The following is a 222,626-nucleotide window of genomic DNA, read 5'->3' on the forward strand; positions in this document are numbered from 1 at the left end:
CCCCCCCCATCCTCACCTCAGCCGCCGTGTGCCACCCCAAGCCCCTGCTCGCCCTCCCTATGCCACGTGCAGGGGACGCTGCTGGAGGCAGGGAGGCCCCCTCAGGGCGCTTATCCCTGTGATTCTAGTGCCATTTCCTCCTCCTACCCCGCCCCCCGGATCCCTGCTGCCTCCTCCCCTCAGAAACACCACAGGGCACAGCCCCCAACTGAATCTGCTGCCCTGCCCATTAACCAATGGCTGGGCAGTGCTCCCCAACAGCCGGTGCCCGTCTCCCTGACACCCGCTTACCACCCAAAGGCGCCTCCTTGCCACCATTCAGTCACCCAAAGGTGCCCCCCACTGCCAGTGCCATCCCCCTGCTTCCCACCTGCCGCCGCCCAACGGTTACTCCCAACTGCCATCACCTTCTCCCATCCAGTGAACTGCTCCCCTCCTAGTCACTCAACAGTTCCTCACGGATGCAGTCTGTCAGCCTCCAGCTCTTACGCCACCATTACCCCCAAAGGTCACTTTCCAACTGCTATACTCAGCTTCCCACCAGCCAGCCCTGGGCGTAGGGAGCTTCTGGTTTTAACTCTCAGTCTCTCCTGTTGCTCCAGAGCATGAATCTAAGCTCCCAGTTTGATGCATGAGTACCAGAACTAATGCGAAAGACATAACGCTCCATTATGAGTTCCAAAAAAAGGACATCAGGGATGATCCTGAGCCCTTAAAACTGGAAAGCTGGTAGCGTATACTGTGCAACATCACAGATTCCCCGGGGCAACAACCTCAACAGAGGGACAATCCTAGGAAAATCTGGGCAGGTGACAACCCTGGACTCCAAACCTAACTCCCCGGTTTCTCAATGAAAATGAGGGAAGGACAGGATGGGCAGCCAGTGGGCTTGAAGAGAAGAAACAGCTGTAAGCATGGAGATGAGAGGAGAAGAAATATAAAAAAAGACGAGAGGAGAGGATGCACCGTGGCCATGAACAGTGGGGGTCATGATGGACCTGGCCTACACCTGCCATCCAGCCTCAGGTAGGAGATTAACAGTAAAAGTCAGAAATGAGGGAGAACGGGAAAAGTGCAGGCAATATTTCCAGACATTCTTTTCTTAGACAACACCCATCACTCTTCTCCCTATTCCCAGCATCAATGAGACTTGCAGGGCCAGTCCCTCAGCTGAGGTAAACTGGCATAGTTCCACTGAAGTCAAGAGAGCAATACAGCTGCTGAGGATCCACCCGATTATTCGCAAACTCAGCATATTCTACATGTTCCCCTTTTGTCAGGGTTCTTGGGCTTGCCGTCTCCCTGACTCCTTGCTAGTCTTTTTGGGTGCACTTTCTCCGGGTCTCAGGGCTAGACTCAACTCCTCTTTCAGGTTTCACAGTTCTCCCACCCTCACACTGGGCCTTGAATGCAGTCCATTGGTACTAACCTGGATTATCTCAGCATATTCGATTTATGCTTAGCACCTACAGCACGCTTGTTGTCAGGAGCAATGACCAATGATATCCAAAGACCACAAACAGCCTTTTTGAAGCAACAAGTTGTTTATTTTAGACTAAATGCATTTCAGAGGAAAGATCTTAAAATTACGAACACACTCTATGCGTGTCTAGTTTATCTAAGATGTAAAGCTGTTTACAAACATCCCAAGACCTCTGGGAACTAAGTGACAGTCTGTTCCCTCAACTCACAAACCAATTCACTCTGTCTGCTGTAGGGATAAGATCTCTACATCTCAGTCGTTTGATCACCCTCACTTCCCACCGTCAAGGTCACTCTCTAACTATTTATAGTGTTTTGCTGTCTTAGCATGAGCTACACAAGTCATGTAACTTCAACGGAAGCAAGATGTTGGATCTCAAAACTAATAGCTTTCCTTATTGTTTTTCAAGTGTGTACTGGGATGTTCTTATCTAGGAGCCATTGTCTTCATTGCAATGGCCCCCAGTGACTTAAAGCAGTGCGGGCATAATAAACATCTAGGGTCCTTTGTTTTTAGTTTTTACCATATTTCTCTGAAAAATTCCCCTTCCTGAGCCTCTAACACAAGCCTATCTGCTTTCTTTGCTATATTATGGGTACCAGGCATCTCTTCTTCCTCCTCTTCTGCCCTTTGTGGTGGTTTTTTTTTTTTTTGTTAATTTTTATTTTCACCCTTTTTAAAATTTTGGAATAAAAAATGATAAAATCCCCAAGAACATTTTAACAAAATAAAAACTGAAATCTAAAGACATCCCCGGTAACCCAATATAATTACACAGGCTTTCTCAATGACTAGGGAGCGTACAGTATGAATAAGATTACTGGTAGAGGAAAGCGCAAGTCATCACATGGTGTGCTGACTGAGCTGCATGTGCATGGCCAGAGGAATGGTGGCATTTAGGCTAAGTATTATGGTCTGTATGGTCTCCCTTGGACAGCCAAAGAAATTATTGCATGCAAATTAGAAGTAAACTAAGTGTGGTGATTGGTTGAGTTACTTCTGCTGTAAGGATGGTCATGTGATTCTTGTCGTGGCATATACCTTGATGTTGCATGAGTGTAATTCCTAAGTCAGAATGGTAGAGAATTTAATAATAGGATGGCAACAAGCCACAAATCCCAGGGATGATCAAACTTTGTGACAGTCTAAACAAAAAGATTTCTCACTCATGTATATAGCTGTTTCCATCATTTCACAATGACTGATCAGACTCTCTAGTCTTCAGAATGACACAATCAGAATGACATAGAATTTTATTATATAGATTACATAGCAGCTCTATGCCTGATGCATCATTTTCATCCCGTTCCACCATTTCAACATGAGTGAGCTAAAAAGGGAAATACCTCCGTGTTCCTTCTTATTAGGGTTTTGTTGTCCCCATTAGGGCATAAGCAGCCTCTACCCCTGCTCACATATGCACGTTTTTATTAACATTGTTTCAGTTAGGGATGTAGAATCACATTTAATGAGTTAAACTAGTTGAACACTAGGTTTAACCAGTTAACTCTTTAAATGTGCCAGGCTGCATTTTTTTCCAGTTGTAGCAGCCACACACTAAATTTTGTTGGTGTTGATTGTGCTGAATCATGCAAGCAATCACATACTTTGGAACAATCCAGGAAATTGTACAACCTCTTCAGTAGCAGCCCTCGAAAGTGGGAGATTCTGGAGGAGCACCTTCCTGTTTCCCCTCAAAGCATGTCAACAATGAGATGGTCAGCCCGAACTGATGGCATAAAATCAGTCCTTGGTTTTAAGTGAGCTTGAATCTCTTACCCTCACAGCACAAGCTTGCCGTGAGCTTCAATTAATTCAGAAGCATGTGTCCAAATTTGAAAGCATTTTAATGTCGTCCATGTGGATGAAGCTGCTAAAAATGATCCATGAAACTTATCTTGTAATTGAAGCATGCTATGCTACATTAGATGTTTTGAGGGGTTTAATATTGAATTACTTTGTTAAAGATATTCAAAATATTTGTAATCAGTGGGATGCAATCCTTTCTGAATCTAAATCAGTAGCACTAGATCCTGATATTTCATCCGAGTTTTCCACCAATCACTGTTTAACATCTCAATCTGATGCAGAAAGGCACTATCGAGTCAATTTTTTGTTAATATTGATTCCATCAAATCTGGTCTTTCATGTCAATTTGAGTTACTGCAACAAATGTGTACACTTTTGGGAGTTCAGAAAACTAAGTGATGAAGATGTCTATTCAGCAGCTGACCAGTTTCAACAACGGTACAACAACCAATTTTCAGGAGATCTCTATGATGATATCTTCCTGAAACATGTACATTCTACCAACTTTAAATCAGACTACAAGCCAAAAGAATCACTTCAAGAAATACTTGATCTTGGCCTGTCAACTGTATTTCTTAATATCACAACTGTATTATGTATTTTTGTCAGACTCCTTGCATCGGTGGCTTTAGGTGAATGCACATTCAATGTTTTAAAGCAAGTAAAGAACTATCACCATTCTGCAATGGGACAAGAGAGTTTGACTGTTTGCGATGCTTAACGTTAACAGTGATATTGCACATAAATTAGATATTTCTTCAATTACACAAGAGTTTGCACACAACAAAGCCAGAAAAGCATTCCTCAAATTAAGAGTTCTGCTTGCAGTGGAAACTCACAATTACAGTTAAATTTTTAATATACCTGCTATTGATATAATTACTTAATTGTTAATAAATACATGTCAAGTATTCATTTTAATATATTCTTTTGGTTTTAGTATGACTCTGTGGTGAGAAGTTAGAGACATTGAGGGCCTGGAGCTAGGAATGGGCTGAGGCCTCTAAACTTCTCTGAGAGAGCCCGCCAGTGACTTTGCTGGAGCCAAAGACCATATGCAATTACTTGTTTACAGATTCCATCCCCTCCCGTGCCCTTTTGCAAGATTATGGGTATGTCTAAAAGCTCTGCAAACATAAGCCAGCCCCAACTATCTAGGGTTACCATATTTGAACTTTCAAAAAAGAGGACACCCCTGAGAGGGAGTGTATCTGTATCAATATTTACCAATTCACCCTGTATTAATGTGTTATATATAATACATAATACAACATGAGTTGGTGGATACTAATACAGATACACTTCCTCTCAGGGTGTCCTCTTTTTTGAACACTTAAATATGGTAACCCTAATTTGCTATCTGTAGTCAAGCTAGCTCGGTAGTTTAGGCCATACACAGATTTTGCTCTGTGGACCCATCCTTAGCCTCTCTTCAGTTCAATTAATTAACATAGAACCCTTCTGCCAGGTGTTGCTGGCAGCAAAAAGAGCTAGGTTCCCTTTTTCTCGTGGTTCTTTCTAAAGACTTACACTGTTGAAGCCCTCCCACAGAAACCTGGGAAACTTATATACCATGCAGGGTGTCTAACTAGACAACATTTCGCCACTCACAAGCACTGTGTCCAGGGGTTTCCTTGAAAAAGGCAGCAATGAATAAATTAGTGAAGTAACACTTCAACCTCACTTTTCTTCTTGCAGTTGTGAGCTGCCAATGCATTCTAGCATCTTCCCTCACCTAATTTCCTGTCCTGGGTCAGTGTATTGTAGGATCCTGGCAGGTCAGTGCTGCTCTGTCACCTGACCCATCCAAAATTATTTCAGCTTCGATTTCTGGGTAGAGAGACCTGCATGTGAATCTCTTTCCCTTAGGTAAGCTGCTGCACTCTGCATGCCTCTGCAGTTCTGCCCCATCCTTCATCCCAAACCCATCTTTACTCAACATTGTCTACTGAAGTGAACGTACACCCTTGAGCTGCCACAAAAGCCATCAAAGAACTATTTAAAGATCTGGCAGGGATCGAAATTGCAATAGGATAGTACTTGTAAGAAATTTTAAGTTACTTTCATTCCTGTTATTGCCTCAAAACTCTCTCCATTTCTCTCTTTAAAAAATAATCAGTTATGTCTGGGTAGGGTAACCAAATTGCCCTATGGCAAATATGGGACATCAGCCTCTGGTGATGTGGGACTGCTGTCCTATGTCAGGGCTCCTCGATGATATGGGCTGCTGCAGCCTCCCAATGGGGGAAGCAGGAGATGTGAGCTTTGCAGCCTCTCAGCAGAGGGGAAAAGAGAATGGGACAGCTGCCCCATGGAGAAGCTTCCCCACAGCAGAAGCTGCGTCTCCAAGGCATGGGATGCCAGGGAACAGGGCAGCTACCCTATGGCAGAGCTCACTGAAAGCAGCAGCTGCTGCCCCAAGGCACAGAGTGCCCGGGAACAGGACAGCTGCCCCGTAAAATACAGGACAATTTGCCCATTTTGTGAAAAAAGTCAAGGTGCCTGTGATACAGCTTAAATAAGGGACTGTCCCAGTAAAATGGGATGGATGGTCACCCTGTGTCTGGGAGCCTTTACCACCAGAGAGACAACTGCAGCCTCTACTTAGCCTTGTCCAAGTTCTCATATGCCTGAATGCAGCCCACTCTCTAGTGTATAGTCCTGGGGCCTTCTGGCTGAGTGATCCTGTCTTGCACTAGTCTGCATGTGTGCCCAGACATGGGGTAGGTCTACACTATAGCTGGGAGCATGTTTCCCAGTCTGGGTAGACAGATGTATTACCACTGTTCGAGCTAACATGCTCACAGAGTCGTCCAATTCGAATCCGTCTTTCCTCTTCCTTTTTTGAGGTAAACAAAGTGTAATGCTGCTGTCTAAAGTCTGTGGCTTACACATGGTTTAGTCTCAGCCGTCCCCAGTTGCAGGACTACATGACCATTCCATGGACTGAGCTTGTTTTCTCTTGGCTCTCCCACAATCTCAATTCACAAATCAACTTTACATTTACCTCACTTTGCATGTGAATTTTAGCACACTTTATAAATCAAAAGCAGATCATTTGAGGTGGAGCTGTCTCTCAGGGATCCCTTGATCAAGTGACCCTAAATTTACATCAGAAGTTCCATTCCAGGCTCTCCACTGGCATAGCAACTAGCGAGTCAATTTGCATCCACATGGGGATTTCAGATACTTTGAAAGTACAAACTTAATCATTTTAGGGAGGTTGTATTTTGGGAACCCTTTAACTGAATTTCTCCAAATTCATACCCCAATATCTACTTTAGACCCTCAACCAGCACGGAAATTTTCTAGCCAATCCAGCCATGTACGTGCATTTTAGAGCACTGTAAAAATTCAAAGGAAGTGGTTTTGGGGAAGTGAAATCTCAAGAACCCACTGCTCTAATTATACAAATTTGTTCCACTAAATTCTTCCCAGTTCCCTGATTGTCAGACCCACTGTTATAGGCATTTACTAATATTGCCAGGCAACATTAGTAATACCCCAGGAGAATAAGGTGCAGACTTACTTAGTGCTCCCAAGTCTCCATTAACTGCAGGGATGGACAGAGAAGGGTATATCTCTGATGGGGATGAGGTGCCAATTTCTCAATCTTCCTTGAGCTCTAGGATGGCTTCTCTCCCACTTTATATCAGGGATGGCTGCTGACTGACTGCAGAATAGGCCATTTCCATCTTCCATATACATCTTCTTTTTTCCTGGTTTGGCAGTTTCTATTCCCCTGCCTTACCCTCCACTGAATGCTGCCAGAATTTCATGACTAAAAAGGAAGTAGAAAACTCCCCACTTACCATTTGCCCCTGCTTTCAGGGAAATTAAGAGACTAACTAAGATCCAGTAACAGATATCACCTCTCCCACTTTGTCTATCTGATATTCTAGGACCAACATGTCTGCAGCACTTTGTAATTTGTTTAGCTTCAACTTCTAACCACTGAATCTTGCTCTGCCTTTGTCTGCTCAGTTGAGGGGCCCATTGTCACATTTTTATTCCCTGTGTTATGATCAAGTCACCCCTTACTAACAGAATTTAATCTGAATGTAGGATTCAAAGCCATTAATTTACCTGTCTCAAGACTGGCTCCAGAAAGGCTTCTTTTAATTAACTTAGTTAAATATTTCTTCAGAGTGCTTAATCAAGATCACTCACCATTGCCCATTTATCAATTGTTTATGTTATCCATGATCATCCAAGAACAACCCCTCCCTTTGTAAACAAAATTATTTTCCCCCTATATAAAGTGTTTCATCATCTGTGAGAACTTCCATGTGAGAACTGGAAGAGCTATAAAGCCCAGACAGCAAAAGCTGGAAAATGATTTGATGGTTTGGTTGTTCAAAGAGATTGGAATGCTGGTGGAACTGTTCAGATTTTACAGTTTTGTCTTTAACCATAAAACATGAAGGCGAATCTGAGCTGCTCCATATCCTGCAGTGCCTCACAAAATTTATTGAAGTATTGAACTAACAAAGCAACACCATCAGTACAAAGTCTGTGAACCAAAGATCACCAATTTCCAGGCCTATGGATCTGACCAAATGCTGCATTATGGACTCCATTGCCTTACAAAAGAGTGCACAGCCAAAACGCTCCATGCCTGACGCCAGATATTGATTTAAAAGGTGCTGACCTCTGGTTCTCCAGATGAACACAGGCAGCAGTTCCATTCTTCAGCTCTCCGATCAGGTCCAGCATCATGGCAGGGACACTTAGACTTTTTAAGGCCTTCCATATCATGTCACGCTTTTCTGAATCAAGTACAGTGTTAAGATCAACATGCACTACGTGCAGGGGTTTCCTCAACGTGTAGTGTATCTCTGACTGCAAGTGAAGGGCCAAAATGATGTCTAATGTGGATCTGGCTGCAAATTTAGCTAAGCCCTTTGTCTTCCTCTTAGCTGATATGGACAATGATGGGTCACCATTTTCTTTATAACAACCTTTGAAGGAGGTGCTGAAGGTAGCAGGAATGAAAAAGTCCAGGACAACCCCTTACCACCACAAAGTGACCCTCAGCCAGAATGATTTAACCAAACTTTATTGGATATGCTGGGGACGCTGCGCCCAGAGCAGAAGACATCCTGGAGTCAATATGTTGCCTTTTGGTGCATGCCTACAATGCCACAAAGAACGATACTACCGGAGCCACCCCGTATTTGCTGATGTTTGGACAAGAACCCAGACTACCCAAAGACCTATGCTTTGGGGTGTCAGAGGATGGAGAAACCTATGAGACACATCTGCAGTATGTTTCCCAACTAAGGGAAAAACTGCAGGATGCCTACCATTTGGCTACAGCAGCTGCTCACAAGAACACAGATCATAACACCGGTATGATGCAAGAGTGCGCCTGCAGGAGCTCCAACCTGGGGACAGAGTTCTGCTGCAAAATCTAGGCGTTGCTGGCAAACACAAGATTGCTGATAAATGGAAGGCAACACTCTACCTGGTGGTGGAAAGACATAGGGACCTGCCTATCTACAAGATTAAAACCCAGGGTGGGTCAGGGCCAATGAAGACAGTATATAGAAACCTCCTACTACCCATGGGAGAATTGGTTAGTGCCCCTTCTGAAATGCACTATGACACAAGACCAGGGCAAAAAGAAAGTTCAAGGCCACATCCGCTACCCAACACAGGCAGTGGGCACTGTGAAGCTAATCTACCCTTACCCAGCATCTCTGAGAATGACTCTGAAGAGGATGAGGCCCCCATGGATCACCGTAGAATGGGAAAGAGTCCCCGGATCCTATCAAAGGAACATGGGGAAAGTTCAACATCTTCAGCGCTAAATCCCGAGGCAGAAGTGTTTAGGCCTGTGGCTAGAAACCCTCCTCCCACAGCAAAACTAGCCTGGGATGATGAAATTGTCCCGCTTGCAGACCTCAATTAGCAGGCAGAGATGTTTTTGCCCAGGACATCCCTGTGTATGAGCAAGACATACAAGGGCCTATGCCAGTACAAAGGGAATCTTTGGGAGGGCCCCCCTTGCTCCTGTCCTCAGAGGAGGCTCCCACAGCCCCTGTTATGCCTATGCTCAATAGGTGAGATAGAGTTATAAAGCCCGTAAACAGACTAACTTACGAGGCACCAGGAGTGGTTGGGGAGGATGTAATACACCTGGCGCACAGGCTTGTGGAAGCCATAGTGGGTTTTCTCAGCGCCTTAGGAGGGAATTCACATGGATGGTGTAATCAGAAGTGTGATTTGCTGGGACAACAAATTCTTGGCGGGGGAAAGATGTAAGGAATGTGCCAGCAGGAACTCAATGCTGCTGAAGGCTGGGAGGAATGTGTCTCCCAGAGATCATTTGCATGAGAATGCAAAGGTGTGTGTATGTGATACCTTGCAAACAAAGACTGATGGGTAGCAAGGAAGCAATAAGATTTTGTCTATTGTAAACACATTGTTGTAAAATCACAATTTATGCTAACGCTCAGTATAACAATTGTGAAATCTCTCCAATGCCCCAAGTCATTGTGGGGGACAGGGCAATTGATATAACTGCATAACACATAGATTACACAGGGCTCCCTGGTTTAAAGCATTATAAAGGAGACGGGGAGGCATATGGGTTGAACCAGCTAGCTGAGTGCCTTGGCCCTGCCTATGCCTTGGCCATATGGTCAAACCATAAGCCTGGTTTGACTAGCCCTCCCTACCTGTTAAAAGATAGAGCTGGATACTAGTGTTTTTATGAGACTCCGCTTTGGTGTATACCAAGAGCTGAAATCACAGGGTTGCAGCTGAGGCCACCAAGAGGTGAAACCACAGGGTTTTGCCTCAGGCCAGACCCACAGCAGTGGACAGAGCGACCAGTGGGTGGCCAGCAGGAGGAGCAGCGGACGGACAGCGCAACCGGCGGGTGGGCAGTAGGAGGAGCAGCAGATGGATGGACGGACAGCGTGATTGGAGGGAGGCCAGTAGGAGGAGCAGTCAACGGACTGCGCGACCGGTGGGCAGGCTGCCGGAAGGAGGAGCAGCAGATGGCATGACCAGTGGGCAGCCGGTGGGAGGAGCAGCGGACAGATGGACGGCGTGACAGGCGGACAGCTGGTAGGAGCAAGCAGAACGCCAGACCGGCGCAAAGGTGACATTGTGTCAGGTTCCATGAGGGAATGCATCAGTGTGAGGTGTCAGTGCCCGCATGGACTGGACCAAGTTGTAAGTAGGGCATTTGAATTGGGCAGTGCGGAGAAAGTTGGGTGTGTGGACTGGCTGCTTACAGTATTGGACTGGTAAGCCTGAGAGGCCAAGGACATTGCTCAATGCATTTGAGCTGGGACAGTTGCTTGAGAACTGGTTATGAACTCTGGGTGTGGTAATTTTCCCAAGCTTATGCTAATTGACTTTTCTGCCTCTTTTATTAAAAGTCCTTTTCTACACTTAGACTCTGTGGTGCGAGTGGGGAAGCATTGCCTCTCCGAGGTGCCCAGGGGTGTGTGATGTCCCAGGCCACTGGGTGGGGGCTTGAGCCGGTTCTGTATGAGATGGATGAAAAAGAACCCCTAGATGTTGAACCCAACCCTGGTTGCTGCCAACTCCTTCCGGCAGAAGGGTTACACTTGGTAAAGGTCTTGTAGATGTTTGTCTCTGTCTGACAGATCGGAGCAAAAACAATTGTACCTTAATGCCTGGCTGTGGATTGTGTAGTGTGCTCTGTATGGAAGCTGGAGGCGTGTAGATAGGCATAGTGGTCCATGGGTTTTCGGTATAGGGTCGTCTGCACACTAGTGTCCAGGAAGTGGATCTCTTGTGTGGAGAATATGCAGTTTGGTCATGTAGCCTTTCACTCAAGAATATTTGACCCCTGAATGTGTATATCCTATTTTAATGCATGGGTCATCATTGTCTGTGAAGTTAGAAATATAAAGTGTGAATCTGTTTGTAATTCTAAATACGCTACTGAGGACCATTAGTGATACCTTAGGAACTTAATGGCTAGGTGATCAAGTCAACGACCTGTGAATGATTTTGTTTTTCCTCTAAACCCAACTGTGACCAGGCCGTGACCCATTTTGGACTTGGTACTTTTCCACTCAAAGTGAGAAACATTGGGACTGAATACAAAGAATTCCCATCATGGGCAACAGGATGTAAAGGGTGGAACCAAACAACAGGGCAATCAACAGAGGCCAGGAGAGCCCCCCAGTTACCGCCTGCCTGCTGAAGACATCTAAGACCGACCAGGGGAAGGATCATGCCCAGGCTAGGAGGTTGCCCAGCTTGTAAAAGAGATAATTAGAACAACTGTTAGGGGAAGAATTTGCATGTAACAAATTTCTTAATGTATCACAGTGAAGTGGCATGTTTTGCTTATTTTGGCTTAGTAACTTGCTTTGAGCGGTCTGTTTTCACTTGCAGTCAGTGAAATCCTTCTTTGAAACACTTTTGTTTCTTATCAAGAGCAGTGTAAATAGTTGGTACATGATGGAGGAAGGGAGCAACCATCATGCATCTTTCTCTTTCATTGATAAAGAGGGTGAACTTTTAAGCTTTTTCTGTGTAAAAGTTCTAGACAGAGTCGAACAGATTTATTCGGTGTTTTCATCCCTTTTGGGGGTTGCATACATGGGTTCTGCCAATGACCTTATAGCTGAGCCCTCATAGAGCTAAGCTGGTTCAGTGTCTGTGTTGCTCTGCTGCAGGGGCTGTTATCCCAACACTTTGCCTTGACTAGGGTAGATCAAAGCTTCTGGACCATCAAGACAGGGTGGTGAGGAGCCCCAGAGGGCAGAAAGGCAGGGATCAGTGGCTTGATCAGCATAGCGGGTAACAGCCCCAAGGGGATGCCTTCAGTGTTCCCTGTAAGCTGAATGCTTGAGCAGCTGCTCAGAAGAAATTCAGGTACCACTCAGCTGATTAACAGAGTGCCCACAGCATGTGTTTCTATTGGTGGTGCACATAACAAACTGTATTCCATACAAGAATGGCAGAAGCTAAAGGGAACACTGGACCCCTGTGATCTAACCAGGTCCAGAATCCTCTAGAAAGGAAGCTGGAGAAAAGAATAAATTGGCTGGGCTACCTAGAAGGAAAGTAAGCATATTAGCCAGATGCTCCTGCAGGGGAAATAAAAAAGCTCTTAGATAAACAGTTTGCTGTGATCCAGAACCAAGCCAAATAACTTCCAAGCAACAACAATAAATCATAAAACCATGAAGACATCCGGCAACTAGGATCTTCGCAGGCAGTGGGCGGGATCTAAATGTCTTCCCTTGAAACTTATGATAGACACTTCCCTGGAAAATGTAAGGCCTGATTCTCAGTGATACTCAGAGTATGTCTGCACTGAAAGCACAAGGTGTGGTTGGTGCTTGTATAGAAGTATTGCAGTTGGTTTTGCTCTACCTGCTTGTACTATTTTGTTTTAGTCATCTCACATGCCATACCACAGAAATACTAATCCTGGAACTGTTCCCTGCAACAAACCCTTTTGCCAACTCTGTCCACATATTTACTGTGGAGACACCATCACTGAACCTAACTATGTCAGTTACATGATCAGGGGCTCATATTCCTGTACCTCCACTAATATTATATATGCCATCATGTGCCAGAAATGGCCCTCTGCCATGTATATTGGACAGACTAGACAATCACTTCACCAAAGAATGAATGGACATATATCAGACATTAAGAATCTGAATACACATAAACCCGTCAGTGAGCATCTCAGTGGAGCAGGCCATACCATTAAAGACCTAGAAATCTGCATTCTAGAGCAAAGAGACTTTAACACCAGATTACAAAGGAAGACATCTGAACTGGAGTTTATTCTCAAGTTTGACACTTTACACCTAGGTCTTAAAGATAGCAATTACCTTATGCTTTACAAAGATAGCTTCCCCATCTTTGATATTCATAGCCATCCCAGGTAAGTCACTTAACAGACACTTGCAGTAAGTAATTTTCTTCCCCCCTTCCCCACCCTTCGCCCCCAACTTCTGTCCTATGTAGCTGATTTGTCAGTTTTCAATTCATTTTTTCTATATTTCTGTTAAATTCTCATTGTGTCAGTTTACTTTAATCAGAATTCCAGATCTGAAGAAGTGGGTCTGTCCCTCGAAAACTCATGACCTAATAAATAATGTTGTTAGTCTTTGAAGCACTACGTCACTGCTTTTTTGTTTCATGCTCAGCAGGTTATCTTTGTTTCCATTTGTCTATTGTTCCTGTTGATTTTCAAATCATTAAAGATCTGCCAGTTTGCCTTGTCTGCCCTCCTTTGTCCCATAGGTACACTTCCCATTGGGCCATACCTACCAAGTCTGAGAGTTCGTTAGAATTTGCTTTGTTGAAGCCCATGGTCTTTAATCTGCTGCTTTCACTTCTTCCTCCTTTCCTTAGACTTATGCAGTCCATAATTTTGTGGTCATTTTCACCCAAGTTCATCATCATCATCATCATCAATAACTGTGGGATCAGTGCCTGTTGGTGTCTGATGCCTCTCTCGCTATCCCTTTCCATCGTTCCCTGTCCAGTGTGAAGTGGCTTAGTTTCTGAAGACTAGCTCCACACAAATCTACTATGTCATCTCTCCATTCTCTGTGGGATCTGCCTTTCCTATTGGAACCGTCCATTACGCCGAATACCAGGGTCTTGATTTTTTGTTCATCGTTCATTCTGCAAATATGCCCAGATAATTGTAGCTTCCATTTTATAACCTTCTGCAGCAGGTTCTCTTTTGACTGTATCTTCCTATATAATTCCTTGTTGCTGACCTTCTGCATCCATCCTATTCTCAGAATCTTTCTATAACAACCCCTTTCGAATGCCAATATTCTTTTTGAATCTTTCATTGTCACCTGTCTCACATCCATAGAACATGCTATTGAATATGCATGTTTTCAAGACGCTCAGCTTCATTCCTAAGCTAATCGCTTTTCCAGATCTTATCCATTGCCTTCAAACTTGCTCTTGCTTTCGCTATTGTAGTTGCTATTTCCTTCTTACATTCAAGTTACCTTCCATTATCAGATTCTCAACCCATTCCTTCTTAGTGAGAATAAAGTAGACTTCCTCCAACTTCTGAAACTAAAAGTTGTCCCCTGCACAGTTTTTGTACTTCTATATTGTTTTTTCACCAGATATATTTGTATTTCATGTCCCCTATTGCAACCAGTTCCTATGTTTTAGATTCTTCTGTTAGTTGTTCTAAAAATACCTCATCCACTTCCTCTTGGTTAATAACATCTATTGTGTCAACTACAGAAAACGCATCATACTGCTCAAGCCTTTTAACCCAAAGCCCAACCCTGCCCAACCTCCAACTCTTATTTAATGACTTCTGGTGAACAGAATTTTAGAAGAAGTCTGTGGGCACCAGGCCGTCACAGTCTGTTCTGCTCTGGGGAAATTCTGTTTCAGGAAAATACTGATAAAGACTTATCTTTTAGATAGCATATCAGTGTTTTTCATGAAAGCTATTCCCTGCTCGTATCTTATTACCAAAACTGTGCAAAAATGTAAACAATTTTGAGCAATATTCCATTCCTCCTGATCTGGCTGGTTTGACATTGAAATCTTGTATATTTCAGTATAAAAACTGATCCTTGGACAAACTAAATTTGGAACACTTTGAGTTTTTTTTTTTACTCCAAAATTAGATTTGTTCGCTTTTGAAATTATTCCTTTTGATGAATCAGAAAAATGGAGACATTTTACAGGGTTTTTAAAAATAAAATTGGGCTTTCAGGAAGATTAAAACTATTCATAGGTTGTTGGCTTGATCAGTGAGCCATTAAGTTCCTAATGTATACATAAGGGCCCTCATTAACATATTTAGAATTACAACCAGATTAATATTTCATATTTGTAACTTCACATGCAAAAATGATACATGCACAAAAATAGGATATACCAGTTCAGCAGATTGTAACTTTAACATTGACATGTTACGTGATGCATTTTGCATAAAGTTTCTTCTACATTTTCATAAAGCATAGTGGGGGACCTGTGACAGATCAGTCTTAGTATCCCCATTTTAGAGGTGTGGAAACTAAGCCACAGTGTGGCAAAGTGATTTGTGCAAGGGGACTCAGTAAACCAGTGACAGAACTGGGAATAGAAGCCAACTCTCTGGAGTCCCATACTGCTGCTCTAGCCACTACGCAAAACTGCCTCCCTCAGTAGGGTCCATGTTATAAAAAGTGGTCTCTGATTCTTAGCACTTCTCTTTTGGCCATCAGTAACTAGTGATGTTTGGTCTCCAGCTCAGACAGTGTCACTTTTTATATCCATTCCCATTGTAATTGGCTTATCCACAGGTCTCACACTCTGGCTTTCATTCACCCAGCTCTGACACTGAGTGAGTCTGTTTCTCAACAGCCTCCCACAGTGGGGTTGGGTTGTGCCATGTGATGGGACTCATACCTGTTAAGCAGCATTCAAGCAGAGAGACTGACAGAAATAGAAAGCATTGGACGGGGTTAGGGTAAGATGACCTGTAAAAAGTAAACATCATGAGTCAGGAGCAGATATCCTGTTGACTTTTTTTTTTTAAAGTGCCTTGGATTCTGGCTGCAAATAAACACTCAATCATTTTTGTGACTTCTCTACGGACAAGCTATACAGCTGTGATTGCATGCCTAATGCTACACCAATGTAACTCCTCTTGTAGAAAATTCTGAGTTGCAATTGCCCACTCAAAGAGACATACCTGTGCTAGAGCTTTCAGATAGCGTGCTGAAAATAGAATGTAGCGGGACTATGCAAACAGCCAGAGGGGCTCACCACCCTGACTGTATATATTTGAGATGTTAGCTGTGTACCCAATGCACTTAGCCCTTCTCACTGCTTGCACTGTCACAGCTACTCTGTTTTTATATGCTCAATCAGCACTAACACAGGTATGGCTCCTTGAGCTGGAATGCTCCACCTCAGATCCTGAGTGAGTGTATCCACAAGGGCATTATATCAGCATAGCTGTAGTTGTACAATCCTACCCACAGAGCTCTACTAGTACATTTCCTCATGTAGACAAACCTGACTTCTTCTATGTTTTAGAAGAGTGGGGTTTTATTTCAAATATCATTTGTTACATTTGGCTTTACAGATCCGTCTGGAAAGGGTGAATAGAGAAGGGGAGGGAAAAGAAGAGAAGGAGAGACAGTGAGAGGGGCCTCAGCAGAATGAGGGTAAGGCATGGGTGGAACCACAGCCTGGGGAGTGTGCCTCCCCAAGAAGCAGCTTCATCCACTGTCCACTGATTTAGACGAGGAAAGAGCTCCTGCAGCATGCTGATCTCAAACATTGGGGCTTGCTGTGTGGAAATAACTCCAGGCCAGCTCCTCTCTATCTCTTGAGAGCCTGAAAGAGATGCTGAGCCAGCATGTGTTTCTCTGCTGGTACCAGAACTTGTAGACTCAGCACAGTACCTACAAAGATCCTATTACTTCACTTTTACACTGTGACACCTTAGGAAAGTTTAGACCTGAATATAAATACCCACTGATACAAGATTTAGGTTGCTCCTTCCCTGGTGAACATCATCTCTGTTCCAAAGGCATTTTAGTGCTCACACCGTGGTGCTATGTGTCACCCTTAACACAGAGACCTTAAGCTCTCTCTTTCCATGGTATCCACCTTGTGTGGCACAGGCATTTTTCAGCATTCACCTGAAGCACCTGTTTCAAACAGCACATGCAGCAGGTAAATGGTTAAACCTGACTGCTTTGTAGAAAGCTTCCTATTTAAGGCTATGTCTACACTGTGAGGTTTCTCAGTGTTCTAACATCAGAATAAGTTATTCCTGAAAAGAGCGTCTGCATTGCAAGAGCATTTAGAAATGGAGTGTTCCCACTAGAGAGCCCGTTTTCAAAACGAGAGCAATGATGGGATGCCTCCCTGGGGGCCAATTAAATCATAATTACCTCTGTTCAGTAGATACTGGGTCAATTTCAAAATTGAAAGTGCAAGGGGGTCACCAAAAATCGTTTATTTTTGTGGAATTACTATTTCATGTTAAATGCCCTGTTACTGCAGAATAACAAGCTTTGCAGTGTGGACACAACGGATTTGTTTTTTTCCAGAAAAAAAGGAGTTTAGTTTAGTTAGGTTTAGTTCTGGGCCAAATATTGGTCCCAAACGAAATCCATGGGAAGAATACTGACTCCAGCTGAGTACATTTCATGGTGTGTGTGGTAGTTGCTAATGGCTGAACTGGGGCCTAATATTTAAGTGTCAGACAAATGGAGGATTGTCCCCTGGAAACACAGCACTCTGCCTGCAAAGGAATTGTCCAGAGAATGAGCTCCCAAAGAGGTTGAAACAGACAAATACCACCACACTGGTTGGCCACTTATTTCTCCCCATCCCTTACTGAAATAATACTTCCTTTTCCGCCCACTTTTGTTTCTTTCTGGAAGGCCTTCAGAACCCGAAAACCAGGACCTGAAATAGACCCTGACATTCCTGTGCATTACGCAATCTCCTTCCCTTTTAATCTACAGGGTAATTTTAGCCTCTCCTTCCCCCGTTCCACTATGTCTGACCACAACGACAGGTGGTGAGAGGTGCTCCCAGGGCTGGGATCTCATCTCCTGGGCCTGCTTGGGCTGGCTGACTGTTTCCATTTTAACCTCTTGGCTAGCTTCCTTCCAAGTGCCCTATTTCAACCCCTCCCTCCTTCCTATGCATTTACTGCAGGAAATGCATGGGGACTGAGGCTGGTGGGGGGAGACAAACACACAAAAAGATTAGGCCACATGGTGGAAAGAGACTGGGATTTTAGCACTCTGACCTGTTCCAACCCTCTCCTGCCACGTGGTCACGGCAGAAAAACGGAGTTGAACAGGAACCAGCTCCCTTCCTGCTCTGTCATCTTCTAGCCTTCTGTCCTGCTAACTTTCTAATTGCACAAAAAAAACCCTGCCCAGCCCCTTCTCTGAGCTCCCACCCCCAGCTCATTCCATCCCGCCTTGCTCTTTCACTCACTCTCTCTGACCCTCCCTCACTTTCACTGGGCTAGGGCAGGAGTTTGGATCTTGGCAGTGGTTATTGTGGCTCACAGGAAGTAGCTGCCAGGTCCCTATGGCCCCTTGGCACCTGGGTGGCCAGGGAGGCTCTGCACGGGGTCCTCCCATATGCAGTCACTGCCCCCACATGGTTCCTGGCCAATGGGAACTGTGGAGGTGGCACTCAGGGAGGGGGCAGCATGCAGAACCTCCCTGGCTACTCCTGTACCTGGAGGCTGCAGGGACCTGTTGGAGTAAGGAAAGCTAGGGAGGCTGCCTTAGCCCCAGGGCCCCTTTGTGCCACTGACCATACTTTTAATGGCCCAGCTGGCAATGCTGACCAAAGCCGCCTGGGTGTCGGCACTGGGTTTCTAATCTGCTGAGAGGATGCTACCCCCAGCTCTGCCCTGGGCCTGCCCCCACTCCACTCTTTCCCCCATGCCTGCCCTGCTCCTTCCCACCCCCGTTCTGCCCTCACCCTGCCCCTTCTGCACTCAGTTATGTCGCTTCCCCCAAGTGCTCCATCCCTTTTCTCCTTTCCCCTCCCGCAGCGCCTCCTGACTCAGGGAACATCTGATGGTAGGGCCTGATGGCTGGCAGGAGGTGTTGCGGTGGAGGGGAAGGTTCTGGACAGGGCCTGCTGGGGAATGTTCATTTTTTTCAACCATGGGTGCACCAGCCCCACAGCACTCCCAGGTCAGCGCCTGTGCTCCAGGGTCCCTTTGTGACCAGGCATTTCAGTTGCAAACCAGATATCTGGCCGCCTTACTGTCTGGGGATCAGCACGCCGAGTAGTCTGCTGCCTCCTCCTGTAGTCCTAGCCTCGCTTTCCTCTTCCCAGCTTAGCCAAGGAATATTCCACCCCTTGCTGAGTTATCAGTCTCCCTTCAAAGGGTACCCAGCAGACCCCACACAAGAGGTTGCAGCTAATGCACCACTCCTGCAGTGCTTGTAGGGGAACCCAGAACCACACTCTACAACAGGTCGAGTCCAGGGACCCTCAACCCAACAGCTCAGGGTTTATCCCTACTCAACCTTCTCTAGACTGCTTCCCACACTGCTTGTTACAAGCTCTGCTGTCTCCACTCTTGTCAGAGGGTGTAACAGGAAGGCAGGGCCTTGCCCCACCTGTGTTGTCACTTCCCTGGCTTTATGGAAGCCCCTCCCTTGTCCTGCCAGTTGACTTTCATCCCAGTTACACTTCATTGTGTCCTAGCCAGTGTGCCCTGCAAGCTGAGTGTTCGGGCAGCTGCTGAGAGGAGATGCTGCCTAGCTTGCCAGAGTGCTTACAGCCTCCGAGAGCTGACAGCATGTTTTTCTACTGGTGGTGCACACCCACAAATGCCTCAGTGCACATAACAGTATTTATTCTGCACATGAATGGAAAAATAATTAGTGGAAGTATGAGTCCTAGCTCCCCTCCAGGTGCATCTTAAGGTTAGCTGGCCTCCCTTGACCCCTCCAAGGCTACTGTGGGGTGAATGGCCTATCACAAAACCCTTTGGGGGATATTTGGGCAGGCAGAATCTCAGACCTTTGGATACATGAGCCATCTATTGGCACTGCTGCAGCTGCTACTGAATCTGCTATTAACTGTAGGCTCCTTTGGGCAGGGAGCAGAGGAGTGATCCTGGGAGCAAAGACCAAGAAAGAGGACATGGGGGAACTGAGGGTTAGTTGGGAGAAGGGGAAAGGAGGAATGGGGAGGGGTTTCTCTAATCCTTCCTGCAGGAATGATCTTGCTGTACACATTCCAAAAAGAAGCCCCGACCAAAAACCCCAGCCTTACTACAATACATACATTCCACAGCCTGCTGCAAGGATGGTGAAATGTTCTGGAAGGTCTAGCCTGGGGTTTGAGAGAGGAGCTCAGAGAATTGTTGATTTTTTGATCAAAGGGCTGGACTGAGAAAAAAAAAATCTGGATCCCAACCCCCCCATGGAAAAAAAAAACAAAGTTAAAAACCCTGAAACTCAATGAAATTTGGGTGGATATTGACACTTTTCACCTTTTTTTTGTTTGGAGCAAGTTCTTAAAAAGAAACGAAGAGGAATTTCAGCATGAAACATTTGCTTCTAAATGAAAAGTTGAAACCTTTTGTTTCCAAATAGCCAGGTCTTTTGGGAGAAAAAAAATCTTTTTTTTTTCCAGCTAGAACAATGAGCTAAATTTGGACCACACTTGCAAATAATTTCAGTGCCCTGGAAAATGCTGTGTTTTTGGTTAGTTTTTTGGGTTTTTGTGAGCTTACTATTTACCCCAAAAATTCACCCAGCTCTAGAAGTAAGTCAAAAAGGTCTGGGTTGTATTCTTGGCTGTCCCACCTATGAGGCCCGAACCAAATCACAGTGCCACCCGGTGCCTCAGTTTCCCTAGCTGTAAAATGGCAATAATAATACAACATACCAGGCATGTTGTGAGAATGACTGTAAAGAGCAATATGAATACTCAGTAGGGCTATGTCTATACAGCAATTGCTATTACAGGATATAAATGTATCCTGAAATAGCAATGCCGCAGCTTGTGCCCGCCTTGAAATAGCGCTACCATTTTGAGTGCTGTATTTCAGTGCCGGTACCCCTTGTAGTACGAGGGGTAATGGAACTTTTGGAATAAGGAATTTCAAAACAATTTACACCAGAGGTACCCAATTTTTTTGGCCATGGAACCCTTTTAAACTTGAAAGAATTTTGTAGAACCCCATTCCCAAATTCTACCCTGCCAGCCCCACAAACCCAACCGCCATCTCCAGGCCTTACCTGCCTCAGCCCTCAGCCTCCAAATCCACCCCGCATCCCCCAGCTTTACCTCCATCCTGCAAACCCACCCCCTCATCCCCAGGCTTAACCCCTGTCAGCCCCAAACCTGCCCCCCAACATCCCCAGGATTTATCCACCTCAGCCCCAAACCAGCCCCCAAGACTAACCTATCCATGGCGCTGGTGTGGAGGTGTTCTGCTGGTGGGGGTGAGCCGAGCCATGCCCACCAGAGGGGTGTGGCTGTTCGTGTAGCTGGGCATGTGAGGGGCTCTTTGCAGCTCCTTGCCCTGTCACCGCTGAAAAAATGGAACTAAATTCAGTTGGTTTAACAGCTGGATCTCTCCTGCTGGTGGTTAAACTAATTAAATTTAGTTCTACAGTTCCAGCAGCAACAGGGCAAGGAGGAATGTTCTTGCTGAACCCTTATTTTCACTTTGTGGAACCCTGGGGTTTTGCAGAACACCATTTGGGAAACACTGATTTACGCAATTTGCGTAGCAGAGATAGTATAAATTATTTTAAAAAAATTTGCTATGTCAACGTGGCCTGGGAGTCCTCCCTCTTGGTGCATGTGATATATTCTGATTAAACTATGGCCATATAGATCACTGCTGCAACCACTGTTACGTATTCACAAAAAATCTCATACAAAGTGTGCCAAAGGAAATGTCTATGGAAAGCTAATGGTTTTGCTTTTTGTATGCATGTATCATTTTTGCTTTTGTAGTTAAGAGCATTGGTTCTCTGCTTGTAATGTAGTTCAAACATTTGCTTTTAGGAAATACCAGCAGGAGGTTTGGCCAATGTATTGAGAAGGGACGATTAAAGTTGAATCATGTACTTGGCTGACAGTGAGCCAGAGAAAACGCCAATACACATCTAACAAGCCTTCCTGAGAACGTTCAGATTCACCTGCGGGCAATGGCTTCTACCTGTGAAGGACAGAGGCACACATGTGTAACTCACATGTCTCTGTGTGGTTCAGTGTCCCATGCTGTGGTACCTAGACCATGTCACAGAGAAAGAATGAGCATCATCTACAATTGGTGCTGAGCAATTGCTAGCTTTTGGCTCGAACTGTAGAGGCACCTCCACTAAGCTCCAGAGGTTCTAGGTTTGAGTCTGCGTATGGGTAGTTACGGGGGGGGGGCTCGTCCCAGAATTCAACTGTGTCTCTGGAGTGTGGGACATGCTGCTTCAGCTAGGGGAAGTGTGTAACCCACATGTCTGTGTCTGGTTCTGTGTTCCAGGTGGTGGCAACTAGACCACATCACAGAGAAAGAACGACTTCTGTTTACCCAGTGCAGTGAGATGGAAATTTCTCTTTTGACTAGTTTGGCGTGCCTTATAGCAGAGGAACCCCAGTCTTTGTGGCTGCTGGTTTCTAAGCCTTTTGCCCTCAGTCAGTACTCTCAGTACTGTCCCACCAGAGCTCACCTGCTTACAGTGGGTCACAGTGGATTAGAGGTGGAGAAAGCAACAGCTGATAGCTATGCAATATAGAAGAAACAGTCATAACAAGATAAGGAGGTCGATTCTACATTGTACTCCAAGACAACCTCCCACCAAAGCAACCCAGGATGGTTTTATTTTTAGATTCAAAGACAGAAGGAATCATAATGACCATCAGAAGTGAAAAAAGTATCCCAAAAGGTACTTGTAAAAGTACCCAAAAGTACATGCACTGGGGGGTGTACTTCTGTACAAGTCACTGGTGGTGTCCCTCTGGAGAACTACTTGAGTAAAAGTACACGTTCTCGTGCACACACATACGTAATGTCTAGATTGTACTTAAGTATCAGAAGTGAAAGCAGCTGCACCTTTACTCAAGTAACTTTCTGGGTACTTTTTCTACCTCTGATGACCATCCAGTTTGGCCTTTTGCGTAACACTGGCCATAGGAGTTATTAATTCCTTGCTTTGCTACAGGTTCATGGAGCAGGATCCTCAAACCAAAACATCTTGGAGAAGGTAGGATCTGTGCCTTTTTAAGTCAAGGCAAATTCACCATATGCTTTGGCATTCTGACAGTCCATTCCTTCCCTCTCCATCCTCACTCACATGTCCTGCCTCAAGGCGACAGATGGCAGCTCCCTCTGAAGGCTGCTGCTGATGTCAGAAGCTGGGATGCAGACATAGTGAGCATGTGATGAAGCTATCACAGCACAGTGACAGCAGCAGGAGCACAGGAGAGGAATAACTCACTGCAGCAATTGAGTGGTTATTGTGCGGGAGAGGCAGAAAGCAGCCCCTCAGAGATTCTGGTAGGAGTCGGGGCCATCCTTAGGCATATGCAGCATACATGGCTGTGTAGAGCACCCCAAACTTTGGGGCATCAAAGTTCAGGTGTCACTACTCAGTCGTGTGCTGATGTGCCTACGGATGGTCCCAACCGCCATCAGCTGATTGCTGACCCTCTCTGGCACAGCCCCTCCCTCTGACTGCTTTCTCAGCCATCAGCAGCAGGGCTGTCTTTTCCCCGCCCTCTCCCACAGCCCACATACTCCTATCAGCCAGTCAGCTGTTCAGCCGAGGGCTCCCTCCTGCCACACTGGAGGCAGAGAGGAGTCCTCAGGCTCTGTAGCTCTGTGCTGAGCGCAGGAAGTCACCGCAGATGCTGCACAGTGGCTTGAGGAAGGAGGGAAATCTCAAGCACTGGCAGGAGTTGCCAGCAGGGAGGGGAAGGGACAGGGTGAGGGAAGCTCTGAGTGTATTATGGTGCCTCAGAGACCCACTCATAGGCCAGGACCCCATTGCACCAGGCACCGTACATTTTCATTGCTACTAGGTGTATTATGGCACTTCACAGCCGCACTCATAGTCCAGGAGGCCATTGCGCCAGGCACAGCAGGTAGGGTTTTTTGCTATTGGGTATCTAATGCCAGCACTTAGGACCCCCAGTGATGAGCCAGCACTCCATTGTGCCAGGTGCTGTGCAAACAGAGCTAAAAGACAGTCCCTGTCCCCAAAGAGCTGATCATCTAAGACAAGAGACACCTGGTGCACACAGACAAACAGACAGATGGGAGTACAAAGAAACAGACAATAGTAGTCAGCGATATGTAATTCTGCCCAACCCCTATAACACATAGGGTAAGTCTGCACTGCCGCTTTACTGTGCTGCAACATTTGGGCTCAGGGGTGTGAAAAACACCCTCCAAAGTGCTGCCAGTTCCAGCACAGTAAAGCACCTGTGTAAACAGGTTCCCAGCACTGGGAATGGCACTCCCAGTGCACTTAGCTACTCCCCTCTGGGAGATGGTTTATCTGGCGTATTGGGAGAGCTCTCTTCTGGCACTGCTGCTGGGCCATGCTTTCTCTTTTAAACACTGCTGCAGCTGCACTTGAATTTTAGCAGTATTGACAAAGCCATAGTATGGCTCAGAGCTGGCACAGAGACCTGTGGCTTGGGAGATCTGGGGTCTATGCCTGGCTGACCAGCTGGGTGACCTCAGACAGGCTCCTGGGGTGCTCTCTGCCTCAGTTTCCCCATCTGTAACATTGAGCCTCCTTGGTAAAGTGTGGTGAGAGCTGCTGTTGCTAAGTTGAGCATTATCTGGTTTTCACACACAAAACCCATCCCAGCACAGAAATGGTCCATTTGGACCAGACTTGCTTTCATCCAGGAGGGTGCTTTGCCCAGGCCTGTTTCCAGAGTGTCTTGCTGTGAAGCAAACAGCCCTGCCAGAGCCATATTTACCCATACGCAGACTATTCCGTTGCATAGGGCACCCAAAAATGTGGGCCACCACTGGGTCTTAATGCCCATGCACCTGCCTCTTCCTATCCCTGCTCTGGGGCTCTGCTTCCTCAAGGGAGAATTTAGTTAACTTACAAGTGAAAAAGCCTGCCAGGGCTGTTAGCAGACCATGGCACCTGTGAAAGAGCCACTCCACAGGCAACGAAGCAGACATTTGCCAAGCCCAGGTACAGCCTGTCAGTTTCTGAATCTACTGTGTGAGTTTTCTGGACCTTAGTTGAACATTAGTTTTAAAAATATGTCATCAGTGTGTTGCTGAAGATTATAAAATTAGAGCTCTAAAAAATCACCACCCCTCTGGGCTGCCATTGGGCATAGGGTCACCAGTTCAACAGTACTGTATACGGCCCCAGAGGCCCTGAAGGCGGCCATGAGCACTGCCGCCAGGCAGCCAGAAGGGAAGCCAGGCACAGGTCTGAAAGTTGCTGTTTCCATGGCAGTAATGTTCTCTGCATCTGCAGTCAGGCACAGCACTTCTGATGTCTCACAGATCACATGTCTGCATGTGGATTTTCTCTCTTCTGGGGTGGGTGTCCAAGGGACAGACTCATAGCCGAGTCTGGACCAGCCTAGAAGTTTCTCTGTGTCCCCTTGTCCCAGAGGGACCTGTTTGTGCTCAGTCCTCCTTCGATCAGCAGCCCAGCTCTGGTGAGCATGTTTCAGCAGGCAAGCAGGCTCAGGTGGGGCTGTTGGTATCGTGCTGGAGCCTGGGCTGAGCAGAGGAGCCTTATGCAACCTCGGGATTAGCATGAGCCTGATCCCCCATTGCCTTGCTCCATGTGTGGTCACTCACAGCTGTGCTGCCATGTACAACCCACTTTGCACCAGTGTAGATGAGACAGTCCTCAAAAGTGGAGGGGGAAGGGGAAACCAACATGCTCCCCACCACAGTCATCTCTGGCAGAGGTTTGCCAAATTTGTCCTGAGCTTCTCCAACTCCCCCAGTGGAACCTGCTCCCTTGCTCACCTACCTACAGAACATTTTTCCTCCTCACTAACATAGATCTCCCCTGCTGCACGCTGAGCTGATTCCTTCCATTGGGGATTGCATCCACAGAAAGATGACACAAGGCAATGGGGAGCCAGGCTTGTGCTATGAGGGGTGGTGAGAGGAGGCTATGAGGAGCATTACAGTGAGGTGTGAGGGGGCACTAACAGATATGACTGGCTGTAACATGGCACCTCGGAGCCAGTCTCATCCCCAGGGGAGGGACGTAAGGATCAACATTGGCATTTTTATAAACCAAGGGGCAAATTGAGGCACAGAGCAAGGCCAAGACTTCCTCCAGTCACCCAGGGAACCGCTAACAGAGCTCAGCATTGAACCTGGAGCTCCAGGCTCTAAGGCTTATGCAAAATCCTCCTTCTCCTAGACTTGCAAGGTGCAAAGAAACTGTTATATAGGTAGGCAGGTGTGACACATCCCAGAAGTTGGGAGGGGAGCTCCCCCTACACCAGCCCTGAAAAGGTTAAGGTAACTAGCAGGGCTAATTCACCACATGGGCTGCACCTGGAAGAGAGCCAGGTGGAACAGGTGGGGATCTCTATACAGCTGAGAACAGCCACAGCTGGCAGGAGGGACGATGGCTGGCAGTTATAGGGAATAGCAAGGAGCTAAAGGAAGGAAGTACCTCTAGGGAGCAGCAGAAGCTCAGATGGGTGGTGATTCATAAGGGGCCTGAGGACAGGGAAGCAGCAGGTGGGTCTGAAAGTATCTAGACCACAGCTGTGAAGCACAGGGTCCCTGGGCTGGAGCAGAGCACAGAGCCAGAGTCTACGCTAAGTGTGGCAAAATCCCTTCTTCCCCTTGCTAGCCTCTGCACGTCTCCCCTGTTGGTGGAATGAGCCTCAGGTACTTCACCCTGTCTGCCACCTCCAGCCTTCCCTCGAGAAGAGGTTTACACTTCTCCCATTCCCCCAGGGTAAGGAGCCCAGCCTCTACTCCAGAAACTCCTCATACTCCTGCTGCCTGGGTGGGGATGAGGGGGGGATATATCAGCTGCTCCTGGCTGGGCCAAGGTGGCCCTATCTCAGCCAATCCTGATCTGTCTGAGATAACTCCTTTTCAGATGCTCCTGCTTGACCTGCAGGAAATTGATTGCTTAGTTAATAGGGGAGTGGATATTTTAGCCTGATGGGGCTGCTTTCTCCCACTCCATTACAGCTCCATGTGACAAAGTCCAGCCAGGGGGAAGTGGCACAGCAGAGGAACAGCTAGTCCTGAGGAGCACTGACCTATCCTGGGAAAGGAAGAAGGCAAGTCAGCTGGCTGGAGAGTTGAGTCACAATGGAGCCTACTATGTGTCCCAAGAGTCACTACAGGTCGAGTAACAGCAGCACAAGGGGTGTCTGACAGGCAGTGAGCGAATCTCCAGCTGACCCACCTGGATACATGCCAGGGGTGAGTTGTGAAACCTGTTACAGGAGTACCTAGAGCTGTGAGGCGCTTTGCTCCCCACCAGCCCTTAGCATGAGGAGCCCTGGCCTGGTGCCTGACAGAGTTCTGCTTCCTGACTGGATGGGCCTCACAAACATAGCTCTCTTGGTCTACCCTGGCTCTGCTGTCCTTCTGCAAGCTAGCAATAGGTGTACTGAAACCTCAGAGCCGCTCCCAGGAACAGCCTGCCCCTGTGTCGTTGGACGTGCAGTGTTCCAAGGTCACAAACAAACAGCCCCATATGACTTAGCTGTTACATCCTGTATCTAGGGAGGGGAGGTAACATAGGCGAGGTGAGGCAAGGCTGGCTGGTTGGGGCTCTAGCACAGCTGCATAGCAGGGCTGAGGCTGTGCTCCCTAGTAGGATGAGGATACTAAAGAGTTAGGGGGTGTTCGAGGGCTGGCGGCAGTTACCTGGTGGGGGGCAGCTGCTCACATGGAGGCTGGCTTGGCTCCATGGTGGGGGGAAAGGTGGTGGAAGGGATGGGGCTGGGTCTTGTCTGTCTTAGCTGGGCATTCACCCACCTCTCATGCCTGGATCACAGCACCACTCAACTCCCTCCCGCTCAGGTATGGTTCTAGTGAAATAGCCCTGATGGAGATCCTAGCATTGGCCCCTGTCAGAAGACAGGTGGACCGTTTCTCCAGCCATTTCTATGTGCTAGGGAGATGATGGGAAGTTGAGGGAGTGCTCTCTGGAGGCTGGTGGGCATTCTGCAAGGTGATGGGATGTTGCACAGCACTGCAGTAGGGTCTTCGAAGAGGACAAGTGAAGGCTATATGCAGTGGTGCACACACCAGAGGGGAGCAACTCAGAAATGCAAAGGGACGCTACCTGGGTGTGATAAGGAGTGATTTAAAGGCAGAAGGAAGCAGCTTTTTATGGGGCTGAGGTAGGTGACCTTATACAGAGGTGAAGGGGAGTGCTACATGGAGATGGCAGAACATATGATACGGGGGCAGGAGGGGCTGAAAAAGCAGCAGAAGTTTGTACTGGTGGAGGATCCCTTGCAGGAGGAACAGCACTAGCTCAGGAGAGGACCGTGCTGGCACAGGGCAGTGGCCGTATTTCAGGCTTATTCATTCATGCGCTAAGACCCAAGAATGCGGGATGGGTTGGCTGAGAAGTGAAGGGACAGTGCCAAACAGCTGGCAGCCATGGGCAAGGGATGGCTGATGACACATCAGACTTTCCTCAGTCTCTTTTCCTCTGTGGTTTTTGTCCCCTGCCATGTGTTTGGTTGTTTTTGTGCTGCCCTTTGCCTGTCTGCTTTATTTGTAGCTCATGGTCTCTCCAGATCCTCTTGTAGCGCTTCCCACTTCTTCCTCTGTACAGTGGGGAGCACAGGGAAAATGGATTGGGGAGGAGAAAGGGAGTGTGTGTCAGGGGGAGGGTCCTATGTGACTAGCATGGTTACATCTGGGGCACCTAGGTTCTGAGCCAGCTGTGTGCCAAGCCCCCAGCCCCAAGGCAACTGCCCTCTTTGCCCCACCTGCCTGTCAGCAGGCCTGCCCATGGGGATGTCACTTGTGCATCCTGGCACTCATGATTTCAGCAGGTTATGAGCAGAACCACCCAGCTCCAGGCCTGTCCCCCCAGTGGAGGGCCCTGTAAATCCAGGAGCTGCAGGTCTGATGCCATCCTGCAAGCCACAAACATTAAAGATCACACATCTGGCCTAAAAAAATTGAGTGGCTTAAAAATAACGACAAAGTCCTGGGTGTGTGGCTTTTAAAAGCCTTCTGGGCTAGGTCACGATCACGTCATATCTAAAACTTTTCTGCCACCACAATTGCTGGAAACATACTTGCTTTCAAGATGACACTGGGATGCTCCTGAAATTCCATGGGTCTGGGTTCCATAGAGTTAAGGAAAAGTACAATAACATCACAAGAGCTGGCAATGCTGCAGATATCTGAAGAGGAGGGTTTGGCCCTCTCTTCTAGGCAATCCTGCTGTCTTTGTGTGTCAACCACCTTTCTTCTCTGTGCTAAACCAAAGGTATAAAACTGTGTCCACAAGACAGGACATTAAAGCCGCCGTGTGAACCCAGGCAAGCTGCAGAAGATGTACCATAAGCAGGGATGCACAACCTCTGCTCTCTGCTCTTTAACTTACCCAAGGCTGGATTTCTGTTCTCTCTGTCTGTCATGTTTCTCCCACTCTCTGATGCCTGCTCCTGCAGTTGATCTCTGCAGCCCAGGGGAATTCAGGGTGGCTGTAGGATAAGAACATAGGACTGGCTGTACAGCTCAGACCAAAGGTCCATCTAGCCCGGTATCCTGTCCTCCGAAAGTGACCAATGGCAGCTACTCCAGATGAATTAACAAAACAGGTAACCATCAAGTGATCCATCCTATTGCCCGTTCCCAAAACAGAGGCTAGAAACACCATCCCTGCTTATCCTACTTATACATCTAGCTCTCTTTTTGAGCCCTAGCATAGTCTTGGCCTTCAAGGATGGATTCTCAGTGGATGGACCTGATCCAGTTGCTCTCAGGATCAGACTTTTCTCCTAATCACTGCATCAAGGCATCAGGAAATGGACCAGGAACCAGCTCCAGAACTGCTGCATCTCATGGTGGTGGTGGGGGAGGGGGGCAGGTTGTGCATGCACACAGCACTGGAGCAGTGCTCTCGCAACAGCTGGGACCAGACCCATTCTGGGAAAAGGCAAGACTTCACTTACGAAAAGTCTTTTTGATTTGTTTTCCACCTCTCTGTGGCGATGGGAAGAGAAGATCCCAGTGTCAGTTGGCCCAAAATGCTGCTGTAGATTCTCTGGGTCTTGGCCCTGTTGGATTTTTCAAATACCCTCAGAGATGGGATTCTTCCAACCTGTTATACGTCTCATTGGCTTAGCCCATCCTACTGACTGGAAGCCATCCTCCTAGAACCTCTCCAGTTCTTAATTGTTTCTTGTTCCAAGACTGCCCCACCTCTCCTCTGGGCTTCAGTGGTGTGCCTCAGGTTCCCCACAACCAGGAGAGTCCCTTCAGCCTGCTGGGGTGGGTGCTGGTGATGTGGCTGGGCCCTTCACCCATGCCACCCAACTAACTTAACTCCTTCCAGGGAATCGTCATCCAAATGATTCCCCTGCCCCCCTTGGGCTGCTCTTCATCTTGATTTTTAGGCTCCAAGCTCAGTCCCTCCTGCACTGCCATTCTAGGAGTGATGCATGGAAAGGGCTCTCTTCCCCCATCTGCTTCCCACTGCCTCTCCCAGAGGCCTTCCTAGCCCTCTCTTTACTGACAGCCTTTTTTTAACAGGGAACACCTGCCCCCTTCTCGGTTACATCTGAGGTGTGACCAGGCCCAACTGGCCCTAGCCTTTAAAAGAGCAGATCACCCAGTTATACCTCCTAGTTGGCCAAGCTGTACCACCCTGAACAGTTTTGGGGAGGGGTGGTGTTCCATGGATGGGAGCAGTTGTGCCTAGTGGTCAGAGTCAGACTCAGGCTGCAGGAGTACAGGGTCAACTTGGGAGTCAGGGGTCAGGAGCAGGCATAAGCAAAGCAAGAACAAGCTGGAGCAAGGCTAGCCCAGATGTGGGCGTCTGTTCCAAGCCAGCCAGGCAGGGCTGCTCAGGTGATCTGGCCGATCACCATTTTCAGCTGCGGGTAGCTAGGGGGTCCCAGTCCACTCACAGACTGTCCATCCTGTCACAGGACATTGGACTGGCAGGCACCTCCTAGATCCCAGCATCCTGTCCCCTCCTACCACAGGTCATCCTTTTGGAGAATCCCACTCAGAAAACAGTCAGCTAGCACAGGGGGTTTGCCCCCATGCCTTGAATACTTGTTGACTCTAATATTTCTCAATTGTCCTCATGTCTCTGTCTCATGGTGGCCTGGCCAACCTAGACAAACGTGTGTTAAACCCCTGATTGTTTCCACATTGTCCCCAAGGGCATCCAAATTTCTGCTCTTCCACACCTGGGTCAGGCTTAAGAGCCTGGTCTCCCAACTCTGACAGTGGCCAGCACCACCAGCTTCAGAGGAAGGGGAGCCTGGTGTTGGCAGGGGTGGAATAACCTACTTCCCTTGTGAGGTTTCCTCCTGAGCCCTTTAAACTGGGAGACCAGTTGAAGCTCTGAAGCATGAGATGTATTGCTCCCAAACTGGAGCATAGGGTGTACTGTGGAACTGGGACTTAGCCTGAGTTCTAATTCTGTCTTGGCTGCTGGATGGTGTTGGACAAGTCCTGGCCCTGGGCTGTTCCTCAGTTTTGCCATCTGAAAAGTGGGATTAATGAGGCTGGCCTCCTCTGTAAAGCTCTGGGAGAAAACGGAGTTGGGGGTGAGTATTTTCATTGGGTGCTTCTGGGAGGCTTGGGGGTGGGGGGATAGAGAGGGGAGTGATCTCTCTGGCCTCAGCCCAGTGCTGCTCACTTTCAGCATGGCTGATGCTCTTTTTTCAGAGCTGGTCTTGAGCAAGCTCTGTATAGAAGCTCAGATCCTCATGTGCAGGTACCTAGTGCCACTGATGCCAAAGGGAATTGGGGACCTAGTTGCCATGAGTGCTGGGATGGGGGTTTATCTGCTCCCTAGTCAGGTGATACAAGCTACAGGCTCCTGTCCCTGGAGCAATTGTGGTGTTCTTGTCAATCTAACCTCCTGTTATCTTGTACTTGTTGCAGGCACTAGCTGTCTCTTTCTCTGAGCATCCCACCACTCTGCTGTCTTGGGGAAGGGAGGACTGGCCCAGGCCTGGAGGCAGCAGCAATGTCCAAAAGATGCCAGGATTGTATTTTACTCTTTCAAGGGAATTCCTTCTCCACATCCGTATGATCCGGGGCTCTTCTCTATGGCTGGTGTGAGGTTGTCCTGAATTTCTCCGCCTCCCCCACTACAAATCTGTTATGTGTCCCCTCCCGATGACCTGGGATCCCCAGGTGATGCCCTCAGAGGGCTGGGAAAAGTCAGTTCCTCCTGCCTATACAAGGGGAAGGGCTGTTGGTTTTGCACAAGAAAGGCTGGACTTTACCATTGCTTGTTAGTTCAAAAAATCCGAGCGCCTGCCAAACTGATGCACGCCTCTCACTTTGCACTGGCCCTGGGAAGGCCGGACTTGGCCACCGAGGGCAGTGGCTGCAGCCTTTGCCCACATTTGTACCGTCTTTCAGCTCTGCTCCCAGCAGAGGGGCCCCTTAACGAGACAGCAGCTGTCTGACTCAGCAATCGGCTTCCTCATTAGCAGGGCTCAGCCTGGGACTGTCTTTGCCCTGACAATGGGACGGGTGATTAGAGAACAGCCTGGCAAGTGGTTCTGGGACTGCCCAAGACCAGAACTGGGCCTTGTGACTGCAAAGCCACAGGATGAGGGGAGAGGTGCTTCTGCCTCACAGTAGAGCCTCTGGAGAGGAGGCCTCAGTTCAAACTTCTGGTGTGTATGTCCCTGACATCCAACAGAGCTACCAGCAGCATTCCCTCTAATTATTCCATCCCTGTGCGGAATAACTTTAATGTGCACCAAGGCCTGTGCAGATGTGCATCACCAGTACCACCATATGTGGCTGGCTGTGGGCACCCAGCTAATCAGCTGGGCAGGACTGAATCCCTCCTGGGCAGCTGCCCAAGCACTCTGCTTGCAGGGAGCTCTGGCTAGTGGTCTAATGGCACTGTCCCTGTCTCTGCAATGCAACTGACCCAGGGATTTAGCTCAGGGTGGAGGTGTGAATAACAGAGCTTAGCACTGATGGGTCTCCTGACTCCCTTGGCTCTGGGCTCTAGTTACCCTGGCCAAGGCTGGCAGCAGCGGGAAGGCAGAGTGCTTGGAAGAGCACTAACAACCACTGTTCTCATGATAATTACCCAGCAATTACTGGCTCAGCCTCTCGCCAGCGGCAGGGGAATTTTCTGTGCAAGATACAGCAAGAAAGAGGCATCTTAATGATGCTGCAGAGTTGTGGCACGCCAGCAGTAACCCTCCCTTCCTGCCATCAGCATGTGCTCCTGGCATCCACCCCGACTAAGGCTCTGACGTCACCAACTGCTCTGGTCCCTGGTGGGCAACCACATCAGTCCCTGCTCTGCCTTTCAAACCCCGGTTCAAGCTCTTGGGAGGGTCATTTGGCTGGTGCAGAGTTATTCAAGCAAATCAGCTGAGGGTGGTCAGCACCTCATGGGGTTGGGGGTGGGGTACCCTCTGCTGTTCCTGTGGGGTGGGGAGTAGGAGAACCCCTGCTGGGGTCCTATGGCCAAAGGGTGATATTGGTAGTCCAGAGAGGTGGGTGTAAGGCAGGCACTGGGTGAATCAGATGATGCCCACATGGCACAGATTTGCTGGGACAATACTGGTATAACTCCTCAGAGGCAGACTTGAACCTGGACTTCTGGAGCTTAGCACAGGAGCCTCTACAGTTGGGACTAAAAGCCACTGACTTCTCAGCTAAGGCTACAAAGAGATTCCCACTTTCTTGGGGTAAGTGTATAGGGGCAACCACATGGAACAGTCAGCAACACCCAGGCTGTGTCTACACTAGCCCCAAACTTCGAAATGGCCATTTACATGGCCATTTCGAAGTTTACTAATGAAGCGCTGAAATACATATTCAGTGCCTCATTAGCATGCGGGCGGCCGCAGCACTTCAAAATTGACGTGGCTCGCTGCCGCGCAGCTCATCCACTCCTTTTCGAAAGGACCCCGGCTACTTCGAAGTTCCCTTATTCCCATCTGCTCACAGGAATAAGGGGACTTTGAAATTGACACGGCTCACCGCCGCACGGCTCGTCCCAATGGAGCTCCTTTTCGAAAGGACCCCACCTACTTCGAAGTGCTGCGGTCGCCTGCATGCTAATGAGGCGCTGAATATGTATTTCAGCGCTTCATGAGTAAACTTCGAAATGGCCATTCGAAGTTTGGGGCTAGTGTAGATGTAGCCCTAGTGTGTTATACTGGTACCTGTGTGGGTGGTGGTGGGGGGGACCCAGTGGCATTATGGGAGTCACCTGCCCTTCTCCAAATAATCTAGGCTAAGACCTTTTATCCCAATACCTGGGGGTGGCTATAGAAGAGTTAGTGGTTGATAGCAGCTGCCCTCAATTGCCATGGTAAACGCAGCCTCCTTTCAGCAGCAAAGAGAGAGATCCTTTCCAATGGCTCCCAGCTGGTAGCAAACCAGAGAGAGAAACTTTCCGTGCTGGAAAGGCTTGGCCAGGAGACAGCAGGGGAGCGGGCTAATGGAGACAGCTCTTTGGCCTGAGGTAGCATGCAGAGATTTCTTCATGAAGACACAGGGTCAGAGCATTCCACCCACCTCAGTAGGACCCTGCAGTGGAGCAGCTCAAGGCACATTCTGCAGCCAACTTGCCCAGAAAGGACAGGAGCCAAACTGAATCCCAGACTAAGGCCGAGAGGCATGATTGGGCGTGCTCTGAGACAGACAGCTGGACTCCAAGCCAGCCGGCACCATCTAATCTGATCTCCTAGGCCCCAGCACTTCTTCTCCCTCCCCCGCCCACCAATTCCCCAGGATTTAATGCCTGTTTGAACTGGAGCAGGTCCTGATATATAACTCCACAGTAACAGAGAGTAAGCCGTGCTAGTCTATACACTATCAAAACAAAAAGCAGTCAAGTAGCACTTTAAAGACTAGCAAAATAGTTTATTAGGTGAGCTTTCGTGGGACAGACCCACTTCTTCAGACCATAGCCAGACCAGAACAGACTCAATATTTAAGAGACAGAGAACCAAAAACAGTAAGCAAGGAGGACAAATCAGAAAAAGATAATCAAGGTGAGCAAATCAGAGAGTGGAGGGGTGGGGAAGATCAAGAATTAGACGACTCAGTCTAATTCTTGATCTTCCCCACCCCTCCACTCTCTGATTTGCTCACCTTGATTATCTTTTTCTGATTTGTCCTCCTTGCTTACTGTTTTTGGTTCTCTGTGTCTTAAATATTGAGTCGGATATAGTCTGAAGAAATGGGTCTGTCCCACGAAAGCTCACCTAATAAACTATTTTGCTAGTCTTTAAAGCGCTACTTGACTGCTTTTTGTTTTGATAACTCCCAGGCCAGCTGAGGGCTCCGATGCTACACCACCCAAGTGGGTGTCTGAGAAGAGGAGCAACATTTCCTGAACCATCTCAGTGACTTTGGTGCCTCAGGGTCAGAGGTACAGGGATACTTCAGGGCTTGGCTGTGTTTTCAGATCGCCCACACAGATTAGTCACCTAACTCCTGTGGGAAGAAGAGAGAGATTCCAAACTGGCCAAGGCATGTTTGGAAATACTTCCAAGCACCTCGCTGCAGCCAGAGTCCCATTTTTCAAAGTGATTTAGGCACTTGGGCCAAGCTATTTAAGCCCCTCAATCCCATTGAACTCAGTCACTCTTAGTTCCTGTGAGGTTTTTGGGGATAGCAGGCAGCATTCCTTCTAAATTTTTTCCATGCATGGGCAGAATACATCTTGTTATGTGCACTGAGGCACATGCTGATGTGCACCACTGAGAGAAACACAGGCTGCTGGCTCTGGGTGCTCTGCTAATCAGCTGGGCAGCACCCGATTCTCTTCTGGGCGGCTGCGCAAGTGCTCAGCTTACAGGGAACACTGGTAACAGGGTTGTGAGGTACTACACTACTACTGGCCCTGAGTGTGCATAGCTCTGGCCTGGGCTTTGAATCAGCCAATGCTGCCTGTGGCTGATACTGGCCCCACGCATATATGACACAGGGCACTGCTAAATTTGGAGCATCACTAGTATCCCAAAACTAGCGGTGCCCTACACGGCTGGGTGTGCCCACAGGCAGCGAGGGCTTTCAGTATAGACGTACAGTGTCTTTCATAATGTTACGTAGGTATTGCAGTGATTTGTGGTGACCAGTGAGCTGCAGGGCTTTCAACAGAGACCGTCTGTGCCACTTGTTGGCTACCCCTTCTAGAGTGGTCAGCCCTGGGGGAGCTGTACAACTCTCTTCTGCCCTCTGCCAGTCAGCACCAAGAGTTGTCTGAGTGATGGGGGGCTACATACATTTGAGGTTGTGGACCTCAGGAATCCAAGTCTCATTGCAAGTCCAAAGGCAACGCTCCTAAGTCACTGCAGTGTTTGGGATGGCTGGGTGCCTTTTTAAGGGCTTTGTCAACATTTTTGTTGTTGGTGGTGTGAAAACCCATCTTTTTTTCCAGGAAAATACTCCTTGCATCTACGTTGCAAAGCTTGTTACTCTGGAATAGCTGGGCATGTTATTCGAAATTTTAACTCCTCCACCAAAACAAATGAATTTCACCGACTCCCCGCTTTCAATTTTGAAATTGACTGTGTTTACATAAGAATGGCCACACTGGGTCAGACCAAAGGTCCATCTAGCCCCGTGTCCTGTCTGCCAAATAGATGCCTCAGGGGCAGTGAACTAAACAGGTAACGGTTTCTCTTCTGCCATCCATTGCCAGCTTCTGACAAAGAGAGGTCAGCGACACCATTCCTTACCCATCCTGGCTAATAGCCATTAATGGACCTAACCTCTATTACGACTTACTTGGTCCCCAGGGAGGCATCCCATCATTGCTCTCATTTTGAAATTGGGCTCACTGGCGTGAATGCTCCGTTTTGAAATGCTCTGACCATGTGAATGCTCTTTTCAGAAATCACTTCAATATTCTACTGCTGCAATAAATTATTTCTGGTAGGCCTTGCTGTATAGATATAGCCTCTGTCTACAGCACAGGGCTTGTCCAGAAAATTTTCTGCTCCCCAGCAAAAAAAACTTAAGTGTAGACAAGCCCCTAGAGATAACGTGACCACATTGCCCTATGGCAAATACGGGACACTAGCCTCCAGGGATCGGGGGGTGCTGCTGTCCCGTACCCAGTCTCCTCAGCAATGGGGGATGCTGCCTCACAGTGAGGCACCAGGAACAGGGGCTCTGCAGCCTCCCAAGCTGGGGAGCCGAGGATGGGGGCTCCACATCCTTCTGGTGGGGGATGCCAAGAATAGGGGTTCTGCAGCCTCCTGGCAGGGGGAACAGGGCAGCTGCCCTGTGGAGAAGCTTCCCTGGCAGCAGAGGCTGCCACCCTAAGACACCGGAGGCCAGGGAACAGTCACATATTTTGCAGGGCTCCTATTTGTCCATTTTCTTAAAGTAAGGACGCCTGTGACACAGCTTAAATAAGGGACTGTCCTGGTGAAAACAGGATGGATGGTCACTGTACCTAGAGCTGTTCTAGCTCAACCAGAAGTTAAGGAGCAGATGTGCTAGTCACTGGGTGGAGTCTCTGGCCCAGGCTGTGTGGATTAGATTTACATAAAGGTCCCTTCTGGCCTTGAGATTGATGTATATCCATTTGCTTTCCCTAGTGGGGGCCCCACCCTGCCAGGCCCTCCACCCCCACCATCCTCCAGGTAAGAATGTTCCTACAAGTGCCCCAGAAATGCTGCAGAGGGTGAGCGGTGCTGGGTGTGGCTTCTTAACACACGTTGCTTCCACCACAGCCTCTCTAACTGCTGCTGCCCTGGCTTGGGAGCAGCCGTGGTGTGCTTTATAGATTTGTTCTCCCCAGCCAGTCCAGGGCTCTGGGTTCTGCCGGCAGCTATTGATTCAGCTGCTATTTTTCTCAAGCTAGACTTACACTCTCTTTTTACACTTGCCTTGATATCAAATCCTGGCAAATGGGTTGCCTACCGTCTGGCCCTGGCTTTCCATAGCATGTGAGTGCAGCCTTCAGCTAAAGGTGTAGCTCTGGGTGTGAGCCAGTCTGGTTCAGAGGGTGGTGACACACCTGCTCTCGTCCCCATCTGGGACCATATGCAAAGCCTTAAAGGGAAGCTAGTTCGTTTGCAGGGCTGGTCAGCCAGCTGCAGATGTGAAGGGGGCTGGGGACAGACTTCACCCTGGCAGTGTGGCCATGGGGCTCGGCTCCAGGCCCTTTCAAAAGTGGGGAGGCCTTGGGCAGAAGGGGTGGGACCTGGGGCTGCCCAGACTGCACCACACCTCCCTCCCCCAGCACTTGGCACAACCTGGATCATGCCATGCTGGGCTTTGGGGGTGATTTTTAAAGGACCCTGGTCTCCAGCTGTCACGGCTACTGCAGTAGCAGCAGCCTGGGCCCTGGGATATCTGCCCAGCAGCCCTGTCAGCAGCCGTGGGCATGGAGGGTCAAGCCACCCAGCTGAAGGCTTTTTCTCAGCACTTTGGCATTTGCTGCCAGGTTTATTCCTAACGCCCAGTTTGATCTGCATTATTAGTGTGGCTTGTTCCATCCCTGGTGAAAACTGCCTAGATTGAAGGAAGGGGAGACGTTCTGACAACAGCCCCAGGCCAGGCTGGTTTCTCCAATCCTTTCATACAGTGATCCTCACCCATTTTCAACTGGCCAGTTACTGTTCTACTGGAAGGTGCCCAGGGCTGCCCCCCGGGGGCCTTTTCCCATCAGACCTGCATTGCAAAGCACCCTTCTGCAGGCTAACTGGGGGGAGCAATTAAGCCCCTTTTATGTGAGAAACAAGAGAAACCCCTGCCCAAGGCCCTGAGCTGCAAGCAAGGTCAGAGCCAGACTTAACCAAAGGTGAATAAGAGGGGATTTCTTGCGGCTAAAGGGTTGTTTGGTAAGCAGAGTACGAGAGAAGAGAGAGCCAGCAGGGAGCAAGAGAGGTAGACGTGAGTATAGCCAAGAGGGAGCAGGCAGAGAAGGTTTCTTGGGCACAGGACTGCTTGGACATGCGGGCATGGAAATACCAAGCCACCAAACAAGCAGTGTTGGTTCTTATGGCATGGAGGAAAATGGTGACTGGTAACAGGATTGCTCCAAAGAACATAGGGGGCTGTCTCATCAGTTTCTCCTTTGATGGAGGCCTAGCCTGGCAAGGCCCTGACAACAAGCTCACTTTTTGGTCTGCTAGGATACCATTAAACCCTCTGCTGGGTTCTCAGAATGGGTCATCTTGCAGCAGAAGCCTGCAGACAGCAACTTATCCATAGATCACCCCAGAGTGCCACCAACAGAGCCATTAGCTGGGCAGTGCAGGAGTGCTATGTCTATAGCAGAAGCTCTCATCTGGTCCGGCTGTGGCCGGAGTGCCAGATTCCTTCCTCTTCAAGCCCAGCCTCTCCCAGAAGTGGCTGCAAACTGACAGCCCCCTCCTGTCCCAGCAGAAAGGGCTGTAGGAAATGGCCCACTGGCAACCAAGTGCTGGTAGCCACTCCAGTCCTAGCTGCCCCACCACTGGAACAGTAATGCGTAGTGGAGAAAGCACTAGCCTGGCACTCAAGAAACCTGACTTCTGTTTCTGGCTCTGCTGCTGGGTGAGCTTGGGGAAAAGTTGCTTTCCTGCTTGTAGCCAGACACTGCTCTGTGCCTCAGTTTCCTTTGCTCTAAAATGGGGTTAATGATATTACCTCACTCCCTTTGTAAAGCACCTGGATTTCTATGTTGGAAAACAGCCTGGGATTACTCTGTGAGTGTGGGTGGCAGACTTTCACAATGAATATCATTAACTACCATCCTACCACATACCTGAGAAGAAATATTATCTGTCAGGCCAGTGCCTGCTTTTAGTAACTGTCCCCTGGCCTCCTGGAATTTCTCCAAAGGGAGAATCCAATTGCTGTGCCCCTGACTGACATTTGAAATGCAGCCACTGTGGAGAGGCAGGGTGAAAGAGGTCAGCTTCACACATCCCTGAGCACAGACCCGCCCCACCCCCCACCGGCTTGCCAGGGCAGGGTCAGGAACCTATTACACTGGTAACAGAGAGGAAGCCATGCTAGTCTATACACTATCAAAACAAAAAGCAGTCAAGTAGCACTTTAAAGACTAGCAAAATAGTTTATTAGGTGAGCTTTTGTGGGACAGACCCACTTCTTCCGACTGGGGCCACTATGCCCAAGGGCATCCTGGGGGAGGGAAGATGATCTTATTTTATTTATTTATTTATTTATTTGTAGGCTCTTCAGCAATGCACTGATGTATTTTAAAGCTAAGTTCTTGTTGACGCTCATGGGAAATTCAGAAACTGACATGCTGTACCTGGGGTTGGCAAATGGCGTTCAGTGGCTTCATTACTACCCCAAAGGCTCTTTCCCAGGGTTCTGCTAATAGCCCTGGCAGGTCTTTTCACTTGTAAGAGAGCCTAGTCTATGCTACCTGGTAGGTCTCCCTCAGCAAGGACAGCCAGGTAAGTCAATCGTGGATAAGTCGATTCCAGCTACTCAGTTGCCCTAGCTGAAATTACGTATCTACAATCGACGTTACAGTCTAGCGTAGACCTGGCCTCAGTTCACTCGATCCTTTCCAGAGGATCCAGAGCCACAGAACAGAGATGGGCGGGTGGCCATTAAGACCCAGGGCTGCTCCAAATTTTCCTACACCCTATGCAGTTGAAACAAAAAGCAGTCAAGTAGCACTTTCAAAACTAGCAAAATGGTTTATTAGGTGAGCTTTCGTGGGACAGACCCACTGCTTCAGACCAGAGCCAGACCAGAACAGACTCAATATTTAAGGCACAGAGAACCAAAAGCAGGAAGCAAGGAGGACAAATCAGAAAAAGATAATCAAGGTGAGCAAATCAGAGAGTGGAGGGGTGGGGGGGAAGGTCAAGAATTAGATTGAGCCAAGTATGCAGACGAGCCCCTATAATGTAGTTGCTTATTCTGCCTATAGGTAAGGCCAGCCCTGCATGAGGCCAGTGCATTGTGTGTGGGCTGGGTCCACAAGGGACTGAAAGAAAATGTATTCTGCAGGATGCCACCTCCTGAAACCATCAAGTGCCCTTGCCTGATCTCTACCCAGTCCCAGAGAGAACAGGCCAGGTATTACAGACCTAGTGAAGGGAAGCTTCAGCTGGGGGCAGGACTCCTGGGTTCTGTTGCTGCCTACGGGGGGGTTAGTTGTTTATGGTCCAAGAAGGTAAGTCCTGCCATCCCATGCATCCAGGTGTAATGCCAGCGGCATGGAGACTGCTGACAAGGGAGAGTGATGTCACTGCTCTACAGCCTTGGCTGAGGTTGAGGTGGCTTTTAGCTCACATGGTAGAGCATAGGGCTTTAGCCCTTCAGGTCACAGGTTCAATCCTTCCTGCTGACAAAAGCAGCATGTGTCAGCATTACAGGTAGGGGCTCATCCAGGAAGAACTGCTGGAAGGTCTCACAAGCTCAGGATGTGCTTCTTGTCCAGGCTGAGGTTAGAAGTCAGAGCCCTTTCCCATAAGTGGACAATTATTTGCTCTTTCTTGCGTGGGTCTGAGGTATGTAACCCCAGAAGCAGCATCAACTGAGAGAGAAGTTGCTACCTTGAGAGGCTTTTGGCTCAAACTGTAGCAGTGCTGCATTAAGCCCAGAGGTCCTGGGTTTGATGAGTCTGCCTGTGGGCAGTTACACAGGGAAGCAACCGAAGGTGTCATTGGGAGAGAAGAGGGGGCTGGGCAGTCTGATGGGAGGGGAAAGGGTTTGGGCCTTACTAGACCATTTGTTCCTTTAAGAATCCTGGGTGAGAGCCTGTAGGGTGGGTGAGGCAGGGTTCCTGAGATGGGGTTTGGGGTTATTCCACCCAGCTGGGAAAGCTTGAGACTGATTAGTGTGTGTGTGGTGGGGGGGACTCAGCTAGGTCACAGCCCCAGCAAGCAGAGTTGTGAAGCCCCTCAAACATGGGGAGGGTCTGGAGGGCAGGGCAGGAAGTACACTCCCAAGAGGGGGGATGGTGGCACCTAAATGGCTGGGGCCTGTGGGTAGTGGAATCCTCATGAACCCACTCGACCTATTACCAAGGGGAGCATTTTGTCAAAGACCTTGGCTGCGGCTACGTGAGGGACCATCTCCTCATGCTAGGGGTGATGTGGGGTAGCAGCTGTTCCTAATGCATCTACCACTAATGGAGGCTACAGCTCCACTAACTCCGGAAGATCGACTGCTCAGGTTCCATCTTCCGGGGGGCTGTTTTGCACATGCGCGAAACTGCACGTTCTGGGGTCAATGTTGATGGGTTGACCCGCAAGCTTTAAGGAATGTTGATGGGTTGCCGAGAAGACAGCCACCAAAGTCAACGGCTGCAAAGTCAATTTTTGGTACACTGTTGGTGTACCAAAAATCACATAGCAGTCATCAGCCTTCCGGGTAAGAGTAGATGTAGCCTCAGTCTGTGGCCTTCCGCCAGCCTCTTCCTCCCTCATGAAAGGGTAATGGAAATACTCACCTGGCTCGTGGTTGTGCCATGTGATTAGCATGTGAAGTACGCACAGCCTCAGAGCTAGGAGAGCCACATGGCGGGAGGAGTGGGGGAGGGGAGTCATACTGGCCTTTGCAAGTTCATGTGCTTAGTGAAAAACACCTCCAGCAAAACTATTTGGAAACTTTATTTTTATCAAATAAGACACAAAGAGATACACAGTAACTGGACCGTTCAGGTTCTTGAATACTCAGGCATTTGAATGCCTCAAAGGGTCAGAAATATAAAAGCTGCTAGATCTCTGGTTCCCAACTTTATCACCAGCGAGGACCACCAATCAGCCCCCCCCAAGCCGTTCACGGGCCCCAGTCACCCCCCAAACTCTTTGCAGACCCCCCAGTCACCCTCCCACCCCAGTTCGCAAACTCCCATCAAAGCCAGTTCTGGCTGCTATGTATCCTTCGTTACATGAAAAAGGAAACCAGCCCACAGATTTTCAGACTGCCATTAATAACATTGGAAGACGTTTCATTTTAAAGTAATAATTGATTGTAACTTTGCAATTTATTTAAAACTTTCAAGATCATTTTTATTTTATTTTTATTTTTTTTCACAGACCCCCCCGACCCCCTGCAATATCCTCCTGGATCCCCAGGAGTCTGCAGATCCCAGGTTGGGAACCACTAGTCTACATCTTAACTTGAAAGTGCTGTTTGTAAGCTAATGCTGAAGGCTGCTTGGGTAAGGGTGTCTGAATTCCTACAACATGGTGTCCAATAGATTCACCACTCGCCACATGTGGTGAATAGGGCCCTGTGTTGTGGTGAAATCGGCTCTCCAGCTGCGTGTGACTCTTGGAGTCTTTAACTGTGGCTCCTCCTGTGAGCTGCACGTGCCATCTGCCTGCTCTGTGCACACGCCCCACCACTTGGTGGGCGATGTGTGGTGGTCCCGGCAGCGGCTCCAGCAAGTTGCTGACATTTGAATTAGAATGAGGGGCTGGGGTTTCCTGGATCGGGGGAGGGAGGGCATTTATTTGTGGGGGCTGGGAGTGCCTGGCTCTGGGGAAGAGCACTCAGTTAGAGCAGGGGGGCTGGGAGTGCCTGGCTCTGGGGAAGAGCACTCAGTTAGAGCAGGGGGGCTGGGGGTGCCTGGCTCTGGGGAAGAGCACTCAGTTAGAGCAGGGGGGCTGGGGGTGCCTGGCTCTGGGGAAGGGGGAGGGCATTTATTTGGTGGGCCTGGAAGTGCCTGGCTCTCGGAGAGAGCATTCAGTTAGAGTGGAGGATGCTGGGACGGCCTGGCTCTGGGCGAGAGGGAGGGCATTTATTTAAAGGGGGGAGGTATGTGACTAATACAGAAAGACAACCGTGACAAGTGTGGCGATCTTTGAATTCCTATTGGACGCTGCTGTCCTAGAGCCCTGCAAATTGGTGGGTATCCACAGGTATCCACGTCCAGATATGGAGCATACAAGCTTTGTATCCATGCAGGGCTCTGTGAATTTCTTCTCCATGCTGCCCAGGCTGTGGTTAGAAGGCAGAGCCCTTTCCCACAAGCTGAGAATTAGTTATTATCTCTCTTGTGTGGGTCATGGCTCAGCCGATTGTATGATACAATTCTTTACCAATAAGAAAGGGAATTCTCACTTGCAGCCACTGATGATCCACGCAAGACAACTTTCCACATTTCACGAGTACATGGAAAAGCCTGGAAAGGGTAAAGCCTTCAGCACAGACTCCACTTATGCTAACAAGTGGGGAAATCCACCTTCCCAAGAGACAGTAGTTAAGTTCACTGATCTAAAGCTGCCTATAAGGCAGGGATTCCCAATCTATGGGTCAGGACCCAAACATGGGTCATGATTAGATTTGTTTAGGGTCTCCAGCAGCTGGGAGCTGCATCTGGCTCTTAAGGAAGCCATTTGCAGCTCCTTACCGCTGCTACATCCAGCAGCTCTCTATCAACAGAGAAGCATTCATGCATTACAAAGATAGCTTCTCCACCTTTGATATTCCTAGCCATCCCAGGCAAACCACTTAACAGCCTCTTAAAGTAAGTAATTTTCACCCCTCCCTTCCCCTCTTGCTTCTTTTTGCCCCTATGTAGCTGATTTGTCAGGTTTTTTTTTGTATCTTCCCCCAGCTTCAGAGTGTAACCCTCCCAACCCATGTGTGACTCCCCCAAGTGTGACCCTTGCAGCCCCCCCAGCCCCTGAGTGTGACTCCCCCTCAGCCCCTCCAGCCTCTGTGTGTAGTGTGTAAGCTGGGGGAGTGGGGGGGGAGCAGTTTGGGGATGAGGGTGTTTCCTCCACCACAACTCAGATCACCTATAACAACATAATAAACCATAATAAATGTAGTGTTATTTTATTATTAATAATGTATTTTCCCCTTTTCTATGAAGTAACTTCTGTGAATATATAAACAGGAGGGAGCACAATTTTATATTTTTGCCTCAGATGCAGAATTAGCTAATTACAGCCCTGCTCCCAGCCCCCTGCCTCCACTGTTTTTGAATTGCTTTGGGTCACCAAGTCTTCCTGAATTGTCAGAATGGATCCCTGTATGGAAAAAGTTGGGAACCGCTGCTGAAAGGGGACTTGATGGCTTTAACTACTCAAGGGCAGTGTTCCATGTAAGCTGAGTGCTTGTGCAGGCACCCAAGAGAGATTCAAATGCTGCCCAGTTGATTAGCAGAGCGCCCACAGCCGGCAATGTGTGTTTCTGTTGGTGGTGCACATGTCACAGTGCATGCAACAATTTTATTCTGCCCATGGATGGAAAAACTTAGAGGGAATGCTGCTCAGGAGTGTGATTTCTTTTCACACTCCAATCAATTTTGGTAAACCAACCTAATTCAACCGTGGAACACTGTGCTAGCAGAGAGCACCCAGGAGTCTAGAATCTTTGTTCTGAACACCCTGGAGGCTACGCTCCATCCCAGAGCCAGAATCCACCTTGATGCCCCAGCCCCCTGCATACACCACTCAGGTCAGGTCTCTACTGTGAGCACAGGCTGTGATTGTCACTCTGTTCATTGTACCCAAATTAGCTGAAGCACTGGAGCAGGGAGAGGCTGAACAAGCTCACCCAGAACCCCATGCTGAAGCACAGTCCATCAGCACAGTTTAACTGCACCAGTACCCCAATTGTCTAGATTCAAGATAGCTAAAGTGTACCCATTTGAGCTGCAATCGCACTCTGGGATTGCAGCATGGACTCCTGCTGCTGTCTCTGAGCCAGAGAACCCAGGAGCTGCTCAGCCCCCAGCTCCTCCCACACACCTGCTCCATTCTCCTTTCCTCCTCTGACTCATTCACAGCTCTGCTGTTATTTCACTGGCCCATTGCATCAGCTCAGTGAGGAAGTGGTAATGTAGGGCCCTGCGCTGAAATGGAACTGTGAGCTGTGTCGGCCACCACAGACTGACTGAAAAACAGCCAGACAGGTTGCGTCAGCAGCTGCCACATCTCGAGTGGAGATGCCATGTCTCCGGTTGGAGCTGAGAGCAAGATTTGCAGCCGCACCCAGAACACCTCCTCCCTGCGACTGAACAGGGCAGGTTTTCAGAGAGTTTACAGCCCGGCGGCAGGACCATAAGCTCATGTGACTCAACATACTCTAGACCTCAGGTCAGGGAAGTGCCTCCACTTACCCCTGAGTTGAGCCACATGCTTCCTGATGCGCTGAAGCATCTTCTAAGAAAGTAGCTGGCTTGGCTTTGGAAGCAACCCATGGTGAACTCTCCACTTCCCAAGGCAGCTTGTTCTGGTGGTGGTCAATCATCCATTGCATTGGAATTTGTCAGGATTCACCTTCCAGCCACCTGTTTCTGCTCTGTCTTTCTCAACTGAACTAAAGAGCCCTTTATCCCCTGAAAAAACAACAAGTCTAGTAGCACCTTACAGACTAACAGATTTTTTGGAGCATAAGCTTTTGTGGGCAAAGACCTGCTGCTTCAGGATCCATTTACTCCCTAGTGTTTTCTCCTGGTAAAGTGAAATATAGGTGGTAAGCAAGCCACCTCCCATACACTAGAACCCCGAGATATGCACATTCCACTTGTCTGAATCTTGGGTTAATGCGACTCTGAGTGGCAGGAAGTTGGGGCCTGGCTCTGGGCTGCCTGCCACTCCGGGGAGGTGGGAAACTGACCAGTTGGGCAGCCCAGAGCCAGGCTCTCCCCTGCCTGCCACTCACAGGAGACAGGAGACTGACCAGCTCTGCTGCACTAGTCAGTTTCTTGGCTCTTCTGAGTTATGTGAAATTTGACTTATGCAAGGTTGCACATGAGCGCAATCTGCGTAAGTCAGGGGTCTACTGTATCTTTTTCAATAAGCTGAGCAGGCACTGGACTGTAAGCCAGTCACTCAAAGCCATTTTCCAGCCCTCAGTTCTATTTTGGGGCTCTTCTCTGTGCTACCTCGATTCTTGCAATGCCCATTAGTGCTGGAACTGGGGAGAAGGGCTGCAGGACCCCTGGGCTGAAGTGGTTTCCATTATACACAGGATTCACAGCTTGGTTCAGTGGCTCTTAGCACCCCCATTATACAAATTGTTCCCATCCCCACTAGCAACACCCTGTTTAAAATGTGGCCACCACAAGCAGTAGGCCAGCCTCAGCCTCCCCAACACTGTACCCAGAAGGAAAATCACCTCCCCACTCCTACTCATTTCCCCTCTTCCCTGTGTGTACATCCTGCAGTTCCCCCTTTTTGCAGGAGTGTCTCATTGAGTGTCCCTGTTCAGTTGTGTGTCCTCCATGATCCTGGAATCACTTCTGGGGTCCCTGCTTCCTGGGATAAGGTTCTCCCATTCTGTGTCTTGTAGAGGAATTTACAGTGAAATTGCAAGGGTGTGATTGTTATCCTGCTATTTAAAAAAACCCAAAATCTTAGGGACAAAACCAGGCCAGTTGAGAGCAAGTCCTTCCTGCTCTGCAGAGCCCTGTGAATGCAACAGGTGATCTGGCATGCCTGTGTCATAGCCTGCATGGGGTGCGCTGGTGTATACATACAATCCTTTGCTTCATGATCATCCTGTGCTTTCCCCTGTTTGTTTCATCCCACAAACCAGGAGAGCAGCCATGAGGCAAGTGAATCCAGGACAAGGGGAGAGTAAAGCAGCTCTGCCAGAATATCCAGGCCTCAGGGCTGCCCAGAAAGACCTGTCCCCAGCTGGTTAGAGCCAGGTTGGTTCCAGGACATTAAAGCAATCCAAGCCGGCTGAAGCAGTGAGGTCTTGTCCCTAAGGACTCCCTCTGGTGGCTGAAAATCCAGGCCTAGCAGACAGCATTCAGCACTTCGAGCCAGCCCGTATCTCTCCAGAGCATTGGTGTCTTGGGCTCAGTCCCAGAACCCCAGCACCTACAAGGAGGTAAGAACAAGCAGGTGCATGGCCATGCTCGAGGCCCATCGCCTGTTTGAGAAGCTTGTATCAGTGGGGGAGCCAACATCAGTCTGTACCAGCAAAAACAATAAGTCCTGTGGCACCTTATAGACCAACAGTTTTATTGGAGCATAATCATCCATGGGGAAAGACTCACTTCATCAGATGCATCAGCTTGTGGCAGTTCCTGCCTTAGCCTCTGGACAGCTCAGTGGTTTGTGCATTGGCCTGCTTAACCCAGGGTTGTGAACTCAATCCTTTAGGAGGCCATTTAGGGAACTGGGGCAAACAGATTAAAAAAGGGAGGGTGCTTGGCCTTGCCAAGAGGGCAGGGGACTGGACTTGATGACCTCCTGAGGTCCCTTCCAGCTCCATGAGATGTATCTCTGTTTCCTAGTTTGGCATGTAAAGAGGAGGTGAAATTAGTACCAGCCTGGGGGTTAATTTCTCCTCACAAATTCCAAGGGACCACTGCTACCACCTAGTCTGAACCCCCTAAGTAGCCCAGGCTAAAGGACAGCCCTGATAGAGCTAACACAGAACATCCAGCCCTGGGGAATTGTGCCCCTAGTTAGTTACTCTGTTACACGTGTGCTTCCCTTTCAACATGAATTAATCTAGCTCAGGGGCTCCACAGTCCCTGCACCGCAACCCCTCTGGAGAGTTGTCCCTTTGCTTACAATGGTGTCATTTGTATCTGCAGCCGCATGGGAGGACCACATGGCCCAGGTCAACGGAGTGCTGGACTGACTATCAAAGCAGAGTAAGCCAGACAAAGTCGTCTGGACTGCGCATGGTCAGGGGGCTCTCTGAGGTTAGGGCCCCACTGCTGATAAACCCAGACTTTGATAAGCCCTTTATGGCATTTGCTATGACTCGGTCACTTAACTGCCAGATGCTCCATCCTGGGGGTGCAGCATTTCCTCTCATTTTTACATCCGTAGGTGGAATAAATTTTGTTTTGTGCACCAAGGCATGTGCAGAGGTGCACAACCAATAGAAACACACGCTGCTGGGTGGGGGTGCTCTGCTATTCAGCTTTTTGGCACCTGAATTTCTCCTGGGTGGCTGCCCAAGTGCTGGGCTCTGGTTGCATCTCACACTTGCAACACTACCTTTAACATCCAGGTTTGGATCATGTTAGACCTGTCTCTGCTGCACGGAGGAGCCTGCGATCGTCCATTCCTTCCCCGCACTGGTAACCGTGGACTGGAAGCAGGTCACCCCTTTGGGTAGCTAAACAGATAGAGCTTTCTGTCCCAGATCTCTATTCACATTTCACCATATGCAGTACATACATGCAGCTCGCTCTTTGTTTCCCAAGCGATATAGGTTGCTCTGTCCTCTTCCTCCTTAACTATTCCAATTTGTGTGCCATTTGCAAACTTCATCTGTATTGATTTTGTGTTTCCTCTCCAGTCATCAATCAAACAGGTTACCAACCCTCTCCCTGCCTAGATAACATACCCCTCAGCAGCTGCTCGAGGTAGGGTATTACAGCCGCAGTTAGGGAGAGGAAGTGATGCCTTGTGGATAGAGCATCAGACTAGGACACGGGAGAGCTGGATTCTGTTCTTAGCTCTGCCACTGGCTTTGGGTCAAGTCCCGCTCCATGCCTGAATTTCCCCTCTGTAGGGGATAGGTGATACAGTCCTTGTTTGGCACAGCCCTCGCACAACTCCTCACACAATGGGTAGTGACAGAGCCTTTATTGTGGAACAAGAGCAGGGTGACCAGCTGTTACTGAGAGGGAGCAACAAGTATCCTCTGGGGCGCTGGGCCCAAGGAATCCATAATCTGCTAACCTTGCGTGGTTCTCATTGAGATGAAGCACTGTAACATTCAGTAACAGAGAGGATGTGGCCAGAGAATGAAGCTTGCTAAAAAGAATCAAGCCTCCTGCAGGGAAGAAACAATAGTTCCCTGCATTCCTGACTGCTTCACAAGAGCCTGTGTTCTCCAGGAAAACAGCAGGAGGGGAAAGCCCTAGGAGGGCACAAAGCTAAGGAGACAACAGCTCCTGATGGAAAATGACACCAGTGGCCTCTCTCATGACACCCCAGGCAAATTCCTCCAAGCTCTTGAGAAAGCTGCTTAAAGCAATCAGCCCCAATCTGTGACAACATCCCTGCAGCATCTGAAGGTCACACAGGAGTTCCCAAGCAGACATGGAGCCACTTAGTTTTTTGAATTATGTATTACAGCTAAAATATTTCAGTCCTGAAATGACAGCTGTGCATCACGGCTTCTGTTCTCATTTAGGGGATGAGCTTCCCAGCCAGACATCTCCCATGATACACAGCCTCCCTTCAAAGGAAGAGCCGGATGCCTCTTGGGAGTAGTAGTCCAATCAGAGCAATCAGCCTATGGGGAGAACAGATGCATATGGTAACAGAACTACAAATCCCATGATGCACCACAGCAGTTTCAGAATTGAAAGCATCTGGCCAACAAGTATTTCAGGGAGAAGGGTGGCCGAGATTTTTCCGTGCAAAATGCAGACAAAACTATTTGTCCATGGGGGGAAGACCTCCCCTCTCCCCCATCCCCCACCAGCTCTGGTGACAGTCTGTGCTGTTGAACTGTCTGAAGCTGCTGGGGACTGACCTCACTGAGAGCACAGTGTACAGCAGCACTCAACAAGAGTTTCCAACATCCACCTCAGAGCCTTATGGAATCATAGAACTGAAAGGAACTTCCAGAGGCCACTAATTCCAGTCCACGTCATGACCAAGCACTGTAGTTCATCCCTGGCAGGAGTTTGTATAACCTGCTCTTAAACACCTTCATTGATGGAGATTCCACAACCTCCTCAGGTACTTTATTCCAGTGCCACTCCAAAAGCTAGGAAGTTTTTCCCCCCATGAGATCCAACCTAAACCTCCCTTGCTGCAGTTTAAGCCCACTGCTTCTTGTCCTATCCTCAGACGTTAAGGAGAACACTTTTTCTCTCTCCTCCTTGTAACAACCTTTCAGGTACTTGAAAACGCTGATGTCCCCTCTCAGTCTTCTCTCTTCCTGATGAAACATACCCAGTTCTTTCCCTTCTTCCCCCCTCATAGGTCATGTTTTCTACACCTTTCATCCTTTTTGTTGCTCTTCTCTGGACCTTCTCCACATTGCTCTTGAAATGTGCCCAGAACTGGAGAAAATACTCCACTTCAGGCCTAAATCAGCACAGAGTTGAACAGAATTACTACTTGTCTTGCTTATGATACTCCTCTTAATACATCCTGGAAGGTTGTTCATGGTTTTGGTAACAGCACCGCACCGTTGACTCTTCTTTAGCTTGTGGTCCACTGTGACCCCTCGATCCCTTTCTATACTGCTCCTTCCTAGGCAGTCACTTTCCATTCTGTATGTGTGACACTGATTGGGAGCTGGATAGCCCTGTGGTTTGAACATTAGCCTGCTCTACCCAGGGCTGTGAGCTCAGTCCTTGAGGAGGCCATTTAAGGATCTGGGGCAAATATATATTTTAAAAAAGGATGGTGCTTGATCCTGCCAAGAGGGCAGGGGACTGGACTCGATGACCTCCTGAGGTCCCTTCCAGCTCTACGAGATGTGGATCTTCCTAAGTGGAGCACAAATTTACCTCCAGGAATCTCACCTCTGTTCCCTCCCTCCTGCTTCCCACAGGCCCTTCCGACACCACCATACAGGAAGGAGTGTTTCACAGAAGGTTTATTTCAATACATCACTGGCCATACAGCATGGCTGCCACTCACCAATGGGTGACACGGATTTATGGTCCCACGTCTACTGCCGACTCGGCACAACACACAGACTTGAATGGCGTGAGAAGACAGCACACCGATTATATAAAGGAAAGACACAGAAGTTAGGGAACTGTTGGATCCAGGGCCTAATGGCATTGTTCTTTTTTTTTTTTTTTTTTTTAAAGCCACAGTCACTCTCTGCCATTAGACTGACCAACCGGCCCACCACAGGATGGTGGCTGCTGCATTTGAGTGTGGGGAAAGCAGGACTGAAATTTTCAGCTTTTGGGTCTGATCCATTGGCGAGGCTGTCCCCTCCCCCACTGGTGAGTGGCGAACTTCACTCAGGGACAGTCACTGATTCAGAGATTGGGTGTACGGAGGGTCCAAGGGGCTGGATGGAGCTGATTGGATCCAGTTCAGTCATTCCAAGGACTGCAGCATAAGCAGCTGCTTCAGGACTTTAGTTTGGCTCGTCTCACGGATCTCGCCGGCTAGGAACATCTCGTCCACCACGGTGTAAACCTGCCAGAAGAACAGACCGCCCATGAACCAGAGGCACTACAGGACAGATTCAGGCATGTCTCCTGAGGACCGCCTCAGCCATTGGGAGCCCTGCAGGATACAGGCAGCCCAGGATGGAACACCTGGCTTTTTCCATTAAGTGGCCCCGAAAAGCATTTCTAAGGGAAATGCTGGGACCAGCTCTGACATTCTTTGCCCTGGGAGGGGAAAAAAAAAAGACTGGTGCACACGCTCCCCCAGAGCAAAGGAGCTCTGTGTGTTACCCTGGTACAGCGGGGCCCTTGCCTTACTGAGGGGCTGGCACGTGGTCCATAGCCATTGAATAGGGACCACATGGATACTGGAATGTCCCAGGGCTGCATGAAATCTGTCCCCTTGCACTGGAAGAGTCCCCCATGCCCAGGGCTGTTTCTCGAACACGTGTTTTGAATGTTTAAACCTCCCTCCCTGCACTGAGGAGAGTGGGAGGTCATGCTCAGAGCAGGAAGAGCCCACAGATTTCAAGACCAGAACAGCCCATTATGATCACTTCGCCTGACACCCCTGCTGTATAACTCAGGTCACAAAAGAGCCCCAAAATTCCTTGAGCAGCTCATTAGACAAATAATCCCATCTTGATTTTAAAATCAGTGATGGAGAACAACCAGGACCCTTGGTCACATGGTTAATTATGCTCTGTGACAGATCCCCACCAAAAGGGCTGGGTTATCTTTCCTAATGACTGAGCAATCAACTTGACAGCCTTAAACAAGCTTTCTCCTGGGCAGGAACCCTTCGTTTAAGCCTCTCCTCTCTTCCCCCCAACAGAAAAAAAAATGAAGTCCCAAAATGGAGACCTGTACCAGGTTAGATGGTCACATGTCCTTCTAGAGCAACCACCTCCCAGACCTACCGGGCAAATAAAACAAGCCATCAGGTTGATGGCTTGGTCACTAGGGAAGATAACCCTGCCCTTTGGAGTATTCCAGGATCTCCAATAATGACTATTATTAGCACCTTTATTATTAGCACTATTATTAGCACAACGACCAGACATGCACATAATATTTCCAATTTCACATAGAAGAATGATATCTACAAGAACAGGATTTACAGACCCAGCCAATTATACCATTGAAAACAATAGGTTACAAGAGGTATTTTGTCCCAAGCAATCCTCAGGTATCCCTGAGGGGTAGCACTGTTAGTCTGTAGCTTAACAGGAAAAAAAACAAGCAGTCCTGTAGCACCTTAAAGGCTAACAATTTTATTCATTAGTTAATGAGCTTTTGTGGGTAAGACCCACGAAAGCTCATTAAAGTAAACCCGCGATTTAACAGACTAATGGGGGGGAAGGGCATCCCATAAACCCAAAAAGTCCATTAAATACAAGGGTTTACTGCCCTCCCAGGCTCTCGCAGCCCCATTCCGCGCCCCTCCCCCCCGCAAAAGAAGCCCCTGGCTCACTGGAGCCCATTGCTATGGCTGGAGCTGCTGGCATTCACTGCTGCAACTGGACTGTCCCCGCTGCACGGCTGGAGCTGCCTGGTGCAGAACCTCTGATACGTGCTCCTCCCACCAGGGTGGGGCGTGAATGCAAGTGGTTTGCCCACATACGTGTCCCACCTCTGGTGGGAAGGGTACATGGCGGCTCCAGCAGCAGTCCAGGCTGCGGTGGAGGGTTCAGTGGCTGGAAGCGGCAGCCCCAGTAAATCACCCGTCACTGGGGGGAGAAAGGGGAGGATTTAGGATTTTACAGGCGCTGATTAAGCAGACTTTGGGAACAACGAGGGGCTGGGGGGCATCTGTTGTTCCCAAAGTCCACTACATTGGGGTCCATGAAAATCGAGCATTTACTGTAACTGATCAATACAATTGTTACTCTGTAAGGTGCGACAGGACTGCTTGAGTTACCCCTAGGATATGCATATTTATATCCATAATCCCTTTTCTATAAAGCCAGGGGGAGGGTCTGTCACACTCTCCTTTAGTAAAAGCTGGCACCCGATTTCCAGTCTGAAGTTGTTTAGCTTCAGCTTCCAGCCACTGGACAGCGTTAGGCCCCTCCCTTCTAGCCTGAGGAGTCTGTTATTCAGCATTTGTTCTCAGTGCAGATGGAGGGGGACTGAGTCACTGCCTAAGCATCCCTTTGTTAAGCTATGTAGAACTCCCCAAATCTATCGCAAGGCGTAATTTCCAATTCTTTAATCATTCCCCTGGTACGTCTCTGAATGCTCCGCAATTACCCTCTGTGACCTGTGGACATGAGAACGGGACACAGGATGTCAGCAGTGGTCACGCCAAATACAGAGGGGATAAAACTCCTTGCAGCATAATGCTTCTACGATTCTCTCCACTCCAATGTGCGAGTCCCCTTTGGATGTGCACTAGGGACATGCTGGGCTTTTTGGCTACTGCATTGCACTGGGAGCTCATGTTCAGCGGATTACCCATACCCAAGCCTTTTTCAGAGTTCCTGCTTCCCAGGATGGGGTCCCCCAGCCCACTGGTGTGGCCGACAGAAGAACGTGCTAAGCAGCAAACGGCAGAGCAGCTCATCCCGGGTGCCCCCTCTGGGCTGAGCTCACCTTGTAGAAGTTGAAGACCAGATCAAGTTCACAGACGTTGTGGAAATATTCATTCAACACCTGGGCCAAGACAAAGAAGAGGTGGGTGTCAGCGACCCAGATGAGGAAGGAGCCAGGCCCCCTCACAGACAGAGATGCTAAAGCCACAAGGGACTATTGAGATTGTCTGGGCTGATCCCCTGCATGGCACCACCCCCAGAATCCCACCTGGGACCCTGCCTGAGCTACATGGGTGGTTGAAAAAGACACACTCAGATTGATTTACAACTCCAACTGAGGGACAAGCCACTTGGACTCTGGGTCAGTTGTTCCAGGGGTATCAACTTTCCCTCTAGTTTCAGCTTCCAGCCATTGCAGTGGCTCAGACCATACCCAAGGCGGGACATGCCCTGGCTCAGAATCATAGAATGCTAGCACTGGAAGGGACCTTGAGAGGTCATTGTGTCCAGCCCCCTGCCCTCATGGTAGGACCAAGAACTGCCTAGACCATCCCCGATAAACACTTATCTAACCTGTTCTTAAATATCTCCAGAGATGGAGATTCCACAACCTCCCTAGGCAATTTATTCCAGTGTTTGACCACCCTGACAGTTAGGAACTTTTTCCTAATGTCCGACCTAAACCTCCCTTGCTGCAGTTTAAGCCCATTGCTTCTTGTTCTATCTTCAGAGGCCAAGAAGAACAAGTTTTCTCCCTCCTCCTTATGACAATCTTTTAGATACCTGAAAACTGCTATCATGTCTCCCCTTAATCTTCTTTTTCCAAACTAAACAAGCCCAATTCTTCCAGCCTTTCTTAAGTCATGTTCTCTAGACATTTGATCATTCTTGTTGCTCTTTTCTGGACCCCTTCCAATTTCTCCACATCTTTCTTGAAATGCAGCGCCCGGAACTGGACACAATACTCCAACTGGGGCCTAACCAGTGCAGAGTAGAGCAGAAGAATGACTTCTCATGTCTTGTTCACAAACACAGAAGGGTCACCAAAGGAGCTCCCTTGCAGCCAGTGGAGTCTGCAATAACTGCCTTTAATTCAGCACGTGCATCGTGCTAGCCCCTTTAATGCAAAGAACGCCCAGTTCACTTGGAGGACCAGGGGTCATCTTTACAGCCCGGCCCAGCCCAGATCAGAGGGGCAGGAACTGCTCACTGTCCTACCAGCACAGAGGGGCTGCTGAAAGCCAATCACACTCCCTTTAGGGCAATGGTCCCTCTGAGGATTCGGCACAAGGGACCAGGCCCAGAGCCAGCTCCATGGAGTGGCACTGAGGGAAGGGCAGCGGCCGCAGGCAGCGCTCACCTCCACGAAGTTGTGGATGGCCTCCAGGTAGGCCAGGTTGTTGTCGTTCACATCCACACAGATGCAGAAGTACAGCCCCGCGTAGCGTCGGTAGATGATCTTAAAATTCCGGAACTAGGAGGGCGGGGGGAGAGAGAGAGAGAAGGAGCTGACAAGTGTTCTGCCCACAGAGGTGCACCCGGGTCAGACAACTCCTGCTTCCGTTACCTGCCTTGAGTAGCAGAGAGCTGCCAGTCTCCGATGGATCAGCTGTACGACAATAGTCAAACCTATGGGATAATCCCTCGCTCTAATCTAGAGCTCCCCACCCACTGACCTCCGAGTGCTTTCCGAAGAACGGGCAGGGTTAGTTCTGTTTTGCACACGGGGAAACGGAGGCAACAGCTTGCTCAAAGTCCCCCAGCAGGCGAGGGCACTGCCAGGAACTGACTCCAAGCTCTCCTGAGTTGGTAGAGTCCTGGACTCTACCCACTAGGCCACACTGCCTCCAGATCCATCCCATCAGCTCAGTGCAAGCCCGCTGCCCACCGGGCCAACTGGAGTGACTCCAATGAGATGAGGCATTGGTGGCTTGCGACTGGAGGATAGACGCCTGGAGAAGCGCGAAACCTCATGCAACTGGCTGGGTTAGCCTCAAACAGAGAAGCTGGCTCCCCACTCCAGAGGGCAAACGGACCGAGCAGCCGACAGCAGGTTCCTGGCCGCTGTGATCCACCATCCTTACACTGGATAACAAGTACACTGCATTGAGAGTTGCCTCAATGACCACCTGCAGGCTGCAGCCCCAGCAGGACCCAGCAGCCAAGGAGGCTCAGGCATGGAGATCCCCAAGGCCAGGGCCAGCATAAAGTGAAGGGTTATAGCAGAGAGGGCACGATACCCCTGCTTTAGACTGGGGCAGAGCCGGGCACCCTACCTCCACAAAGTTGGTGTGCTTGGCATCCCGCACTGTGACCACGGCATGCACCTCCTCAATAAGCTTCTGCTTCTCGTCGTCATCGAACTGCATGTACCACTTGGCCAGGCGTGTCTTGCCAGCCCGGTTCTGGATGAGGATGAAGCGAATCTGCAGGGAGAGCAGGTGGAGTTACGGGCAGCCCACTCAGCCCTCTCTCCCCAGTGCTGGAGACTGCAGCCCTAACACAGGGGTGACCCCCCCCACCCAGCTCTTGGGATGGTGCCCCTCTTCCTCACCCCAGCAGCTGGCGCCTCCAACACAGGGACCTTTTAGCTCATCGCACACTTCTTGGCTTTCAGCGTAGACTCTCTTTGCCCTGCGCTGACTGGTCATTTGCTCCAACCCCCTCTCTCTGCCCCATTCCCGCCCCCAAGCACCAGTTCCTCTTTGCATTTCTCCGATCCCCTCCTAACTCATCCCACCCGACCAAAGTCACTGCACCAACATGCCCTTCGCCGCCCTCTTACCCCATCCCAGCTCCATACAGTCTACTTCAGTTGCCGGTTCTTTGGGGCAGGGGCTGGCTGCTACCATCCGTAGAGCGCCTTGCATGCCTCATCTCAGCTGGTTTTTAAGCATGTCATCAATATGACTGCTCAGCAGCAGCCGCCGCCAATGCTGCCTTCTGCCAGGCAGAACCTGGGGGCTGTTGCTTTACAGAGACGGAGCCACTGCCCCTCTGCAGCAGAGCTCAGAAGGGTTTGTCTGAGGGTGCCAAGGCCCCAGGCAGGGCGTCCCCTCTAGAGCCAGAGCAGATGTCCCACGTGATGTTAGTCTCCACCCATCACATGGAGCTGCGGTAAGTCCCAGCCCTTCTACCCTTGTTATTCTACATGCCTCATAGACCCCCTTCTGGGCTCTTTCCTAAAGGGCATCATCTCCCCACCCCTGGAAATTGTCTCAGCAATGGTCAAAGATCACTAGCGCTTGCTTCTCATGGCCAGACCGTTCCAGTGAACGGCAAGAGTGAGAATCGGGTGCGGGTGAGCAGGACACATCTCTCCCTCCCCAGGGTTTCTCTCGGAGAACAGAGCTGCAGAACTGCCTCAGAACATGGCACCCTCCATGGGCGTCTCCCCCTACAGGTCCCGTCCTTCCATCTGCTGACCTCCTGGGGCCGTGCAAACAGACACAATGTGCCTCTGATGCACCTCCCCAACCCCATGCCTTCTGCCAGGCTGTGTGCGCAACAGATAAGGGGGGTGTTAACGCAGGGATGCCCACGGGCGGAGAAGCCACTGGTGCAGATTGTCTATTCCCCTGCTGGGCCCAGCCTCCGTCCTCCATTCAATCCACCAGCCTCTGTCTCATGTCCTGGCCACAAGCTGGGCAGACAGGGATTCATTCCCCTTCCTCTTCGGGAGGCCCCTTCCCATTGCCAGGATCCCCCTCCCCTCTGCCTCAGTGAGGTCCCATGTCCCAACCAGAGATATCACGGCTTACAAAGCTGCTCTGGGGTGTCTCTGCACCAGGGACCCTATCCTGGGAAGCCAGGGGCTCAGAATCTCGGGGAGGCTGTGCTAAGGGCGGTGGTTTACGATCAGGGAACACAAGCTCCAAAAGTTACTGTTGCCAAGAGTGAATGTGATCCCAGGACTCAGCAACAGGGGAATCACAAGCAGGAGCAGAGTGATTTTATTTCCGTGTTTGGCCACTTCTGGGATCCTGGCTCCAATTCCGCTGCACGCAATGCAAAGAGAAAGTTGATCAATTGACGAGGAGTGCGACAAGAACCATCAGAGGGTTAGGAAAGCTGCCTCGTCAGGACAAACCCCAGGGGCTCCATTTATTTAACTTAGAGAGAATGTAGTGGATGGACTTAGTCACTATCTGTCAGTACTGACAGGGAACTCTTCAGCTGAGCAGAGAGAGGGGAAGGCTAAATACGACCCAGTGGCTGGGAGCTGAAGCTAGATAAATTCAGACTGGAAATAAGGTGTCTCTTCTTAACACAGAGAGGAATTAACCTTGGGAACAACTCACTGTGTGCTGGGGGAGTCGGTTTTTCCAGCTTGGACCGGGTTTAAATCAGGTTTTTGGGTGCCTGATGGCAAGATCTGCTCTGGGGCCGTTCTTCCGCCGGTGTTATCCAGGGGATCAGACCAGAGGATCATACAAGTCCCGGGTGGCCTTGGAATCTGTCACTGAGCAGTGGGGTCAGGAGGGTCCTGGCAGTAACTTCCTCCTCTGAAAGGAGCTGCCTCAGTACACTGCAGGGCCCGTGCAAACAGCCCAAGAGGTCTTGCATTCTGCTGAGCCAGGAGAAAGGGCTTGCTCAGAGGAAATTCAGACAGGCAGCTGGCACGGCTCCAGCACAGAGCCAGCCCGTTGCAGGAGTCCAGTGGGGAAATCCTGTTCATTTCCAGTCTATTGCCAGATGATAGCATTACAGACACATGCCTGCATTTTAAGCTCATTTTTCCTTATACAGTAAACCCTCGAGTTACCAGGGGTGGGGAGGGAGGGGGGTTGCTTTCTTGCACTCCCCACGTAACTCAAATTTTTGTGCAAGTCGAGGGCAAACAGGAACCATGGGACAGTCTGGCTCTCCCCGCTGCTTGCAGGACCTGGGAAACTGACCAGCCATGGTTCCCAGCTCCCTGCCACTCCGGGGACCAGGAAACTGCTCCTGTCAGGGGCAGCAGCCAAGAGTCAGGCTGCCACCGCTGCAGGAGCAGTTTCCCCACGTTAACCCAAGACAAGTGCAACTTGGTATCTCAAGGGTTTACTGTATTTCACAGGGCTCCAGCACCCGAAGATCTCCAATCACTTCGCACACTGCAACTAACCCTCATGCCTCTAGCTGCACATTAGCCACTGTCCCCATTAGACAATTAGCAGAGGGAAGGAGTGGGGACTTGACCCGGGGGTGAGGGGGTCACAATCAGTCAGTGGGGGAGAGATGGATTTCCACCCCTGAGAAGTCCTGTCTCCACCTGTGTCCCATGTCCAGGACTCCGCAGGAAGAGAAGGCCAAGCAGAAGTTTCAGAGCATGGGCAAGTTCCTGCAGCACCCGAGTTATGTATCTGAAAGTTGGAAAGATCTCACGAAGCGGCAATCGCTGAATGGCTTTTCCAAGCTTGATCTTCCCGCCCAGCTGGTCCGACTCTGCCCACAGTCAGGCCACACCATTACACCTGGATTCATCTACTCTGCTTTGCCTATGCAGGCAGGCCCTGCTGTCACTGCCAGCCACTTGCTGCTCAGCTCTGCACTGAGACACTGACCCCAAGTGCTTGCTCTAGGTTTGGATCCCTCGCTCCAAGTCCCCCTCCCACCACACACACACAGCCCAGCAAAACCTTATAGTAGCCATGCTGGTCCATCCTCTGCATCGTGGTGATCAGAGCCGTCCTTACCCATCCAGTGGGTCTTCATGTTCACCCACCCACCTCTTCTGTCCCTGTTCTATGGCTCTGCTTCCTCCAGAGAGGATCTAGTGAACTTACAAGTGAAAAATCCAACCAGAGCTATTAGCAAAACCTGTGAAAGAGCCATTCCAGTGTCAACAAAGCCACTGAATGGGCATTTGCCAACTCCAGGTACAGACTGTCAACTTCTGAATTTATTGTGCAAGTCGACAGGACCAGAGTTTAAAGTCTGCTTTAAAAATATTTCATTAGAGTGTTGCTGAAGATTATAAAATCTCAGGTCTAAAAAATTCATTCCTCCCTGCCATGGGTACCAATTTCACAGTACTGTGTAGGGCCCCATTTCTCCCAAGGACGACCCTGCCAGCAATCACTGACCAAGCTGAGTAGATTGCTAGCAATGTCATTTGGTGTCCCCTAGTTCTTATGTTATGGGAACAAGTAAATAAAAAAAAAATTTCCTTATTCACTTATTCCTAGCTCAGTCACAGCCAATGCTTGCTCAAGAATTTAAAAGCTAGTAAGTTACTTACTAAGGAAGTCACAGGCAAATGACAGGCAGCCATCACTGTGCTTGAATTTCTTTATAAAACTTTAAAAAAAAAAAAAAAAAAAAAAAAAAAGATGAACTGGCAGGGCTCAAGAGACAGACTGAATCTGCAAGCAAATGGCCTGGGAAATCAAATGGGTCTTTTCCAGCTCTAGTTTCTGTAGTTCAATTATACACAGACACAAGCACAGACCCCAGTCTCCAGGGTCGAGCCCATATGTGCTGGTGATTTTGCGACCATCCTATTGTGATGGTGACAGCTTTGGCTCATTCAGCCAGCTCAACTGGAATCACTGGGTTAGGCATGGAAGTGTCTAGATATTGTTAAGAATTCCCTGTGCCACCTAAACTAACCCAGGATAAGTCAGATGGGGACACTCAAGCATTCAGAAATAGGGCTGTTGATCTGATGGTCATGTCAGCCCAAAATCATCAATGTTCCCTGTAAACTGAGCACTTGGGCAGCTGCCCAGGAGAGATTCAAATGTCACCCAGCTGAGCACCCACCATATCTACAGCTGGCAATATGAGTTTCTTTTCATGGTGCACATCTGCACATGCCTTGGTAGACATAACAAAATTTATTTCACCCATGGATAGGAAGAATTAGCAGGCACATTGAAAGCCATGATCATCTAAAATCTCCCCACTTGTCACAATGCCACACCACATAGCCCCTGAGAAATTCATAAAGACAACTAGGCCTCAAAGCCTCCTGCTCCCGTCCCTTAAAGCAAAGAAAAATCTCTGTGACCAGCTGCTCATAGACAAGAGGACACATGAATAAACACCTACTCCATCCAACGCCAAAGATGGCTGCATGTCAGTGGTGGCTGCACAATACCTGTATGCAGCCCATAGAGCAGTAAGAGCTCTGTCAGAATCACAACCCTACAAAAACACCCCAGCTTTCTTCTGTTACCCCTATTTCCAGTCCCTTTGCCTACCAAATGTCTTCCCACAAATCCCTCTCTCCACAGGCACCTGGGTGCTCCCCACTTTCCCACAAGTGGGGGAGCTTATACCCCAATGGTGTGTCCCTTTCCCCTCCCAGGACAGGGAGGCTCACCCACATCCCTCTGTTACAGGTGCCTTTCCCCACTCTGAGGGTAGACTCACAGAATCATATGACTAGAACAGAACATGTGAGGTCCCCCAGTTCAGCCCCCTGCACGTCCGGCAGGGCAAAGCATTATCGTTTAGAGCTGGAGACCCTGACCCATATTCCTCCCCTAGAGGGCCCCAATTTTTCCCCTCTCCTCAGGAACGAGGACCCACCTTCCATCCAATGGTGCCCCCAGGGATAAAGAACCAGACCCACATTCCCCCCCAGGGGTGACCCTCCCCCACAGGAATAAGGAACCAGACCCACAACCCCCCACAAGGTCTCCCAATGGTACCCCAGGGATAAGCAACCAAACCCACAGCCCAGCCCCCATAGAGGCCCGCAATGATACCCCACCACTCACCATGATAATCACGTCCCCACCTGGCCCCCTAGACCTTTTTCCCCCTTCGCTTTTTCACCCCCGCCTCTCTCAACGGATATCCGGCATCTCCCTGCCGCGCGGCCTGCTGGGAGCCGTAGTTCCGAGCTGCTCGGGTCCCTTCCCGGCAGGCCGTGCGACCGCGGCAGTGCACACTGGGGATTGTGGTTCTTCCCCAGGGTAGGGTGGTGTCATTCCCGACGGATCCGCCAGGGGGAGCCCGAGCTCCGCGGCGCCTTGTGTGGGCAGCGGACTGGAACCGGGGAGTCGCCTGGCGGCCTCGGGCGGGGGTCTGGACGCGGAGCCGGCAGAGGTGCCTACGTTAGCCTGCGCGTGGGAGAGGCCTAGTAGGCCCGAGTCTGGCTCACAGCCCCCAGAGCCCCAGGGGATATGGACGCAGGGGCGCCTGATTCCTACTCTCACGGAATGCGGGGGCAGTTCCCAAACTGTCTCCCCCCCACCTGGGGCACAAGTGTCCCCCCTGCCTGGACCCCCACTTGGGGGCCCTGCTCTGGTCCCTCCACGGGATGGGGGAGCAGGTTCCACTGGTTCCTCCCACCTGTGGCAGGGGGCAATGAATACCCCACATTGTCCTGCACTTGGGCAAGGGGACAGAGGGGAGGTGAGCCCCTGCCTAAGCCTGGCCCTGCCCCCCATCCCCAGCGCAAGATGATGGGAAGGCAGCTCTGGCCCCTTCCTTTGGCATTCTGATCGGAGGGGGAGTGGGGGGGCAAGTGGGAGGCTGATTTCCTGCCTCACCCGGCAGTGGGTAGGAGGTCCGCACCCCACAGCTGCCAGTGGTTGACTCTGGGCTGTGACCACACATGGAGGGCGCAAAACTGGGAACAGAACATTAGCTACACAGTTGTAGGATGGACATGGTCTCTTCCCAAAGAGCTTTTTGGTGAGCCTTAAACTTAAGAGACCTGAGTTCAAGGGCTTGTTCTTCTACTGGCTTCTTGCATGACCTCAGGCAAGTCACCTAGTTCAGCGATGGGCAACCTAAGTTAGTGAATGGGCTGCATGAGTTGTTCTCCTTCATCTCCGTCAGATGCAAGATTGGTGTAACCATGAGAGTTTCCCAGGAAATGGTAGTTTGCTAACTGCACTGTCATACTCTAGAATTTGTGAGGTGTGCCAGTTGTGCTGGAGGTGTGCTTTGACTGGCTGCTGAGGGAGTGGATGGCTCTCACAGTCAGTGTTAAATCATAGAATCATAGAATGCTAGGACTGGAAGGGACCTTGAGAGGTCATCGAGTCCAGCCCCCTGCCTCAATGGCAGGACCAAGTATTGTCTAAACCATCCCTGATAGACATTTATCTAACCTGGTCTTAAATATCTCCGGCGTTCACTTCATGTCACATGCCCTGGCTTAAAGCGTGTATCACTTGAGTAATACTGGGAAGGAAAAAAACACGTGGAATGAAAACCAGGGAAATCTGACAACTCTGTATGTAAGTAGCGGTGAACAAAATCTTCTGTGGGCCACAGAGATCCCTGATGGGCTGTGTGAGAGCAGCAGGTTGCCTACCACTGACCTTGTCTCTCCTGGCCTCAATTTCTGCCCTTACTAGAGGGATAAATTCAGCAGAGACTATGAGGAACCCAGATACTATGAGGAAGAGGGACCAGCTAAATAGCTTAGATTAAACTTGTGGTATGGGCCCAGACAGATCAAGTTGACAAGCAGTTTGGGGGCTTGTATTCTCTAATACTACATTTCCATGTTGGAATCATGTTGAGGGTTAAACTGCGAGCCTCCTGCTCTGAAAGCCTAGGCCTCTGCCATTTGCGCTAACGGAGGTCCTCCATGAGCTATCAGCAGTTGAGCAGGCCCTGTTGTATCCAGTAGGTGACAGTGGTGTACATGCTGTCACCCTGACCCTGGGACTAGCATGTGATGCAGCAGCCCAGAATGCTGTCCTGGGGAGAGAAAGAGCCTATGAGCTATGGAGCTGGAGCTATGGAGGGAACTTAAAAGCCACCCAAACGGGCCAGTTGGAAAAAAGGCTGTTAGAGATGGAGAAGTTCTACCTTAAGTGCAGGGGACTGGACTGGAAGATCTCTGGAGGTCCCTTGCACTCACACCATTCTATAAGAATCTAAGAGGTGAGCCAGTGGATGAACTGGAGTCTGGGTAGGAGGTGAGGTGATATAAGAACTAGAGCACAAAAGTAGTGGACAAGGAAGTCAGAAGGAGGAGAGCAGGAACCTAGGAAAAGCTTCAGGTCCAGAGAAACAGGAGAAGAAAAAATCAAACCTGGGAATGTGAGCAGACGCTGCTAGAGAAGGGAAGTAAGTAGAGGGAAATAAAATCTACAGATGTACCAGCAAGTGCACAGACATGAAATATAATTGGTAAAAAAGGGACTTGATCAAAGATCTGTGTTAGATGAAAACAGATCCTGCAAACTAAACAAGGCACCCACTTGCAAAGGATGAACAGTTCAAAGGTGCCTAACAGACAAGTGAGGACCAACTAAGTGCAGAGACCCTGTTTGAGGATAAACTTGGTCAAAACTGGTACTGCTGTAAGCACATTGAATCAAAAAAGCACTGCACACTGAAGAAAGCCAAGAACTGAACTTACAGCCCAGAAGAGGAAAAACTGATTCTTCTCTGAAGTGACACAGGATATTGTTAAGTAATCCCTTTTGTTCTTGGTAATAGCTGTGCATTTGGTATTAAGGAATAAGGAAGAGTGGCCTGTGCAAACCTGCAAAGGTTCACATGTTGGTAATCTCTAGTTTATTATTGTAAGTCCTAAGAACATGGAAGTAGTCTGTGCTATTTATGTTCTTGATACAAGTTGGGTTTGCCCTTACAAACTGCTAAAACCAAGTTTAAACAGACTCCCTTTTGTATTGGTTTGCCTCTGTCTCTCCTGCTAAGAAGCAAAACCTCGGTTCTCCATGCCATCAGTCCCTGGGCTGCTCTCTGGACGCTGGGAGATTCTACTGCAATGCTCCAGCATTGCCTGGTGGAGATCCTGTCCTGTCTAGTTTGCCTTTGCCACCAGCCTCTCGGCTGCCCTTATTGACAGCTCTTTCCTTCCTCCCCGTTTCTTTGTGAGGACAGAGGGGAAAATGCCTTGTGCTCAGATTCCCCTTTGGCATTGAGTGCTGCTGTGTGCGCATGCCTTGGCCCATTTCCTGAGCACAGGGCTTCAGGGTGCCAGATCTTGCAAAATGCACGTTTGGGTCCTGGCTTATGTGTCTTCCAGACAGCCCATCTCACAGACTGAGGAGCAGTTATCTACCAGGACTACATCATTCCTGCCACTGAAAGTGAATCCGTCTGCTGTAAAGACTCCTGTCGGCCATTGCTTTACTTTGGCCATTCCATGTGCAATCTCATTCATGCCTCATCAGTAGATCCCCTTCCTGGTTAATCCTTAGGCCAGCCTCAAGCCCCACACATGATGTGTCCTTGTAACGCCAACAGACCCAGGCTGTTAGCACCATGGATAGAACCTGTGAGCATAGGGTCTAAAGCCCTGCACTCTACTGCATGAGCTAAAGGCCAGCTGGCTCTCAGCCAAGGCTGTAGAGCAGAGACTTCACTCACTTCAGATGAGGTCTCAGTACCTCTGAGTACTACATCATGATGTCAGCTCTTCTATCTTCTGCGGTGACTACTTGGTCCCCTCTAAACAAGCCCACTCTTTTATACCCAGCTCAGCTGGTAGTTGGGGTAATTTCCTATGTCACCTATGTCTTGGCCAACCCCTGCAGGATCAGTTATTTCGCTGTCTGTAGCCCCCATCCCTGTTCAGTGTTTGCTTGCCTTGACTGGAGGCCCCCATCAGAGACGTGGGAGCAAGCAGGTAGGCTCCCTCTCCTGTTCCCCAGAACTGTTCTGGTTAAACTCTGGAAGGTCTGCCCTGCTCAGTGTCTTTGCTGGCAGGACTGACCCTGCTTGGCAGGGCTTGTTTTGTAAAAAGAAAACAAAAAAATGTGGAGCCAGTATGGCTCTTCACCTCTCACCTCCACGCCCTACCAGGTTCCCACAGCTGGGGCTGCTGGAGGGATGGTGGGGGAGCTCCCAGCCCCCCTCTGCCACAGGATGTGGGAGCTTTGCCTCCCAGCCCCACAGCAGCCTCCTGGATATGCTCTGCTGCAGGGCTTGGGAGCTCCAGGTTGCAGTGGGGGGCCATGGCTCCATCTCTCTCTCATTTCTAACCTGCCGTAAGGGGGAGCAGCAGGGGCACAGAAGAGGGAGTGGGGGGCAGGGTGCTGGGGGGAAGAGGCGGCGCAGGGATGGGGCCTCAGGACGGGGTGATAGAAGGGTGGTGCGAGGGCTGGGGGAGGGGAGGGAGGCATGGTGTGCTGCTCCCGCCCCTTGCAAAATCCTTCAGCTCCCATTGACTGTTTTCTGGTTTCTGGCCAATAAGAGCTGAGAGATTTTGCTGGGGGTGGGGTGTGGGAGTGTTGCGCAAAGCCTCCCCTCCCCCCACCTCTGTGTCTGGAGCAAAGAGCCACATGAAGCAGCAGCAGTTTTCAACTATCTGGGCCTCCCCCGCACCCCAGTCCCTTACCCCAGATCACAACCTCCTCCTTCACCCAACTTCCCTCCCAGACCCCACACCTCTTCCATTAACATAATGGAAAAGTGCAGCCCTTGACCACTTTCCAAATTCTTGGAGTGCCTCCCCCGCCCCGTAGAAGATGATTGCCCATCCCCAGCTTAGTGCACAGCCTGCAGGTTGAGGCAATTTGGGGGGAAGCGCCAAGTTTGCGACACCTGCGAAGGCTGAGAGGTGAGCTAGGCGCTGCCTTGGTGGGCCCTGCCAGGGACCAAGGTGGGAGCTCAGCACCCGCCAGCCACAGGTGTTTGGCTGCTGGGGGAGGGGATTGCGGGAGGGCAGAGTGTAACCTGCAGGCAGGGCGGGAAGAGCTAGCCTGAGGGTGGGGCTTTGGGAGAGGAGGGGAGGGGCAAAATGGGGTGAGGAAAGGGCAGAGCAAGGGCTGGGTCTTGGAGAGGAGGCGGAGTGGGGGCTGGGGTAGGCGCAGAGTGGGGGGTGAAGCACCTTGTGAAAAGAAAAACCTCAGTGCCCATGGCTGTGTGCACACCCAGCAGGTGACAGGAGATGTCTTGGGAACTTCCTGCACAGGGATTTTGGATGCCTGGGGTGCTTACATGTTGGATGTGGGGCGACACCTAACTAGCGCTGTGAATATAGCCCCTGCTGGGTGATTCTTTGGCCTGTTCGGGCTCTGTAAAGACAATACTTTAGAAAGTTTACTCCAAAGATAAACACCAGCTCTGTTTGCAGCTGCCCCTGGGCTGTGGGGCTTCAGATCATAGACACATAGAACACTGGAACTGGAAGGGACCTCAAGAGGCCATTGAGTCCAGTCCCCTGCCCTCTTGACAGGTCCAAGCACTGTTAGACCATCCCCACCAGGTGTCTATCTCACCTGCTCTTCAATATCTCCAGTGATGGAGATCCCACAACCTCCCTAGGTCATTTATTCCAGTGTTTAACCACCCTGACAGTTAGGAATTTTTTCATGTCCAACCTAAACCTCCCTTCCTGTAGTTTAAGCCCCTGAGGGAGGTGGGACAGGTACATTAACTCTTGGGCAGCAAATATCCCTCTCTCAGTTCCTTCTTCCCCCTCTCATCCCTCCAAGCATCGCATCCTCCTCCAACCAGGCTGTCTTGTTTCTGGCCCTGGGTGCAGGCAATAGCTCCTAATTGTTTGTTTATAGTGTCCCTGCGTAGCTGTAGTATTCAGCATGGAGGTGTCTAGGATAAAGGTCTGTTTCCTAGAGCTGGCTGAGAGCTGTTTCCTGTACAGACTTGTATTGTTCATGTGCAGAGGGATTAAGACAACGAAAGGATTGACTAGCTCTCAAGTCTGGTTGTGAATGGCCCATGGGTATGTAATATATGTAATTGGGGATAGACATCTCCTAGAGCTGGAGGGGACCTCAGGAGGTCATCTAGTCCAGTCCCCTGGCCTCTCTGCAGGACCAAGCACCACCCCTGGCATCTATTTGCCCCGATCCCTAAACAGTCTCCTCAAGGATTGAACTCACAACCCTGATTTAGCAGGCCAACGCTCAAACCACTGAGTTAGCTCTCCCCCTTGTAGTGCTACATGTGCAAAAAGGGGGGTGTTCTAGAACAAGCTAAACTACAGGCTGAACCTCTCTAATCCAGAACTTTCTCATCCAGCAGCATCTGTAATCCGGCATGATTTTAGTTACCCGGATGACGACTTAGCATGGGTGCGGCCAAGTTTCCTGCAGTCCAATGACGTTTGTTTCCAGCCATCAGCCCTGGCTCTCAGTGTTCTGTGTTGTTATTTAGCTGTAATTTACTCCTAAACGTCTTCTAAGACAGGGGGAGCAAACTCTTTACATTGGGCTCCGCTTTTTGGCCCGGCAGTTTGCAGTCTCCCATGCCCAATCTGTGTAATGTCAACCAAACCAATGGAAATTTCTGTTATGTTCGTTTGAAAAGAGCCTCTTTTGTCACGTATAAGAATATAAGTCTGTCGAATGTAAAAGCTTTGCGAATCGGTGTATAAATGTGAATACACAGACATAACAACAGGAACGTATTTCAACATTTTAAATGAGATGGATGAGCCTGGGGCCCAGCAGCTGATCATGCTGTGCCCAAACTCCCTCCCAGAGCCTTAAGGAGGTGGGCAGCAGGGAGTCTAAATGGGGGAGGGACGTGAGCTCTGGGCATTCTGGGCACCGTCAGCATTTTGGCAAATCTGCTGCCCTTAGTGATAACCTGTTTCCTCCAGGCTGCATGGCTCCCAGTGTGCAGCAGCTGATAAGCAGCTGAGGATCAAGGCTGAGGTGGGGAGAAATTCCTCTCCCCCGCCTCCAGGCCCTACCCAGCCCAGACCAGCTGTGGACCTGCTGTGGCTGGGGTAGAGGCTCCCCTCGACCCCAGACCAGCTGGGTCCCTGAGAAAGGCCTGTCTCCCCATTGCAGCCCCAGGGCAGCCTGCTCCCCAACCCCCTTATCTCTGGCCCCACCCTAGAGCCCACGCTCCCAGCTGGCGCCCTCACCCTCACGCCATGGCCCAGCCCTCTACCCCAGCCCTGAGCCCCCTCCCACACCCTGAACCCCTCAGCCCCACTCTCACCATGTGAATTTTGTTATAGCGCCAATGTGGAGGTGATGTGCATGTACGTAACAAAATTCACTTGCACGTGGATGAGAAAAATTAGCCGGAATGCAGGCGTGACCCTGAGCTGCCCACATGGCCTGGGCTGCGCAGCTGATTTCCAGGGCTGGCTTGAGCAGAGCTAGTGCAGGTCTCTTCACCTGAGCTAGGAATTGTATCTCCCAGCTGCTGTGCAGACATACCTCATAAGCCTGGATTTCCCCTCCTTTATTCACTGTCCTGGTTCTCTTCTGACCCCCTTCCTGTTCTGATTAGACTTCGTGGACTGTTTTTGGTTGCCAAATCCACATTCGGAGCCTGGCCTAAGTAACTGCCCTGTAGTTCTGTGTGTTCTCCCACATGCTCTGTCCCCGACCTCCTGAGATTCCCTGATTGTTTCCAAACTTCCCCCCTACCTGCTCTGGAATGAGCCCAGGGCCATTTCCCTGGTCTCCAGGGTAATTATGTCATTATCTGGGTGTTTTTCAGCAGCATGTTCTGTTCCCAGCAAAATGAAACTGTGCTGGTCTAGTGGGTTATATAATTAGGATGCCTGTTCTTTATATTAAGAAGCTACGTGAATAATCACAATACAGTTACCGAGGGCGTGCTCAGCCGGAAGGTTTGCAGCCCCTGTTGGAATGCCCAAAGCTGGGAGGCCTGGGACCGGACACTTGGCTTCTCCTCCCTCACCCCCGTTTTCCACCACAGCAGGATTGTAAGTCCTGGATGCACAGCTGCTGCTGAACAACCTGCTACTCTACACTGACAACCCAGGCAGGGACTTTACCTGTGTGTGACAGCGGTGCAGCTCTGCATTTCTCTACCTCTTTCATCCAAAATATTCCAGACTTGGCCTCTGGTCTCCCCTACAACCTCCTCAGCAGGTTTAACCAGGAGAGTAGGAAATATACTCAAAGCACTAGAGCATTGGGGCCAACTCTGTGGGTGATCCGGGGCTGCAGCACCCACGGAAAAGAAACAGCGGGTGCCCAGCACCCACCAACCAGCTGCTCACTGGGCCCAGCTGCTCAGCAGTGGGTGGGAGACGCTAGGAGAAGGGGGCAGAGGGTCTGTAGGAAGAGGCAGGATGGGGGCCAGGCCTCTGGCAAGGCGATGTAGTGGGGGTGGAAGAGGTGCAGCAAGGGTGGGCACTGTGCCTTGGGGGGTGGAGTGAGGGGGTGGAGCACCCACCCAGAAAGAAGAAAGTTGGCATCTGTGCACCGGAGTCTTATCTATATTAGAATGCTTAGTGAGAGCCTTGATGGGAATTCTTTCTAAAATAACTCCACCATAGACTGGGTGTATAGGAACAGATGTTATTTCCCACAGACAGACGGAGGCTTCTGCTGCTCCGGAAGAAAGAGGGAGACCCCCTTAAAGCAAGGGGGTCAGGTTTATATAATTCTAGTGGTGCCCAGAAGGGACCTAGGTCATCCCTGCCCCTGCATCTGCCTACGTTTCTGGGAGGGAGTTTGGGTGTAGGAGAGGGCCTGAGGTGTGGGCTGGAGGCAGGACTTGATGTGCAGAAGGGGCTGCAAGCTCAGGAAGGGTGTTCGGGTGGGTGTGGGTAGTAGGGAGAGGTGGGGGCTCTGGGCTGGAGCAGGGAGTGCAGGGCATGGGGCTGGGGGTGGGGAGTTTGGGGTGCAGCAGTCTGGCAGCCCCAGGGCTGGGGCTCAGAGAGGAACATTCTCCCCAGAAGTTTTGGTGGGATGACTTCTCACATGTACCCAATGGCCCTCCCTGTTCTTTGTCACCTAGACAACCGGGTGACACCTTTCTGCCCCCCAGGAAACACAACAAAGGTGAGAGGAGGGGCCTGGCTGGTTTGAATTGGAACTGGGCAGTTGAGAAGTGGTCAGTCTCCTCTGGCTGGAGGGGGAGGAAGGAGGCCCAGGGATCCGACTCGGGGACCCCTCTGGGCCCCCTCTCCCCATGATGGATTATAATGACAGCTTCTGGTTTCTGTGCTGACAAGTCCCTGTCACCTCATAACCTCCCTGCTGAATGAGCGTCACCTCCGACTGCGAATGGGGACAGGGCCTGCAGGGGCGCATGGGGGTGGCAGGTGGGGTTGGGGGAGAGACGCAGCCCTGGACATTGGCGGATCTCAGCCCCTGAGCCCGGACTATTTCTGTAGCCTTAGCACCACGGGCCCATAAAACTCACTGCCCTGGTCAAAAGAGCTATAAAATGAACACCTCCCAGCCAACTGTGCCCAGCTGCCTTCCTTCCAGGGATCTACCTTCAGTATTCTCTCCCAAAGCCTATGGTTATAACTCAAATCATTGTTACTCCTAATGCACACAAACAAGCATTAGGGCATTGTAGCTTTCCCCAGGGCCTGCTCTTTCCAGAGCCTGTCTCCGGGAAGGCCGTTTCTTCTCAACTTGAACGTCTTCTACCTGGAGGGTCAGGCTTGGAATAGCCGCTTGACCGATTTCTCCCCAGCCAAGCCCATCTCTCAGATGGGCGTAGGATCCCTGCTCTAGAAGAGGCAATGCTGTGTGGCTGGCTGCACTTCTGGAAAGCTGGCCATTTCTGCCACAGTCATGTGGACTGTGGTGGGTATCTAGCAGCTCCCATTACAACTGATCAGGGGGCAGCAGTGTTAATCTGTATCTGCAAAAACAATGAGAAGTCACTGGACCTTCCTTGGAATCTTCACTACATCCATCTGGCGAAGCGGGTCTTTGTCCAAGAAAGCTTATGCACCAAAAAATGTGTTAGCCTATAACGTGCCACAGGACTTCTCATTGTCATTACAACTGAGGCAAAGATCACACTTGTTTTCCTTAAAGCAGAGCAAGAGAGACTTTTCCTTTCTGGAACCCAGCCAGTGCTACCCAACCTGAGGTCTACCAACTTTTCTTCTCCCAGCCTAGAGGTGTGGTTAAGGCCTATGAGAGAGCTAGCAGACTAAATACCTTAGAACCATGGTGTCCTACACACTTGACACATGGGGGTTACTTGGCCAGTTGAGTGTGGCTAGTTGGCTTGAACAATAACTAGATTTTCAGGATAATGTGGCTAGTTCAGAAGTGGTTGGACACCATGGCCTTAGAACCTAACAGCTGCGGTATTGAGCGGATCCTGGTCCATCTTGACAATGGCCCGTGCAGGGCTGCTAATGAGCAGGGGATTTGTTGGCTCTGTATTTAAAAGGGGCCTTTATATCACTGCCGGAGCTACACATAGCGTTGTCCAGGTGGCACTCAGGGCTGGATGGAGCAGTTGTGGTATGGTCCAGACGGCACTGAGGCTGCTTCTTCTAGCTCTGCCCCTTTTGCCTGAGGTCTCGCCCCTTCCCTGTTCCTGTTCCAATTTCCAGGGTTTCAGGGGGGCATATGGGACAATAATTATGGAGTGATCCGCTCTTGGCTTCTTGGCAGTCAAAGGTTTTTGGGTCCCCTGGAGTGTGTGTTTGCGTCTCTGACTATCTGGGCTAATAGCCGTTGATGAATCTATTCTCCAGGACCTGCTCCAGTTCTTTTTTTAAACCCGGTTGTACTCTTGGCCAACCCAACATCCTGTGGCCGTGTCTGAGTTCCACAGGTAAGTGGTACTTTGTGAAAGAAGGGCAGCCTGCTGTTTATATGAAACAGGTGGCCTGTTAATTTCTTTGGATACTTCCTGGTTTTTGTGTTGTGGGAAAGGGGAAATATCACCTCTCTGTCCGCTTTAGCCACACTACTCATGAGTTTATAAACCTCCATCATTCCTCCCCCATGCCCTGTTAGTCAACTCTTTTCAGAGGCAGTCAGCCCTAATTTTTATAGCCCCTCCTCCTAGGATCAGGCTTTGGAAAACCTTTGACTATTTGGGCCCAAGCAAGGGAACAATCCAAAGGCAGCATAACCTAGTGGACAGGGTATTTTTAATTAGCACTGTTACACATCTCATAGAGCTGGAAGGGACCTTGAGAGGCCATCAAGTCCAGTCACCTGCCCTGGTGCTAGGACCTATCACCATCTGCTCAGAGATTTTTTTTTTAACTCTAACCTGCCCCGGAACCTTGAAAGGTCCCCTCATGAACTGAGCTCCCAAACCCAGGCTTACACGGCCAATGCTCTAACCCCTGAGCTATCCCTCCTCACCCCATATCATGCTCCCATCTCAGTAGCTCTGTTTTTTATCTTCAGCATCTGAGGAAGTGAGCTGTAGCTCACTGTTGTGGGGTGACTGCTCCATTCCTACAGGGAAGGGGTTAAACCCAGCCCTGGCACAGACCCGAGGCAGAGGAGCCAGCAGCTGGGGCAATGAGCAGCCAGTTAGGGTACCGCTGGGGTGGTATAAATAGGCACTTCGGGAGAGGAGGAAGAGAGATGATTTTTGCTCCAGTAGTGAAGCAGGAGGTTCCTGGCTGCCAGGGAGTCTAGAGGGGCTCCCTGACACAGGGTAGAGCTGGGGAGTTCTGGCCAGCTGAGCCTGAGACAAGGCCTGGGGGTACTAGAGCTGCTGGGAGACAGCCTTACCAACGATGAGTGGCCACTTCAGACTGCAGTTTGCCCCTGAGGTAAGGGGCTAGATGAGGACTGGCAGTAGGTCACTCAGGCAAGGTAGCTGTAAGGGTTTGGGATTCCCAGGGAGATGGGGCATTGGAGCAGGGCAGAAGCCTGACAGGAGGGCCCCATGGTCTGGGAGGGAAGGAATCCTGATAAAAGTGGTGAACAGAAGACAGGTAACAGCAGCAAGACACCGTCCAGAAGAGGGCGCTCCAGAGACTGGAGAGCGAATTTCCAAGTGACCAGCAGGAAGTGCCATGGTGGTGAGTCCCACGCCCAGTTACACGCATGGTAGCTTACGCCCTCACCCCAGTAAATTTGTTAGTCTATAATGTGCCTGCAGACTATTTGTTTTTGCTGAAGCATATTAACACAGTTACCCACTGAGGTCTACTTTACATTAATCCCATGGTATGCACGATTTCAATTTGCACTTAACTTGCATTAATGCGAGTTGAGTGCAAATCGAAAGTGCTCCAGCCCCTCAGCTGGGGGAGCCTGGCGGGCAGAGAGCTGCTGTGGCGTGGTTCTCCCAGCTGGGAGAAACGGTGCCACTGCCTGTGTCTGCCTGCCGGGCTCCTCCAGTTGGGAGAGTCGGAGTGGCAGACAGCTGCCACAGTGCGGTTTCCCCCAGCTGGGGGAGCTGGGGAAAAGCTGCTCCTGGCAGCTGCATGGCTGGTCAGTTTCCTGGGTCCCACAAGCTGCCTGTTTCTTGCTCCCTGCCACTCTGGGAAGCTGGTGGGCAGGTCAGTTTCCTGGCTCCCAGAGCAGTGGGGTGTGGGAACCAGGCTACTGCCTGGTTCCCATCTCCCCTGACTAGTGCAAAATTTGAGTTGCACAGGGGCTGTGTTCCTCGGGGGGTCTATTTTACCTCCTTTTCTTGTCCCATCCATTGTCTGTCTTATCGGTTTAGATCCTAAATTCTCTGAAGTAGGGACTGTCTCTCACTGTGGTCTGATTTTGTCTGCGTATAACTATGTCTCTTAAGGATGTGTTTATTTTGTTTTAAATTTTGTTATGGACTGGGCATAACTGCTGCTGTTCATTCACGCTGAATGTAAAGAAATACCTGAAAGAATAAGTCTCTGGTCCCAAAACACAGGCAAGTGTCTTCATTAAAAAAAAAAAAAAAAAAAAAAAGCAAATACAAGGCTGCCTAGAAAGGCAGGTGGAGGTACTTGCTCGATATAGTTTTGTTGCCTGAGCCCTCACCTGGTGCTGTGTCCACTAGGTCACACTGCTGCCATATGTCCAGGGTTCTGTGCTCTGTATTTTTTCCCATGTAAAACCTTCCCTGGTGCTAAATCTGAATAAACAAGTCCTGTGGCACCTTATAGACTAAGAGGTAATTTGGAGCATAAGCTTTTGTGGGCAAAGACCCCCTTCATCGACGAAGTGGGTCTTTGTCCACGAAAGCTTATGCTCCAAATCATCTGTTAGTCTATCAGGTGCCACAGGACTTCTTGTTGTTTTTGAAGATGCAGACTCTCGGCTACTTGTGTGATACTAAACCTGAATCACATGCACCTTCACTGAGCAGTGATTCTTTTCTCACGAGGGTGGGAGCTGTGAGCATGGGGGGCAGTTCTCTCACTGGGCTGACAAGACTTAACCCCATCCTACTGATGCAAACAAGTCTCATTCCGGCCAGGGCAGGGCCTGGCTCCTGAATGCATTAGCAATTTCATCTTGTAGGTTTCCATTGCCACAGGGCCTTGACAAGAGCATCCAATTCTGGATGGAGCCTGTGGCACCAGCAGTGCAGAAAATGATCCTTTGACCAGCCAGAGAGAGACACCCTGGGGGAAGCTCTCAGGCTGTCTTCTAGGAGCGCACTGGAGATCTCGTGATTGGGCAGTAAATGGGGATGTTTTTGCTCAAGTTGTCCTGCAGAAAATGGCTTTTATTGAAGGCCCAAATGAGCCTGTGGGGAGGAAATAGAAAACAATTCACTGGTTTCAGGGACAGTGTTAGGAGTTCTCAGCCACACAGATTCTCCTGGGATTTGCCCAGGATCACCATTGGTGTTGCTCCCTGGAAGCTGAGCACTTGCGCAGCTGCCCAGGAGAGATTCAGGGGTTGCCCAGCTGGTTAGCAGAACACCCACAGATGGCAGCTTGTTTCTATTGGTGATACACATCTGTACACGCCTGGGTGCATAGAACAAAATTGCAAGGGGTGTGCCTAAGGCACAGGGTGTGGGCACAGGGAAGGGGAAGGGTCTAGTGTGGGGCTGAGTGGTTTGCAGGGGGTTTGCATGGACCCTGAGGGTACGTGGGGGTCGCACAAGGAGGAGGAGGGGGGTGTGAGTTGCTTGGGGGATGTGGAGTTATGGGTGTAAGTGTGGGGTGTGCACAAGGGAAAGGGAAGGGACAGGACTTGCATGGACTGTGCATAGGTAGTAGGGAGCATATGTGGGGCGTGCATGGTAATGGGGGAAGAGAGCATGGAACCTATAGGGAGGATGCATGGGGCATAATGCTGACACAAGGACATACATGTTTGTGTGCACCGGTGGGGAGTAAGAGGACATATGTGGGCACAAGCACAAGGACAGAGGTGGGGTTGGGGCACATGGATAGACAGAGGCAACGTGCGGGGGGAGCACAGTGGGTCCCATGCACTCCCCATTGTTGGTCCCCCATGACTCAACGCCAGCATCACGCCACTTTCTGTGAGTGCGGGGACATCTCAGCCTCTCCCCTAGAGCGGCACAGCCTGAGAGCAGCGCCAGCTTCCTAACTCATGTTGCTCTCCTCTGAAGCGATGTGGCGCTCTTGCAGGAAAAGGTGGGTGGGGATGGAGCGGGGTGGGGATGGGGAAAAATTGGGACATGAGTGAAGCAGGAGGGATGTAGGTGGGGTGTGCAAGAAGGGGGTGGGGCAAGAGGTGAGAGGGCATGGGTGGGGTGTGGGAAGGGAGTGGGGCAGGGACACGAGGCTGGTGTCCCTCCAGTATCCCAGAATATGGAAATATCACGTGCAAGCTCATTGTTAGGACAATTATGAGTTTTGAATTCTGGGTAGTGACTGTATTATATTTGTATCATAGCAGCACATAGAGCCCTGGCGCCATGCTCTGTCAGGGGCTTGCCTCTCCCCCACATGCGGCAGAGGGTCTCATGGGGGCTCCATCCCTGCCCCAGGCCCCCCCTGCAAATGGGGGTCCAGACCCAGAGCAAGCTGCTGGTGGCATGGGGAGAGAGGCAGGGCTGAGCCACTGAAAATAATCACTGAACATCAGATTGCGTGCCACTCTTGCCAGCCCCTGCTCTGCATCATTCACAAACATCTATCACATCTCCCCTTCATCGTCTCGTTTCTCAGCAAAATAGTCCCAGGCTTTTCCATCTCTTCTCCTATGGAAGCTGTTCCGTGCACCTTCGTATTTTATATCGTCCTCTGCACCTTTTCAAATTCTAATACCGCTGTTTTGAGATGGGGTGAGCAGGGAGCATTCAAGGTGTGGATGTCGCCTGGTTTTATACAGAGGCGTCATCCTATTTTCTGTTTTATAATATACCGCTTTCTGGCTGGTTTCTAACGTTCTGTTGGCTGTAGCACATGGAGCAGATGTTTTCGGAGAACTGTTGGCGATGACTCCAAGATCTCTTTCTTGAGTGGTAACAGGTTATTCAGACCCCATCATTTTGTACGTGAAGTTGGAATGTTGTTTTCTGTGGGGGTGTATGCTGTGGCCTGCCCTCACACGCTCATGTGGGCAGCCCAGGGTTAGGGAGGCATGCATGGGCTGTGGGGGGAGCATGCATGGGGTATGCACAGGGAGTGTGGGCAGGCATGGAGCGTGGGAGCATGCCTGAAATGTGCACAGGGGCTGGGAGCACGCAGAGGGATGGGGGTAAACATGGGAGGCAAGTGTGGAGTACGCATGGAGGTGGGGGAATGTGTGGGAATCAGGGGAGTTGGGGGACAGGTGTGGGGGGTCCAGGGGCCTGGCACTGAGGTGGAATCACACATCAGAGTATGTGCATGGGAGTAGGCAGGAGAGTAGTGGACACATGGGAGGGTGCATAAGGGACACACGTGAGGGCCCGAGTGGGGCTGCAGGGGTGTGCATGGGACTAGCACAAAGGTGGGTGGGGCACACACAGAGGCATATAGGAGGGCAGATGCGTGTGCACAAGGGTAGGTGGGGGCATGCATGAGGGGCAAGCAGAGTAGGGCTAGAGCGGCAGGCACGTGGATGGGTGGGGCACGTGTGGGGGCATGCAGCGGGCTGCAGCACCATGCACGAGGGACTCGCCCAGGGATAGGTGGCTGGGCTGGAGCGGCGTGCACACAGGTGGGGCCGTGCACGAGGGACGCGTGGGGAGCAAGGAGGACGTACACGAGGGACGCGCGTGGGGGGTCTGGAGCAGCGTGCACGAGGGTAGGCGGGGCACACGGGAGGGGCGTGCACGAGGGGCGGCGCAGCCCGCTCGCTCCCGCCGGCACGGAGCCTCCCGGCCCCGCCCCCCTCATGTCGCGCGCACGTCTACGCGCGCTCTCCCGCCCCCTCGGCGCAGCCCCGCCCCCTGCCGCCCTCCCGCCCGCGCGCGCTCCCGCGGCCCTCGGCGGCGGAGTCTGAGGGGAGGAGGAAGGACCGCGGCAGCCGCCGCCATTACAGGCCGAGCCCGCCCCGAGAGGGACTCGCCCCCTCCCCCGCCAGCCCAGCCCGGCCCCGCCGCCGCCCGGGGGGCGAACATGGCGCCGGCGCCGCCGCCCCCTCCGCCCCGCCCCGCCGCCCCGGGCCGGACCCGCCGCCGCCAGGGTAGGTATCGCCCCCCCTCCCCCCCGCCGGGCCCCTCCCCCTGCGCCGCCGGGAACAATGGGGCCGGGCCCCACCCCCAGCTTGGGGTGTGGGGGCCCCAATGTTGGCGTGTGGGGGGGAGTGGACACTTATCCCGGTGTGTGGGGTGACTCCCTATAGCCTGGTCGGGGGGGAGTTTGGGACCCCAATCCTGGTGTGGGGGGGGGAGCAGACCCCTATCCTGGCACGTGGAGGCCAGGAGGTGGAGAGATTCCCCATAGTCCGGTGTGGGGGGGGCGGCGTGTGGGTCCCCAATTCTGGTGTGTGTGTGGGGGGGGCGCAGACCCCTGTGCTGGCAAGAGGGGGGCGGGGTGCTGAGGGACTCCCCGTAGCCTGGTGAGCTTGTGAGACGGGGGAAGGATGGAGTCCCGCCCCCCCACAGCCCGGGCATGTGGGGCTGTACTGGGAGCCCACACCCACCTTGGCATTTGGAGGGGGTGAGGGATAGCGAGTGACCGCCCTGTACTGTGGTTTGGGGGATGTGGGGAGAGAACAGGGCAGCAGGTTGAGGAGCGAGGCCTTTTTCTCTGCCCCGCCATGGCCGAGAGAAGGTGGAGGACAGGGAATTGCCCTTTCCAACGTGTGGGGCCTGAGTGGGGAGGATGGGACAGGACTGTTTCTATCCCTCAGGCCCTGGAAGAGAGTGGGGTGTGTTGGAGGGGGTTTCCCTCACTCCTCTGATCATAGGGGTAGGCAGGTCTGGAAGTGCTCTCTCTCCCCCCCCCCCCCCCCGGCTGTCTGGTAGCCTTGTGTGTGTGTGGGGGGGGGGGGGCAGGGCATGAGGAGCCACCTCCTTCAGCCACTGCTCCCTGCTGACAGAGTGAGAAACATATGCTTAGGCCAAATGCCCTGAAGCCACCCAGTGCCATCAGATATCCTTCCTCCCAGGTCAGGGGTGTCCGCTGTGTTTGCCACTCGCCACATGTGGCGAATAGAACCCTGCGTTGTGGCGAATATGAGGAGTGGCCAGCCTGTGGCTTTCGAGCTGCGTGCAGCTCTTCTTGAGAGCTGCAGATGGGGAGTGCCGCCTGCCCAACTCGCTCATGTGCCCTACCACTTGGTGAGGGAAGTGCCTGGTGGCAGCAGCAGTAACCCTGGCGGCGGCTCCAGTGGCAGATCTGGTGGCTCTGCTGAGTCGCTGCATTGAATTAGAATGTAGGGGCCTGACTCTGAGGGAGGGCATTCACTTGGGGGGGGGCTGGGGTGCCTGGCTCTGAGGGTGGAGGAGGGCATTTATTTAGAGTGGGGAGAAGGCTTAGAGTGCGAATAATGTGGCAGATATGGAAAGACGATAACCACGTGTCTTTGCATTCCTGTTGGATGGGCACTGCTGTCCTCGGTGGCTGTTGTATCAGTCTCCGTCCTCCTGCATGTGGGTCTGCTCCCATCCATTTTCTTCTGTCAGTGGACAGCCCTACTTTGTGCCACAGGGAGGATGAGGAAGTATCTGTTTGCTGCTAGGGAATATTGTTTACTGTTCATGGGATTTTCTGCTATAATCCCTTACTTCACTTCTCCCATGTCTAAATGTGATCTGCTCCATCTTCAGTGCCAAGAGATTTCAAGGTATGCCCGCTTCCTTAGTCCTGAGGTACAGTGCTGCAGATTTTAGGTCTCACCCTCTCTATCCTCTTTGCTTTATGCTCCTTAAGGGAGGGGTCCAGAATAAATTGGTGGGAGACCACTTGTCCACACAAAAAGAGACTCTGCAACCCTATGCAGATGGAGAACTCTTGATTCCCCAGATAGTGGTATCACTGTTTTTTTGACTGGTACTATCATGACTCATTCTTCCCTGGTTTGCCAAGAGTTCCCCCTTTCTGTTCATATGTCTCCTCTCTAGTTCATCATAGAGCTTGGCTACCTGGGAGCTTCCTCGGTACAGAATAAATTCTGTAGTGGTTTAGCATGCTCAGTTAAGTGCCAAGTGATGGATGCCAATTTATCATCCCTTCTGCTCTACTAGCCACTGCTCACCATAGAACAAGGGCTTGATCCAGTCCTGTGCCAAAATTTGAGGTTTGGGGGTTCTGGCTGTGTCTGAGTTTATAGCATGCACAGGTAATTGGGAAGCCGTAGGCATTGGCTGGTAAAGTAGGGCAGGTGTCCCAAAGGGATTGGAAACTGTAGCTTTAAATCGTTCTCTACCTTAAAATAGAATAAATTGGCTTTCTTGGAGGGTCCTGTCTTTTTACCCATCCATTAAGTGCAGATATATATCTACATTTTAGTATAGTCTCTGAGGGCATCAAGCTGCATGTGTTTATAATGTTGCCCATAATCAGTTAGTACGGTCCAATCCTGTTCACATTTAAGTCAACTGTTACTGACTTCTGTGGCAGCAAGATCAGACCACAGCTCTCAGGGGTCAGTTGTGTGAAGACACTGATCAGCCTTTGTTTTATCGTCTCTTATATATAAAATATGAAATCCTGCACGTGTGTTTAATCCTGTTTATATACAAGTCACCAAACAACAATATTCTTATGTGATGTAAATCAAAATAACTTCAGTGATCAGTAGGACAGTCATGAGTTTTTAATTGTAAATGGTGTTGAGGAATGTTTAGTAAAGCTTGTGAGACAGAAAACACAGTTTATCTGAATTTTTAGCCAGTCAGTTATAATCAGGAAGTTAATTTGATCTGCAGTTTCTGAAAGATCTTCAGTTTCATTTACACTCTGCAGGAAAAATTGTGCAGCATTTTTGTTCCAGGAATTCAGGTTTGTTCTCTTAAAGTATAACTTTGTGAGGTCTGAAAATATTTTTAAGCATGGCTTTCCAGAGCGTGGCAGTAAATATTTTCTTAGCATGGTGAACCAGAGGTTTGGACCTGGTATTTTTAATAACCATCATTCACATTCCTACTGGAAGAAAATATTTGTGTATGTTCTTGGGCTTTACATACTAGAATGAGCAGACAGATTTATTAGGATCTGTTTTATTTTTTCCCTACTTGCTTGAGGTGATAGCTGATTTTGTAAAGACTGGAGGGATGAGCAGATCTCCATGCTGTAAGTTGACACTGAAGGAAGGAATTCAAAGCCAATAATATATTTATATCCACTTTTGTTCATGTATTGATGGCTTCAAGAATCTGTGGCTCTTTGTTTTCCGCGGTGGTGTGTTTTCTGCATTCTCATCAGTTGAACCCCTTTAGTAAAGGTATAGCTGTGTTGGTGAGGCCATTCTTGTTCAAGGAGTGGGTGATGAGGGTGTGTTCCTAGTTATTATTTCTGTGAAAGGAACTGGGTATTACCTCTTTGGAAGGTAGCAATCGCCATGTTGATGATATCTGGTTTCCTGACATGTAAAGCTGTTCACTGTCACATTCCAATATAGAGTTACTTTTATTTTTTTCCAGTGTTGCTGGGACCTCACTTTATATCACCTAAAGTACTCTAATCCCAAAGATGTTGGATCAGTTAACGAACACTACTGAATGAAAAGTTCTTGTTTTTAATCCATGTTTGGTTGTACTGTCATTATTTGTGTTCAACATGTGATATATAATACAGAAGTGCCCTTTTCCTTTTTTCAGTCATTCAAATGGAAATTATTTCATATTTTAGGAGGAATCCAAACAATGTTTTTGCCTTTGTATTTGACTATGTATTTTTTAAAGCTTAACTTTTCACGCTGAATCATTGTTGACCCAGTGCTCCAGTAGCAAAGGTCTGAATGAAAGGCTTGAGTTACTGCAATTTGTTTTTGTCAGTATTCCTGAAAACACACAGCCCTGTTTTTTAATTATTTTTTATGGTCATTCTGGAGTTTTAGAGGGTTATTATGGAAGAAATCTTTTAGTTCTCTTGTTCTTCTGTAATCTTAACAGTTACGTATGTCGTGATTACAGTGGAAGGTGGGATTATTATCAACATTATTCTCTTGAGCTGTGAATTAACTAAATTATTGTTTAAAATACTGTGCTCTTCCCATCCTGTTTTATACACGTGATACTTTTTGTTAAACTTGGATTCCTGTTCTCTAAATTATCAAGAAATGTCAAAACTACAACTGGCCCTGTTTCCCTAGGATTTTAAAGTGTATCTATCACATTTTGAAAACACAGCTTTTTTTCTTATGTATGTCTGGCCTTGGAGACTGCATTTGTCTTGTTGGGTGCACTCCATTATAGGAACTTTAGTATTATTCTCTTCCCCCCCCACCACCGAAGGAGGAAGGTGTGTGGGAAGCTCAATACAAATGGAGATAATTTTTGGCAGCTAGAAGACATGTTGGACTTCTGGTTGTCTTAGCAGCAAGTTGAACTGAATTTTGTATACATAGCCACTATACCAAAATACAAGTTGCTATATTGATGCAGTCTCTATTTGGACTCTTCTGCAAAGTGAGTTTAGCGTATTCAGCAAGCATGGTGTCTCTGCAATGAAGAAAAGAATATGTCCTATCATAAGCTCATACTCTGCTTTCTAAAATACTTCAACTTTTTTCTGCTATGATTGGTGGCCTGGTTACCTACAGCAGACCCCTGGTTTTGCATGGACTTGACTTATGCATTTATATATTAACGTGAGTCGAGTCCAGGGGGACCCTACTTTCTTGCACCCTGCCTTGCTGCTTACCCCCACGCTGCCAGCCTTCTCAGAGGTTCCTTAGGAGGTAGCTCCTGCCTTGTGGCTGCCCCATACTGCAACACTGGGGGTGGAGAGGGCCAAGTCGTGCTGGGGGTGGAGCTGCCCAGGGCCAAGCCGTGCCGTGGCTGGGTGGTGGCAGGGGCGCCATGGCTGCTCCACGTGGCCAGCGGCTGGAGTAGGAGGCCCCGCTGGCCACCCTCAGGGGGAGCAGGAGCTGCTGGCTGAAGCAGAGGCTCCAGCTGTCCGCTTCCCCCCAGCCAGGGGAATTTCCCCCCACCCCATTTACGGGAAATTTGATTTAGATGGTGGTTGCCCAGGACGACTCAACCTCTGTGTAAATTGAGGCTTTTTTGTATTATAATTTTTTAACGGCTTGTAGTAATATTTAAAAAAAATCTGAGAGCTTCCAAAATCTTTTTCTTTAAACAAACAGTAAACATTTATAGTCGCTTGACAGTGTTCGTTTAAATATGAAGGACTGTTTCTCCCTTTGGGACAATCGCAGTCATCTTCCAGAATCAGATTTTAGAGATGCTGTACAGTCCACAACATACATTAATTTGCAAAGTACATACAAGGATATAGTATAAGTGATGCATAAATTGACCATGACCAAAAGCAATATGTTTCTTTGAATATAAAAGCAGCATGTTGGAATTATGTTGATTTTTACATATAGTTGAAATGAACCTCAAAGGAAAACCTTTAAAATCCCAGTTTTTCTTTCTCCATGGGAAGTTCAATGATGTACAGTTTCATAATCTGTTGGAACCTCTGCATGTGTTGACACATGGCAGCTGTGAGAGTGATCACACTTCACAGGAATAAAATGAGAAAAATCATTACCCTTAATTGCCATAGGCAATTAAAAAGACCTTTTTTTGGTAATAAATTGTTTACAAATAAAAGTGGGTAATATGTTATATATGCAATTATTAGACATCTGACAGTGATTCTTAGATCTGGATTTTTAGACAAATAGGGGCTTTTATATCTAGATAGTGATTTTATAGGGGATAGGATACCTAAATGGACTTAAAATAATTGGCATTTTAATCTAGCCAGCTAGAGCTTGGAGTGGATGCTTTCTTAGGCTGTAGGTGGACTGCTGGCTGATGCTGCTATTGTGATGTAATTTTTAATGGCCTGGATTCATTGATTTATTTCTTTAGCCTGCTGACTGATGTGAGATTCAAGCACTGATTAGTCAGTAAAAGAATGCAAATGAACCCATTAGATAAAAGTTAAAAAAAAAAAAAATGTGAGGACTAGCTTTGGGTCTGCAAAATTGGCATTTGCCCAGTGAACAGTCATTGAATACAAATGCTTGGAAGCTGGTGGGTTTAGCTCCAGTGGCCAGTGAATTTGAGGGTTGCATGTCTGAGGTTAGTGCCTTTGTCTTGTTTATGCCCAGATCAGCTTAGCTTTCAATGTAACTTGGTGGTGTTTACCTTTGTCATATGTAATATTTTGGAGTTTTATACAGTGCTGTCATCTGGGTTCTAGTTCAAGGTCTGGTTTCTTGTAGCATTTGATACTGTGGAATGAGGAAAATGCTGTAATAAGTATACTCAGAATAATGTACGTTACTTCTACTTTGATTCTTGTGGATGTTTTTCTTTTTAAAAATTTATTTTCTCATGATCTGGATTATTCAAAATTTTGCTCTTTTCTTGAGTCCATTGGAATCTGTTGAAAATAAACAAAAATCTGTTTTATTTTTGCCTACCACTATTCTGAGTACATGTTATCAAATATGATTGTGGACCTCTATTGCTCTTGGTTACGCTATCACAGTTACTTTTTTATTCCCTGAAGTGCAGTGTAAGGCAATCTGTGCCTAAAGATTTGTAAGATTAAGACCATAATCCTGTCAAATGGCCTTACTCAGATATTTTGGTTAAGTACTTTTTTAACCATCAGGATCATCCATATTCTCAGTGAAACCATGATTTTTCTTTTCCTTTTCCTTTATTGCTGCTGTCTCTTGGCTCTGCAGCTCTGCTTCTGTCTTTTTAGAGATAGCTGGGCAGGACCCTTCCCCTCCCCTCACCCATCAGTGCTGCTCAGTTGGCTGGAGGGGTCACACAGCTTAATAATGTTGTCCATATTCCTTTCTCTCCCCTCCCAGGGGCAGTCTGCTGTCTGTGAAGTGCTTCCAGTGTTTCTCTCTGACACAGCAGTGCAGAGCTCTTTTATTTGGTCTTTGAGCCAGCCTCACTTATTTCTGACCATTATTTGTCACTTCTTTGCTGCTCCGCTCCTCCACTTGATGACAAATCTTCCGAGTGTTTTCCTACATAGTTTTTTAAATACCCTTTGGAATCCTCATCTGATTAGAATGAAATTTTAATAACAGTTTTGTCTATCTGATATTAGTACATTGGAATTTGTTCATTGTAGTTGTGCCCTAATTTTAGTTATTTGTTAAAGGGTGTGGGAAGTGTAGTGACAGGAGACTGGAAGGAGTAAGGCTGTAATAGGAACTGTTCACTGAAGGTCTAACACCCTGAAATATTGCTCTTCATGCTGCTAGATTTATCTAGTTTTTATTATTTGTGTGGGGGGGGGGTGGAGGGAAGTATAGTTTTACATTTCTGTTTGGAAACCGAAGCCCTGCCATCACATTCCTCGAGTGGCTGTATTTGACTGCAGTCTGACATTTTATTCTTTATTAGAGAATTTTACTCTTTCCTACTAAATGAATTGGATGGGCACTGTGCATTCAGCAACTTGTTCCTTGGATCCCTGCTCTGTTAAACTCATTAAAGATTTTCACATTTAATTGGTACCTGGTACTCTCATTCTTCTACTTTTATCTTGCCTTTAAAAAGATTGTTACGCTTTGAAGAAATTTTCCTTGCTGACTGGGATTTCTAATTTTAGGATGGTGTCACCCAGGCTTTTCTTAGCTAATCAGTCACTGGTCCATTTGTCTTAATTCCTTTGATATCCAGTGTGATCTCTAAGTTGGCCTACAGTGGTAAAGCTGCATTGGTCCATAGTTAATGCTCTTACATGGCTGTGGTTTCAGGGTAGGCTGTAGTAATGAAGCTGCATTCCTCCCTTCAGCTAATGCTCTTATGTGCATTGGTAATGGGTCTGTATCTGTCATTTCTTTTGGATATTTCAGAAGCCTTTGATATGGATCTTTGACAGCGACACTGTTTTAGCTTGCCTTAAACCCTGTGAACTGCTTACTGGGGATGTTTTACTATGGCTTAAATGTATAGGAGTTAACAGGTAGTCTGGTAGCAGGCAGGTATAAAGCTGCAGCTCCCATCATCTTGTTAAAATAGTAGACTGTATTAAACAGGATATTAGGGTACAGGAAAACCCAGGATGGATTGATTTAAATCTCTCATTTAGATCAAGATTTAACTCACCAAAACATTGTTTTAAACCAACAAAAAAGCTAAGACTCACTCTGCTTGAGTGCACTTAATTTTGGAGTAAGCCCCATTGAACTCACTAGTACTTCTGTTTTTTGAGAAAACAAGTATAGAATGGGGTTCCCTTAGAAAATCTGAACTATGCTGGAATAAAATAGGGAATAGATTTATGGCATCACCATTATGGTCTGTGACTACGATGTTGCAAAAGAAAGGGCATGTATTATGTAATATGAAATAAGAAAATGAAAGTGGCGATTGGCAACTCTAAATTTTGTACTGCAGCTTTCCCTGTTGTATACTTAAGTGATGAATTGTAAATCTAGTTAATTTAACAAGACATAAGGATTCGCTAAGCTAAACTTTTTTCCCAGCAGCGTCCAACTTGGGAGTTCACTTGTTAAATCACTTATATTGAAAGGCATAGAGAATGTATTGAAGAAGGAGAATACATTACAAAGTGAATTATTTAAGTTACTAACCAGTTTATCCACTCAGCCAAATCCACATCTTCACATAATTGTCTCCCAATAAGCAGCTTTGTTTCATTCTTGCAGCTAGGCCCTGCATCATCATCTTGCTCTGTTTGCACTTGACACTTTTTTCTTTTTTATCTAGGGAAATAATTTCTTCAAAAAATTCCCTAATAGCCATGAATTTTTCTGTGGCGAAAGTGTGGGGGAACGTAGGAAGCTGTGTGGTGAATATCTTCTCTTTTTCTTTCCAGTCCACTCCACAGTTCCTTTCTATGCTGCCTTCATCCTTTCCCATGTATTGTCTTTGTCTTTAAGACAATGTTTAAGCTAACTCCTCTGCCGTGCTTTCGCCAAAGTCCACCATCACACATGGGCATAGAACAACAACAGTTCTATCCAGCTTGTGTGTGTCTTTGGCCATGTTACTTTTTAGTCAGCTGAAAAACTGAAATTGAAAACCCAAAACTTTCAAGAAAAAGAACTAGTAGTTAGGCTGGACAGACTAGAGCCTTAATTTATTTTTATGAGACCATAAGGGTATGTGTAACATGTTTGTGATGAGATTTAATTGTAACTGTTATTTTTAAATGAGAAATTTAGTATTTTATTGATTTATTTAAAAAAAGATGTAAATAAAATCCAATTAAAATGAAATCTAACTTTTTGATAATTTTTAAAATATCATTGACTTTTTTTAAGTAGCTAGGGAGAACTTATAAAATACTCTTCTGCCCAAGTGTTGGGAAAACCTGGAATTTGTTCACCTTTGTTGTTTTATTTCTAACTATGCTCAATATATTCAGTGTTTAATTGTCTTCTTACAGGTAACTGCTGTGTGCTTCTGCATTCTCTTTATTTCTGTGTATTTGTCTGTAACTCTTGCCTGTATTTCTGTTTAAATGTTGCTGTGCATTTAGTTTAAAATTTTGGTTCTGCTAATGCTATGTTGGTTTCCTATTGTCAGAGATGCACAGGTATGTAAAATTGGTCATGGTTTTTCAGGGTCTTGCCGTTAGTTTTGGAAATACTGCTTCTTACTGACTTCTTAGATGATAACATTTTGCTGTCTTAGTCTCTTACAAGATTCCTGTTCTCCTTACACCTCTGTCCTGCTTTGTATTTTGAGCATACCTTTGTACTGGAGACAGAATATAGTCTGTCATCCATTGAAACTGCAACCCAGACACATTCACTGGTGTATCTTTCATTATTATCAGGCTTCCTCAGCATCTCATGAAAAGCTGTAAATGGTCTAAAGTTTGGAATGCTATATACATTTCTGCTCCAGATAGGTCAGGGTACATGTTTGAACTAAAATAGCTCATTTTTAAGACTTGTTGCTTTGCCATACTGATCATGTTAATTTGTGTCTTCAGACTTTCTTTGCTAGCATGGGGAAACAGATTTCTTGGGTCCCAGACTCTTCCTCTGCCCTGAGATGCACAGAACAGTGACTGCTATTAGTTAATTTTTTTTATCATCTAGCTGAGGCATGATCTTGAACTTTTACTTTAGTCAGGGAGACAGCAGAGTGCTCTTCCCCACCCCCTTCTATAGGGCCTGATTAACGGAAATAATTCCCATTCACTTCACCAGGATTTGGATGAGGCTGTAAACTGTTAAAAAACACAGCCTAATTCTCCTTCCTGTATTCGGAGCTTTTGTTAAAATCCGGAGTGTTCCACTTGGTGAGAAATTGCAGAATAGAGTTGGGATGCTACTATTGCATCTGAAATGTTAGTGTTCTACAACTATAATCATGTCATGGTAAACAGTAATTTTTTCAATAGGTATAGTTACAGGAAGGTATTTGTTAAATTAATATTCAAGTAGTGCCCTGTAGGTCGGGGTCTCAAACTCCAAAAAAATCATTTTGCTAAGCTTTAAAGTGTTACATTTCTGTTGCTTTGCTCAATTTACCTTAGGACCAGTGCCAGTCCTTAGGTCTTGCTAGTGGGCCAGCATGCCCTTCTCTCTGGCAGGACTCAGGGTGAGGCAGGGGTCTCTGCATGTTCTCTCCCCATCCCCCCCTCTGCCCCTGCATCTGCTGGCTCGCATGCTGCCCCACTTGTTGCCCCAGGTAATTTAACACACACATCACTTGGTGTCCCTGGCACCACCATCACTGGTAGCACAGCAGGGTCAGAGTGGCTTCTGGCTACTAGCTCTGCACCACTGCTGGTATGTCCCTGTGGCCCAGGTGAGCTGCATGCAGAGCTCTCATCTGTTGTTCAGTGTGGCTGCCCCAGGCTCTGCACTTTGTGGGGGCCCTGTGACAGCAACCACAACTGTCCTATGGACAGGATGATCCCCCATACTCAGGTTAGCCTGCAGGGCCTTGGGCAAGCTGGGTTGGCAGCAGGGGTTGGGGACATCCCTTTGCCCCTCCTGCACTCACTGTGGCACTGGAGCCATGAGGAAATGGAGCTATGCAGTAGCCTGCTCTGCTTTGCCATCATCTCCCAAGCCAGCCTGTGCCGGAGCTGGGGTACTCTGATTCACTACAGCGTCAGGAAGGGGAGCAACCAGTTTGGCCTGGGAGACAGTGGCAGAGCAGAGGCTGCTGTGTTGCTTTGCATCCCTGCAGTCGCAGTGAGTGTGAGGGGGGGCTGTGAAACACCCCCACTGCCACCCCATGTCAGACCCACCCACTGGTAATCCCCTAGCCAGCGTCCCTTCGGGGAGAGGGCTTGAGGGAAGGGGTGTGATGGAAGGGGACAGAACAAGGCTGGACTTGGGGGAAGAGTACGGATCCCCGGTTGCAGGGACTCGCATGGTAGCAACCATGCGCGGGTTGGATTGTGAAATTGGTCTGGCTGCACATGGCCCCTAGGCTGTGATTTTGAGACCCCTGCTGTAGGCATTCTGATCTTACTGTGCTGTAAAAGATGCTAACTGTTCGCTCCCACAAAGTTACAAGATAACTTAATACGAAGAGAGCTTTCAAAAGCTAATTAGTTGGCAGTATTTGTTAAATTAACCTCTTTCCCACTCTGTTTTTGACTTATGCTTATGTGTGTGTATGTATGCAACTATAAACAGAACATATGCATTCTGACCCACAGCAGTGTCCCATGACAAGCTCATGTTCTTGATAACTTTCCTCTAACCCAGATGCTAAGCTGAAGACATCAGGATACTAATGTACACAGACTCTCTGCTTCGATGTAAATAGCTTGTCGATTGCCTGCATTTCTTGGAGCCATAGTTTTGAATTCCATCGGGACTGACTTATCCATATTAAATTCCATTTAGCTTCCTATATGTGTTGTAGGTTTTTTCTGTGTGAAACCTGAAGAGCTAAGGTCCCGTCAGTGCTTGTGGACCTTGAGGAGTCTATTGTGCTTTTTTTGTAAAAGATGAGGGCTGCCTCTCTTTTCTTCCTACACTTCCAAGTGTTGCTTTGTGTATTGTGCCTCTCTTTGCTGCTGCTCAACACCACAAGGTGACTGTTGCATTGTTGCTCATATATTTTTAAAGTAGTTTAAGATCTGTCAGGCTGAAAGGTGCTGTGGTGGGGTTTCCCAGAGATTTACAGAGTGGCGCATAATTTTAATACCAATTTTTTCTTTTCATTTACAGCCGAGCAGGCCACTTCCCTTTTGATTCAGGTTCACTTACTATCTCTGGCAAATTCAGCAGTTGTTGACCAAAAAAATTATAAATGTGATTAAAGCATTTTTAGTTTATAAATGAGATTTAGAATTCAAAATGTGGAAGAGGTGGCAGCATCAGCAGACTGTCAACTCTTCAAAGGCCACCAATGGTCTGCGTACCATAATTCAGAAACCCTTTTCTTGACCTTCACATGGGATTGGTATGTCAGGACAGGCGTTCTGTGGGCCTTGATTGGAGCAGAATAAACAGCTCAATGAGGTGCAAGGCAAAATGCATCTGATCGAATAAAGCTGCTTTTGGGGCTGGGGAACACCTAATAGTGAGATACAGAACTAAAGTTTGCCTCTCCTCTGAGGCGTGGTTGGGGAACCTCCAGCCTGTTACTTAATTTCATTTGGCTCACGGTAAGTGTCTGTGCCATGGGCAGCCAGAAACCCTGGTATGTCCCTTCAGCCCCTAGGTGTATGTGTGATCAAGGAAGTTCTATGTGCTGCCCTGCCCCTTCCCCAAGTGCCAAGTTTGCGGCGTCTCTTTGGTCAGGAGCCAGGGCCAGTAGGAACTGAGGGTGCAGCACCTGGGGGCACAGGCAGTACATATCATGCAGAGTTGTTTGGCCCCTCTGCCAGGGGCCAGACATGGCATCTGCTTTGGAAGCAGTGTGGGGCCAGGTAGAGAGCCTTCCTAAGGCCTGTTATGCCATCGAGAGCTGCTTCAGGTAAGTGCCGCCCAGCCAGAACCTGCATCCCAAATACCCTAACCCACATTGGAACCCCCTTTTGCAACGTAGCTGCTTTCCAGATCCCGCCCCAAACCCTCTATCCCAACTAGGAACCCACTCTCGTACCCCATATTCCTCCCAGAACCCCATCCTGCCAACCCCTCTGTCCCAGGTTGGAACACACTCCCTCTCACTCTCCCAGATCCTGAATTGCAACCCCAACCCCCTTTGTATGATCTGAGTCTGCTCCTGCACTCAAACCCCTTCACCCCAACTCAGAACCCCCTCCTGCAGCCAAAAGCCTGTGCACCGATCCAGGTTGGCCATATTCTGGGTGGGATTCTCAGGTTGCATGGAGCCATAAGGAATGCAGTAGTAATTTTGTGGAGCGAGTCGGACCACTTTCTCCTCAATGTGGAAAGAAAATCTCACTGCTGCAGTGACAGAAAAAATTATTACCACTACCTTTCCCTGAAAACTTTTGGCTCCTCCAATTTCAAAAGTTTTTTAGAAAGTATCCAGACGTGTCCGTGTAAAAACATAGTGAGACAGCTTAATTCCCCCCCTTACTCTTTTGGTAAACTTCAGCACTGAAACCCCTCTCCCACTCTACTCCTCATTCTTATAGCAGTTTATTATTTAAGTATTTTATTTATACTTAGGAATAGTAGGAAGGCAGAAAGCTTGTGCAGCGGGTCCAAAAACGTAGTTTGATATGGATACCAGGCATGCCTGTCAAGTAGCCTGTGCTCTTGTCTTAATGGAGGTGAGGAGCTTGCATATCTTGCACCATTAAAGCAGTAAAGTCATGTCCTGTGGAGTTTTGCTGGATGATATATTGCTTTGTAAACCCTTGCTGCCTCCACCCTTACCCATGTCAACTTTGGCTGGCAAGGAATTACATGATTTCACAGAGATGATCACCCATATATAGGATGGGTAAAAGCTGAAAGCAGGCGGAGAAATACAAGAATTTGATCCATTCACATGAAGACAGCATGAAATTATTACAGTCATTGGTGTCACAGTGTGTGATTCTGAATGCTTCCCTTTCTGGATGGTGTAAAAGCATATAGAACACCTGGGATCTCTATAATGATTTAAAGATCTGCTTTGAATGAGTGGACACTTCCACCAAAACTAGAAGACATAGTGGCCTGACCAGTATTAAAGAAAACGTTGGTTAGTGCTAAAACCTTCACAAACTATTGTCCAGAAGCTGTTCTCCCTTTTCTAACCAAGATAAATAAGATGCTGTAAGTGTCCTGAGTAGCTAGCTGTCAGGCTTCAGGCAGGTCACTAATGAGCAAGCATTTGTTTTGGTTAATGACTGTTTTCTATTCATAGTTAGGTGAAGTTCATTCATACTTGTATTGCTGGGACACTGTTCTGTTGAATATTACAGCTCACCACCTGATGTTGCTTGATACATGTGTCCTGTCTCCCAAGGTGCTGCATAGAAGAGTGAATAAAAAGGTTGATGTGAAAGGAATAATTCAAAATCAAGTTTTCTGTTCTTGGTTTGGGAAAACCTTTAGAACCCCACACTGCTCGTTCTTACACAAATTGTTCCATTTCTGTATAAAGCTGAGCTGGTGAAATACCCTAGGCTGAAGTGCGAGCGATTCACATCAAAACTAGTCTCTGACTCTTACTCAGATCGTCCTGACTCCGAGCTTTGTGAATGACTGACCCACATCTTTTCAGGAGGAAGAGCAGCTTGCTAAAGCTGACCCCGCACCAGATAGATTACGCTGGTCGGAAGCGGGAGTCCCTTTGAAGAACTAACCGCATAATATCCATCATTATAGATGCCCTCTGAGGATATGTCTACCCTGCAGAAAAACCCCAGTGACAGTGAGTTTGTGCCTTCAGCTGTCTTGGGTTTGTGCTGTGAGACTAAAAAATAGTATAGATGTTCCTGCTAAGGGCTGCGTTCCTGCTTCACCGGGTTTCACAGTCTGTGTTTCAGCTGGGACTGTAATGTCTTCACTGCTATTTTTGGCTCTGTAGTGAGAGTCTGTCAGCTGCTCTAGTGACTTGTACTCAGTACTGCAGGAGAGTGGGTTTCAGTGTGGATATGCCCTAAATCATGCTCGAGCCATGGGATCATTTAGGATTCTTGAATATAACTGAATGGTCCAATATTAATAGAAGCAAAAAAATCCCACTTCCATTTCTGACCGCTGAGAAGATTGCACTGAATCACACATTGAGCTGGACAGTGGTTCATGCAAACTCTCCAGGGTTGATTGTTACAACTTGTATCTAGAAATGAAGTTTTATACTTTTAGAGCTTTTTGCAAATAAGTTCAAGACAGTGACCCTCCTACCATGATGTGTTTACAAGTTTCTGTAAACAGTATCTTATCCTGGGACAATATATTGTCCCCGGGAGGGATAGCTTAGTGGTTTGAGCATTGGGCTGCTTAAACCCACAGTTGTGAGTTCAATCCTTAAAGAGGCCATTCAGGGATTGGGGCAAATAGATGTCAGGGGTGGTGCTTGGTCCCCCCAAGGGGGCAGGGGACTGGACTAGATGACCTCCTGAGGTCCTTTTCAGTTCTAGGAGATGTGTATCTCCAATATTTCTTTTCTTTTGGTCCTGCCGTTGGGGCAGGGGGCTGGACTCGATGGCCTCTCGAGGTCCCTTCCAGTCCTAGTATTCTGTGATTATGTGATTGTGAAGTCTTTCTCCTAATATTCAGAGTTCTCCGTGGTCCAAGGTACTTGGGAGATCTCTCTTCCCTCCATAAGAAGACCCACAAGAATGACATGCCGCTGCAGCAATGAAACTGTCAATCAATAGGGAGAGCTTGAGGTTATGAAGGGAGATGATTTTCAGAGGGGTCGTACTTGTGTTGTGTAGCTTTTGCAGTTGATAAGAATGAGCACAGAACTGGCCACTCAGACATAAATGCAATATTTGTTTCCAGTTTTCCATCCTTTTTCTCATACATACACAGCCATTCGTGCCAACCTACACAAGCAGAAAAACGCTAGACAAAACCTATAAACTAATCAAGCTACTTTTGCTTTTGGATAGAGCATTTGCCTTGTAAACCCAGGCTTGTGAGTTCAGTCCTTGAGGGGGCATTTAGGCTACGTCTACACGTGAAGCCAACATCGAAATAGGCTATTTCGATGAATAACGGTCTACACGTCCTCCAGGGCTGGCAACGTCGATGTTCAACTTCGACGTTGCGCGGCACCACATTGAAATAGGCGCTGCGAGGGTACGTCTACACGCCAAAGTAGCACACATCGAAATAAGGGTGCCAGGCACAGCTGCAGACAGGGTCACAGGGCGGACTCAACAGCAAGCCGCTCCCTTAAAGGGCCCCTCCCAGACACAGTTGCACGAAACAACACAAGATACACAGAGCCGACAACTGGTTGCAGACCCTGTGCCTGCAGCATGGATCCCCAGCTGCCGCAGAAGCAGCCAGAAGCCCTGGGCTAAGGGCTGCTGCCCACGGTGACCATAGAGCCCTGCAGGGGCTGGAGAGAGAGCATCTCTCAACCCCCCAGCTGATGGCCGCCATGGAGGACCCAGCAATTTCGACGTTGCGGGACGCGGATCGTCTACACGGTCCCTACTTCGACGTTGAACGTTGAAGTAGGGCGCTATTCTGATCCCCTCATGAGGTTAGCGACTTCGACGTCTCGCCGCCTAACGTCGAAGTTAACTTCGAAATAGCGCCCGACACGTGTAGCCGTGACGGGCGCTATTTCGAAGTTAGTGCCGCTATTTCGAAGTAGCGTGCACGTGTAGACACAGCTTTAGAGGGACTTGGATAGACTTTAAAAGAAAAATGACAGGGATGGTGATAGGTCCTGCTGTGAGTTGTCCCTTCCAGTTCTATGAGATATGTATATCTCCATGTTTGCTTTCATTATTTCTGTACCTAGCTCTTAAGGAGGTGCCTAGGTGCTGTAGAGATGGGGTTTGCTAGTGACTGTCGTTCATACAGTGTAAATGTCTAAACTTTTGTGAATCATGCTGTCGTCTTGACCCATATCTCGTGGCCTAGGATTTCTGAAAGTGTTTTTTTTTAACCCTTTGTTTTCAGATTTGTTACATCATAACTCTGGTACTCCGTGTTCTTGTTTTAGGACAGTAAATGTAATGTATGAGAGGCCTTTTAACAATTTATTTTTTCAGTGCTGAGATACAAGGTTTTAAAGTACCAAAGTCCTATGGGGGCTGAGCCCCATTGATTTTCAACTGGATTTAAGCTTTTTAGTGTGTAAGTCACTTTTGAAAATGTTACTCCTAATCCTTTTTCTCTTCTGCTGATCCCTTTTTGTGGTCATTCTCTGGGCCTGTTTAGTTTCTCTTGAATTCTTTTTGGAACATGTGACTGTAACTGAACACAGTGTGCAATTCAAGGCAGGACCATTAATTTATATAGTGAAGTTATATCTTAAATATTCTGCATTTCTTAACAGAACTGTTTTGTTTTTAGCCATTTAGACTATATTGTGTCCCATTCCCTTCTCCATCCTTTAGCCTTAAGGAAATTGTGATACTCTTAAGATGTAACCCTGACAGCTAAATACAAACTTCATTCTGAAAAATTGGCACATGTAATGCTCAAAAGTTGATTTGAGTTAGTTTTTTTTAGATGTTAGCAACCCTATAAGTAAGTGTAAAAATTAAAAATTAAGTACAAACCCCGAACAAAACATCAATGTAACAGCCAAAAGAAGGGTGTCTAGTGCTTTTTTGTACAAAAATGGAAAGGACAATATTGTTCAAAAAGGACTGTCCTTCCATAAATATTAAAAACATTTTATGAAAAAGAAATGCAAAACAAATAAAGTATGAAAAAAATTTTAAATTTTGTGGTTTTATAAATTTATTTTTACAGAAAAGTACTGGAAAATAAAAACATTTGCAAGTTTTGTTTAAATGGGAAGAGTGTTTTTGCATCTCTGTTTCGGCACGAGTCATATAACAGTACTATTATGTGTGTTATAAATATCAATATACCTTCAATCTAAATACTATTATTAGAGTACCTTAGTATTTTGATACATATGTAATATCTTACTTAATATTTTAGAAGGAAGAATATCGCTAGTGTTGAGGTTTTTTCACAGAATGCCTTTTCACGTTGCACAGAACACAGTTTGGGAAACACTGACTGAGATATTTGTTGTCTTTGCTGATAAAAGCTTTTGAAGTTTCTTGTTGTATGAAAGAAAGGTCTAGCCACTTGTCATTGCTCAGTTCCTGTTCATGCTGGCAGAGCTGATAGCAGATCTTTTCTGTATCTCAGTTATCACATTTATGGCTGTCTGTTCAGTGGCTAAAAACTGGTCATTTTCTGTGTGATTATAATTGCAGGGGTCAAAAGAAATCAATTTGACCAGTAGACTTACCTGTCTTCATGAGGAATGTCTTTGTTCAGTAAACACACTGATGGGGGTGAAGCTTCCAGATTGAAAGATTTGATGAGAGCCTGTTCCCTCTCCCCACTCTTTTAGAGAGATTTAATGACCCAGCTGGGAGAGGAGTCCAAGCCCTTGGATATTGTCCAAGTTTTCCACTGTCTGAGTTGAGAGATATTACATGGGTACTCAGAAATGCCTGACATAGCTAGCTAGTAGCAGAATACCTCAAATTATTTGCTAGTGCTGTGACTTTTAAATGTTAGGGCTTGATTCTGTCACTCTTACTGTTTGTTGTTATGCCGTTAGTCCTGTTTATAATCACTGGGACTACTTGCAGCTAGATACTACTCAGAATGAGTAAAAGTGGCAGAATCAGCCCTTCATTTTAAGTGTCCAGCTTGTTTGCTAGTAAGTTTTGAATTAGAAATCAGGGCTGCTATCATCAGTGGCAAGCAACATTTTGAATTATTTTATTCAAAAGTCTAAAGAGTCGGAGTCTGTGTTGTGCAGCTTGATGTTAATTGGCATCCAGTAGATGCAGACCCTTCAATAATAAAGTCATTTCTGAAGAGCATGTAGTGGCTGAAAATTTGGGACAGTCTTGTTTGGTAGTGCGTGTAGTTTTGATCATGTATGTTTAAAATATAATTGATGGTAATTCAACTGTGATTGAAAACACAAATCTAGCATTCTGTTGCCAGACTAAATACTGGAACACAGAAAAGCTTGAGCCATGTGTACATTTTAAGGTGTTTCTCATTGGAAGGTCTTTTTTGGAGTTTTAAGAGGAAGGCTTGATAGTTAAATATAGCTAGTTCACTTACTGACAGGCAGGATTTCTTATTTTTCTTCCCCTTTCCCACTCGTTTTCGCAGCTCTGGAATGTGGACAGGTGACTTCCAAAGTTCTGATAATAATTTATAATGGTGCAGCTTGCATGACTTATCAGGGTTTAACCTTTCTTTTTTTTTTTTTTTTTTTTAAAAGACTCTCTCGATGTACTATAATAGAAAACAAGATGTGAAGTTTCCCTGTTTTCAAAGCGCTAAATCAAGGTGACTTAACTGGTTCAAAAGGAGAATCACGGTGAATTATTCTGCAGTTATTAGTGCTATGTTAATTTTAGGGTTCTTTTCATTTAAAATGATAACTTTGTTTAGAGGCAGCTAAGTTTTTAGTTAATTTTTATCTTTTATACACATTTAAAACTATTAACTGAGTAGATGTTGCGTGAAGTTCTATCTGATATTGATGAAGGCCCATAGCTTTGGTCTGTAAAAATTTATACTCTGCAAAGTATTCTAGCCTTATATGGGCCAAAGTACGTGGGATGGACGTAAGTCAGCTTAGATGATATGTTAGGTCTCATTACCTTTTTAATTCTTTAATCCTCATAATTGCCAAAAATGAAATGAAGGTTTGTTCTTTCAATCTGATAATGAAATCTGTCAGTAGATACTAAGAATGTGAAGGACTCTTCTTAAATTTCAGCTACATGTGCACCACAATAGCATAGGTTTTAATGTGCAAGTTCAAAACTACACTAGCATGCTTAAAGGCCTGTTTTTATGTTTGTTTCATGTGATTTAGAATGGGCGCAAAGGTTGAAAAGTACATGGCAGGTCTTGGCCATAGTTGTGCCCACATATATAAAGATAAACTAAGGGTATTGTAAAATAGCAAGAGTGGTTTTTCTGGTCTGGATTAGTGCATTTTAGCCTTCTTGAGTTGAGGCCACTGTAGAGGAGCGTCCCATGGTCTGTAGAAATACTATAGCTAGGCATCTTTCTTTGGAGACTCTTTTGCTGTATAGGAAATAGCCTATTACTGTCTTGGTGTGTGGGTGTTGGACGAGAAATTGTTATCAATACAGTCATTTTTAGACTGCTGTTTAATTTTGTTCTGTCAGGAGTATTCCTTTTGTGCAGAATTGCCAGTGCTTGTGTGCTTTTACTTAAAATTAGTTAACTCTTGCTTCACTTTTGTCACTTTTTCCACTTCACATCTCCCGCAGTCTTTTAATAAAATTGGAACTAATCACATGATCAGAGCCAGTGCTCCCTGTAAGCCAAGCGCTTGGGCAGCCATCCAAGAGAGATTCAGGTGCTGCCCAGCTGATTGGCAGTATTCACAGCTGGGTGGTAAAAATTAGGGGAACATTTGTCAGAGCTGCAGTTTTGGGTCCAGCAAAAGCTGGGAATGCTGTGGACAAAGCATGGCTATGATTTTTAGAAAAGAAACAGAGATAGCTGTGCTAGTCTATATAGTATCAAAACAAAAAAGCAGTCCTCTAGTACTTTAAAGACTAACAAAATAATTTATTAGGTGATGAGCTTTCGTGGGACAAACCCACTTCTTCAGATCATAGCCATACGAGAACAGACTCAATATTTAAGGCACTGAGAACCAAAGATAGTAATCAAAGTTGACAAATCAGAAAAATATTATCAAGGTGAGCAAAATCAGAGAGCAGAAGGGGTGGGGAGTCAAGAATTAGATAAAGCCAGGTATGCAAAAGAGCCCCTATAATGAGCTAGCTAAATTATTTTGTTAGTCTTTAAAGTGCTACTGGATTGCTTTTGTGTTTTGGGAAAAGAAAGTGTGCCTTCTTTCAGTCTTTAGCTGTACTGCTAGTGCCTGAGTTGTGCTCTGTAGGAGTCAAGTGAAGCCTAATGCAGTCTTTGGCTCCTGTAAACTGCAGTTACAGTCTGTTCTCCATCTTAGTCTGGCTAAAATAATAAAAAAGTGGTAAGTAAGCTCCAGCAACTAACCTCTTGACTTACGAGGACCAGAAGTATCAAGCTTCAGGCAGCTTTAGTGGTGGAGCTTGACAACCACGATGAATAAGATGGTAAACCTTAGTGATCGTACCACATTCTGTCTACTGTGGATCAGAAGGAATGCCTGCTTTCTGAGTGAACTTGCTGGGATGGATGGAGCAGTAGTCAGCTGGCTTCAGTCATTCCTTCCAGAGCAATACCAAAGAATGGTGGTGGGCAGCTGTTTCTTGTTTTGAAGGTCCATTATGTGTGGAGTCATGCAGGATTGATCCTGGGTCACTTCCGTGCCCCCCAGGCTCATATTCATGGGAGCCTCTGGGAGATGTGGTTAATGTCAAGGGCTCTAATGCACTGTATGTGGGTGACACACAGCTGTGCATCTCCTTTTAGCAGATGCACTATGCACTTTTATTGCTCAGCTGCTGGCAGAAGGTGGAACTTTTATTGATTGCCATGAATCAAGCAGCTGGGCGGTGTCCTAGCTACAAATCCAAGAGGCAAGAAGAATTACCTTCTCTTCCTCCTTCAAGAATCTCTCGGGGAACAGAGATCTGTGAATTATTTAGGAACGCTGGGAACAGTCAGAAGTTAAGGCTAGAAGGGACCACAAACTCATCTAATTTGACCTATGGTATGTCACAGGCCCTCAGCACCAGTCAACAACTAAAATTAGACCAAAGTAGTTGGAGCCTTTAGGAGAGCAAACTGTTATGTGCTACTGTCAGCCAGTGGGAAGGACCAAGGCACACCACTATCAAATTTTTTCTTCCCATGCTAGAGTATAATGAGCAAGAGCTGAGGAAGTTGACCAGGCTCTTGACTGACTGCACTGTTGCTTGTGGAGGGGGTTGAATGGTTATAGGAAGGGACTTCTGTTGGGAGCTGACTCCTTTATCTGGGGGGCTCCATCATTAGCCCTTCACTTGTTCCTTCTCTACAGGTTGAACCGCTCTTCTCCAGCACCCTTGGGACCTGATTGATGCTGGTCAAGAGAATTTGCTGAATGACAGTGGGAGGGTGGGTCAATATTGTCTAGCACATTACCAACACTTCCACTGCTGCTCTTAGAAGACATTTAGGGGTAAATTAGAGCTAAATGACAGCACAGAACATTGAGAACCAGGACTGCTGGCTGTAAACAAATGTTATGGGACCACAGGAAACTTGGCCATACCCATTATAAGCGGTTGTCCGGCAAACTAAAATCGTGATGGCTTATGGAGTTTGCCAGAGGGAGGAGGGCAAGATTAGAGAGGTTTGGCCTGTATTGTCTGAAAAGGAGCCATCAGTGGGAAAAGCAGGAGAAATGTATTGCTCCCAGCTTGGGGCTGCTTCAAGTAATCAACCCTCCCCCCCGGCCCCCATGGTTTTTCTGCACGAGGGTTGAGAATGAGTTGCGTAATCACTTCTTCAGGCTTGGGGGCTCATCCATTAGGGGCCAGGGCCTGCCTTCTGCTTCTCTTGAGAAGGGTTCCTTGAGGGAGTAACCAAACACTGATTTGCTACATGTCTGTTTGTGGTGCCCAGGTAAACAAGAATGACCCTTGCCTTGCCTGCAATCAAAAACTGAGGAGTATGTGTGCAAAATGGTTGGTTGGTTTTGTTTTAAATTCCTGCTTTGCTACCAAAAACCCTGTGTTTTAATTGTGGTTTCAGGGTAGCATGTGGGGGAAGTTGGTAGGCTTTAATTGAGTAGAAGGCTGGCTACTGAGGTTTTTCAGATGCTGTGTTCTCCAAATATTTCAGTGATTTCCCTGCCCCCCCCACCCCTTCTTTTGCCCACATTTAGTCCGGTGCCTGGATTAGAGCCTTAGCTCTTCTTTCAGCTAAAGCTACTGTCTCTAAATGGGCTTCTCTTTGTAAAATTGAAAGCGTCCTAAGAATCTTTCATGAAGGAATGTATGCATGACAGACAGATATGTTCCATAAACTGCCAGTGCTGTAATGAGCTGTTACATTCCACTGGGTTGCTAATCTGCACAAAAAAAATGTGCCTAGTAGATGAGATAGCAACAGTTCTTTAAACTGTAACTACATTAGACTTTATTTCCTTCCCATTCCCCAAAATGCCAGAAATCACCAGTGCCTTGTTTACACAAGTTTTCCCACACTTGCAATAATTTCTTTTCTTATATACAAAGAGTCTATTAGGTACAAAACCTGGAGGATTGTATCTCTGGTGAAAGGGCAATCTTGACTTGAGTGAAGATTACAGATTTACATCGGTTGAGAATCCAGGTCCAAAAGTTTACACCTCAACATTGCGACCATTTTATAAATATCTTGACATTCATAATATGTGTATTTTAAATGAGATGTGTTCTGTATTAATGACAGCTGTTGAGAGTTCTGTGAGGAGGTGTGTATTGTATAACTACATAAAAGGTTAAAACTCTATGAGGAAGTTCAGAGAACAGAAAACAGAGAAACAAATAGACAAAAGCCTGCAGTATTAGTGTTGTCTTTTGAATTTCCTGGCTTTTGTAGGTTTGAATCACAATCTGGAGATTCTTTTGAATGCAGTGTATTGTTAGTAAAGTTAGTCAATGAGCAGGTTGTTAGGTGCTCTTATCCGCTATGAATAGAAACTGGCCGATGGGACAGGCAGTTGTTGCTCTGTTCCTTAGTGACTTTTATTTGCAAAATCAGGTGCGTAGGCTTTGTAAGGTTTTCATAGCTTTTGTGAAACTGTTTAATTGATCATATTGTTTATACCGTGGCTGATCTATCAGTACACACCCCCATGATGTGTGTGAGATTGCTTTAGTCTTGTGCCTTCCGTGTTCTGAGAAGCTGAAGGATGAGTGCCTCCAGCACATCAAAAGCCTGCTGGGGTTGATGGAGACTAAGGTTGTTAATTTCAGCGTTTTATAATACTACCACGTTTCCCCCCAAAATGCCCAGACCTCAGGTATGTGTTGGGGTTGACTTGCTTTATCGCTTCTTCTGTGAAAGTGAGATTATAGGGAGAGGGGTTAGAAATGCCATTTCTCTCTTTTGAGTCTATTGTTAATTTTTAAATATTTTTCCTTTTAAATTTCACTGGACTGAACTATGTGAATTTCATTTCCTGCCTCATGTTCCTCATGAGGAGCATCTTGTCATCTAAATGCTACCCATAAATTGCTTTTTATTATAAATCAAAAGGAAATAGTAATGATTAGCTTTCAACTCATTTTTGGTGGCAGAAAACGAAAGTTGTCCTCTGAACACTCACTTATTGCCTGCCCTTTAGCTGGGATCCTGTGGAAGGGGAAATCAGAAACCTGCATTCACTCCCCTCCATATCCATTCATCTTTGTGCCAGAGGAGGTAGTATCACTTGAAAATGGGAATAAATGCATGTTGTCAGGCTATTCTGTAAGCCTCAAGGAACTTCCTCTTCAGAGTGAGGTGCTAGGGATTTTGTATTTATTTTAAAAAGCTCTCTAGACTTTATATCACAAACTCAAATGTGGGTAGACAGTACATCTGAAACAATACATTTGAAAATAATTTCCTCATCTGTCAAGACCAATGTTCCCTCTAACTTTTTCCATCCATGTGCAGAATAAATGTTTTATGTGCACTGAGGCAAGTGTTAATGTGCACCACTGAGAGAAACACAAACCCTGGTTGTGAATACTCTGCTAATCATCTGAGCAGCATATGAATTTCTCCTGAGCTGCTGCACAAGTGCACAGTTTACAGAGATGATGTGTTCAGGGTTCTCTTGATATAGTTGTTGACATCTTTAGCACAGAGTAATAGACCTAACATCCTGATCTGTTTTATGTAGTGTTACTGATATCAGCTCCTGCTAAACTTCTGAATGCAGATTTTTGGTAAGTAAAAGTCAAGTTGATATCTATATAGATATATAGATGTGTTATATATCTACAGTTGTAAGTCTACATTTGTATGTTCATAATCTAAGATCTTAAATAGCATTTGCTTTGATGTCACCTCCCTGGCACTGTAACTATAACACAAATACTAACACAGAACTAGGGCTTCCATGGCTAGAAAGATTGTCAGTCATTCTTGGACCTTTTAAAATAAACGTTTTATGCAATCGCAACGAAGGGTCCTGTGGCACCTTATGGACTAACAAAAGTTTTGAGCATGAGCTTTCGTGAGCACAGACTCACTTCATCAGATGCTGTTAGTCCATAAGGTGCCACAGGACCCTTCGTTGCTATTACAAATCCAGACTAACACGGCTACCCCTCCGATACTTTTTATGCAATCGTGATTCTGAAATATGTTTTTAATTAGTGTATTAAAAAGCTAATGATCAAAGAATATGAAACTGATTTTATTTGGGGGAGGGAGGGAGGGAGAAGGTAGAGGGAACTTAAGAGGAATTTGTCATATTTTTGACCTCCTTTGTAACAAATCTGTCATGATTTCTAAACCCATGTCTTTTTTTAAAAAAATGAGTTATATTATTTAGTGTTTTGCCTATTTGAAATTACTCTTTAGCATCAGAACTTTTTATCACTGTAAGAAGTGTTTGTCCTCCACCTGTTTATTTTTGTAAAATCAGCAGTGTTAAATTTAAGGACGTACTTAAGAAGCCACCATTGGAATTTGCTTTCACTCTCAGAATAACTTGCTTTTGGAACTGTTAATTTTATAAGCAGCCTCTAAGCCTCTGAATGCCTAAGAAGTGAGATTCCTCAGTGAAAAATTAGGGCTTAACTATAAGGCAGGGATGACAGAACTTTTGGGTTGGGGGGCCTACCCAGATAGATAAATTCATCTAGGGCCTACCAAGTCACTGAGTGTGGCCTCCAAGTGAGAAGGAGGGAAGAGAGCCTCACGTGTTGGTCTGGATTGGAAGTACGGGTTTGGGCAGGAGTTAGAGTGCCGGAGCAGGGTGGGATGTGGGGTTTGGATAGGAGCTGTAGGGAGTGCAGGAGCGGGGTGAGGGTGTGGGGCCTGTGTGGAAGTAACAGGGTTTGAGCCTACAAATGAGAGCAGGGAAAGAGTTTTCCTGCGCTGCCAAGTCCCCAGCAACGAGTGAGCATGGCAGTTCACAGAGCTTCTTCCCCACTATCAGGCAGAGCCCATGTGTCACATCCAGCCTGTTGCTTGTCTTGATCTGGCTTGCGAGGCTTAGAGCCAGTGTTCCCTCTAATCTCTTCCTTCCATGCATGGATTTTTTTACCATCCATGTGCACCAAGGCATGTGTCCCCCTTCGCCCCAGTGGGGAGCTAGTGCTAGCACTCCAGCCGTGCGGGAAAGCAACGAGGCTTGTAGACTTGCTGTGTCACTGGAGCACCTATCAGCTTGCCCTGCTGCAGGGTGAGGGAGAGTCCAGATCCTCGTGAGCTGCATCAAGGCAAGCCACAGGCCATCAGTTCCCCGTCTCTGTTTTAGGGCAAGACAAAGGTGAATAGCAGAATTCTATTCTGGCTTCTGTAGGTTTGCTCTATTTAAGAGTGAGTTAATTCAGGATAAATGATGAACGAATCCTCATAGTTGCTCTTCTTTTTTCTCTTAAGACTTAGTATATTCCTCCCTTTATTCATTTCAGATTTAAAACATGCCACTTTGCCAAATAGCTTACAAAACTGATCCTTATGTACAATCCTCAAATTCGTGTTGCTCATGTTTTTTTGTGGGGCACTTAGGCTGTGCAGGCCTATAAGAGTACCACAGTGATCTTTACTGGGGTGAGGAGTCAGTGAAGGGGCGCTGCATAGCACATGGGATTTCTGGGCCTGCATGCTCTGTGCCTAAGAATAGTCCCATATGTTGGATGAGATTAAACATTTCAAATCCAGGTGGTTAACAGCTTAAACTGATCTTTCCAAAGATATTAATGACCCATTTCAGAGAGTTTCTACGCTCTGACCATCAGTGTTCTAATTTTGGCATCCGTGGGTGGAATAAATTTTTATGTACACTGAGGCATGTGCAGATGCACATCACAAATAGACATAGCTGCTGCCCACTCGGGGTGGCTTTGGGTGCTCTGCTAATCAGCTGGACGGCACGTGAAACTCTTTTGGGTGGCCACCTGAGTGCTCAGCTCACACAGAATGCTGCTGGCCATTGTGATGCAGGGAGAAAACTTACAACTCTGTGGGGAAATTCTTCCACTTTGATGCACCTATAGGATGTTCAACATCAGCATAGCATCGTCCTTTTGTGTCTTTCTTTAGAGCGGGGGGGGTGGGGTGGGAACCTTTCTTTCTATGAGTGCCACTGACCCTCAAGGGTCGGGGCCAGAAAAAGTCAATCATGGCCCACACTCAGCCTGGTGGAATGAAGGATACAACAGCTCAGGGTTTCCCCCTGCACCAGGATGGGCTGGTGCTTACGGCTATAACCCTTCAAAGGAGCACCGAAAGCTTTGGGTGGGGCCAAAGATGAGGAGTTAAGGGTGCAGGAGGGGCTCTGGGATGGCGCAGAGGGCAAGAGGAGATGACAGTTCCAGGTAAGGGCGTGGACTCTGGGGTGAGGATGAGGGGTCTGAGTGCAGGAGAGGGCTCTGGGCTGAGTCAGGAGTTGGGTAGGGATGCAGGGACTGGGAGGGAGTTATGAATCAGGACAGGGATCCAGCTTGGGGCAGGGGGTTTGGGTGGGGGTTATGGGGTCTGGGAAGGAGTTGGGGTGTGGAATTTAAGAGGGGGTGGGGTTTTCTGACCCTGAGACGGGGTTAAGGGCACATGCTTCGTCTGGGCGGTGCTTACCAGAAGTGTCTTCTGGTCAGTGACACAGTGGAGTTAAAGCCAGGCTTTACGCTGGTCCAGAAAGCAGCTGTTATGGCTAGCCCTGAGGCATGTCCAGCCTGAGGGGCCAGGCGACTATGCGTAGGGTGTGCAGCCTGTGTCCACGGGCTCCGCCCCTCAGCTCCTATTATTCACATTTCTTGGCCAGTGGGAGCTGTGGAGTTGATGCTGGGGTGGGGGCAGCACTGTGAGGTTTTCTGATTGCCGCTTTGCTTTGCAGCCACAGGGACATACTGAGGCTTCTGGTCTGTGGTGTAGAGATTTCCTATGATCCTGATGAAATGAAGTGGCAGGCTGGAGATTTTCCCACTCCTCCTCTAGGTTCATTTGGGCTAAGTCTACACTAGAAGCATCTGTCTACAGAAGTTATTGTTGGAAGAGATGTTCTGACAAAATTTCTGTCAGCAGGTCCTGTCCACACATAAAAGCAAATCAATCTTTTGATCCGCTTTGTCAACGCAAGGGCCCCCTGGAGTGTCTACGCATGCATTTGGTATGTAGATACTCCAAGTTTTATCTACAAAACCCCAGTATAGAGGCGCCTCTTGGAGTTTCCTTTATGAATTCAGATTTTCTATAGCATATTATTGTGCGCATTACAGCTGGCATATAACTTGTCATTCCTGATTCTAAAGACAGTTCCCAAAATTGAATTATTTTGTGACAATTTTAGAGAGAACTGTTAGTGAAGGTATTTTTATATTAGTTTTGCATAAATACGCTACTCTATGTAACGTCATTTAGGATATAAGATTATAGAATCCAGTCATATTATGACTGTGTTAAGAGCATCACTGAGGGTCTCCTAACATAAAAATTAATATGTAGTAAAGTTCTAGGCACAGGCCAGTAAAATCTCAATTGTCCAGTAAATGGGGCAAACAGTCAATCCGATCTGGATATACGAAATGAAGTTATTTGCTGCTTCCACGCCCTTACAATGCTGAGTGTGTCTACTGACTGACACATCTGATTTTGGCTGTTATAGAGATCAGAGGACTCCCCAGACCAGTTGTTTACTGTTCAGTATAACTTGGTTTGCTGGTGTGACCTGCCTCTTTGCTAAATTCTTCCTTTGGCTTAGCCCCATGTTACCTTTTGAGGGGTGTATGCACAAAATTGGCTAAATGACGTCTTCCTGGAGAGATGGACTTACCGGTTATACACACTCTCCAATCTGTATACTTAGGATTTTTAAGATCAGATGAGCAGATTCCAAGAGGGAGTGACACATGATATAACAATTTTAAGAAGTTACCCTTTTTGGCTATCAATGTATGTGTTTTATGAAAATACAAATTTGGACAATGGCTTAAGATGCAAACTATCCTTGCGGAAGTTGGCATATCTTTCTTCCCTATATTCTTTAGTAATTAGCTTGTATTTTGAAATTTGTAAACACTGGCCAAATCGTAACATTTTAGCAAAATGAAATATAAATACATTAAATAATAAGCCTGCCATTTTTAAAAGTCAGACAATTCAGAACTTAACACTCAAGAAATTTAAGGGGAGAATGTAGACTTTAAATCTCATCCATTTAAAACAAAGCTAAACTTAGTTTCAGATAATTTGTGACTCATGTTACTTTGACTTAGCTGAATCACATATGGTAATATTTTTATATTTTTGTGTTTATTAGTGTGTAGCTTCTGATGAAGGTTTTTCAAAAGTGTCTTGTGTCTTTGAGTGGTGTCTCAGTCTTCTAGTGCTCAGCTTAATACTCTAAAGTCAGAGTGGGCAAATCCTGACTCATGGGCCGGATCTGGTCTGCCAACATTAGTCCCTGGTGGACCCCCACCTTTATATTTACCTGTTCCTCTGAAGGTGTTGGCCAATTGCCGCTCTCATTGGCCACTGACTGCCATTCTCAGCCAATTTGAGTGGCAGGAAACAGTGTTCCAGTCGGTACCACTTCTTGCCTCTCCCATTGGCTATGATCGGTGATCTGCAGCCACCAAGAGCTGCGATCTCCTGATACCTCCAGAGGCTCGCGTAAATATAGCAGCAGTGGCCCACCAGGAAATAACTGTGGCAGGCTTCTGCTTTTTTGTTTTCTACCCCTGCTCTAAAAGGACCTTGTTTTTCACAGGATATGCTCAACACTTTGTGAAAATCAGGGCCTGCATGAGATATCTGAAAGCAGTAGTCACTCTTGTTATTGTTTGACCTAGTTTCTACCAAAAGATCAATAAAAAATGCAATCACTGTTAGGAAAGGGGCCTAATGTTGTTAGACAAACTTTTGTAATGCCCCTTGTCCTGTGTCATTTGCAGAGGTATTGGAATGACATTTCCGAGATTTCAGCAGTAACTTTAACATCTTATATATCCTCCTAGCCCCAAAGTTAGAGACTCTAGGGAGGGACAGGGAAACCAGTTGATGCCCAGATAGGTCTTGTTTACACTTCCCTGCACCATTGATCAACTTCAGCTACACGAATAGCATAGCTGAAGTCGACATACCTACCTCAGTGCCTTGTGTGTGGTATGGTCAGTTGGGGTGGAGAGGTTCTCTCCCATCAACGCCGGCTACTAATTTTTCACGGAATACTAATGTTGACAGGAGTGAGCTCGGGGACTGATTTATTGTGTCTACAGTAGACACGATAAATTGATGGCTAGTGGATTGATTGCTGCTCTATTGATCCACTTTGTAGTGGCAACAAGGCCATAGACTCAAACTTACTGGAATTGTTCTCTTTGCAGATAAATTTACATGTTTGTTTATTTCTTTGTCCCTTCTCTCATGAACCAGGGCTCAACATGAAGTTGCATGAGGTTATCTAAAGGTATATTTTTAAACTGATTTAGTTATCCTTGTGTGGATGCTTTTTTTATATGGGTTTTCACACATGTAAGCTAAAGCAGTTTAAAACAGTGTTCACACAGGTTAAAAACAAACATTTAGGTAAACTAGTAACAGAGAGGAAGCCATGCTAGTCTATACGCTATCGAAACAAAAAACAGTCAAGTAGCACTTTAAAGACTAGCAAAATGGTTTATTAGGTGAGCTTTCGTGGGACAGACCCACTTCTTCAGACCATAGCCAGACCAGAACAGACTCAATATTTAAGGCACAGAGAACCAAAAACAGTAAGCAAGGAGGACAAATCAGAAAAAGATAATCAAGGTGAGCAAATCTTGACCTTCCCCCCCCCACCCCTCCACTCTCTGATTTGCTCACTTGATTATCTTTTTCTGATTTGTCCTCCTTGCTTACTGTTTTTGGTTCTCTGTGCCTTAAATATTGAGTCTGTTCTGGTCTGGCTATGGTCTGAAGAAGTGGGTCTGTCCCATGAAAGCTCACCTAATAAACCATTTTGCTAGTCTTTAAAGTGCTACTTGACTGCTTTTTATTTAAGTAAACTGTCATACTTTGCCTATAAACAAGACTTGTGATCTTTGTTAGGCAACTGCCTGAGCCAGATTTGTTCTCTGCTGGAATTTGACATTTTCAGACACGTTTATGGGTGGAAATATCAGAAAATTTGCGAGGATTGAGAAATAAGCAGGAATAGCAGCTAAGCCCCTAGACAGCCTTTTTACATGCAGGTATTCTCATGAATAGATAAGAGGAAGGTCCCTTTCCTAACTGAAAGCAACATTGAACTGATTTTTTTCCTGAAGCGGTAATATGCTGAGTTTTACAGGATGTATCAACAGTTCTTTAAATTTAACGTTATGTAGCTGTTAAAAATAAAAAGTTGAACAGAAGAGAAGCTTGGCAGAATAGCTTACATTGCCGGGATCACCATTGTGCCATTTCGCCTGGGAAATATCGCCTTGAAGAGTGAAGTATGGTGCTATCATGTATTGAGATATTCATCCCTCAAACATGTCTGGTCTTTGAGGTGATAAAGGTACTAAGCAGAAAATTTGCAGATTTGAACTCCCAGGATGCTGTCATTGCTCCTGGTACGACCACGTTGTACATTCATTGCTTTTGTGGCTTTTAGATGATTTAGTCTGGTGCTCAGCTAATTTTAACCACCTTTTTTTCAGCAAATTGAATGCGCTTAAGGTCAAATGTTAAGACTGCCTTCTCCAAACTCAAATGTACAGTACCATTCCCAGATTTACAGCCACCTTTGTCTGTCGCGTAATTCAGTCCAATTGAAGAACTTGTAAAACTGCGTTATCCAGACATCAAAGCAAAGAAGATATTTTATATTGGCTGCATATTCAAAGCCCCTGCTGTTTGGCAACAGACACAGGGTTACTGTGACACCCAAAAATGTTACCAGTATATCATTTAAGTTTTCTGTCTTATTTTTAAAAAACTTACCATACTGTCATTCTGTTTGTTTTTTTAAACCACCTGCCTGCTTCTCACTCTTTCCATTTAAACATACCACCATGTTGTTAAATGGTGTAATTGGATTATTCCTTCCTTAGGTATTAATTTAAGAGGACTTCCATATTTTAAAGTGTGTATCTTGGTTGAGTGCACAGAAATTATATGCTGTGATGGAGTGGGGGGAGTGCAAATGCGAGACTCAGGCTGGATGTGAGAGACGAGCAGAACAGCTCCCAGTGGCTAAGGATGACCCTGGGGCTACGTCTGGCAGGTAACACCTCTGCCCTGAACAAAGAGGAGGGAGTAGCTGAGCTGGTTTTTTGAATCGGGGGCGGCAGTTAGAGGCTAGGGGAAGAGAGAGGGAAGGCAGCCAGCCTGAGGAGGGGGGAAGCTACACCCCAGAGGGGCACCCCTCGGAGTCTTTGCCCCAGGACGGGTTGGAAGGACTGTCTCTGACTGCTGTACTGATGCTTCTGTGAGAAACTGGGCATCTGTTGCCTAATAAACCTCCTGTTGTACCTGCTGAGTGAGAGTCACTCCTGCTAGTGGACGGGGTGCAGTGCAGGGGGACCCTGAACCCCATCACATATGCCTTTAAATGAGGTTTGCTTAGATCTTTTCAGTCTCTAAACTGCAATGATCCTGTAGGCCTCTCTGTCTATAGGACTTTTACTGGGAGGGTCCTTTGTGCTGTAACCTGCCTATAGAGACTACAACTCCCATGATGCCTTGGGAAGAAAAAAGGAAGGAAACTGGCTTTTTGCTTAGCAGAGGGAGAAGATGATCTTGTTTTGGAGAGTTAGGGCTGCTATGGCAGGCATGCTATGGCCTATGATTGTACAGAGCACTTTAGGGCACGTGTGGAGCTTTTTCCCAGTCCAGGAACTGTTTTTGGAAGCTAGAGCCTGCTGATGAGAGGCCCTTCAGAGAAGGGACTATAATTACCTATGCATATTGAAGTGCTACAAGGACCAGCTCAAGTGTCAGGGTGGCTGTTCTGCTTGTTGCTTTGCCTGGACCAACACACACAATCTCCACTGAACTGTCTGCAATTCGGTCGACTACCTGCTAGCGTGCCAGCGCAAGCATCTGCAACTCAGGTAGCTGAAGAGTATATACTCTGGAGTGGGGTAACTGATGGCAGTGTACATGCCAGTTAGATAAGTTTCATTTATTTCTGTGTACATTAATTGATTCTATTCAAGTTTACTCTGTAACCTTGTTTTCTTAAGTTGTTAGGTAAAGGTGTGTGTTAATTCTGATTTGACTCATTAGATATTTGCTACTTAGAGTAGCTGTTTGGGAGTTAAGCCCACATCGTAATTGGAATAAGTATTCCTGGAGGTTCCCAAAGCACACAGTTAAGTGTGTACAGGGGCCAGCCAGGTAGAGGCAATGCCATTTTCTATACTTTTAGAAATAAGGGACTGGTGGAAAGGGGATTCCCAACTAGCCAACATCACCAGTCAGGATCTCAAACCTATCAAGTGCACAGGCACACAAATGAGAGTTGCCTGCTCCTGAGTAACCCAATGAGGAAGGAAGTGGGATTACAATCCTATTAGATTGGATATGTTCCATAGCAAGTGCAGGAGATAATCTTCCTAGTAGAGGACTTGTCACATATTAAACTAGTATCATACTGGATCTTAGCTAGAAGGAAAACAGAAGACTTCACTTTCTGCTGCTTTAGGAAATGTTTTTAGTATGTTAATCAGGAATATATGTGCAATCTTTCATCATCTTTCCACTCCCTTTTCTTGGGAGTGAATGGGCTTTCCCCTGTGCTTTAGAACTGACTCTTATTTCTCAGCTTCAAGTCAGGCTGACTTAATTTTCCTGCTGAGTACTTGCTCCCAGGCTTCCTAGGGTGGGCTGCTGCCTTCCCTAGCGGTCATCCCAAGTCCCTTGGCAGACTATAACTTCTAGCTGACTGTATGGCATGGTTGACTTGTGGTTTGTGCCCATGCACCGTGAGTTATGGTAGTTATAACAATGGCTGGGCAACTTGTGTCTGTCATGGCTAGCATGTGGTTTGAAAACACAGAAGTTAAGTCTTGTGTCCTTGCCTGAGGCCTAGGATGGCACTTGTCATCTTGTGATCAGTCTGTCACAGCTTTTTGAAGTGGAGCAGGGCCCTCATCTGTGTCTGTGTAGCTGGTTTGGGTGGTCTTTCCTCCTTGCTGCTGGTATGATGTCTTTTATGCTTGTATTTGTGCTTGTTCTCTAGGCATTCAAATCCCAGGTGAGGCAAGAAGGAAGGCTGTCTAGTGCACTGTTACAAACTTGGTTAGATACATGGTAAGAGCAGATGCAATAATACAATTGTGATAACAAAACTGCTGCTTGAACACAAACTGAACTGTAACTTGTTAGTGGCTGAGGTGAACTGCTCCTAGCTGGTTACCAAAATCTTGGCTGTAGTTGTACCATGGGCAGACTGTCTTTCCCAGCCCTAATGCTCTTACACATCCAAACAGTGGGACTTCTGGGAGTTGGCAAATGAATATGAAAATGAGGATCATAAGATTTGAGACACTGCTTTGGTAAAAATATTTTAAGGAACAGTTTACAGCTAGTTGCCGTTTGTGATTAAGTGCCATGTGTTAAACTGTACCAACAGCTTCTTGCTGGAGTTCAGTTGTATATGTACAATAATTTCAGAGCTGTATTACTGATTATTCTTTCTCTCTTTCCTAGGGGGAAATGCAGTCTATCCAATTATGAAAATCAGTGAGAACTGAGCTGCTGCTGGTGCACACAGTATGGGAACAGCCAACTTCATTGCCCTGGCAGTCCACTTGGATTGATAACTGTCATCCCTCCTCCGACAAGCTTTGAAATTCCATGGGGTACTGGAAACACTAATCCTCTCGGAAGCAGTTGACTGTGGCAGGATGTGTGGATGATGATGATGGCAAGAAAGCAAGATGTTCGCATTCCCACCTACAACATTAGCGTGGTGGGATTGTCTGGAACAGAGAAGGAGAAGGGACAGTGTGGTATTGGCAAGTCCTGCCTCTGCAATCGGTTTGTGCGGCCTAGTGCAGATGACTTTCATTTGGATCACACTTCAGTTCTCAGCACCAGTGACTTTGGAGGAAGGGTTGTCAATAATGATCACTTTCTTTACTGGGGGGAGGTTGTGCGTTCCCTGGAGGATTGTGTGGAGTGTAAAATGCATATTGTGGAACAGACTGAATTTATTGATGACCAGACTTTTCAGCCACACCGCAGCACGGCCCTGCAGCCCTATATCAAAAGGGCTGCTGCAACCAAACTTGCATCAGCTGAAAAGCTCATGTACTTTTGCACTGATCAGCTTGGGCTGGAGCAGGACTTTGAACAAAAACAAATGCCAGATGGAAAGCTGCTGATTGATGGCTTTCTTCTTTGCATCGATGTTAGCAGAGGTATGAACAGGAACTTTGATGATCAACTTAAGTTTGTTTCAAATCTTTACAATCAACTAGCAAAAACAAAAAAACCCATTGTGGTGGTCCTGACAAAGTGTGATGAAGGAGTGGAGCGGTACATTAGAGATGCACATACTTTTGCCTTAAGCAAAAAGAACCTCCAGGTTGTGGAGACATCTGCTAGATGCAATGTGAACGTAGACCTGGCTTTCAGCACTTTAGTGCAGCTGATTGATAAAAGTAGGGGGAAGACTAAAATTATCCCCTACTTTGAAGCTTTGAAACAGCAGAGCCAACAGATAGCGGCTTCAAAAGATAAGTATGAATGGCTGGTTAGCCGCATTGTCAAAAACCACAATGAAACATGGTTGAATGTCAGCCGAAAGATGCAGTCCTCTCCAGAATATCAGGACTATGTGTATGTGGAAGGAACACAGAAAGCCAAGAAGCTGTTCCAACAACACGTCCATCGTCTCAAACAGGAGCATATAGAGCGCAGAAGAAAGATGTATCTTGCTGCTCTTCCTCTAGCATTTGATGCTCTTATTCCCAACCTGGACGAAATAGATCACTTGAGCTGCATAAAAGTAGAGAAGTTATTGGAGACTAAGCCAGATTTCTTAAAATGGTTTGTTGTTCTTGAAGAGACCCCTTGGGATGCTACTAGCCATATAGACAACATGGAAAATGAATGCATTCCTTTTGACCTGATGGAGACTCTGCCTGCAGAGCAGGTTTATGAAGCTCACTTAGAAAAGCTTAGGAATGAGAGGAAAAGAGTAGAAATGAGAAGGGCTTTCAAAGAAAATCTGGAGACGTCTCCTTTCATAACACCTGGGAAACCATGGGAAGAAGCTCGTAGTTTTATTATGAATGAGGAATTTTACATGTGGCTGGAGGAATCTGTGTATATGGATATCTACAGCAAACACCAAAAACAGATTATAGAAAAGGCAAAGGAGGAGTTTCAGGAACTGCTTCTGGAATATTCAGAATTGTTTTATGAGCTGGAACTTGATGCTAAACCTAGCAAAGAGAAAATGGGTGTTATTCAAGAGGTTTTAGGTGAAGAGCAAAGATTTAAAGCTTTGCAAAAGCTGCAAGCTGAGCGAGATGCCCTTATTTTGAAGCACATTCATTTTGTGTATCACCCAACAAAGGAAACTTGTCCTAGCTGCCCAGTTTGTATAGACTCTAAAATCGAGCATTTGATCAGTTCCAGGTTTATAAGATCATCTGAGCGCAATCAGAAAAACTTGCTTTCAGATTCCAATATAGATAGGATAAATCTGGTTATTCTTGGCAAAGATGGCCTAGCACGTGAACTAGCAAATGAGATTCGAGCTCTGTGTACAAATGATGATAAGTATGTGATAGATGGTAAAATGTATGAACTTTCCTTGAGACCAATTGAGGGTAATGTCCGACTTCCCGTTAATTCTTTTCAGACACCAACGTTTCAGCCACATGGTTGTCTCTGCCTTTACAATTCAAAGGAATCTCTATCTTATGTTGTGGAAAGTATTGAGAAGAGTAGAGAGTCAACCCTTGGCAGAAGGGACAATCATTTGGTTCATCTTCCTCTAACACTAATACTGGTTAACAAGAGAGGGGACACTAGTGGAGAAACACTACATAGTTTGATACAGCAAGGTCAACAGATTGCCAGTAAACTACAGTGTGTCTTTCTTGACCCTGCTTCAGCTGGCATTGGATATGGCCGTAACATTAATGAAAAGCAAATCAGTCAAGTTTTGAAAGGCTTACTGGACTCAAAGCGTAATTTAAATCTTGTAAGTTCAACATCTAGCATCAAAGATTTAGCAGATGTTGACCTTCGAATTGTGATGTGTTTGTTGTGTGGAGATCCTTTTAATGCAGATGACATCCTTCTACCTATCCTTCAGTCCCAAACCTGCAGACCTTCTCAGTGTGGCAGTAGTAACTCAGTTCTACTTGAATTACCAATAGGGCCACACAAAAGACGAATAGAACTGTCCATCCTTTCATACCATTCCTCATTCAGCATTAGGAAAAGCCGGTTAGTGCATGGGTACATTGTGTTTTTTTCAGCGAAACGTAAGGCATCCTTGGCTATGTTACGTGCCTTTCTTTGTGAAGTGCAGGATATTATCCCTATTCAAATTGTGGCGCTCACAGATGGCTCAATAGACATTCTAGACAATGACTTAAGTCGAGAACAGCTGACCGAGGGACAGGAGATTGCCCAAGAAATTGATGGAAAGTTTACGACTATACCTTGTTGCCAGCCTCAACACAAACTTGAGATCTTTCACTCATTTTTTAAAGATGTGGTGGAGAAAAAAAATATAATTGAAGCCACTCATATGTATGATAATGCTGCTGAAGCATGCAGCACGACAGAAGAAGTGTTTAATTCACCTCGGGCTGGCTCACCTCTTTGTAATTCAAACCTTCAGGATTCAGAAGAAGACACTGAGCCACCATCTTACAGCCCATTTAGAGAGGACACATCCATGCCTGCTTTATCCAAAGACCATTCTAAACTTTCAATGGAGCTGGAGGGGAATGATGGTCTGTCTGTCTTTTCTGTTATGAGCACTTTTGAAAGCAAGCTGAACAACAAAGTACCTCCTCCAGTGAAACCAAAGCCCCCTGTACACTTTGACATTACAAAGGGGGATCTGTCTTATTTGGAACAAGGGCATAGAGATGGACAGAGGAAGTCAGTGTCATCTAGTAGTTGGCTGCCTACAGATGGTTTTGACCCTTCTGATTATGCAGAACCTATAGATGCTGTGGTCAAACCAAGGAATGAGGAGGAAAATATATACTCTGTGCCTCATGATAGCACCCAAGGCAAAATCATCACCATTCGTAATATTAACAAAACTCAGTCTAATGGCAGTGGTAATGGTTCAGACAGTGAAATGGACACAAGTTCTCTGGAACGTGGTCGAAAAGTGTCTATTGTTAGTAAACCTGTGTTGTATCGGACAAGATGTGCAAGACTGGGGAGATTTGCCAGTTACCGAACCAGTTTCGGTGTAGGAAGCGATGACGAGTTGGGACCCATTAGGAAGAAAGAAGATGATCAGACTTCCCAAGGATATAAGGGGGATAATGCTGTAATTCCGTATGAAAGTGCAGATGGAGAAGATCCAAGGAGAAGAAACATTTTACGAAGCTTGAGAAGGACAACAAAGGTAAGATGCTGTTTTCTGACTTTAGAGTTTATGGGACATGCAGGTATGTGGTGAAAATATATTTTAATTGTAGAAGTCTGCCGCTCCCCTGCCCCCTTCCAGGAAGAAAGCATACACTTTCTAAGAACAGAATAGTTGGGCAGTGATTGATTCAAGTGGCATCAACCTCACAGATCCAGCAACCTAATTAGCATGCACATTAAAAAGGGGGCTCATCATGACTCTTACAGTAATTTATATACTTTGTATATTTTAAATCGCCCTTACATATGCTCGTAATCTTCTAATTTCTGGTTAGTCCTCTGCAGTGTGAGGAATGCTGGTAGTAGGTGAGAGTGAAAAACGGAGGGTGAGCAAGGAAGGAAGATGATAGGAAATAGTTCACCACCAATGAGCATCTCTCCTTGATCCTTGTATTGCACCAAAGTAAAAATGTTGTTCCTAATAAGTATGATTTTCTTCAGTCAGTTTCTTTCTGAATATTCTTTGGTTACTTGCCTTAAAGTGAATGATGTTACAATTTGATGTGATTGGAGGAAGAAATTAATGGTAAGACTGATGCTGTGCCAAAGAACCTAAGTGTTTGTTTTACTGTAGCAAAAGTGGTTGTTTAACATTGCTCATGCTTCCTCTGTACAGGTCTTGTGCACAGTCCTCTCCAGAATCTTTGAGAGCAGTGTTACGTAGAATCATTTTTCACCTTAACCCGCGCCCCACTTAGTTTTGTTCCCATCTAGGTTTCTGAGGACGTAGAAGGGCGAGTGGCCTTAGCTGTCTAGTAGTTTACACTTGTCCACTGAAAAGAGTGAGCTCAGAGCATATTGTTTCCTTGTTGCTTCTCTTACCTTGTGTGGGGTTTTGAAGGTTGCAGAGTTTTTTTAGGTGAATAATAGACTAGTCTGAAGATGTAAAGGTTTAAAATATTACTCCTTTGACAACACCCCACCACCCCGAACTCATGCATCTGATGAAGTGGGTCTTTACCCATGAAAGCTTACGCTTCAAAATATCTCTTAGTCTATAAGGTGCCACAGGACTTCTTGTTGTCCCTAGCCTGTTTGTCAGGGCTGGATATGGGCGGTGAGTGGGATCACTTGATGATTGCCTGTTCTGTTCATTTCCCTCTGGCACACCTGACATTGGCCGCTGTTAAAAGACAGGACACTGGGTTAGATGGGTCTTTGTTCTGACCCAGTATGGCTGCGCTTATGAGCCCAAATTAGAAGAACCTTGTTAGCAGCTTTTACAGACTTACTTTAACTTAGTCATACAAAATTTAGAAATATAAATTTAAATTCTAACTCTCTTCTCTGTACGTTTTGTCTCCTGTACCTGAAAGTATCTTTATCCATGGATATAAAATGAAAGTCATGCTAGAACATCAGCTTTTGAGTTTTTTACACAAAAGCGACCTAACAGTTTTATTCTTTGTTAAAGATCACTGACAAGCTGAACATATATAGTAATGAGACGCTGACACGAAACTATTATATTTTGATACATTGCCAACAATTTTATGCAAATACATCAGTATTAATATAGTATGCCACAGTTAGCTAGCTGCACCTGTGTCCCCCTCGGTATTCTTTCAGTGAACCCTCATAGGTGTCAAGTCTCATGCCTTTATAGGAAATGCGTCTTGCCCACAAAAGCTCATTACCTAATAAATTTGTTAGTCTTTGAAGTGCTACAGTACTGCTTGTTGTTTGTGAAGGTATAGGTGAGCATGGCTACCCCGGGACTATCCCAGAGTGAAATTCTGCAATGCTTCTATCCTTAGATTGGGCCCTTGGCTATAGTATCCTGTGTATCCAGCATTCTTACTCAGTAGGTCTGACTGAATTTTGGGTAACCTGTGGTTCTTGACTTTAGGTGTCTGTGATGAATGGCATGCAATGATCAGACAGCCTTTATAGTCCCAAAGTATTGTTGATTTTAACATTAGGACCAGGCATTTAGACACAAAGGATTTTAAAATAGTCTGTGTGTCTGTCAAGCTTATATCTGTTCCCTGACAACAACTCTTAGACTTCCTAACCTCTTCAAACATACTAATTGGGAGTCATCACAGCCTGGTTCCCCTGCACCTGCCTCCTAAGAGAATTCCTTTTTGAACCTGACAGAGTTCTTTTGATCTCCTGTGTTCTCAGGCCCCTTCCTCTCCTGATTCATACCCGTTTTGTAGGTTAACTAGAAGGAAGCAAAATCTTCAAAGATAATTGTGCTGGCATTATTCCGTTATCACCCTCAAGTGGTTGTGAAGAGCTGTCTTATCTTGAGCCATTCTTTCCCATCCCGCTTGTTTTCTCATGCAGTCTGCCTGTTGCACTAAATCATTATACTTACACATTTAAAAAAAAAGTAGTAACCAGTAAATTTAGTAATAAATTATTATGGTGCAGCTCACAATTTAGCACAAAGGACACTGTAAGCTAAAATCAAGAAGGAGCCCCTGTACGGCTAAATCTCAAACAGGAGAATAAACAAATGCAGAGGAAGATAAAAAGTCTTGAACCCAGAGAGATACTGGAACTGAAGGTATTAGATTAGGCAAATAAATGCTATAGCAAGTGTTTTTCAGCATTCTTTTTTTTGGGTGGGGGGACTTAAGGTGCAGCCCTTTAATCAGGTTTACTCTTTTCAGGGCGTCTCCCCATTGAGAGCCTGACAGTCACAATGTTTGCTGCCAAACTCCTTGGGCACCAAATGCCATCTTGTTTCCACAAACTGTCATGTTTTTGGCCGTCAGTATTTCTCCCCCATATACACATAGGATGTTGGAGTGTTGAGTAGTTAGTGAAGTTCTCTGTTGCTCCATGTCTTTGATTTTTGTTGTGCTGTATGCCTTAGACAAATTAGCAGGAAGTTGAGAGGCTGGAAAACCAGTATTTCAAAATCCTTTAATCTACCAGTGGTATTTATCATTACAGCAACCTGGTTGCACAGCTATTCAGTTAAAACCAGTTTGCTTAATTACTTTATTGAATTAGACAGTAAACAGGAGCTCTTGCTGGTGGGTTTCTTGTTGTGGTCCTGTGATTACATATGAAATTGACATTTTAAAACTATCTTATTCAAAAGGATCTCGAAGTGGGGTTTTTGGGAGTTCCTAAGTGACTTAGGAGAACAAGACCTAGTTCATTATTGAAAAACCAAAATATTTTCTCAGTAGAACAGAAAGAATTGAAATGGAAGAGTGCCATATAGTCTTCTGAGTCCACCTTATTTCAGCCCTGGTGTGGAGGGTGTTCTGTACTCACCTTTTGTGTCTGAAACTGTCTCACGGTGGCAGAGGTTTCTACACCGATGCCTGACTACTAGGAATTCTTTCTACTAAAAATTCAGCTGAGACCCACAGACATCTTTTGCTAATTTCTGGAAGGTGTATTGCATGCAAATCAGGAACCTATGAGGTAAATAGTGCCATAATGAGGGGATTTTTTTGTTAGAGGTCCTTGTTGATACTTCATAGTTAAGGTGGAGTTCCAATTTGGGCTTAAAGTAGGGATTCAGCAGTTGTGATTTGTAAGTAAAATGCATTATCTTCGCCAAGCTAGCAGCACTAACTGTTGAGCACTCTGAATTTTCTGTGAATTTACAAGTAAATCCATTGATTAATTTTGAGCTACAGTTAGAGTCCATTAAGAAATTTCACATCTGTAAATCATCTTTGTGTCAAATGATCTTAATGAAATAACACTTCAGACTTTCCATGTAGTTAAAATTAATTGAAATAATGGACATAGACTATATTTGAAGAAATTGTAATTAAGTTATGAACAATTGTATCTGCTATGATACAAATTACAGATGGGTCCAGATAGTGAGATCATTGTGGTGTTAGATTGCATAACCAATTGCCACACTTCCTCCGGCCACTGATTTTCCTCCAGCAGTTCTATTGCATATAACTCCTCATTAGTTTAAGGTTCAGTGTTTCTCTAGTCAAGAGTTCTCATCAGTTAACTGTGGTCCAACCAGCACAGTTTTTTTTAAGGGTCCATGATTGCATATTAGCCAGAGCCCTCAGAGTTAGGTGTTCCCCATGCAATCTATTCTTAACCCTACTGTGTTCAGGAAGTACTGATGAACTGAGGCAGGAATGAAGGGGAAGCTCTTAAGACAGACATTTTAGGATTTAGGGAAGGGGTGCTCCTTTTAATCCCTTACACAGTTCTCTGACTCTGCAACACAGTCTTTTAAACCAAAAGAGGACTTTGCAGTTTGAGAGAGATTCGGCAATACACTTTGGCTACTTTCTGTTATCCAAAGCTGCTGTTAAACCCATATCTGCTGAATGTTGAACTCTGGCTAGAAATGCCTATATTGTCAGTGTAAAAAGCCCAGAACTTGAATAGAGCAGAAAGTGGATGACTCTTCTGGAGTCTGGCATACCTTAGGGTATTGTCAATAAAAATTTTCCAGACCTAAACGTACTCATTCTGAGAGCATTGCCAGTGACCATGCAGTGATTAGAGCTTTAATCAGACTTCAGCTGATCGTCTCATATCTTTGAGGAAAATGAAATAGAAGACTGGTCCAGATCCTGGTATTACGCCATAAATCAGGAGGCCCCAGAATACTAAAGTATAGAAATGCTTGTAAATTCACAGTGGAGTACCTTTTGAGGGCATGTATGTGGAGAAGGGGGAAGAATACAAAAGTAGAGACCATGTAATTAAAAATGCTGATTTGAGATTGTGTATAACTGGTGAAAATCCACAGTGTATCTAAAAGAGTTGGTATTCCCATGGCCCACGTCAAGAGGTTAAAGGAATTGGTATAAGAATAGAAGATTTAGCAGTACAGCACTATGTGCAGAATGCTAATTGGGGAAAGGGCAGGAAATTCTCTGACTTCTCAGCTAATTTGCTAGATTAGCTGGTTGCTATGAAGCTGTGAAATTTACATAGCAGGTAATGGTTTCTCTGCAGCCATAAATGAAATCTCATCTTAAGTTCATTTTTAATACCATGGTAGTCATATGTTTATGTGTTTGTCATAATTTTATTTAATTCCTTCTGTGCTATTTTGAAATCAGCCTTTTGTCTGCTGTTTCCACTTCAAAATTAAATGTTTATTTTGTGACAGTTTCAGTTAGTACACATGTTCATGCTTAGGAGGAGAAAGCTGCTGTAAGTCTCTCTTCTGTCCATATCAGTGTGTTTTAAAGACAATTTATCAGAGGAGCTGTGCAGTTGTTTTCTATAAACACTGTAAGCTAGGCAAACTGTCCTCCCAGTATTTCTCTGGAAGTCCAAATGCATATCATTTTTAGCCTTGCTTATATGGTCTCGCCAGTAGTGTCTTGTATTTATGTCCGTTGTTCTTCTCTGAGTGGCAAAAGTACAATATATTGTACTTGTCTGTGATGTTTCTCGTTCTGTAAGGATAGAAAATATGGAATGAGTCCTGAAGTAAGAGAATTCACGGAGAATTTTCATGTTTTCTTTTGGAGGTTTGTGTTTGAATGTCATATAAACAGTGGCTGGTGAACACTTGAATTTCCCTGGCCTTCAAAAGGTGGTGGGTAAATTTTGACAGGCAAGTTGAATAATATGAAATTTGAATCTTTTGTTATCTTACAGAATGGAATTTTGTTTTAAGGAACTATACTGGTTTGCAGTGTAAACACCCTCTCTCACACACTGGACTACAGTTTAGTTTCTGTAATACAGATTTATTGAGAAGGCTGTTCAGTGATTGTGTAAGGTCAGTGCTGCTCCTTACTCAGCAGCTTTCCACAAATTTTGCCAACTTGGGCTTTAAAGATTGTTCCTTACAATGAACAGTAATAGCTACTACATGGAAGGGTGTTCTTGTTTTCATCCTTAAACTCTTGTTTTCTTAAACAGTGTTGCTACAGCTTTGCTGAACATTGATGATTTCATACGTTCAGCAGCTGTCCCTTGGCAAGCAGGGTAGGTTACCTACAGCCCCCAACTCAAACCACTACAATGCATCATTAAAGGCCTACGACCTATCCTAAATCATGGTGCCACGCTCCAGAAAGCTCTAGGTGACAGGCCTGTTCTTTCCTATAGACAATCTCCCATCCTTATGAGGATTCTCACTAGCAACCACAGGCTATACCACAGTGGCCGTGTCTACACTAGCCCCAAACTTCGAAATGGCCATGCAAATGACCATTTCGAAGTTTACTAATGAAGTGCTGAAATGCATATTCAGCACTTCATTAGCATGTGGGCGGCTGCGGCCCTTTGAAATTGACATGGCTCGCTGCCGCGTGGCTCGTCCCAACAGGGCTCCTTTTCGAAAGGACCCTGCCTACTTCGAAGTCCCCTTATTCCCATCTGCTCATGGGAATAAGGGGACTTCAAAGTAGGCGGGGTCCTTTCGAAAAGGAGCCCTGTTGGGATGAGCCACGCAGCGGAGAGCCATGTCAATTTCGAAGCACCGTGGCTGCCCGCATGCTAATGAAGTGCTGAATATGCATTTCAGCGCTTCATTAGTAAACTTCGAAATGGCCATTTGCATGGCCATTTTGAAGTATGGGGCTAGTGTAGACATAGCCAATAGTAGTAATCCTGGAACTTTTCCTTGCAACAAGCCCCACTGCCAACTTTGTCCACCTGCACATTCTTGAGATACCATCACTGGATGTAACCACGTTACTTACAGAATCACAGGCACATTCTCCTGTTCCTCAACTTACATATTTGCCATCATGTGCTGACGATGCCCACACACCATGTATATAGGACAGACGGCAAACACTCTTCGACAAAGACTGAATGGACATAGAACAGATATAAAAAAACCTCCAAATACACAAACCGGTCACCCAGCACTTTAATGGAGTGGGCCATTCTCTTAAAGACCTGAAAGTTTGTGTTCTATTGAAAAGGGACTTTAAAAACCATCTACAGAGGGAATGCTCGGAACTAACGTTCATGTTCAAATTCAGCATATCAACGTGTGGTTTGAACAGGGACAGCAATTACCTGACTCATCATAAGGACTGTTACATACTTGGATGTTTTATCTAACTCCTAACTTCCCCACCCCACAGCCACCCCTCCGCCCCTTGCTATCCCTGTGCTCTTCTGATTTGTCAACCTTGAAAACAATTTTTGGATCTCTGTGCTTTATATAGTGAGTCTGTTCTGGTAAGGCTATGATCTGAAGAAGTGGGTCTGTCCCATGAAAGTTCATCACCTAATTATTTTGTTAAAGTGCTACATGACTGCTTTTTTGTTTTGATAGGATAGGTTATGCTTCTTTTCATTGGAGCACTGTTCCTGAAAGAACACAGGAGGGCTGTGAATTGGTAGAGAAGACTTGTACAATCTGAAGAGTTATCTTGAAGTGGAGAGTTTTTTGCAGTTTTTAAAATTTTTTGTAATGTGTGCTTCCTTTGAGTTATAAAAAATTCTCTTGGAAAATCTGTAATTTGCAGATTAGTAATAAAATAAAACCTATTGGTAGAAGACTGTATTCTCTGTTCTGTGCCCCTCAATGGCATGGAAACACTGGAAACCAGAGTTTTAATTAAAAAAGAGAAGAACCTCATCAGTTCTTGATGTATAAGTATGGCCCTCTGACATTCTCGGTCCATTTCCGTCAGTTTCACAGTCAGAGGATTTTAAAAATCTGAAATGTCTTGATTCTGTAATTTTAGGAGTCCTGACCCAAAAAAGCATTGTGGGGACATTGAAAGGTTAGTGTGTGTGGGCAGATGTTGAAAGTACTGCTACTCTTACTTCTACACTGCTGCTGGTAGAGTGTCTGCCTCCAAAGCTGGGCCATGGGAGAACAGGTGCTGCTGGCTGGTAGCCCATCTCAGAAGGCAGAGCCGCAGCCAGCACCAGCATGGAAGTAAGAGTGGCATGTTATGGTATTGTCAGTCTTGCTTCTGTGCTGCCCTGAGGGCTGGGTGTCTGGCCAATAGCCACTGATCTCCAGCCATGTAGCTCTGAAGGCAGTGCAGAAGTAAGGTGGCAACACTCTTTCCTGCTCCCCCCAGACCCTTCCCAAAAAGCTTGTGACCCTTCTGCAGGTCCCTTTTGGATCAGGGCACACTTTCAGAGAAGTGCTGTTCTCCTTATGAAATCTGTATAGTAAAGGGTAAAAGTCCAGATTTCATGTCTTGTGATGCATTTTCCATGTCTATGAATTTGGTAGTCCCTGCCCATAAGATGACTGTGTAACTTAGGGTAGAAAAAAAATTTTAAATGTGCAAGACATGCAGATAATGAGAGCTCCTTTCGTAGACCTGCTTACCTGTGCGTTGATTTAAGGAACATGTTTTAGTAATTTAAGTGCAGAACTCTGTGCTTAAAAATTGTTCAATGAGTGCTGTAAAAATTGATCGTAAGATGGAAATACGAAGTTTTTTTACCGGAGGACTGCAGGTCAGAGGAGGTCTCCAAAACACATTACTTATGGAAAATCTGGATGAAAAAATGTTTTGGGCTTGGCTATTTCAGAGCCAGCAGAGGGAGCACAAGTTAATTGTCAACCATAATTACTAGATCTTGATGTTGATGAACAAACAATTAAGTAAATTGAAAGGCTTTGTTAATTTCAAGGTCTATTGGAAACACATGGAGAGAACCTCAAATATTTGCCAAATAGAAAAAAGCAAAATTAATAATTTTGTAACAGTGAGAAATTATCTTCCAGGCTTCTCAGAGGGAATAAATAATGGAGTAAAATACTTGTTCTAGTGCCCCCTTTTTAGTAATTCACTGATACAACTTCTAAGCTTAAAGCTCCAGTGGCATATTACTCTGAGGAACTCCTGACCTGGCTTCAGTCAGTGATTTGATTCTTTGAGTCAAAATAAAAAATAACTTCAACTCATCAGTCTGTTGAACTCATTCTTTGTCAGATAAGGGCTGTGTCCTGTCACTAGTATTCCTGAGCCAAGCTCATCTGCATTAGCTAGGTAACAGTTGATGGATGTAGCAGGTATGTTCATTCATTCATATGTATGAATTTTATGGGCAGAAGGTGAATTATTGTGCTCATCTAGTCTGACCTGTCACCTCACACATGGCATAGAGTTTTATCCTGTGCTGCCTGCATCTCAGAGGAAGCTATTCTAGTAATTAACTATTGTTTTTGTTCTGTTTTTTTTTTTAAAGATAGGTGTGCCTCATTTTCAGGGGTTGGCCTTGGCTAGCCTTAACTTTTGTCCATTAGATCATGTTATGCCTTTGTCTGCTTGTCTAAAAAGTCTTCTACTAAGTTCTCATCTGATTATGGAGGTACTTTTATAACATGACTGCCTCTTGGCTTTCTCAAGCTGACGACAGCTTATTAAATATCACTATAAGTCTTGCTTTCTCGTGGTTCTGTGGCCCATTTTTTGTGTAGTTAGTAAGAGGGATGTAAAATCTTGTTCAATTATTTAACTAATTAGTGTGGGTGGGAAGCTACCTGAGACACTCATAGGACCAGTGTAGTTGTGGGGTTGCTGCAGCAGGTCTGGAGTGCCTCTGCCCGTTGCATGCCCAGTGGAGCACGTCGTTGATAGGGGTGGCTCTGGCTGCACTGGAGCACACCCCAGCTGCAGCGGGCCACATGGGGCTGGAGCAACCTCTTGCCTACAGTGGACTGCTTCAGCCCCTACAAGTTCAGGGTGAGGCTTACTGGTTAAACATAAACAACATCCCTAGTTAATAACTACACTTCCCCCTTTTATAGATGGGGTAAATTAGGCAGAGATTCTTTTTTGCTGAACGTCCCATAGCTAGTTGTCGTCATTTTGTTTTCGTGGTTCTAAAACTAACATAGTAACACGTACATGCTCATGGCTTTGTATAGATTTAAAATGAAGGTTAATACTCCACATTTTCGAATTGGCTGAAAGATCTGGATCAAGATGTTGCAAAATCCTTTAGCTATCACTGAAGAATGGGTTGAATCTGGCAAATACATGAGTGACCTCCATCCTCAAAAACCAAGCTGATAATAAGAGGATCTGGTTCCCTCTGATCTCTTTTAGTGATTCATCTGATACTAGCATTTGTAGCAGGGCAGGATTTACTCTTTTCTTTGAGCTAAAAATGAATTTTCTTCCTCAGGTCTAAAATTTTGAACTCTGATCAGAAGTTTAACTTGTTTTTAAATCTCAGGTGGTATGATAGAGCAAAATGTGCACACTGACACTAAAGTCAAGACAGGCATGGATGGGTAGAGGAGAGTGTTCTTCAGAACTTAAGTTGATAAGAGGCAAATTGTACTTGGCATTTTAATTGGTTCTGCAAATTTTGTGTGTTAACATTTTCCTGTTTTGTCCTGACAGCTTTTTATTTAATAGCTTTCCTCACTCTGTTCAGGGTTGAGGCATTCACGGGAGACCTGTGTTACTGCCATCTGTACTGAAAGTAAAGATAGCAGTTTCCAACATTACCAGTCCAACACCTTTTACCAGCATTGTTTACTTGAAAAATATTTATTTTTCATATTACTGGACTGTCTATAAATCCCAATCATGGGCCAGTGTGCTAGACACTGTACAAGCCTGTCATTGATTGTTGCTTCGTACAAAAATATACTATGCCTTTTCCTCCTTATTTGGTTTCAGGCTGGCACGTGTGGAGTTGAGTAGCCTCATTTGCTCATACTAGAGCAGTGCCTAAATCAGGGATGGGTTAAATATGGCCCACAGGCCAAATCCTGCTTGCCCATCTACTTAGCAAAGCGTGCAGCAGCGTGTGTCTGGTGCCCTTCCCCCTACCTTGCTCCATCCTGCAGCCAGGGTCTCTCCTATTAGGGTGGGTGCGGGGAGAGGGAGGTGTGTGTGTGTGTGTGAGAGAGAGAGAGAGAGAGTGGGAGCATTGAAGTCAGGGTATTCCTTGCCCCTATACTCCATATGTGCAGCGCGGAAGTCAGGGAGGGGACATACATAACATAGCTGGTCCAGTCTGAAGTATGGTGAGTGACTGAGATGAGTGCCTGTCTTAAGAGGTGCTGCACTGTTTCTAAAATTTCTCCAACAAATGCACACTTCCTCCACTTCTCTTACTTGCACACACACTTCATGCACTCCCCATATACCCCATCTCTGCGAAGCGAGGGAGGAGGATACAACAGGGCAGGGCAGTTTTCCCTGTCTTAGTGACAGTGCATGGCACATCTCAGAAACTTACCTAGCAGCAGCCAGTACACCCACTCTTCCAGCCTTAGTGCCAGACGCGCACACAATCTGTCTCTCAAGCTCTGTCTGTCTGTCTCTCTCTCTCTGTATCCCCTGGCGCCTCCCCTTCAGCCCAAAGTCCTGCTGCTTCCAGGGGCCCAAAGTCGGTCCTTAATGACTTGCAAAATTCATGGAGTGGGCCTCCCTTGCAAATATTATTGCCCGCATGTGGTGTAGAATGGTTAGGATTGCAGTGTGCCAATTTTATTCTAATTTGGCACTTTAGGTAAAGCATATCAGTGCTGGAGTGAGGTATATTGATGACCAGATTCCAGCATCCGTTCTTCAGATGCCTAGTGGGAAAAGCTAGCTGTAATTCTGTTTTCTGAACAGCTAACCAGACTGTTGTGGCTTTGTAAAAAACAAACACAACCTCATATATCATTTTGTCAGCTCTATATCATACTGCAGTCCAAAGCATAATATATTAGCATTTATTCAGCACTTTTTTTTTTACACGTGGATTGTGACTACTTGTGGAAAAAGCTGCCAGCATACTTTGTGCATTGATTAACTTACCCTTCGGTCCTCATTCACATTTTTAATCTGTTTTCTTTTGCCTTTAATCTTGTCTAATAAGTGAGTAGCTCAAACCCCATCCCAGAACATAAGTCTTGTCCAAGTGAATTGCTGGAAATTTTGCCTGACGTAGGTTAGATGCAGCAATGCCGTAATCTGTTTGAGGCTTCTTGGGATCATTCCCTTTTGTGGCAAGGAAAATCAGCAGCTTTTGCCCTTAAACATCAGGGGACCCCCTCACCCCCTTCACTTGGCTGCTCTTAGAATTCTGTCCATATTCTGGCCATCAAAGCGAAGCCATTATGTTACTGTATCATTCTGTGCAACCTGATCCAATCCTTCAACACATTATGGATCTGACTTTGCAGTTCAGCTCAGTGAAGCAGAAATACTGTTTTTGCCCAGAACCAGCAGATCAGTGGGCTACTTCAAGACTGCAAAGATGCAGATAGTTCTGGCTCTCAAGGTAATTCTCTTCTGTTAACAGGCTCCACTTTATGGCTTTTTAAAAAACAAACATAACCATTTTGTCAGCTACATGCCATACTGTTGTCCAAAGCATTAATACATTAGCAATTATTCAGTGCTACATTTTCATGTTAATCAATCCATTCTCCTACCTCTGAGCGAGCTAAATATTGTCCCCATTTTACAGATTAAATATTTTTTAAAAAGTACAGCTATTCTTTTCAGTCTTTGTGGCGAATTTCCAGCAGGATCATGATATAATTGTTTCATTAAAAGGGAATACAGAACATAAACTGTGAAGCTTCTTAGCTGTTACCCACTTCTAGTTCATGGTCCTTTACCTCCTTTTCGCTTTCTCTGACTCATAACTTACCTGTTATGGCAACTTTTAGAGTAGGCGTCAGCAACTCCTGGCACAGGTGCCAAGAGTGGCCCTCGAGCCAAATTTCATCAGCATGAAAAGTGGGAGCTCAGCCCTGCCCCTGTTGTCCCATGCAACTGGGAGTTTGCTCAAAGCCATGCAGCCTGTGGTATAATAAAACAACTAATGCTACCAGCTATCAGCTAAAGGTAATGTTCTGCATCTTTATTAATAAAGCCTTTGTAAGTAGATCTATTAGTGACTTTAAAAAGTATCATAGGCACTCAGATGGTACATAGAGGTCAAAAGGTCAAATTTCAGCACTCTGCCTCCAAAAGGTTGCTGATCCCTGTTCTACAGCCTCTTTTTTGAAAAGAGAACAACACTGAAGAATGAACTTCTTAATTAGAACAAATTGATCATAAGTGGTTTCTGGAGCCCTACCTCCGAGAGCAAGGGTATAGATCTATATGTACTCCTTTCCCACAACCGAGTCTGTGAACTTGTGGAGATATGGTATCATCCCTGACTCTGATGAAGGCTTCCTGGGTTTGAATCATGCTATAGACAGCAGTTTACGCATGTCGGACGAGTTCCAATAAGAACAAAACTGCTCACATGCTAACATAGTGTCATTGGAACCTTATTCTGATAAGCAAGGGTTTTGTCATTGCTGTTGCTTTATACCTTGTCTCCCACCCTTCCTGGTCTCTGTAAGCCACGAAGTTGGAGTCCTGGAGCAGCTTGTAAGTGGGTCTCCTACATAGCAAGCAAACATAAATTATAAATATCCCTGTATGCTGGCCTTTGTTTCTGGCAAGGTTCTTAATGCTGAGACCCAGCCAAGACACCTGCTGTTTTTATAGAAACTGTCAGCGTGTGTGAAGTGCTGTGAAGAGTCCTTGCCCTTTTAAAGACTAAACAAATATATCCTCTCTGAGAACGATATGCGAGGGGCAGGCACTACTATTGTATAAGTTGGACGTGCTTTTTTGTAAGTACAGTTCTTGGAGATGGGCATCTTAAATATAGTACAGATTGAACCTTTCTAGTCTGGCATCCTCAGAACCTTGCTATTGCCAAACCAGAGAATTTGCCGACCCCCAGGAGGTCAGTACTGTGTTGTCTAGCAGCATTGCCAGCCATTCCACTGCTTACTGGGCTCTTAGAACACATTTGGGGTAAATTAGAGCTAAATAGAAGCACAGATGTCTGAGAGCCTAGGCTGATAGCTGTAAGCCAGGGGTGGGGAACCTTTTAGAGTTGGGGGCCGCTGACCCATGGAAAAATCAGTCAGGGGCCACATATTTGCAGGAAAAATAATCTCACTGATGTGGTCCCTGACTGAAAAACAACAAAAAGACACTCCCCTCATTCTGCCAACACACTAACCCCAGAGCTTACGGGAGGCCAGGGCTAGTATATTTTGTGGGCCCCCTAGGCTCTGGAGTGGGTCCAAAATGAGGAGTTCAGTATGGCAGGGGCTGAGAGGAAGCAACCTTGAGGTGAGGTGTCTGGGCAGGAGGGAGGGTGCAGGAGAAGGCTGGGGATTCGGAGGGTGGTAGGTTGCAGGAGCCAGTGTGGGTCTGGGTGGAAAGGGGTGCAGGAGTGGGTTGGGGTAGAGGTCTTGGCAGGTCGTGGTACTTATTTGGCACAGTTCCTCTGCTATGCTCATGCATTACCACCTGCTGCTCTGATTGGCTGTAGTTCTGGCCAATCAGAGCAGCTGTTCCCCCTAGCCAGGATGTGGGGGGGTGGTATGTGGTGGAGGTTGTTGGGAGCCACTTTATCTCTCTACCAGGCAGAGCCTCAACTTGCCTAACTCCAGATCCAGCTTGCCTGACTCCAGCCTGCGAGGCTCAGGACTCCCCGCTCCCCGTGCAGTGGGTTGGATGCTTGGGATGGCAGCCCTGGGCCTCGGGGACCAGATCTGTACTGCAGGCCCAGGGGTTCCCAACCCCACTGTGAATAAACATTATGAGGCTGAGGGACTTGGCCACAGCTGTGACAAGTGAACATTTGGCTAACTAAAATCATGACAGACCATGGAGGTTGCCAGACCAATGAGTGATGGACTAGAGAGAGTCAACCTGTAGGTGTTTAAAAATAGGTAGCTCTGACATGAGCATGTCCTTCTAAAGACTTAACTTACCTTTTTTGTAGAGGCTTTCAGTCTGATTTGCTAACTGAGAATTAGTGCTGTAAATGAAGATAGATGTTGGAACAGTGTCGCTTCCTTCTTGCTGAGTGCTTGCATCATTCTGTATCACTTTTAATGATTCTTTAATGAGTGACACATGCCTAGCTAAGGGCAGGGGATTGTCCATTAGACATCTGGTAAATGACACTGAAGGGTGACATTTCCAGCTGAAATGTACACAGCTAACCCTTTTATTGTCTGAAGTTCTAGTTCTAATGTGTTCTAATGTGGATTTCTGCATGTGTTGTAGCTTCATACTTCCTTGGTGCCTTGATTTTGGTACACACAGCATCTAGTCACAGGAGTCTAGAGTTAAAACTCCAGGATACCAAGCATTCTGTATTGCCTTTCAGCTGAATCTCACAGACTTCTTTAAAAATCTGCTAGGTCATCAGCATTTGCTTGCTGTAAACATTTATCAGACATTCTTTTCCCCTTCATATTTTATCCAGCTACTGCTTCTGAGGAAGCAAGAGAGATTTGTGATTCTTGTATTTGTGTTCTGACAGTATTCTACTGTGTTGTTGATTATTAAAATGTACAGTGTGAGAGCTTTCCCTAGTGATTGGAGTCATCCCAGTTACACCCTTCTGTCGTCTCACTGTTGGAGCTCTCTCTGAAAAACTGATTTCAAACTTCTAGTGCATTGAAGAGGTCTCTCCTCTGATAGCCCCATCCAAGCATCATGTACCATACATCATAGAGTCATTTGGGAAAAATGAGGATTTTGTCTTATTGGCAGTTGTATGTGATGAAACTTGTGTTTAAATTTCAGTAGGTCTGTGGGGTGGAGTATGGCAGCATTGTTATAAACCGGCTCCCAAAAAGGGCATGCTAAGGTTTTTCATCTGGTTTTGCAGCCAGACCTGAGTGGGCAGTGTACATCTGCATTGCAGAAGTTTCATCTTTTAATTTATTGCATGGCGCAAGCATGCATGCATGTAGCAAAGGGGCATACGACAAACCACACATTGCTGATTTATAGAAGGTGCGGCAAAGGATTGAAATTAGGATTGAGAACTGTAAACTACATATATTGGGAAGGAGGGAGGGAGGAACGGGAGATAGAGGGATGGTGGAAAGGTGGAAATAATAAATAGGGAGCCACAGTGTAAACTAGTTGAAATTTCCCAGTGGTTTTAGGGTATGTCTCCCTGTACTTAATTTATACCTTATATGCTCACTTTCCCTCAATTTTTGAGCAATCACATAGAGGCACATACAGTAGATTACATTATAATTGTATGGGTTCAGCTTTAGATATGGTGAGGTTTTCATTTTTATTTTTCACCACTATTTGCTACTAAATTTGTCACAAAGTACCTCTTAAATTTACTGTTTATTTTTATTGGCACAAACAAGATGCTATGCCTGTTGCACAAAAATAAACTGTTCCCTTCCTTATTGAAAACTAAGTATGGTTCAGATATATCATTGTGTATCACCCCTGCCTTGCAGGAGGAAGTTTTACAGAAATTCAGACTTAACAGGAAGTGATCTGTTCCAGTTGGGTGGGGATATAGACAATGGGTGGGTGTGTGTGTGTGTGTGTGTGTGTTTTTCTTTGTGTCACATGTCCAGCAGTTCCCTCTAGGGAGATTTGTTCATGCAGCTGTGTACAGTTACTAGGCTGGTAGAATTACAGTTCTGTGACATTGCAGGTCAGGAGTTTGAGTTTGAAATAATTCACCAGGGCTCAAAATAAACCTGGACACCTGCTCTCATAATTTATTTTTGTCAAACTGGAAACTGTATGGAAACTGAGCCACCACAATTGATAGATATTGTACAACACTTCAATGCCTGTATCTTCTGCTAGATCTCCTGCCATCTACCTCATCTGGAGAAAATGTTAATGTTTCATTTATGGGGGCGGGGGGGGGAATTATACTTACTGAAAAATGTTTGATCAGCCAGCTTTTATTTAGATGCACAAGCATTTCAAAAACAATGAAATTCACAAAATTTCCAAGAGCAGTTGCAAGGAGCTTCTTCACTCAACCAAAACCATTCTCTCTCAATCCACCTGTTGAAGAAAAAGGCTGAGTAAATGTGTAGTCGGTGGTGGTGGTGGTGAGGAGAGGAGAATAGCAAATATTGATAGGGATGGAAGAAATTCTAATGGATAAAAGGCTGTCCATTGAGAATGCCCTTCTTGTGGGTCACCAATATATAAATTTAAGGTTGGCAAACTCAGGCAAGCCCTGTCTTTCTCAGCTATTGCAGGATCCCACATAAAAAGGAGATACTGTCATAGATAACTAATTCTTAAAATGTATCTAGAGACTGGTTGGAAGCCTGGGCAGTTGTAGAGCACAGATATCCTGTGCAGAGCAACAGTAAATACAGTAACTTCTTTCTTATCATGCAGCCCTAGGACTGGGAAGTTGCTAGATATTCAGATATTCTGGATAATAAGGAGATATACCTAGCAATATATAACTCCAAAGGAAAATAAATGTTAAACAAACAAAAATGTATGCAGAGTACTGTATTTACCAACAGTAGTATTGTACACTGTAAACTTATACTTTTTCTGTACTTGTATTTACTTTCACTATACTGTACTTATGAAAAATGTAGCTAATTTATTTATGGCTAAAATGTGGGTTGTTTGAGAGTTCCCAACGATAGGATGCAAGATATGAAAGAGTTTACGGTAAATAGGCAGCTACAGTGTAAACTAGTTGAAGTTTCCCATTGGTGTTAGGATATGTCTATACTGCAATTAGACATCTGTGGCTGACCTGTCCCGGCAGACATGGACTCACGAGGCTCATTCTAAGAAGCTGCTTAGTTGGAGTTTAGATGTTTGACCTTGGGCAGGACCCTCTCACCTTGCAGGGCCCTATAGCCTGAGCCCACATGTCTACACTACAGTTAAATATCCCTTAGCCCAAGCCTTGAGAGCCTGAGTCACCTGCCAGGGTCAGCTGTGGGTATGTAATTAGCATATGCCTCCCCTTTGGTTATGACTACATGGCATTCCTGTTGCGCAAGAGGAATGCAAATGAGGAAACCCGACATTGCAAATGATGTGCTGATTTACAAATCTTGTATTTCATTTGCATAATCTCATGTGATTTTGATCTCTGGAGAGATTATGGTGAAAAAACAGCTATGTAGATGGGGTTCTGTCGGTGAAAACCTTCGACAGACACTTATCCCTGAAAAAAATGAGGTATATAGGTCTGTTGACAAAGGGGGTTTTCACGGACAGAACCCCATCTACATGGCTGGGTTTTTTTCACCAAAATCTCTCCTGATGGCACGATTGCATGATATTATGCAAATGGAGTGCAAGATTTGTAAATCAGTGCTTCATTTGCAATGGCAGGTTTCGTCATTTGCATTCCTTTCTCGCAAGAGGAATGCTGTGTAAATGTAACCTTTAAGTATAGCTTTAAATAGAGCACGCTGGAGTCTCATCTGAAATCCTTGCAAGTACAAACCTTGACAAGACCCACATCTAATAGCTTGATGCTAGATAGGCACTGAGGTACTGTGAGGAGGGGGACCTTAGATGAACAAACAGCTTCCTTTTGGTTTGGGTGGGAAGAGGAAGGAGAACATGGAAAGTAACTTGCTGAGCACATCTGTTTGTGCAGGCCATATACTGAAGAGACTGGAGACTTACAAATGGTATGTGTGGGCATAGTGTCATAGAATTATAGGAGTAGTGTAACTTTTGGCATTACAACAAGGAGTCCTATGGCACCTTATAGACTAACAGATATTTTGGAGCATAAGCTGATGAAGTGGGTCGTTGCCCACGAAAGCTTATGTTCCAAAATATCTATTAGTCTATAAGGTGCCACAGGACTACTACTACTTTTTGCAGACACAGCCTAACACAGCTGCGCCTCTGATACTTTTAGTATAATGCCTGAACACACATCCTACTACCTTGTGTAAGTGTATGAAATGGTCTTTGCCACAACATTAGTTAGGATTGTCTGGCTGGGACAGAAGAATCCATATTTGTCCTTCCTTTCCCATTGTAGAAGGCAAGTAGCTGATAAATTTGAATTTATATTTTCTTTACATTTCAGAATATAGTTTGTTCTAGAATATCCAGACCTTGAGAAAAGCAGAAGAAAACGTCCTAGTTCATCTCTAGTTACAACCCTCTCAGTACACTTTGGCCTCCTTACAATGTTTCACTTTTTGTCTCTGAAATTAACAGGGCCCCACACTTTGTCTAATGTAATTCAAACCAATGGATGTTTTGGTTTATGTTCATATGGAGAAAAAAATTAGCATGTGTAAGAAAATAAGTATGTAGAATGCAAAAACTTTATTAATCAGTATATAAATTTGAATACACATACACAAAAACAGTAACATTTCAACATTTTAAATGAAATGGATGAGCCTGAGACCCAGCAGCTATACATGCTGTGCCCCCCCTTATGAAATGTCATGTGCCCCCCCACCTCACTTTGCACACTCTTGCTCTTGGTAAGAACCAATGTCTATTCTTACACATATAAACCTTGCATCTTGGCTCCAGTGCATGCCATTACCAATGTACTTTGGTTTGACAGGTGTTTGAAACCAGCTGCCTTGTTTATAAATAGTGTGATCATGAATATACCTTGTATTTATAATACCAGAAATGTTCATATTTTTCCAGTCTTAGGGCAAGTTCTCCCTTGCTCTGAATATGGCATAGTCATTTGCACTCATTATGCACTGGTCTCATGGAGTATGTGAGATGAAGGGCAAGAGAGAAGACCCATGACATAAATTACTTCTGAAAGCTACAATAATGTCTCATCTTGGATAACAAACATAGAGATTACAAAGGCAGTTCTGAGTATTTGTCCTTCAGCTCTGTGGTGGTAACTGTCTTTTTGAATTTTGGCTTCACTAATTTTAAGGGCGATATGTTTATAAACTTATTTATGCTAGGGTATTTTTCTTCTTATATTAATTCACCGTCATTCTTTTATACAGAAACCAAAGCCAAAGCCTCGGCCATCCATCACAAAGACTACGTGGGAAAGTAACTATTTTGGGGTGCCTTTGTCCACTGTAGTGACTCCAGAAAAACCTATTCCCATCTTTATTGAGCGATGTATCGAGTACATTGAAGCGACAGGTAAGAACTTCTTGGGTGCAGCCATCAATAAACAAACTGTCGACTGAGAGCTTGGTACAAAAGTCTCATGTGTTAGTTAGCCAGGAACTCCAAGATCAAATTACCTTTGGGATGCAGGGAGGAAAGCTTATGAAAATATTTGTATGGAGATGTATTTTTATAAGTGGGAAGCCTGGAATTATATTTTCCTTTAAACGTCCTGAATTTAATTCATTAAGTAAGCCAAGCTGCACTTCACTGTTTTGGTGCAAAAACCAAATAAAAATATTTTTGCTAAAATCTGTATTACAAACTATTAGAAAGTTGCTTGCAGTTAGGTTGCATTGTTGGTAGTGTTTGACACTGCCAATTGGGAGACTGTCTTACTGTCCAGAATGGCAGGTGAGAATTCTGTGAGGAGCTTGCGCCTCTTATAGATTGTTTAAGAAGTGATACAGCTGACTTTGTGCAAGAAGTTGGATTCCATTTTGCTTGTCCTGAACAGTGCATCGTTGGGCTGATTGGGGGTTTCGGGGGAATGTGTTGTGTAGAGGATTGTCAGGAGTTTAACGTGGTGGCCTGATGCTCTGTTAAATCAGAGCTTGACATCTGTGTATTTTTAATATAAATTGTTTAGACAATCTGACAGGTTAAATTGAAATGATTACCTTTACAATACATTATTTAGGTTGTGAACTTGAATTCACATTCCTTGCAGTTTCAGCTTCCCTGATTTGTATGAGCAGTTGACAGCTCATTTGTATTTCTTGAGATTAGAAAATGAGATAATTTGCTTTGTTGAGTTAAAGCTGAACTTGATTTTAGTGCCTTTTTGGGTTTGTACCTTAATTGTGCTACACTGAAATTGCATGCAGATGTTGTAGTACTGAGTACTTTGCTATTTCATGTCAACAAAAAAAACTCCTTTAATTTCATTTCGTTTGTCAATGTATTACAAATCCTTAATACATTTGCCAATCTCAAGTGCTGTGCTTATGATTTTGTAAATTTTCCAAGTACTTACTAGCCGCAGAACTAAATGTGATACCCAGCCCTCCACCCCCTGTCAGCAACCTCAATAAATGATGAGAAACGCAACATCCCCGTGTTCTCCTTCTCTTCCTGGCATTGGTCTCAAACTTGACGTGTTGTGTTATGCATGGCTTGGAAAATCTGATTACTTTCTGCCTGGCTCTTGGAAAGAGAAGGATGGAGGTGTTCTTTTTTTTTCCCTTGCATCTGCCAGGTAGAAAGGTATCAGGAAGGTTGTGTTTTTTTCATTTTGTTCATTCTCTTCCCCCTGTTGCTGGTAGTCTCTGCTTTCTAGCACAGTGAAAATGACATTACTTTGGCTTGCTTCATTCTGCTACTGGGGATCGTGGGGAGCAGCAATGGCAAAGATTAAAGCTATATCTACATTGCAGTTATCCTGCTGTATTGCTATAGTCTAGAGACATTTCCTGCATCAAAGGAACGGGGTTTGCCTCCAAGTAATTAATCCACCTCTAAAGGAGGGGGTGGCAAGGATGACAAATTAAAGGAGGGGGTAGCAAAGATGACAGAAGAATCCTTTTCCGTTGACCTAGTTGTATCTACACAGGGATTAGGTTGACCTGTGGTGCTCAAGACATGAATTTTTTTACATCCCTGAGTGGTGTAACTAGGTCAGCCTAAGTTTTAGGCATAGACTCCGCCTCAGGTATCTGCTGCTTTTCCAAGTGGTAGGTGGGGAATCCGTGAGAAGGGAGTCTACTGCAGGTGTAAGGAATGGCACGAGCCACCATTTAGCAGTCTGTGGCCCTGTGAGTTGAACATGAATGTGCATATCAAAGAAGACAAAATAGATGAGGGGCAGCAGTGGAAGGAACTATTGATCAAGCAGAATTTACATTGATTTAAAAACTCAATTTTCCATCCTTCTTTATTAGTGTGTTCTTATTTGTCTTTTCCCTTCCCTGTGTTAATACAGTAGGCCCTGAGATTATTTCTGATTCCGACACTTGATATCATGAGGGATAGAGACTTCTCCTGTGTAGTTCTAGTTCTGTTTCTGGGGGAGTTCTAAAACTTTCATCATTTCAGTAGGGCCGCCTGGAAACATGCATTTATTTTAGGCATACTTTTAGATTTCCCTGTTTGCTTGTTCTGCACCTGAAGTGCAATGCAAGGTTTTAATCTTTTATTATTTTATCATTAGAGGTAATCCTGGAATTCTGCAGCTATAGATGAACTGCACAGAAAATCATTACAGATTCAGTTCTAACCTAGCTTCTGTATCAAAATTCCTTAAGTGGCAAAGAATTCTAAGTGTCCTATCTATATCTGGATGGTTTACTTCATTCTACTTGAAATACCATTTTTGTGTGTGACGGTATTTTTGATTCCCCCCACCTACCTGTTTCCACTTGCTGCTTTCAAAGCCTTGACAGCATTTGAGGTGGGAAGCGCTTTTAGTCTCTAGTAATGCAAATTCTTCTGCAGTAATAGCTATTCTCAAGATTATAGGCTTAAATTGATGTGTTACTAGCCCAACACTTTCAGGCAGTTGATTACATTCTCTTTATGGTTGGATTTATTCCCTCTAATCCAAATGTAATCAGTAATGATTAAGCATCATTAAGTGTGGATGGACTGTCTCAACTTGCAATTAACCCTAATAGCAACATCTGGAGTTGGGTGATGGCATTAACAGTCTCACTCTTTGAAACTTCATGGTGAGGGTCAACATACAGGAGTCCAAAAACTCCATTGTATGGGTGATATACTGACTTAGTTCCAGTTAAATAACTCTTTAGCTTAAGTTGGTATGCTGTATTTTAGAATACCTCTTTAGATGAGCATTCTCTTTTGTTTGATCTAGTTAAATGCCAGCAAAATAAAGTCAGTGACGTGTATCGGGACATCTCTCACATACATAACACCTGCCAGAATAGAATTGAAATTAGCATCCTTATAGCTCTTATTTGTCTGTTTCATTGTGCCTTGCCTTTGTTAAAGGTTTTGGAATGGATGCAATGTGTAGCTGTAACTTAATACTCACCTACATGACTGCATCCTTTTCAGACTGTGTGTGTAATGCTCTGGTGAACCAGAAGGTGAAGACTCTCACAGTAGATATTCAAAGTCCAGTCCCTCATATCTTCTTCACCGATTTTTTTCTTCTTTAGAAGGAGTAATTTCTGAGCATGTCCCTTAATCCATGTAGGGTTGCAGATATGTCCCAATACCTAAACAACCTTCTCTGAAAAGCAGATTTTTGCTAAAGAATATTGTATTTTCATCTTTCTCTGTTCTCTTTTTCATATTGGTGTTATGGCTGCTCAGACCTGTGTGGTATTTAAATGGCTATAAGGATGCAGCTACTGGAGCCCTTGCTTTAAGCAATGGCAGATTTTTCCCTTGCTTGGTGATATGCCCATTTAGCTTGAGGGGAGTGCCGTGTTCTGAAGTTTTCATCCTGTAGCTGTCGTCTTGAATGGACGTTTTCTCTTGGGGCTCTATATTTTTCTACAGATATTTCAGCTTTTGTTTCTGTATGGCTCATACAAGGAAAGAAAGGGGACAGCATCTTCTTTGCTCTGTTGGTATAATATAGGCATTCTCAACATTGGTGACCAAGACACCTTTAGAGGCACGAGAATTTATATTTTTCCTGACGTTAAATGCACATAGGGTATAAGCGGGGCAGCACAACTAAAGAGCAGGACGTTCCTGAAAAGAGTCTTCAGTATTGTGCAACAGAATTTCCTAGGTTGCAGCTTGTTTGTGTCTGTGCGTGGGGAAGGGGAGAAAGAATAATCTTTTGTTGTCACAGACCAGCTCTGTAATTTTTGACATTCATGAGGTGAAAAAAAGATTCAGTTCTTGAAGCACTTCATAAAACATGCCTTTTATCCATTGCATGTGTCCATTAATTTCCATACTAGCGATGCACCTTCACCATATAACTTCTCTGACAGCTTGTTTATACTGCAGAGAGATGCAGAAACGAAATGGAAAATACCAGGACAAGTGGTCAGTCATTTCAGTCCCAATATTTGAGTTCTTCTGTTATAGAATTGTGGAATACTAGAGGTGCAAGGGACTAAAGAGGTCATCAGATCCAATCCTATGCTCTCATGGCAGGACCAAACACCATTTATATAATCCTTGTTAGAGATTTATCCAATCTGTTCTTAAATATCTCCAATGATGGAGATTCTGCAGCCACCGTAGGCCATTTATTTCAGTGTTTAAGCACCCTGACAGGAAATTTTTCCCAATTTCCAACCTAAAGCACCCCCGCCACAATTTAAGCCCATTGTTGTCCTTACCATAGTATTGCAGTAGTGCTTATGAGTGCCAAACAACGATCAATGGTGCCATTGTCATTGGCACTGTACAAGTGTATAATAGAGACGGTCCTGGTCCCGAAGAGCTTACCATCTAAATTCTTCAGTGTAAACAGATTTTTAAAAAGTTACTGCACAATGTGCTGTGGGTGGCAGGAAAATTAAACCCATTGCTTTCTTTTCTGTGAAAGGGTAGCTGCTCTTGACCCTGCCTATTGTGATATATGGGAGTAGCTGAAAAGCCCAGGTTCTGTCTCTTCCCCATACACAGATTGTCATACACTGTGATTAAAGAACTGAGGAAGCACATTCAAACTAATGTTCATTACCTCCCCCGTCAGCCTTCTCTCACCAGAATGCTCAGGTCCATTCTAGGTAGCCACTTCTCTCCCTGCCTCAGAGGTAGCTCAGTTCTGTTTGTTCCCCTCCCATGTGGCCCCTCTCTTTCACTATCCCCTCTGATTGATATCACTCATTACACCCCAGCATCGTTCAGGGCCCCTCTTTGGTGGGTAGGAAACCTGACACACTTATTTGCCCAGATATTACTTCGACTTTTCCTGAGTTTCTGGGCACTGGTTTCATTAAATTGATGCAGGCTTGTGTGCATGTCTTCTGGTTTCAGTTTAAGAATGTCTACACACAAAAGAGTGTCGGGAATGGTACAGATAAATGTAGGCCTATTTCAGTGCAGGGGGCTGGATTGGATGACCACCTTTTTTATGCTAAACTTGCACTATCCCCAAACATGCACACTTGGGGCTTGTCTACACTAGCTCCCTACTTTGGAAGGGAGCATGGTCAGTAAGGTGTCGGGAGGTTATTAATGAAGTGCTGTGCTGCATATGCAGCACTTCATTAAGCTAGTTCTCCCCTGCAGCAACTTTGAAGTGTTAAACTTCAAAGTGCCAGCTTGCATTTTGCCATGGCTAACCTGCTGGTACTTCAAAGTGCTTGGGCAACTTCGAAGTCACTTTATTCCTCAAGGAGTAAAGGGACTTCCAAGTACCAGCGGGTGAGCCGCAGCTACATGCTAGCTGGCACTTCGAAGTTTAACCCTTTGAAGTTGCTGTGGAGGAGAATTAGCTTAATGAAGTGCTACATATGCACCGCAGCACTTGATTAATAATCTCCCTACACCTGACCATGCTCCCTTTGAAGTGGGGAGTTAGTGTAGACAAGCCCTTGCAGTAGTAAACTAAATCAGTTTAAAAATATAGCTTTAGTTAAAGTGGTGCATTCCTGCGTGTAAGATGAAACTTAAACAGTATTTTGCTCCTTGGGTATGTTTTGGCTGTTTTTTTACGTGCACAGCTACACTGATGTATCTGAGTGTAAATAGCTTTAATTTTTCTGTGTTTGCTTTAGGGATAACCAATATATCATATTCACTGGCAGTTACGGCTTCTTTTTATATGTTTTCAAGTATGTGCATTATTTTAATTGTAATGGGAGTTTCTTTTGGAAAAGCCAGTAGCTTTTATTTTCTGAATCGTGGTCAGAAGTTGGCTTAATATAAGAAGAAATGCCCAGAGGAGTTACAGCTGCATTGTTTGCTAATCATTTAATACACTGGAGGAATGGGTTATACTGTTCTCTCAACTGGTGGTTCAAGCACATGCAGTCAGTCCATTGTCTCGGCACGTACAGAGTCCTGCAGATGAGTCTGGTGGTTTTTGGCCACCAAAATACAAATTTTTTTTTTTTACCTGGCCTTTCTTCATGGGCTAGCATGAACTAAGTCTGCTGCAGAGGCTTGTAAGAGATCTGGTGGTGTGAAATTAAACACATGCCCTTAAAGGCGAACTTGGCTTTGCCTGCTAAGAGAGAGTGGGGTGAATGTGGGCGGGTGGCAGCTAATTAATCAGAACTTCACTGAAAGATTGACTGTTATCTCAATTTCAGGTCTCACAAATGTGTTCTAATATGTGAAAGTAGCAGGACAACCCAAGTTCTTGGTTTTTGAGAAATATGTTAGTGCACTTGTATTAACTGTATGTAATGACTCATGGAACTCAGAAGAGCCCTGAAGGCACAGTTTGTTTCCTTATTTACACCTCTTTTTTGTGGTATGTGCAGAAAACATGAAATAATCATTGATTTACTAATTATCAAAGATTTGTTCCAAAGAAGATTCTCTTTCATTGACGTGATGGGAAAGGCCCTGTATGTTTTAGTGGGTATGGAAAGGTGATTCTTTGTTCTGTTTGGATTAGCCACGAATGAGGGTGAAGACCAAAAGGTGGTCTGAGTGAGGAAGGCAAGAGAAGAGACAACGGTTTGGGGACTGGTCATAGAGTGCAGAGTTTTTCCCTTCTGGGTCACTCTGTCAGATTAAACCAGCATCAGTACAGAGTAAAAGCTAGCATCTGATTAACTATTCATTGGCCTGCCTGAAGGGAGCTCTGGCAAGCATAGAAGGTAGAGTATCCCCTTTTGGGACTGAATGTTGCAGTTGAAACTGACACACAAGTACTGATTAAAAGTATTTGGGTTCTTTGGATTCAAAACAAATACTCCATATTTTTTTAAAAAGAACTGAAGTTAACATTCACAAGAATCATCAGAGGTGTTCTGAACACTAATACAGAGGTTACCCATTTTTTAAGCCTAAGCAATTAGACTGTTGGTTTAAAAAAATGTAAACATGGTTTTCTGTTAGCCATATTAGTGCTTACAATAGAGAGAGAAATAGTTTATTGCTTTGCAGATATTTTTAAGGCTGTGACTGCTGGGATGAGTTTTTATCTTAATGTTGTCTTTGCTTTAGCAGCCTAACAGTGAATAAAATGCAAAGTGGCATGGTGGTTTCACTTCGTAATATTGTGCCAGAGATTCTGAATGCTGATTCTTTTACTTACATTTTACACCTCTTTTGGTTGCTTCCAAACATAAATTTTCTTTTATACATATAACATAATTTCTGTGCAGTATAACATGTAATATTCTAAACGTAGCATTTTCAGGCATAGAACATCCAGCGGCTTTGTAATACAATCCTGTTGAGCTTCCGTTTTGTCAGAAGTAATCCTGTTCTTGGATTTAGGACTTTCAGATTAACTCTAATGCCTGGCTGTTGCAGTCTGGTAGAACTGCATACTAGAAGGCCATTTTTCTATGCAGCATTTTGAGTGTAATTTCTGCTTATACTGGTCAATGGGAAGGAAGTTTTGAATGATCCCTTTTTTTAAAATAGGGACTGTATCATTCCTCCCTCCAGGAATTTTGGCATGTAGCAATAGGTAGCTGCATCTTGCTACTGTCGTCATTGTACTGTGCTTCCTTATGAATAGATTGCTTCTTATTTATACTTGCCCTCTTCTCTGAGCCTTTTGATTAGTCCATTTGCAGCCATTCTGTGTGAGAGATTGGTTTGTACTCTGAGGTGGCTGACGTGTTTAAAAAAAAAAGTCCCCTAGGCTCCTGTCTGCAGACATTTTTAATATTGCAAAAATACAATAGTCTGTCTCTCACAATAGAAAAACCTCCTTTTTCTCCAGTGTACTAATGAGATATTAGGCCTTCATTCTGTCGGTGCAAATCGCTCACTGTCGGAGCAGGTTCATTGGTATAGCTGAAGTGAGCTATCCCATTAGCACCACTTGCTGTAGCATCAGCAGGTCAGGAATTCTGTAACCACCAGTTAACACACACATCCACTTCTAAGATTCCAGCACAAAGGAAACTGGCTGACAAGGACATACATGCCATAGCTGATCCCTCTAATTTTTTTCCATCTACGTGCAGAATAAATTTTATGTGCACTGAAGCATGTGCAACAGCAATAAAAACACATGCTACTGGCTGCGGAAGCTCTGCTAATGAGCTTTTGCCACCTGAAACTCTCCTAGGCGGCTGCCCAAGTGCAAAGTTTAGAGTGGACACTGGTCATAGCTGCTGATTGAACCATAGGTAGTTCAGTGCTTTGAATGAACATCTGACTTCCTTGGTGAGAGGAAAGGTGAGCAGCTTCAATTAGGGCTGTAGCACTTTGTGACATTGATGTTACAACACCCAGCTGTAATGATGTCCATCCTAGTATGGACTTACAAAACATTTTGTTACAGCTATTAGAATGTCCACATCACCTTCCTAGGAATCAACTCAGACGTTCTGTGTGACATGTGGAATCACTTATACACTGTCCTGTAGTGCACTGTGGCAGCGTTTTCTCTTGTGATCCTCTCCACCCCAGTGCCCTAACTCATGACTATTAAATTTCCATTCATATAAACACTGAGGTGTGTATTTCCTTTGCTGGTTTAGATTTCTGTGGCTACATCTACGCTAGTGAGTTTTGTTGACAAAACTCATGGAGCGTCCACACTACAAATACGTTCTGTCTACAGGTAATCGACAGAACATGACACTTCCATCAACAGCTTCCTGCCTCTCCCCCTTGAAGAAGGTCTTTCTCAACAGAGTCTGACAGGCAGTGTAACGCTCGGGAGTTGGGGTGGCGGGGCTTCTGACAACAGATAAATCCTTCATGGCAGCAGCCAGTTGCCTCGGGGAGCTGGGGCAGCCCCTGTCCACACTAATGACAGCTCTGTGTTCCCTGACTCCAGCTAGTCCTGAAGGTGCAGGGAGCCCCAGAAACCTGCCACAACTGTGCCCAGGTCTGTGAGATGGATGACCATTTGGAGTGGGAGCGTGTTGATGGCTGTCATGACCTGTAAGGGGGAGGGAGACCAAACACACACATCAAGGACTGAGGGAGGGAGTCCCTGGGGCCTGGCAGGCTCCCCTGTCCCTTCCCATCTCCCTCCTTACTGAGCTGTCCAGGCACCCGCCACCCCGAGAGCAGGTCCGTGTGAGGGTGGGATGGCATAGTTTCCGGGGGGTGGGGTTCACCCTGCCTCTAAGGGTCCCCCTTGGACTGGACCTTCCCCTCCCTCTGTGCAGGGCCTGTGGCCCACGCATGCCTTATCATCATGAGGACAGCCCCAGTGGTAGACTTCCCTATGTCAAAGTGGTTCCCACTGGAGTGGTGGCTGTCTGGGATGGTAAGTTTCCATATGACAGCAGTAACCTGCTCCTTCAGGGGATGGTGGGCTGCATCCAGGTGTCCAGTCTGCAGAGGGTGGGGGTGAGCCAAATGCAGAGCACCAGAAGGTGTCCTTTCTCATTCTGAAATTCTGATGCCACTGCTGGTCATCCCACTACCCCATGACCAGCTAGTCCCACCAGTTGGAACTGGTGCTGTGCCTCCAGACCCATCTGATCACCCGCGCGGGGCTGGGGGGGGGGTAGGGGTGAGCACAGGTGGTGCCCTGGGGCACCAGGGGGTGTGTTCCTTGATATTGGTGGCAGGTGTATCCACCCAGAGGAGGTGGAGGACAGCCATGATCAGGGTGAGCAGCAGCTATGAGTGGGCCCAGTGCAAGCCTGGGGGCTGTTATGGCACCATGGCTGTCTGGAAAGGACAAATTCTCTCAAAGTGCGAGAGCCCTGCAGTAGCTGTTCTGTCCCTCAGCAAGGAAGGCAAGTCTCAGCATGGGCAGGGAGTGTGGGTAGGTAGGGGGCATTTTAAGGGTGTGCCTGGCTGGGTATCCCAGAAAGGCTTGACAGCCAGGCAATTCTGTGTTATGGGGTTCCAGGGCCTGTTCTTTTGAGAAAGCAGCTGGGCGTTCTGGCTGCCCTCTGTCGACAGAGTAGATTGACCAAGCAATCTGCTTTGTTGTGTGGACATGATCTGTCAACAGAAGTTTTGTCTGAAGAGCTCTTCTGACCATGACTTCTGTCAACAGATGGCTCTAGTGTAGACAGAGCCTGTGATGTCACATTACCTGGTGTGGCTTTACTAATACTGTTCCACAGCAGGATCTGAAGCTTTTGTCACACGGCAATTAGACTAGCTTAAGCTCAAATGTCCAGTGGTGTTGCCTCAAGCTGTTTCTCTAGTAGAATTTGAACTTGGGCAAAATGGTTATTTAGAAAATTGTAATTTGACTTTATTTAATCATATTGACCGTTCAGTGCTAGAAACCATGTTTTTTTCTTGTAGTGTATTGTTCAAAATTCATAATGCATCGGAACTGCTACTAGTTTTCAATGGGTCCTTCCCGAGTTACAAATAGCCAGGAGAATGATTTTGCGTGCAGAGCTGCTTCTGTTAGATGAAGGTGCCTGCTTTTAAATCTTCAGCTATAATGTGTTCAGGCAGCACTGTATAAATAGCTATCGGGGCAAGGTTTTTTTAGTGCATCTGTATCTCATTCTGTCCTAGTGGGATGAATAATACCCTGCAGTTAGTATCCAGAATTCTCCCTCAAATAATTGAGAGCACTGTGTATTATTAATCTTTTTCTTAGTTTGATTGTTCACTTAGAGACTGAGCACCCTTTGGGCAGAACAAGTGCAGGTTGGTTGGTTGTGTGTGTTGGTGTGCTGGGCCCTTTTTCTTATTGCTGACAGACTTTATGATAGATAAGCTGTGTGCGCCGGTCTAACCTGCTCCAGAACAGGCAGAGTCAGTACATACAATAGAACTCTAGCTAGTGTGTAGAAAAGGGATTTTGTTCTGTATGTGAAATGGAATGTCAGTGATCAACCACTGATAATCTCCAGAGTGAAACCTAAATGGGGTTACTTAATGCTTTAAATCAAGGTGGTTGGCAATTTTTTTTGTTTTGTTTTTTTGTTTTCCTTTACTAAAGTTTGTTTTACCTTTCATGATACAACACTAAACACTGTTCAAAAGATTAGTTTGCTTCAGAGTATTTCTCTGGGCCTCTTTGGCAAGGATTTGAGTACATAAATCACTGGTGTTCCATGAAAAAATTTTGATGCTAGCGATATTTATTCTTCTAAAATACTAAATATAAAATTGTGTGAATCAAAAATACTAAGATATTTGAACAATATTTAAATTGTAGGTATATTACTATTATGAATGCATTATAAATATTATAGTTGTAGTTATGCAACTTGTACCAAATCAGTCAGTCAGTTGGGATTGTTTCAGCACAGGTCATTTTCAGAGAAATCACATGATGCTGCTCCTGATGAGGATCCAACTCTCCAGCATTGTTCCTAGTATTAAGTGGATTTGTGATTAAAAGATGCAAAAACACTCTTCCCATTAAAAAAAAACAAACTGTAAATGTAGCTTTTTATTTTCAAGTAGTTTTCTGTAAAAATAACAAATTCATAACGCAAAATTTAAAAACATTTTTCCATACCTAATTTGCTTTGCATTTCTTTTTCATAATTTTTTGACACGTTTCTTTTTTGAACAATATTGTCCTTTCTATCTTTGTAGAAAGGAACAACACTAACTATCCTTTCGGCTGCTATATTGATGTTATGTTTTGGGTTTGTACTTAATTTTTAATTTTTATATTTAATTATAGGGCTGCTAACCATTGTCCTATAAGGACATTAGTTGTTCATTCCGATGAGTTTCTCTTATTTTTTGGTCTTTTGTAAAATAAGATATTTCAGAAAACTAACTCTATTAAATCAACTTTTCGGTAATACGTGTGGCAGTTTTTTCAGTCTGAAGCCCTCTGCTGCCCTTCCTGACCCTCCCCACTCCACCCCCACCAGCATACGTGTGTTCCATCAATATAGTCCAAGCCTGAAAGTTGGTGTATGGCTGGTGTAACTGAAAGTTTTGTGGAGTTTTTTGTTTGCGGGCTCATAATGTTTTCATCACTGCTTATATGGGCTTAAACTTAAAGTATAAGAGGCTTTTCCTAGAACAGCCTTAATTTGTATAGAAGAGATAAAAATAATTATAATGAGGAAAATAGTAAGTTAGCGAAAAGGGAAGAAAATTGTGAATGTAGGGAGGTGGGAATGCCAAGGATTCAATTCTGTTAATATTTGGCAGCTTACTTGGCCACTTTTTGCCTGTATTAACTCAGCTTTAACATTGTTTATTTAACAAAGCCAACCTGATCGTTCACCGCTCTCTCCTCCTCCTCACGCCCACCCACCCACCGACACAAGTAAAGCAGTTGCTCTGATGTCCTGGAAGAATAAGCTGTATTGTTTCTCAGTCTAACGGTGTGTCCGCTTATCTAATGAAACTACATTACATTGGTTTCTCCCAGTCAAAAGACTAAATGTAATTCAACAGTTAGTCTTGTCCTGTGTATGTTATTGGTCCAAACTTCACTCCTCATCAGTTCATCTTTGCAGCATTAATAATTGAAGTAATGTGACTAGCTGTGGAAGTTCAAACAGAATATAGATTCCTTTTATTCCTTATAGCAAGGGAGAGTGAAACTGGATAACATCTGTGGATCATTTTAATATTTAATTTTAGCCAGGTTGATATTGATGTCTTAAAATAAATCTCTGAATGTTTGTCTCTGAGGAAAAGTAGTTCGTGTACCTTGGATCTAAAACTGACAATCAGATTTTGCTAAGGTTGTGTCCTCACTATGTGGAAGATCAACCCACTGCTCAGTGTCAGTCTTCCAGGGTTTGATTTTGTGCATCTAGTGGAGATGCACAGAAGTGAACTGTCTGAGGTCGGTAGTCAACCCCAGAACTCTTCAACATCATGAATACTAAGGGAGGTTGACGGGAGCATTTCTCCCGTTGGCCTCCCTCTGTAAGGACAGCCAAGTGAGTTGATTGTAGATAAGCCAATTATAGCTACATGATTGCTGTAGCTAGAATTGCATTTCTATAGTAGTTTTTAATGTCTAGTGTGGACCTGGCCTAGATGAAGTAACTTCTCTTACCTGCAATAAGAAGTGTAAAACTTAGATTGCTTACTATGTGGGCTAAAGTAATCACTTCCGGGTACTCCCTTGCCATTCAACCTCTTGAATGAGGGTGATATTGGCTGGAGTTCCACCTTGTGGTATAAGTGGTTTTAACATATGGCATTCTGTGGTTACGTGTTGAAACCATTCACTTCCCAGTGGTTAGCTCAGTGTTTAACAAACCAGAGGTCTTAGCAGCAATTCTGCTTAAGTAGCTTTGATGTTTTTAAATACAAGAGGGCCTTGTGGGGTATGAAATAGCAGTAGGAGTTCTTTGTTAATGCAACATCATACCTTCAACATAACTCCTTGGATGAAAGATCCATCATCATTACCTGTCTGTAAAGGGAGAACTGCCTCCAGCTATAGAACTGAGATGAGATAGAAATGAAGAATATCTCCATTACCTGTAAATACTCTTTCAGGAAGTGCATTAAAACCTGCTGCTGTGGATTCGTTGGCTGCATTAGATCTGCTTGAGTGTGTCATTCAAAGTTCACATGTCAGCCGCAGCTCTTCAGCTGCAATTGAAAGCTCTAAATAAAAATTGACTTGTGATTTTGTATGGATGGTTGCGACCCCCAATGCTTTTTGCTTGGCTGACTGGATAAATGAGCAGAGTGCTTTGTGCATAAGAACACTTTTAAATGTTACCTTTTAAATTGTGATGGTGCCTTCAAAGAAGGCATCCTCCTATTGTATCCAGAGACCTTTAGAAAACAAATTCTCAGTGAAACACCCAAACCTGATTATTCTGGGAGACGCATATGTATCTGATGACAAGCAGACCTTAGACAAATCTCTTTCAAAAGTGAGTATTAGTGTATTCCTTTGGAGCTTGTATATGTTATCTTAGCCCTGATGACTTTGTTGCTTGTAACAAAGTGGGAATTTTCTGTGGTATATTTGACACCTGTGTATACCTCAGTTTCTCTTTTCTTTGGCATGTTTCCAGGAAGGGGAGAGGGAGGACTGTGTGCTTCCAGGGCAGGCTGGGAGATATAGAAGTGTCAGCTAGCTCCCTGAGCCTGAATGGGTTGTTAAAAAGGGCTGTCTGAGGCTGCCCCTATATCAGTGAAGAATCTGAGAAAATGACAGATGCAGTCATCAGGACATGGATGCCTAGCAACCAAGGACCAAGAGAGATTTCCCCATCTCTCAACAGAAAAGCTGAGCAAAATCTCTCTGCTCAAGGAAAAAGAACTGAGAAAGGTTTGATGCAGGGGGAGAAGAGTTGGCTGCTAGAGGGAGTCCTGGACCCTCACCTTGGATCTGATAAGGAGATGGAGCATGACATGAGGGTTTTGCTTCAACTGGTGTAAGGGCTCTGGGCTAACCAGAATGGTCTGTGCCTTAACCTTCACCTCTTTATGCTAACCTAAGGACTTCCTATGTTGCCTACCACCAGTTGACTAATAAACCTCACTGTTTTGACAACGTCAGTGCAAATGCTTGGTGAGGTGCATTGCTCCCTGAGGAGTGTACAACTCTCACCAAGGAGTCTGCTCAGATGGGCCTACTGAACAAAGCTCAGGGTGTGAAGCAGAAGTGCTGAAATTGCAGCGGTTCCGTCTCAGGAGACAAAGGCCATGTGGCCTATCCTAAAAGAAACAGGAAATTCCCTGGGCTGTTCGCTATACTGAAGGGGTTCCTCTAAGAGCTGGGGCCATAGGAATGATACTGTGGATCTGTGACTCTGATGTCCTAAAGGTAGTCTCCACTTTGAGAGCCAGCTCGTTACATCTCGTCCTCTAGGATTTGATTTACAGGTAGGTTTCAGCATTAGAAAATTGAGTCATATTTAGCCAAGCAGTGATGACATGCATTAGTGTGGTATTTCTAATTGCTAAAGCTCAATTCTCATTACCTTTCCTCATTTGTAGGTTGTAAAGTGTAGCTTTACAATTTGTACATTTGTGGTGATACCTGTGTAGGGAATAAGATTTTTATAACTTCAGCACTGTATCTCTTCTGGTTATAGTCATGTGACACTTTAGCTTTATTCTGTACCGAGGTTAAACTTGTGAGCTCTTCAGGGGTACAGTCTCTTTATAAAATAACATGCACATTTATACCACTACCAAAATGTCAGCCCTCTCCACTTTTTTATTCCTTTGGGAGCCTGTATTTTGTACTGTAGTAAGAAGGAGAGAGATTTATAAACACACTAAATCTTCAATTCTCTTGGAGTCTATAACTACTTTTCCTTCTCTGGTTGAGAGTGCCATGGTTCAGATACTACAAGGGATACCTATAACAGCATTAATGTAATTATAATGTAAGGAGCAGAGAGTTGTTTTAGATAAAAAATAATCTAAAATTTATGACTTAATAGCTGTTTAGTACCATAGTATCTGGATTTTTTTTCTTCTGAATAGCAAACTTGTGCCTGGCAGTATCAACATGGAGGAAAATTTAGTCGCCTGCCCCCAAGGAATTTATAAGTTACTTTATTAACTAAAACTGCATCTAACATTGTAAAGACTTCAATTTTCTACTACTTTAACATTTGCCGCTTCTCAGATCTTTAACTTGCATTCTGTTGATCCTTCAGTAAAATATGTTTTGCATTCCTGTCCTTTATCGCATAGGATTCTGTGATGTACAGAATGGTGTTCTCAGTGCTGAAAATAAAGCATAGGCAGGATCCTGGACTATACATGGTAAATGGAGACCAGCTTTGATTATAAAGACAAAATGATTTTGGAATATGCATTTGAAAGAGTTTGATGCACATAGCATGTTCAGTTGAAATGTGGCCCGATTAAATCGTGTGTGTGTCAAACGTTGTCTTCAACTCAGATTTGCCAGCTGTCTCTGCTGCCCACATGGTTGATTTGCTGGTAATCTTAGATGGTGGAAATCAGGTTCTAGAAGAGTGCAATAAAAACTCCAGTAATATCTTAGAAGATACTACTTTGGACAGATCGTTCCTAGGCACAAGCATAAAAACTAATACTAATAGTTCAGACATCTGACAAGTATGTATGCCCCTACTACATCTTGTCTCCTTCTCTTCTCTTGTTATAACTGTAAATTGTTCAGATTACAGAATTCCATTTTTATTCTATACCTTCCATATATCATAGGTCATTATGTACGTAGCGATCAACTGGATGCACCTGAACCCAGTCTGAACTGCTTCAAAACCGGTTGTGAGATCTTGAGGAGCCTAAACTATTGCTCAGTGTTCATAACAAATGGGAGGTTGAGCCGAGCCAAGACCTTACTCTCTTTAGATGTTGTGGTGTATCTGGAAAGGTCAAACTGCTGTTTTAAGCTGTCAGTCATCAATTTTAGGTAATGTTCTTCTGATGTTTGTATCTTCCTCAATCCTGTGTTCTGCAAGAAGTGTTTGCTTGCTTCTGACAACATGTAGAGCCTCTTCTGGCTCTGAATTTCTAGCAGCCATTTGAAGAGCTTGGTAGTCAGTGAAACAGTTTGAACAGTGATTTAAAAGTGGTTTTGTGTGAATAAGAAATACATGGCAAATGAATGATTCATGACAGTCCAGACAAAACCTCTCCTCTAATGATAGTGTTGGGCAGGGTTTGGCAGCAGACTACCAAATCAACTGTATTGTTTTAGATCAAAACACTGAGATCTGTCATGTTTAGAGATGAGAAATTTACATATCTGGTTTGCTTTATGCAGTCTTTATTTCACTAAACAAATCTTTTTCAGCCTCTGGAGAGCCCAGTGAATGAAACTCACACTCAAGGTCTCAGTAATGTGCCATTTGTTTGACAGGTAATTGGGTTAAATCTGAATGGCTCTGTGACCATGGGACATTCATCATGCTAATATCCTACTATGGTTACCCCAGGGTTATATCTGATATTCCCACATACAGGGCTTTGCACAACTACAGTATGAAATATTTCAAATGCATGACAATTGGCTTCCCTTTCCCTACATTTAAAATGATTCCTCCATTTCTGGATGATGGAAACATGATTTTGCTTAAATGAGATGACACTGATGCATTCTTTAAAACGTGTTGTTTATATGTAATTAAAATGGTGGGGGAAATGGAACTTTTTCCAAGAGCCAAAGGTGTAAAGAGCACTGGGACATCCGTCTGCTTCTAGTAATAATCTGGTGCCTGTGCTGCCCCAGGCAGTTAGAAGAGCTTGAGATGGGAAAGGAAGGTTGAGGAAGTGGGCTTGGTATGCAAATGGCTGTATCTTCCCAAGAAAGACAACTCCAGTAGCAAGTTAACATAAATGAAGAGGGAAATCTTTTTTGTATGTTTTAGTAATTGATTCTACAGATGTTAACTGTGACTTTAAAGGGGTCTGAATAGATGACTGATTCTGAGGAAGGCTATATGTACTTCTAGTTCTAAAACAGATGGCAGTTGTAACTGTCTGTTAGAGATTCTAGTCAGTTGCTGTACCATTATTATCCAGGAAGTTTAAAATCAGCTCTTCCTTGATCAGAGTGACAGTGGCAGTTCAGGAAGTATGAAGCTAAATACTAAACAAGGCAAGGCTTTGAGCCAGTAAATGTTTCAGTGAATACTCTCACAGTGGGGGTCTTGTGATAACATCAGCACTATAGAGATTTGTCTTCCCTGTCAGAGCTTTATTTTGAAAGACATGTAGTTCATTACAGTCCTGTTGATACTGACCGGAGAAACAGTTTAATTCTTCTTGTGAGTAATGTGGGTTTTTTTTTGTTTTTAATTGTTCTTGCTTGAAATTTGCTGACAAGTTTTGACAGTGAGTGCACCCAGGCAATCTTAATTTGTTCATGAAATGCTGCTGTGAGGGGAAAAATATGAAAATAAATTATTTAAAAATCAGTTTCATAGACACTAAAATGCTTCTTTAATTATGCATGACATTATTACAGGGTGGAGTTAAGGTTGTTTGGGTGTCTTAACTGTGCATTTCTTACACTTTTATATTAGCATCTTTGAATTTCTTTCAAGTATAACCTTAACTTTGAATGTACTCAGTTTATAATGATTGGTAGTGGGATAACCACAGAAGTTTTGCTTTTATGTTTACTTTTAAATTGTTGATAACTCTCCCTCTTAATGTATAATTGTAAATGGTGTACAGTTGCAGTGGAACTTGTTTTAATGTGTTTAAATATATCCAAAACTTATTACAGTTCTTCTCAAATGGATTAAAATAAGTTCCACTTCCATATATATATGGAACAATGTTTAAAAAAATGTACAGCACTTTAGTCTGTATTTATTTATTTATTTATTTAGAGACTAAAGTGCTGTACAAACCATTTCAGAGTGTGCTAGTATAATTCCTGTCTGCGTGCTGGAGTTGAAGGGAGAAATAAACAAGTTGTTAGCTTCCTCAGACATTTCTTCACATGACATCCTTTATCCAGCATGATCCTTTTCAAATGCATAAAAACATAGAAAGATCAATGTAAAGTCTGAGGAGATCAGTACACAAATCTCACAAAAATGTCATCTTACCATTCACAGACACATCATAGAGAAATGTTGCTAAATCCATTTAGAGAGTATTCTGCAGATGCTAGTGTTACAGCAGCCAATTGGAGTTGAGGCAGCACTTTCATTTTAACCTCCATTTACAGGTGATTGTAGGTTTGAAACAAAAGATTGATCATACTGAGAGTTCTCTATTTAACATGTGGATGTTCTCAAGTATGTGGTGGAAGTCTGCTGAAAATTCCCTTCAGTTTTCTGTGTGTTCAACTAATTAAAATGTTCCTTAGAATTTTGATTTGTTGCGAACAGGGTCCCCTCTGAGGAAAAATTGCCCCTCACATCCATCAGGAACTCATTTATAAATCAAATTGTGGATTAGAGTAATGGATATTCCCTTTGTAGCTTTTTTTTATAAGTGTTATGTATGAAAATTTCTGTTGAAGATTTTTTTCAAACTTATATGCCTTGAGTCATACAAAGAGCACATATCTTGCCGAGGAAGTGCCCTTAGGAAAAGGGAATTGTTCATATCTGTACCTGCATTTTGTTTTAAATTCAGGAGAACCTATTTAAAGGTCTTGTCTATATATGACCACTTCTCAGTTAAACAATCATCCTGTGAATACCTCCAGATTAGTGGAACTGCTATGGGCACCTGCATGGCCCCACAATATGCTAATATATTTATGGCTGACCTGGAACAACGATTCCTCAGCTCTCATCCCCTATTACCACTCCTCTACTTAAGATACATAGATGACATCTTTAGGATTTGGACCCGTGGTACAGAGGCTCTAGAGGAATTCCACAGAGACTTTAACAATCTACACCCCACCATCAACTTATGCCTCGATTACAACATGCAAGAGATACATTTCCTGGACACTACAGTACTAATCAAGGATGGCCTGATCAGTACCACACTGTACTGAAAACCTACTGATCGCTATACTTATCTACACCCTTCTGGTTTCCATCCTGCACACGTGACTAGATCCATTGTTTACAGTCAAGCTCTTAGGTACAATCGCATTTGCTCTGATCCAACTGACAGAGACCAAAAACTACAAGAACTTTACCAAATATTCATAAACCTGAATTACCCACCAGGAGAAGTAAAAAAACAAATCGACAGGGCCAGGCGAATACCCAGAGACCAGCTACCCCAAGATCGGCCCAAAAAAGCCAAGAACAGAACACCACTGGTCATCACCTACAGCCCCCAACTCAGACCACTGCAACGAATTATTAAAGACCTACAACCTATCCTTAATCAGGATGCCACACTCCAGAAGGCCCTGGGTGACATGCCTGTTCTCTCCTACAGACAACCTCCCAACCTCATGAGGATCCTCACTAACAGCCACAGTCTATAGCCCGGGAATACCAGTCCTGGAACCTTTCCCTGCAACAAAGCCTGCTGCCAGCTTTGTCCACATACCTTCTCTGGAAATACTATCACTGGACCTAACCAGGTTACTCACAGAATCACGGGCACTTTCTCATGCTCCTCTGCTAACATCATATATGCCATCATGTGCCAACAATGCCTAGATGCTTTGTATATTGGACAGACTTCTAACTCCCTTAGACAAAGGGTCAATGGGCACAAAACAGACGTCAAAACACTCCAGATCCACAAACCAGTTAGTCAACATTTTAATGGAATGGGGCATTCTATCAATGACCGAAAGGTATGTGTGTTACTGAAAAGGAATTGTCACACTGTTTTGGAAAGGGAAACAGCCGAGATGGCTTTTATATTCAAATTCGGCACATTAACACATGGTTTAAATCGTGATGGGAACTTTGAGTCACTATAGGGGCTTGTCTGCATACTTGGCTCAATCTAATTCTTGACCTTCCCCTCCACTGTCTGATTTTGCTCACCTTGATTATCTGTTTCTGATTTGTCCTCCTTGCTTACTGCTTTCGGTTCTCTGTGCCTTAAATATTGAGTCTGTTCTGGTCTGGCTATGGTCTGAAGAAGTGGGTCTGTCCCACAAAAGCTCACCTAATAAACCATTTTGCTAGTCTTTAAAGTGCTACTTGACTGCTTTTTGTTTTGCCTGTGAATACAGTGATTCTATATGGCACTGAATTTTACCATTAATTTAATTTGACTGAAGCCCAATTACAATTAATGTACATTTTATTATAGCACAAAACAGATTAACTTATAATTTAAAATGTAAAATTACTTAAATGAACATATCCAGGGCGTTTCTGGCTCTTTTCTGATTGTCATGTGAGACATGAAGAGAATTAAGCCGCAAGCAATTTGTGACTTTCAACTGCCACATTAACAATTGTAATTGACTGTGTTTTAGGCTGAAAATCACCCCAACAGAATGGATTAAGCAATTAGTCATCCTGTTAAGTGACAAAAGATTTTTTCTCATTAATGAGAGAAAAACCAGTTATTTGATAATTGCTGTATTAAAATAGCTTTCTTTGTTATCCATGTTTGTTAGGAAAACAGCAGTTCCCAAAGTGGATCACACCTGTGATTCATTTACTCCAGTGTCCACAGGGTGTGGATCACTTGATGATTAGCTTTTCTGTTCATTCCCTCTGAAGCACCTGGTATTGGCCACTGTTGGAAGACAGGATGCTGGGCTAGGCGGGCCTTTGGTCTGACTCAGTATGGCCATGTTTATGTTGTGTATTGTTTGATAGTGCTTATCACCATATGTTCAGTATACGGTGGAGGAAACCATGCAGTAGGCAGATACTGGGTAATCTGTACCCATTAAATTCCCTCCCTAATTGTCAAATTGGTTTAATCCGTGAAGCATGAAATTTCATATTCTTTCTGATGCCTCGTGTTACCATGAACTCTTTTAACTAAAGGTATGCTTGTTGTCCAAAGGCGAACTGAATATTTATATGGATCTCACGAATTCTTGGCCTCAACAATTCCCTTTGGCAATGAGTTCCACAGCCCAGTCATGCATTATTTTAATGCAGGTTGACACACTGCAGTCCAGACTTCCCACATCCATGGTCCAGCCTCTGGGATGCTCTAGCTCTGGAGCACTCATGGGGGGAGGAACCCAGGGGCCCCATGCTCGGCAAATCCTCCCTCACCCTCTCAGATGTTTTGGTACACCACAGATAACTTACTTGTGTTTAAGCTCAGGAGGAGGAGGGAGCAGTTACAGGATCTTGGGGGAAGAGGCAGGATAGCTGCAGAGGTAGAGCCCCACTTTCTTTGCTCCACAGCTGCCGCGCCTCTTCCTCAGAGAGCCCCTGCTTCTATCTTCCCTCCCTCAATTCCATCCCTTCTGCTGCAGCTGGAGCAGAGCTCTGCAGCAAGTGGCAACTGAAGGCCCAGCATTGACATCCCCAGTTGCAGCATATTCCCTGGTTCAGGGCTGGTGAGTTCCCAAGTGTGCTGGACCAGAGAGCTTCAAATTAATTACCCAGTTTTTGTTCATTTTCACCAAAAAGATTAACAGTGATTAGATAACTAATATAACAAACGTTAGTGTAAGTGGCATAGGGTCAGAGGCTAAAATAGGGAAAGAACAAGTTAAATTTAGGTTTTGCCTGTACTAAAAAACTAGGTCAGCCCAACTGCATTGCTCAGGAGTATGAAAAATCCATGACTGTGTCCATAAGTGAGCTTACCTAAATCCTCAAGCAGACAATGGCAAATGAATGAACACATCCTTCTGTCAACCTCGCTTTGCTCTCTCTGGGAGGTGCCTTACTTTTACTGATGGAAGAACCACCTGGCAAAGGTAGTGTTTACACTGAGGCCGCATCTCCTCTACCACCTACATTGGCAAATCTTGTGTTGCTCGGAGTGTGAATATTTCACCCCCTTAAGTGACACTAATGTAAGTGCTAGTGTGCTACACACCATGTTGATGGCAAAGGTTCTCCCACCAACATAGCTTATGCTGCTCATGAGGATGGCTTTTTATGCCCAGGAGAGAGCTCTATCCTGTCCTCACAGTGTGCTACAGCAGTGCTGTAGGTGTAGACATGCTCTTGGACAAGTAAGATGTCTTCAAGTTGGTGTCTTAGAATACTTAAGGAACCAGCTGAAGAGATCTCTGTTGCATTTATGGTTATTTTGGTTATCTGATAACCATACTCAGACGCTGTGTCTACACTAGCCCAAAACTTCTAACAGCAGATAGGAATAAGGGGATTTTGAAGTTGCTGGGGTTCTTTCGAAAAGGAGCCCTGTCTGGACTAGCCACACGGCGGCGAGTCCTGTCAATTTCGAAGTGCCGCAGCCGCCCACATGCTAATGAGGTGCTGAATATGTATTTCAGCCCTTCATTAGTAAACTTCGAAATGGCCATTTGCATAGCCATTTTGAAGTTTTGGGCTAGTATAGACACAGCCAGAGAGTAGTTATTAATGGTTCTCAATCCTGCTGGAAAGGTATAACAAGTGGGGTTCCGCAGGGGTCTGTATTAGGACTGGTTCTATTCAATATCTTCATAAACGATTTAGATATTGGTACAGACAGTATGCTTATTAAGTTTGCAGATGATACCAAGCTAGGAGGGGTTGCAACTGCTTTGGAGGATAGGGTCATAATTCAAAATGATATGGACAAACTAGAGAAATGGTCTGAAGTAAAGGGGATGAAGTTCAAAGTGCTCCACGTAGGAAGGAACAATCAGTTTCACACATACAGAATGGGAAGTGACTGTCTACGAAAGAGTATGGCAGAAAGGGATCTAGGGGTTATAGCGGACCACAAGTTAAATATCAGTCAACAGTGTGATGCTGTTGCAAAAAAAAAAGCAAACATGATTCTGGGGTGCATTAACACGTTTATTGTGAACAAGACACAAGAAGTCATTCTTCTGTTCTACTCTGTGCTGGTTAGGCCCCAGTTGGAGTATTGTGTCTAGTTCTGGGCGCCGCGTTTCAAGAAAGATGTGGAGAAATTGGAAAGGGTCCAGAAAAAAGCAACAAGAATGATCAAAGTTCTAGAGAACATGATTTATGAAGAAAAGCTGAAAGAATTGGGCTTGTTTAGTTTGGAAAAAAGAAGATTAAGGGGGGACATGATAGTGGTTTTCAGGTATCTAAAAGGATGTCCTAAGGAGGAGAGAGAGAACTTGTTCTTCTTGGCCTCTGAGGATAGAACAAGAAGCAATGGGCTTAAACTGCAGCAGGGGAGGTTTTGGTTGGACATTAGGAAAAAGTTCCTAACTGTCAGGGTGGTCAAACACTGGAATAAATTGCCTAGGGAGGTTGTGGAATCTCCATCTCTGGAGATATTTAAGAACAGGTTAGATAGATGTCTATCAGGGATGGGTTAGACAGTACTTGTTCCTGCCATGAGGGCAGGGGGCCTGGACATGATGACCTCTCAAGGTCCCTTCCATTCCTAGCATTCTATGATTTTTGCAAACTCATGGAGGACAGAAGAGTGCAGAGGACTGAAGAAGGACAAATGTAACACGTAAAAAAGAGGGATAAGGTCAACACAATTGAATTATATTTCAGTCAGTTTAACTTTGGTGCTTGGAAAGAAATGGAAACAAATAACCCAACAGTTTGTAAGCACCTAGAAGATAAGTAACAATCAACATGGGTTTGTCAGGAACAAATCGGGTCAAACTAAGCAAATGGTCCCTAAACTGTGGGGCACCCTCTGCTAGGCAAGTACAGACGAATGTCTGGAGGGGCCTGGGGCAGCCCCCATGAGGGGTTCGGAAGGGAGCATCACCCAACTCTAGTCTGGCCCCAGTCACAGCTGTGCCTGTGGCACGGCTACACAGCAACTTTGCTTGGGGGAATGGCAAAAGATGGACACATTGTATCACAGGTAAAAGGGATGTGAGAGAAGACGTTTGAGAACCATTGAACTAGCCTAACATCCTCCTTTGACAGGGAACAAGCCTTGTGGATGGGGAGAAACAGCAGCACCTAGAGGTTATAGTTGAGGTTTGAACTTCATCATGATAGGAATACACTACCAGGCACAGTGAGACCTTGCCCAGGTATTTACGGGGCTATAGGTACAATTACAATGTAAATAATTGTGGCAGGCATTGTATATTTAGATGTCAAGAGGTGATCTACCATTAGTAATGTTTGTCCATCCTTGATGTGTACAAAGGAAAGGTAGTTCTGGATTATATGGAAGTTTAAATATTTTTGCGTATATCTTGTATGGAGCCAAAGATGACCAGGATATTCAGATAGTGTTTCACATTGCCAACCTTGGTAACCTTTTAAGAAACTCTTTCTATAATTGACAAAATCCTGTGAAATTTTCCTGTAATTGACAAAACCTTGTAAACCTACCATGGCGGCCAAGTTTTGGAATAATGGAACTGAATTTGGAGTAATAGAGCTGTAACCTGATAAGAAGGTAACAGAAGACAAAACTGCCTGTGCACTAAGACAGGCAGATGATTTTATATCTGTCTTCAAATTTCAGTATTGTATAGTCCAGTTGATTCTCTTAAAACAGGACCAAATTCATCTTTTGTGTAACTTCCTTTGCATTAGTGGAGTTACATACCGCAGGAATGAATTTTTTCCATCCTCCCTGTTCACAGCAACGTCTTTTTTATGTGCATATAGAATTCTGGGATGAATAATGGATGAAATAGTAAAACAGCACACAAGTGTGTTGTCACTAGTGAGATTACACATTTTAATACGATGATCATGTCTTGGCAATACTGTACTGCATATGATTGCTCAGTCTGTGCTAGAATCCAATAGAAGCTTATTAACAGAATGTTGAGAGAGACCTGCTTCAAGTCAAACCTGTTTGAGATTGCTGCTCAGGGAGACCACACTAATTTTCATGCTTTAGTCTCAAATGTTTTTTTGCTATGTTTAATCTAGTTTTAGTGGCCAATATTGTTTAGAGGTCAAAGTGTGTTAGACAGAGGCATTTTTTTAGTTTGGATGGGAAAAGGACGTGTGAGAGGTTGTGGTACAGCCGCTTGACTGGGACTTAGCAGACCTGTGTTCAGTGTGCAGCTCTGTCAGACTTCCTATGTGATGTGGAGAAAGTCATGTCATCTCTCTGGGGTCTGTTCCCAGTTTGTAAAATAGGATTACTACCTTCTTTGTAACTCTTGGGAGCAAGGCCTGCCTAATACTTTGTCTGTGCACCCTCTAAAGTGATACCATAATGGGAATAAGTAAAATTTAGGATTATTCCACTCTGGAATTTAATTTGCCTTTCAGCAGATAATGTGTAAGAGATTGAACTAGCAAGATTTATGTAAACTGTTGTATTTCTAATGGTGTAAAAAGGGGTATTAAAATAGATAGGTCTTTACAGTATTCTCCATTTTAATGAGCTTCTTACTGTTGCTAATGATCACTCTTCAATGATCTCGATAGTTGTAGATCAGTGGTTCCCAACCTTTTCAAGAGGGCGACCCATTTTGACAATTCAGTAAAACTTTGTGACCCAAGACAATTCAAAGCTGGGGGGAGGGTGTTCTCCCCAGGGATTTTTTTTTTTAAAATAGATCTTGTTTTCCACCCCACCCCACCCCCAGGCTTAAACCCCTCATAGCCCCAAATCATCACCCATCCACAAGCTTAAACCCTTCACAGCCCCAAACCACCCCCTCTGCCCACAGGCTTAAAACCTCACAGCCTCAAACCACCCCCAGGCTTAAACCCCTCGCAGCCCCAACCACTCCCGCACACCCAGGCTTAAACCCCTCGCAGCCCCAAAACACCCCACAACTACCTTACACAAGTGCCGCTGCTGTCTCCTGCTGCTCCTTCGCTGGGCCGCCACTGCCTCCTCCTGGTGACCTCCCCCTCCCGCCCATGTACTCCCCCCCCCCCCCCCCCCCCGACAACCATTAAACCAGTTCAGTTGAGTTCCATTTCAGCACGGCAGGCAGGGACTGGGAGCCAGAGGAGTGAGTGGCAACAGTGGTGGGAGTTGCAAATGGCCCCGTTAAAGAGCAACGTGTGGCTTGGAGGTGCCCATCTGACGGCACTTAGAAAATCTAATGGCAACCCATAGGTTGGGAATCCCTGTTGTAGATTTATCAGTAGGTCTTTCCTCCATCTTCCAACTATCAGCAAAAGCCTTTATTTAGAAACTCTCCTCCTTTTTCTAATCTTCCCGTACTTCTGACCAACTCTCTCTCTTCCGTTAAAAGACCATATTTAGCATTAAGGCCTTACAAAATTGTCGTACAAGAATTGTATTGCATCAGTCAAGAGTGTTACCATAAAGTATGTTCCAAAAATCATAGAATCATAGAATGCTAGGACTGGAAGGGACCTCAAGAGGCCATCGAGTCCAGCCCCCTGCCCCAATGGCAGGACCAAGTACTGTCTAAACCATCCCTTATAGACGTCTATCTAACCTGTTCTTAAATATCTTAAATAAATGTTTTAGCAAAATAGATAAGTCGACTTATTTCTGTTGGTTCTAGATAAACGCCGCATATTTAACTGGTGACTATGAATGGTGACCAGATTTCCGACTGCCGTAGCCCTCTCAGACCATGCGCTTGGTGTCCAAAGGCCAGAGAGACAGCTTGATTAGGAAGAGCCAAGGATGAAGGCTGTCTCAAAAACACTGAAATACAATTTTGGGTAAAGGTTGTAATTAAGCTGAGCTGAGAAACTTCAAAAGGGTTAACATAACATGTGGCTCTTCCCCCCCCTCCCCATTTGTGTTTTAAGTATGGTTATAATGATATTTTGAGAGGTGCTTGGGTGTAATTAAGGAAAGGTCAGGTTAGCCTAAATATAATATTGGGAAAAATTCGCAACAGTGAAAGTGAAATCGGTTAAATTTTGGAATATTCTCTCACAAGAAATTATTCGTGTCCTGCCATTTGTGGAAACGTCACCCTAGATGGGAGCAATCTTGCTGTGATCTAAGAGCTCTGTGCCATATGCTGCTTTGAAATCATTGATGTGGTAAGCCAATTTCCATGGAGATCAGTATTTGGAATAGATAATTCTTCAAGTACATGCAGCTGTGTATTCCACATAGGCATATGTGCACCCAGCAGGTTAGAGCTAGAGAATATTGCCTAAGACCTGGAGAGCGGCACTGTTCATGCCTCACAACTATAGCCCCTCCCCTGATTATGAGAGGCAGCACTGCGCCAGCCTTCATCAGATGCCTCTTATCTGTGAGTTTGGAGTCTGAGCCCTGTGCGGTTCTCAACCAATGTTCTCTCTCTTTTTTTTGGTTCATCTATGGAATAAACCTTTATTATGTGCATCAGGGCACGTGTGGATGCACCACCAATAGAAACACATTCTGCCTAGTGTAGCGGTGTTGTGGGCGCTCTGCTAAAGAGCTGGGTGGCCCTTGGTTCTCTCCTGGGTGGCTGCTCAAATGCTCATCTTGCTTCTTTAAGGTAGGCACATTTGGGTTGTCTGTCCCTATTGCATTTCCACCCAAACTCTTGGGGTAACTGTTTACAGCAGGACGCTGGAGTTGCCAACCAAAGATAGCTGGAGCTGAGCTAGAAGAGCAGGAGCAGCATTACGATCTGCACAGCTTTAACCCCTTCACCTCAACCAGGAGGGGGATGTGCTGTTTTTACCCTTTTTTTCCTGGGCAGGAGAGAGACATGTTTTTACCCCCATCTCCAGGGTGGGAGGAGGACAGTTGTTTTCACATACACACAGCCAAGGCATGCCGTGTCTAACTTGGTTGCTCAGTTGCTGCTGAATCTTGGCCTGGTATGTCAGCTGCTGAATCTGGAACCTGTAATGAGTGACCTTTAGGGTTACAGGGGAAAACTCCATTCTCAAGGTGTCCATGACTTTGAAGTTCTACTGTATACACTAAAAACACCTCTGGTCGTTAACCTTTGCCCCTCTGGGTTCTTGTTAATAAAATGTTAATGTGTTAAACTTCAGTTCAATAGTGCCACTGGTTGCCTGGAAGAGAACGTTGCAGAGTTGAACCTTCTTGATGCAGGATGGGACTTGCACCTTATACTTGCATTTCTAGTGGCTTGTTGTGGAGGCAGAATAGCAGTCAGCTGTCTCTTTCAGGGAGTGAATATAGTGTGTTGTAGATAAAGGGAAAGAGAGACGGGTACTGATGAGGAGATAAAATCTTTAGGGACATTCGAACAAGTTCACACTGTAGGATTCAGTGTCTCTCACATACTTGGAAGGCTGTTTACTCCCAGCTGCTTTTTCATTTGATCACTCAGGACTTGTCTTCACTTGAAACATTGCAGCAGTGCAGCTGCTTCACTGTAGCACTTCAGAGTAGATAGATACTACCTATCCTGGGCAGTGTGTTAACAGCTGGCTGAAGGAGACTAGCCCCCAAGCCTGCCCCTACTGCGCCCCTCCTGCCCCAGAAGCCATACCGTTCCCCTCCCTACCTCTGTGGCCTGTGACCACTGCCCAAGGCTAGCACCCCCAGTCCCAGGGTGCAGGGAGGGTGGGTGTCACAGCCTTGGCTCTGGCACGCCAGGAGTGCATGTGGCGTAGTCCAAGAGCACCAGCTGGGCAGCTCAGCCCAGTCCCCAGGCAGGGGACCACTTGGCTGTTTGGAGATACACAGCCTCCTCCATCCTATGGTGCCCCTCACCCATGCTATCTATATGTCAACAGAAGGGGTTCTTTTGTTGGTATGAGAAAGCCATTTCCCCCTGCAGGTGGTAGCTAGTTGACAGAAGTGTTGACCTATGCTATCTGCATGAGGGAATGGGTTGGCTTAGCTATGCTACTCAGATGTCTGGATTTTTTGCCCCCCAAAGCCGTATAGTTGGATCAGCTCAACTGTAGTGTTCCCTAGGCCTTATTATTTTTTGTTACTTTGCCGCAAAAGATACTGATGTCATATACTTTAATTTTTGAATCAATAAAATACGTTGAAGTTGTAGACTATGTCGTTCAAGAAAAGCATTCTATAACAGGAAAAATGCAGAGCAGAAACGCTCAGGGTGTTAGCATGCAGATCTGCTTTACCTAGAGCATGCCTATGGCTTGTCTGTACTTGGAAGTACATTTTGTAAACGTAGACAAGTTTGATGCTAAAGAAATAGATGCTGAGATAGAAAGAGATTTGGTAACCTAGATATTTTAAAGATGTCTGAAGATGTGCATTTTGTCCTAACTGGAGAGATCACTGAAACAGTTCCAGGACATGCATTCAGAATCTCCCCAGCATATATTATCTGTAATAAGAGGCACAGAATGAACCATCCATATGATGCCACAGACGTGGTGTGATGTTTGCACCTCTCCTCTTCCTAACCTAGGGATTTATGACACAGCTGGCTGTGTACATAATGCCTTTTCTAATTTATAGAGTGACAGCATGTGGTCTCCTGGCTGGCAGTCGTCAAGATTGTCATAACAGACTGAGTAGATAAAGGAAGTCCATATCTCAGTGAAAGAAGGCGGCATGTTGCCAGCAGTAGACACACACTTATGCCTTAGAGGGATCTTTGCTGCCAAGCAGAAATAACCAGTAAAGATTCCAGATTACAGTCTCTTGGGCTGTCTGTCTGACACCTTTCCTGCCACTGAGTCCACTCAAAATATATGGGAGAAATAAAGAGTGTGAGCAGATTTTCTGCCTGTGTAAAGAGTAAGTGGTGAAAACCCTTTAAACAAGGACGCTGGCACACTTGTTTGCAGCCATTTATGAAGCACAAGCTGATGTACTTAAAAATGACAAAAGGTAGCAAAATGGATGACAAGGAGAATAAATCTGGCTTGGTCAAGCTGCCTGTTTGGAGGATAATTTAATACCAGAGCAGAATATTTTTCTTGTCAACTACTTATCTTCCGTATTTAAAACACTTTGTTATTAAAGGGTCAGATTGGCATAGGTTACGTTAGCATCTCCCTCATGTACTTAATAAATATAATGTAGGAAACATTGTTCTCTGGGTTATGTAGGATGTGTATAATTGAAGCCAGATAGCTATAATGGGTTAGTAAAGAAGCAGCTCATTGTTGTGGAAACTACAGCAGTTAAAGTTGAGAAATTATGAGGAGCTTATGAGAGAAGTATTTCCTTTGTTCTCATCGGCATCCAGTTCAGCCCAGGTGTAATGCTATTGTTTCTTATGACCTATTACCCAAGGATTTTTTTTCCCTTGAGTGTCATGTGTACTATATGACATTGAGTTTATTTCTTCTTGTTTTTGTCTCGTGGGTGAAGACCATATTTCTTTCTGAATATTAGGCTTTGTGTAATTCTCAGGACATGTAGTCAACACGCAGCCTAGGCAGTCTCAGCAAGTGAGTTTCAAGTAGTCTTCCATCTTCTGAATCTGGTACCAATTTTATGGTTTTGTAATCACATTTTCTATTTAAAAAAAGAAAACCCTCCCTGGTTGTTGTGTGACTGACACACAAACATAGGAAACAGTGAAAATGACAGTTCAAATTGCTATCAAAAGCATTAAATCTATTTAAAATCCTAGAAAAATATGTTCTTTTAGAAATGAGGTGAATCCTGGTGTGAAATTTGTATGAATGCTGTTTGTAATAGTAGTCTTAAAATAAGGTAAGTTTTATTTTAAAGCAGATTTTAAAAACTTATAAAGTATTTTTAAAACTACAAGGGAACTTTATATCCTGGAAGTTTTTAATGTGAGCTTACAACTTAAAGAAGAACTTAAAGGCTCTGTGTAAGCCTGAAAGTTGTCTTAGCAACTGAAGTTAGTTCAATGAAAGATCTTACTTGCCCACCTTGTCTCTCTGGTATCCTGGTATTGACGTGGCTATGATTCCACTGGTTATGGTGGGGGGGTGGGGGAACCAATCCATTGCTAATTCACAGAACTAGATGTTTGCAAATAGATCTTAGTTCAGGTTTCTTGCATTTTCAGTAGAAGTCTTTTATTTTATAAAACTGAAAGGTCAGAAAAGAAACTAAATGTAAAATATGGTAATAAAATAAAGCTCTATCCACAAAAAGAAGGAAATCTCTTGAGATGCAAGTGTTGTTATTTATGGAGGTTACAACTTCCCTGGCAGGACAGGACCAGCGGTGTGTGATTTTTCAAGTGATTGCACATATGGATTTCACTCTTAATGTGCATGAGCCTAAGAATGGATTATTTTGGCCAGAAGTGTCTGTGCCATTCCCCCTTGATGACCTTATGCCCCCACCAACTGAGGACATAAACTATGGCGAAAGTCCTTGTTTCCTCTTTACCATTCTTGAAAGAAACCCTGTGGTGCCTTCTTGCCCTTCTGAACACTATGCTAGTTATTGGTATTGTTAATTAGTCTCTGCCCTTTGGTGCAAAAAAAACCTGTTTTGAGTCAGTATATAGTCTGTTTCCCACTGTCTCTCTCCCCGCTTCTTCCCCCGGATGTGGGGAAGCCTCTAACAATGTAAAAGTAAAATCCTTGGAGTTCAAAACTTACTTCTCATTTGAAGGTAGAACTATGTTTCATGCCAGGCTATCCAGGTGCCTCTTTTTATTCAGAAATATGCCTGCTCCTAAGTAATGTTCTATATGTCATTCCTTTTCTAAACACTCAAAATTATTAGTCCATCTAAAATTGTTCTTTGTGGAATACTGTTTGCTCTATCACAGGAACAAGAGGAATTTAAAGTAATGAGCAAGAAATATAATAGCTCACATTTCCCTACTTGCTACACTGGATGCATCTGACACAGTAGTATGTATTATAGCCCCGTCTGTGGCAGAAGACCCTCTTGACTTCAATCCTCTGGACTTCCCTCAGTGCTCAACCGAGGTCCTTCATTATAAGATAGATCAAGTTCTCCATTTGCTGAAGGTTCGTTGAGAGAACTTTGCATTCTTTGGGATTGTGTGATCTAGCCCCAAGGAGAAAGCAACTGAGACCACAGTGTTCCTTCTGCCGGTTATTGTCAGCCTGAGAAGACTTGGGATCCTGGGAGAGAAAAGCAGAGTTTCTCTCCTCAGTAACCCATCTTCCTCTTGCTTTGATGCTTCACAGTCTACAGCTTCTTGTAGGCAGTAGGTTTGACACCAGTGTCAGAACCTGACAGAACCTCTCAAGGATCCCTTCCTTTCCACACCTCTTTGGTCCAGGGAGGAGCCTGGACTCATATCAATTTGAACAAGTACATCTTGGAAATCATCAGCAGAGAGTATTCTGTCCAGTTTCAGTCCCTTCTTACCATCTTTGGTTTCCCTGTACTCTTTTCAGGGATCTTGTGAGATACTGTTGGAAGAAGCGGACTTTTGTCTACAGCTTGGATTTTATAGGGAAGGAGGTGCTATTAGAGTTCAGGAGCAGCAGGACTTTTTGTAACAATCCTTTTCTTATCCCAGAGAAGAAAAGGAACTAGCATTTCATTCTGGGCCTTCAGCAGCTTGGCAAATTCATCCACCATGTCAAGATCAGGACAGTGACCTTGTTCTCCATAATCCCTTTGTAAGATCTTCAAGACTGGTTCATGGCTCTTGACCTTCAGCCTGCCTGTTTTCATATGTCCATTCACCCAACTCACAGGAAATACTTCAGATTCAACTCACTCCTGATACAGAATCCTGCCCACTTTGGTCTTTCCACAAGATTGAGGGTATTCCACCAAATATTTGGCATTAGTCACAGCATGTCTAAAGAAGCAAGGAAACCAGGTCTGTCCATGTCTTGACTTCTGGCTGATCTGAGGAAGGTCATGCCTGCAGGTGATTAGCTTGATTCACATGTAGGGCTCTTTGCTGCTCCACATCTCAAAGTCAACAGTGAAAAATGTATTTCAACTCAAAACATAGTTGTATAGGAGCTGAGTTAGATTCCATGTCCCTGCATGCTTACCTTACATAATAGAGGTTCCAAACTATAGTGAACCTCATCATCCCAACTCCAGTCTCTCAGATAGGCATAGCTCAGACTTCTGGATAAAAGGCCTCGTGATTCTTATTTAGTGGTGGTAGAAATGTCAGCTGGAAGAAGTACATAAGAGAGAAAAGGTATATTCTCCTGTTTATCCAACATTCTTTCCTGAAACAGATTGAGGATCTACCTTAATTAACTTTTCCCACTGCCTGATTCTAAGATTTGACTCATGTAATGGAGGTATTTTAACGAGAGTGGACAAATCTCTTTAGAAAGTCCAGCCACCTTCTCTCTTTAGATTCAAATTAATTAGCTTGGCCACTGGTTAAGGACTACATTGAAAATAATTGCTGTCTTTTCCCTTCTTGTTCTTGCTGGTGGGAATGCCACTTAGGCAGCGTTAAAGTCCTTTCTGGCTATTAGTAGCCAGTCTTTGGTTGGATAGCCACACAAGATATCCCAGGGTAGCTACACTGGATTCATTATAAGTATTTGTCTGATGTTACTGCTGAGGCTGACATGAGTGAGAAACCAGCCGTTCCTACTTCTTAGTGTCTTGCAAGATGTTGGTCATTTCGTATTGTCATCTTGCTTCAGTTATCTGTGTGCTTTTTTTTTTACAGCTATTGGCAAAAATAATGGAGAGCGTGTGTCTAAGTGAGGTTATACATGAAATGTGCTGTTGAACATACTGCAGTTCACAGCTTTTAATCTTGTCATTCACTGCCCTGTCTAGATTTTAATCACTGAAAATCTTGCCATTTTCACGTATTACCAGAGGTAACTTGTTGGTGCTGTTTTAGCATAGCCTGAGCATTGTTAAGGGTATTAAGGCAGATCTCCCAGCAGCCAGAAATTGTCTGATTGTTGAGGAGTCAGCAGTAGAAGGAAGAAACCTTTGATGAGCATGAACCCTGTAATTAGCGTGACCCTTACATAAATGACCATGCTGTTTATAGTGCTGTTTGTTCTACCTTTTCGGGTGGGTTCCCTTAAAAAAAGCTTTATCTTTTGGTTCTTGAAAGATTTATATTCCCATTATTCAGATACATGTTGGTTCTTTTTGTTTCATTTCAAAATGAATGACTCAATCCTCTCCTTATGCAATGGATACATACACATCTTGGGAAATCTAATTTTGTAAGCAGACAAATATCTTAATTCTTCACAGAATTCATGTCCATAAGTCTGATACATGTTACTGCTTTTTTGCACATTTAGTTTCCAGTATTCTCTCTAATGCAAACTATCTTACACTGTTGCAGCGCAGCTACTTGGGGGATTTGCATGGATATGTAAATCCACTGATACAAAAATTCCTCACGCAGACAAGCCTTCAAGGTGGTGGTGGTTCCCAATATCATGATTTTCTGCATGCAGGTCTTAATATCTCCTAACATGCCCATTCTCAGTACAACTGGTCAAGGGTGTCTTCTGTACAGTATGCTCTGCACTTAAGGCTCTTTCAGTTGTGACGTGGAGAAGAGATGGAGAAATTTTCTAGCCTGAGACCATGTTTTCTTGCTGCACAAGATTAAAATACTAACTGAAGTATGTCTTGTAAGCAGAAATTCAGTTTACAATGATGATGACCCAATTACAGTTCTTCTTTAGTTTAACTCCATGTTGAATGAACTGTGGGTTTCCTCAGGGCTGAACTGGAGAGAGAACGCAGCATGTGTTTCCACCATTGGAACCCTAATGGGAAGGAATAGAGTAGCTTTGTAGCTTTACTGCTGGAGAAGGACACAAGAAAAATCTGGGTTTTAGTCTCTGCTGTGCCACAGGTGTTTTTTTTGGTCATGGACAGGTCATTTAATCTCTCTATCTTAGTTCCTCATCTGTAAAATAATGATCCTCCCCATATCATAGGAGTATCGTTAGAATAAATTTTGACTTTTGCTTGGGTAGTTCAGTGATGAGCATTATTATTATCGTAGCAGCTATGTACTCCAGTCATGACTCCAAGACTCCATTGTGCTAGGAGACAGAAACAAACAGAAAGTAACAAAGATGGTCCCTGCCAAAAGGAGAAGCTTATAAAGAAACTACTGTAGGCAAACTGCTAGAATTGTTGCTGTTTAAGCATTGCTTTGACTATCCCTGCCCAGGGAAAGGGTTACTTAACATAATGCTTAACAAACAGCTGGCAGTCGGTGGCCCTTCTATTCTTGGGCTCCCAACATTGTCAAAGCTGATGGATCAGGACCCATATTCACTATGGTATATGTGGAGCTTTGTGTTTTGAAGTTGTTCCTTTCAGCTTCTTCCCAGGTTTTGTTTGTTTAAATGAGAGTAGTAGTTGATAGTTCAATTCAGGTCAAATGATGTCTAGCTTAACTTGATGCTACAGCTTTGCAATGTCTCTGTGACTTGTCTAAAACAGGAATTCGTGAAACAAACATGGAAGTACATTGTAGGAAATATTAAGCCAGTTATTAAATACTGATGAGACAAGGTGGGTGAGGTAATATCTATTGAGAGAGGCAAGCTTTCAGCTTACCCACAGCTTTTCATCAGATCTTGGAAATGTACTCACTGGCACAGCTAAGCAAAGATGGAACAGGTTGTTTAGCATAAGTATACTTCAAGGGACCTCCATTCAAGTAAAGTGGTCCATTAATACCACTCCAGTCATCATGGGGAGCGGTGATAAGTGGCTCACAGACTGTTATAATAAGCCATAAATTCAGTGTATTTATTCAGTCCCTGATTTTTAGTATCTAGCAAAATTATGATTCTTTGAGTGATTTCTCATCAGTTTCATTTAGGGGGTGTGCGCCACAGGCACAGTTGTCAAAGTTTTCCCCCTCGCATCACCCGTTGCGTCAGCTGTGGAGTCCTCTGGAGTGGCACCTCAGTTAGAATCATAGAATGCTAGGACTGGAAGGGACCTTGAGAGGTCATTGAGTCCAGCCCTCTGCCCTCATGGCAGGACCTAGTACTGTGTAGACTCTAGACCATCCCTGATAGACATTTACCTAACCCTTAATTTTTTTTTTTCCAAACTAAGCAAGCCCAATTCTTTCAGCCTTTCTTCATAGGTCATGTTCTCTAGAACTTTGATCATTCTTATCGCTCTTTTGTGGACCCTCCCCAATTTCTGCATATCTTTCTTGAAATGCGGTGCCCAGAACTGGACCAGCATCTGAAGAAGTGAGTTAACTCACGAAAGCTCATGCTCTAAACTTTTCTGTTAGTCTATAAGGTGCCACAGGACCCTTCGTTGCTCTACAGATCCAGACTAACACGGCTACCCCTCTAATACTCCAACTGAGGCCTAACCAGCGCAGAGTAGAGCAGACGAATGACTTCTCGTGTCTTGTTCCCAACATACCTGTTAATGCATCCCAGAATCATGTTTGCTTTTTTTTGCAACAGCATCACACTGTTGACTGATATTTATGGTCCATCATAACCTCTAGATCTCTTTCTGCCATACTCCTTCCTAGACAGTCAATTCCCATTCTGTATGTTTGAATCTGATTGTTCCTTCCTAAGTGGAGCACTTTACATTTGTCTTTATTAAACTTCATCCCGTTTACTTCAGACCATTTCTCCAATTTGTCCAGATCATTTTGAATTTTGACCCTATCCTCCAAAGCAGTTGCAACCCCTCCTAGCTTGGTATCATCTGCAAACTTAATAAACATACTGTCTATGCCAATATCTAAATTGTTTATGAAGATACTGAACAGAATTGGTCCCAGTACAGACCCCTGCGGTACCCCACTTGTTATTACCTTTCCAGCAGGATTGAGAACCATTAATAATTACTCTCTGAGTATGGTTATCCAGCCAGTTATGCACCCACCTTATGGTAGCCCCATCTAAGTTGTATTTGCCTAGTTTATTGATGAAAATATTGTGCGAGACCATGTCAAATGCCTTACTAAAATCTAGGCATACCATATCCACTGCTTCTCACTTATCCACGTCTCGTTATCCTATCAAATTGATTTGACATGATTTGTTCTTTGCAAATCCATGCTGGCTGTTCCCTATCAGCTTACCACCTTCCAAGTGTTTGCAGATGATTTCCTTAATTATTTATTCCATTATCTTTCCTGGCACAGAAGTTAAACTGACCCGTCTGTAGTTCCTGCATTGTTCTTATTCCCCTTTTTATAGATGGGCATTATATTTTCCTTTTTCCAGTCTTCTGGAATCTCTCCGGTCTCCCATGATTTTCCAGAGGTGATAGCTAATGGCTCAGATACCTCCCCCATCAGATCCTTGAGTATTCTAAGATGCATTTCATCAGGCCCTGGTGACCTGCAGACATCTAACTTTCCTAGGTGATTTTTAACTTGTTCTCTTTTTTATTTTATCTTCTAAACCTACCCCTTTTCCACTAGCATTCACTGTTAGGCATTCCTTCTTCAGACATCTCAGTGAAGACTGAAACGAAGTCATTAAGTATCTCTGCCATTTCCTGGTTTCCTGTTACTGTTTCTCCCTCCTCCCTGAGCAATGGGCCTACCTTGTCCTTAGTCTTCCTCTTGCTTTTAATGTATTTATAAAAAGTCGTCTTGTTTCCCCTTATGCCCATAGCTAATTTGGGCTCATTTTGTGCCTTTGCTTTTCTAATCTTGCCCCTGCATTCCTGTGGTGTTTGCCTGTATTATTCATCCTTCGTAATTTGTTCTAGTTTCCATTTTTTTATATGATTCCTTTTTTATTTTGAGATCATGCAAGATCTCCTGGTTAAGCCCAGGCAGTCTTTTGCCATATTTTCTCTCTTTCCTACACAGAGGAATAGCTTTCTTTTGGGCCTTTAATAATGTCCCTTTGAAAAACTACCAACTCTCCTCTGTTGTTTTTCCCCTCAGTCTTGCTTCCCATGGGACCTTACCTATCAGCACTCTGACTTTACCAGAATCCACCTTCCTGAAGTCCATTGTCTCTATTTTGCTGTTCTCCCTTCTACCCTTCCTTACAATTGTGAACTCTGATTTCATGATCACTTTCACCCAAGCTGCCTTCCACTTTCAGATTCTCAATCAGTTCCTCCCTATTTGTTAAAATTAAATCTAGGACAGCTTCCCCCCCGGTAGGCTTTTCAACCTTCTGAAATAAGAAGTTGTCTCCAATGCAGTCCTAGAACTTCTTGGATAGTCTGTGTGTCACTGTGTTAGTTTCCCAACTTATATCTGAATAGTTGAAGTCCCCCATCACCACCAAATCGTGGGCCCTGGATGATTTTGTTAGTTGTTTAAAAAAAAGGCCTCATCCACCTCTTCCATCCGGGTAGGTGGCCTGTAGGAGACTCCTAGCAGGACATTACCCTTGTTTTTTACCCCTTCTGGCTTTATCCAGAGGCTCTCAACACATCTATTTCCTATGTCCATCTCCACCTCAGTCCAAGTGTGTACATTTTTAATATACAAGGCAACACCTCCTCCCTTTTCCCTGTCTATTCTTCCTGAGCAAGCTGTACCCTTCCATACCAAAATTCCAATCATGTGTATTATCCTACCAAGTTTTTGTGATGCCAACAATGTCATAGTTGTATTTATTAGCACTTCCAGTTCTTCCTGCTTATTACCCATACTTCTTGCATGTGTGTATAGGCATTTAAGATATTGATTTGATCTTGCCTCCCAGTTTTGCCCTGACCCTCCTTTTTCTCTGCCGTTGTAGCCCGTGTTCCCTCCCATTTCCGACCCATCTCCCAGGTGTCCATCTTCTCTACATTGGTGCTCAATATTTGACCCTGCAGACTGAACACCTCAGTTCCTTCTTACCACGAGTAATGGCTGCTGAAACTGCAGTGGTTCGTTATTGCAAGCACTCTTCATTTCTCCTAGCACATAGTTGTAGTTTGTAGTCTGGCAGTGTTAATAGTTAATTATAATATTTGAAGTAGGAGTCTGGGTTCTCTCCACCCCAACTTGCCAATTCCCCTTGGAACTTGGGACATACCTATACCCCAACACAAATCGGACTGTATATATCTGGATGTGGGTGTAGAGCCATGACAAGCACAGTGATAAGTGACTACCCAGTGGCCACCGGGCCCAGGGCACCTCCGCTAAAGGTTCCTGTTTTGTAGTCTGATTGCCATGGGCACCTGTGGGGAACCATGTCAATGTCACTTCTAGGGGTTCCAAGAAGACACCGGTGTAGACCACCCTGCCATCCACATGCCTGCTGCCACATCACCATGCATCCTGGCGCACTTAACGGGGAAGCAGAAGCTGTGCAGTATGTCCCAAGGGACCCAGGGGGCCATAAACACCTTGCACCTTGTTGGGGTCATCCTCATTCTCCTAGGATGACGCAATTCCAGAGGTCTCTGCCTCGAGGCACACCCTATAGACAACTACACTCACTAGGACCTGAGGCACAGGATAGTGTGTAATATGGGCCCACATGCTGAGGAGGTGGCAGAGCCAGGGGACATGATGAACATCCTGGTTCCAGAAGATCCATCGAGAGTGGGCCTGCCCCTCATCAAAACTATGCAGGCCAACACAAAGACCCGGTGGCAAACCCCAGTCTCCATTTCTCTGGCTGCAAAGAGTCAAGAGGAAGTATTTTGTTGTTTTTGTGGGTCTGAATATCTGTTCAGCCACCCTCAGCCCTACTTATTCTTGATGACCATGGTAAAAGAGCCCAAGAGACAAGGTCAGCATGGTTCTACTCCTAAATCCAAGGACGCATAACTCGCTAGACCTTTTCAGCTGAGACATCTACTCAATCAAGTGGCTTCGACCAGGATTACTAAAGTTCAAAGAGTTTGTGACTGTGGCGTCCGGGGGGAGCTCAGGGCAATTGTTGAAGATGGCAAGGCAGTGGCATGGACCTCTTTACAGTCCTTATTGGACACTGCAGACTTGGTCGGCATGCACCTTTCCTCCGGGATTGCCATGGGGAGATTCTCATGGCTCCATGCATCAGGGCTCCCTCCCAAGATGCAGCATACACTGCAGGACTTGTCATTTGATCGTGCAGTCCTGTTCACTGAGTATACTGACTTCAGGCTGCATAGCCATAAAGATTCTAGGGGTACGCTAAATTTCTGGGCTACATACCTCAGCCACACAGCAAAAACACTTTAAACTGCAGCCTGCATAGCACCTGTGTCCTCCATATCCCAGGCAGAACTTCTTTAGGAAGTGTGGCAGGAATGGCAGGCATAAGACTTCCTAGCCCCCATCCAACCAGGGCTGCCAGGCATGTGCTGCTTCAGACTTTTTAAGCAGGACTTCTGAAAGTGTGCCTAGAAATGAGATATTAACTAATGAACCTATTTGCTCATCCTTGTTTTATGAATTGTCTTCTGCTGTGCTTGGTCCCAAATAACACTGGACTGCTGAGTTCTTGGCGCAGTGGAAGTGGGCTACTCTGTTCAGTTCTGCTCCTTCTCTCCCTTTCATCCCCCTTCCCGATCCCTCTTCAGGGGCCCTTTTCCCAAGCACTGTCTCATATAGAAGGTGCAGATGCTTCTTGCCACAGGAGCAATGGAAGAGGTTCCTTGGATGCTACAGGGCAAGGGATTTTATTCCTACTGTTTCCTAATTCCCAAAGCTGAGTGGGGTGTGTCTCAGACCCATTCCAGGCCTGCAAAGCCTCAACAGATTCATGAGAAAGTTGAAGTTCCACATGATTTCCCTGAACTCTAGATCCCTTCTCTGGATCTGGGAGAGTGGTACACCACCGTTGACCTCAAGGATGAATACTTCCATATATCCATACGTCCTACCCTTCTGATGGTTTCTCAAGTTTATGATCAACAACAGTCATGATCAATTCACAATCTTTCCCTTCGGCCTGTCAGAAGCCCCTCCATTTTCAGGGTTATCTTTTTATTGACGATTGAAAGTGCTCCAGGAACCAGGTAGAGGCACAGATCTGCTTTGTGAAATTCTCTTTTGACAGGCTGGGTTTTCTTCTGAACCAGACCAAATTGACTCTGGTATCAACTCAAGGGGTAGAGATTATTGGGGCAGTGCTAGGCTTAGGTTGAGCCAGGGCATTCTTGCCAGATGCCTGCTTCCATGCAGTGTTTGAAATCATAAAAGGCCTGTGGGGTAAGGTTACTTCTATACTTACTGGAAGATTGACTGGGTCAGAGTCAATCTTCCAGGGTTCGATTCTTGCACACTTCGTGCCCTGATCACTTTCACTTGATGCCCTTAATCATGTTACTACTGCTTTTGGACCTGATTACCTGGAACTATAGTCTCTTTGCTTCATGGCCTGGAAGCTCCATGGGCAAAGACAATGGAACTTGTGCTCAGGTTTGATTAGGGAAATTGGCAGCCACCTATCTGGCCAACTGGAAAAGATATGCAGTCTAGTGCTCCCAGATTCTGCCATTGCAGCCTCTGTTACTTTTGTCCTTACAACTTAAGCAATAAGGTCTGTCAGCTTCTTCCATCAAGGTGCACCTAGTAGCTCTCTCTCCATTTCACCCGGGAGTGGCCGGGTGCTCCATTTTCAGCAGTCCCATTGTTTGCCATTTCCTCAAATGTATGATGCACCTGTACCCTCAGGTTCTGCAGCCAGTCGCCACGTGGGACTTCATCCTGGTCCTTCCCAAGCTCATGTGGTCCCTCATTTGACCTGTTGATGACTTGTTTGCTTCTGTGTCCGTCTTGGAAGGTATTGGAACTTGAGGCCTTACCTCTAATTTTCCTTATGTTCCTTTTAAGTAAGAGGTGCATCTTTAGTCCTCAAGCAGCAGTCCTTCCAAAGGTTGTGTCCTTTCAATTTCACTCCAGCCAGGACATTTTCCTGCCTGTTTTTTATCCTTAACCTCATGCAAACAGTCAGTAACAAAGACCTCTGCTCACTGGATGTTTAGTGCATGCTTCCTTTTTATATCAAGCTCATGAAGCTGTTCTGAAAGTCAAACCCGCTCTTTGTGGCAGTAACTGACTGGATGAAAGGTCTTCCAGTCTCATCACGGAGGATCTCATTGTCAATTACCTCCTGCATCTGCGCCTGCTCTAAATAGGCCAACATCCCAGGCCTGGCACTCAGTGTGCGTTCCATGAGGTCATAGGCCTCCTTGACACTGTTCCTGGCCAAAGTGCTAATTCAGGAGCTCTGCAGGATGGTGAGGTGTTACTCATTGCACACATTTTCTACTCACTGCACTGTTACCCAGTATGCTGGAGATAATGCAGACTTCAGCCGAGCAGTACTCCAGTGTGGTGTTCACAATGCTGAACCCAGCTCTAGGGTAAATCTCGGAGTCACATAATTGGAATTGATATGAGCAAGCACTCGAAGAAAAACAATTACTTACTGTCTCGCAACTTATTCTTTGAGATGTATGGTTCATATCTGTTCCAGACTCACCTACCTTCCCTTCTCTGAGTAACTGGCAAGAAGAACCTGAAGTGGTGCTACCCAGTCTGCAGGGTCATATATTGAGCACTAGCATGGCATCACTTCAGAGCTTCACTGCCAACCCAACAGGTGTGCTGGGGGAAATCTTTCCAATGATTGTGAATGCAGCGTGTGCACACTAACTGGAATGGATATGAACAATACACCTGGAAGAAAAACAGTTTGAAGACAGTGAATAGCCATTTTAAGTTCCCAAGCACATCTTTTGGAGGTGTTGTGGAGGTTTCTATTTAGGATAAGGCCTGAGATGTCAGCTATAGAGTGGCCTTTGTCAAAAGCGTTCACCCACAGATAAGCGTTTCTTTTATTTTTTTTGTTTGAGTTCATCAAGAGCATATTAAACAGTAGACGTATGACTACAGGTCTTATGTGGCTGTTTTGGCAGAGTCACGGTGATGTTTTGACTTGGTGGGTCCCAATCTGTGGAGGAGCTTGCTTCTGATGATGAGTTTGGAGAAGTACGCTTATTAGGTTTGCAGATGATACCAAGCTAGGAGGGGTTGCAACGGCTTTGGAGGATAGGGTCATAATTCAAAATGATCTGGATAAATTGGAGAAATGGTCTGAGGTAAACAGGATGAAGTTTAATAGGGACAAATACAAAATGCTCCACTTGGGAAGGAACAGTCAGTTTCACACACACAGAATGGGGAGAGACTGTCTAGGAATGACTACAGCAGAAAGGGATCTAGGGGTTATAGTGGACCACAAGCTAAATATGAGTCAACGGTGTACTGCTGTTGCAAAAAAAGCAAACATGATTCTGGGGTGCGTTAACAGGTGTGTTGTGAACAAGACACAAGAAGTCGTTCTTCTGCCCTACTCTGCACTGGTCAGGCCTCAGCTGGAGTATTGTGTCCATTTCTGGGCACCGCAGTTCAAGAAAGATGTGGAGAAATTAGAGAGGGTCCAGAAAAGAGCGACAAGAATGATTAAAGGTCTAGAGAATGTGACCTATGAAGAAAGGCTGAAAGAATTGGGCTTGTTTAGTTTGGAAAAGAGAAGATTGAGGGGTGACATGATAGTGGTTTTCAAGTATCTAAAAGGGTGTCGTAAGGAGGAGGGAGAAAACTTGTTCTTTTTGGCCTCTGAGGCTAGAACAAGAGGCAAGGGACTTAAACTGCAGCAAGGGAGGTTTAGGTTGGACATTAGGAAAAAGTTCCTGACTGTCAGGGTGGTCAAACAGAGGGAGGTTGTGGAATCTCCATCGCTGGAGATATTCAAGAACAGGTTAGATAGATGTCTATCAGGAATGGTTTAGTACTTGGTCCTGCCATTGGGGAAGGGGCTGGACTTGATGGCCTCTTGAGGTCCCTTCCGGTCCTAGTATTCTATGATTCTATGATTAATCATCTTCCTCCCAAGCTGGATAGCCTCCCGACTTGGACGTGATCCCTCTTAAATATTCAATTCCAGCTGTTAGCTTCAGACATTGTATATGGTAAAACAGGTGTCCGGGAGACTGGATGCATCCTTGTTGTTCCTGATGAGCTAGATGTAGGCTTTTTCTTCAATATAAACACACTGATGATAAAACAACAATGAATATTCTTAATTTCAGATCCAGAAATGGTACATGCATACAAATACAGTACACGTTCAGAGGCTCATAACCTTTCCAATGATAGGTAACATGCAATATTTTGTACAAAGCATATTCAAATTAAGCATATTCGTATTCCTAAACATATTTCCATAAATAATATGAAACATACCATCACCTTGGTGCCATTTGGGTCTGTCCATCAGTAAAAAGTCAAACTGAAACAAGTGTGAGCAAGGATCAGAAAGACAGAGCTTTAGGTTACAGGCAAACAGATGCGGGGGGTGTGGTGGTGGGGGCACTGGGTTGTCTATCGCTGTATGTGACCTGGTACGTACCTTAATAAGTCCCATCATCTAATGGGAAGCTGGCTTTGCATTTGGGCAGCAGGGAGACAAATGGTGACAGCTGCTGCTATTTTTCTTTCCAAGTGCACAGACACAGATTTTTTTTTTGTGTCGAGGCCTGAAGCCATGTGATCCTCTGGGCTGGTCCATTAACTCAGTTTTCTTTTCTGATGGGGTGAGTTGCTTTCTGTGAAATGAGACCCCCGAACTGTCCACTTCTTTAGCAATTAAAAGCTTTTAAACTGTGCAGTTGATGACCTGCGTGTTGAATAAATCCTGTGTACTTTAGGCTCAGATATCATTTAACTGTTGTGTGCATAATAAGGTGGGTTCTCTGCTTTTGTCACACTTAATGTGGGCTTCTCAGAAAGCATCAATTAAAATGATGGCTAAATTGAGATATTAGTTCTCCCTGCTTATAGATTCATTGCAAAAGCTGCATATCTTTCCAGTTACACTGCAAGTGATCTCTGTCATCCTCTTGTCCAGAAGCTTTGGTATGTGCAGAGGTTACTGCAACAGAGCTCCATGAAGTGTTTTATGTACAGGCATTTGTTCTCTAGGTGATAGCAATGAAAGGAGCCAGGAGTGGTAGTTTCTTCCTTTAGCCAGATTCCAGATATCTCTGGTTGTCAGGATTTACTTGCTTTATTTATTCTGTCCTTTGCACAGTTGTGTGGAAAACAAGCATCCTTTAAAATCTAGTTTCATGGTCCAGTAAACTAACACTGTTTCACTAAATATTTCTTCAGTGTATTCTTTTAATGCGTTAACTTTCTATAGAAGATGTTTTTGTAGTAGCCCCAATTTTTATTTTAAGTAAGGACCAGCATTGTCTTGTGCTTAGAGCAAAGGGGAAGTCAAGAGGCCCCAGATTCTAAACTTGATTGTGCCAGTGGCTTGCAGCGTGACCTATTTCTTTCCCCACCTATAAAATGGCCGTGTCTGTGCTAGAGTGGAATGGCAACAACCCCATACCTAGTGCTGCTCTGGTGACCCTTCTTCAGCGACAGAAGGTTTTTTTTTTACTTTTGCTGTCGTTAATCTACCCTCTGGCATCTATGCAGAGAGCGAGGCCAGCATAATATTACCTGCTAGCCTCCCTGAGTGCTGTAACTATGTCAACGCAACTTTTAAGTGTAGACTAGACCTGATTCTATTTGTCACTATATATTTAACTACTGGTTGTTTGAGTGCCCTGAGATTCTCTGAGGAAAACTGGGGGAAAAGCACTAGTCCTCTTTTCCGTCTGGGTATTTTTGCAAAGCATGTAGCTCAAAAATGGGCAATTTAGGCTTGTGAGTGGGCCGCATAAGTGGCCCTTCTTCATCTCAGTGGGCTGAAGATAGTCTCAACCAAGATGGTTTCCCAGGGTAGGGTAGTTTTGCTAACTGTGCTTGGGTACCTAGAGTTTGCAGGGTGTGCAGACTGAGCCGTAGAGGCACTGTGATTGGATGCAGAGGAAGCGCATGGCTCTCTGTCAGGGCTGCTGATGGGGAGTGGATGAGGGCAATTGTCCCCGGGCGCAGAAGTTCAAAGGGCCTGGAGCTCCAGCTGCTATTCCTACTGCTACTTTGGCAGTGGTGGCAGCTGGCACTCTGGGCCCCTTTGAAACACGGTGGCAGCCCTGCTACAGATGCCTTTGGCTGTTGCAGGGAAGGAAGGACATGGCCCAGCACCATGTTATGGGCACTGCTTAGCGCTGACTGCCCTTGTCCCTGCCCCTTCCATTCTTGGCCCCACCTCTTCTGGGGGAGCTCTTTCCCCGGAGCCCATGGTACCGATCAGTGCCCTGTTCAGTCGATGTTTCGTGCAAGCAGCATGCACCTCACTTAATGTGCGTCTTACTTTACATGTGTGTCATTTCAGTAATCCCGGTAACAGGGAAAAAAAACATGTGGACAGAAACCAGTGGGAGATTTTGCACTGTTTCATTTTTTTTCTCTTTGTAGTCAGAGAATTCTGTTCCATCCAGATACTACTTCTGCAAACTTTCACCCTTCTGATTCCAGTCCTTAGCTTGACTTTTGTTTTCTTGTTTCACTAGGGTTGAGTACTGAAGGCATCTATCGTGTGAGTGGAAACAAGTCGGAGATGGAAAGTCTGCAAAGACAGTTTGATCAAGGTAATGTCTGTTCCTATTTCTCTAATTGGGCAAAAGGCTTAGACTGTGGCAGTAACTTAGGAAATAGTTTTTAAATTTACTTAGGATCTCTAGTCGTTGTCCAGATCAAAGTGGTTTATTTTTGTACAAGATATTTTGATTGCAGATCTGGGCCTCTGTAATCACTTTTCAAACTATTAATGGCATATGGACTGAAATATGAGAGGACTGAGTTTAACTATAAATTTAATTTAGATTCGTTACAGTGGGATCAGCTTTCATTAATATTTGCTCACTGAGTGATCTTGTGTTCTAATTTCTCAAAATCTGAATAATCAGATTGTGATGATCAGCCACATGATCAGCCAGTACAGCTGTAACAGTTGTTGTGCTGTGTTGGTGCTCTGTTCTTCCCAAAATATTTAGGCTGTCTGCTCTGTTTTAATAATCAAGGCTCTGTGCATGCTACACTTTCACAGCTATGGAAATTGCAGTACAATCTACTCCTTAGAGTGGACTTGTGGTCAAGTACATTGTTTTTTAAACTGTTGTTTGGTACACGGAAGAACTTGCAGGTGTGCCATGATCATGTGACTTTTTTTATTTATACAGTGGCGGGATATATTTTGATATTTTGTGTTATTAAAATGAGATACAATGTTACTACTTCATTGCTAGGATACCCAAATAAATCCTTTTTGGTTTTGCTGTAAATGTTGTTGCTGTTTTTTTCATAGAAAAGTTTCATAGGTGTTCCGCATTAAAGTATTATTGTTTGGTGTTCCATGGTCTCAAAAAATTTAAGTAACACTGGTCTAGGATACAAAGGTAGGTAGTGCTCTAGGTTGGGATATAAGGATTTGTATTCCTAGCCTCTGTTTGCCAGAAACTGGGAATGGATGATGGGATGGATCACTTGATGATTACCTCTTCCGTTCTTTCCTTCTGGGGTACCTGGCATTGGCCACTGTAAGAAGACACAATACTGGCTGGGATAGATGGACGTTTTTGAACCAATATGGTCATTCTTAAGTTTTGTTTCCTTTTCAACAAGATGTTTCTAGATCTCCTGGATATGAAAATACCTGTTTGAAAATGTGAAACAAGTGTAAATCAATGTAAAGTTTTAGTGTCTGACTTTGCATACTACCCTCCCCCAACCTAACCCCCCCCCCAGCCTTGTCTAGTCTACAGGTAAAAAGTACTTTAGATCATGTCAGGTAATAGGATTTGAAAGACTATTTTGTACTTAGTGTAAAAGTACCTTTAATGCTGTAACCCACGGGAGTTGATTAGGTATCAGCTAATGTGGTTTTAAAGGTATCAAACTATATTTAGGCTGTGTGGTAAGTGATTTCAAACTGTGATGATTAATTTAGTTATAAAAATGTGTTTTCATAGGACACAATCTGAAACTAGAATAACCAGCTTCTCTTAATTCACACCCTCATATATTTTGACTCAAGGAGTCAAACGCTCCTTAATACAAGAGTGTCTGAACGCTCTTCTGTTAGATTAATCAAAACAGAACATTCTTAATCTCAAATAAGTGTGTTCTACATGCAGATTTGCACCCAAAATAGGTAAGTGTGAGTTAAAACAGACTGATATTTTGGTTGGTTTGTATAAGCAAACCTGTAATGTAAAGAAGATATCAGAGTTGTGAGCTGCTTCACTGTCGTATTAGGGGTTAACTCTGAAATAAAACAAAGTAAATTTTAACTATGATTTTGTTGAAATTTTAGCAGAAATGTCCAGCTGTTGTGCTTAGCCGACAATCCCAGACTGCTTCCCATGTCTTTCCATATGCCAGAAGCCCACCTGTTGTTTACCCAACTCATCAGTCCTCCCTCCCATTGCCACCTATTGTGCTTCAGTATTGTATCATCAATGGCACAAATGTTCAGCACCTTCAAAACTTAAACTGTTGGTACAAGATAATGTAAATTGAGCATCAGACCAAATACCATGGCAACTAGTAAGCTAGTTGTGTTGTTTGTGTTCATATTTAATTAAGTTTACATGTTCAGATTTAGATGGGGATGTCAGAGTACTGCACAGACTTTAGGTCCTTGAAAATATTGTTGATCATGGTATTGTAGACTTTTGGAACATGTAAGGTAACATGATATAATACTCTTAGGCTGTGTCTACACTAGCCCCTTCGAAGGTAATCAGCCCAAGCGGTTAATAGCAGTGAGGTGCTGCCGTGCATATGCAGCACCTCATTAGGCTAATCCTTACCGTGTCAATTTCAAAGTTAGCAACTTCGAAGTGCCGGCAAGCCGTGTAGCTGCGGGCACTTCAGAATACCCGCACAACTTCAAAGTGCCCTAACTTCCAAAATTTTTTGGGAGTAGGGGCACTTCAGAGTTGTGCAGGTACTTCGAAGTGCCCATGGCTTGCCGGCACTTGGAATTTGCCATGGTGAGAATTCGCCTAATGAGGGGCTGCATATGATCACAGCACTCATTGCTATTCCCTGCTCGAGCTGATATTGTGTAGACAGCCTTAGATTCTTAGGCTAAAGCATGGTTTCTTAAAGAACTGGACAGGTTAGAAAATGAGTTAAATTAGTTTCAGATATGCTGTGCTTCTTGTCAATTTTTGTACTGTTACAATTACGCTTTCAGATTTTTTTAAAAAATTTTTTTTCTTCTGTTATTTGGAAATCAGACAGCTGGAAAACTAACTGTTGGGGAAACAGTGAAACTGGATAGAAGCAATGTGCTGTCAGATGCACAAAGCAAGCAGAGTGAAAACAGAATGAGAAATTATTTTAGTCTTTCATTTACAGTAATCATAGGTATTGCTCGGAGCAATTGAAGAGGAAAGTTGGTCAGGCAGTAATATGAGTTTTAAGTTAACTGTGTCCCTACAAACAGAGCAAGTCTTTTTCTGAAGACACAAGTGAGGTGAAAACGTGTTATAACATGTTTGGGTGACAACCAAATTTAACTGCAGTTATTTTGGTAGCGTAGGCAGAACTGATTTTCGTGACCTTGCAATTCCTGCCTTAGTTTTTTAAATGCCTGGCATCACAGTGTGGCTGTCCCCGTACCATAATGTTGAAAAATAGGATTTTCTGGGTCTTGGACATCAAAAGGACGTACATTTGGCAGGTTTTATAGTGGGTCTGTTTCTCCTGGCCTCTGTAGACCATCTTGTCTGACACTTTTCCTTTGCTCTTAAATCACTTCCTTTCTTTCCACACAGTTCTGTGAGTGGTTCTTTCGTTGGTAATTATTTACATGAGGTTTTACCACTTTGTTTAGGAGTTCTTGTTTGACATGTTCCTTCAGTAAAGTGTTTGAGATTTATTTAGTGCAGATAATGAAATCCTCTAATTCCTATTGTGTACCAATGTTTAAATATCCAGTGTTTTGGTAAGCCCTAACGTTTTGTTCTTCTAGGGCTCTTGCTGACCACTGGGTTCTTGTTTATTTCCTGGCTGGGGACATTGTCTTTCTGAAAAAGCCAATTTAGAACTTTAGTTTTAACATTGTAAAAGTGTTTATACGTCATTAACTCCAATGATGTCACATTTAAGTTTCTTAATCAGTGGCTGCTTTGTGGGAAGGTTCTTTAAGATGCAGTAAACTCCTGGAGATATGTGCAATCAAGTTGCACGTGTCTCGGGTTAACGCAACTGTGGTATTTTGCTCCTGACAGGGATGGCAGCTTGACTGGTGGCTGCCGCCCTTGATGGGGGTAGCAAGAGTCAAGCTGCTGCCCAACAGGAGCAGTTTCCCTGTCCCTGGGAACCAAGCGGCAGCCACGAATCAGGCTCGCGGCTCCCCTCCTCTTGCAGAGCTGGGAAACTGAGCAGGGCAGCAACCCTGGCTAGTTTCCTGGCACCAAAGAGTGGAGGGGAGCTGAGAGCCAGGCTGCTGCCCTGCTCAGTTTCCCCTCTCTGCAAGCAGAGGGGAGCTAGTCTGCTGCCTGGTTCCCAGCTCCCCAGGGCTTGGGGAGCTGGGAAATTGACCAACTGGTCAGTTTCCATGTCCCACAAGCAGCAAGTGGTGGGGAGAGGGGAACCACGCTGCTCCCTGATTCCAGGCTCCATGCCACTCTGAGAGCCAGGAAACTGACCAGCCCTTCTGGGAATCAGAGCTGGCAGCCTGGTTCCCGTCTCCCCTCAACTTGCACGAAAATTTGAGTTACATAAGGGTTGCAGAAATGCAACCTTTGCGTAACTCAGGGGTTTACTTTACATTAGCAGGAAAGTATATGCAAACTATGAGTGGCTTTGAAAAATAGGACAAGATGGGAATATTAATAATCTCATTAGCCAGATCAAAAAGTTCATGGCAGGCAGTAATGCCTGCTGGGTAAGGTAAGACTGGAAGTTAGTACTCTTTATACTTTTTCTGGACCTTCCAAGTTCATTACCCCTTCAGAACTTCTGTTTAGCTGTCAGTCAAATGGACACCATCTTATAGGATTTCGGAGTTTTACTTAAAAGTGGAGGATATTACTGTATTCCATGCAAGACACATTTTTATGTGGTTCTCATAGAGATCCTCAACACTGAGCACTTTTTCTGTCTCATTTGCATCCCACTGAGTGATTTCTGTTGTCCCTCTCTGGGTCTCATGCATGCCATTTGCTTCACTGCAGCAGCTGCATGTCTTGTGTTGGGGAGATTTAACTGTTAAATGCTTCCATTGTAGATCACAGTCTAGACCTGGCAGAGAAGGACTTTACAGTGAATACTGTGGCTGGCGCCATGAAAAGCTTCTTCTCCGAATTGCCCGATCCCCTGGTACCGTACAATATGCAGATTGAGCTGGTGGAGGCCCACAGTGAGTATGCACAAGGCAATGGGTGACACCATTGTTTCGGAGCATAAAGAATCCAAATTCTTCTGTTCATCTGGCGTGATAGGAAACGGCATTCTTCTGTCTGAAATACATCAACTTTGCAGCAGAGCACATTGTGCTGGCAGCGTGTCGGCTTTAATTGCAGATTTCTTAGCTTTAATTGACTTAGTCCGTATTGTGTGTTGTGATCATGACAACAGTAATAATGGTCTTTGCTCGTAGAGCCTAGAGCCAGAGCTAAGTTAAGAGATATTTGTGGCACTGTCCTAATCATGCCCTCCTGTCCTCTGCCCCGTAACATCATGTTCTTCAGGACCTGGGTTGCTAGATACACATGCAGGACTTGAGCACATCTGGGATCTTCCTTGTTCCAGTATGTTGCCTTGGGATGAATTAAGTCCTGTGATCTGCATTGTTTGGGCAATGTAAGTCCAAAATTGCAGCCAGTTTCCTGGACCATGTTGGAAAGATTCCTGAGTCTCTTGGTTTGCTAAACTACCTGGAGCTTGGTTTCTGTGCAAGTTTTTTCCTCCCCCCTTGCTCGGAGGATATGTTGACCGATTGGCTTTTGCCTGCCAAAAAGGCAGCTACAACCTTTCCGGCCAGAGCAAAGTCTTCAGTTTTCCTTCTCACACAATACATGATCTCCATGAGCGGGCAAGCTGTAATAAATGCTTACAAGGCTGAGGAGCTTGGGTTTCCAGAAACTAGCTGGTAGACCAGTGAGCTGACGTTTCCGTGATGGGTTAGTGTGAAAGAACAGAACTCCTTCACCAGTGGTTTGAAGGCATCTAATGCTAGCTTTGGATATCGTCCCAAGAAAGGGATTATATGGACATAGTCTGTCCCCACACACAGAGGAATAGTCTCCTTCAGGACACTTCTTTTCCACCTCCCCTATCCTTAAGATAAAGCTGTAAGAGATTGTTAACATGACCAGTATCTTTAAAGAAAGAGCCTTTTGAATTAATGCCTATTAGTTAGGCTAGGAAAACCATAGATTCATCTGGAAGATGGCTCTGTCCTTGAATTTATCTTTAGGAGCTGGAAGTAAATAGGTTGGTGAGAGCCTAGTTATGCTGCCATCTAGAGAGGGAGAAGATAAAGGCATGCTTAAAATTGCATTGTGCAAGAAAATTGCTGACATAACATTTTTGTTTGCATTTTTTTGACCTGAGAAATCTTGCCAAGAAAAGTCAAGTAATTCTAGTGCAGCAACCTTTCTGAAACACACATCATCCCAGCTGATACTACTGTGAAGACAGCATATTACAGCAGAGTCTGTTGTGAATTTTATTTCCCTTTCATAACCTCCTTATTGCTATGTACATTCTGCAGAGATTCACAGCATGTTTGTGTGTTAGAGACATGTCTCTGTACATTTTAACCTGTGATACATTTTTTCAAGATAAATCTAAGTATGCAAGTAAGATTTTTTTCTATGCAGTTCAGTTGAGGGGGAAAAATGGAAATAAAATATTAAGGCTGAGGATTTAAATGAATAGCACAGATTCGCACAGTAACATTAATTCAGTTCTCTTGTGCATGATTCCTATATATTTTAATTAAAATCTCCATATCCAGGCACCTGACATTATTAATGGATTATCAGCCCCTGTGAGGGGTAAGGGACTCTTGTTACCTGGTACTGCAGAATCATTTTTAACAACGGTGAGATAAGTTTGCCCCAGTATCTTAGTACACAGAAGGGCACCGTAGGAATGGTAAATGCATAACTGGAACAGTGTTTGACTTGCCTTATTGGCTTCAAGGAAGGTGCCAGGTACACCCAAAAGTTACTTTTCATGGATATTTAAAAGTAGACTGTTGTTTACCTTTGAGGAAGACCCTTAAACACTTGTCTGTGTGAAATATGATAGACATTCAGATATCGGGCTGGCTTGAGTGTGGAGTTGAGGGAACACTATTGTCAGCTGACAGTTCAGTGTAGCGGAAGTTCCTATCTTCCTTCCAGAGCTTCCTAGCAAAGACCTGCTGTTTGGAGAGAATCGTTCAAATCACCAAGAGCTTGTATACATGCAGAGTAGCATTGGTTTTACAGATTTGATTTTAAAGTGATTTAGTTAAATTGGTGCAAAAGGTGTGGGCATGCTTACGTCAGTTCACAAAACTTTGGTTCAGTTATCTAAGCCCTACAAAGGGCCAGTTCTCTCTCTGCCAACCTAATACTCAGCCTGCCTCCCAGTAGCTGTTCCCAGTCCCACATGTATTGGCTGAGTTGGGATCATATGTCAGAGACCAAGAACAGTTAGCGGCAGTGTTTAGAGTCCTATCTGTGTCCTTGATGCAAGGTGCTCTACCTGTACTAGTGCCTCTAGTTCTCCCATAAAGCCAGACAGTTCCCAGGTAAGCTATCCATTTGAGAACTAACCAGGTTCCAGAGGGTTAGATCCCATCGTTGGACTCCTTGTTAGGGGCCTCTTCCCTTCCCAGAGCAGAATCTTCTGAGACAGGTGGAAGAGCCTGATATCTTGGAGCAGCAGTGGGTGACATCTAAAATGCCAGGCTGACGGTAAAGGATGAGATTATAACTGGAGTGGGATAAATTTAGATGATCTTCCTGTAAATACTCTCTCTTCCCCTTGATAAGTTGTATAATGATGAGCGATGCGTAAAGAGAGCAAGGTTCAAGATAGCCCTTTATTCTGGAGATCTGGATATACATTATGAATGGTGGAGGGTACCAGTTGCCGCACTGTCCTTGAAGGAGAGTAAGGAGTGAGGATGCTGGAGTCCTGTTGTCCAGGATGCTAAGGAGCAGGGTAGGAAAGAATGTAGTACCAATGCTGCTTCATAATTTTCCTGTTCCACTTCAGAATAACAGCTTAGAGCCAGTAGGATACAAGGCCGGATCCTGATGTCTTCAAAAGGTGGAAATAATTTCCTGTGATGCGCAGCTTCCCTGATTGGAGTATGTCTAAATTAGCTACCCACAGCTATACCAGCTTTTCATATCAATATGTGGTCTGAGGCGCAAGAGGAGACATACATATTCGTAACAAGGAGTTCTCTCCTACATGTGCTGTATGTCAGAAAGACCAACCTGATGCTCAAGCTTTCACCCCTGTTCATCCAGTGTTGGAATGCCTGTCTTAGCAGAGTGTGCCCACTGTTTCTTTTATAATGTGTCACCCAAAGGTATATACACAGCACTCTTTGACTGCTTTTGTAGGCCATGTACTGGATGGAAAAGGAAGCTATGGATGTGGTAATTATAGTCCGCAAAGGCAATGTAGCAGTATATATGTATGTATTCTTTGTAGAGAAGTCTATTAACTGAGCTGTGAATGTGTTGTACACTGGAGGTCATACAAGTGAGTAGGATGTAAAACTTCTCCGTATGCGATGATATTTGTATTTAAAAGGTGAAGTTATCATACCAAATCTGTGGCACAAAAATTCAAGTGCATGTGGCTTTAGGGTTAGCTGTGGATGGTAAACTTTTGGCATGAACAGTAGGATGACACTTGTCTGAGCAGATTCATGGAGCTGCTTGGCTTCTCTTTGGAGAAGACCCAGTAGAATTTACATCCATATGCTTGAGTAGGTTCTCTTTGCTACTGGGGGTCTTTGAGATGTTTTTTTAATCAGTTTATCAAAGGCTCATGAGCATTTCACTTCCTCAGAAATTACTGGTTCTCACCCCTTTTTTCTTTTGACAGAAATTAATGACCGCGAGCAGAAGCTACATGCGCTCAAAGAGGTGCTGAAGAAATTTCCCAAGGAGAACTATGAGGTCTTCAAATATGTCATCTCTCATTTGAACAAGTATGTTCCTTTTTTTAAAGACCATGGATGGCAGTTGAATACTTGAGCTGTGACCTTTATTCCATGAGTTGCTTCTTAACATGAGCTGTGTACCAACCACTGAAACAATATTAAGCTGATGTTGACTTATTTAGCAGCTATAAGAGAAGCAGAGAAGCAGCCTGGAGTAAATTTGTTCCTTGGTAGTTGTCCCAGTTAGGTGAGCATGTAATTTATTAAGGGGCTAGTTAAGTCCTATAAATGTTGCTCCACCAGAACTCTGTGAGGAAGACCTATGTTAGGCCCACATTTGTTCAACTCTGTCCATTTCTGCTCAGCATGTCAGTTGCTTCTGGATATGTAAGGTCATCCATTCTGTGCTGCCCAGGGGAGGGAAGGAAGAGAACTCTCTCACAAGGCACATGGCAGTCACTTGAGTGTGTTTGATCATGGTTTCCTAGTCCACTGGAATTGGGATAATGCTGTGCCCTTCATGTCCTAGATATGTGAGTGTTTTTGTGAACAGACTGTGCTCACGACCTCTCTGTTGTCGGTTGTAGGGTCAGTCACAACAGCAGAGTGAATCTGATGACCAGTGAGAACCTCTCCATCTGCTTCTGGCCCACCTTGATGAGACCTGACTTCAGCACTATGGACGCTCTCACTGCAACTCGCACCTATCAGACAATCATTGAACTCTTCATTCAGCAGTGCCCCTTCTTTTTCTACAATCGGCCAATTATTGAGCCCCCCAGTGCTACACCCAGTTCTCCGTCAGCAGTTCCTGCCAGCACACCTTTCTTATCCAGCACACCAGTGATGACTCAGCCGTCCCCGCCACAGACTCCCCCTCCATCGCCACAGACTCCCCTCCAGCCTCTTCTCCCACCCCAGCTTCAAGCGGAGCAGCACACACTGTGAACTGGTGTGGTGGGAGAATGGAGATATCTGGTCTTTTCTCACACAGCGTGGAGATTGGAAAGGAAACCCAGGGTTCTGCTGTTCCCCTCTCTCCTACCACCCCACTGCAAACTTCAGCTGTACTGGCAGTCTGAGAAGGCAGGAACAAGTTGAGGTGCCAGGTGTAAACTGAGGGTTCCAGACTGGTGCCTGAGGCTGGGTTGAAGAGGACATTGGACCTTTCTCTTGTTTGTAGGGGGTGTGTGTGTGTGTGTGGGGTGGGAGGGGTCACTTTTGAGTATTGAATCTGTTCAAGTTGATTGGTTCTGCTCCAAGCTAGCCAACATTTATGACCGTACTGCCAAGTTCAGTCTAGGGCTCTGAGATCTGTTGCTTCTGTCCACTTGGCTGTTTGTTCATTGACTGACTCTTTTCAACACCCTCAGCCTGGGCAAGGGAAAGCTCCTGCCAGAGCACAGAGCTACAGAAAACACAAACACATTCCACAGGATATAGTGGAGGCTCATCCAACACTAAGAAAAAAAAATTTGCTGATCACGGGGACCATAACTGAGAGCAATCTCACTGATAGCTACTCCGAGAACTGCTTCGCCACAGGTCTGGACCCTGTCTTTCTAGAACCAATACAGCTTTGTGTTCGGATGAAGCTAGAATGTAACTTTCTCTGAACTTTTAACAGATGACCAGGGTGGGAAGTGAGCGGAATCTCCGTTCTGAACAAAGGAACACTGGAAAAACTAAGATGTTCCCACCACCCACTGGTTTTAATCAAGACATGAGACATGTGGCACAGAACATGGGCCCCTTTTCCTTGGAAGCAGAACTACTGTGCAGAGCAGGTTCCTAGGAGAGTTCAGGCTTGTTGGGCTGCCCTTGATTTGGCTTAGCCTTGCCTTTTCCTTGACAAATCACTACATATCTCTCACCCCATAGAAATGGCATTAGCACTTCCAAGAAGAGAGGTTTGGAAACAGTAGATGTTTACTATCAGACTTAAGCTGGATTTTGATTCCTTTGAAACACTATTGTTACTGAAACACTTTTGTTAAGCTGTTTGAGGTGGGTGGGAGGGGGGGCAGGTGGTGGGACTAGAACACTTTTTTCTTTTGTTGGTTTTTTTAGTCCAGCACATACTGTGCAGTGAGGTGGTGAGGGAAGCGTATGTCTGCAGTGTGTCCTGGGGCTCTGAAAGCACAGACAGTACTGCAGCTAACTTGTCTGTGGCAGGGACTGCAGCAGTAAGACAGTTGTAGCAGTCCTTAATTGGATGGCTTCTGAAGCCCCTAAGCATTGAAGATGTTCTGGCTTTGTGAGTAAGACTCTGTGCAAGTATTCCTGCTAAACAGGGTGGGGTGGAGCATGCTGCTGGTGTTCTTCCAAGGCTCTGATTTGGTTTGCTTGAAAAAAAATTGTAGCCGGCCCGATGGCATCGTGGAAGAGGAGCCATCTTCCAGGCCCTCCTTGTCTCCAGCTGCTAGCAGCTAGGTGACACTTCGGCTTTCTGACACAGAGTAAAAGGACGTTCACTGCATTAGCAGCTGCTGCAGGTTGATGCCACAAACTTAGCAAGAAAGGTGGAGAATGAACAGTGGGGGGATGGGGGTAGGGTGGAAAACAGAAGCGTGTGCCTGGAAAAGATGGTAGATTCTCAAGGCTCCATCTTGGACCATTCTCTAGGATCCATATGCGGATGCCTAACATGAGGTCACCACACAATAGTGTGCAGGTTTAGCTAGTGCTACAGCACATTCTAAGTGCTAATTGAGCACTTGAATTGCTGTACCTGCTGTCCTCCCTCATCTCCATTTGCATGTGCTGTGTGTGTCTGTCGTCCAGTCCTGCCCACACCCCTGCTGACCTGTCCCTCAACCCTCTAAACTGTTGTGTGCGCATGTCACCTTCCTTCTTCTTCCTTTCCACAAGTAAGCTGCTGTGTGCGCACATCACCTCCTAAACCTATGTGGTCTCCTCATTTCCTCTCTGTGTGTGGCCTCCCTTATCCTCAGTAACATAGGGCAGTTTTTTAACTGGAGTTTCTATGGTACCAAAGGGAGAAATCCCTACAAAGACCCTCCTGCATCTCCTCGCACTTTAATATGGGATCTGTGGTTTATCACTGTTTTTTTTTATCTTTCAGGGATGTCTGAATCCCTCTAACTAGGCAGTTCAAAAACAAAAATAACCTCAGAGCCCGCCCTGCCCGCCCTTTGCCCTTTGGCATGCAGAACCAGCTCTCGGCGAGTTTAAGCCCTCCTATAAATAAACTGGGTTATTTATGTACTGACAAAACTGCATTTAAAGTTATGCCTGTGACAGAATAACATGCTTGAAAGTACTTCTTATAGCATTCCTCCGAGTTTTATATTCTCATGCTTTAAAACAAAAGCTTTTATGTAAATACTGGATGATAGTTTTTTAGAACACCCCACCCCACAAGACTTTTAGGCTGTGCATGTATGATGCTAATGTGCTGAGCGGAGGAGAGATGAAATGCTACGTTGGTTCCTTTCAAACCTGTTGTTATAAAATAAGGACCCATCTGCTCTGTGGACTCTGAGGGTGGGAAAGGATCTGTTTGTTGTGTGTTCTTCCTTTGGATTCGATAGGGCTTTGGGGAACATATTTCTCTGTAAAAAGGTTTGTTCTGTGCCTTTCTATAGGTCTGATGCTAAACTTCTCTCCAGACAGCTCTTTGGTACCTCTATCCAAAGCCTGCTCAGAGCAGAGCCTGAGGATTCTGCAGGAACAAGGCCCATCTGTTCAGACAAAAAAAGTCCCATTCCCTGCAGAGCAGTGGTGCATTCTTGGCTCGCAGCACTGATCAATTCCTGTTGTGTTGTTGGAATGGGGCCCTACACTTCCGCCTGTGAGGTAAAGCAGTCAATCTCAGGAGCTCCCTTCCTGGATTCCTCTACTGTGCAGAGACTGGGTCTGCCCAGTCACCCATCTGTGGCCTTGAGACTTCCTGTGTATTGCCGACTGGAGCAGCTAGGCCTGGCTTACTGGGAGTAAAGTGTGTAGGAAGGAGACAACTATTATACTGATCTGGTCTAAAATTCTAACTCCAGTAGGGGAGCCTGCTTTTGCCCATAGGATGGAAATAATGTACCTCTGTTTTTAAAGAAACAAAAAAAAAAAACCTTGCTGATGGATTTGGTTGCTCTGAAAGGCCCTGGAGATACCTAACTGCGAAGAAGGCTGACTGTGTCCAGTCAGCTGGCATATATCTGGTTGGTTGCTCCTTACGGACAGGTGTTAACTGGCTATGCCTCCCTGAGCAGTAATGTTCTGCCCATGCCTGGCACACGTATTTTTTCACACCCCTTTCGTGCCATCTCGGCTTTATGAATGGTCAGGACTTTTCTGTATTCTGGGGAATGTGGCTTTTCGGTACGGAGGAGGCAGCGACCCTAGAGCCAACAAAAAATGCATGTTTGGCTTCATGATGCATGTGGTACTCCCAAGGGAATTCTGCGCCAAAGAATTAAAAGTTGTGCTCACAATTTTAAAATTCTGCATGTTTTACTTGTCAAAACAACAGTCATGCCAGTTTACATTATTTTGGCAGTTTATTTCCCAGTACCTGTCAGCAAGCAATGCGGACAACAGAGATTTGGGGAGTGTTTTTTGACAAATGGATTCCTTCCTTGGCACGTTACTACAGAATGCTGAGTGGTGATTCGTTCAAACTGCAATACAGAAACTTGCTTCCCGCCTGCCTCAGAAGCAGTGCAAAGGCTTGGGGGAGTCAGGGATGACAGAGGGGAAGAGACTTGCTGGGAAGGAGTCTGGGTGTGAATTTGGAGGTTGTTGAGTGTGGCTGGGCAAAGTACAGAACAGATCTGTCTGTGAGAGAGAATATGAATTGTCGTGGAACTACCCCCATGCAGACCATGACTGAACCATAGTCTCTCTGCCAGACCTGTCTTCATGTCCCTGCACCCCATCACCACTCCCCTATCACTGTGCCTCCCTCTCCATCTCCTTGTGTCCCTGCATCCCCACACCCATACAGGCCCTGCCCCATTATATCCTCCCGCCAGTCCTTCTGAACCATGGTCTGTGAGCTTCCAGTAACCCGTGGCCCCACCAGAAGGTGCTGTGAGGAATGCAGTCTCTTCTCTTCCTTAGCTGCAGGTGGGGCTGCTCCTACCTTGGAGTGGCACAGTCAGCAGCCCTTGGTGGATGAAAGGTGTGTAACTGCAGAACTTCTCCATAACCTGTATTTTCTGCTGAGGACTAAAAAAAATGTTGCATGTGTGTAGTGGCACAGAATCCCCCCAGGAGTAATACAGTTGTGTTCCTACTTCAGGCAGGAAGGGTGGGGAGGAAAAGTAGGCCCCGAAGGGTGGAAACTTGAGTAGTTTTTAGCTTCTAGTTGCGTTTTGAAAACTGTCTTGGCTGTGTGCTCACCACGTGGCTAAATTGGCTATCCAGTGTGCAGCTTATCTCACTAGGAGAGCACTCTGCTAGAGGCTGGAAATGTGTCTGCTTTCTTGCCCATGTAGTCTCTGGTACCTATCATAGAGATAGTGGTAAAATTCTTCCAAAGTATTCATTTGTAAGGCAAATGGATGTTTTCTTCATGCGTTTTTTGGAAGCGCTTAGCACCTGCTTCATTAATCTGTGCTCCAGCTTTTCTGTGATTCTGTTTTTCCTTTCTTGTGTAACTCGGAGCAGCCATGATCCTTGCTATTCTGTTGTTTTTAACCTAAAATCGAACCCTTTTAAATAGATTACAGGCAGCTGAGGTTTAATTCACTTGTTTAAAAGAAGCCAATTGCAGAAGGATGCTTATTCGACACTAGGGCACGTTTCCGGACATGTAGCCAGCTCTTCCTTCTGGCTGTGCTTAGCTCTGATACTTGGCAATTACATTTCATCAGTGATAGACATCTGTGACATTTCATGGTTCTTACACAGTCATAGGAGTGGGGAAATTAATTTTTAAACCACTTCCACTTCTATTGCTGTGCTGATCATTTGTCTTCAATTTCAGTGACTCTCAGCAACTGTGGTCCAGAGTCTGTTTTTTACATGTACAAACACTTACAGTTTTAGTTTCCCAGAATTGTTTCTTCATTTAAGTATGTGTCATTCAGTCTGTCCATCTAACCCAGAGTGCTGAATTGATGTGTAGCACTCCCACTCTTGCTTTTTTCTCCCCATTTCTTGTGTAATAGGTCCTAGTTTTTACTGCTAGGTTTAAATGCCCTTTTTGTAAAATTGAAATACAATAGGGATATTGTATTTTAAATTTAGTTTAAAACAGGACATAAGTTATTGTTTAAATAAAAAAATCATTAATTTTTTCCCCTGTGTTCATTTTAAAAACAAAAATCCATTTCTTAAATTGTATGGGAATAAAACTTGTCCTGAAAAGTTGGATTAGTACTTCACCCAGCTTATTTTTCTGGTACTTGTATTTTCACATGTAAAATGATCTCTATATATGTTGAATTAACAAAATATTTTGCGTTCAAGACGAAGAAACAAAACATATTAATGGTATTAAAATGTGTTAGTAGTTCCAGCTAAGTATGTGCCCGAAACAAGTTTTTTGCAGGAAAAAAAGTGAAGATCTGTATGTAAAGAAAAGTATAACGGTTATTTCTTTGTATTTTTAGGGGCCTAACATCTACATCCTTTAGTTATTGGTGATTAGAATATATTTCCTTTTATGCTTCTTTTAAGGACACTTTTAACAATTTGTGGTATTTTCCAGGGCCAATCCAATTAGTGCATGATAATGTTTAAAGCTCTGGGCCAAAGAGCCCATTTTCTGCTGAGTTTAAAAAAAAAATCATGTATTTGCTACAGAGTATTGTAATTGTCTCAATGGGAATGGTGTAAAAACTTAAAAGGCCTTATGTGATATGTATCATAGTTAATAAATCAATCTTGTAAAAAAAAAAACCACAGAAACAAAAAGAGATCCCTCCAAAACCAACCCATGCGGTTCTTCCGGTGGCTTATCCTCTTGTCTTGTTTCTCTTTCGTTTCTGCTATGGAGGTGTGGGGCAGTGTTGCTGCAGGCGGTGTCTAACAGATCACCGCTGCAGGCTTCACGTTGCCGGCATGGGGAATAGCTAAATGCCTATCAGAAATAAATTGTCACTAAAGCCTGGGGTGGGGGAATGCAAGGCGGTCATTGAGTCAGAACTGGAGAAATCTGCCCTTTGAATGTTGCAGGGTTGGGGTGCTGTGGTGAAAAACAGGCAGGGCTGTCCAGGGATAGGCTATCAAGCTCCTGAGCTGTTTGCAGTATGTATCCGCCCCCCTGAAGAACAGACTCAGGGACTGGTTTGTCAGCTCTTATTTCAGAAACTGATCCAGCTCTTGGCATAGGCACTGAGGGTAGCAGTCCAACTACAAAGTAAAGGAGTGCTGGTTAAAAGCAGCCTGAGCACAGCTCTGAGATGTGAGAATTGGCTCATTCATCTGGAGGAGGCTTGTTATGGAGCAACAAACTTTATTACGGAGCAACTACGCTGCAGATGTGGTTCATCAGCAAGGGCATGAAAAGTTATGCCCATAATCCCTATTCACCTGGAGGCGGTTGCCTTACTTTAACACCACAGGCGAGCTTAAGTGCCACACTTGAACCTTCCCTTTTCCACAAACTCTTTTTCAAACTGTATACCACCAGTAGTGCTGCTTTCTGGGTAGTTGAGTCAGGTATATTGGGTGTAGCACAGCCTATTTTTTATACGAATTTCGAAGGCTTTGCTTTTTTTAAGGATCCAGCTGCTTTTGGCCTTAACACAAGGGCTAGACAAACAGGTGCATGGCAGGGGTAAATGCCATTGCTAACGAAGTCTTCATCCACCGTTGGACACTGTTGCACATGAACTCATCTCTTAGGATATGGTTACACTTGCACTTGATCATCAAATCTCTTGTCATTCATGAGAGCTCAACCCCTCTGGCCCCCAGGAATGAGAAAGTTTGGCCGCAGCAAGTGCCACTCTGCATGCTTGCTCCAGCTGACAAAGCGAAAGTCCCTTGTTAAGGGATGGAAGTATTTTGTCAGCAAAAGTGCTGACAAACAGCGTTCACACATGCTGACTTCTAGTGACAGGGCTGTGTTGACATATCCTTGTCGCTAAAAGTTGCGTAGTGCAAACACACCTTTAGTAGCTGCACAGGAAGTGTGTCTGTCAGCAGCCATTTGGGCTTAAACTTCAGTGTTGGATGAAAAACTTACATGACTGGAAATAGACATACATTTTTTTCTTCGTTACACTAGAACGGTTTGGACAACGTGTCTCTGCCTAATCTGAATGGATCATGCATTTAACGTGACCAATGAATGGGTCCAGCTCCCAAGAAAATAAAATGTTGGACAAATTTCAAACCTTTCTTGCTTGGAGAGGGTGGGGGGAGTGGGGCCTGGGGACTACCATGAGAAACAAAACTGCATGGAACATTCAGAGTTAAAAAAATTAGGGCTGTGTTGTAAAATGCAGCAGAAATATTTTTTTCTTCAAAATAAGTAGCCTAGCTGCATAAAATTTCATGGATTCCTCCACTGCTTCTATAATAAAGCACTTAAAAAGTTTGAAGAGAAATCATAGAAGCACAAAACATTTATTTCAACAGTGACACGTCCCCCAGACTCATCTTGGAAGTGGTTACAAACTAATCATTACTCTAGCACCTAGGAGCCTAGTCATGGACCCAGACTTTATTGTACTAGGGTCTGTAAACTCTCTGGTAAATACCTGGGCCCCCTTCACGGTGCGTCTCACAATATTCATGATATCCTTCCTTACTGCACCCCTGAGGGTAGTACCAGGGCTGTTATCCCTTTTGGATAGAAGGAGGAATGAAGAGATTGAAGTCACTTAACCACGGTCACACAGGGAATCTTTGGCAGACCATGGTATTGAACCCACATCTCTATAGGCATGGATAGTCCTGGGGCTGTGTGTGGGACAGAACTGTCAATAAAGCAGCCTGTACCTGACAATGCTTGTTTTGTCTTCATTGGCTTCGCCCAAGGAGCCCAAGTCCTTTGTGAGTTTTTGTTCCGTTTCTTCTGAAGCACTGGGGTAGTCGCCATAAAGGAAAAGGAAATTTGATGGTTTAACACGGGATGTCCTTAGTAAGGTGCCTCAGGCCCACCCAGAGCATGTGAGGGCAAGATCTTGCAGCTGTTCCTTTGTAAGGGAATCAGAAGTTCCTAACCCTATAAGCACAGGAGAGTTTGTGTGTATCACTGCTGCCTCCTGCTGCATGGAATCTTAGCAACATCCAACACCATAGAATCGACAACTGGCTCAAAGCTGGCCAAGGGAACATTCTTCTGTTGGAAAATGGCTTCTGCGGGAAACGTCAACACAAAGGACATTTTCGTTTTCTGGGAGGGAGGAGTGGGGACCCAGAAGCATTTTGACGGTATTGGAAGCCAGCAATTCACAAAGGTCCGTGGTGTAGCCCAGACCCTGCCACGAGAAATTGGTCTCACCGGTGCCCAGTTACTGATGTGAGCACCAGGCAATATTGGAGGAGAGACTGCAATGATGGTCCAGTTGAAACTGCGTGAGGCCGGTTAAGGAGAAAGGAATCACCTGCATTGGAGTTGACCACTCTGTTCTCAGAAGGAAAGTAACCTAGGGTATCTGATGGGCAACCAGAGCTTTGGATTTTTTTTTTCCCCAAGTTGTTCTAGTCCCTGTTGTGAGGGCCTAATTGTGAGGATTGAGGGCCATCACCACCAACACTAATACCTGCAGTTGAGTTTCCTCTAGGGATGTCAGAGAATCATGGAAGATTAAGGTTGGAAGAGGCCTCAGGATGTTATCTAGCCCAGCCCCCTGCACGGAAAGAAGTCAAACTTCAGTCTAGCGCTGCTTTCGTTTGAGCTGTGGAAGGATCACAAGACAGAGCAACCTGACCTGAAAGCCACGAGTGTTTACTTTAAATGGAGTAAATTAACATTTGTTTTGTGTGGTGGCCAGTCTTCCCTCTATTTTATTTCCAATCTTGGGCAGGATGCATTTTATGTGCACTGAGGCATATGTGGATGTGCACGCTGGATAGAAACATGCTGCCCACTGTGGGCGCTTTGCTAATCAGTTGGGCAGCACCAGAATTAATCCTGGGTGGCCACACAAGCTCTCATCTTACAGGGAATGCTGGTGGTGGTCCCTATGGGTATCCATTGGGGGTGCATATGTGCTCCATGTGCCTGAAACCAGGCAATTTTTTCAATAACTATGTCTGTTGGTCTATGCCTAAGCTTGTGCATTGAGCCATGTGTGAGTCTAAGGGGGCAGAGTTGACTGACTTCCTCTACTGTTCTTTCCTTCATGGGCTGAGATGGAAACCCTGAGGGTTCGCGGCTTTTATGTGTTCTGCTCAAATCTCATTCCATTATTCTGAATAGGTTTGTTTGTTTTTTCTTTGCATTAGATAGTTCAGGGGTGTTCCTCCCCCTATGACCTCTGCCATTTGGAGCAACTGGTATGCCCGAAATACCAGGCTACAAACCTTGCCCATGGTCTTGGACAAACAGTGATCCATACCAAAGCTGTACTACCTTATTCCGGCCAATTACAAGATCTCTTGTTCTGTTCCTGCTGGGACTAGACAGTCTCATGAACTCTGGTTCTGCAGAACTCTGAACTGAGAAGAGTTCTTCATAAACCCCTGATATGCTGTTGGGCCATTATGTTCTTTGGCACAAAGCCATGGAGTAAGAGCTAAAGGGTAAACACTCCCCTGATACGCAGGATTAATCACCTTCTCTGACCTCTAAAGGGAAATAACTTCTGCCCTCTGGCCTTCAGGACTGAGTGAGGTTCTGTGCAGTGATATGTCTAGAGTTCGTGAAGAGCCTGGGTCTGGTACAGGAAGATATCTTCTCTGGCGCTCCCTCCACACTCGGCACAAGCTACAGCTGCACTGTCAGATCAACCCAGAGTCAAAGGTGGTCCATGCCAGCTATTCCTGAGTATACCAGCATGAAAGAACCAGCAGTCTCTGCTCATCCAGAGTTGTAAGAATGGCCACACTGGCTCCGACCAGTGGTCCAGCTAGCCCAGTATTCTCTCTTTTGACAATGGCCAGCGGTGAGTGCCCCACTGGGAGTGAACCCAACAGGCCATTCTCAACAATTCTTTTTCATTCCCATACCCACACTCCATCATTTGCCAGTTCCAAAGACCAGCCATGGCACAGAGGCACTAACGCACCAGTGCACTATTCGCTGGTTCCTTCTGCTAGCGAGAGTGTCCCAGGACAGACGGTACCGTTGGCTTTACCAGTGGACTCAGGTGAGCCTGTGCTTGATAAACTGACAGCAATTCATCTAACTGTTCCAAGGTGTGAGATGAAACCTGAGTTCCAGGACCTTGTTAGGCACCTTCTCACTCCCTTAGAGCATGTTACAGGCCTTGGAATCAATGATGCCCTCACCTGTTGTGACTCTCTGTGTCTTGGGAATGCTCCTCGAAACCCTCCTATTTCTCATATATGTTGGGGTATGGTGGGTTAAATAGAGGTCAGGGCAACAATTCCATGGTAATAAAGGGATTAGAGCAGGAACAAGAGCACTCTCTCTTGATTTGTAGATATGTTTTGCATAACCCTTTCCCGTAAGCTTAGATAAGCCACAGCTGCATCAAAAAATGTAATGTCTAATGAATCCCTTTGTGTTTAAAAATGTGTTATCTTTTCTCTCCCACCTTCCTGTCTGCTTAAGAAACGTATTCAGGATCATAGCTCTTGTTAACAACTAACCCAGAGAATTTGTGATGTGAAAACTGCATGCATCAGCCAAAAGTGCTGTAAACAATAAACAGGGCTGGGTAGAATAATATGCATCACATCGGTATTAATATTTAGTGAATGGTGTTTATATTACTCAATAAGGGTTTAGAGGGAGTTGTAATAGATAAGCATAGTTATATCCTGACTTATGTGACAAGTCCCTTGTTAGGGCTTCTGCACTTCTTGGTGGATTTTAAGGTGTGCCTCTGAGACTAATGGTGGCTCTCCAGGGAAAAGGTGAGGGGAGCTCAGGCCCAACCACTAATCTGGGCTCTGGCCCAGGGACCCTAGATGGGTGTCAGCTGATGGGGCTTTTCACCAGCTGCAAACATAGCAGCCCTTCCCTGGGTCACTTCTGCCACTGCTTCCCTCTAGCACCATTCCTAATGTAACTGACTAAGTCGCTTTTCTCTTCCAAAACCTCAGTCATCTGGGCTCTCTTCCTGGTCCGCTCCTCATCTCCTTCCCCACTTCTGCCGGTGGGGGGAAACCATTTTATAGTGAGCCAGAAGGGCAGCGGGTGTCTGATTAGCCTTTTTGCTTCTGACTGATTCTTAATGAGCCCCAGCTGCCTGCTTTGGCATCTGGACCACACTCTGAGAGCCTAGGTGGGGAACAAAAAGGCACTGTCCCAGCTCCCAGTATATTTGCCTTCTACCAGGCCCTGGTAATTTGGACAGAGTTCCTCTGGGTGGTGTCCACTGGCTGCCTAAAGGCCTTCAAGGGGCTCTCTGCTCTGTGTCCCCTTCCAACTCCCTCGTTCTGGCCCTATGGCCTCCACACCTGTCCCTATTTTTCTTATACATCCCCCAAATTTATTTGGGGACAGTGTTTTTAGTGGATTCCCCTTTGTACAGGGGAGCTTGTAGCTGTGGATGGGCTTGCACCCACCCACACTCTCTGTCCTCAATAGGACCAGACTCTTGTGAGCTGCCTGTGGTCTGCCATGCTTGGATAAAAGAATGTACCCATGGTTACTTTGGGGCTTGCTCAGACAGGTTTGGGATCAGAGGCAGAGTGATTATTAGCAATAAAGTAGCCCATTTACCCCATTTGCCTCTGGGTCCCCCTGCTTTTTTCTTGTCAGCACTATATAATTGTGATCTTGCATATAAAGCAGGCCATTGGAGGTCTGCAGGGAAAGGTTATGATTTGCTGAAACCCAACATTCTATCTAAATCTCTTATCTTTTGGATATGTGAAGTTATGTCAGTGTGTTCTGTGGTTGTTACTAAAACATAATGGAAGGTGGGGAATTGGTCAAATATCAACCTCCCAAAGACACACCAAGAAGTGTAACCAAGGCTGGGTAGGTGTCAAATAACCATCACCAGCCATTGCGCTGCCGGGAGCTATAATTCAAACTCACCTGTATGAAACTAAAGCAGAGGAATTGTTCAGCCTTGCCTGGGGATTCCGTGATGCCCCCAGACGTGTTTGGACCAGTTATCCAAGCACATGGAGCTGAGGGTATAAAATAGACCACAGCAGGTCCATGTTTGGCCTCTCGCTTGCTCCTGCTTATGCTGCTGATCAACAAGAACATTGAGGAAAAAGGCTGAAGACTCCAAGAGAGGGAACTGGTCCAGGATTCAAGGGTGCGATCTGCTTAATATGAACTGCAGTATCCAGTGGGGTGAGAAGAAATGGTTTCATCTAGTGGTTGCCCCTCCAAATAGGGTTGGTCATTTAAAACTGTTTACATTTTATTTTCATTTGGTAATGAAATGCTACTCTTTTTGCATACCACTTATCGCCTAAAATCGATCTTTTGTCGTCAAAATATGTTTTACTGTGTATGGGTTAATTTCCCCGAAACGGTATGTTCCTGAGATGCAAGGCTAGGAGTTGGTTAGAGCCTTTCTCTGTTTGATTAACGAGCGGCTCTGGGAACATTCATGCAATCCAGCAAGATGTGGGGTTCTACTTGTGTTTGGGCTAAGTGATAACAGGGCCTGGAAGGGGTTGCTGCTTGCCAGTAGCCAAGCACTCTGAGAGGCATCCCAGGCTGGAGAGCTTAGTTGTGAATATCCTCGATACAGGAGCTTAACCCATTCCAGTTCCAAGTGAAGAACCGCAGTTCTGCTTGGGAGGAGAAAAATCATGGATGCCTGCGATTCCACACGTGTCCACTAGGTGGTGGGAGTGCCCACAGCTTGTAACACCTGCCTTTGTAGCCCGTGGGTGCATCAACTGATTTCTCCACATATAGGATCCCAAGTTCCAACCGGGACTGTCCCCCAGAGCCATAAGGGTGTTTGAAAATGAGGCACCTGGATTCCATAGTCCAGGAGGTGAGGAGCTCTGGCAGCGGAGGGCTGGTTAGCCAGCAAAGGTGGTGTGAGCCCACAGCTGCGAGTCAAAATTGGCTACCTTCCAAGTGAAAACGAGGCAAATTTCTAACAGGGAGGGGAATGAAGCATTGGAATAACTGACCTAGGGCAGTGGTGAGTTTACCTGGCGTCTTCCAGTGGAGACCCTTGCTAATACGTCTGGTCTGGGTCACCTAGGACTGGACCCAAAATCCAACAGGGCTTTCCTGCTTTTGCTATAACAGGAGGTCCGATGAGATGGTGGTAACAGTTCATCTGGACTTAAACTTAGTGACTCTTTTGGCCCTAAGGGTAGGATCAAGATGTTGCTCAAAGTCCAGGACGTTTCTGGCAATTAAATACATAGACTTTACAGGGGGTCATGGTAAAGTGAGCTCAGTAATATCTGGCAGCCTGGGACCGGGAGGTTGCCGGGTAGTCAAATATTCTGGTTAATAGAGTGGTAAACGTAACAATGCATAACACTAAAGAAAAACATTAGATATTAAGAAACAAATATGTGTGCAGAACGCTTTATTTGCCAACAGCATTATTATACGCTGCGAACTTATCCTGTATTTGCTGTATTTACTATATTATACTTACGGAAAGCATAACTAAAATTTACTGATGGTTAAAATACCAGTTATTTGAGGGTTCTGGATGATAGAATGCTGGATATAAAAGAGTTTACTGCAAATTTAAAAGTGTCCTGGGGGAGACACTTCAATCTTTCAGCAGTACACATTGATCTATCACTGTGGGTAGCCTCTTACTTGTATTGCAAGAACAGCTAGACACAGCAACCAAGGTCAGAGGCCCTGCTGCGTTTGGTGCAGCATAGACACTTAGTGAAAGACTGGGCCCTGCGTTGAAGACCCAATCCAAGTGTTCTAAAGATTAGACCAGCTGGATAGTACGGGTGTGAGGGCTCCATCCAGCTCCCTCTCATTCAGTCCGGTGGCTTGTGCTAGACTAAAATATCTTTCTCAGAAAGGTCTGGGCCTACGACAATAGGCAAAGGAGAAACCGCCACTTTCACCGGCAGTTCATTCCGTCAGGTAAAAATTGCCTACACCATTATCTGGGCCTAGTTTCCAATATGTGTTTGCTAGTTTCAGGTTCTAACCATTGATTCTTGTCCTGTCTTTCTCTCCTAGACTAGAGAGTTCTTGAGCACCCAGTAATTTTTTCCTCACCAAGCAGTGTTCCCGCTAACTTTTTCTGTCTGTGGGTGGAATAAATTTTATCTGCACCAAAGCATATGCAGAGGTGCACCACCAATAGAAACACATGCTGCTGGCTGTGAGTACACTGCTAATCAGCAGGGTAGCACCTGAATCTCCCCTGGGCAGACATCCAAGTGTGCAGCTTACAAGGAACACTGCCACCAAGGTATTTCAGAGATAGGGACTCTAATTAGTCCCATTTTATGGATGGGAAGGCTGAGGCATGGAGCAGCTAAGTAATTTGCACCCAGCCTCACATATGGAAGCTGTGTCAGAGACAGGAATTCAACCCAGGTTTGCCGAGTCCCAGTCCAGTCTGTTACCCACAAAGCTCCTCTTTAGGGGAGCTACCCCTTGATCTTAAAGGAGCCAATGCCAAAACCAGGAGTTTTACAATTTTAGTGACAGCTCCCAATTGGTTACTATGAGTTTTAAATAATTCATTGTTTTCTTTTAAGATTTGTGGCTGTGGCTTTATCCAGGTTCTAACGCCTGCCTGTAATGCTTTAAAAGGGAAGCAGATTTTAAAGTTAGATTTAAGTTTTTTAAACTGTTGTTTTAAAATACTACTAGTACATTTTTGTCTACAGGAGCTGGGAGGCTTGTAGGCTGACAGTACAAAAACTTCGTACAACTGCGTCTAAAGACTTCCTTATTCCTGTCTTGAATGCTTGGAAATTTTGCCACCTTTTGTTTAAATGGGCGTGGTGGTGGGGGATATACAGGCCAGTCCAGGGGGACCTGAATTCTCCAGATGAGGATGGTGTCAAGGAACAAGCCTCAGAGTTTCTGTAAGTGCTTATTTGTGTTTAAAATCTCTTTGGGGGATGGGAGCTTATAAAGGACTCCAAGCCCCAGCTGAGACCAGGGTTCCACTGGGCCAGGCACTGGTCAGGCACAGAGGAAGAGGCCTTCTCTGCCCCCATCCTGAAAGGCGGGGAAATGGACTTGCCCAAGTGCCATCAGCAAATCAGTGGCAGAGCTGGGAAGGGGGCCAAGGTCTCTTGAGTCCCCAGTGGAGTCCCTACCCATCAGACTACACTGCTCAGCTTTTCCCTTCTTCTGCCTCAGGATTTTCTATCCCCCTGGGAAATGGTGCCAGTCCAGTGTGTTGGGGATAGAGCGCTAAGGCCCCTGAATGTGACGAGACAGTGTTTCCTAGTGGTTAGGCCCCTGCGCTGGGAGTCCGGAGGCCTGGGTTCTGGTCTCAACCTACTGGGTAATCATGGGTCAGCCTCACTCCCACTCTGTTTCTCTGTTTCCCTCCCATCCTTTCTCAATCTGATCTGCCCAGGGACTTTCGATCTGCAGACCCCTCCACGCTGGGGAGCTTGATCTCAGTTTTGTGGGGTGCCCTCTTGGCGCTACTGTGATATATGGAGTAGCTTGGCTGGGAAGGTGCCTGAAACTGAATGTTGTTCCCACCTGGCTTCCACCAGGGGGCAGAACTGCCCTTCCTGTCTGCTGGATGTGAAGCCCGCCTGATGGTGAACACAGGGACGGGAAAAGCTCATAACCCTGATCGGGGGGCTCCTAGGAGGGAGTAAAAACAAATGCGCTCAGACATCCGCAGCACCCAAAGGTGCCCACTCTGCCAGCTGCCCTTAGGATCTCAAAGCACCGCGAGGCATCCTCTTACCCCTGGGTGTTCCCCAAAGCCCACAGAGGGGTAGTGACAGGCCCTGCCACAAAGCTGAGCTGAACTAGCACCCTCCACCCTGAGCTCAGCCCGCTGCACGCAGTAAGCTGCCAGGGGACGGGGTGAGCTGGAGCGGTGGCCATGCAGGGAGAGTCTGGCTGGAGAGAGGACGAAGTTGGTGACTAGCAAATGCAGCGCGTGCTGCTTTGAGTGGCAGCCTGGGGCTGAGGGGGCAGTTTGGGAAGGGGGGTTTGGAGAGGCACAAAAACAGTGGGAGGCTGGCGGTGACACACGTTCCGCTCTCCATCAGCGTCTCTCTGGACAGTCTTGGTGTTTGGGACGTGAGCTCGCACTGGGAGCCTGGACAGCCCCTTTCTGAGGAAGGAGGCAAGACCCTCCGGGAGGGACTGGCGAATTTCAGGGGCTTCCAACCTGAGGCCCCACAAAGAGCTGGTGCTCAGCACCCCCCTTCAGGGGTCTCCAGTTGGGCCGCTTCTCCGGCGCTTAACATGTGGGTGTGTGACCAGTGCAGCCCCACCATAAAACCTCTACCAAGGGTGCCAGGTCGCCAAGGGGGAGCTGTCTGTTCCCTCTTACTCACTTCCAGCTTCTGCTCATGGCCCCTTCTTCCCCGGTTCTGAGACAACTTTAACCTCCTCCTTTTGAAAATCTTGGCCGCATGTCTCCTTAGCATCTCCTGCAGGAGGCACTGTTCTGTCTTCCTCCCACCCCATTCCACCGTCCTTAGGTTCTTCCTCACTTGTCCCTTTCTCTCTGCAGCCTCAGGCAGACCATGCGGTGCATGCCTGGGATGGAAGCCCTAGTTACTGGCAGTGGTGTGACAACCCCCTGGCACTCCTCCCCTCCAGGAACAGGAGCATTAACTGCTGTCTTCCCACCCAGGCAGCTGCATTCTGCATCCTCGCACAGCTGCAGCTTTGCAGGGTTATGGGAGGGCTGTCTCATGCCCAGAGCCAAAGCCTGCGCTTTCCACGTTGCTGGTCTCACTGCTTAAAACCCAAGGCGTGCAGGCTGCTGTGTGTGTGGCAGTGGGGAGACCTGGGTTCTATTTCAGGCTCTGCCACTGATGGGGGACAAATTATTTCCCTTTTCTGTGCCTCAGTTTCCACTCCCACCCTTTGTGTATCCAGATTGCAAACTCTTCAGCACCAGGGTTCTCAGACACTGTCGCAGCAGCGCCTGGCCTGAAGGGGCCCTCATCTCGGTCTCTGTGTCTGGGTGGCACTCGGCTTGATGGGGCCCTGACTGCAGTCTCTGCATGTCTGGTTAGTGCAGCGCCTGGTCCGATGGGGCTCTGATTTCAAATGGGGGACTCCATCAGCTACTTTTCTAATGTACATAGCGCCCCTTGGGAATGTTGGCCATGGTGTGTGGAGGTGGGCAGGGGAGCTCTGGGTCATGACAGTGAGAAGGTTAAAAAGGGGCAAGTGACAGTACATCAGTTAGGACCTAATGGTGAGCGGGGGTGGCAGGGCTCTTGGAGTGAGGGGGTTAATAGTGGTTACAGGGCATGGGGTGGCAGGGCCTGGCATTGCAGGGGTTAATGGTGGGGGATGAGTGGCAGAGCCCTGGTATTGTGGGGGTTAGTGGTGGGGCATGGGTGCCAGGGCCCTGGTAGTGCAGTGGTTAATGGTGGGCAGTGGCTGCTGGTTGGGAGGGCCCTGGTGGCATGGGGGTTAACGGGGTCAGGCATGTGTCAGTGGCTGGCAGCTGGCGTCTCAGGCAAGTCGCAGCCCGCGGGAGCCACAGCCGAGGACTGGATGCTGCGTGACTGACAGCTGCAGCCCCCTGGAGTCACAGGGCTGCTTGCCTGAGTCAGAGGTCGGGACTCGGCCTGGTCCCTGCTGGCAGCGTGGGCTTGGGAGCTCCCCCTCCATCCTTTTGCCTCCAGGCCAGCCCTGTGCCTCTGCTGACACCAGGATCGGGGGAAGCCCCTGGACCTTCCTCTCCCCAGCCTGTCCCAGCTTCCGTCTGTAGCTCTGCCCATGTCACAGAGGGAGCTGGGCTAGTTTCAGGCAGCAGGAAGTTGGCTGGGTACTGTGATATTGGGTGGGGAGCTGCTGCTGATGTTGGCACGAAAGGAAAGAGTGAACTGGTACTAGTAGCTGCCTCTGTCCCTCCTGGCAGGTGCTGAAATGCAACCACCTCTTGGGAGGGGAAACGTGGGCAGATGGAGCGTAAAGCCAGGGGAAAGGATAGACCCCTGCAGCTGCAGTGATGCCCCCCCAGTGGTTATGGGGGTAGATTTTGGAGCCTGGGACATGCATGTTTCTGGCACAGTTGTGCCCTGGATCAGCTAACACCTAATAAGGTGTGAAACTGACCAATGCAATGCAGGTCTGGAGTCTCTGCCCCCCTGGGGCACATGGGGAAATGGAGGCACAGAGTGAATCACAGCCAGGGCTGGGATGTGGCTGCCAGACACCTTTAGGTGCTGAAGTCTCCCTTGCCCGTGGGGGCAGGGTACCAACTGCATGACCTCCCTTCCCGCTCACCTGTTAGCAGCTCCTTCCAGGCCCACCTCCCTGTGCGTGCGGACATGTGTCTCGGGCCACATGTCAATCACCATGTGTGGTGACACGCCGGGCCCACCTTGGTCATTACTGCTGACAGATGTCCATTATGTGCTAATCTCTCTGCATTAATAATGTGTTTGCTGTCAATCAGGCACGGGGGGAGGAAGATGTTTTCTGTCAATTTTTATTTGCATCTGTCAGGCCCAATTACCGCTGTGCAGACAAAGACAACACTGGGTGTTTTGTTTTTTTTTTCTTTTCTTCTTCTCTTCTCTTAATTTTGGAGCAAGGAAGGCAGGTGGTGCCCAGGGTGGACCCAGGCTCAGATCTGTCCTTTTCCTGGCCCCAGGCTGTGACTCAGAGCAGGAGCTGCCCTCTGGGTGCTGGCCCCCAGATCAGAGTCCGATGTGGCAGGGCATGCACCGGGGGGGGAAGAGTCTGGGCCTGGGATGAGTGGAATTGACCTATCCACAACAGCTCTGCTCTTGGAGAGGAAGGGGCTGGCAGTGCTTATCTGGCCTTTGGCAGATACGGTCTCTTCCACCTACTCTGTCTCAGGAGGCTGGGAGCAGCCCAACATTCTACATAAAGGGCGGCGTAGAGAGGATAGCCAATGAGGTCCCGTGAGTGCTTTGGGGGCTGTCCCAATGGTGATGAGCAGCTCTGTACCCTAGCCTGAGGGGTGGGGATGTGGGGCCAACCCCCCTGCCTCGTACATTAGGTGGGGTGGGGATGGCTTGGTATGTGAGGGGGACTTGTGGGATGTAGCAGTAGTAGACTATTCTCTGGCGAGCCAGCCACTAGAGGGAGACAGAGGCACAGTGCACTAATGTTGGGTACACATGGATCACTGTGTTGGTGGGCTTTGCCCAGCTCCTGGAGGGGATCAGGGGGATCCCTCCTTGGCATTCAGGTCCCCATGCGAAATGTGCTGATGGCTCTGTGAGGCTTCTGTCTGAGTTGATGCTGGCAGACACTGGGGCACAGGATGCCAGAGGTGAAAAAAGGCCCAGGACGTCAATGGCTTGGAGCAAGATTATACCAGTCTGCTGCTAGACACGACCCCGGTAGCTTAAGCGGTAGGGGCTTGGGGTCATGGGAGGAAGGATCCCTGCGTGTTGGATCCCTGATACTGTAATGTATTCAGAGCCTCAGTGCGATGAGATTGTTCTATACACTGTCCTCTGGAAGTTGGGATGCTTAGTTACCTGTACAAGGGAAATACCTATTGAGGCCACCTTGCCACTCACACAACCTAATTCTACTGGTTCTCCCTGGTCTGTAGCCTTAACATGAGCTGGTTCCCTGAGCTTGTCTGCTCTTCTGTTCCTCCCTAAGGATGGCTCAGCCCACACCGTAGGTCCTTCATCACCCAGGGAGCCCCGCTCTCATAGCTGAGCACAGCCCACTTTGCCGTTTCTGAGCAGGCCAGTCCCCTGCTAGCCAACTTGTGCAATTAATTCTATCCTTAAGACTCCCCATCAATGTTGAATAGTAATGTCACCATGTTAGTCTGTACTCCAACAAAACAAAGCAGCAAAAATGTAGCACTTTAAAGACTCCATCAAATACATCTTCAAGGCAGCGGACAGCCCCACCCCTAGCTGAGTGCTGCCTAGAAAGAGGGTTAGAATGGCCAGGCAAGAAATCGGCTTTGGTGGTTTGGTTCCTGCTGTGTTCAGGGAAACGGGACTTTGTAACAGGTGTCTAATGGCAACCGTTCTGAATATTGGCAAATCGCTCAGGTCAAAAAGGGGTAATCTGGGTGAAGCGAGCGATTCCCAGCTCTGCACCTCTACATAAGGGGCTGCCAGGGTCAACTCAGCTCTTAAGGTGAAGGGGAGACAGAAAATCAGTCTCCTGTCCCGAAGCAGAAAAGGGAGCATTTCTGGGGCCCTCTGTGCTGAGGTCTTGTACTTCGGTTCAGAGACAGACCATCTGGAGCTGCATGATGAACAGTGGCTTTTAAAGGGGACGGATTACCAGCAAGGGCTGAGCCTCAGGGATTCACTTGAAGTCGGGGGTCGGCACCCCACAAATAGTACGGTCCTCAAATCCTTAACTAGCATAGGGCAGGAAGGAGAGGATCCATTGGTGGATTAACAGAAAGGTAAAAGGGGGGCAGCTGCTTCAGGAACCCCAGGCGCGAGGGGCCCCAAGACTCTATAACTCCATTAAATAATTCACTTTAATGAAACTACAGAAATGTGTTGCATCATTCTGATTGTAAAGTTAATTTCCATGTAATTTTATTCTGCATCATGAGTGATAATAAGCATGAATAGATTGTAAAGCATCAGTAATGATAGTATATTAATATTGTAATATATTTGTTGGGGGCTTAGGACTGCGTTGTCCCAGGGTCCCACCTGTTCTTAATCTGCAACCTCAGACTCTCTCCAGCCTTGCAGTGCTGGTGGGAATGCTCCCCCCATTCAGGTACCCGAACAGGAGCTAACAGCTGCTGTCTCATAGGGCTCCAGTCAGAGGCATGTCTGGTTACCAGCTTGTGACACAGAACTAATGGGTGGGATTGATCTACGTGAAACTGACCAGGCTGTCCTCTGTTGGCTCTTTGCTTGGGAAGCAGCGTAACCTAGGGGTTAGACTGAGTCCAGTCTCTTCTGGGTGACTTCGGGCAACCCATCTGTGTGTGACTGTGGCTTCCTTTGTGAAGTGCTTTGAGAGCTACCCCTGAAAAAAGCTGGGTAAGGTCACCGGGGTGGCTGTGCAGTTGATAGTGAGATCTTTTTTTTGTTGGGAAAGAGAGGGCTGTCAGCCAAAATTTTCCAGGGGAACTTTTATCTATTTTTTTCTTGACATTTGTTGTTTAGATCAATATTTCTTGAATTTTTGAGACCACAGAACACCCAACATTAATGTTTCTCGTGCAGAACACCCAGGAACGTTTTCTTCAAAAAAAACCAAAACCAACCGAAACCCCCAAACAGCAACATATATAGCAAAAACAAATGAAAGTAATCGAATCAGGTATCCTAGCAATGAAGAAGCAAACACTGTATCTGGTTTTAATGACAGAAAATGTAGCCCATCCTGGTATTTTTCCAAACGCTTGCGGCACCCCTGCAAGTTGCTCATGGAACACCAGTGTTCCAACAAACTCAGTTTAAGTCTTACTGGTTAAGAGAATTTTTTTTAAAAGTTTCCTTTTGGAAAATTTTAGCAAGAGACAAAAAGTAAGACTAACATGCATCAAAATATTGGGATTTCCCCACTTTTCACACACGGGCTCCTGTTTTTCACAACTGGCAAAATTTTGCGGGACCAGTGAAAGTGGAGGAACAGATCATATCTCTACATCATCCCCATCTTGCTTTGCCTTTTTCCTCCTCTCCCACTGTGGGGAAGGGGATGGAGTGGGAGGGAAATACGCCAAAAGCTTTTAAAAAATGAAACTTTTTTAAAAGTCCTGCTGTGAGACATTTCCATTTGGCTTCCAAATGTCACTGAGAAACTAAATGAGGCTATTGGTGATCTTCAGCAAATTCTCAGGGAGAATATCAACATCTGTCACTCCAAAAATTTCTGAAACTAGATTTTACCCCTTGGTACTGACTCTGCTGGGGCTTCTAAGCTGGAACGCCCTTAAGGAAAAGTTGTTGGGTGTTGAGAACCCACTAGCATCCCTCCTCCCACAACCCCACCAGCTTCTGGTGTCCCACCTGCCTACAGGCCTTGAAAATCAACACCTCCCTCTCCATCTCTCTGCTTCCTGTCTGCCACAATTAGCAGTTTAAGTGCATTCAGGAGGCTCTGCGGAGCTCACCTGTTGTCTGTCTTTTCATTTGCCATGAGGGGGTCACGGTTTTCGATGGTTCCCTGTAGCCACAAAGCTTGAAACTTGCCATTTAAGAAGAGAGAGAACTAAGCTCTCCAGCTAATCAAATAACTCCATGAGCTCAAGTCTTCAGGAGAACAAAAAATATGCCAAGTAGTATGAAAGCACTCAGTTGTTGTGGTGCATTTCCAGCAAGGCCTAAGGGATCTGACCTAAGCCCCATCAAATTCATATCACCCCCAGGGCTCTTTACACCCTCCGTGTAGGTGGCTACGTGCTCTTACTCAGCTAGGATGGATGGCCCAGGACTTCTGGGTGATCCAGAGTGGGGGCTTCCAGGATGGGCTCTACCAAAGCTCCTTAGGTGCCTGAATCCCAATTAACATCCACAAAACTCCTTCTGAAGCCCATTAAGAGAGTATGCTTGTGAAGTTTGCAGATGATACCAAGCTGGGAGGGGTTGCAACTGCTTTGAAGAATAGGGTCATAATTCAAAATGATAAGGACAAACTAGAGAAATGATCTGAAGTAAACAGGATGAAGTTCAATAAGGATACATGCAAAGTACTCCACTTAGGAAGAACAAGCTGTGTTACACGTGCAGAATGGGAAGCGACTGTCTAGGAAGGAGTCCTGCAGAAAGGGATCGAGGGGTCATAGCGGACCACAAGCTAAATATGAGTCAACAGCGTGATGCTGTTGCGAAAAAAGCAAAATTTTGAGGAGTAAAGGGACTTCAAAGTTGCCCAGGTACTTTGAATTACCAGCGGGTTAGAGCCGGCTACACGCAAGCTGGCACTGTGAAGTGTAACACTGCATATGCACCCCAGCACTTCATTAATAATCTCCCGGTACCTTACTTACCATGCTCCCTTCAAAGCTGGGAGATAGCGTAGCTACAGCCTAGATGTGTTAGTTCCAGAGACTCTCAACAAACTGCAAACGATATTTCCTTCTACGCACCACTTCTGAGAAATCGGGCAGCACACAGACTGCAAGGAGCATTTAAAAGTGATGCCTCTAGCCAGAAGGACAGAATATTTGCAGTAGTCACAGAGAGGTCGCTGGGTTAGTCTGTATCTTAACAAAAGAAGAAAGCAGTCGTGTAGCACTTTAAAGACGAACAAAAGAATTTGTTAGGTGATGAGCTTTGACAGGACAGACCCACTTCAGATTTAGAGAGAGTGCTGTACTGGAAACAGTACATTAATAATAGCGCATGTCCAGTACAGCACTATTCCAGTCGTGTACTATCTCCAGAGCTAAAGAAGTGCAACTGCTCCACAAACAAACATTTGCAGACCTTTTACTTGTATTAGAAGGGAAATGACCTCTCAAGGTTCCTTCCGGTTCTAGGATTCTATGAAATCCTGCTATGCTCCCATGAATTACTGTGTGGGTAAGCGATGGCAAGTTGCTTCACTTGGGGTTGTGTGTAGAGATCTGTGTGGATACAAAATTTGTATCCACATCTGCAAAAAATGAGCCCTGGATATCTGCATCCATATCCACGGACATGAACACCCGTGGATATGAAACAGACATCTGCAGATTTGCAGGGCTCTAGACATTTGGTCAGGGGTGGCTCAGACACACTTTCCTGTATAGATAAAGAGCTAATTTTAATAATCACAGGTATAGGGAGCTTGTCGTAAAAACTGATGTCATGAGAGGGACTGAGCTAGAAATAGTGGTAAATAGGGGATCACTTAATTAAATGGTTCCCACTAGATACTCTGCCCCACGTCGATGAGTTTCTTTAAATGACTAAAGTGCTCAAAATTCCCATGAGCAGTGAGATGACGTGGAACATTGGTAAGTGGTTGTGGGGAGGAGAGTTTGAGACCCCAAATATGGAGTCCTTTGATCAAGGAATTCCCAATATGACCTATGCTTAATTTTTGACACAGTCCAAAATGCAGGTGCATAATGAGGTTATCTTGAAAATTGGTATGCTGCCAGAGGGGCAGGGCCAGACTCTGGGACAAAATGTTGGGGGTCACTGGCTCAAGAGGTTCCTCCGATGCCGTCTGCCCTTACGTTACTAGCTGATTTTCCTGTATTCCAAGGCCAGCTGGAGTAATCCAGTCTGATTCCATGTAGAGCACAGTCCAGAAAATCTCCCCAAAATAAGTCCTAGAGCAGCTCTTGCACAAGAACATCTCATCTTGATTTAAACGTGGCCAGCGATGTTGGGTCTCTTCACTTCCTGCGGCTCCTGCCACGGATCCCAGCTACTCCCCCACCCCAGACTCCCCAGTGATCCCCCTGGCTGCTTGCCCTGTGGATGGACTGTCCCATCAATAGCACAGATGGTTTGGTTGCCAGGGGGCCCTCCAAACCTTGGAGTCCCTGGTGGCTGCCCTGAACTGCCTTATGGACGGGACAGCTCTATTGATGGACCATTGGCCTGACCCAGGCTGGCTGTTCTTATATTTTTAACTGTTCTGCAAAAGCTGTTCTGAGACAGGAGCAGCACTTCCAGTCCAACTCTGACTCTAGTTTGGGATAACTTCCCCCCTGCAGACAAGCTCTTAGTCTGGCCCAAGACTTAAGGCTAGGTCTGCATTGGCCATGGAAGACCAATCTTTCAGGGTGCCCTTTCATGCATGCGTGAAATGCTGTGGTGACCCCAGAGCTCCTCACAAGCCACAAGGATTAAGGCATGTTGAAAGGAGGAGCGCTCACTTCACCATTCTGCACGGGGGACAGGGACCAAAGTCGATGGCTGCAAAATCAATTTTAGGTACGCAAGTGGCATACCTAAAATGGCACAGCAGCCGTTGGCGTTCCCAGTAAGTGTAGACATTGCCTACCTTGTTTTCAAATTAGGAGGCCATGTAGACATAGCCTCAGAGAGAGCAGAGAGGAAGGAACCATCTATTGAGATTCAGGCTATTTGATTTTGACTTTATTTCAAAATAGGCTATTTTGGCATTTGGCGCTGCCTAAACGAATGCCGCACGAAGGTGTCTTTTGAAGCATCTCTTACTCCTCCTGCAGCAAGGAGTACAGGGATGCCAAAATAGTTCGCCCGTAATTTCGAAAATATTTTAAAATAATGGGCATGTTTCAAAGATGCAGAGTAGCTATTTCAGGAATCCCAAAATAGCTCTGCCATGTAGACATAGCCTCAGAGATTCCAAGGCCAGCCAGGACCAGTGTGATCAACCACTCTGACCTTGTGTCTCACCTGGGCCAGAGACCTGCCTCCAAAGAGTTCCCGGAGCAGGTCTTTCAGGAAAAAAAAAATCCCATCTTGTTAGTAAAATGGTCAGTGATGCAGAATCCACAACAGCCCTTACTCAATTGCTCCAGTAGTTAATTACGCTCATGGTTGAAAATTAAGGACATGAGAGTGATCATACTGGGTCAGACCAAAGGTCCATCTAGCCCAGTATTCCATCTGCCAACAGTGGCCAATACCAGGTGCTTCAGAGGGAGAGAACAGAACAGGGAATCTTTGAGTGATCCGTCTCCTGTCATCCATATCAAGGGACACCATTCCCACCCATCTTGACTAATAGCTATTGGTGGACCTAAGCTCCATGAATTTATCTAGTTCTTTTTTGAATCCTGACAAAGTCCTGATCTGCACAACATCCTCCAGCAAGGAGTTCCACAGGTTGACTGTGCGCTGTGTGAAGAAAAACTTCCTTTTGTTTGTTTTAAACCTGCTATCTATTAATGTCATTTGGTGACTCCCAGTGCTTGTGTTATGGGAACAAGTAAATAATGTTTGCTTATTCATTTTCTCCACGTCTATCATGATCTATCATATCCCCCTGTCGGCCTGGTCTGCACTAGGAGATTAGTTCGAATTTAGGTGACTTAGGTTGATTTTCTAAGCAATTAGTCCACAGTACAGGGTCCATTCTGTTGACTTTCAGGGCTCCTAAGGTCAACTTTGGTACTCCTTTTCACGAGGAGTAAAGCCAAAATCGAACTTGCATAGTTGGCTTTATAGTAGTGCTGATGGACTGTTTTGAAATTTGCCATTCTTGGCCTCCTAGAGGTGTCCCACAGTGCCCCAGTGTGATTACTCTGGCCACTGCTTTCAGCTTCGATGCTCTTTCCCAGCCATCCCATGCTGATGTTGGTGAAACAGCCCTTGTGGTCCGCCAATGCCTGCAACACCATGGAGATGTACCCGTTGCGATTTATGTACTCTGTGGCAAGGTTGTCCGGTGCCAAGAGAGGGATGTGCATTCCATCTGTCACCCTGCTACAGGTAGGGAACCCCATCATATCAAAATTGTCCAGTATGTCCTTCACACTTCCCAGACTCCATGTCTGTCGTAGTAGAAGGGTATTGATTGCCTTGGGTACCTGGATCACAGCAGCTCCCATTGTAGATTTGCCCACTCTGACTTGATTGGCCACTCACCAGTAGCTGTCTGGCACTGCAAGCATCCACAGAGCTATTGCTATTCGCTTCTGAACTGTCAGGGCAGGTTTCATTTTTGTATTTCAGCACTTCAGTGCAGGGCAAAGCAAGTCGCAAATTTCATGAAAGTGGCCTTATGCATGCAGAGATTTTATAGCCACTGCTGATGGTTCTATACCTGCAGAGCAATGTGGTCCCACCAGTCCGAGCTTGTTTCACAGCACCAAAACCGGTGCTCCACCGTATACAAAGCATCGAATGCAGCCAGCATCTCCCCATTCTCCTCTCCATCATCTCAAATTTGGATATGATCATATCCTCCTCAGAGTCTTCATCGTTCTCACAGCTGCTTAGGCTCTGCAAGTGCTACAGCACAATGCATGAGGTGGTCCTAATGCTTGCCACGACGAGCTGAAGCTGGACGGGCTTCATGCTAGCCTTGCAATGGCCTCTGTAGGGGTATGAAAGAGGGCATGAAAACACTTTACCATTGCTTCCCAAAGGGAGCGGGGGAGAGAAGTGCACTATGGGAGGCTGAGGGGACACATCCAGAACCACCTGCGGCACCTCTTTCTCCCGTCAGACACTGGGATCTTAACCTACAATGCAAGGGGGCAACAGGAAGTGTGGAATATGTATTCGCAGTGCACTGCTGACAAAATCAAAGCTGTCCACCCTAAAGGGGATGCCCTCCATCAACGTCATGTGCCATTGTGGACGCGCACCCACAATTTTACAGAACTGGGTGCTACAAAATAAACCTTAAAATATTCTGCCTAATTTCTTAGTGTAGCTGTACCCTTAGGCTTCTCTTTTCTAAGCTGAAAAGTCCCTATCTTTTGATGTCTTTTCATATGGCAGCCCTTCATCCCCCTAATCATTTTGTTGCCCTTTTCTGAACCTTTTTCCAATGCCAGGAGGTATTTTTTGAGGTGAGGTGGCCACATCTGTATGAAGTATTCAAGATGTGGATGCACTGTGGATTTATAGAGAGGTGATAATATATTCCCTGCTTTATTCTCTATCCCCTTTTTAATGATTCCTAATGCTCTGTTTGCTTTTTTGACTGCAGCTTCACATTGACTGGATGTTTGCAGAGACCTCTCCACAATGACTCCAAGATCTCTCTTGAGTGGTAATAGCTAAATTAGTCCCCATCATTTCGGAGGCATAGCTGGGATTATTTTTCCCCACGTGCATTACTTTGCCTTGATCAACAATTTCTGCCTTATTTCCAGCCTAATGTGTCAGTCCATAACTCTATCATCACCCTGCATGGCTGTGCAGAGCCCCTGCTACCTCTAGCCTGGTAGATGTGCTCTTGTGACCTTCACCTTTCTCCATAGCTCCTCCAGCCCTAGCAGGGTTATAGTCAGATGGGAATCCCTTGGAGCTGGAGAGCAGGAGAGGGGTAGTGAGTTGCTCCAGTGCTCTGCTTGGGCGGATTGGCTGTATTTTTTTGGTGGGGGGCAGGGGGCGGGATTGTAATTCTCTAGTGTCTCTCTAGCAGTGGTGCCTTTGTGCTGCACTTTGAGGGGAGGGGGGGTTGAACTGGAGGCCTCCTTGCAACAGGAAGTGGATGTCGGGGTGTGTTTGTGCTTTGGCGGAAGAGTTGTAGAGGAGGTGGGGAACAGTGGGGTGCTGCTTGGTTGGGGATCTATCATTGTTGGGGGATGATGTTGCAGTTGGGAGGGGATGTTCTGGGTGGGATCTTTGAGTGCTGCTGCTCAGGAAGGGGGATCCTTGGGGTGCCTCCTCCCTGGGGATGATGGGATCTTGCCCAGGTGCATTGCTATGGGAGGGGGCCCAATGTGAGATGGAGCAGTGCTCTGGGGGATCCTGGCTGGGGGAAATGGGGGCTACTCTAAGGGTGGCCCTAGGGTGGTCTGAGTGAGACTCTCTGAGTGGGGTCCCTGCTGTGTCCTTTTCCTGGGGAGCAATAAAGGGGGGCTTGCTGCACTTGGGCTGGGCTGTCTTCAGGGAGGAGTGTGGAGCCCCAGGTGGCTCAGGATGACCGGGCACTGCTCAGGATGGGGGTCCCAGTGTGAGTCCTCGTGGAGTGGCTTTGGGGTCCTCAGGGGTTTTGCTGGCTGTGGGGGGTGCTGCTCAGCGTGGGTGTCCCAGAGTGAGCCCTTGCTGGTGGGAGCTTGGGTGGTTGGGTCTTTGTGGGGTCCTGAGCTGGGCAGGGGCCCCCTGCTGGGGGGTGGGGGGAGGTCCTGGTGGAGATCTGGTGTTTGAGGGTGCCACTTTGGGATGGGAAATCCTTCCAGTGCATGGATGCTGGAGGGGTGGCGTTGCATTGAGGGGTTGGCCCCTGCTGGGGGTGCTGCTCAGGGTTTTTGGGGTGCTGCTTGTCGAGGGGGGTCCCTGTGCATGCTGGCAGGGCTGCTCACAGGTTTTTCAAGGTGCTACTTTTTTTTGGGGGGGGGGGGTCCCTGTGTGGGCTGGGGAATCCCTGCTGGGGGGCTGATCTCAGGGGACGTCTCTGTGCAGGTTGAGGAGGGTGCAGGAGCCCTTTCGGGGGTGCTGCTCTCTGAGGAATCCCTGTGTGGGCTGGGGGATCCCTCGCAGGGGACACGGTTTAGGGCGTGCTGTGCAAGGGACAGACCCTGTGCAGCCTGGGGGAGCCCTTCTGAGGGGACTGCTCTCTGAGGAATCCCTTTGCAGGCTGGGGGGCTGCTTGGGGCTTTGGGGGGGGGCTGGTCTCTGAGGGATCCCTGTGCAGGCTGGGGGGCCCGTGCAGGGGATACTGCTCAGAGGGTTAGGGGGGCTGCTTTACAAGGGGGGGCCCTGTGTGGGCTG

At 45.8% G+C, this 222,626-nt stretch overlaps 2 protein-coding genes across 5 annotated transcripts; one reads left to right on the plus strand and one right to left on the minus strand.

Moving 5' to 3' along the window:
- Window positions 1-49,773: 49,773 nt before the first annotated feature.
- On the minus strand, window positions 49,774-62,233 carry AP2S1 (adaptor related protein complex 2 subunit sigma 1). Of its 3 annotated transcripts, XR_012648455.1 has the most exons (6): window positions 60,685-60,732; window positions 56,738-56,887; window positions 55,822-55,935; window positions 54,523-54,582; window positions 51,440-51,955; window positions 49,774-50,075 (listed from the first exon to the last, which is right to left on the minus strand). XR_012648455.1 is itself a non-coding variant. In XM_075016263.1 (5 exons), exons 1-5 carry the CDS (start codon window positions 62,171-62,173, stop codon window positions 51,854-51,856), a joined length of 429 nt encoding a protein of 142 aa, XP_074872364.1. In that variant the 5' UTR covers window positions 62,174-62,233; the 3' UTR covers window positions 51,378-51,853. The 3 variants fall into 3 exon arrangements, 2 of the variants coding, with proteins under 2 accessions (XP_074872364.1, XP_074872363.1); XM_075016263.1 differs by lacking the exons at window positions 49,774-50,075; window positions 60,685-60,732 and adding an exon at window positions 62,171-62,233 and having other exon boundaries at window positions 51,378-51,955; XM_075016262.1 differs by lacking the exon at window positions 49,774-50,075 and having other exon boundaries at window positions 51,378-51,955.
- A 16,196-nt stretch (window positions 62,234-78,429) lies between these two features.
- On the plus strand, window positions 78,430-201,095 carry ARHGAP35 (Rho GTPase activating protein 35). Of its 2 annotated transcripts, none has more exons than XM_075015966.1 (7): window positions 78,430-78,598; window positions 113,342-117,245; window positions 136,920-137,064; window positions 183,577-183,654; window positions 188,307-188,438; window positions 192,140-192,245; window positions 192,785-201,095. In XM_075015966.1, the coding sequence occupies exons 2-7, from the start codon at window positions 113,547-113,549 to the stop codon at window positions 193,143-193,145; spliced, it is 4,521 nt and encodes a 1,506-aa protein (XP_074872067.1). In that variant the 5' UTR covers window positions 78,430-78,598; window positions 113,342-113,546; the 3' UTR covers window positions 193,146-201,095. The 2 variants fall into 2 exon arrangements, with proteins under 2 accessions (XP_074872067.1, XP_074872068.1); XM_075015967.1 differs by lacking the exon at window positions 78,430-78,598 and adding an exon at window positions 112,872-112,942.
- Window positions 201,096-222,626: the final 21,531 nt, after the last annotated feature.

The sequence above is a fragment of the Carettochelys insculpta genome, chromosome 22 (assembly GCF_033958435.1).
Source record: "Carettochelys insculpta isolate YL-2023 chromosome 22, ASM3395843v1, whole genome shotgun sequence".
Lineage (NCBI taxonomy): Eukaryota > Metazoa > Chordata > Testudines > Carettochelyidae > Carettochelys > Carettochelys insculpta.

Coding starts and splice junctions, on each gene's coding strand:
- AP2S1 (XM_075016262.1), bottom strand. CDS start 60,717: ATGGCTGCCTGTCATTTGCCTGTGACTTCCTTA. Junction 55,936..56,737: donor AGCACACCAACTTTGTGGAG/GTAGGGTGCCCG, acceptor CCGCCCTCCTAG/TTCCGGAATTTTAAGATCAT. Junction 54,583..55,821: donor CCATCCACAACTTCGTGGAG/GTGAGCGCTGCC, acceptor GTCTTGGCCCAG/GTGTTGAATGAATATTTCCA.
- ARHGAP35 (XM_075015966.1), top strand. CDS start 113,547: ATGATGATGATGGCAAGAAAGCAAGATGTTCGCATTCCCACCTACAAC. Junction 183,655..188,306: donor GCAAAGACAGTTTGATCAAG/GTAATGTCTGTT, acceptor CTTCCATTGTAG/ATCACAGTCTAGACCTGGCA. Junction 192,246..192,784: donor GTCATCTCTCATTTGAACAA/GTATGTTCCTTT, acceptor TGTCGGTTGTAG/GGTCAGTCACAACAGCAGAG.